The following is a 205,864-nucleotide window of genomic DNA, read 5'->3' on the forward strand; positions in this document are numbered from 1 at the left end:
AGCGCATGATGGACTCGCTTCTCCGTGGCTTCAAGTGGACAACGTGCTTATGCTACTTAGATGACGTCGTTTTCTCTCCCACGTTCACAAGTCACCTTGAACGGCTTTCTACGATACTGGCAGTCTTTCGCCGCGCCGGTCTTCAACTCAACGCAAAAAAATGCAGCTTCGGCCGCCGCCAGATCAAAATCCTGGGACATTTGGTTAACGAAAATGGTGTGCAGCCCGACCATGATAAAGTTCGTGCAGTCCGCGAGTTCCCTACACCACGTAATACAAGTGATGTGCGAAGTTTTCTCGGGCTCTGCTCCTACTTCCGTCGCTTCATTCGGAACTTCACCGACCTAGCACGTCCCCTTACCTCCCTTTTGCAGAAAAACGTGAATTTCTCGTGGAGCCGTGAACAAGCTCAAGCCTTCACAACGCTTATTTTCGCGCTCATATCCTGTACTGGCGCACTTCGACCCGTCTGCGCCTACAGAACTGCGCACCGACGCTAGCGGACATGGTATTGGCGCCATCCTTGCCCAGTACCAGCACGGCCACTCTCGTGTGATTGTCTATGCCAGCCGCCTTCTATCTCAGTCCGAGCGCAATTATTCCATTACGGAGCGCGAATGCCTTGCACTTGTTTGGGCGTTGACCAAATTCCGCCCTTATTTGTTTGGGCGGCCCTTCAGCGTAGTGACGGACCATCATGCATTGTGTTGGTTGTCATCACTTAAGGACCCTACTGGCCGCTTAGGTCGCTGGGCCTTGCGATTACAAGAATACACATTTACTGTTGTGTATAAGTCAGGCCGCCTACATGAAGACGCCGACTGCTTGTCCCGCCACCCCGTTGACCCTCCTGAACTTCCTGACAATACTGCTGACGACTGCGTTTTATCCATTTCGAACTTTCTCCACATCGGCTTCGAACAGAGTCGTGATCCTTCCCTGCGCCCCATTATTGATCACCGGCGCAACGACAGCACCAATCCGCCCATCAGTATGTTTGTGCTGCTTAATAACACATTATACCGACGCAATATGCGCCCAGATGGTGTAGACCTTTTGCTTGTTGTCCCGACACATCTACGCTCTGCTGTTCTTGCGCATCTTCATGATGCTCCTACAGCAGGGCACCTAGGAGTGTCCCGCACATACGACAATGTTCGACGGCGATTCTACTGGCCTGGCCTCTACCGCTCTGTTCGTCGCTACGTCGCCGCCTGTGAGCTGTGCCAGCGCAGGAAGACCCCGTTTCTTCACCTTAGTGGGCCCCTGCAACCACTCGCAGTTCCAACTGAGCCCTTCTCTCGAGTTGGTCTCGACCTGCTTGGGCCATTTCCCACATCCACTTCAGGGAACAGATGGATTGCCGTAGCGACCGATTACGCCACCCGGTATGCCATAACCAGAGCTATCCCCACCAGCTGTGCCTCCGACGTTGCAGACTTTCTTTTGCATGACGTCATCTTGCTTCATGGTGCTCCTCGTCAACTGCTCACCGATCGCGGTCGCTGCTTCCTTTCTAAAGTTGTTAATGACCTTCTGCGCTCATGCGCTACGCGCCACAACTTCACAACGGCCTACCATCCACAAACGAACGGTCTTACTGAACGCCTTAATCGTACCCTGACCGATATGATGTCAATGTATGTTTCTGACCATCACCGTGACTGGGACATCTCTTTACCTTTCATAACATTCGCTTATAACTCCTCACGCCATGATACCGCCGGATACTCTCCCTTTTATCTACTCTTCGGCCGCGACCCTCTACTTCCCTTCGACACCTTACTGCCTCTTGACGATTCCTCCTGCAGTTACGCTTCTGATGCCATCGCCCGCGCTGATGCCGCCCGTCATATTGCTCGAGACCGGCTTCGTGCGTCCCAGCGTTCTCGAAAGCACCGTTACGATCTCCAGCACCGTGACGCCTACTACCCTCCTGGCTCCCTCGTACTCCTCTGGCTCCCTGCTCAACGTGTAGGCATGTGCGAGAAACTTCTGCCCCACTACGTGGGCCCTTACCAGGTCATGCGGCAACTTACCGACGTGACGTACGAGATTATCCCTGTGAACCGCCACTCTCCTGCAAACCATCATCCAGAAGTCATGCATGTCGCCCGTCTCAAACCTTATATCTCGCGCTCACCTGTGTAGTCTACGCACCGGGACTGTGCTTCTTCCGCGGGGGGGTATTGTTATAGTACGCAGTGAAAGAGACGATGACGAAGTGCTGGGCTAGTGGAGAAAGACGACGCTGCAGCTACGTCTGGTTCTCCTGTGAGTGTGTCTCTGACGGTGAACTGTTGCGGCTACGACGTACCATCGCCTCCTGACATCTCGACGTGCCTCGTAACAATATAGACGAGTTCCATAGAATTAATGAAAGGATGGCATATGCCTCATAATTTAGCTTAATAACCGGCATAAATTGAAGCTTGTAGAGGTCTACGCATCTACATTAGTCATGATGACAAGCCAATCGAAAGCTTCTATGAAGATGTAAAATCAGCGATGGGGAAAGTAAACACACAGTACATTGTACTGGTGGGCGACTTCAATGCCAGGCTAGACAAAGCGCAAGCTGGGAACAAGGACGTGGGTAACTGTGGCATTTGGTCAAGAAAATATGGGATTTATTATTTGAGTTGAATGAATGCAGTAACTCACGAATTACAATCGCCTCCTTCAGCAAACGGAATAACTAGAAGGGGACATGGAAAAGCCCTAACGGGGAGGCCAAGAATAGAATTAATTTCATACTGTGTTCTAACCCTGAAATTTTGCAGGATGTCTATGTAATCGAAAAGGTGAGAGGCAGTGACCACAGCATGTGAGGTCTCGAATTAGTATAGATTTGAAGAGGGAATGAAGTAGGTTCATAAGAAGAATTGGCGAATGAGTGGTGAGAGAGAAGGTAGAAGAATTGATGGTCTCGCTAAAGAATAGATAATCATGATAGCTGAGGAAGCCAATCATAACCTAGAAGCAATGAACAATGATTTCAGAGACATCAGTGAGCTCGCGGTAGAAGTATGCGGTAGTACAGTTAGAGAGGATACCGGTAAGCTGTCTAAGGAGACTAACGATTTGATTAAGAAGCGCAAAAGTATGAAAGCCACCAACCCAGCAGACAGGATAGAACTGGTAAAGAAAACGCTGATCAGTAATCGCAAGGTGGCCGACATAAGGAAGTATAACACGGAAACTTCAGCATGCTCTAAAGAACGGTGGTAGCCTGAAAGCCGTGAACAGAAAACTAGGCAGCATAAAAAAAATTCAGATGTATGTCCCGAGGGACAACGAGGGAAATGCAATTAGTAATATGGACAAGATAATCAAGGTAGCCGAGGAGTTCTATACGCACCTCTAAGTAGCGAAGTAGTAATGTTTCCATTGGCTCTACTATACTCTGTTCGCTGAGATGTCTAAATCCGGGGAGACATGGCGGGCGTGGCGCTGACATTTCACAATACACGACTAAAAAGCCGGCATCCGGAAAGTCTATGGACCCCTGTTAAGCGGCATATCAGAGACAAGACCCTAACACTTGTGCCTAAAAAATTGTAGGACAGCACCTGCGCTGGGCACTCATTCATCTCCTTACAGCAAACGAAGAAGATAGCGCAAAGCCAGCAGCCGCCAGCAGACAGACAACGAAGGGAAGGCGAACCCACCCTTTGAACGCGACTGACCGAGTTCCGCACGACATACCAGTTCCGTGCACCCTGGTCAAAAAAAAAAACAAAATGAGTTCCCAAGAGACTTAGGGGAGGATACTTTACATGTGCGAGGTCCCATATTCGGCAGCAGAAAACAGTGTAGACAAGGCAGCGTTTCTCCAGTGTCGGTAGTTCAAAAGCACTGGCCTTTGCCACCTTGCTGCGCATCTCGCTTAAAACGGAACTCCATACCTAAGATGCTATTTCACGTGCCTCATAATCAATGCCAAGGATGCGGCTTGTTTTGCGGTGTGTAATTTGTAGGGTACCATTCAGGCGTTCTTCTGGCCTACCAATTGAAAGATATTTACTTTTGCCAAAATTAAAAGCAGCCCCAGACACCTGCCGTATCTGCCAAAAAGGAGAAGGCAGCACTGTAGGCTCACTTCATCACACAGATACAACATAATGTTATCCGCGTAAGCAGTTACTTGCAGCGTCTGACACCCTGGGAGAGGGAGGCCACGGATACTTTGGTCCGTAATGATAGCCCTCAAATACGGCTCTAAGCTGAGAGCAAACGAAAGAAGCGGGAGGGGAAAACCTTGTAGAACACCGCGAGTCACGGGGAAAGGGACACTTTTCCACCCATCCGTCGCCAGCGTACTTTGAATGTCATCACAGATGCTTTTATTAAATATATGAAATTTTGCGGAAGCTGAAAACCATTTTGAACGCCGAATATATAGCCATGTTCTAGCCAATCAAACGTTTTTTCTTGATCTAAAGAAACAAGGATACCACTTGCTAAGCGTCTCTGTGTGTAATCAATAATGTCATGAGTTGTATACGACAACCTATGTATTTTCCTGCCAAGAACAGAGCACACTTGATGGCAGCCAACGAAGGAGGCCACAACACCCCTCAAGCGTCGAACCACGATGGCTGCGAGAGCCTTGTAGTCCACGTTTAGAAGCGTGATCGGCCTCCACTCTTCTGGACGAGATGACCCAGGATCACGTTTTGGGATCGAAATTATTCTCGCTGTCCGAAAACTGGCATTAAAATCTAAATTTTCAAACAAAAACTGGCGAAAAACATTGGTCAGTACTGTACCGACAAACCTAAATAAAGTCCTACAGGGAGCCCAGCAGGCCCCGGCGCTGACCCGCGTTTCTTGACCTCATCTCATCATCATCATCATCATCAGTCTGATTATACCCACTGCAGGGCGAAGGCCTCTCCCATATTTCTCCACTTAACACGGTTCTGTGCTAGCTGCATCCACTTGACCCCTGCGAACTTCTTAATCTCATCCGCCCACCTAACTTTCTGCCGCCCCCTGCTAAGCTTTCCTTCTCTTGGAATCCAGTTTGTTACCCTCAGCGAACTGGATTCCCTTGGAATCCAGTTCGCTGAGGGTAATCATCTAAAGTGCGTAAAGCACATCATGCATCTGAGGGCTCACCAGCGGCAACCCAACTAACATTGGATGCCTCTCTACACCCCCAAAATCAATCGTATTATCCGAAGACGCCTTATCTTTGAAGTTCGCCAAGAAACGCATAGTCACAAGTCTGATGGGACGCAGGGATGAGCGCTCCGCTCAACGAACTATGGATGTAAGTTCTCCGCGCAAATCGAAGCACCTCGGGGTCGGCAGATGGACTACGCCTCCTTCGCCAAGCAGCCGCCGAAAGGGGCAATGCTCCAATAAGGCACTGATACCGGCTATGTAACTCGTCACAGCAGACAGGCATCAGAGGGGAATGCCAACCCACCCTGCATGCAATGCGGAGCTTCGAAGCAGTATCTGCCATCTCCTGAGACACGCGACGCCTTAGTGCGCGACCCTCTTACTGAACTGTGCATGCGCCAATTTGAGTTGAGTTTTGAGCGTATCCCACTCATTTTCAGCGCTATCACAAGCGAGACGCACAAAGCTCGTCACAAGCTCAGGCGAACGCGAATAATGAAGTACGCGCACATCAAAACGCCACGGACGAAATGATCCGGCTCTAAGAATGGAAAGAGTGAGCGATACTGACCGGTGGTCAAAAATGTGAATCGGCGTCTGAGGCAAGACCAGAACATCCATAGCCGTCACGCATGTAGAAAGGGACTGGGACACATTCGCACGGTCTAGCGATGAACCACGGCAGAAACGCTGCCCATGTATGAGTTCGTGCGCATCAAGAAGCGCCAAGTTCTGAACCAGGCGTTGCAGTTCACGTACGTTCCAAGTCGGATGCCCTCGACCAGGGCCTTGAACATCTACATGCGAGTCTATGACACAATTGAAATCGCCCACTGTCAATACGTGGCGGCCATCCAGAAAGTAAACACCCAACCCTTTAAAGAAGTTATTTGTGAGGCTTGTATCCGCCAGCACATAAATGCACATGAGACGTAACCTCAATGCCGAAAATTAACAATCGAACGCTAGCACACGCGCCCATCATATGTGAAATGATGGTCGCGCAAAAGGGATCTGTTAGCACCATAATTCCTACGCTAGTCGAGCGTGAAGTAGCGTACAAAAAGAATCACTCCAAATGAAACTTGTGCTTGAAAGCCAATACATCAGAAAGAGAATAAAATTTGTTTCCTGAAGACAAGATATCGCACTGTTTTTTATAGCCAAATCTACTATTTTTTGCTCCGAAACCCTTAATGCCATATCGGGCATTGAGTTCAGGAATCGAAAAAGGTAGATGCGCGACCTGAGATGGCACCACGAAGGTTCTTTGCACTCAAATTAAGCGGGGCTTCCCGGTCCTCCAGAAGAAGGACGGGACTTCTTGATAGGATGTTCCTCCTGACGACCTTCTCGTGCCATGTCCGATCTAAGAACGACGAAACACAACGCTTATTCCCGTCTCGATGGAGCTCCCTGTCCACGTCCCATTCGCTGAGTCTAGAAAGCGTCGGGGAGGGCCCGACACCAAGGCTGAAAGAGTCGCTGGAATCGTTCATATCACATTCCTCGTTCACACCCACGGATGCCTCCTTTAAGTCTTTTCGTAATTCCGGTAGCTTCTTCACGTGTGCCGTTTGCTTCTCCAAGGCCCCACGAATCTTTGAGACGCCAGCAGTGACGGGCGTCGCTATAAGCTTCATGATACGACTGGCTTGAGTTCCGAGGCCACCGCGAGTTTTTAAAGACGAAAGCCTTTAATTTCTCACACCGTCATGAACAGTGTCCCGCTTTTGCGGCGGCTGTCGCGTGGCGTTCCTTAGCGCGCGTTCAAGTGTCGGATTGCAGATGGCAGGAATGCTAGACAAGATGAGACTTCTGGAGGAAAAGCGCTGTATCTGTCACACTTTCTGCGACAGGTGTGCTGCGTTTGGATGGTATGAGCTACACCGTGTAAGCTCGTGTCCGAGCGCTCTGCAAGGTTTCACAGTGACGCCGATTTCGCCGCGTTTCCGGGTTATCTGAGAGGGAGTAGCTGTTCCAGCATGCGCGCTAGAGCCCCTCGGTACGCCACTGTACAACCTTGCACAGCGCTAGGACACGCGCTCGCGCGGTGTAGCTCATACAGAACGCGATAGTACGCCACCGCTCCTGTCACGTGGTGTTCCTTGGCGCGCGTTCAGGTGCGGATTTGCAGATGTCAGGAACGCTAGACAAGATGAGACATCAGGCTTTCACCTTTCACTACTTTAGACGCTAAAGTCCCTCGTAATATTTGGTGGTGCCAAAGCCTTAGACGCCGACTGCAGCTTCTTTCCCCGAACTCCATGATTGCTAATACCCAGAAATGTGACGCAACAAACACAAACACAAGGGAAGAGACACAACACGCGCGTGTGTTGTGTCTCTTCGCTTGTATTTGTGTTTGTTGCGCCACATTTCTGGGTATTATGCAGCACCAACTAGCCCTTCAAGCCGTTATTTTGAGATTTTCCATGATTGGCCTGGACGCCGCGAACTTTAAGCCGAAACCGCATGAAGCGTTTTTCGCGAGCGAAAAACGCGACAGGCGGCGAACGGCCGCGTTGCCGCCCAGGCGCGAACACCTGCACGAGAAAAATAAAGCGGCGCTACCGCGCCGCGTTTTCTGGGTTATGTTGTTTTTATAGTTTCGGTCGCGTACGTCCCACAAGACGCGACACTTTTCCGCTTCGGTGATTAGGGCCTCGTTAAAGGTGTCTTGTCCATTTTGGCCGAACACTGCGCGCAAACAAACACGAACAAACAGGTTCCGCCGAGATGCGCGGAGAGCAGAGTCGTCTGTTGGCAACCAAAAAAACAAAATGACACGTGACTGCACGTTGATTGGTGGACGCCGGCCGTGACGTCATTGGACGCGCCGCGTGAGGCGTTCTTTTTCTACCTCGCGTAGAACCACGCGGCGGCGCGATTTCGTGGTAGGCACGCGTCAGCGCGTCCCATCAGCCGCGCGGCAATCGCGCCCTAAATCGCGCGTGCGGTTCCAGCTTTAGACATGCACTGCGATTCCGGCAACGATGTGGAAGGAGCAACTTCGATAGCCGAAGGCGCACCTGTTGCGGGTTGTGGGCTTTTCCCAGCCACGGGGTTCATGCAATCTGGCTTATTCTCACCCGGGCGGAGTCGCAGTGCCAGTGCACCACGACCGTGGCACCCCGGCGGGTCAAAGCCAGACGCGAAAATTATCATGGGGTGGCCCCATTTTTCATATAACTTTTTCTTGCCGACCTGGCGTCTTTCCTGTTCAAGGGGGAACCACAGCTTCTTCCTAATTTTCTTCTCCGCCTCGAGGAGACAGCGTGTTTTCGTGCTAAGACTGCTGTAGACAGGACTTTGCCAGTAGGCTGAGGACCTGGACGAGCGTTTCGTTTGAAACGTAGGACGGCAGAAACAGGTAGGCTACGGTGTACACTTGTAGCCATACTAGAACAATTGGTATCCGATGACGAAGCAGCCGGCGTCGACTATTAGTCATGGAAGCCATGCTCTTCACTGTCACTTGAAAGGACTGGGCACCCATATGTTGTACACTGTAGACTTCAGGTAAACCCACTATTGAGACCGCCGCGTCAACGATGGTCTCGGGACTGGTCCCCGCATAACTTATTATTATTATTATTATTATTATTATTATTATTATTATTATTATTATTATTATTATTATTATTATTATTAGTAGTAGTAGTAGTAGTAGTAGTAGTAGTAGTAGTAGTAGTAGTAGTAGTAGTAGTAGTAGTAGTAGTAGTAGTAGTAGTATTGTTATTGGTGTTCGATAAATAATAAATAATATTAAGTTGTACTCGGGAACCTGCACTGCCTAGGTGGTGCTGCAATTGTCCTCCAGTGTGGCTCAAAAATGCTGCTGTTAGCCGCTTGTTTCGCAATAGACGACCGAGAATATTCAGCAGCATTAAAGGTACGCTTGTGACAGATAACATCCTTGTCCAGGCGCTCTCGATTTAGCCCATATATCTGACGCACGCCATGCAAAGCTTTGACAGAGCGTGCAATGTCATCCCTGTAAGCTCATGCAAGTGGCGTGAAAACGCCCTACGAAGCCGCCTCAGTAGTATTTGCTCTTCTCGCTAGGCTATGTCTTACAGCAAACTTCATTGCAGGGCAGGGTGCCTTCGATGGACTCCATGGCGTTGCGGGTGCCGTGGCGATTAAGTCACGGGCCGCCCCTAACGTGAAACACGCTGCGACGCCCGATCAATACCACTTGTCACTTCGGGAAGACACTGGAATCGAATGCCTCACACTGCCAAGGACACACTTCCATCCTTTATAATACGAGGAGCCTCCTTTCACCTTGCGACTCTGTCCATCCCTTTTGTATTCTTGACTGCCGCGTCACCTCCCCCCCCTCCTACAAACACTCGGAAGAACTGTTAAAGAAATCAGCGAAGTTCTCTGTATTCAGTGTCTTAACGTTAACCTGGAAAAACACTTAAAAGAGCACCAAGCAATTTTCCAAATTCAAGATATATCCTGGTACTTAAAAAACCCTTCATATATGCAATTATTGAATATGTTTTGTGATAATCTGTGTGCGTATTTTTCTAAGCATCAATCATTATACACTCTTAAAAACAAAATAGTAGAATGATTTCACCTCAACGGGAGTAACTGAAAGAAAAAAAAATAAATTTTTAACTGAATAAAGCTGCACTCGGTAAGGAACTCCACTTATGCTGCTGCAAAGTGCCAACTCGTGGGCATCAAACGGTCTGCGGCCGCCGTGGTGGTGACAAAAATTTATTTATTTCTTTGTATAAGGAGATTTTTGAACCGAAGCCTTATAGGCCCAGGCCCTCACAAATCTAGGTGGAGCTTCTATTCCAGAATCCCAATGCCGTCTAACGTCGCTCGCGCCCTGGCGGCCAAGGTGCGCTGTGGCTGTAGTCATGGCAGCTGAGCAGCGTATTGGATAGGTAGGTCGGGTAGGTAGGACCGCCGCTTGCGGCGGGGGATAGCTTGGTTGGTTTGTTGGTTGGTTCATAGGAAGGGAAAGGCGCAGTATCTGTCACACTTGCTCTGTGGACACCTGAACCACGCCGTAAGGGAAAGGATGAAGGTGGGAGTGAAAGTGGATAGAGAGAAAGGGGGCCGTAGTGGAGGGCTACGGAGTAATTTCGACCGCCTGGGGATCTTTAACGTGCGCTGACATCGCACAGCACACGGGCGCCACTTCGTTTCGCCTCCATCGAAACGCAGCCGCCGAGGCCGGGATTCGATCCCGGGAACTCCGGCACAGTAGTCGGGCGTATTACCACTGCACCACCCCGGCGGGGCACGGGGGATCGCCTGTTACCGATTTTTTATCTGTTGTAGGCCGTCATTGCACCCGCCACCGCTTCGGTGGTGGATGATGGCTGTTGCTGCGGCGCGCGTCTTTCCCTCCCACTTTCTTCTCTATGTTCGTACCCGACCTCGGCGGCTGCGTTTCGATGGAGGCGAAGTCATAAGGCGTCCGTGTGCTGTGCGATGTCTGCGCACGTTAAAGATCCCGTTAAAGATCCCGCAGGTGAAAAGAACTCGGACAATGTGAGGAGAAAAATTCATGAGTGTTAAATGTGACTGATGCTCATGCTCAGAAGAACGTTTTAGCAAAGCCCTTAGACTATTCACGCGTAACGCTTAGGCGCCTAATCTATAGGTGGCCTACTGCCCAAACTGTCGCTGTTCAAACTCGCTCTCAACACCAGGCCAGTGCGACTGTATCCCAACTGTATGGGAAGAGATGGGAAAAAAATCAGATCAGAGACGGGGCAATAGGAAACGTTGCCATAAGAGGCAGTGCAGTTGGTATATGAAGGATCGCAGTGGAAATTGTAAAGGCATAGACATGCACCTATCGTGATTGTATTCGACTGTATCTGCCGCCGACGGCGTAAGCCGCCCACTCAGAAAGTATAGGAGAGGGTCCGGGTATAGTACGGCCGAGGCTTAATGCATCGTAGGATTTTGTGATGATGGTGCGAAGAGACAGTTTCGACCTCCCCTCCAAGGACAGCCTCCCCGAGCGGCCAGGGTTACCGATCCCACGGAAGACTGTGTAAGGCTTAGTGCAGCAAATGCGACCTCATGTTTCGTGCGTAAGTGAAGTGAACAACAATAACACTTTTCGAGTGAATAACAAGCGCCACTTTTGGGGGTTAGTGTAGATATTATAATGAAAGACAGGTGGGAGTGAAAAGATGATCTCAAGCGAGAGACTATCCGGGGGAGATGAAGTGATTGAACTAGCCGCTCGATGACAAGTAATCAAATACGCGCAATTCTGGTCGGTGTGTTGTGTGATGTCAATAGATCGCGTGACGTGGTAGGAGCTACAATCGTGGCAACTGAAGCATGAGATCCTGACTCAAGACCGCTACTCATAGGCAACTCAAAGCGTTCACACGGCTTGGAAAAGCGGGACATTGCTCATTCGAAAGTATGCTACTGAGTACGTGTCAGAAAAAGAATGGGAGCCGCTTAGCGATGTAGAAGAATAGTCTATTGCATCCGCAGGATCCATTATCGCAGCACTATACGCGTGGTCTAAAGCTGAAATATCTGAACATATAGAGCGTCTCTGTACGAGTCAATAAGAAATCAAACTAAACGCAATCGCACCTGTGCTCGCGTATTTCCATTGAGTCACCGTCACCAAAAGTGAGCGCCACAGATATTTATTTCTATTTCACTGCGTTTTATTTTGTCTCTTGTGTTTTGTTGTTTAATGGCTACGACACACATCACATGACCGTAACCTACTAAGGTAACAGGACCGCCTTGTACACGTTACAGAACATAAGTAACCGGTAACAATCACAATTACTCCATTTCAGATACAGCTGGTTACAGCGATCATTTACAGCCACAGAAAAGCAACGGATAATTGCAAAACTGTAACAGATTACAACTGCGTTATTTTTCTTCGAACTTTAGTGCCATAACATAAACTCGCGCAATAAGCAATAAAATAGATAGGCCTGTTTGAACTTTTTTTACACTCAATCAGTTTTCAACGGGTGTTGTCTTTCAAAATGGGCATCATATATTTTTCAAATTTTCCTCGTGAAGACATCAGCTTGGTTCTCTACGTGAAAGCGATGTCAGCGCTAGATGGTAAAGCGGCGGTATACTGTATGCGAAAACCTTGCGCACCCGTTGGTAGTTTTAAAATGCTTGGGTGCCTGTTTTCACGTCCTCTGTGAATCGTTGTTCTTCGTTGTTGGCACTGCAGGTAAGGTCGCTAAAAAGCTGAAAAATCGTGTAGGTGTTCTTTCAACGAGAGAGGAGGCTTCTCGTGTGGGAACACAGCAAGCGTAATAGAATTCGTCGGACAAAAAACTGGTGGAGCGCTTGACGTATTCCTTCACTAGAGACACATTTGGCATTAAATCGAATAACTGCTACAGACACCAGTAAAACTACACCAAGAACGAAAAGCGCAATAAGTCAGGCAGCCAAGCGCAGTCATGCTGCCGAATAATTCGATCCGATCGCATCGTCACAAACGCTTCGCCCCAGTAGCCTTTCCGGCACAGAAGTATTTGATAATTGGTAATCAATTAAGGAAGCACAATATTTAAACTAACTGAAACGTTACTGTTTACAAAAACAACCAACCGATTGCAAAATAACTCAGAAGTGTAATTACAAGTAATCAGTTACATACAGCTCTGTAATATGCTTGTCATCCTTCAATCAAATGTCATATGCTTTGCAGCCCATTTTCCGAGTTAGGATATTCCCATCATCAACCGGACTGTATACCCACTATAGGGCGATGGTCTTTCCCGTATTCCCCAATTAACTCGGTCCTGTGCCAGGTGGATCCACTTTATCCCCACAAGCATCTTAAACTCATCCTTCTACCTAACTTTCTGCCGCCACCATGCTTTTCCTTGGAATCCGATTTTAATTCTTAGCAGCCATCGGTTATCATCTCTTCGCACTATCACGGCCGCTCAATGGGAGCGGCCGTGGCATTATATACCCTACCAGTGCCAATGTATTCTTGATTTCAACTAGAAAGTCATTCCCTCACGTTTGTTCCCTACACGCTTCCTATCTCTCAACTTTACACCTCCCATTTTCCGTTCCATAGCCCTCTGCGTTCTCCCCAACTTAAGCAGAACCCTTTTCGCTAGCCTCCACATTTCAGCCCCAGAGGTGAGTGCCGGTAAGATACAGTTCTTATATACATTCCTTATGAAAGATACTGGTAGGCTGTCATTAATGATCAGAATGTACGTGACCACTCTATTTCAGTCTGATTCTTCTAGTGGTTTCTCTTACTTGGTCATTTCCGTGCTTATCAACATCCCTGCAGGTTTTCCGGTGTTGAAGAAACAACAAAATTCAAGCCTAAAACTCTAAAGGCTGCGCGAAGCGGTAGGTGGAGCAAGTTTGCAAAACCCCATTGTGAATAACCAGATACAAAACATGCAGCATATACAAAGAAGCATACAGCCGCGTTGCCGTAGAACGGGGCAATGCGCATTCGTATGAGAGTTTATTGTTAAAAAACAGTGCATTGAAAATGGAAAAGAAACGAGCCAGGACAGACTGAAACTGAACTAAACTAGAAAGGATATAACTGAGCAAATTGCATTGTGCACTTTGCACAATGCAAACGTATTGCAACATGTATTGCGGAAAGTGAATAACAAATGAAGCTACTGAGAGCGCTGCAGCTCCTTCCTTCGCAACGAGGCCTTCAGCGGGCACATCCGGGATCTTGTAGCATTTCGAACTCTCTTTAGTGGTTTAGCGCAGAAAGGATGCGAGGTGCCATCGTCCGTGTTTAATGTGTTAGCCATTGTCTGGATGATTAGTTACTTCTGGTTTCGGCAAGCTGATGCAATAAATTATTTTCTGCTGTCAATATCTTCACTTAGACGCAGCATCTTTTGTAGAGAAAGCTACACTGGGCTAGGTTTTCAAGCCGTCGGCGTGGCACCGTGACCACGTGACCGTTGCCTAGCAACTGTCACGTGGTATAGACCGAGAGCTGGGCAAGTAGTTGGAAGAGGAAAGAAGAAGAAAAAGAAGTAAAAGAAGAAGAAAAGAATACAGATAACTCGGTAGTTGGTAGAGGCGAACGGCAACAGCGAGTTGCTAGGACGGAAGGTTCGTTCGAACGTTATGACGGCGGTACATTAAATCCAGGTTTCCACAGAAAACGTCCCCGCAACACTCACAGATTTTTCTCTATCATAAGGTTTAAGCCGTACTTAAACCCCCACAATTTTTTCCCTTGTCGTCTAAAGCGCGACGATTGCGTTCTTTGTCACTTTCTTTTGGCACCTCGTTCCCCTGAGACGTATCTAGATTTTTTTCTTTCGTCTACGTACACTGACGAACAACCGTCTCAGACAATTGCGTAAACAACGCCGGGAAGCTTGTCACGACTCACGAGCAAGCTGGTCCTTCCTTTCCACATCGCAGTCTGCATCTTGCTCGTTAAGACATGCGTTACTAACGCCGCGCTTGCAGAAACTACGTGCAAGCACCTCGCTAATTCCCCCTCTATTCGGGACAAGGACTCGTTCTGCTTTTGTTTTGTCATTAACCACGCTTTCCTCAGACGCAGGCTGCTTTGGTGGCCTTATTTTTTTAATGTTCTTGGTGAAGGTCAGGGATAGCCGTTTCTGTGCAACACTTGTTCTATTATTTCCATTTCGGTCACTGGACTGACGACATCGCAGCAGACTTCACTGAGATGATTGATCAAGCATGCAACGACTGACCGTTTGCGATCGACCGGCTGTTTCTAATTAAAATGTAGGTACTTTCCAGAGTGCGTACATTTGCAGTACACGTGAAAGTAAGGCCATTTGGAGCACGGGTTTTCATTGTGCAGATAAACGAAGCACAGCCGTCAGTCACCTTCTCCTCAGTACATTTGAATGAGGATTCCGTGGCGTTGAGGTTGTCCAGCAAAGGGACCATGCGCGCTTTCAGCCTAGAACACAGAAGCACTCGTCCACATACCAAAATAAAAGTTTCGATCGCCGCTAGAAAGCGGTCTGAGTTTTGGGCTCGATGACTTGCAGCGCTGTGATCGCCGTTGTGACCAAGATGGCTGCTTCGATTGCTATTCCAAAACTCTGTTGACAGAATTTGCACCTCCACGTTAAAATTGTGTTGGCGAGAAACAAACACAAACGTTAGCGCAGTTCTGTGGTGTCGAAAAAGGTTCGATTGTACCCGAGTCAACCCCTTCGAGACTTTTCTTGCATGCTTCAAATGCGATATTAACAAGTACACTTCCATGCAACGAGTAGACACCAAAGAACGTCATGTCGATGTCTCGTGATATGGTCATTTTCTTTACTTTTCAATGAACTCGAACAATAAATGGTTCACAGCAAGGGAAAGGTACAGTATCTGTCACGCTTGTTTCCGTTAGCGCCTCAACCACACCTTAAGGGAAAGGGGGAAGGTGGGAGTGAAAGTGAAAGAGAGATAGAGAAGTCGTATTGGAGGGCAACGGAGTAATTTCGACCACCTGAGGATCTCTTAACATGCACTGACGTCGCACTGCATACGGAAACCTCTTCGTTTCGCCTCCATCGAAACGCAGCCGCATGCAGTCGGGAACAAACCCGGGAACTCTGGCGCAGTATTCGGGCATTTTAACCACTGCATCACCGCGGCGAGACTAGTGAATTAGAATGAGTTCTTGATTTTGGGCCAGTTTTTCCAACCAGCGGAGCCAGGACATCGTGAAGGTACTGTGACAGCGAGTGCAAAGGAGACCTCAAACCTAGTATAGGGAGCAGCATAGTTTTTGGTTGATCAGCATTCAAAAGGCTGCATTTGTCGGCGCTTAAGCCATTCGTAGACAGGGCAGGCAACACTAGTTCTGCATAAAGAAAGAAAGAGAATTTCTATAAAAAAGGCGTTAGGCAAGGAGACACAATCTCCCCGGTACTATTCACAGCTTGCTTAGAGGAAGTATTCAGAGACATGGAATGAGAGGTTAGGGATACGGGTAGATGGAGAATACCGGTATAATCTGCGATTAGCTGATGACATTGCCTTCCAAAGTAACTCAGAAGATGAACTGAAGAGAATGATATATGACCTACACAGGAAAAGCTTAAAGGTACTCTGGAAAATTAATATGCAGAAGACTAAGGTAATATTCAACCGCCTCGGGAAGGCACAGCAGTTCACGTTAGGTAGTGAAACACTGGAAGTAGTATATATAGGCGAATATGTTTACTTAGGAAAGGTAGTAACCGCAGATTCGGGCCATTAAAGAGAAATAACCAGGAGAATAAGATTGGGATGGAGGGCATTTGGCAAGCACTCGCAGATTATGACTAGCAGCTTACCGGTATCACTGAAGTGGGAAGTATACAACAGTTTCATCTTACCTGTACTCACCTATGGGGCTGAAACACGGAGGCTAACGAAAAGGGTTCTACTTAAGTTGAGGATAACGCAGAGGGCTATGGAACGAAAAATGATAGGGGTAACGTTAAGAGATAGGAAGCGTGCAGAGTGGATGAGAGCAATGACTCAAGTTACCGACATTCTAGTCGAAATTGAGAAGAAATAAGCATGGGCAGGACATGTTTGTGAAGAGAGGACACCCGATGGTCGCTTAAGGTAATAAACTGGATTCCAAGGAAAGGAAAGAGTATACAGCAGGAGGCGACAAAAAGTTAGGTTGGCGGATGAGGTTAAGAAGTTCGCAGGGGCCAAGTGGATGCAGCTAGCCCAGGACCGGGTTAATTGGAGGAATATGCCTTCGCCCTGCAGTGTGTATTGTCAGGCTGATGATGATGATGATGATGATGATGATGATGATGATGATGAAACAGGAACTGCTGGATAATTGTTTAATGGACAGTAGAAGGCCCCCGAAAATTTTCGTAAGGACTTTTCAAAGAAACTTCTGCACCCTATAAGTAAGGTATTCGGGACCCAGTGGTAAGGAATCTCGTTTTTCAGCATGGCCTCTACTTTTCCCTGATAAGAAAACTGGTCAGGGATTACCGTGATAAGACTCTTTTCCGCAGATAGGGTGGTTATATCTTTGTTGAAATGCAGGCTCAGGATATCCTCAGGTAAGTTTTGAGGAAGATGATTGTTTGGTTAAAGGAAGATAGTTGAGGAAGATAGTTGTTTGCCTTCTACGTACCAGATAACATTCCTCTCGCCTTCATTTAAACTTCATCATGAAAGTCTTGATGGAGAAGTCGCACTGCTTCTTAAATGGCACACGCAACCTTTCGTGGATGTGGTACATTTCCTTTGCTGAAATTCGATCCTTGTGCGTTGGTCTCAGAAGCTTGCAGGTTGTGTGACGTCATTGTATTTGTTTCGAAAATCGGAGTGCTTTGGCGGATTTCTCCCCTTTTCAGCAAGTAATGCCTTCATCTTGTGAAATTGAGACTCCGGATGCTTTTCCTCTGTTCGGGAGATTTCTCCTGGGTTCAAAATTAAGTGAACGCCGGCAAAACTGTCTTCGGCAATAAAAATGAAATGTCGCTTTGCGGAACGCAGCTTTGTTTTTTATCGCTTCTTCATCAGCCTCATAATTCAATCCGTACTTGAACGAGATGACTCCCTGCATTTTCAATGACTTGAACACCGAAACCTGCTGTGATTGGCTCTTTCAGACTCAGAAATTTTGGAATTACTTGAGGAAACCTGCCATTCAGGCTAATCACGCCGAATCACTAAATACTAGAGGAATGCGATTATGCGAAATTTCAAATGCAAAACAAATATGCTTGTTATTCGATTCGATTTGTACTTTCGAACAATCAAAATTACTTAATACATTGAACCTTGTCGAATTCACCGCAATTCACCGCATTGTGCGCGTCACGGCAATGCTTTACGGTTTAAAATATGCAGTGAAGCATCCTCAATAACGCGGCCAGGCATATTTGCGAAGAGGGACCTTCCCTTTTGAGAAAAAGGCCTTCTCGACAGTGTCCACAAATCGAAGCACTTGGCGAAACAGGAAATAAATCGTCGTTACCACCTCGGATTTATCTCAAATGCAGACGGCCATCGGAAGGTGATTAGTAAGATAAGATTACTGTGGATGCAAACTCTTCTCGGCAGTTTTATTGCACAAGCAATACTACGCCAGATTTCAGCCCGTCGCGTAAACCCGGCCGGTAGCCACATTTGAAATTTAAAGCGATCGCAGATGGGGCCCCTCTTCAAGCCGTCGGGTAAACCCGGTCGGTAGCCACGCCGCGCCGCAGAAGGAGGAGGAGGAGGAGGAGGAGGAGGAGGAGGAGGAGGAGGAGGAGGAGGAGGAGGAGGAGGAGGAGGAGGAGGAGGAGGAAAAGAAAAAGAAGAAAAAGTAGGAAAAGAACAAGAAAAAGAAGAAAAAGGAGAAGAAGAAGAGAAGCTACGTCGGCTTTACTTACGCAACCTACCAGGCTTAACTAAAGCTAAACCCCGGCAATTTTTTTTTCAGCTCCATTCAATTATTCGAGCTTTCACCTAATTCGGAACACTTCTGGTAACTTGAAGGGTGAATCGGCAAGTGTGTACTGTATTCAACAAGAATAAACAGCTCCACCCGGTTTCGTTGAGTTCTTCATGTACAAAACAAAAAACTGTATACGGAGTTCCGTATAAACTTTCAGTAGGTTATGCACGTTTGTACAATTCCGGTTTAAAATACCATGCGAGTTCTGGAATAAACAATATGAACAATGTTTTCTATATTTCAATTTTTCTTTTCTTTTCAGTGATCATATATGCAATATTCGATTCGTCATTCGAAGAGTTTTTCTTTTTTTTTTCATCGTTCGTATTCGATTCGTATTCAAAAATTTCAGTATTGGCACACCCCTACTACATACTCTTCTAAAAGCTACAAAAAGTCTGATACGTCCAGAGGTTGCCTTTGCTGTGAACATCGAAATCTCATCGCTCACAAAATGTCATTCGTTTCTTGACCGTGATCATTGAGCAGTGTGCTTCGTCGACCGTGATTTCTAGCCGTACGGTATGCCATCAAACAGTCGACTACATTGTTGAAATCAGCGCTTTAATTATTGGGCCGCCATTACAGTCTACATTGTACACAATTAAAGGGACAGAACACTGACCAAATTGTGTAATGATATTGTGGGGGAAATGCCTCGTATGGTAAAGATCGAGGGTTACAATATTCATGAAACGAACGTTTTTAATTTTAATTCGGCTCTGAACGTTGCATGAAAGCGACTGATGTCATCTCTTGCGGTGAAACGCTGTAATTAAAACTCTAGTAACCCACATGACTACGTCTTGGGAAAAGGTCACTGGTTTTTGCAAGTGCCCAGTGTTCTCTATTCTTTGAAGAGTTATCGTGTTGTTTTATTATATTCGGACACTCAAAGCTGCACCTGTCAGGAAAAACCAGCCTCCTTTCATTCATTCATTCATTCATTCATTCATTCATTCATTCATTCATTCATAAACCTTTATTCATGAGGATGACCTGAGGCCTAGAAATGGGGCGGGTTAGGTGAGGTTGAGGGCGCCAGACTCCGATATGAAGTCTAGCACGGCACTAAGCTATCGCTTGGCGTTGGTACTGGGGGCTGTCCAGTCTTTCTAAGTCTGAATGTGATGAGCAGTTGCGTAGCGGGCGCGGAGGCCAGCCGTGCCAGGACAAGTCCAGATCAAGTGATGCAGGTCAACGAAGTCAGCAGGGCAGCTGGGGCAGCTGATCTTGATTTGGCGCCATTGACTCAGGAAGTCCGGGGTGTACTCTGCACCGGCTCGCGACTTGTAAGAACTTGGGCAGGACGAGAGTGGCATTGTCTGTGATGTGATTTTAGCGCTTGTCGATAGATGGCGCCACAGTATATTGACTTTTTTCTTTTTTTGATGGAGCGGTGGCCATATAGCCCACTAAAACTTCTGTCGAAGATGCATACCTTCCTGTGCCTAACGCCCTTGGGTAATGAAACTAAACTAAACGCTACTGTGTGCTAAAATGTCAAACTACTGTCTGGCGCGTGATATTATGTCACTTTTCTCTACATCACTTTTGCCGACGTGCAATCGCCATCGCGGTCGCTACTCGCGGTTTGCAGCATCCAACTACATAAAAATGGGCGCATGCACTGATCGAAAAATTCTCGGCAAAACTTTTCTTCAGCGTTTCGGGCAAAACTGCTAGGAAATTCGACCACTCGAGAGAGAAAGCTTTACCATTGCAACCAAAAAAAAAAAAAACGAATGCATGCTTAGAGGGCAGTGTTCTGTCCTTAAAGAAAGAACATTTACATATTACGAAATCTTCTTCCATGGAACAATAAGATTATAGCACCGTAGTTCCGGGTAAAGTACCAAGAAAATAAAAGAAGCCTCGCCAAATAAAAGTTAAAAAAATATTAAGGGAGCGTGACCATTAGACAAAAACAATTTTGTTCTTTGCTGCTGCATGAGCCAAGATGACATCTTGGGGCCGGAATAAACGATCGTTTTCGCTTAGTTTTTTAGTTTATTGCTCTGGATTCGCACCAAGGGCACAAGCTTTCATGTGTCCAGGAGGTACTTCTTAGAAAGTCTGTGACGTCACGAAGAGTGCACAATAGGTCTATTCTCGTTACATGTGTAGCAGAAGGGAGAGGAAGGACAGCGGAGCCTACGATGTGGGCAGTGGATAAAACGACGGGACTGCAGCCTTTGTGTGGCTGCGAAAGCACGCCTATTGTATGGGATTCGCGCTGTGCAAGCTTTGTTGACACCCCGCATGGCACTGAACAATTGCGCCTTGATTACGACCATAGCTTTCGCAGTTGGGAAACTGCAGCCGACTGCATCTTAGACTCGTAGCAAAAAAGAAACGATGTATGCTGTTTGTTTCGCCGACATAGCCATACCCCACAGCGGAAGAAAAAGCTTCGTACGAGGTAAGTGGCTGGCACATTCCAAACTATCTCAAATAGTCATTAACGCCGACGTTTATTATTCTTACGGCGCTGCAATTCGTTTCTGGTTGTTTAAGCCCTGTCGTTCACATGCACTCTTAAGTGAATCCTTCCTTGTTCCCACCATTTGTGGTTAGCCTAATGAGTTTTAGTTCAGTTAGTTCTTTCTGTGCGTTTGATAGTGTTTGCGTCAGTTCCTTTTCTCCTGTTCCGCTATTACTATAGAAAGAAAAACTGATCGACACAAACAATAGCAAGCACACAGAAAAAACAATGCACAAGGCACCGCCTAAGGTCGAAATTAAGGGCATCCCGAAGAGCGAGGATGAGTGGCTGGTAGAATTATTTCAGAAAATAGCCGAAAAAAATTGGAATCGGCGTTGAAACCACTAACTTAGACATAGTACATCGCGTACCAACAAAGCAGAATAAGAAAACGAACGTCATTGTGGAGTTTGTGTCACGCGTAGTGCTGGACAAATTCTTACAATCTGCAAACGACGAAGGACTTGGTGAGACCACGGCCGCGTACCTGAATACAAATACCCCTGTATACCTGAATACAATACCCCTATATACAAAGCGCTGCTTGTCTTGGCAATCACCCGAGAAAAGCGAACAACTAGAAGCTCGTCTGGGTCTAAAATTCAAATATTCTGGTAAGAAAAAGCAAACAATTCCCTTTTCCTTCATATATCATCTGCAACCACCTGTGTAACATGGTGCAGCTTCTTTATTTTATTCCTAATGCATGTATCCATGAAAAAAAAATAGATAAAATTGTGAACAATCTGGACATTACATGTCGAAAAAACATTATTTCTATATTGTAACATTTGAAGTTTGCATAATAGCTGTAACTCACTTACAGCTCTTCTTTCCCAGCAAACTAGGAGACATAATAGCTATGTCATAAGCGTAGCTTAATAATTTTTGAACCTACCTGGTTAATAATTTCTGTCCTTGCCAAGAGTGACTGGTTCTAGAGGTGATGGTGTAGCTTTGTGTCTGTCATAGATTAAAAAAAGTAGTTCACTTAACAAAGGCAAGAATAGGTAGATATGAAATGCCCTTCGCAGATTTAGGCAATAACATCATTACTGGTGGGATGTACCCGAATCTACAGCCCAGCAATTCCTTATTAAACTGGAAGAATCACCGTATAACCTCACTAACCCGGCAAAAGAAAGTGGTCATTTGTGGTGACTTCATCATGTATACAGCTAATACTTCTAGTAGCAATGACCTAAATGTTTTGTTTCTGTTTTCGACATTATATAACGAGTCCAACGAGTTACGTCAGCGTCAGCCGTTACAATAGATCGCATGTTCTCAAACATGGATATCAGCTCCTTGAAAACAGAAGTGATAAAAAGTGGCCTTAATTATCGATGCATTAACAGTTATACCTCATGTGAATGAACACGTTCACAGATCACCTAGATCGGACTATGAAGCAACAAAAATCACTTTTCATGCAACAGACAGTTAATGCATAAGCATAACCAAAGGAGCGATATGTTGCTCCGTGACTCGCTGGGTTGGGTCATGTTTGCGGTCCCAGCCTGGCGACCACTGCGAAGCTCGGTGGTGCGAAGATCGGACTCAGCACCTCCACCAAAGGTGTTATGTGGATCGGGGCTAGGGCCAGGGCACATAAGGCACAAGCGAACAAAAACTGCACATCACAGCACAGCACAAAACGAGCGACACGCGCCAGAACTTCGCCCTCTTTGCTCGTGTTCTTCATTGTAATTTGATGTGGTCCTGTTAGTTGCAACATACCTTCGAAGAATCAGTGTTCGAGCCTGTCAGCTAATAGCTTCCACCTGTAATTGCCATGACCACGACTTTTTGCTCACAACGCCGACGCCTGATTTTTCCCATAATGTGCCATTTAACGCTATCATGCACATCCTCGAGAAGCATCATCGCTTGTCACAGTTACTCTGCACTCAAAGCATGCTGCCTCTCTCTCACATTCTGGAGGGACATTTTAGTTCAGGTTTGCAATTCACAGAACGGGATTGCGTTAAAAGAAGCGGTACAATGTCATCATCTGGGATACAGGTAAAAACGATCATTTGTTATTTATGAGAAAGAAGTTTTGTGGGATTGCTTTATTTATTTATCCGTTACAACGTACAGTTGATCCCCTTAGGACCTGCGTGAAATTAACATTTATCTCTGTCCTCGTTTCCTGGAAGAGATTGCAGGTGCCGCTGCTTCGTAAATGGCGGCGACTTCTTGGGGCCTGTGGTTCTCTTGTCTCATGCTGATCTGTATGCCAGAAGCTCCTGATGCCTTCAGAAGGATCGACTGTGGCGAAGACGAAGCAAGGGCGATAAAGTACATTTCTTACGTCAACAGCATACTTACATCCACTGTGTATAAAGCAGTAGTTGCCGAGTGGAACTACGTCACCAACCTCACCGAGTACAACAAGAACAAAACCGTGAGCCCTTTTTTATGTTATCATGTTTTGTCAGTCGGTATACAATGACAATTTGGAGAGGCTGCGGAAACGGCTCCTTTTTCATTCTGGAAACGAGTGTAGGCTATTCTAAAGGAATCATACGATCCCTCAACGTTTTGAAGGCACTTTAACGGGAATAAAATAATGTTGGTTTCAAAGGCACAAATATGTGTAACGAAATTACTTAAGGTCCGCCTTTAGTTTTGAGAATAGTTCGAGTAAGCTTTGTACAAGAACTGTCTCACGTTCATGGCCAGATACGCCAGATAAAAAAAATCATGGAATGAAAATAAGTTTCTTATTTAACAAAATAAGAAAACAAGCAGAGGTTGATGCAACTGATCGCTGTAAAAACAAGCAGATTAGCGATGTTGCTAGAAATCAACATACATTTCTGAACATATCGAATTTTTAGCCTCATTTCTCCAGTATGTGCACATTGCGTATTGTAAGAAAGCGGGATAATAGAGCAGTACTGTATATGCAGTGTTATTACATTTTTGTATATGTATTTTGAGGGCCTCACAGCACATTTACGAGCCTACAAAAAAGCGTCCAGATCTAAAGAAGTGTCTCTTGATTTTGACAATGGCCCTTTTTGCTAACAATCTTTCTGCAATAAAGGAGGGGGTTTAATGTTTCTGGGGCGTTTAAGGTGTAACGATAGCTAACAAGAACAAGTTTTAGTATTACAGAAAGGCATTCTAAAATCTGTAATTGATGTCCAATTAGATCAATATTGAGGCGTTTCCTTTCCAAAATATCAAAAACTGAAATTTACCGACATATATATGAGTATACACGTACCTCTAACATTATGCAAGTGTCAGGTGCACAGCAACAGCAATTATCTTTCTGATGTCAAATTAGTAACCTATATACGCCCCCTTATTGCCACGCAGACAGCCACGCATTAACTGCGGTTTCCAAGGATTGTCGTTGGCTTCCCTTTGAGAAAGAATTAAACGCCAATTCCGATTTCATGTGTTTAAAGCTAATATAGCTGCCTTATAAGCAAAATAATTGCTTCATATTTAGTTAAACAGAGAAACACCTTTTATTTATTTACATGAATTACCCCAGGCACATTGTAAAAAGTGCGTATTGATAGTTAAAGGGACAAAACACTGACCAAAATATGTCACGAGATTATGGTGGAGATGAAAAGATCTTGCCTCCTATAGCACAGATCGAGCACTACAATATCAAAGAAAGGAGGCTTTGTTATTTTAATTTGCCATTGAAAATCGCATAAAAACAACCAAGGCGCTACCTAGCGGAGAAACCCTAGTAATTTCAGTGTAGCCCACCATGTGAATACATGTCAGCAAAATATCGCTGATTTTCGTAACTGCTCACTGTTCTTTTTTTTCTTCTAGGAGGGCTGGCCATAATTTATTGTATTTTGCGCTCTCTCCAGTGCGTCCTTAACTGAAAACCACCCCTGCTTTCGCACCGCGAGAAGTATGTTTTCAGGTTTTGCCTCTAGATGGCGCCACACGGTGTTTGCAATTTCGTGAATGAAGCGATGACAGTGCCCACTAAAACTTTCGTCGACGAGGGCGTGCGTTATTGCGCCGTAACAGCATTGAGTGCGAAACTGAAAAGGACGTTAATCTACGCAAAAAATACCTGATTACTGTCTGGCGAGCGAAAGTCATATTTGTTTTCGGTACGTCTTTTTTGTCGACCACCAGTCGTCATCGCGGTCGCTGCTCATTGTTTCCAGCATCGGACTGCATATAAACGGGCGCGCGCATTGATCGAAAAATTCCCGGTAAAAATTTTCTGTAGCGTTTCTAACAAAACCGTTATGGAATTGAACATTTTAGACATCAATCTTTCCACTGCGGTGAAAAGAAATGGAGATCTAAATTCCAGTGTTCTGTCCCTTTAATCTTCTTCAGATATGGCGCAGATGCATATACGTTCCAAGGTATATGCTTCATAAATGCTTGCAAGTGTCTTTTTTTTTTAATTTAACATATCTTTTAACTAAAGACCTGATATTCCTGAGGATATTCTCGTGGTCACTATTGCAATTTTCAGTTCAATGTCGGGGTAATACAGAAACTGTGCGCAAAACGCTTACGTTTTCATCAACTTTCTAGTGATACCTGCATTGTAATTCCAGAAAAGCGTAGGTTCAGGTGCATTCGGGCCGCATCCAGCGGCATTTGCTCTCATTTCTTATTCGGACATTTACAACCAAGAAAAAAATGAAAGTAAGAAAAAGACTGGTTCCTTCACTGATGCCTATAATCTCGTACCCCCTTCTTTTACAGGTTGCACAATCTCTCATCGTTAAGAGGCTGGAAAAAGAGATCTGGAGGAATATCATGCAGTTTAAGTGGACTGATTTCAAAGACCAAAAAGTTAAAAGAATATTCCGCAAGTTATCCAGGATTGGCACAGCCATCCTGAGTCCTGAGAAGCAAGACAAGGTGACTAGTTGATAACAGACACTCACAAAACTGTCAGAAAGCACTCTCCTTGCAAGCATGCATATTCAAATCTTTTGTTCAATTTTTGCGACCCTACCCCAGTTGTAGGTTATTACAAGAAGAAAAAGGGGAGGGAGCTAGGTGAGGCAGAGTGCCAAGGGTTGGATAGACACTGGGCAAAATTATAAACTTCAGGTGTGAACTAACTTTCAGCGGCGTTTCCTCACATGCCAAGTTGTAAGGCCTTCTTCGTCTGCCATGTTTGAAACATATTATGCTGCTTATGAATTCATTACGGAGCCTCAACGACTGCGTTTGATATTTTGTTTCAGTTAGTCAAGTTAGTCACCGAAATGCAAGAAAATCATGCATCTGCGAAAGTGTGTCCTTTCAGAAGCAAGGCCACAAATACCGAGAAGTGCAACTTGTCCCTAGACCCAGGTAGCGATGAGCGTTCTTTCTAATGTTAAACAGCATCAACGGCAATATGAAGTGCATTATTTAACTTATGGCAATTTTTTTCCGCCAACTGTAATTCTGCGTACTTCAACGACCAGAGATAAAGAACATCTTGAAAACATCGAAGAATTACAAGGAGCTACTGCACGTGTGGAACGAGTTTCGCAAGGTTGCCGGGAAGCCAATGAGGGGAAAGTTCCTTCAATACGTCAAGCTGCAGAATGAGGCTGCTAGGCTAAATGGTGAGACTCCTGGTCGCTCATCTTTTTTTCTTTTTTTTTTTTCATGGGAGGCAAATGCGCTTATGCTGAGTACACAGCAAATAAGCGAAAGAAAACTCTTTTGTCACGGCTACGACAGGGCAAAGCCGCCTGTCTTTCTGGTATAGGAAGGCTAAAATGTTTTAGATGTAACTTAACCCGATATTTTGTGAAATAAATGAGTAGCTTAGTTTTTGCAAGCTCCTGAAATATTTTGATTTTCGTTTTTGTTATCTTTTTTTAGAAATATTGCTTACAACTTTTATTATTTGTATTAGGAAATTTTTTGGGGCAGTGATCACGGTAAATGTGCTTGATGATGACAGTTAATAATTCATACTCAACTTTTACTGCATCTGAAGCAAATACAGCATTCCAGGTTTTATTTATGATATTGCCGCATGCCTCTCTGAAAAGAGGACAAAGAAGAACAGAGGACAAAGAGGACGAAACTGAGGTAGCGCGTGAAACGGTTCCGATCAGTGATCGCTGGCTTGTACTCGTTACATTTTCTGGTGGAGCAGCCGGGTACGATTTCCCTTTTTGCTGAGTGCAACCCCTCAAGGGCAACCGAGAGCCACCACGGATTTGACACCGGTCCATCGCAGTTGCAGCCGCCGCCTTCGAGGTCAGTCGCCAGAGTTCGGGCCTCTTTCCTGCACGCCTGTGGTCAACATGCATAGATCCAACACGAACATTGCTGCTAACGGAGAGTCTTCACCCCATTTCGTCGTCCTCCAGTCTCGAACGCCACCGTCCTTCCATGGCGAGCTTTATGAGGACGCTGAAGACTGGCTGGACCAATTCGAACGGGTCGCCAATTACAACGGCTGGGATGAGCAAAGGAAGCTCTATAATGTCTACTTTGCTCTTGAAGATTTAGCGCGGACGTGGTTCGTGAACCACGAAACAACACTATCAACATGGGACCTCTTTCGTCGCCAGCCGTTGGCGACCTACACCGCCAACGACCGAAGAGAGCGTGCGGAGTCGGCGCTGAAATCTCGTATCCAAGCCCCAAACGAGAGCATTGGAATGTTCTACGAGGACATGATCCGCCTTTTTAGGCGTTCTGATCCAAATATGTCAGAGGAGACGAAAGTGCGCCACCTAATGCGCGGGGTGAAGCAAGAACTGTTTGCTGGGCTTGTGCGCAATCCACCTGGCACGGCATCAGAGTTTCTAGCGGAGGCCACCACGATAGAACAAACACTTCGACACAGGGCTCAGCACTATAACCGTAACGTGTCCGCCATGTCACCGGTCGTCTACGGTTCCGGCATCAACGGTTCTGATGATGCCTTAAGGGAGCTGATTCGATCTGTGGTCAGGGAAGAGCTGAGACATATTCAGCTACAGGGTCTAACATCGTCGTCGAGGCTTCCATCACTCGCGGAGGTCGTTCGCGAAGAAGTGAGGCAAGCCGTCGTCCCGGAACCGTCTGTGCCTGGTGTGCAGCCACCGCCACCGAGTGTGCCAACGTACGCGGCCGTGCTTCAGCAGCATAACCTCTGTGATCTTCCAAGAGGGAACCCCACTGTGCCGCATCCAAACCAGCACCACAGTGGGTACGGCTCTCCCAGAGCCAGAGTGAACCCCCCTACTCTTGATCCAAGCCCACGCCATCCTCCTCTTCTAGCCGAAGCACGATTCCGAAGGACTGACGTCTGGCGTACCCCTGACAATCAGCCCCTTTGTTACCACTGTGGTGAGGCCGGTCACATTTTAAGGTTCTGTCCGTACCGCCGCGCCGGACTTCGTGGCTTCCATCCGCGTGCAGGATGTCCTCGGAGTGGTGAACGACCACTCGAAATCGAGGAGTACCTGTCGACGCATACGAATCCTCCGGACGTCCCACAATACGGGTCCCGCGTCATTACCTCTTCCCGTTATCGTTCTCCAAGTCCACGGCCCTCTACACACCGCACTAGCCGCTCGACGAGCCCCCGCTCCCCGAGGCTTCGGGAAAACTAGGAACAGCGACCTGCGGAGGTGAGGCCGCTGACGAGCGAAGTGCTGAACATCCTCCATCGAGCTTAGTACAAGATAACGGCTATCAGACGTCGACATGTAACGATGATCCCGAGTGCGCAGTTTCGGACATACCGGTTGCTATCGACGATTGTCTCATTACAGCTTTAGTTGATACGGGGGCGGACTATTCAGTTATGAGCAGTGGGTTAGCATGCAGGAAATTGAAGAAAGTTTTAACCGAGTGGACTGGGCCTCAGATCCGCACTGCAGGGGGACACCTTATTACCCCGGCTGGAAGATGCGTTGCGAGAGTTGCAATTGACGGATTTGTTTATGTTTGCGACTTCGTTGTACTTACCCACTGTTCGCTAGACGTCATACTCGGCTTGGACTTCTTACAGGCTAATGGTGCGATAATTAATTTGCAAGAATCACGAGTTACATTTTCGCCGAGCCAAGCCATTGCGAGATCTAGCGTCGACGGTTCATCAACGTCCGCTTTACGTATTACAGCTGGTGACGTTACGGTCCCGCCACGGTGCAGCATTATGGTCTTGGTAGAAAGCGACTCACCATGCGACCGAGACGTACTGGCAGAGACGAACGTGGGTTTGCTTCTTGAGAAAGGGATCTGCGCTGCAAGAGGACTTGTTCGCTTACGGGACGGTTGTGCGAAGCTCTGGATTACGAATTTCGAGACCGAGTTTCAGCACATTGCGAAAGGAACGGCCATCGCGTATGTTGCCGACTTTATTGAGCCAAGGAACATCTGTACTCTGTCGCCGCCTTCGCCAGCCCGATGTAATGCACCCGACGTTCTATCAACTGTGGACATTAATGCCAATCTGTCGGTGGTTGAGCGGCGGCGACTCCTAGACCTCCTTCATGAATTTGCTGGATGCTTTGCAACGTCTTCGAAAGTTGGGCGTACCCCAGTAGCCAAACACCGCATTATGGTTGACGCGGAGACCAAGCCGATTTCCCAACACCCATGCCGAGTGTCGTCAACGGAACGAGAGGCTATTCGAAGACAGGTGCAGGAAATGCTTACCGATGACGTGGTACAGCCGTCTACCAGCCCCTGGGCTTCGCCTGTAGTGTTAGTGAAGAAAAAAGACAACACCTTGCGTTTTTGCGTCGATTATCGTAAGTTAAATCAGGTAACGAAACGGGACGTATACCCGCTCCCACGTATCGACGATGCATTGGACCGGTTACGCAATGCCAAATATTTCTCGTCGCTTGACCTCAAGAATGGCTACTGGCAGATAGAAGTGGACGAAAGGGACAGAGAGAAAACAGCGTTCGTCACCCCCGACGGCCTTTATGAATTTAAAGTGCTTCCTTTCGGTCTCTGTTCTGCACCAGCAACCTTCCAGCGAATGATGGACACCGTTCTCTCTGGACTGAAGTGGCAAACGTGCTTAGTGTATCTCGACGATGTCGTCATTTTCGCGGCTAGTTTTGAGGAGCACCTTGACCGACTGCGAATGGTACTACAGGCACTGCGTTCAGCCCAACTGACGATAAAACCACAGAAATGCCATTTCGGATTCCAGGAGCTTCGCTTTCTTGGCCATGTTATTAGTTCTGAGGGCGTGAAACCAGATCCCGACAAGACTGCTGCTGTGAAAAATTTTCCGCGCCCAACCGACAAAAAGTCCGTTAGAAGGTTTTTGGGGCTTTGTGCCTATTACAGGCGTTTCGTAGAGAATTTTTCAGTGATTGCCGAGCCTCTTACGCGTCTTACCCGAGACAATGTTCCTTTTGCGTGGCAAGAAGATCAAGATGATGCTTTCAACGAGTTGCGCCGGCGACTGCAGGCCGCCCCGATACTTGCTCATTTTGACGAAAACGCCGCTACGGATATCCATACCGATGCCAGTAATTTTGGACTCGGTGCCGTTCTGATTCAGTGGCAAAATGGCACTGAGAAAGTTATCGCTTACGCAAGTCGCTCTCTTTCAAAAGCAGAGACGAACTACTCAACCACGGAAAAGGAATGTCTCGCGGTAGTTTGGGCCATAACTAAGTTCCGACCCTATATTTACGGCCGACCTTTTAGGGCTGTGAGCGACCACCATTCTTTATGCTGGCTAGCCAACCTCAAAGACCCCTCTGGACGGCTTGCAAGGTGGAGCCTCCGTCTCCAAGAATACGACATTACGGTTGTATACAAGAGCGGCCGTAAGCACAGCGACGCCGATTGCTTGTCTCGTGCACCAGTTGATGCTGCCCCTCCCGACCGAGAAGACGATGACTTCCCGTTTCTTGCTGTCGTCACGACCCCCGACATGGCCCAGCGTCAACGGGCTGACCCCGGTTTACGCCCACTTATTGAGCATCTCGAAGGCCTTGATGTAGCTGTCCCACGTGCTTTCGCACGGGGTTTAACCTCCTACAGCATTCGAAATCGCGTCCTATATAAGAGAAACTTTCAGCACAACAAGGAAACCTTTCTTCTCGTTGTGCCGTCCGACCTCAGGCCAGAAATCTTGCACGCATGCCACGATGAGCCTTCGGCTGGTCATTTAGGAATCACGCGAACATTAGCACGCATTCGACAAAAGTACTATTGGCCTAAGTTGCTACCTTCAGTCCAGCACTACGTGAGAACATGCCGAGATTGCCAGCGGCGAAAGACACCTCCGCTGAAGCCTGCAGGGCTCCTTCAGCCGATACCTCCGCCAACAGCCCCTTTCCAGCAAGTGGGCATGGATCTTCTGGGCCCTTTCCCAACGTCCGCATCAGGGCACAGATGGATAGTAGTGGCGACGGACTACTTAACGCGATACGCCGAGACACAGGCACTTTCCCGTGCAACTGCTGCAGAAGTAGCCCAGTTTTTTCTTAAGACCATCGTACTGCGCCACGGTGCCCCATCGGTTATTATCACTGACCGCGGTACAGCCTTTACGGCTGAACTAATGCAGGCTCTCTTCAGTCTTAGCCGCACAAGTCATCGTAGGACTACTGCTTACCATCCGCAAACAAACGGACTGACTGAACGCCTCAATAGAACGCTTGCAGACATGATTTCCATGTACGTCGACGTTGAGCATCGCACGTGGGATGAAGTCCTTCCGTATGCAACTTTTGCATACAATACGGCTGAACAGGAGACGACGCGTCTTGCGCCATTCCAGCTAGTCTACGGTCGTCCCGTCACCACAATGTTGGACGCTATGCTACCCATAAGTCATGGCGACGATGTCATCAACGCCTATGCAGACGTCGACATATTTCTACAGCGGGCCGAAGAAGTGCGTCAGCTCGCACGATGCCGTATTCAACAACAACAACATCGCGATGCCAGTCGGTACAACCTCCGACACCGAGACGTTCACTACCAACCTGGCGATCTTGTATGGGTGTGGACACCAGTGCGCCGTCGAGGACTCTCCGAGAAACTACTTCGCCGTTACTTTGGGCCATACGAGGTCATTCGGCGTCTTAGTAACGTGACTTACGAAGTTGTTGCCCGGAGCCAACGACCTTCAACACGGCGGCGCTCAAGTGCTGAAACTGTTCATGTAGTGCGGATGAAACCGTATTATGAGAGGCAGTGATCTTTTGCGCGTGTGCAGCTTTGTGTTCCCTGCTTCTCCTGTGTGCATAATCTGAAGACACTCCCAGCGTCGAGTCGCCGCTTTCGAAGAGGGGGGGTAATGCCGCATGCCTCTCTGAAAAGAGGACAAAGAAGAACAGAGGACAAAGAGGACGAAACTGAGGTAGCGCGTGAAACGGTTCCGATCAGTGATCGCTGTCTTGTACTCGTTACAATATTTTAAATTCAACAGTCAAGTTAGCAAGCCAGACATGGTGGGATCTGATGAACGGCAAAAGGGCTTTTTCCCTGTCTCCTCGATCTCGTGCTGCAAGCTGACAACACTGTCGCCGGATCGGCCGATGCAGGTCGCCTTTGAAGACAAGCTTTTTTTTTTTTTTTCATGAACACGAAGTCGCTCTCTTTCAGGTTACAGTAAACGAATCAAATTATTTCAGATCGTACGTAGTTGAGAACATCAGTTTTATGTATGGTTACACAGCGTCTACCATTATCGTCTAGGTTTCGGGCAAGCAGTCGAAGGTGCCTTGCTGCGTCGGCTGTTATCGTATTTTATCACCTTCAAAATGGCTGGCGTTCTTCCTATGTCACTCATTCGCAAATATCGTACCTGCCACTGCACCTCTCTACGCCTGGCTGTACTGTACTGCTGACATCTGGCTGTCTAGGCTTGGATGACGATAAGACAGTGTAGGAGAATCGCAATACAGGCTATAGTTGGCACAATCTTAAAAGTAGGCAGTCGACCACAGCAAGGACGGGAAAACGGAAGGCGAACACGGAAGGCGAACACGCTACGACTGGGCTATGAACAGCTCATTACTATAACAATGTGTCTTGACGCCGTAAGAATCATAGGAGGATTCTCGCAAACTCCCTCCCTCAACGCTTGATCGCGTTTCACGTATAGCAGTTGCAATAAAACGGGACGCCTTTTGTTGAAGGTTGTGTTGGTGATCATCGTCAATTTTAAGTTACGTGCAACGTAATTACGCTCGAAATTAGGAGATCGTGCAACTGCATCCGTAGCTCAGTTGGTAAAACATCGCATTCGAAATTTGAAGGTCGTGGGTTCAGAGCTTGCTGTGCGGTTGCGTTCCTTATCCTTTGTAATCAATTGTATTTGGAAGTTACTGACATTCTAGTGGAAATCAAGAAGACGAAATGGGCATGGTCAGGACATGTAGTGCGAAGAGAGGATAACCGATGGTCGCTTAGGGTAACGAACTGGATTCCAAGGGAAGGAAAGCGTAGCAGGGGGCGGCAGAAAGTTAGGTGGGCGGATGAGGTTAACTTCACAGGGGTCAAGTGGATGCAGCTAGCAGAGAACCGGGTTGAGTGGAGAAATATGGGAGAGGCCTTCGCCCTGCAGTGGGTATTGTCAGGATGTAGATGATTATGATGATGATGATGATGATGATGATGATGATGCATTCGGTAACAAAAATGGTTTAAAATAATTTTTTATTCCTCGACACCAGAAAGAGTAAAAAACGGAAAGATTTGCCATTTAGTCGAAAATAGATACAGTCGTCAGAGCCGAGCCAAAATCTATAGCTTCTGCCTGATGGTTGCCGTTGCAATCATGTCAAACATATAGCAAAACCATGTCAAACAGTACTTTTCTACGTCCTAATCGGTTTAACCGGAGTTAAACACCGGGCTTATTTTTCTCCCCAGGTTTCAGCTACTTGTGGCTTTCTTCGTAGGCTGAATATAAATATATACGCGCGCGTGCGCATATGTTTGTCAGAATTTGAGGTCATAGTTGTCGTTTTGGCAAGGGCAACTCCAGAGGTTTTTTGACATTTGAATATTCTGGTAAACATTTTACTGTACGTTGGCCTCTCCGCCCAGACGCATCCTACCAAATTTGGGCGCCATGCGATAATTCATTCGCGGACAACACTATTGTAAAATGTGCAGTTTTCATGGCTTCCACAACAGTACACTCACGTTTCTGGCCACTCCCTGCGCGATCATGAAATTTTGAGGCTTGTATTTGGTTATCTCAAACATTTTATGTGTTCTGTCATAATTTCCATACTTTATTTCCACGATCCAACGCGCGTACGAGAGTTTTTCTAAGACTGAGTGTGACGTCACCATTTCGTCAGCTGAGACGTCATTTCAGCAGTGAAATCAGTTTCGGTTTCAATTTGCTGTTTTTTCCTTTTTTAAACATACTTCTAGTTGGAATTTCGAAAAAAAACACGTTTTTTTTGTGTGTGTGTGTTGGAGTCACGACATGCCGAGCAATGTAATTCAATCAAAAACACAATGATAAAAAAAAACGGAGTTGCCCTTTAAGACGCCTAAAACAAGCACTGTACTATTCTCTAGTTTACTCCAAAATAAGCTATGGTGTTTTGGTTTGGGGAACGACAACAAGCTCTAACTACAATAAACTTAATGTATTACAAAAACAAATATTACGTATATTGGAAGATTACGCAGGTAATAAACAGTCTTTGAGAACAGAACCATTGTTTGTCAAATATAATATGTTGAAGGCTGACCAGGTGTACTTCTTCAAACTATTGCAATGGATCCATAAACACAAGCTACATATTTCCCCAGCACATACTTCAAGCTCATACAACATTCGGAACCCAGAACGAAAAATGCCGCCAGTTAGAACCAATTACGGAAGGCAAGCACTGGATTTTCAAATAACTAATGCATTGAACAGCAACGATATGCAGGTAAACTTTAATATGGGTCTCAAAAGTTTTAAGAAGTACTGCAGGAATTTTCTTGTGAACAGTAATATTCAGTTTTCATTGGCGTAAATTATTGCAAAATGTGTTCATGCGTTCTATGATCTCTCGCCATGTCCTTGTCATCTCTTACAATTTTAGTGTACTTCTGTGAAACTGTACTGTAGCGTATTGGTTACACGATGCATGTCATGGTTATGTGTGATGATTTGCTGATTGCTGATTGGAAACCGGTTTGTTGTCCAATGGCCTATTGCTACAGACATCATGTTCGCGATACATCATTAAATTATTGTTATTTTGTACTTATCGTTGTTTTGCAGATCAAAGTGTTTGTGACTGCATGTCAATCTCGCAGTGACGAGTCCCGTTTAGTACCCACATAGACTGCTTGACCGAACTTTGTTTTACTATTTTTGTTTGTGTACATTGTGTAAGGGGGTCGAGGCCCTTGTCAGATGCGTTGTCGCCTTTAGCCTCGGCCCCCTCTTAGACTGTGTCTAAGGAATCAAGAAAGAAAGAAAGAAAGAAAGAAAGAAAGAAAGAAAGAAAGAAAGAAAGAAAGAAAGAAAGAAAGAAAGAAAGAAAGAAAGAAAGAAAGAAAGAAAGAAAGAAAGAAAGAAAGAAAGAAAGAAAGAAAGAAAGAAAGAAAGAAAGAAAGAAAGAAAGAAAGCTTGCGCGAACGGTATAGCCACAGTTTTCACAACCTTTAACTTAGTGGTCAGACTGACCGTTAACTAGTTTCTTTTTTCACCTTGCCGATAACTGAACAGGCTTCAAAGACGCGAGTGGCATGTGGCTGGATGTATACGAAGATGACTGCTTCGAGGAGAAAATAAGAGGACTATGGCAGCAACTGAAACCACTGTACCAGCAACTGCATGCGTACGTCCGTTCCAAACTGCGCAGAGTCTACTTTAGAAAGAAAGAAAGAAAGAAAGAAAGAAAGAAAGAAAGAAAGAAAGAAAGAAAGAAAGAAAGAAAGAAAGAAAGAAAGAAAGAAAGAAAGAAAGAAAGAAAGAAAGAAAGAAAGAAAGAAAGAAAGAAAGAAAGAAAGAAAGAAAGAAAGAAAGAAAGAAAGAAAGAAAGAAAGAAAGAAAGAAAGAAAGAAAGAAAGAAAGAAAGCTTGCGCGAACGGTATAGCCACAGTTTTCACAACCTTTAACTTAGTGGTCAGACTGACCGTTAACTAGTTTCTTTTTTCACCTTGCCGATAACTGAACAGGCTTCAAAGACGCGAGTGGCATGTGGCTGGATGTATACGAAGATGACTGCTTCGAGGAGAAAATAAGAGGACTATGGCAGCAACTGAAACCACTGTACCAGCAACTGCATGCGTACGTCCGTTCCAAACTGCGCAGAGTCTACGGCCACGATAAAATAAAAAGGGATGGACCAATTCCTGCCCACGTACTTGGTATGTAGTACACAGCTCTGCTTTAGAGTCTGAGAAAAATGTTTAACCAGTACTGACAGCTGAAGCCCCATACTAAATTACAGTACTGCAAGCCGGAGGTATATAGGATCTCCATTTTTTTTTTAATGCACCGGGCACAGAAAAAACTTCAGCTTGAACTTATTCTTCGTGCGAGTTTTAAGCCATACGCTCATCAAATAGAACATGGCGAGGCGACGCTAACCAATGGATTGAACAAGAGGCACTGAATTTGTCCGCTTTAAAAGACATATTTGGACAAAATTAAGATTTTCCGGCCTAAAAACGGTGTTCGCTTATATTCATTTCGAAATATATTTTACAGCATTGCTTCGCTCCCGCCCTTGATTATGTGAACTGGATTTTAAACTAGTAAGATGCATAACTGTGTCTAAAGTGTAAACTATGAACTTTACAGCTAACGCTAGAGACATCATTTAGGTAAGGCAGTCTAACAAAGGCCCAAAAGCATTTCCTTGCGTTACACGTTTTAAAATCGACTCCTCGCTAAAATTCTCGCTAATAATGACCCCCATATTTTGTCAGTGCAATATTGCTACATTTTTAGTGCAAGATCGTGGTTTTCACGTAAAACAAAATGTTGAAAACGTGTAGAAGTCTCACCTAGGAATCCCTCACAAGTCTGGAATTCTAGTGCACCTTTTAGTTTTCTGTCATCTGTAAGGCATTTTAACATACATTTATGCCCAAGTGGATGAGAACTGTCTAAGATTTCAATGCGTAGCCAGAATTGGCTTTAAATATTTTTGCTTAACAACCTGTGGCCGAGTTTTTGAAAACAATTCTGAAGCAGCTGTGGAAATTATGAAACACATGTACAGTCATATTGATACACATTGTTTAATATTTCGATTCGTTGTAGAATTGTTCTACTAAGTCATTTCCTGGACTTACAACGAGTTATTAAACTGCCATTAAAGACCAGTAGGTGGATTTTTTTCAATAAATGCCAGGTAACTACGAGCCTACCTAGGAAGGGTCTGAAAGATATATACATATTGTTATGGTGCAACTATGGTCAAATAACTGAGTTCAAAAACTTTTTCCGACAATTTCTGCAAAATTTCTGCAAAATTTCTGGATATCACCTTCTAGAATATGGGCAATCATATACAGAAAGCACCTACATCTATGTGTTTCTTCACCGAATTTAAACTGAGCACTGACGAATGCAACGAGCATAGGTCAATGACCACAGAGAACGCTTGCTGATATCGCGGCCGTCGAGTGATATTAAGTTCATTTAATGTAATGTCAATCTCCCCAGTTGCTGCCTTCGGCATTTTCATCATCACGTGACGCACTTTTTTTATGAAAGGCTTCACGCCTGTGCATTCGGTTCATTGCCAGGAAGACTAGTCAACTAGCCAGCAATAGTAATAGTTATTCGTAGTGGCCAAGCTAATAAGTAATAATAGTACTATAGTAGTCAAGCTGGTCAGTAATGAATTCCCCGCAACTATTTCTTATGTTCCTGGGTTACATACAGGTCATATTCACTCTCAGTCGTGGTCTGCGATTATCGACATCACTCAACCCTACCCTCACAAAAAGCCAATCAACGTCACGAATGCGATGAGGCGAAAGGTGAGCAATACTTATTCAGTCGCACTATACCGCATCAAACTTAATGTCATTTTCAGCGCATCTCGCTAATACAGAGGGTCTCATTATAACCTGTAGAAATATGCAAGATTACAGTATTTCTGTGGCGTTCTTGGGAAATCTGACGCCATCGCTACACTTGTGGCTTTCTTCACACTGCACTGAAAAAACGTTGTCCTGATATTCTAACAGTTGTAAGACAACCTAACGCACGAACACATTTTTGTCTCTGGTTAAACTGGATTCACGCTAGAGACTAGGCTGATCGTGGCCCGCTCATACACACAAAAGCTGCAGCTTCTACTTCACACAGTGACAATCAGTGAAGAATAATGCAAAAAAAAATAGTTAGTTATGGTTTAACTCTGGTTAACCCTGAACTGCGATAGCAACGGCGGAAGCTTCTTTCACCTGCTACATTATTCCCCTATCACGCCCTATCAGCTTAAGGTGCTGCAATATTGGGGACACTTAAGCTCATCCTCTTAAGGGTATGACGCGAGAGCGTAAGCTACCAGCCCACATATAAATAAGAAGAGGTCAATGCTGCTGAAGCAAATATGGAGCGAAAGCATTAGTTGCGGGTGACCGAGCGTTCTTCTTCTTCTTCTTCTCCTTCTTCTTCTTCTTCTTCTTCTTCTTCTTCTTCTTCTTCTTCTTCTTCTTCTTCTTCTTCTTCTTCTTCTTCTTCTTCTTCTTCTTCTTCTTCTTCTTCTTCGTCTTTCGTCTTTCGTCTTCGTCTGCTTCGGTTTCGTCTTCTTCGAGGCTTTCAAGGTCAAACTTGGTCCTTCCCGGGACTACGCGACGGGCCGAAACCTGGCGTAGTTTTGCTAACGCAATAAAAATGCATCACCATGGGTAAAAATAACTGTTTTTGATTTGATTTGAATTGCCTTTATTTCCATAAACATACAATTTATGGGGGATTTAAGGAAAAAGTTGCACACGGCAACTTTTCTTTTCTTTTTCACTTCACTTCACTTCTTTCACTTCTTTTCTTTTTTTTTAACAAAGCGTCAATATTCAAGAATAAAAAAAACAGTACTCGCATTCGAGAATGTCCGTAAAATCTGGGAACAAGTTACTTTAATATAAAACGCAATTAAGTGTTCATAATTTCATCCGGGTGTTGAGATAGAGTTTACAACAGTGAAGAACAGAAAAACGTTCCGACTGCACTCCAGGGACTGCACTGGAGACATGAGAAAGCCTCAGCGTTGCTGCTACACGTGGTAATCGAACTGCACTTGTACAGCTTTTGCTTGCAAGGCCAGAGCTCGTGCCACACGGCAGAAATTTCCCCTTTTAGCGTACATTCGTTGCAGTGCTCCTGCATGTGTTGGATTGGTGCTACGGCGTCGCTAGTCGTCTTGCCCCAAACGTTGCCGTGGAGACGCCAGGAACGCTAGACAAGAACACATCTCGCAGAATCTCGTGGACAGATCTCGCGCACGCGATATTTTCACCATGAGCCAAGAAAGAATTTCGCCTTAATAATGTGGTCAAATTATTCCGTGAACGTTATTTTAAACAGAGACATACTCCTCTATAAGTTCATAATAGAAGCGAGGCTGGCGACTTTTAAAAAGGAAGCTTTTGAAGGAGATCTGTTTGTTTAGGTGCCTATGTGTCCCAAAAGTCAAACCATGAAGGCACAGGTAGAAGCACGTAAAGATATTCTTTTCCGGTCAAGTGGAGATGTAAATACGCTGACGGTAATGTACATTTAAACTCGAGTATGTGGTGTATGCTGCATTTTCTGCTGACCGGTTTCATTATTTCAGTGCAGAATTTTGGAGGTAAAACAACGCTCACCGCAATTTCAAGCAGTGTTGTCTCTTGCGTGTTAGACCTCAGAACCGCATCATCTACATTTTTTGTGACATGATACTTTAACTATCGGCGTTAATAGAGTCGCAATTGTATCGGATTGAAAATGCAGTTATATCTATTACATTCATTTTAAAGCAGACAGACCGTAAACCTCTGAGGTCTTCGTTGCAAATCCTTGAGTAACTAAACTGCCAAAAGGTATTGAAAAAAACACAGATGTTCTCCATTCAAGAATACAATTCTATGGACAAGCAATGTAACCGAAACAAAGTTGTGAACATAAATGCATGCGTCTCTTCTTTTCTTTGTTTTGGTATTCGCTATTTCGCTTCCTTTTAAAACTGCTATGAATTGCATTCGATCGTGTGCTCTCTGCAGAAAATGACGGTACTAGAAGTTTTCAAGCAAGCTGAAAGATTTTTCACATCAATGGGCCTTCCTCCAATGCCGCAAACATTCTGGAAGCGGTCGATACTGGAAAAACCCAGGGACAGGAAAATCGTATGCCACCCCTCCGCATGGGATTTCTACATCAACAATGACGTGAGGTACGAAACGAGGCTCACTAGGAAGTGGTAAAATCGACTTGCTTATAAAAAATATTCGCCTTTGCCCATGTAGCCAACTCTTTGTTTAAAAACAAGTTACAACCTGAACGATGCAACTTTTTTCAGCAGTATTCGAACTCATTTTTTTTTTGACAGCAACGATCAGCAGACTTTTTATTTTTATTTCTTACTGTCTCCCTCTTTTTCGTTCGCGTGTATCCTCGGCGAAATCTTTAACTATTCTTTCATTTCAATTTATCTGGTATTCTCATCGCCCATTATCAAGTTTTACGTGCTCTCTTTCCGTCAGTTTCATTCATTTACCGGCCCCAGCGCTGGGAGACTGTTGTGTGACCTTGTATGCAGCCCCCTTTTAATGCAGAAATACATTTAAGGACTATATTTATACCTTTTTTCATCCATCTGTCCACGCCGCAAAGAAAATAGATCTCAACTATGCCCCACAAACCTGTTAACGGGTTAAAAATACTTGAATTAACGCCAAAATTATCTCATGTAACCGAAGGAAAGTGACTGAGCTCAATAACAATTGGGTTACATTGGATGGCGTAGAAATCCGACCTAGAGCGACCGAATCCGCCTTTTTCACAAAATGTGGCGCCCTCTGGGAGTGGTTGAAAAGTCGTCTGCTACTGGTTGAAAACGTCCTTGGCTCCAACGAAATGACGGTGTGTGTTCTGGACTGCTACCGCCATCTGTCGCATGCGCCTGTCAAGAATATTAACTACACATGGCCTCCGAGATCAGTTACGGCTGCGTCGATCACGGAGGCCAGGAACTCCGCATTTGCAGCTTGAGCTTGTGGTTTGTTTTCAACCAGGGGAGAGGCGCGCATGCGCAGAGCGGCCTTGTGAAAAAGGCGGATTGCAAGACGAGCTTGCTACTCCTAGCGACGAAGTACCGCTTGTTCAACTAACTAAAAGTGTACCTAGCGAATGCGCGACGCGAATGTGAGAGACTCTATGACAAAACACATTGATATTTTAAGCAAGTATTCATAAAAATACAGGCGCGAAATAAATTTTATCTTCATATTAATGCACAATATCTTCCTGAGATAGAAACAAAAATGACTGCGGCTTAGATCGGCTAAGCCTTGTTATGCAAGAGAGAGCTTTGTTTTGCCTGGTTATGCTGTGTTACTAAGCCAGGATAGTGTCATACATATGCTGAACCTAATTACAGTGCGGCAGCAGGATTAAGAATGGTCAGATACGGTTTGCTGTAGGGGAAAGGGTATACGCAGGGGAATGGAACGCTGTCTGGCATTATGTCAGGCATTGCTGTATATTTATGGAGATACGTACCAATACGGGTAAAATTTGTCGAGTGTGTCGAGAAACATCAGCAGCAGCACAAGAAGAAGAAGAAGAAGAGAGTGCCGCCGCTGCACATGAGGTCAAATTGTAGCTCCGATGAATTTTTGGCTGGACGTAGCCAGTAAAGCTTTCCCTTTAAATCATGCTTGCGTCAGGATGCCGACAACGGGCGAGGATCCTTGAGGTACACGCTACGCCATCGCTGTTGCTACTAAGGTAACATGCAAAAGGCGCTGGAAATGAAGGTACAAAAGTTTCTTTACTGACAGCTTTTTTGCGATGTTCCTTGCGCATGCATGAGAACCAGAACATTGAACCACAAGTGTGCACTCCTTCAGGTTAATATCGGTGTAGCGTGCATTATACAAAATAGTTTTTCTATCATTCAAGTGTTCTCAAGAGCGAGGGGTGAATTACTACTCGCACATCCTTTGACGGCTCCAAACCGGGTGTTTTCTAAATCCCGCCATACTACAACGCGTGGACCCGACATTCACGGGTAGGTGCAAATTCTGCGGGCAGTATGCTGACCTATACCACATGGTGTGGGCCTGCCAGCAAAATACAAAAAGGTTATAAAACAGCCAACTAGGGAGGGCTGGGAGGCGGCCCTGTCCAGCTCGGACCTGGAGGCCCAGCGTGCCCTGGTCCAGAGAGCTCGGGCAGCGGCGGCGGTGGCCAATGGCGTCCCGGAATAGGGTCTGCCACTCAGCTCCACAACCATACGTACCTCCCTTTCCCAAATCATTTCATCCTAAATAAATGTTTTCTCCCCCTCCTCCTCGACATTAGTCAGAATCCGAGTTGAAAAAGCTAGCTTCGATGAAAACTTCGATTACCGACATTTTAGTGGAAATTAAGAAGAAATGGGCATGGGCAGGACATGTAGGGCGAAGAGAGGATAACCGATGGTCGCTTAGGGTAACAAACTGGATTCCAAGGGAAGGAAAGCGTAGCAGGGGGCGGCAGAAAGTTAGGTGGACGGATGAGGTTAAGAAGTTCGCAGGGGTCAAGTAGATGCAGCTAGCACAGAACCGGGTTAAGTGGAGAAATATGGGAGAGGCCTTCGCCCTGCAGTGGATATAGTCAGGCTGATGATGATGATGACGATGATGATGAAAACTATTCTCAAAGCTGTTCGTGTAGAAACACATGACGAGTGAAGTATGCTGAATTGTACTTGTATAATTTCTAAGCGTAAATATATACATATGCCTCCAACGTCCCCAGGATCAAGCAATGCACGCAAGTGAATATGGACGACTTTCGTACCGTTCACCACGAAATGGGCCACGTAGAATACTTCCTCAAATACGCTAAGCAGCCATTCACGTTCCGCGAAGGTGCTAACCCTGGTAAGCCATATACGCTCCATTTTAAGTAGCATTTTCAGTCTTCTGTGTAATGTTATAAACCATTACTTTATACTTGCATTTATGCACTTCACTTCTTTTGACGTGTCTGTCTTTAAAGTAGTTATTCTTGTCATGTGACGTTCTGATAATTTAACATATCAACATACTGGATCGCGTTAAATGTACGCACTATTTACCGTGACATGCCGTGACATATTTTGAGAAAATTTCCAGTACGGTTGTGTGTGATAACTCTCTCTCTCTAACTAACCTTAGTGACCTTTACTAGAATCTTAGCATATCCAAACTACGCATAGCGATATTAGTCGTAAACGGGGCTACCTCCCCAGGTGTAAACCGAAGGACTACGCGCTTTCCTCCGCAGGGTCAAAAGGAGAAAAGACACCAACGGCCACACTTGCATAGCCTGGAATCCTGACCCCACAATCTCAAGTAGACGTCTCCCTCAACTCCCTGCACCACACTACCCCTTCTCCCTCCACACCGTGTACTTAAGCTACTAAGCAACCGTCTCTTGTCAGTCCCTAAAAAGGGGGCCAAGTCGGTTTCGAAACTCCGGGATTTTTTTAATTAAAACTTTTGTTTATAGACTCCTCTTAGTGTATCATAGAAGAGGATATCGTACTTCGATGAAATTTGAGCTGTTTGAAACGCAGGGACTGAAAGCGACTTCTTCTTTAGCCATTATGTGCATCACTATCTACGCGCACTTAATACCGATAACCAATAAAATAAACCGAGCAATGTGAAAACTCTTTTCATTTTCACTGCTGTAAGTTAATTATGCGAAAGAGAAATGAAGTAATAATATGTTAGCTGCTCTGAACTGAGTACAAAGCAGTTGCTGGTACGCATAGCAGTATTTCAAGCAGAAATGTATCTAAACATACTCATGGGAAACGGTCATGGGATACTCATGGGACATCACATCGTGGAGACAATGGCGTTGCCAAAAATATGAGACTGGAGTTGCGCTCGAAATGAACTCTTTATGGGGCTGACTTGCGGCCGCAAAGGAATTAAGCAATCGGCGGTGGCGAAAGCAGCAAGCGTGCTCAGCAGTCGTCGATCTACAATGTCCGGTGCACTGGTCAGGGCTCAATTTAAAGTCGCCATATAGGAATATCTAGATAAAGACGCAAAATGTGACTAGCACAATCGAGAATATTGTAGACACAGACGCGCGTGGTAGGGACCATTCGCGATCCTTCTCAATGCATCTTGTGTACTAAAAAACAAAAACAATTAGTTGTGGTTTAACTCCGGTTAAACCTAGTTGAATTGCGATAGCAACGGCGGAAGCTTCTTTAGCCTGCTACATTATTCCCCTATCAGTGTAAGGTGCTACATTATTGGGGACACTTAAGCTCCTCCTTTAAAAGCATGGAAGAAGGAAAGAACTTAGGAGAAGCCCTGACGTCATTTTTTTTTTAAGCCGGCGCGGCCGCGCCGCGACCGGACGCTGCAACGTCTCTCCTCCTCCTTTACCCTCCGCATTCTCATCTCCGCAACGCTCACGTACCTAGGGCCCTTAGCAACGCTGTTGCTAGTGGCCCGAGTTTTCATACAACATCGTCGCCGTTGCTATTGGCCCGACTTGGCTAACCCTAAATTTTGACGTCACTTCCGCCACACTTTCTCCAATGCATTGGGAATGGCAAGGGCCTCTCCTAAGTTGTTCCCTTCCTCCATGTTTAAAAGTATGACGTGAGAGCGTAAGTTGCCTGTCTTGTTCTTCTCCTCCTCCTTCTTCGTCTTCTTCTTTTTCATTTTCTTCATTTTCTTCTTCTTCTTTTCCTTTTTTTCTTTTTTCTTCTTCCTTTTCTTCTCTTCTTCTGCTCCTCCTCCTTCTCGGCTGTTCAAGGTCGAGCGTGGCCTCCGTCGGGACCACGTGACGGCTCAAAACCTGGCGCAGTATTGCAATCGCTATAGAAATGATAACACCCCGTCTCACGACAACGACCATGAACAAACACAGTGCAATATCGTTCCGTGAGCGAAGTGATAAGGTCGCATGCTACCGGTTGTTGAAAACAAACAACAAAAGTTTTAAATGGCTCGCGGTAGTGTTATCTAGCTGCTCTGAATACGAATCAACTTGAGTAACGTGGAGTTCTGGGTCAATTGGTATATCATTTACAGTGAGGCTTAGCGCTCGTCCTGTGTGCCTCTCTTGTCCTCTTCTGTCTCGTGCTAAGCCTCCCTGCAAATCAATAGTACAAAGCGATTGATAATATGAATGACAACTTTTCAAGCTGAAAGTACTGTAGCAAAACATCTTCGTCGGAAACTAGAAATTTCTAAGAAAATGCACTCAGTCATACTACAGCCAAGCAACACGTTTTCTCATCGATCACGATTTTTGCCTCCCCCCCCCCTCCCCCTCAGGATTCCATGAAGCGATCGGCGACACCATTGCTCTATCTGTTTCTACCCCAAAACATCTCCGAGCAGTAGGTCTGCTGAAAGATCCATCGGATGATTACGGTAACTAAAATATCTTACCTTTATTATTTGGTTTGGATTTTTTGTTTGTTGGGTTGAACGTTCTGAAGCGATTCAGGCTATGAGAGATGCCGTAGTGGAGGGCTCAGAAAATTTCGGCAACCTGGGGTTTTTTAACGTGCACCGACATCGCGCAGCACACGGGCGCCATGCTTTTCGCCTCGATCGAAAAGTGGCCACCGTGGCCGGGACCCGATCCCGCATCCTTGGACACAGTAGCCGAACGCCTTAACCACTGCACCGCCACTGCGGGCCCAGACTTTAATATTTGTTCTTACTTTACTGTTATCGAAAATTATTATGATGCCATAATAGCCATAGGGCGCAACCTATTTTGGAGCAACGTGTTTATATTTTTCGGCGTAACTTCTGGGGTACCCAGATGGATGAGTTATGTTTGGACTTCTTTGTTCTGGCTGATCATCAAAGCCTCCTAGGACTCCAAATTCTGGCCCTGAACACCGCTGAATCCCAAGATATTAGAGCCTGCTGAAAGGGGAGGAAACTTTTCTTTGTCGGGTGTAGATAAAGTTATCATCGCCATCTGGGGTACACAGTCAAATTGCAAACGCAGATATGATGCGGTCACTCTGTAAATGCGCTGTAGATCATCCGAGAGAATTTTCAGATTTGTCGGCTATCTTTTTTTTTTTTTTATTTTCAGAGCGGGATATTAACTACCTCTTCAGTGTTGCCCTAGATAAAGTGGCCTCCATCCCTTCAACTTACGTGTACGATCTGTGGAGATGGAATGTATTTAAAGGAACCTACCAGCCACAAAACTACAATAGAGCTTGGTGGATCTTGCTGTGAGTGTAAACATGGTGGATTTGTGCACGCGCTCTTGGAGTGTGTGAAAACCTCTAATTAAAAATAGGGCTTTACTACGTACTCAATTTTATTTTGCTCTTTGAAGCCCAGAGGAGTTATCGACGCAGATAAAGATCAGCTTAACACTGTGAGCAGATACAGCACGTTTTGCTGGCGCAGAAACGTTGCGTGAATTGTTGCTGTGTGATGTCAGCAGAATATTAGCAAACGGGTACTCATAACTCATGTTAATTCTGCAAGTCACAAAGCTACAGTAAATGCAGAGTTTACAAACAGGGAGCAATCTACTCATACTTGTAGCAGCCCATGCCTTCCTCTTAAAAATCCCCCCCCCCCCCCCAGCACTTACTCGACTTAACTAAACATTTGTTAAGCCTTGCCGAATTCAGTGGACTAGAATCTGGAACTTTCTTACTTATATTTTTCCCCAAAGTTGATACGAATGACAAGCAGTTATTACGGACGTCTATTTCAGGCTTAAATACCAAGGCATCTGCCCTGGTGTACGCCGCTCTAGGGACGACTTTGACCCGCCAGCAAAATATCATATATCCGCCGATGTACCATACATACGGTGAGTATTCTTATTGTTTCTCGTAATGAAATTTTTTTGATATGTGTGAATAGTATTTTTATTGAGTGCCCGGCAGGGTTTTCAACTTGGGGACGTAGAACGTAGAGATTTTGTCTCGTCGCCGCCTCGAGAACCTGCTAGGCGGCCCGGAGTTGATTGTTGAGGCTGGTACTGTATGCATTTATTACAGATACTTTGTAAGCACGGTACTGCAGTTCCAGTTCTACAAGGCACTCTGTGATGAAGCCGGGCACGTTGGTCCGCTGTACAAGTGTGATTTCTACAGATCAAAAAGAGCGGGAAAACTTTTCGGGTACGTATTGAAATGCCCTTAATGATTAAAGGAAGGATACATTTTCACAGTCAAGTACAGCAATTGCAACGCATTCTTAGGACTTCATATTCTAAGTGGATGAAAAGTTTATTCAAATTATGCAGATTGAATGAAGTAGCGCTTTCGATATAATTCATAACGACATGATCGACCAAAGCATCAGTTCAATTAAAGTTAAGTTTCGAATCAGGCGTTTTCTAATCAACACAGGCCTCTTCGTAAAGGGCGCGCATAATATGATATACCATTAATGTCTGTGAAGTATAGCTGAAAACTTGTTATAGGTAAGAGTGACAACACACGGATAAGCTTGAGCGTTGTTAGAAATAGCAATGTCGGGAGTGCGGCATTGGTTCACTATGGGATGACCTGCACGTTTATCGCATAACGGCTTTTTAAAATCGCCCTGCGATGTACTGCTCACTGAGTTAGCGTTTTATTTGTTGACTTCCTTCTTCGGGTAATAAACAGTTATTGCCCACGGTGCAAGATAAAAGAGGTTACCGACATCCTGACTTGGTCTCGTAACATTTTCCTTGGGGTATGTTTCACGACGGTACTTCCCCATTTAGCTGCGCGTGATGCAAACCCGGAATATTCTGGTTCGCCATTGAGAAATCAAAAGCCGTTAAGTCAGATTTTCGCCGAAGGGCGACGATGGTGTCATTTGCCGTCGAAGACTCTAGCGATTTGGGCGTTGCATCATAGGTGACTGAGCGTGAAAAACGTCTTTGTCGAATTTTCCACGAGACAAACGTGGAAAATTTCTTTCTTTTTCTTTTTTTTTTACCGAAAACGAGCCAATGGCTAAATGTGGGCAATGTTTAGTAAGAAACAGCGGCGATAAAGGTATCTAGAGCAGAAAAACTTACCAGAAATTTAACTTACATTTGATTTTTCTTCTCAGAGACGTGATGGCGCTAGGATCTTCAAAACCATGGCCTCAAGCCTTAGCTATTCTGACCAGAAGAAAGACAAGAAATATGGATGCGGGGCCACTCCTGGAGTATTTCAGACCTCTGTACAAGTGGCTCAAGAAGCGCAACAAAGGTCGCTACATTGGCTGGAGGAGCAACGACCCCACCGTTTGTCCATAAAGATGTAAATAAAAGCACGGAGAGGATGTCAGACTCTCATAAACACAAACACTTGCTTTCTAGCCACATACCACTCTAAGCAATAAATTGTCTCCGTATCTAATTCAGGGTTTAAAGGCCCTCATTACCTTAGGGCTACATCAAAATATTTTTTCTAAAGACCGGTTAAACTGTTGCCTTAAAACCTTCAGTTTCTTTTTTATAGCTTCGGTAATGAAACAACCTTTCTCATGAATTTATTTTTTTTTCAAATTCAATAAAAAAGAACGGCTGGGCTTAGATGAGACGCGCCGCTACTGAACCGTGTAGCACCCGGGTTCAAACCCGGCCGTTGCAGCATATAATGCAATGTATCTCCCTAGGGCAAAATCAGTGGTGGGACGCGAAAGGTGTGCAAGAAACGATCGAGTTATGGCCCGTTATAGTAAGGGGGCGGTAGACTCGCGTATAGAGGAAGTGTATGGCTCAGGACAGCACACACTGGACTCACCACTAATATATATGCTCCACGGTCTCCGTAATGTCACAAGTGGGACATTCGGGGGAATTTGTCTGTCTAATTAAATGCAATTATTTGCGCGTAAAAGCCACGTTTAAACGCAGTCTTTGGATCCAGCATGGACGACTGCGCGGAATGCAGGTGTCCACAAAAAATGTGACCGATACTGCGTCTTTCCCTTTATTGAACCAATTATTATTATTATTATTATTATTATTATTATTATTATTATTATTATTATTATTATTATTATTATTATTATTATTATTATTATTATTATATTCCTGTCCCAGTCAAAAAAACAAACATTGGAACCAAGTGGAATCTCAATGGGCACCAACTGGACTGTCTAATGGGTTCCAACTGGAATTCCCATTCCATCTGGAACCCATTAGAAAGTCTATTTGGAAGTCACATTCCAAATGGATAGTTCAGTTGGTTCCATTTGGAATTCTAGAATTGCAATATTGGTTCCAGCTGGATAGGCCAATTGGATCTGCTACTAGTGCAAACTCTATAGAGTGCCATTTGTACATAACTATAGCACTAATAAGTTCATTTTCCAAATGAAAACTCAGTTCGACGAATCTTTGCCAACTGTAGTCAAACCAATGGGTCTTCCCAATTGAGTCCAATTGGTCTGTCCAACTGCACTGAGTGCATCCATGGGAACATTCGCATATTTCACAAAGAAGGCAGACACAATATTCTGTTCATAATAACAACTATCAGCAGTTTAATCTGTTCAACAAAATTCATCATCTGCACCATTGCTGCAAACAAAATTAAATAAAATAACTGCACTCAAATGGCAAGAGTCACTGACCCCAGCATGCGAGTATGATGAATGGTGTATATAAGCAGGAGCAGAAGTGTGCTTGCTGGGTGTGTGTAGTGATCTTGTGTCACATATATGTTACTGTGGAACTGTGTATTAATCTTGTGAGATGTATGCTTGCCTGTACTCCTTCATTTCCACCAAGCATATAATCATCAGTCTCCATATGCCTAGTAAACATGCAAGTAGTCAGTCAGTCTTCCTTTTGTCCCAATTGGTATGTCCAATTGGACCCATTGTATGCAATGGGTGTTGCCCATTGGATCCAATTGTGTGCAGTAGGTCTCACCCATTGACTGCAATGGGTTGTGCCCGAAAACACAATTGGTTCCAGTTGGAAACCAAATGGTTCTAATGGTATTTTTTTACTGGGGTATGATAGGCGATCTGGAAGCACAAAACTTGTCGAGGCTGTTTTGGCAAAAACGGTCGCGCACAACTTGCTGGCAATTTCTTCTTTGAGCGAACAATTTTGCATGTTGAGGTTCTCCAAAGTGTAGCTTGCAGGTAGCGCATCCCCATGTGTGTCGCTCCTCAGGTATATCAAAACTGGAGTTGAGAAGCAACTGTGTTTTAAGTGCGCGTGAAGCCTGATCAGAACTGTGCCTGTGCTTCCCCCACTGTATCATAAACAGACGTTTTTTTTTTTTTCAAGTGTCAAGAGCTTAAATATTGAACGCTTTCTAATGCATAAATAGATCTTTCAAACAGAAGCTAACTCTCGATCCATCTGGAAAGCCAAAATGCTTGCAGCTCCTACCTTCTTCGCATAGATCGAATAAGAGGAGCTGAATAACTTTGCTGCTCCTGAAGACCTCTGTCATGATGTCCAGGCAGAACACTGAACTGTCCTGGAGAGTCTGGAGACAGCTCGTTGCCGACGAACTTGACTGTTTTGTGCATTTCCCCTAAGCATTGCGGCTACCTTTGGTGCCAGGGCGTCACTGATATGCGTCCAGACCACATATGCGCAGGCATTTCGACTGGGCGAATGCTTGGAGAAAGCCGCTCTTGGGCTGAAGCCCACAGCGAGGATTAAGCACGAAGCTCTGCAGGTTAGGCACCGGTCCAACGGCGACAGATGGCAGAGAGCCGCTTATGAAATTGAACTCGGTCGTATACTTGCACCTCGCAGATGCAGTGGTGCTGTCTGAGAAGATATGGCGAAGAAAGCGCGGCACCGTCGTTTTCATTGCCGCCACACAGTACCCCACCATGTGGCAATCTTATTCGTTGTATGAGCATAGGTAACAGTGCTTACCCGGTTCAACCTCTGTAATCCCAAGCCCCGCTATTCGCTAAGCCTTGTCCCAAGAGGCTAAATGATCAATCTGACAGCATTCATTAAACAAGTCCGTGACACAGGCATGTTCAGCACGAAGGCAGTGTAGCCAGCATCCATTGGTATAATGGCCACTCGTACCACCTATTCCAGCTTCCACATTTCAACATTTCCCCCAAAATTATGTCGCTGCAATATTTGTTTCCTCCAGTACAGCTACGTATTCCACGATTAGACAAAACATTGGTACTTTTAACGCCTAGCTAGGAATGCGGGAGATTGTTCCGTGCACGCGAGCTGTTTTCTGCACAGGTTTACGGACCTTCAGAAGCATTGCTGCCGATTAAACTGATAGCATGCGATCTGATCAGCCACCGGGGGCCCCAAAAGCAGATATTCAGAACAGCAGCCGTGCAAACGAAGCCTATAGTTAGCATGTGAGCTTTCGAACACAAGAGCTCGCGACTCTGCTAACAACATGTTAGGTCTTAGTCTTCCTCTAAGCCAACGTCTATTTTAGTGACGTCAGACGGCCAGACTATAACGGGCACACGCAATTGATTGCATGGAGAAGAAGAAATGTAAAATGACCATAAATAAGGGGAAAAGAAAAGTGATGGAACAGAAGAAAAATACTGCAGTAGGATGCTGAAGGTAAAAGACTTGCGCAAAAAGTAGATGAAGAAAGAGACGTGACAACAAGATAGAGCGCACTATCTTTTGCGCTCTATCTTGTTGTCACGTCTCTTTCTTCATCTACTTTTTGCGCAAGTCTTTTACCTTTTGCTAATATGAACCAACTCGCCCAGAAGAAAGTACTTATAGGATGCTGAGTTTGGCTAGTTTGTGCAATTCATTTTGGATGGAAAAAAACAGCACAAAGGGACGAAGGACAAACGAACAGGAAGCACAGACAAGTGCTATGAGGTAGTCTCTGTGCTTCCTGCCCCTTTGTCCTTCGTCTCTTTGCGCAGTTTTTTTCCATCCAAAATGAACAGAAGAAAAATATGGCGGATGTTATGTTTAACCCTGCTTAAAAGTGGTTCTAATGAGCGAAAGCATTGCCTGGATATTTCAGCAGCCTTTATAGCAGGGTCGCATTCCCTATTCTAGCAAGAGCTGCTTGACAATACGCAGCATCCGCTGAGTGATTGGAGGAAGCTTAGCACTTCCGACACTCGCTTCTCTATGAGGGAGGTGTCGGCGTTCCGGCACGCTCTCTTTCCACAGCTAATATGAATGCATCTTCGCATACCTCGAGCTTTGATACATGGGACGTATCACGTGGTCAACCTTCGCTGTACATCAATGTGGCATCACTGCTAAAGCTACAGGTTATGCTGAAGGTCCCGGTCAAAGGTCAAGTTTACATGACAATCATATATGGCATATGCTGTTACTCTTGGGGGGGTGTTGGTTGACCTTGGTCCGGTTTCAAATTCAGAGTTGGAGCCAAACAAAGCTCTGGGTTGTACATGTAGTACTAGTAGAGCTCTAAAAAAGAAAAACATTGTTGGTCACTTCAGTGGCTCCACCCATTGGCTGCTATGCTTGTATCATGGGCTGTAGCAATGCAAGCAGTGGCACAATCCACGAGGGTAGAGCTCTCAAAAAGAAAAACATTGCTGGTCGCTCCAGTGACTCCACCCACGAGCCGCTAAGCTTGTATCATGGGCTGCAGCAACGCAAGCAGTGGCAAAATCCACAAAGGTTCGCCTTCCCTTAATGTACAGTTTAGGTGTTCATCACGAAATGTGACAGATACCTCACCTTGATTTCTTTTCCTGTAAACCAATTATTATTATCAGTCCCTTTGAGAAGCTAAAAGTGTAGCGGCACAGGGAAAGAAAAGTCGGGACAGCAGTCATTCAGTGATCATCCGAACAGGTGCTCGTGTCACGGTTTTAAGGAAGATACGATTTCAGCGCCCATTGCCGGCTTGGTGCTGTGAACATAGTGCGGAACCTGAGGAGAACATGGCTGTGAGCTGAAAGGAGAACAATAAAGGCGGATCTAAAGGAACTTTCATGGGTCACACCCTGATGCCTACATGCTGCACACCTGCTAAAGAAGCACAAGCGTCCATGCAGTCTCTTCCTCCAGTATGCGCTGGTTTCGTGTGATAGTGAAAGGGTGACTTATCGATGGACACCTCAAATACCCATTCAGAGGCATGGTTAAAATGCTCAGCTACTGAACTGGAGTACCCTGGTTCAAACCCAACTGTGGCAGTTGTGTTTGGATGGAGGTGAAAAGCAAAGGCGGGCTTCTCACCTGATGTCAGGAGGCCTTTTTGAACAATCTCTTCACCAAAGTGACTTACACACACTGGTGTCAATATATTTCCATTAAATGCATTTTGTTTTCCTGCATTCGTGAGAGGGTGCCACAAATTTTGATGTGATGGTTAATATGCGGTGAAAGGTGGTGGTGTAGGTGTCCTAAATAGTCGTTACCTTACTTTTCAGCAAGTAAAATGGTTGTGAAGAATGCATATGGATAAAATGCAGCACTACATGTGTAGCAGTACTGTTAGGCATCAGTCACTTGTGTAATGGAAGCAGGAAGGCAACAGCAAAGATTTTAATTAAACATCTATCAGGAGTTACCAAACTAATGCGATGCAAAGAGGAGATACTCACGCTAGGAGTTATGAACACTTCTAAAGGGAAAATGAATGAATTTGTAGAGCTTATCACATAAATGATGTTAACATAACACTAGCAGAATGGCATTATTACAGTAGAGAAGCCAAATGTGACAGCATAATCACTTGGGAATCTGGTCTTTTCTACACCAGAATGACTAGCGCATAATGCCGGGATATTTATATGAAAGACTTGGAGTTATGAGAATAGATGACGAAAGCATAGATATTAGTGGAAGCAACCATTAGAAGTTAATGGTAAGTTTTGGGTATAGCAAGAAAGCTAAAGCTGGACTGCAAAAAATATAACATACAGCATGGAATCCAATGTATGAACAAATGACATTTGATGAGCATACCGAAAGTGACAGATTGTCTGGTTTTAGTTTTACAGGGTCTAATGTCCCAAAACAACTCAGGCTATGAGGAACGACGCAGTAAAGAGTCGCAGAAATTTCGACCACAAGAGGTTCTCTAACATGCATTGGCATCTGTGAAATTAACCAGAGCAGGGAAAGCATGATGCAAGAAAACATTTTGTATTCTTCTTGCACCTTGTATGGCAGCCCATTTTCCAGTATAAGTTCTCGAAGTATTTGGTGGCTCGTTGTTTTGTTTTGTTACCTTTTCCACAACCATTATCTGGAATTTAATTTGCCATTTTCAATACCTGTACACAAAACCAATTTATACACTAAATCACTTTTTTTTTATTAAATAATCATGTTTCTGGCTTCTCGAGCAGCTTGTGGATGATGAGGGATATCTGCATGAAAAGTAGGAGAGTCATTAGTTCTTTACTGAAACCCTCCGCCATTTCAAGTTCACAAGTACACAGTGGTAATGCAATGGATACTTCCTTTCAGCATAGCAAAGCCGCACAAAAGATACATACGAAAACCTAAACCTAATGCCACTAACTGTACACAGTAATCACAGTGTGTGCAATGATTTTTGTTAAAAATTAGCTTGCAGCTACATATATGACTGAAGTTATCACTACACAGCAAAGTCACTATTTTGTACACTAGGAAAGGTTCTAAGCTGCGTGTTTATTGCATGTGCGATGCTGCTCGAGCGCTGTCATAGAGCAGAAGCAAAAGGTGATAAAGAAATTTTGCTTTACTAGGCCCCTGACATCAAGAAAAAACACGGTACTAGATATAATACTGTCATGAAGAAATATGTAATACTGTTACGGACCCCGTCCTGTGTGAAGGGTTAATTCACCTCATAACAATATGCTTTCGCTGGCACTGCATGCAATATTGGCTTAAACATATTCGAATGTAGGCTGCTAATGAACAAGGCCTTGGAATTGCCAGCTTTCTACACAGACGCTCAAAAGCTCATCAAGCACATCTAGTGCAAAGTGATGGTACAGTTCTGAAATAAAAATTGCACATTCTTAGTGATGGCCTTTTCACATACCTCTTATGTTTACTTACTGTTTGTTTTGTTGCAATATGTCAGGAACCAAGAAGTACCTCCTTTCGACTGGGAAGTCAAAATGTCCTTATTGTTTCAGCCACTCTCATCACATTCCTGTGTGACTGAAACAACAGGGACATCTTGACTTCCCAGTCAAGAGGAGGCACAACTTCTTGGTTCCTGATATAATGCAACAAAACAGGACACTGATATGGAACAGAATTTAATTAAGGGAATCTAACCTGTCACACATACGAGTTGGTACGAGTCAGCTGCATTGCATGAGTGTACCTGGGTTAATTGTGTCTCTTATATATAGTGAAAAAATTACTTTAGGGACCTAGAAAAGTTGTCCTTAGTAACAGAGTGTCTCTTGTAACCATGTCTCTTGTATGCAATGTTGTTAACATGGCAAACATAAGAAAGCCAACCAAACCCTTTTCAAGTGTCTCTTATAACCGAGTGTTTCTTGTAACCATGTCTCTTGTAACGAGATTTTACTATTGTAATTTCCAGTTTACAGCCCACAGTCTATAAATACGAATTTATTGCTTCTATGCAGTATGTATCAATATTGTGTCAAATACGGCAAAAAATCAGCAAGAAATCAGAAACCCTATAGATGATGTCAAAACCAAGCAGAACATCACCTGCCACCTGCCAATTCAGGTAGAAAGTTAGTTCCTCGGCTGATCAGAGGTTGATGGCGCTACAAGGTCAAGTGACCTGGCTGAGCACTGATTGGCCAGTGAGGTATGTGGCATCATGTGACCTCTCTCAACCAATCGGGGAATTTCATGAGGTACACCAGTGCTGACTCTGTCTCAACATTTGAACCCTAATGCTATTGCATTCAAGAAAATTATTTTGTGAGCAATTGCAATACTTATAATACATCAAAAATCTGACAGACAGCCAGCCAAGCACTCCTGTGGTGAGGAGAATAAAAACAAAAAGAAAATGAGCGTGCAGTGAAACCTAGTATATTTCCCAAGTTAATCTTTTTTTTTTATTATTTAAACGGATGGAAGCGTTAATTTTTTCCCAGTGTGTTTTCACTTGGAAATTATCCCTATAACGTTATTAAATGTGCTTCGCCTTTTAAAAAATGCCAGCGTGCAATAAATGTTTAGAATTTTTTTTAATTTGCAGCCTCAGTTTTCAGTTTTGGTTTCAGGTTGCCGAACGGTCGCAGCAACGTCATAAATGCAGATGAGTTCATGTGGAGCAAGCAAAAGGTGTAATATAATCACTGTTTTGTCTTTTCAACTCACGTCAACTCTTACGCTAGACTCCTCCGGAAGTTGGAATGACAGCAACTTGAGAAAGAGCAATTAAAGCTGCAATTTTGTAGCCTTCATATAATTCATACACACTTGTGACATTGCAACCATTATTTGGCTACTGAGAATAAAACTATGTGCGAGAAGAAATCCGGTTATAAATTTTATTGAGCGAAGATGAATTTAATGCCGTGAAATGCCTCGGCCCAAAAAAAAAAAATCTGAGTGAATTCTCAGATTTTTTTCTCATGCTTTTTGTCCGCTTTGATGATAAGAATTTTCGGATGCTACGAATTTTTATGTGCCCCTGTGAATTTCATATCATATCACTGAGATTTCCCTGTAATCCAAAAGTAGAAATACAGCAAAGAAAATTTATTGTCTCTGCCCCTGTAAAGAGACTCTGAGGAGACCTCGACCCCTTCCTATCAGTAAAAACTTAATCCACTGGCTCTTTCCAGGCCTGTTGACATTTCTGGCAGCTAGACGCATGTTTAGGACTAGAGAAATACAATTTGAAAACTTTCCCACTTTGCAATTTTACTAGTAACGCCTATGCCGAGAAAGTCTAGTTGACACTGTTTGCAAATTGAATGGTGGTGTAAGCGTACCATCTGGGATCTGTCCCAAAAAAGCGGTATCCATGTACATAGTTTATTTGCGAAACTAACAGTTGATGGGCACACTTATTTCATTTCTTGGGAGTTTTCTAGCTTATAAAAGTTCCATTTCTGGTGACTGTGACAACTCTGCGATAAGAGCGTGGTGCAGTGCCGACAGAGATAGCCTAACCTCAATGTCCCTTGTAATTATCATGCTCGTAACAAAGTAAAGGAAACATATGCACAGGACAACCTCATTTATTTCGGCTTCAAGGGACTGGAAGGAAAGCCTAAATCAATTGCAGCTTGAACTACCTAACTGCTCATAAGATTGTAAAAAAACAAAAAAACTCAGCAATATGCATGCTAAATGAAGTGTCCCACACAATAAGGCTGTTATATGTGAAAGAACTGGACCAATTGGTACATGTCAGTGTTTCTGCATCTTGAGTCTCTAAAGCTCGGTCAGTAGTTATTGAAGCTGAGGCATTATTTCAATATGCAAATAATCTACACCAGAAGGAAATCAATGTTAGTGCTCATAAAGGTGTGTCTCAATCTGATCTAAAGAACAAGAGAAGAAAGTTGGGCAAGTTGTTTAAAGATTCTGGACAACAGTGCACTAATCGCGGAGAAAAGGAAGAACGAGACAGGACAAGCATTCACTTCAACTGAGCTTATTACACAAAAGGCAGAGTTTATACATCACGGACCATTAAAAACAAACAAACCTCAACATACTAAGCAAATAGCGAACAAAGCAGCTCACATCTTCAACAAACTATTAATCAACTCTGTTCAGTGGAACATTGTGCACCCGGACACTTCTTTATCACTATAAACATAGACAGGCACTTTTTAGAACTCTAATTCATTTTGAAAAGAAGTTTTTGAGAAACCAACTGACATAAGCATCTTTAGGGATATGTTTTTGATTTTCTTTCATTGTTTCTCCTGACAACTGGGCTATGCTTAGAAAGAATGACTTTATTTGAAGAAAACCAGCTATGGGAAGGTATGTTCGCAAAGGAGACGATCACGAGAGAAGGGGAGACAGGACGGGACGAGCGCGAACTTCAACTGATGTTTATTCGAAAGGATGGCAGGCTCACATAGTTTTCCAGTACAGGCTCAAAACGGTATCAATGCATATATCGCAAAAAAGCGACAATAATCACACGCAAAGGGGGAGGTGGGGAGGCAGGAACAAGTCATGGTAAGGTGCCTTCGAGAAAAACGCTTATTTTTACAAAAACGTAGTTGAAGTTTGCGCTCGTCCCGTCCTGTGTCTTCTCTCGTGATCGTCTTTTTTGTGCACATACCTTCCCATCGTCATGAACCAACTCGCCCAACAAAATATCCTGCTGAAAACCAGCTGCAGCTGCATGAACAACGTGCGAGGCAAGGTCACCGGATGATTTTGCATACCTGTCAACCTGGTGAGAAAAAAACTACAAGATTTTTTATTCGCGCCAGCGGGAATAGGGACAATGTTGGGGGGTAAGAATCGACCAAACTTTCAGCCACTGTCCAATGAGTCCTTTTGCATAGGCCTCGCAGCAGAAGGCAATGCTAGCTTCAAAAGCCCACCGGAGTAGTTTTGCCCAAAGCATGGTCTGGATTGGTGGACCTTCACCAACACCAGATGTTGAAAGTTTGTGTATGCTGATGAGCGGAATTCAGTTCTAGTTGCAGTTTCAAATCTCCTTCCCTGCCGTCAAACACATAGATGTCACATCTCCACGTTGTGTGAGACGCAAAACTGCTTTTTCTCAATGTCATGAAGAACAGTAATTCAGAAGTGTGAAGTCCCAAAAACGTCAGCAAACATCTCTAGCTGGGCTTTGATAGTGCCATGACCATAACCATGCGAGAAATCTTCCTACACAAGCAAGCAATTGCAGCAGAAAACATTGAATGCAATGAGCCACGGCAATATTGGCTTTGATCGGTTGCTTAGTCGATGATGCCGATAGTGCTAGTGCGGCCGTTGATGGTGATGCTAGAGATTAGGATAGAGCTGCAGATTCCAAAACACCGTTTCATTTTGCAACAACTATTTATACGTGGTCAGAGGCACTAATAGGGAGATTTAGGGCAGTGTTCGTACAACCGGAAAGCTCAGTCAAAAACTGAGTCTCCTGGGAGAAACATGAGGCATACTACGAAATTTTGTACCAGGTTTCCTCTACAGCTGTGAGAAAATACCATTTAACTTAGGTGCTGACTTTCTTCAGCCCATGGGCCAATTTATGAAAATATGGCACAATTCAGCCAATATTCTTGACTCACTCTTAAGCTGCCCTTGGCTCTTAACAGCGTTAATTCCATTCCCTTGTCACATGCTTTGGTTACAAGGTGAACCAGGTAACTGCTCATTTTAAACCTTGTCATTTGCTATGACAAGCTGACGTCAATCAGGTTCACAAACAATTCAAATGAATGACCTGGGTGGATGGTATCTGGCAATTGTCCACGTAATTAATACTACACCTGACTTTTGCATAAAGTGTTTGACCACTTCACCCTACTACAGCAGATGTCAAACAGGAAATGAGAATTTCCAAAAAGGCATCAACAGACACGCTGCATGTCACCATGTCTAGAATTCCAAGAAATATATCTTCAACTGCTCTCCACCAAGACACAGAAGTACTCAGTTTCTTTTTTTTTTAATGTATCACAGGGCAACAGTGGCAAATACCTTGGCACCCTATCCTATCTTCAGACACATTTCGACTTGCCAATGTACATGTAACCTTTCTCACCTCCAACTCCGACTAGGCAAACTTATTAAAGATCATAATCCCAGTGGCTATCATATTCTCAGTGTTGACGTGACAAACTTTTTATTATTCCATACCTCACGAGGATCTGATGGAGTGTGTCATAACCTGCATCACCAAGACAATGATGACGGTGCCTTCATAAGAAAATGTGGCATTTCTGTTGGTATATTTTTTGTAAATCCTATTTTTGTATTTGAAATGTACTTTAGTAGGGTGGAATGGCCAGCACTCCAAAAGTCAGCCGTATACATAGGTGCTGCGTAGCACCAGTGCTTGGTACATAGTATCGTCCTAAACTATGTTGACAGGTCTGTCAATCAACTGTTTAAAAAAATTTGTTGTACATGGAAGGTTACATAATATTCCTTCAGGCGTCTGATTTCAACCATGACCTTAAAGACATCGCGAAAGCAAGACAAGCACTTAGGGGTTAAAAATTTACCACTCAAGTTACGAGTGATGGCAGAATATGATTTCTGAGCCTCAGCTGACATGTTCTTCCTGACTGTTTGTGTTGGCAGTATATTACATCTGTGAAAGCTTTACAAAGTTATAATTCAGGCAACTTAATTAACTCAAGCTAGCCAAGGATGGTGTTGTGATGTCATATAGTATTAGGTCTTAGGTCAGTGACTGATCAATGACAGCTTCTCAAGGTAAATGTCAAGACTGAAGTAGAATGGTTACCAGGATCACGTATCACGAGGGCATGTTCAAAAGTTATGAAACTGATGAAGGCAGCTAAGGGCCAAGAGCAGATTCACAGTGAGCTAATGAAGCTGGCTATTGTGCCAAGTGTCAACAAGTTGCCCCATGAGCAGAGAAAGGTCAAAGGAAAGTATGCCGTCAGCATTGTTTTTTCAACACCTAATAAGTTAAGCTACATTTTCTCGGAGCTGCGGAGGAAGAGGTATGGTACAAGATCACGTGGCATGAATAGCAACTGACCAGTCATGCAATATTCGAAGTTGGTTCCGTGCATTGTTGGAATGATGCGCAAAGGTTGCCGCTTTCCTGTGGAGCTGTGTACTATATGGACAGACCGAACAATGCACTAGTGAAAGGCTCTAAGAACAGTTAATTTAATATTTGCAATAATAACTCTCCAAAGTCAATAATTGATCTTGGCTTGCTCCATTATTCATGGAGTGAAGCCTGTTTTTTTTTTTTTCAAGTACAGTCATTCTTTCTAGGATTAAAGACCTGCTCGCAAGGTGAAATATTTCACATGCGTATCCCTAATAAGATTCTTGCATCAGTCACTCATCGCGTACGGTTTTTCACAACGAATTCGATTTCCTAAAAAGTGTCTGTCTCGCTATCTTCCGCTGGCAAGAAATGATTAATAATTTGTTGAACATGTGCACTACCTCTTTTGCAAGGCACCTTTTATGCGGCGTCCTTTTTCCTGTATGAATGCTAGGGTAAGTAAATGCTTGTCCTGTCTTATTCTTCCCTTCTGTAAAGGCTTACATCCCCTTGTAAGTGGACGCTACAGCAGGCCATAGAAAAGCTGCCAACTATAAAAGGAAATCAAGCTAGGGCGGACTTGTCCTGCTGCCTGAGAGCCATGAAGCCAGTCACCTCTTGAAATGAACAGCTTTGCTCAAACAAGACAAACACCAAACGGGATCCTATCATAAGGCACAATGCCCATGGCAAAGATATGGAGCTGTAGATATGGAGACGTGCAGCTCTCTTGTACCCTTTCAAAAATGGTAATTCAGGAAAGCGTTTTAGGATTATGACACTCCCCTTAGTATTGTGGCCTCTGCCAAAACCTGCTGAAAAAGCCTCGACGAAACAAGTGCTGACCTATTTTCATATTGACATGGCCGCACCATACGTTTGTGCTCTTGAGGGGGTGATATTTCAGGACATTGACTTTGCAGTGCTTTGCATATCATATCAAACAGCAGGCATGCTTGAAATATTCACCACACACTTCTGCATGCCGGATTACAGTTCAGTGAAAGTATATAAGGGTTTTATAAATGGAAGTCTGAAATGGTGTGCCACAGAGGATGGGAGTCCCCGGCCACCGGTTCTTACCTTCCTTGCTTTAACCTGGACTGGATCGGCTGACTTGGCCTGCAGGTCTTTCAGCTGTGCCAACAGTGGCGGTCCCTGGCTGGAAAGGTCAATGTGGCCCTTTCGTAGCAGCGCCTCTATCAGCACCAAAGCCCTCTGTCAAAGGAAAGAGAGGAGAAGAGAGAGCGAGCGCCTTTTCAACTCTCCACCAACACAGCTTCCCCAAGGCAGCATGCGAAGAAAAAACGTTGGAGCTAAAATAAAGCACAGAGAAAGAAACGGTGCTAACATCAACGCACCACATGTATCGCCTTATTGTAAGCCTGCAACACTGAGAGCTGCACGTCGTATGAGGACATACAACAGGACACAAACAAGTTGAATCGAGCCGAATGGTGAATTTCAAACTCCAAGTGTGTAGGTAAATTACATGATGTGGCGCCTGAATCTGCAGTCACAAGTTTTATGAGCAATTAAACACACCGGTTACCAAGCAGCGCCTCTCCAAGAACACTGGTGCAAAGGTTACAGGGGCATTTTTTCTTTGCTAAAGCAATGCATATTACATAATCACCTTGCATAAAGCAGTTTCCAAAAGAGCAGGAACACAAGTGCTTTATAAGGACGAAAAAAGCACAGCATTTCTTCATATGTTTAATGGACGGAAACAGTTCCAGATGAGGAGACTGCTGGAGCTAGTTCAGTGTAACATCTTGTTTCCACTTTATTACTCCAATAACTGCATTGCTACTCTTCACTCAGTTATGGGACAAACATCTGCACTTTTGTGCCATGTATTTCTACTAGGAAGAATAATTATGGGTTTAGTAACAGCAGCCAATGCAGATTATTACTAAAAAATAATTATGACAAAAATATTGAGCTTACTGCACAGCCTGAATGCTCACATAGACATTGCAAAAATCAACTGTGGCATGTATGTATTAACAAAGCAGAAGAAACATTTACATTAGGTCTAGGGTCGCTTACTCCCCTGTGCTGTAACAGTGCACAAACTGTACCTAAAACATGTTCATGCATACAAGATGTTAACAGGCTTTGTCCCAGTGCACCCAATCCAAATTCACTAAATCTATCAACTGAGAAAGCTTGGGAGTAACTGCGATTTTACTCATGTATACTCTTGCTAAAGATACTATTGGGTGACGCAAGTAAATACTTAAATCCATTAGTATTAGTTAGTGCTTAGTGATGGCTGTCACTAGTATGAGTACGTACAGACTTATATACGGTATAAGTAGACTGTGTATACATACACAACATTATGCTTTCTGCGACTCTGGATCAAGTGTCCACCATACTATTTAGCTGTTATGCCATGTGATGCATACAGTAAAGCTAAGCATTTATAATTGTTCTTCTCATTCCTCACATAACAGTTACCCTCTGTTTTTCTTTTACCATTTATGCAGCACCGTATGTGCTCACCTGTCATCAAACACGTTACAGTACAACTTTGCTGCCCATTTAAGTTACCTCCTGCGTCTTCTGGTCAAAATGCAGCCAGAAAACACTATTCTCACCACTTTATTCGCAGTGTGTACATATTCCAGTACTAAAAATATGTTTAGTGATCGCCCTAATGCATCCAAAGATACGAACAAGCAGAATCTTGGAGCATGTGACGTGGAGAGCCAATACGCAGCAACAGTCTCCCTGTTACAGCAGCTTTCCTGCCATGCTCAGGTGCAATAAGGCGAAGCATAACAAACAAAAACAATTTGGAGAGGTTTAATAATATGCGAAATCACTAGATTGGCTTGCAGTTCGCCCAGGTTGATGGCAGATGTATTTGATGCTGTCCCTGTCTTCTCTCCATCATGTGGCCGAGGCACACTCATGAGGTGGTCGATGATGTATATTACATAGGTTGTAAAGAGTGACACATAAACATGATGTAGTGCTTTCTCATTGAAGAAGTAAAAAACTACATTAACAAACGAAATGACAGTTCCAAAGAGGACACGACACAGGAACGTGAAACATATGCAATTTATGAAGGGCAAAAGACAATGGTGCGATTCATCTCAAAATTGCAGTGGTGTGCTAAACATACGAGCAAGCTGGTTCTGGGGAATGTGCATGAATTCAGTGAAAGGCGGGACAAAGCATGCAAAGCAACAAAAAATGGTTCTGGTTACTACTGCCATAGACGTACCAGACGGATGGCAAAGGTTTGTCACCACTAAGGAGAACACAAATGCGAAGTGCATTCTATAGGCATTAGAAGACACCATTGAGACCTCGTCGCAAGAAAATGTAGTCGACACTTTTTAATTGAAATCTACAATAAATGCCCTTCAATGTCTGATCCAGCCATTATATTACTCAAAATTAGGCAGTTTGGATCATGACTGGGTCACACATATGTGGATCATATCGGTAGACATTTCACATGCAGTTTAGCCCCCCCTGAAGGTGTGTCATCTTAACTAGACATGCTTCAGGCCTCTACCATCACAATAATACCCTTGTACTGCACTTAGTTTCAACATAATATATTGCTTGGCCTTTTTTTTTTAATCTACCGACAATGTCGCTTCCTTGCATGCTCAAGATAGAGGCTAGTGTAGAATAAATGCTCCTAAGAATTAACACTGCACTATACACCACAACATGACATTATTAACTATAGGCACCTATGACACACGGTGATGGATGAATGCTTGCATCAGTGAAGGTGGGGTACTTCAAGAATAATAGAGTAATAACATGGTACAACAAGTACACTTACAATTGTAATGATTTTAGCATAAAAAAAAAAAGCATTTGCTAACATGTGCTCACAGCAAATAATTAAGTAGCATATCTATTTAGACATTACTGTGAGGCTAGGTGTGCTACTGCTGAATCATGAGCCAGAAATACACATATACATACAAACAGAACATAGTACATACTTCAACAAATAAGAAATGTAGAGAAAAATATAAATGGGCCATGCCTAGAACTGCTTCTATGTTCGTTCAATTGCGGACGATCGATGATTTAGAACAAACAGGCGAACAAAATCAGGAGTTACAGTCTATCTTTAATCTCAGCTTTATTTTTTTTTTTAAGAGTTCTCAATTTATCCGCTGCTGGAATATCAGTGGGACACTCACCATCTGAGTGCTCTCCTGTGGTGCCAAGATCTTGGCTGCCAGCAGCTGCACGACACCATCCGCGTTGAGCATGGCACACTTCTCACGGGCTTCTTCCAGCTCCCTTCGCGAAGGGGGGAACTCCAGGCTTGGGTCAACAAAGGCCTCCACAGCCTGTGCCTCCCTCTCGAACAACCTGATATAGCGGAAAAAATGTTGATTGCTAGGTGTCGTTTAAAGCCCCATGTGACACAGATTATCTTCAACAAAACTTAAAACTCATTCAACGATAGTGCAATAAATGGAGCATGACTTTAAACAAGTTCGCTACCATGTTTCCTTTACATGCAGACACACCCCTATTGAGTCCGAGTATCTTTTAAATGACCACCTTTTTGCCTAAAATGATGAATTATAAATAGTTCAGGGTTTACTTTTTGGCTGACCTTACATGGTTTGCTTCGGTTTATGGGTCTTAACGTCCCAAAGCAACTCAGGCTATGAGAGAAGAGTAAACAGATTGAATATATATCAACAAAGGCGTCGAGAATGTCAAACTTCTTAAAAAGGAATTTCAGGGATGCTCCTCAAAAGGTTAAAGGGCTGTTATATTCTACTATTATCAGATCAATTGCGGAGTATGCCTGAGCAGTGTTCAAAACTGAGCAGTGCGGTTTGTTACTAACAACTATCGTTTTATTTGCAGTTGCTGCATCAAGCAGGACCTGGATTGGGACTCTCTTGAGAAGTACCGGATACAAATTAAATTAGAATTTCTCTACTGCATTCATTTCAAAAAACTTTCTTAAACGCCAGCTAAAACATATTTGCTGCCACTATATTTTATTTTGAAAAGGCACGATTATGAATGGATTAAAGTGCGATTATGAATCGGTATGCAGCAGTAGCGTAGAGGTAAAGCCTCTGCCTCACATGCAAGAGGACCGTGGTTTGAATCCCGGTGCCGCGCAATTCTCCACCAGATTTAAAAAAGAAAAATTACCACGTGTTGATGGAATTGCATAAAAAATAGGTTTGGGGTGCGACCTGAAGCGGTGAACACCTCTGACAACGTACTCCCTCATCAGAACAGGAGTTGGCCACCCTGGTGCAGTAACTGGCCATAATCTCCCATGATTAGTCCTACAAAACCCCAGCCCTCAGATACCAGCGGCTGCGGAGCAAGCGACCACGGCAGTGGTCAGACCTGTGATGTAGCGGGGGGTGCTAAGAATTTCTGGCTTCGCTGGACAGGTCGCCAATGGAGACTGACCCGGGGAATGTTTAATGCTAGAACCCTGGCTAGTGAAGCTAGTTTAGCATTGCTGCTAGGGGAACTAGAAGGTATGAAATGGGATATCATAGGGCTTAGTGAGGTGAGGAGGTTGAATGAGGCAGATACTGTACTGAAGGACGGGCATGTACTGTGTTATCGAGGTTTACCGGTTATCGAGGTTTACCGGTGTGTTATCGATGTTTCCTTGTCAATAAGGATATAGCTGGTAATATAGAGGAATTATATAGCATTAATTAAAGGGTGGCAGGCATTGTAATTAAGCCTAATGGTCTCTAAAAGTAACCAATTGGATTCTAAAGGAAGGTAAGCGCAGCAGGGGGAGGCAGGAAATTAGGTGGGTAGATGAGATTAAGAAATTCGCAGTGGTCAAGTGGATGCAGGTAGCACAGGACCGTGTTAATTGGAGGAATATGGGAGAGGCCTTGGCCCTGCTGTGGGCATAGTCAGGCTGCTGATGATGATCATGAATGGAAAACGCATGAGATGCGATGTCGTACCGATGCTTTAAGGAGTTCTTTTTTTCCGCATGCCATCATTAAATGGAGTAAGCTGCCTCATCGTGTGGTTGAATGCCAATCTGAGGCTAATTTCGATGCTCCTGTTTTCTCTCTCTTATCTTCCTTCCTAGCTCTTTTGTTTTTTACGTGTATCTTTTAGAACGGGTTAGCCTATGTTGCTCGTTAAAATGTGCATGTATTTATCCACCCCTGCAATTATGCCATCACAGCACTGCAGGAAATGCAAATAAATAAACAAACAAAATTGAAGAAGCATTGCTACCACTAAAAAAAACAGAAAAAAAAGAAAGCTCACACACTTGCAGACTTCTAAACATGTAACATTCCCACACTGAATGATTTCCTGTTTAGGTTGCAAGAGAGGAACGAAGGTTAATATTAAACACACACCAGAGTAGACTCTCACTGAGCACAAGTTTAAGCATAAAAATTGCAGCAGTGCATTTAAGGCTTCTTACGCGCGGTAAATGCAAAAGCACTGTGAGCTCCGTCATGGCACCTAGAGGTTTGGCCCCACACAACGCTAGCAAACCTTGATTGCACTCAGCCAGATGGCGTATGTGTGTCGCGCATTTATCTAGACTCAATTAAGGAGTGGTGCAGATGAAACTTCATGAAGACAACAATGTTCAATGCAGAGCGTGAGAGTGCGTTGCAACGAAAACTTGATGAAGGCGGTCATGTTTACTGCACACCGCGAGAGTGTGTTGCAGTTTTACATGAGGCATGGCCTATACCAGAGTGCTCTCGTGCCTAGGCCAAGGAAGGTGATCTGCTCGGATGGTGCTTCAATTCCTGGTCGTGACACGGTTCTTTTTCTTAAGTGTCAGTTCATGCGGACAGGCTGTGAAGACAGGTTGTGATGATGACAGGGTCTTGTCCAAGCCATCCATGAGCCAAGAAAAACTTTCGCATAAAAATGGAGTAAAAACAGTGGTGATGAGTGCAAATGATACACATTTGTGTTTAAAGTAATGCAATTGTTTTACCGTATTATCTGGTTTATGAACGCACCTTCGTATAAGACGCACCCCTCATTATTTAGAGGCTTTAAACAAAAAAATTGGTATATAAGACGCACCTCAATTTATTCAGGTTAGGGTAATAGGACATGACTCTATATGCTTGCTCGACCATCACGTGCTATGTGCCTGAAAGAAAATTTCTTATGTGAGCGTAGAAATGATAAAAAAAGAGGCAAACTTATGCGTGAAAAAACTCTCGCTCAGTGACAGCAGGAACTTTATTATTACAAAAAGCCTTGAAAGTCTTCATCTTGGTACGCAGTTGCCGATTTATCGCGACAGTGCTCAGGCGTCCTCTTTGCGCTCATCATCATTGTGCTGATCGTCACTGCACGCGAGTGCTATGACGCATGTGGCAAAACACATGCAGGAAGGAGAAAACACACATGCAATAGCAACCAAACAATGTTGTAAATCATAACTGGCTCGATCTGGCTTGTCTTGGCAGCGTGGAAAGGGCAAGAAGCATGGACGTCGCCACCTTTTGAAATTCTGCCAGTGAGATGGCTGTACAATTCTAGAGCACTATAACGACTGTTACCGTTTCACGATAAAGTTCGCCTGTGCACATTGAGCAAAACGGAAAAAAAAAGAACATAAGACACACCATTTTATAAGACACGCTACCGTAAATTAAAAAAAAAAAAAAAAAAAAGTGTCTTATACACCAGAAAATATGTTACGCCAAATAGAACTTCCCCAGTCGTCACTTCATGTGGCTGAACATTTTTGTCACTGAATTTTTACATTTTGTCAAGAATGTGGGAAAAATGATGGGCTTGCTACCAAACTGCTTTTTCAAAGAACTTGGTGATCGGAGAAAAGCGGCCAAATCTAAGAGTTTGATTAGAAACGGGCAGAATTCTACTGCAATTGAAAAAAAACAAGGAATAATAATAATAATAATAACAATACATCATGTCGCCAACGGAGGAAAAGCCTGAAATCTAGACATGTCAAGTGTAATTCCACCCAACCTAAAGGTGCGTTTTCTTAACTACTCGTTTCTTTGCATACAATTATGTGCATGACTAAGAAAAACTAACACCTGCTGTTAGCTATGGCAAAAATAAGAATTGGTGCATTTTTAAACTTGGATGATTATTTAGGCAGGAACAAATATTGTTTTAAATAGAAAACAAGAAACAGCACCTGAACGGCTATGAATGAAATATGAATGACTGGAACTGCTCACTGAATGGCGGGCTCCCCAGAGACATCACTGATCCTGGCAGAATCGCCAAGGCTCGCTGCGTCGCTGACGGTTCTCGACGCGTTGCCATCATCAGCATCGTCGTCATCATCATCGTCCCAGCCACCTCCAGCACGACCCTTTTTGCGAGCTGCAACAGCAAATCACAAATCAGCCAAAATAGTCATTTCAAATCAATTCGATCCTTTCATCAATTAAGTAAGCATCCCCCACCAGCATCCCAACTGGGTAGCCACAACTCACAGTTGTATGACCCTAGCAATGCCCTCATCTCAAGAAATGATGCATAATAGTTTCAAGAATAATTTTGATCTTAACAAAATCAATACAGGAGATGAATATCTTTAGTGCAATTAAGAGCGTTCCCAGATAAGTAATCACTCTCGTGATGACTGGCTGCATTGTGCAATGGTGCTCTTATATCAGAGGTGTCCTTGGGCCATGAAAACCTGTCATCATCTCATCATTATCATTTCATCATGGTCATCATCTCTGGCAAGAATCTATTTTATCGCAAAAAAACGCAATGAAATGGTGCCTCCATGAGAAACTGTAATGCAAACACCTCTCCAGAAAAAAAAAGTAGGCATTAATCTGTAATATGCTGCATCTCACGCAAGGCATAGTACACATACTGTCACAGGAAATGCTGCATATCTGCTTCATTGCAAAGTTAAATTTCATAAAAGCAACGATTCGGTCTCTTTTAGGGAACCAATTACAGAATGCTGCATAAATGACGCATCACTCTGGATAATCAGCTGTCAGTTACCATGTTCTGTTGCTGAACCTTATATATAAAAGCTACTTATCACTCAGTAAAAAGAGCATTCTAGAAAATGCCAACCTTAGTTCTCTTGTATACAGCCTAGCTCGAAGACAACAAAGAACTTTGTATCAAACAAAAGTATAAACCTATAGTCAACTATGACTCAAGACCGCAGGAACAAAGCCCCTCAAAGGAGGCCTTCCAGCCAGGTGTCTTGGGAAGGTGAGGGAGGGGAGGAGGGGTCCTACCAGTGTTTAAAATCTCGAATATGAACTGAATAAGGTATTCAGTTCGTATTCAAAATTTTGAAATTTCTCACACGCCTAGTTTTTTTCTTTAGCATTCAATTTTCATTGTTTAAGTTGAGTACCTTTCTTTCAAATAGAGTGCAGCTTATTCTGTGCTTTCTTTTTGCATCGAAGGTTTTATTTGTGGCTGAAGTTTGCGCTTGCTTTAGAGATGCATTTAATGAGTGATCGGACTGTATCATTCCTCCATTTTCAGCTGTGTGCTATGGAGGTCCCCCTCTTCTACATAGAAGGTAACACAAATTATTCACTGACATCTAAAATGATTATACAAGCAGGCCTCACCACAAAAAAACAGTGCCGCTAATTAGGTCTCGAAGTTTCGTCTCGGAACAAGAGCGCACCACAGAGCTTTTATCGAAGGGTCAGCACGTTTTCAAAAATATTCCTAGTGGTTGACCTCAAGTCTTCCCCTGTATTCAGCGGCAGGCTACAAAGCCTTGACGGTGGACCACAGACTGTGCAGGCACAATACAGCGCATTCAACCACCAAAGGTAGGGCATCGCTAACAACAACATGATGCAGTGGGAGTGACGTTGTGCTCGAGGCGACAGCTGACGTTGCGACGTGATACTAAGTGTGCAATTCAATGCTGCATTAACTGAAGACCAACCAGTAGTTGGTGACACAGTCTCGGTGAGTGTGCCATCTCGAGCCATATCAGTCAGTCAGCCGTTCAGTCGTCTCTGGCCGTTCGTGATCCTATAAACCATACAATGCCAAGATTTCTGGTCTCCCACTATCTTTCGAACATCACATATCATATTACCTTAAAGGCCCCCAGGATTGAGGCCTTTAAGGAAAATGAAACCTTTTTCCCTTCAAATCGAAGTTGACACAAAGAAAAGTAGGACTAAGATCTCGTCAGTGCCAATGAAGACCATCTCAGCAGCATCTGTAGCCACAGAATCAAACCTTCAATGTAGTAAAAAAAAAAACAATAGCATGTGTTATAGGCCCCCGTGCATGATTTTGCTTGAAATACAGCATCTGCTGCTACCAAAACGAGTGGTACCTTTCGGTGGCTTGGTTTTCACTGGCTGGGTTGGAAGGGTGGCAGTCCTGTCCTGTGAGACAGTAGGCAGCGAACGCACCGTGACTGGCTGGAACGTGGGCAGGCCCTCAGTCAGCAGGTCACTGCCACCCTTGTCAGCGGGCCTGCCCGCAATCTTCTCCACGACCCTCGCAATCCCGTCGGTCACTTGCTCAGTCAGCGTTTCTGCAGAGGCAGAGAATGACTCCAACTTGCCAAACTTGTGCATTGCTATGTTTTTACCAATATAACACTGTAGAGATATACTCGGTCCTATGACTGGCACACACGGGTCTTCGCTTACTTCGCGAAAATACTTTTGTGTCTATTGTAAAGAGTTCACGGGGGTAGCAATAAAGAGCAATCATTTCTTTGTAAGTTATGTCAAATAAACGAATAGAAAGAGGGAGTGAAAGAATAGCAGGATGTAACCTTTGCAAAATACACGGCCTGTTATGCGTTTGCTTTAGTTTGGTTAATGGGGTTTAACGTCCCAAAGCGACTCGCGCTATAAGAGACGCTGTAGTGGAGGGCTACGGATTAATTTCGACCACCTGGGGTTCTTTAAGGTGCACTGACATCGCATAGCACATGGACGCTTTGCTTTTCACCTCCATCGAAAACGGGTTTCGATCCCACATTCTTGAGCACAGTAGTCGAACACCCGAACCACTGCACTAGTACCACGGCGGAGCCTTTTATTTGTAACCAGTGGGTAGAAACTACTCCAGCAGCAGTTGTGCCCGTCGTTACTCACTGGGTCAACTTCAAGCTGAGCATAAAAATGTCATTAATTTCAAAAAAACGTAATTAAACAATGAGCTTGTTACGACACACATATGAAAGACTATGAAACCAAGGAAAGCACTGAGGAACATTTCTATTTCTTTTAAATTTATGTTACAGACCAATGGTAATCATTTTAAACAAAATTGTTTAGAAAGTAAATAAAAAAAACTCTCAAAGGATGATTACCACTGTGCAAAGCGAGATTCAGTGAAAGCTGCGGCGGCATTTTCATTCTACAATACACATGCATATTCACACAGCTCTCCAGTTTTCCGTTATACACTTCCCCACCACTACTACTGCAGTCATAATAATGCTGAAACATGGTAGTAGGCACTTAACAGCAGGCACTGCAGAATGTGATAGTTAAACTTTTACTATTGCCCTCAGACTACACGTTCCTTCACTCTCACCATACCTTATTCACTGCACAGTAACCCTCATCGCACCCTTCCCATGGTGGCAACCCTCCGGATGGTTCCTTTGGTATGTTCAGATTATGCCAACTAAAATTACTGCTACTATTACTAACTAACGCTGATATATTGGACACTTGAGAGCTATTGTTGCAAAACAACCACATGATGCCATTGTGATCCAAACCCACAACCTTTGAAGTTTATGCACGATGCTGTACCAACTTTTTTAGCTATGGCAACAACTGTCCAATTTTCTACTCTCATGGATATTTATGTTGCATGCACCTAACCTAACCTTAAGAGTGTTCACCAGTGTGACATTCATGGTGGGCATAGTACACCCTGCATTACCGCTAATGTTAGATGGAACGGGAATAAATAATAAGGTGCAAGCTTCCATTGACCTACCAACTACAAACTAAAAAATATGGGCATAAAAACATTCCCGTTTCCTTCTCTTGATTTCAGTGACCATTGGCTTTCTTAATAAGGCGATAAGTCATTCCAATATTTAACCAATAAGTAAGGGGTTTAAACAGGTGTGGTCTTTGTAAAAAATATTCAGGCAAAGGGGGGTTTGTTTCTAAGACACATAGCTGGGCTTGTTGAAAAATCTTGTCTTCACCCTTCTCGAACTTAAGTATTCTGGGAGTGCTTCCAGAAGCTCTTGCAGAATGTAAAAGCAAACCCTTCGGGTTGTATATTTTTTACGGTATCTTACTAGCAAGATCCTACAAATACACTCGGCCGTCTTCAAACTACACAATGCCAGCCAATCTCGGGCACCTCGGCCAAGCTCAATTTAAAGCTGGCTCAGCAACTTTGAGATAAGGCCCCAAGCAACTATGATAATCTGGAACAATGCAGGAGCATGTGCGCATGGATGATAACGTTTGAGATAATTCAGGGTACACCTCACATTACAAAAAAATGTGGTAAAGCCCCAAGACATAGATGAATAATTGTGCAGAAACAGAGGCAAATTTGAAAAGGATGCCAAGGTGCATGGGTAACTTGAATTGTGGCAAAAATCTGGTAGTCGGAATAATGGACTGAATTGCAACAAAAAGGGTCTTGGAAGCACTGCAGATGAAGCAAAGTGGGAACTTCAAAAAATAAAGAGTAAAAGAAGACTTTTTCATCCAATTCAAAATGTCAGAGAGGTGGTTTTATACTTACGAAACCATACTGCAAAAGAAAATACAGAAAAAGAACTTAAGACACAAAATATGACAGCACTTATTCATCAATGCGCGACAAGCGAAGGCACAGGTTCATTCTAATCCTAAAAGAAATTGGGGCCTAAGAAGTTATTCGTGTAAAGCTTTAAAATACACGGGCAACTTCAGGACTCGTCATCCTCACAGAAAAGATATAAAACCCTGCCAAATGGTTAACGATATAGCTGGACCTGCCCATACTGTAGTGATAATGAAAATAATAAAATGTTTCTTCTGACTTTTTGATTGAAGTTTCAGCAATTAAAGCAGTGTCATTGAATGCCTTCCACTGAGGAAGATGCAAGCCCAAAACTATGTACGTCGACACAGATCCAATTCATAACAATCATAACAACCTCAAAACACATACTATACAGGTTTCCATCCTTAATGCATCTCACTATGAAGGCTACAAAAATACGGACTTTCTTTGCTAACGCATCAGCAGTTATAGTAAATGTTATGTAACATCGATGCACAAACACTGCATTTCTTTTCTCTTTTAGTAAATATGCAGATTATCAGCAGAGGATTACCATCAAACAGATTATTCAAATTCAAAGGGACTGTAACTTTGCTCGATTTATGCGCATTCTTGGTAAAGGAGTGCCTATTTTCGTACACACGCTTGACGTCTATGAGAATAAAATTCAGTTGGCAAATTCGGTGGCAGAAAAATAATTCTTTCTGTAGCAACAGACGGTTGCGTTGTCTGGTGCTTCTGTACGTACTTGGCCCCAGGGGTGCGCTTCCAAATCCCTGGTATTTCCCAGTCGTAGCTGCCGACGCCCCGAGTCCAGAATACGACCGGCTTTCTGCAGAACGTGCAATGGTCCAAGATGATGCATGCTGAAAGCACACTGTCTAGACGAGAAAGCTTGAAAGAACATCTTGTTCAGCCACAAGATATGAATGAACTAAAGCACTACACAAAGATTAAACAATAATTGACAAAAGCTACAGTTAATAATTACATGAGACTATGAAAGCCTTCATCCTATTGTCAGACAGATTTGTGAATATTATCCTAAGTGATGCACACAAAACAAAAATCTGCAGCATCTCAAAAACTAGCAACATGGGGTCGATTTTGTATTTACATCATGAATGTAATGCAGTTACAAAATTCAAGCATCATGCCTCAATTCCGAGGAAGTAAGTCATTCATAACTTCAGCCGTGAACAAAATAATTTTAAATTCAATTTGTAGATACTTACTTACACACTCTCGTCAGAAAATTATTATTGCAACAAAACTTCCGCACTGGCATCTAAATTCAATTGAGAATTAACTACAATTCCTTAATGGAGAGCAAACAACTCAATGCTTTTTAATTTTATATATTCCTTAATTTAGTGAAACAACTTGAACTTCCTAAAGTTTCAGTAAACAGCCATTCTTGCATTGCAGTTGAATGACTCACTAAGCCATTCAGCTGCTTGAAGTAATTATAACTAAGCTTGAAGAACTACCCAACATTCTGCTACCCCAGGCACCATTTTGCCTTTCCTTGGAATCCATCAGTTAACAGCTTCACATGGCTATCCCTGCTGTACCCATATACACAATATTCTGCTGCCTCTTAATAGAGAGCAGTATATTCGTAAACGAACAGGTAAATAAATAAATCCATTTCTTGCTTTTCATTTCTAGAATACCATTACCGCTAAAATGCGGTAATGGTATTACTGTTGATGAAACATCTGATGATGAACCCCCATACCAACCTTGCAGAGATGAAGAGCATTCAGCAGTCATGGCTTGATGACTGAGAGCAGCAGCAGCAGCACAATCGTGAATAGAATGGAGCAAGTCCTTCCAGATAAAAAACGAAAAAGAATGCATCAAGAATAAGGCTCGTGACTATTCACGACCATAAAGTGTAGCGCCACATTCCCGCTGCTCCTATCGTCAACGTCTTTAGATGCCAATGAGCGTTCATGGCGTATCAATCAAAACAAACACTGAACCATGAGGTTACAAGCTACCGAAAGGCATAAACACTAATCCACCATACTCAACAAAAATAAAAAAGGAGTTAGTAAAAAGGAGTTAGTCATAAACTAGAAAAACTGCCCCAAGTATGCATGGACACATTTACTTTCACGCAAAATTGCACAACTGACCTTTGCAAGCAGTCGAAGAGATTGATTCTCAGAGCCGGCACCGGAGATGTCTGCTCCAGGAGGAACAGGATGAAAAAAGTGGTGAAAAGAAAAAAAAGAAAACTCTACAACGTTTTACCATCTTCCCTCCTGGGATGATGTACATATGTAGAGACACAACTCGCTGCATCGTAGCCCCTGAAAGAATCCCCACTTTTAAGCACACCGGAATAAAGTACCAACTGCCCTCGCATTTCCAATAATGTCTGCTGCCCCGTCTGCATGTGAAATGGAACCAATGTGAGAACGCCGTTTTTTACTGGTTTCGTCAAATGCTTCGCTTTGCGCACACTGTCGGGGAAGGCCTCGTCACCAAACCGAAGTTCCCGCATCTTCACAAAACAGCCCCTTCCCATTTTGAGTGTGCTTCACTGCAGAGTCAACGCAACCAAGCATTGCGGTGAAGCCCACAGTGCAGTGAAACTGAAGTGAATCCGAAAATTTCCGGTATATTCAGTAATATTCGAATGTTTGAATATTTCGAATATCGGTATTTAGAAAATGATCACGAATTAAATAACTAGCATATTCCTTTCATATTAAAAATTTCGAATATTTGCCCACCTCTATTAGAGATTCATATCCCTTCTTTGCATCCACCCAATAAGTGCAGACCTGTGGATACAAAGGAAATTAAGCTATGAAGCCTTCACAGAAACATCCCAGCTAAAAAAAAAATTAGGCTTGGTCAGGGGTTCGAACCTAGAATGACAGCTCATCCGAGGAAGTCATTCTAACGACTGCTAATTTGGGAGGCCAGTGTAACCAGCCGTACTTGCAGTCTACCTGTTAGCGAATTTACACCGGCCCTAGTTAATTCATTTTATTCCCGGAATTCATTTTATGCCATCAGAAAGTATCGGTTGTCTTGTGATTGTGTTACATTCCCTGTAAATGCTAATTTCTTCTTCATTTCAAGTAGGACAAGTCTCACAGCTCGCAGACGCCTTGAGTTTCACCTCCACAAATATGTTGATGTCACATCGTACAAAAAGGACAACTACGATAAAAACCGTGGACAACAGGAAAGGAAAGGATGTGGATGGTTATCTCATTTTTGTCAACAAAGGGCATCGCGTTTTTGACGCCAAGAAGGTATTTAGAGATTCAGGGCTTGGCATGAACTTCACGGTTGAATCGCCCAAGGAAAACAAGCTGCAGTTTTTAGATATTCGCCTAAGTTTTGAAGAGGACCATATAGAGGTTTTTTAGTCCTAGATCCACGAAAGCGCCCTTAAATTTTCTTCCAGATACTCAGAGACAGTTAAGAACGGCACTGTTCTGTCCAACAATGGTGTGCTGCTCTAATAAAATCTTGCGCTGAGAAAAACTGACTAAGGTTAAATCTGGTAGGATTGCCTCTCAGCAGTCCCAAGGGGCAAGGAAGAAAGAAATACACTGTTATACCTTACCAGCATAAGGTTGAACATAATTTGAATAATGGTATGAAATGGTACCGGGTAAATGCAGTGTTTTCCATACCGTTAAAAGCGGGTCGTTTGTGTTCTTACGTCGGTCAGACCAAAGGGTACATAAATATCCGGTTAAAGGAATGTTTTAACAATCTGTCCTCCGATAAATACTCCAGCATTGCCAAAAGTTGCAGGGCTTGTGAAAAGAAGCCAAAGAAGTGCTTCCGCTTCTAGACAAGACAGGGATTTTGTACAGCCATGAGGGCCATCATACACAAGAGGCGTATTCGAAGCGTATGTTATCAAGAAAAAAACAAAACAAATGTGTGTGTTAACGATCCTCCTGTTATGCTTGATCATTGTGAGGTGCGGTTTCTGGATGCGAGGCTGTGACGGATGTGAATTGACAATCTCGAGCACATGGTTTCTCTCACTGCATATATATGTCATCTTTCATATAGTAAAATTCAGTTATGAGTCTGCAAGTGTCCTGTAAAACGAGAGAGGAATAATGTACAGCTGCCAATAATGACTGTGACAATGATAATAGTTATATGACAAACTCACTCGCCACAGACCGGACAGGTGCATCCTTCCTGGACAGGATGGTTCGTACGCTAGCGTGACCATTGGTGAGGACATGCTGCAAAACCCTCAGGCACTGTAGGAGGTCAGGAACAGGAATGAAGAACAATCAGTAATACATAGCCAGTTAGTAAATTACTATACCACCCCCAGAAAATGAAAAACAGTTTCCTTTTCTGTGTTAAAAAAAAAAAAACTAGCAAGCCGCACGAATACAAATTAGGTGACAAATAACACCATCAGCAAGTTGTAAATGATTCAAGATGTGCACTAACAAACTAAATCTATTCCAAAAGTGCCGCTACCAAATCAACAAACTAATAATAAACAAAACAGCAAATATGCTGCTTAATTTTGTCCACCTTGTTGCATAGTACACCTTCAGAGATGGAACTGAAGTACCTTTGACAGTTCATATAATAAAAGTTCGCAAAAGTAGAGAAAAATTCCCTGTATCCATCTGCACTACTTTAGACCCTTTCCACTATGCATAAAGTTAGGAGTAACAGGAGAGAGAGCAGTTAACACACAGAGTGTGAACTGAAAACTGTTTACTCAGCAACAATGGTTATTAATTTTTATACTGAAAAAGGCACGTGTCATGTGGATATGAAGTTATGAGGAAGAATCGAAAAAAACAAAAAAGGTATAATTACTACCGAAGGAAATCAAGGCGAGATAAATGCCACCCAAGTGTACAGCGCATTACATTCACAATGTACAACCAACTAGGCATAGACACCTTCAGCTTAGAAGTGCATCTATTTCAGCATCCACACTGCAGCCTTGTGAGTCGTGACACATCCGGTATGTAAACACCACTACATCAAAAGAAGAAAAAAAAGAAAGAAATCTGCTTCAGCCTAAACCAACTGCCACTATTGTGCAAGGAAATGCCACTATTCAGTGTGAAAAGTTTGTCCGAAATGGAAGTGGAAAGATTCTGCATGAAATTTAGCCAAATTAGACCCCCCCCCCCTTAAAAGGGTGTATAAAAAGCCCTCTTGCAGGCGAAAATTCTGACTGGTATATCTGGTTTAAGGAACGAATCTCCAGCTCATACCAGTTTCTTCCCAGTTAAATAACAATGGGCCCCCAACTAGGATCAAGTGAGAATTTGTTCCTTAAACCAGTTAGACCAGTTAATATTTTCACCCGATTAATAGAAAAAAACACAATAGATGTAGGTTATGTAAATAACTAAGAATTAAATTAAGCCTTCTCAACAGATTTCCCAAAACGAAACGTTCAACAAAGCCCACTACCACCTTTCAAACAGTACGGAACCTCAAAAATGGAACCATGCTATAATGAACAGTTTGACAAGCGGTGAAACTATAATTGCTGCAGCATATGTAAAACCTAAAAGCATAAGCTTTTTGATGTATCTCATCCCTCAATTTTAATCCTGATGTACACAAAGCAAGGCCAGCTATATAGATAGTTGACAATAGTCCCAAATAATTATTTACTATATGCACGTGCTTCTAACTGACTGGCTGTCTGCCCTGCATTGCAGTGTCTACAATTGCTGCCGGATGCTTCATGGAGCTCACTCCAAAGATTAAAAAAAACACCAGGTGGCAAAAAAAAAGATAACAAGAAGCCCTAGCACCGTTTTTCCCAAAAAGGGTATCAGCAACCCCGCAAGAGATAATGAAAAGTTCTTGCAGTCAGATCTCTTTGCGTTTAGAGCCAAGTGTATTATCATCTCCACACCCTCACCTTTATGCAATGAATGGAAAAGAAACACTTTTTCGAAGCAGCCTACAATACTTAGAAAACACAAATGACACACTGGTCCTCTCAGCACTGTAGTTACAATAATTTCATATTACAATCCTTCAGCTCACCACAACCTTACTTGAATTAATGCTTCAACCGTAAAGTTTATCTTCGTTACCTTGCTGTAACTAGTCACAATAAATAGCACACCCTGTCCGGCACATTATGACCCAGGTTAGCATCACGCCATTAAATCCGAAATACCTCTAGTACTACTACTAGCTTCTGGTGTGATGGATAAATGAAACTTCATCTGGAAAGTAGCTATACCTGATATCACGAAAATAAAAACTTATCAAAGAGCAGGCGACCATTATCTGACTTTGTGGAAAAATATTTTTGGGATAGCTCAGCCCATGGACAAGAAAAAATCTTGATCACACCATATTAACACTAGAGCATTACTTCAGAATAGTGATGAATACCACTGCTGTATGAAACATTTCCTTTTTTTTTTTTTTTCAGTATTCTCATCTTGCATTCCATTTAATGCCTGCTTTGTCCTACTTTGCATGTTCCTTTCTTTACCTCCTTTACCCCTATTTTTTAACAGCGACATCTGCATTGAGGAAATAATAAATATACACTGCCCCAATCTGTCATGCTTCAAGCTTGCCAACTGTTGACCCAATCCCTCGGGGTCTTTCAACATTTTTTTTTACCACGTAGAACTAACTCACTCAGCAGAAGGCTTTATTGTTTCAGCACTCAGCGCTCAGTACAAGCAGCAAATAGCCACAAGGAGTTCAAGACTGAAAATGATAAAGAAAACTGTGAGCTGTTTAAGTATACTGAGACAACAAGAATGCGGACTGGAGCTACCAGACCGACCTTCACTTTTGTTGGTGATGGCCCTTCGAGCAATGCGCCGAGGAGGTAGTCCACAACTTGTTCAGCGTGCTGACCATCATTTTCCAAGGTCATGGCTGCATTTTTTTCCCCGTCAAGGTCGAAGAAAATGACGGCACGACCTCGAACCTGTTGCCGAATTTACTATACAGCCAGTGTCTACAACAGTCAACAAATGCCTCGCAAATGCCAGAAGCTTTTTTTCTGTCCATGACAGAAACGTACATAGCAAATGATATTCCCTACCACACGTGCTTTACTGTACAGTTCACAAGTGAATTGGCAGAGGATGAAAGCAGCAAGCTCAAGCTTAGAATACTGTCTAGAGTGCGCCAGAGAGAATGGAAAATATGCTATGCCGCACACCAACAGTGGACAAAAAAAAGATGAAAAGACAGCAGATAAAGAAAATGTTGATGCATACAAGGCTAGCATAACCAAAAGCATGCATTAAAGGAATCCTTCTGGTGTGCAATCCATGGCCAAGAAGCAGGTCTAACCCTAGCTCGCATCAAAATCCTCAAATCTGTAAGTGGAGATTTTTTCATCTCAACAAGTGAACACAGAATAAGTAACTTGTTAAGAGCTTAGCAGCATAACAGATTACGTAGAAATCACAAGATGAGGTAGATCGAACTTTGAACGACCGACATTTTTTATGCCGCTTTGTACATAACTGTAAGAGACTGATAGTATTCTACATATTGCCACGCTACGTTAGGTAGCAATATATATAATAAAAAAGGCTACTAAATAAATATTTTTAATATGGTTACCGATTGCCACCTAAAAGATTCGTAAGGATGAGTTTGAGCAAGTTATTACAATGTAGCGAACACAAAAGCGCTGAAGACGGGGACAAGAAAGAACACGGACAAGAGCTAAACACACGTTCCGAACACGAACCACTTGTCTGTGTTATTTCTTGTCCCCATCAGCGCTTTTGTCTTTGCCAGATGAGAGGGTTAAGCCAATCAGTGCACGTTAAAGAACCCCAGGTGGTCGAAATTTCCGGAGTCCTCCACTACGGCGTCTCTCATAGCCTGAGTTGCTTTGGGACGTTAAACCCCACAAACCAACCAACCAACCAACCATGCTAAAGAGCCAATCCAATCCATTCTGCCTTACTCAAATGTGTAGGACAAAGGATACAGCTGATCTCCTTGTACAGGTACCCGGGCACGGGAGCATCAACATTGGACGTGGCTTCGGCCAGTGCTGGCACCTGGTGGCGATAGCGGGAGCAAGAATTAGCATGGCAACTCACAGCTGCAGCTCTGTAAACACAACACTCAGTCACATCTTACAGCCTCTAGTGAGGTGCATGTTCTCAAGCAGCACAAACAATTAGTGTTCAATATCTGTCAAATAGGAGCAATTCTCAGAACTACAGTGCAAATGCTAAAAAAATATATGGGGCCCACACGACTAACTGGAATCAAATCTGCAATTAATATACTGTTGAATAACTTGAGCACCCTTCTATACTTCTTTTGCACCATCGATATCAGTAGCATGAGCTCTAGGCTGAGTTTAGCTAGCCCCACCTGTAAAGTGGTCTGATGAACTGTACGAGACTCAAGACAAGCACAATCCCGGGGCAAGAAGATGCATATATGAGTCTCTTGCCATTTTAGCATGATTAACCAATTTTAATCGTAACATTCTGAGGTGGCTGCAAGAAAACGATTGAAGAATAAAGACAGTCTCACAAGAGTAGTGACCGGAAGTCTCTCCTTTATTATCGGTGGCAACAAGGTGTTCCTCAGGAAGGCAAGTCAGAAAAAAAAAAAAAGCTATCCAAAAATAGTTCTACAACTCTTTCCTCTACATCTCGTCTTCCGGAGCGCACAGCGTGTAAACAGCTTTCAACAAAAAAGTGTTTCTGTGGACGGAGGTTACGTAAAAAGGAAACAAACACAAGAAGCGCAGCACGGCTCTCCCGTCAACCGGTGCCGTCGTCCGCATATGTATTTTATCGCTGCCGTGTTAACAATAAGTTAAGTGCACACAGGTATGTTAAGGGACACAATGACGATGATGTGCTAACATGATCTCACTCTGATGAAAAAGGCACCAACAAACAGTTGCCCTGCAATCAAGGTGTCTTGTTTAGAAGTTACGCGAAGTGCACGCGAAGTTACGGGGCTGGCAATATGGATGGGAGAAGAATGCGACAATGGGAAATCAAGTTCTGCCCCAAAAACCTAAATTTCTAATGTCCTCATGTACATGCCCAACCAAAAAAAAAAAAAGAAAGAATCACTAAAAGGTGATAACAGAGGTATACAAGTGTGTCCGCAGCCAAAATATTCAAGCGACATTTTTAGACCCGCGCCAACCATACCTTGATTTTCATTACCTTCGAGGCGACTGCTATAAAACTCTCTATTTCTCTTCGTACCTCAAATGTCACTAATTAATGTTTCGAAGAAAACAGTACCACAATTGAAGCAGGGCAACCAGGCATGGAAAATCAGGCAACCTAGTCAATGATGATCTGGCATGCTGCAAGCAATAACGAAGGTCGCCTCCGACATCTAATGCACAACCACTCTGACAGCTGCTGTTGCATCCTATGCCTCCGAGCTCTGAACAACATACCAGCAAGCACGTGTCAAGTTAGGACGCACAATACGATAAACATAAGCATATTTTCTGCCATAACTAGGAAGTGTTAAGCAGTGACACAGCTACCTCATTTTAAACATACCGAGCCAGCCACACAGATTCTGAACAGGCCCAGGTCAACAGACCGCAATGTAGGCGTGCATTATTAAAAGGTTGCCCAGGGCAATTGTTTTTTCCAATAAGCATGGTGAAGCATAACAACCTGCTCTTTTCTCAACCATACAGGGCACAGGATAGCAAGCCCGCTACACCTTGCAGCGGAAAACAGAATATTTATGAAGGAGGGTAACAGAACAATTAGCAGTGCGCAGAACCGATGATTCCGTGATGCAATACATTAGCATTCAACTTTTGAATGTGTAGGACATCGGTCAGACCCCCTTTTACTTGATTACTATCTTTTTTTTTCCTGCACCCCCATTACACCAAAAAAAGCCACTTCAGCTTCCCCTGACAATGTGCTCCCTCCTATGTCGCGCTTTGGGACGCTTGCAAGTGAAAGTCGCTACCCATTTGTGTCAATATGGCCCAATTATTCCCCCCTTCTATTTTCCTTGTCTCAATGTTTCGCGTTCAAATGAGCCCTAGAAATACCTTCCCACTGATTGGAGTACCTCTCTGATAAGTGAAACTAAGGGGTGCAAACATCATCCTCCCAAAAACGTCCTGTCTGCATACAAGAGGGGAGCAAAGAAAATCCGACGCTCAACAATTTGCCGCAGAGATGTCACAGCAATCCAATTCGCTTCTTTGCGTCCTCCTTGAATGGTGACAGCAGCAGCATTGCATAAAATAACATTAAACAGAAACTCCAGCTGTTTTTGTAACACTGCTATCTCACTTTTCCATCACATGCCTTGCAGTTCTCTTTAACTATTTTGAAACAGCTACGAAAACAAACCAAAACTGAAACTTGGTTTGTGGCCAGGAACAATGCTCAAGTCAACATAGCAATGACGTCAAGATATCGCCCAAAAAATCACTCATATGCGCATTGAATGGCAGAAATTGACGTCATGTGTGCCCATTACATGGCGCTTCGTAAGATAGTACAAGATGGCTGAGACGTTTCTGATGGTTCACCCCAATGCCTAAACCCGTAAAGCTCGAAAAATGGGTTAGGGCCCTTTTAAAGTACCCAGTACCATCATCCTGCTAGCCATGGAGGCTTTGAATAAACAGTTGATAAGGTCACAAAGAAAAGGCACTAGTGTATATTGGCCATGTCAAAAATATCCTTGTGTAGATACGACTGCTGAATTATTACTGTGACCACAGGCTGCAAGAAAGGTGTACAGCACTAAACATTACAAGCCAAAGGATGGCATGTCACTGACTTGAGGGAACTGCTACTACCTCCTGATCTCAAACAAACTGGCAGTTCGTATTTGTGTCAATTTCCAGACATAGTGGCGTCACTTTAGCACAGCTCATTAATACACTATGAACCGTCGGAAAGCCGCAAGCAAAGGCGTGCTTTTTAAAGAACTACGCTAAAGGGGACAGAGTCCCAGAACAGAATGTCACCCTGAAGTAAACAGGTTATTGTTTCCTGGGCAACTGCACAATCGTTTTCCCAATTTCGTGCAAATGCGGCATTATGTGTTGACAACGGCTAACAACCTGTAGCACAGACTCCCTTTAAATGTGTCAACAGAAGGCGGTGTAGGGTTCGCAATCCAGGAAGGCCAGAAAGCTGGGGACGGGCATGATGCTGGGGCGTCACAACCATGACGGTATCTACAGACCAACACAACCAAAGAAGCTCTTCGCTTTCGATCACCTGACAACTTCTTGAACACTGCAGTAATACACAGCAGCAAATGTCAGCATGAAGGTATCCGCCTTTGATCTGTCATTGACAAGGACACTTGAAAGACATAGCAGCATCGCGGCTCTCTGCACGAGGTTTCTGCCCCAAAGGTCAACAGGAATGCTTTACATTCGTCAATAGAACTGGAGATTGCTTAGGATAAAACTATGTCAGCCTTCGACCTGGGGACATGAACCGGACTTGCACGACCTCCCACTGAAAAGGGCGTCAGATCTGTGGCTAGTGTGCCAGTGCTCTAAAACTACAAGGACCGTATATGATTAATGCCTGTAAGACGGCACAGATCTCTATGAAGGTGCCTAGCCACACAGTGCAAAGCAAGGTCACAGTAGATAGCAGGATGCCCAGTTCTACAGGCGCTGCAACGACCATCATTTCCATCAAGGTCAAAGCATCACCCTTTAACCCGCACTAGAGGGCATCCGAGAATAAACCGTATGCAGCACCAGAGGTCATATGAGCCGTGAGTTCCTCAGGTACCTTATCAGCACCTGGTACACAAACTTGTACTGAGCGAGAGTCTGAACGCTGAGCATACGCTGCATTCGAACCGAGCTCAACACGTGCGGCACATCCACCGGAACGTTGTGGTCCAGGCAGAACAGCAGGATGTCGCACAAGATGACCACACCCGACCGCCCTACACCAGCAGTGCAGTGGACCACCATGGGAGTGTTGCGTGTCCGCAGGAGACGCTGGTCTCCGGAGGCCAACCTGCGCACAGAGTCCACTTCTTCCATAAACCCGAGAAAACCCTGGATGTCCCCCGGCGTGCCGTGGTCGGGCCAGTCCGTATAACGCAGGTGCCAGACGTTCCGGTGGCTGCACGCAACACCTTGGGACCGGCTCAGAACCAGTGATGTCGTCACGGCCACAGCAGATGACACGGCACCTTTCCGAGTAACTCGATACTCCCCGAACGATAGTGCTGCCTCGTCGCCGTCAGCTGTCGGCCAATACTGGAAGCATTTCTCACGGCCATGGTCATCTTCAGTTTCGGTCAGCATCACAACTACTCCAACATGGTTCTCCCAAATCATCTGCCAGAAGCTCTTGGCAGTCTCACGAGTAGGACCCTGCGCAGCGATGTAGAAGCGTTGGCTGTCACAAACACTGGCCGACACATGTGACGCGTTGATGTAGCCTGTCCTGTTGTCAGATGTAGGAGTCAGCCTCACACGGTTCTCCTCGTAGGGAAGGACGTCGCTGAAACGATTGCGCGACGCATTTTCAGAGAGCAAAGCCGTAGTGAAGTCAGCATTAGGCTTGCGTTTAGTGATGCGCTCGAATTCTAGAAACACTTGGCCGTCCTCCAGGCGGTTCTCTAGGATCTGCTCGGGGCGTAGTTCTTTAGACGAACTCGGCGATGGGGTCTCGTACCCTACGCTTCCTTTGTCACCGGTGACGAGTTGATCAGGCTGCGCCACAGTTAGCGTCAGGCCATTCATGGCCGCTACCATCATCGGTCCTAAGGGATGTGCCGGAGCTGCTTCTTCCTTTGAGGGCTCTCGCTTCTCCTCAGCCACCTGCTTCCTAGGAGGAGCCACAGGGGTGGCATCCACCAGTTTGGCTGCTGCTGGTGCCACCTGCTCCCTTGTTGTCGGTGAGCTCACATACACTTGAATCCTCTGCGGCTGAGCTACCCCCGACACCTGTGCATTCCACGACTCACCAACAGGAACATACGTGGGAAGTACCGGCCTCGGCGGCTCCACAATCGACCTCAGTGACTGCGACATGACACTTCCATTCACCGCTGCCTGGTAATTAGGCAAGCTAGGCTCGGATCCCTGTATGGTGCTCTGGCTGAGATGGCGGCGCGACACCAGGTCTGGACTGGCGCTGGCTCGAAGCTGGTGATGGTTGCGTGTCAAGTCTGGTGTGCTAGCACTTGGACGCTGTGCATAGGGATATGGAGGAGGTGGCTTGTACTGATAGTTCAGGTGCATATTGGCAAAGAGCTGTGCTGGGTTGACCTCGTATGATAATCCCTGAGATGTCAACTCAGGTGTGCTGTACGTGTGCAGAGGAGGAGCAAGGAGCGGCGGTGCTCTGCCATGTATGACACCATCAATGCGGCTGTTGTTGTTGGCAAGGTCACCGAAAGACATGGAGTCACCGAGTTCGGTCAAATCAGCAAAGTTGCCGTAGTGCATGTAAGACAAAGGTGGAAGCAGTGGGTTACAAGAGCGCGGCAAGCTTATGTCAAGCTCATTTGTCGCTGCTGACGTTGCCATAGCAGGCTGCTGCTGGTACGCTTGACTACTCTGTCCAGTTTCAAGCGGAAGGTCATTGAGGCTACAGCTTGTGACGCCATACTTTGTAAGAACTGCGGTCTCGTAGTCGGGCGCCTGTCGATACGACGGGAGCAGCGCACGTCGCAGATCGGTCGCACTTTCCGAGCTTCGTGGAAGGCTTACATAAGACTGGTGCACACTGTTCACCTGTCGGTTGAGTTCACTCTGCACAGGAATGTGTTCTCTGGATGCGGCAAGGCTGTCATTGACTGTCTGAGAGCTACCTGTGAGGCGGTGGTCATAGCCATTGTGGTTAGGGTCGACCAGATCACTACTGCTTCCTGGAAACGTGTAGTTTTCACTGTTCCGCGTCTCTGTATGGTAAACACCCAGCTCGTCGAGCGACTCTCTGCTCTCCCCAACGTCAGCTGCCCGTCCCTTCCCACTGCCCTCTGTATCCGAAGTATTCGACCAATGGAAGCTCTCACCGGCACCAACCACACTGCCACTCGCTGCACGTGTGTAAGTGTCTCCACCACCGGCCCCCCCTGGCATTGCCACTGCATCACGCATGCTCATGTAAAATCCATGCTGCTGCACACACATCTTCCAAATGTACTTTGCGGTGCTGACATCGTCTAGATGGAACTGTGCAGAGTGTATCGGTTCGTGACCCACTATCTTGAAGCAGCGTTTGTGGTGCATGAGGTCCACGATCTCTCTCCAGCTGTACACAGTCACTTGCTGTTGCTGCTCTTCAACAGGCGTCTGTGCAGCAGGCTGCGAAGATTCGGACACCATGGGTCGACGTACACGTCTAGCAATTACTCCAATAACCGAGATGCCGAGGACTATGTCGGCGCCCGCGGCATCGCGCACTTGAAACCGTTCCTCGCCGTAGCCTTCAAGTGTTTGCACAGTCTGAATGTAGCAGAGCTCGGCGGTCGCATGGTCCAGGCCTTGTAGACTTCGGTGGGCCCGCACGATCTCGTCCAGAAGGGCTGCCTCCTCCTCTTCATTCTCACAAGCTAGCAACACCGACTTTGGCAGCAAGGCAAAGTTACGCAGGTACTCGGCTGTGTGATGTTCAGGCCGGTGGTTCCCGAACTCGGCCTGAAGGCTGTAGCTGGCCAGCTTGATAGCCTCGTGGCGGCCGCACGGCAGCTTGCCCTCGATGACGTCACTCTTGAGTTGTGAGAAGTAGTAGTAGCGCGTCACGTCGCTGTGAAGCAGTCGGCGCGCCTGCCCGTCCGGCACGTAGAACATGACGCCCAGCTGCAGGGAGCAGCCGTCGCGCGCGGACGCGCACGCGCCGTGTTTGTCAAGCTGCTTCTTGAGCGGTCGCTCCAGGTCCACCCATCGCTGCTGGCCGTCCTGGGTCTGGTAGCGCAGACCGAAGTACTCGGGCTGAGTGATCTGAAGCCGCTGGCAAACGTTCTGCAGGCACTCGCGACCCACAGTGCGCGACGAGACGATGCACTCAACCGTCGCGTTCTCCAGAAGCCGGACGGCGATGACGCACAGGCTCTTGGAGACGACGTTGTAGTGCTTGCTCTTCTTGAGCTTGATCCGGAACGGCATCCTGCCTCTGACCCACTCGTCGGTGTAGTCGTCGGTCCTGGTGCGGCGCTGACGATCGTAGCGTAGCGCATCTTTCGCCGCTTACGGCATGCCGCGCGCGGCGGTGGCTGGCTGCTTCACTACCAGCGCCGTGAAAACGCGCGGATGACGAGTCACTGGCGGAGGGGCAACGCCTCTACGCCTCCGATTACCGCAGCGCTAGGGAATGCCGCCGCAGAACTACGACGCAGCAGCAGCAGCAGCAGCGCCGATAGGCCTAGCGCTGTCATGGGGCGTAGGAGGATGGGCGCCCCAGCGACGACGACGACGCTGCTTGTTTGTGATCGGCCCGCCGCCGTAAACTCGTTCTTTGTTCAGCGCTTTTTTTCTCCCCTACCGACTCCGCTGCTAGGGTGGTCGGCCGCGGTCGCTCGCGCGCGGACGGAAGGGAAGCGGCACTCGGGACGTCGCACCGAGGCAGCGACGCAAAACAACAAGGAGGATCAGGCGGTGTTTGTTCAGCTAAGCGGAAGGCTTCGTCAGGAAATGTGTACCTTTTTGAGAAAACTCAGGTCCTCTTTCAGAGCCGCTTTCATTTTGCTTGCTTTCGGTGCGTCCCACTACAGGTACACAGGACGGCCCACCTAGATTCGGCTTGTTTGTCCAGTGCGCTCGGCAGAGGACACCACCAAACAGAACTTAACAAACAACAAAGCATTTAATTGAAGCATTTCAGGATTATTTAAACTTGGCACAAAACTATTTATGAAGTCCAAACCTAAAATTTTTATTCAGCTTCTCATTATTTGTAAAATTTTGTTTTGAAAATAGGACAAGCGCATGGCAAGAATGAATTTGGCGTTTGACATTGAATTTGAGTAAGTATTTTAACAGATGTCTATAACATTAAACAACAGTGCAGTGAAAACGTCAGACAAACACACAAACAAAAAAACAATTTTCAGTGCCTGGTTAACTGACGTTGTATCCGAAAGATGGCGCCACTATCTAAACCTAAAGAAGACCTTTTTATTATTTTTATTTGAGCGTTGTGCGTACGTTCTCTCTTTCCACAGCTGACCTCAACCTGTTGCGCCGCGTAGCAGCGTAGCATGTGCGCGCGCGCAGGCAGCTGGCTTTTCGAGCAGCCACTCTCTCCTTCTCTCTCAGTTAGGGAGTAAAGAGGAAGAGAGAAACGAAAGAGTCTGTAAACATAACAAAAGGCGCAAAACTCGCGTGGAGCAAGCACTCGCGCTAAAGAAAGCCAACCGGCTTCGCAGAGCTGTGTGCCCCGGCAGTCGAGTGCGTGCTGGCGGAGGCGTGCGCGGTTGTTGTGGTGGTGGTTTGTGCGTGCGGTGCTGCCGCCGCGCCGTTGCTTGCACGAGCAGCGATGGACGGCGGCGTGAGGCCGTCGATGACGACGTCGGCTCAGCGATGACACCGCCATGAAGTTGCTCAGCGTGCGCAAGGTGACCCAGGGCACGGCACTGGCCGTGTTCCTGGCCGCCTTCTATGGTGCCGTGCTCCTGTTAGGCTGGCCCCCTCTGGGCATCGACTGGCAGCAGCAGACGACGGCGCTCGTTGCAGACGACGCCGCCGCGGTCTCTCAAGATGGCGGCGCGCACAAGAAGGCAGCGGCGACTGTGAGCGTGGGATCAGCGGTGCCAGCGGCGGCGGCTTCGAATGTGAACAAGCTCGTGTTTCTCAGAGCCCCGCCTGGGTTCCATCAGCGTGCTAGTCGCAGGGTGTTAAGGGGAAATGAAGTGGAGGATTACGCCGATCAGCCGTCGGGCGAGGACTTCGGCCCAGACAGTGTTCCAGCCGCTGAGCTCAACAGGTCAGCCACGGCGAGTGGTGGTGGGGTCCACTTGCCCGACGACGGTCAGCGGCGAACTCACACTACGCGGCTGGAGGACGTGTTTTTCAGTGTAAAGACGACGAGGACGTTTCACAGGACTAGGTTGGACGTCATACTAAAGACGTGGTTCGTCTTGGCGAGGGAACAGGTGAGACGTGCGGTTTGACTCTTCGCAGATATGTGTGTTCCTGTTTGGGCAGGTGGCGTGTGTAGTTTCCTGCGATTAGACCATGTGTGCATACTAGTTGGCGCTGCGAAATTGTTTGGTTTCGTCCGCAGTCATATCCCCCCCTTTAAATCCCTTGCCTGGATGACATCCGGAACTTTCCACGTGATTTGCTATAGCTGACATGGCTGCTGTGATCTCTGCTTTCAAATGCTTCCTGACGCAGCAGTTTTGACGTTTTTGCTCAAACTCCGTGTCTAGTTCTGTTTGTCGCGTCGGTGCAGTAACGCATTTTGCTGATGTCCACAATTTAACCAACTTTCTCTCGTCTCGTCTTTTGAAGTTATATCAGCCCCCCACTGTAATAACGCCTGGCCCAAAGCAGTGAAATCAAGGCAGCAGTTGCCAGTTTTGCAAGTAACAACGTGATTTTTTTTTTCTTTGCAGAAGCAAAATAAGGCGCAAAGAACATACAAAACCGACTAGACGCTCTTTGTTTTGTTTGGTAAAGACAAACGCTCACAATTGCGATAACGTGATCAGTATCCTTATAAAATATAGTAATCTTTCATTTACTGCTTCCTGCCAGGGCATCCGAAGTAGTCCATATGCGGGAAAGCAAATTCATTTGCCTTCGAACCACGCGTTGGGAACATGACTGTGGGATGCTTGCGCTCTGCTCATGTCCTTTAATTTACCGTGAACACCTACGTACTAACTTTCCTTGTATGTTCTTCACGCACTGATGTTTACAGCGCATTGGCTAACAGCGAATTCCTGACGTTGGAGATTACTCTTTGCGGTACAGGTGCCTACCAGCTTCCTAAGAATGTGTCGTCAGAGACAGGGAACGTCTGCTTAAATCAGAAAGTTGTCTCAGAGTTCAGAAGGGTCTGTGAAATGAGAAGTGTAAATACAAAGGAAGTGTTGGCTGGACAAAAACATATCTGCAGCTGCAGTAATAAAGACCCATATAGTGTTCAAACAACCTTACAACAGAAGGCCTCCGGACAGCCACCAGCAGGAGGCAATGGTCTAATTTTGGTCTGAGGACGTTCGGCGACTTTACTCCGATGTCGCGGCGTTACCAAATCACTTGGAATACGTCCGGAGTGTGTATAGAGTGTTAACCGTATAGTAGGGCGGCTTTGGACGGCACCTGCTGAAAATGGAGCTCTTCGAATATTTACGTGGTTCCCACTCACTCACCCGCGTAAGCAATGTGGTGAGGTGCCCAAGCATAGACGATCACGCCTTGGCATTCCGTGCACAGACAGCCACGGTAAATGTATCCAGCTTTTAATATTTACTGATGGCCGATTGCGTTCAAACATTTGAGGCATTTTTTTTTTTTTTTTCGCGCAGGTGCACTTGTAGAAATTGATGCAATAAAAACTTTAGACGCATTATTCTCGAATGGGACGTTATAAAATGTCATATACTTCGAATTGGCAGTTAGCTCTTTCAAGGTCTCGCGTAGCGTATGTCAGTTTCGCTTTTCCGGAGATCGTTACGGAAAACGAGCAAGCCGATTACCGTGGCATCTTCGTTTATGCGTTTTCGCGCCGTAGCATTTTTTTTTTTTTTTTTTTGCAGCATGTCGACAGTGTACACTTCGTTTGCTCTTTTACTTTTGCTATATGTCCTTACTCTTGTTAGACAGTCGGGTAACTGAGCAGTGACACTATTTAGACGCCACTTTGTTGTCATTGGTGCAACGGCAAAATTCGCGAGCGTTTATATTGTTGCAATAACGAATCTTGCGCTAGAGCGCCAGACTTTCAGGAGTAGCGTAGTATGCAGAGTCCCAGAGCCGAAGTGGTCTCCATGAACGCTTTGGCATAATTAGCTTATAGCTAACGTTCCTCTCTAGACGAAGAATGCGAGAACAGTTTTGTTAGACATGACCTCAGCCGGTCCCGTTATATAGAGCGTGATAAGGAAGAAATACAGAATCGCTACACATGCTGGATGCTTGGATGGATGGAATATAGGAGCGTCCCCTTTGAAAAGGGGTGGTAGCAGTAGCTATCATGCTCATTTTTCTCCATATATTTAATTGTTGATTTAGATTGGTTAACTAAACCATCATTCTATTTATTAAATTGTTGTTTCTACATTACTAACATGATGTCACTTCTCTGCTTTTAAGCCACCAGTCTTCCAGTCGTTTTTTGCTAGTTTCCACCGCCGGTTTATTCACCCGGCCACGGGTATCTCTTAACCCCAGAGCTTCAGGAACAGTGACTGCGCCTGCATCAACATCCGGATGGATGCCATTACATTCGAGTATAATATGGTCAATTGTTTCACTGGCGTTACCACATACAGCACATGCGTCATCTTCATTGTTAAATTTCTTTTTGTAGCTGCGTGTTCTAAGACACCCTGATCTAGCTTCAAAAAGTAGAGCACTGCCTCTTGAGTTATCAAAGAAAGCTTCTTTCCTGATCTGCATTTTCCACTTTCGGTATAATTCCACACTCTGTTTCTTTTCCATCGAATTTATCCAATTTTACCTTCTGTGTATTTCACCTGTTGCTTAATGCTCTTTATTTCTCCGTCCTTGTGACTAGCATACTAGTTAGTTTCCTAGTCCTTTTCCTCCATTGTGAGTCAACGCTGGAAATCAAGCTGAAAGCGCACGCTGTGGATAAATTTGGCGTATGCCGACAATGTGTTTCGAGAACTGCGAACCATTCGCCTTACTGGTCTTTTACTATGCAGGAGAAAAAATAGTCGCGCAGGACCACGGCCCGGACTCGAATGGCCGCGAAATGCGCGCCGCCGCTCAAGTCCAGCCGTGTTCCTGCGCGACATTGCCCCCTGCGTCACTTATAAGCGCCCGCAAATGTATATTGTACGCAAACATTAATAAAACCGCCAGGAAACTGCAAAGAATGGCACGTGCTGGGAAACACGACGCAACTCTGAGCCAGAAAATCGTCTAAATTCGTGGCGACATCATGTCACCACCATTGAAAACCGTACACCATTGGTCTGAAGGCCTTGACAACCGCGGGCCGTCAGGCGCTGTTGCGCCACGTCAGACTGATCCGATATCTCCAATCTTTCGACCCCAAGGTTATCGCCCCGAGCGCACGTCTACAGCCTCAGGGAATATGCTGTCTGCCCGCTTGCATGGCACTGCCAAGTGTATTCATCGTACCGCTTAGCCTTCCTCCGCAAAGAAAGCCCCCACAGCCTGCAAAGTTTCCGTTACCCCTTTGATGCTGACTGCATATTGAGAACTCGCGATGAGTGCCAAGTTCTGTCAACTCCAGCTCTAACTGGCACCCTGTAAAACTGTTTCGTTCTGGAGACGTAAGTTGGCCTTATATTTGCCTGTCAAGGTTGATTAACTGCTTTTACTTGTTACGAAAGTGATAATCTGACGGGGTTTTGTAGCGAAGGCTACCCTGCGCTAGGTTTTCAAGCCGTCGGCGTGGCACCGTATGCCGTGTTGCCTAGCAACTGAGAGCTGAGCCAAGAGTTGGAGGAAGAAAGAAGGAGGAAAAAAAGAAGTAAAACAAGGGAAAGAAAAAGAAGACGGATAACTCGGCAATTCGTAGAGGCAAACGACAACAGCGAGTTGCTAGGACAGAAGGTTCGTTCGAACGTTGTGACGGCGGCACATTAAATCCAGGTGTCCGCAGAAAAATTCGCTGCGACATTCATAGCTTTCGCTCTATCACTCCCATAATTTTTCGTATAATCTTCCATCCACCTATAACCGTGCACGTTGTAGCACCGTTAAGCCAGTTCAGCGATATGGCATTTAGAAAATTTGACATTCTTATGAGCAGTGAGTTTGCAATGAGGGGACGCATGAACTGAAAATGTAAAACGTGCTAAGGTCGACACACATAGGAAAGCTTTGCGCCGTGTTTCGTCTTTTGCGCGGTTTTCATTTTAAGTTATAAGCAATATATGCTGCGCGTACACTGAACCAGATTGGTAATACATCGAAGGAGGCGCCTGGGTGATGCGGTAAACGGCTCAATTCCCCATGATTGATGATGATGATGATGATAGTGTTAGCTAGTCCCTTTGTAACGGGTGGACACCAGATTGGTGTCCCAGCTAATTAACATTTACCGAGCACGAAAAGCGCCTCGCCGCGGTGGTCACTGTGGTTAGTGCTTTCGACTGCTGTGTTCAAGGATGCAGACAATTGTGCGCTTTTCGATGGAGGCGAAAACCTATTCACTCGTATGCTGTGCGGTGTCACGGAACCCCAGGTGGTCGAAATTTCTGGAGTCCTCCAATAAGGCCTCTCTTATAGCCTGAGTCGCTTTGGGACGTTAACGAGCTCGAAAATCTGACATGCGAGAGAGCCACGTATAGTTATACATATTCCAATCTCAAGCCGCGGCACTTTCTCTTTTACTTTTTCTACCCTTCGCTTCCGCAAGTGCGTCCCAGCTTCGCAGTGCATCAAGCGTGTGTTGAAAGGTCCCGTTCATCCGTCGAGAAAATCTCCGCCGACTCGTAAGGTGGTGCCCAGTCTACTAAAAACGTCAAGCGCACGGGGTGTAAGCAAAGAACTATCTTTCAGGAAGGAGATCGCGCAGCAGACTGCGTGAAATTATAGTCGCCGCAAGCGAACGAGGATATGATTATCTCGCGTGCATCACCGCCTCTTCCTACACATCCGGAAGAGACGTTCTGCTTCCGCCATGTTCGAGAGACAGTAGCAGCGGCGCCTATTAAGGCCAAAACCCGGAAAAGGATTTCTTTTTTTAAAGCTCTGGTCTCGGCGATTATTCGGAAGACCGAGTGCGGAGACATGTCTGGGTGTGTGCGTATAAGCCTCAGTCGGCTCCGTGCAAGACCGAGCAGCCGGATTGGACACGCACAGACACACGCCTGGCTTGTCGCGTGCGCTGTTCACGTTACGTAATGGCATCGCGTCGTCGTGTCGAGGATAGGCGGCATATTTTGCAAGGCGCCCCACACCACGGAAACGTTGTGCTTGCTTTTGCATTTTAGGGTGTTTTTTTTTCTTTTTTTTTTTTTTTTCAGTTGCCTTGCGGCGTATTGTGGCCTAGTCGAGACTAGTAGTTGGGCGGAAGTTGTAGGGAAAAAAAAAAAAACGATTACGAAAGTAGCGCATTTATTTCGCTTCCTACAAAGGGGGAAAGCGAGAAGGGGAGGGGGGAGTTCATATGTGACGCAACTTGTCGCTCTCATTTATTTCGTGGAATTAAGGAAACAATGTGCAAAATGGTATTGAATAAAAGGGTTTAAAAAAAACGGCTTTCTTCCGTGCTGAAATATTTGGCAAGGAGCGGTCTTCAACCGTAACGCCCTGAAGTCAGCTAGTTCCCCCACTCCTTCCTTTTCTAATTCGGTCTGAAATACATTTGTGCTCGAGTTTGTGGTAGCTCTCGTGTGTGTCCGTCGGGCCATCCTTCGTACGGACGGACGGACAAAGCTATTTAAAGCAGTTAAAGGACGCAACGGGCGCTTTGTTGTGTAAAAAGCACAGTTGGAAGATAGGCGTCGCGATGAGATTCCCACCGCCTAGAGTCCGAGCCCTGGACGAGCTACCGGTGCGTGTGCGCTTTCTGCGAAAGTTGGCGATCATTACGTAATGGCACGTGGAGTGCCAGTGTTAAGCCTTCTTTCCACATAGTTTTCGGCGAATCCGTTAGCAGCACGTTTGCTGTTCGAGTAGTAATCACGCCTTGCACCACAGGGTGTTGCCTGCACCCATGGGAGAACGAGGAAGTTGCCGAGCTCTCGGGGGGGGGGGGGGGGGGGGGGGGAATGGAACCGGCTGAGATCGTTTCGCGAAAGGGGCATATTTTGGGGGGACATGTTTTTCCCTAAAGGCTGATAAGCCATCTTTTCCTTCGCTGAAACTGAGGTCGGCGGAATGGTCATAGCCTTGCCTTGTCTCTCCAGTGACGGCCGGGTAATATGAATAAAATAACCCTTCTGCACGGGACTGAATGCTTGCTTCGTTAGTCACTCTACGAGCCAGTGATGCAAAGTAGTATTTTTTTTTTCCTCCTTACTTGCACTTCTCGTTCCGATTTATTGATCGTGTAAATAAAGAGTTTACCTACCCCGACGTTGTCATCCAGCAAGTTTGAGCCTGCCAAACGTTGTCGGGCATCCTCGCTTTTCAATCGCATACCATCAGTGAGACGACAACTTCAACTGCAACCATGCAGTCTCGGGGATGAAACAGCTGCTAGGCTATAAAACATTCCATACCCCCCCCCCCCCCTCCCCTCACACGCACTGGAAGCTGTCCCCCCTCGCACACGTCGCCTGACAAGAGCAGATGAGAACCAATACCCGAAACTGAATCCAAAGCTGTAGCCAGAGCAATAGAATGCCAAGGAAAAGCCTTCGACTCGCCGAGGGTACGCTCCTTCGACCATTCGAGGAGAGGTCGTTGTTTGACCCCAAGGGGAGGTCGTCCCCCATAAGAAAGCCAGCCGCTTCTTCGCCGAGGTGGCCGCATTGTTCCTTTCCGCGCATATCCCCCTCCTTCCTCGGCGGTGCGCCATCTGCGCCCAGTGCCTCGACCTTGCTGCTTTCGTCTGGCACTGCCACGGTGGCACCGGTACGGCCGCAAAGAAAGAACCGTTTTCCTTTCGCCTTCCGAGGGGCCCCTGGACAAAAAGAGAAAAGCCTGCGCGTGCGTGTGGAGGGTCCCTCCTTGTTCGACCCGCGCCCTGTGCACTGCGCACGTAGCGCAACACGTGCGGCTACATTGTGATGCACGTGCTGCTTTCTGCGAGGGGAGTTCCGTGTCGGGCCGATGGCCGACGGGTGAAAAGATGGTTGCCCATTGTGCGAGTAATTTTGTTTGTGTGTGTGTTCACTAGGAAGGGGACCGCGGAATGGTCGGTCCCGTTCGCTTTCTTTCTGATCACAGTATGGTCCTGTTACCTGTTTCCCGAAGTAACTGGAGTTAGTGATTTCAGCGTTACCTGTCAAGCTAGAGCCTTTAATAACAGCTGTTTGCTTATTGCATTACTGCACGTAGGAATTGAACCTATTGGATTTTAAGGCCGCTTCTCCGATTATGAGCATGCAGTGTTCATTTTCATCAGATGCTTGGCCACACAATGTATAGCGGACGAACGCCGTCCGCAGAGCTCGTCGAAATGGCACGCTTTCTTAAACAAAGTGCGTACAGGAGCAAAGAAAGAGAAATGCAATAACACAACTGCAGGCTTAGTTCCAGATGCGGGTTATCCGGTTGATCAGTCCTTGCGGGGGATTGCAAGGTGGAGAGGTCCATGGGAGTGCACTCTGATCGCGCGACTAACGCCATTGTCGGTGAACTCACAGATATCGCAAAAGAGGGTAGCATCCACACCTGTGTGTCCGCATTGGGGCCTTTCGTATAATTTACGGAATATCTGCGGTGGCTGATGTACAGCGCAAACAGAAAAGCTCCACGCGCTGCTTTCTTCAAGGACCCGGGATTAAGGTTAATTCTCGTGAGCTCAAGTTTTCGACAAAAGCGTAGCCTCACGGCGAGGCTCGTAGTGCTGCGTTGGACGAGGTTAGCCTTGTAATCGAAAGGGACTTATTTTTTATTTTGTATCGTTCGCTTTGGATATCATTTATTCGCTCCAATTTCCGGTTTCCCGGGAGAAAAAAAAACAACAACGCTTTGCACTGTTTGTTAGCTATAGAACTTCAAATTGGACAAGTTGGTTGTTGTCGTGGTTTTGCAGATAATAACCGTATTGTACCGTTTTCGAAACACACATCGACAGAGAGAGCAGTGTTGTTGAAAAATGAAATACGCTTGAAAAGCTTCTACACAAAACCAGAAACAACGCGAAGTTGCGCATCAGTCTTCTCTGTTGTCTTAAGTTCTTTGTCGAAGTTTTCCTTGTTCGATGAGGCAGAATAATCATCCTAAACGAGCTGGAAACGCCTCTTTTCGACCACCACCTGGGGGATGTTTTAAATGTGCTTATTCAGTTGGGGGAAGTATGACGTGGAGGAAAAAACTGAGGCGGGCGATATACGCCCTCCGTTTCGCTTCTTTTGCAAGTTCATCGCTCGGGAATTCTATATCCGTCCAATCGCTTGGTTTCGTCACAACCACCGCGCTTATTATTATTTTTTATTTATTTATATTTTCTTTAGTCAGCCCGCAGGCTGATTTTAAGGGAACCTTTTTTATTCGTGAATTGATCGCCGCTTCCGTGTCTCTATTGAGGCCTAATTTAAAGCTACGGGCAAGGGCAAGACCACCCAAGGGCGGCGAGTTATGGATGAGCCCGGTGGCTTTTGTGTTTCTCGCTCGCTTAACAAAGGGTGGCGAAAATGGGGTGGTACGTAGTCGTTCGGGGTCGGTCGGTGATGGGAAACCATTCCGCGGCGTTTTCCCCAGACACCATTGTGACACCGCCGTGCTCTGGAAGCTGTCGCTGCTTTCCGATTGAATAGAAGTGTTTTCCTGCTTGTGCGTGTCTCTGCGGGGAAGAGAGAGGGCCGGGTGAAAGGCAAGGGGAGTTGTGTGCCCTCCTCCCCTCACGGGCGGAGGAGGGGGCGCGGCGGCAAGTGGCTGTTATTCTGTGTGTGTGTCAACGCGGAGTTAATGGCGCGCAGTGAACGGCGCTCTACTGGGTCCTCTGGGGACCAGCGTGGGAAAATGCCGAGCCATGGCGTATTAGTGACGCGGCGTGGCTCGCCGCCAGTGTGTATAATGCACGCAATGCGCCTGTAAGCCGTGGAGGCGCGGGTATCGTGTGGCGTCCCGTTGCGGGGTACCCGAATCCGCGCTCCGGCGATTGAATCATATAAATTACCGCGTTTACTCGTGTAACGGACACAGTCGCAGACTGACCATCGAAGTCCCTTCATTAGCCTTTACAGTAAAAAATAGGTTGGTTTGTGGAGTTTAACGTCCCAAAGCGACTTAGGCTATGAGAGACGCCGTAGTGGAGGACTCCGGAAATTTCGACCACCTGGGGTTCTTTAACGTGCACTGCTTTTCGCCTCCATCGAAAAGCGGCCGCCGAGGCCGGGATTCGATCCCGCGTCCTTGGTAACAGTAGTCGAGCGCCGTAACCACTGCGCCACCCCGGCGGGGCACAGTAAAAAAATAATAAATAAATAAATAAATAAATAAATAAATAAATAAATAAATAAATAAATAAATAAATGGGTAAGCAAGATGCCATTCCCCGCAATGTAAAAGCTGGCACATTTTTTTAAATGCAATTATACTCCATTGCTACCAGCTGTAGTTATTTTTATTCTTGGCCCCGCCGCGGTGGTTATGGGCGTTCGATTGCTGTGCGGAATCGGATCCTGGCCACGGAGGCCGCTTTTCGATGGAGGCGAAAAGCAAGCCGCCCGTGTGCTGTGCGATGTCAGTGCACATCAAAGAACGACAGGTGGTCTAAATTTCCGGAGCCCTCCACTACGGGGTCCCTCGTAGCCTGGGGCGTCAAACCGCCTAAATCCAACCAACCATATTTTATTTATTCGGCAAAAAAACAATCCATCCATTGAAGAGAGAGTCAGGAAGAAGTTAACTAGGCTAAGGCACTCGGTTTTTGACCCCACGCTGGGAGAAAGGGGGAGTTAAAAAGGGTAAATGCGGTACCATCGGGGAGACGGCAGTTTATGACGAGGAAGGCGACACGGAATACGGGCGGGACCTCGCGGTGGATGTAAAGAATGCGGATCGTTTACTTGCATTTACGCGGGCGCACACATGTCAACAAACGGTTAAGAGAGAGGACGTCGAGATCCTACGAGCACACATCCAGTCCAAAGCGATCTGTGCACCCTTTTTAGAAGAGCATGAAGCTGGTTGAAAAGCAAAGAAAAAGCATCCACAGCGAGGGAAGCAGTGGGAGGGGGCAATGGGAGTTGTTTGAGCTGGACCACATTTTGGAGTACCCGGCCCGTGTTGTTTGTGTTCTTGCATTATATAATATGGCGGGAGGCAGGCTCTCGAGGCATGATGCTGAGTGGGCGAAGAAACGGTATACCCTCACGCCATAACCCGAACCTCTTGACATCTGTCGCGACTCTTGAAGTGACGAACGAACCCCGCTGCAACACGCTTAAGAGAATCCATGCAAATAAAGGAAAGGACACGAAAACAATAGTAGTAATATAACGAAACGAATGAAGGGGAACTTCGTCCTCGCTCAACTCAGAAGCGGAGAGGTCGAGGGCGCGGAGCGCTGCTCAAAGTGTGACGCTAAGCAGACGCCGCAGCTTGCAAGACGCGTCGTGTTTTGGATGTCCCGTGGGCTCTCCCAGGCGTGCTTGCAGAGCAGGCGCGATGAGTCAATATAGGGATGTGAGGCAGTTTAGCCTAAAACGGGCCCGCGCCTAGATAGGGACTCGCTGCTCATGAACAAAGAAATGTACAAGCACATAAAAGGATAAAGGGTCTATCTTGGTAACAAAATCGCCGCATATTCGAAGAGCGGCCTTCTCTTGCCCTTCGCCGTGTGGCGCAGAGGTCTGGCGCTGAGGAGAGGACGTGCTGTCTGTTGACTTTATCTCATCGCCTAGATAGCCCGGTGGACGGAGCCTTTATCGTGTGGATACACGAGCGCGCTTCGGCACTTTTGAGGCGTGACAATGCGGCAGGCTGGCTTCTTGGCCCCTACGCGATCTCGCCTCGTGCCATTTTATAAGTAGCACTTTGTGCCAGCGGCTTCTGGAGGGACTTGCTTGTTTCTGAGCGCGTGTCCGCCTGTATAGGGTAACAAGGCGCGCCTCGTTTGGTCTTGTCATGAGATAACTGTTCGTCGACTGAGATGTCGAATGTTTTTCGCTCTGTATTGATGCAGTTGCATGGTGCAGTCCCCATTTCAGTTAGCGTAACAGTATTTCTCCGCGGATCCAGTATTCTAGGCCACCAGATCTGGTGGCCCGCACCCTCCCCTTCTTGCTGGAATTGAATCACGCCTACAACACTTCCACGATCATTATAGGAATATGATCCGAGTGATTGCCTCACAATGCATTTGCGCCTCGTACTGTGGGCTCCGCTTTAACACTGCTCTTTTGAGTACCCGCGTATACTCTTGAGCCTCAAAACTCCTATGCGCGAAAAGGTATAAAATATGTCAGCTTTTAGTGCCGTATTGTAGTTCCTTCTCAGATACATGGAGCCGAGCTTCTTTGCCTTCCTAGTACATGCGCTCTCTAAAAATCATATTGTTGCTTTTCGCCCCGCTTGTCGATTAAGTTCGAGATGGGCATCTAATTAGTTTTAAATTATATTTAATAACTAGATAACGGCAGCGGGTAAGCCGTGCGTGACTAGTTTCGTGTGTCTGAGGATAATCTTCCAAGCCATGCAGGCAACCGCAAAGGACGTTCAATTAACCTCGTTCACCAACCACATATCAAGGGCGCGTACTTCAAGCTAAAAAAAAAAAGAGAGAGAGAGAGAGAGAGAGAGAGAGAGAGAGAGAGAGAGAGAGAGAGAGAGAGAGAGAGAGAGTAATAGGTCTACGAAGAAAAATTGAGACTACGCCACTCATCATTCTCTTGGCGCCGCCTGTCGTTAGGCGACCCGCTGCGCGCACCTCGGCTCCGCGTGCAGTTGCCATCGACAATTACCTGCGTCCGTCCCTCTTTTTGGTGCTGGAAATTGCGCCGCCGCCTCCCCTTGACCTCGTGTAAGTCGCTGGGGCAGAACGGCTCCCGTGACCTGTCCCACGGCCGACACCAAAAAATGATCATGACAGTGATGACCCACGTGTCTCTACGCTCCAGTGGGCCTCGTGCGTATGTCCCCCCTCCCCGCTCGGAGCAGCACGTGACAGGTGCAGCTATCTTCCTCTTTTTAACCCCTACCACCTGGCCTCTCGGCCGGTTGTGCAACTTAGCGAGCTTATTTCAAACTTAATTTCTTCTCAGCTGATTCCCGCTTACCCTGTAATGGAAGAGGGTGTGCCAGGTTTGGATCGTTCGTAGCCCAGGGGAAAGGAAGGCAGCTTAAAGGTCAGCTGTCCAGGATAATGTGGGGTGACCCTGGAGTCGCACAGATTATCCCGAACAACTTCGATTTACAAGGTCCTTTCTTTCATTTGCTCTTTCCATAGCGCCAGCGGATCACGAATCTTGCCAGCGTCGCGGAAGAGAGTAAAATAAGTGGTTTGGCCCGTGGTGCGTGAAGATTTCATTCGATCCGCTTCGCTTACCGCTCGCAAAATGCAAAACGAAGGTATAAATAATAGGAGTAGGTATTACTTACTGCCTGTTCGTAAGGTAATGATGTCCTCGAACTGTGTCATGGCTGCGGAAATTAGACGACAAGTGTGTTGAGGGCAGCGTATACTGTTCTGGATGACCGATGTTTCCTCGCGCAAGTTTCGGAGGAACTGCGCCCATGTGTGCACTTCGAGTCTTCGACAGAGAGCACCCGAAACGGCGAGAAAGGACGGGGAGTTTCGTGCTGTTCCTGTCACCGAGGCTGACCCGACCTTCGTTCGCGGTCAACTGCTTGTCCGGAGCAACAAAGGCAGAGGATTTAGCAGCTCAGGAGAGCTACGTACCCTCGGGCTGCCTACGCCGAGCGTGACCGGCGCTGATCGGCTTAGCCTGTGGCGCCTCCAGGACACCCGGCTGACCAGAGGTGGCGGGTAGAGAGAGAGGCGGGAGGTGGAGGGGGGGAGGGCGTCAACCGCCCTGCTGAGTAGCCCCGACGGCGCGTAATTCCGGCAGTTATTTTTCATCTCAAACCGCCCTCTTCCTCCCGGCGTGCCTCTGCTGCTTTTCTTAACTCCAGTTTGACCAGCGCCTCTGGCTGGGCAAACCTGCGTCGGGGCGCGCGCGTCCCAAGAAAGAGCCGGGCTGACTTGTTTGCCACGAGCCGCTGGCGGCTACTTCTGCTTCTGCCGGCCCTGCTCGAGGCGAGGGGGACGGCACCTTGTACGCACGCAAGCAAGAAGAGCGGGAGACAGTTTCCCTCCCCTTCTGCTCCCGTAGCATGTCTGGCCGCTCTGTTCGCTGTGGTACGTGGTGGCGGTGGCGGCAGGCCGATGGTCTCTGGCTTTCAATTTTGCTCTTTCTTTGCCTTTGCATATTTGTTTGCTTATTATGCCGTTCATCCCGTGGTTTCTGTACATCTTGGACAGGTTGCACTTAGTTGTTTTTTCTGCTCGACGTTCTGCTAGGCCTGCCTGCCTTCGGCTGCGCCTCGGGCTTAAGGCACTTCTGACTTGGGTTCTTTTTTCGTCGTTTTTATGTTTTCTTTCCATCGTCTTGCTTTACTTCTTTCGAGCTAGTGGTGTGATGTGGTGGGCCGGCTTTTCCCGCCTGCTTGCTTGCCGCTTCTTGGAAAGCCAGGAGTCCCATAACTTTTCTGCTGTTCGATTTGCGTGCGCCCGCTTTCGCTGGTTTGCTATTTTCAAAAGGAACGGTTTTCAAAAGGAACACGGAAGGTTTTGGTGCCAGTATATGGAAAAATGTCTCGCTCTGTATAACTGCCAACGACCATAGTACGACGAGGGGAAAGCGCAGCATGAAGAGTTTGTACAAACACTAGCTTCGTATCGTTTGTTTGAATGCAGCGATGGCGAAAACTGTCCGCCGTGTATATCCGAAGTCTGCGGTTTGACACTGTCAGCGGGTTGTGTGCGTATGTGTTTGGATGTAGCGAAAGGCTGGGACAAAGCGAAAAAGCTCGGATACACTGGGATGCTTTGTATATAGCTAAAGATTCGGGTATAACGAAAGCCCCGCATATAGGGAACGAATCCGATGATGTGTGTTTAAGCTAAGGCAGTGCCCAAGAATGAGTCAGCAAAACTAACTCTGAAAAAATTAAGGTGGCCTACCTTGACATGGCAAAATTCAAGATTACTAAGACTGGCTAAGCAAAGTTAAAGATGACCAAGCATGACACAGAAAAGGTGACTAAGAAATGCTCGGCGCATTACATGAAAAGTTCTCCATCTCTTTTTCCTAAGTCGTGCGTCCACAGTGTGGCCTAAGTGCGTCACTTCCCTTTCGACTGGAGCAGCTTTCCCTTGATTTCGACCAGAGCGCTTATGCAGCGAACACCTGATCGGTATTCGTAGAGGCATGCGCCCCCCTGAAGAGTGACGCGTGATACGCAGTAAAGCGAAGGAGTGGTCACGTGGAGACTACATTCTAGGCTTCCCGTTTTAACCTTGGCTAGCGCATGCTCTTGAATATTGATAAGATGTGCACTACATACACTGCCCTTCACTGAGTCGAGCGGGAACTGATTGAGTTGGTAACTGCTGCTACACTAATTGCAATGCAAGCGAGCAGTGTCGACCAAATACCGTGAATATAACGTTTATGCACCCGGCCTGAAGAGGCGGCGATATGTCTCCTTACTCTTGACCTTGTGGAAGGAAGGGGGGTCTCGCTTGCATTTTAACCGCGAGTAGACTCCCTGGCTTACGCTGTGGTACATTTCGTTAAGTGCAGTCGCCCCAGTCCTTAACGCTCCTCCGTCTAAAAACTAAAAAGGCTGGACAGCTGAGGCTGATAAGTGCCGCGCGTAGTTGGAGCCCCACGCGATGCTTGCGCCACGAGCGTTGTGTGTTTGCATCGTGGCGCGGCGATGCGGGCAGTCCGCCCGGTGCTCTCCGCGCGAAATCTTAAGTAGTCTCCAGATTGCGGGGTGATAATGACTGTCCGGCGGAGAACGAGGCAGTCCAACGAGCACGTCGAGTGCTGCTGGAGACGTCCCCGATTTTTTTTTTTTCCTTTTTTTTTTCGGCAGTGCATATATAGTTTTGTGCAGCGATGTACAAAACCATGCACTTAATGGGTGCTCATGGAAAAGTCCCGGACTTGATTACGGCAACCGAGATTTGCCTGCATTGCTAACCTTCGTATCTAAACTGTGGAATGAGGTTCACTGGTCTTAGATCGTACTTTCTTGCGAATAGATCGTCCAGCTCGCAGAGGTGCAGCAAGACCGTCACGTTTACTGAAATCCGTGCCAAAACAACGGATTGAGACAGAAATTTTCTTCATTTTCGGTCTCATCAGGCGTAGCTGGCGTTCTCTATCGATAAGGCCGATAACGACGATTCTCCAACAGTTTCCTATACCCAGCCCTGTGGTCGTTTGCAAAAAACTGCATGGCGCATATACTTCTTTTCTGACGAGAACTTCTCGCATGAGTTTAGTTGGTTTATTTCATGCACCTGCGTGGCAGTATCCGAAGAACCTCCTAGGTACGTCAAGGATACGGGGCACCCGCTGTTTTTGTCTAGGCGTTCTGCGCTTGTCCGCATTGTCTTGGCCAGTCCAACAGCGCTGGACGGTCTTCGGTAGCACTGCACAGTTTTAAATGAGGCGAGGCCCCGGCAGTTTTTCAAGGGAGCGCTCGACGACCGTTGTCGCGATGAAAGAGCGCTCCCGCTGTTTATCTCGCTTTCTAGAGTCTGCCTTGCCGTCTTGATGGAGATAAGGCTGCAGGTGTCCACTTAAGTCTTATCCCCTGGTTGCCAGTCTGGGGACTTTTCTTTGTTCTGGCTGTTAAAGCTGTTAGTGTGTATTTTTAAGCTCCTAAATACCAGGTTGCGCTCTCAGTTTCCTTTCCTATTATATATTTTTTTATCTCGTTGCATCTATGAAGCCGTTGGCCTGTTGGCTTAGTCCTAAAATAGCGGTTGATAAATGAAGCCGATATGAAGTCGTTGTTTTAGCTACTTGCATAACCCATCAAAATAAGGGAAATTCGAGAAGACGAGTTTACTCAGCGGTCATTTTATCGATGAAGGACCAAAATAAAACAGTGCTGAAAAGGCTGCAGCCATTTCAGTCAGTGGGAAGGATTAAAAAAAAAAAAAAAAAGTGAACTGGTCTTGCGGGAACTGCAGATCGCGGGGGTTGCTCCCCTTAAGTTTTTCTCGAAGCTCGTCCGATATAATCAAAAGATCTTACTCAGAATCTAAGTTTTTGGCTGTTTTTAGAGGGGAAAAAATCATTAGTGACCAAGCATGCATCTGCAGCTTTCCTGGTCATTTGCCAGCTAGCGCCATCTGTCGGCCGCCTTTAGTGAACATCGCGTAACTCAGTGGGAATATTTCGATTCGCATAATTGCATATTACTGGGGTTAACATAGCGTCGGCTGTTAGGGACGCCTCATTGGAGGGCTGCAATTTAGCGTACACCACCTGCGAGGTTCTCGGACAAGCATACAGACATCGCACGCAGCATGCGCGTTTTGCGTTGAGATAACTTTCTGAGAAAGAAATCAGGAACGCTCACACTGAGATAGTTCCGATCGGCGATGGTCATAAGAATGCGATGGGGTATGTGAAGCGCAAAAAATTTTCGCGATGACATTATTTTGGGTGCCATGCGGTGCGTAGCGCCAGCCACGCGAACTAACTTTATTTGTCCAGTACTACTGGTCGTTCACTTTTTGTATTTTGTAAATAATGTACAAAGCACCCCCTGTCCTTTCTTGCTATCGCTCCACTCTGTACTTCACCTCGCTATCATCTCCCAACCTATTTCTTTCCCGCCGGCCACAGCTCGGGTGTTTCAGATATTAGATAGTTGTCGGGGCCGGCAACACTCTTTTCCTTCCGTTTTCATTATTATTTCAATAAACCACTGCCACCACCACCAGTACACGCCTGGTACATCTTTCTGTTCCTTTAGCACAAACCTCGGCTGTTTCAATTTCTAACCAGCGGATATTGTAAAATGCGCTTATAACTACATCATTGGAATACTGGAACAAGTTCAGACACGCATTGGCGCCTAATCGTTTGAAATTGGCTACAAAGGCAGCAGGAAGACTGTAAATGTGCTAACTGACCATTATGGGCTATGAACGTAGCGTAAATGCTACAGGCTCCCCGCGCATTTTGCCGCTGTCTTTTTTTTTTTTTTTTTTTTTTTTTTTTTTCAGCACGACACAGTGCGGGAATTTTTGCGAGTTACCGGTTCTTTGCTCTGTGCATTGCCGCCATCATCATTGTCTGTGATCTTCGCTTTGTAGACATACCTCTCGAATCCCTTATACTACGCAGCACGATTCACGTGCGATCGGCTGTGCAGCTTTCTTCTAAGCCCCGTTCAGTTTCCGTGGGAAATGCTTGTCCGATGACTCCTTCCCGCAGCTTCATGTACGCACAGCCGGACGCGTAATATCTCTCTCCCCTTTGACTACCGCATTACGCCGCCTTTTGTGTGGCGTGGACGCGCAGCGAAAGTCTGCTCACATATATCGACGATGTTTTGTTCGCCTATACGGCACCACTCCGTATATACGGGCGGACGCAATCGAATCCTCGTGCCTTTGTCTCCGCCGCAAGCATTTGCGGGCACAAAACCTCCATCGGTCTCGCCTCTCTAGCAAGGAAGCCGACCCTATAAGCGAAACAACCTAGCCGCCGGCAGCGGCCATTAGGGAGCGCTTGAATCGGCGGCGAACAGCATTATCGAAATGACCGACAGCGTTCTCCTTCGCGGAACATTGAGCGTGTGCGCGTATATTCGAAACGGTGCTATGCCTGGTGCTTCACAATGGGCCCCGACGTCTGATAGAGAACAAAGTCCGCGACTTCCAACGCACTTGGTGCGGTGGTACTCCGCTGTCCGGCTGTTCGCGAAGACAGTGGGCGGAGTCGGGCTAGACCATTACGGTGGCTCTTCGTACGAGAACCGAGCGTTCGAATCGTGCGTTCTCGGTGCCTGCGAGGGAGCTTATTGAGACAGCTGCTGCGGGCCGTGGTAAAGTGACTTTAGGCCGTGGCCCCCATAAGCGCACTCTCCGTCTGCGTGTTCACGCATAAGCGTGTTACGTAGCCGACTTTTGTGTATGTGTGCGTGTGTGCGCGCGTTGCGGCAGACAGTAGCAGCAGCCGCGGCGCCGCGAAGGTGGGCCTTCTCGGAAGGTGATCGGCTCTTACGTTGGCAGTCTCTTTTTTCCTTTCGTCATGATTGTTTATTTTTGCCTGTGTCACTTCGCTTAGTCCAGAGGAAGAAAAGGAAAGAGGTGAGCTTGGTGGTGGTGGTGGTTCGTGCTTCAAATTGCCGCAGCTTACGCGCTCTGGTCCCCGAACAAAAGACGCATTACCTCGGAGGCGGGCCGGACTTCGTGGGATTCTCTGGGGCGCCTATCCCTCCGTGGCTCTGTGGTCCGTCGGCGCCGGTGGCTACTACGACGGAGGCCGTAGATGCTGTCCTTTTCTTTATTTTTATTGGTTTATTTCTTCCTCTATCTCGTCTTGTTTATATATATATATATATATATATATATATATATATATATATATATATATATATATATATATATATATATATATATTGCTCTTCCTTTACTCTTTTTTTTTTATTATTATTATGAGCGTGTTTTTCTTTCCGTGGCAGATTCTTCTTTGGCAAGGAGCAACCTCGGTCGGTTCGTGTCACGTGGCTCGCAAAGCTCACGGCGCAGTCGATTCCGTGCACGCATGTGTGTATGCCTACTGCCGGCATATGGAGCTGGACGAGCAGACTATTAGCAGAGCACTGCACCAAAACGACGTATCGCGCTCTGTAGGCGTTTAAGCGCCGCCGCGCTCAGATCCGGGTGCGTGTGTATATGTATGCGGTATATAGCCGAATGGAACTTCGTGATTCGTGTTGCTGAGTGCGAAAACAGGAGACATCATCGCGCTTGTTTCGACCGGGTTCAGGGTTATATATACGAGCGCGCCAAAGGAGAGAGATGGTATCGACAGATTGTGTCAGTCTCCGGTTAGGATAGGAGCCCGGCCGCTTTCTGGTGCATTCGCCCGATATCCCCCGCCCCCCCCCCTTTTTTTTTTTTTTTCTAAACCATTTTCGCTTCTTGATATGTATTTTTCCTTTGTAGCGCGCCCTGGTCTAATCATCGCGCTGCAACTGTATAAGCGTAAACTGTTTACACAACCGAACGAAGACTGCGCTGCTCTCTGTGCAGCTACTTTCGGCTCTGAACGTGTAAACTATCTCATTTAAGTAGTACATACACCTGACAGTTTTTGAACTGTTTACACCAGGGATAAACTGGGTCTCGGAAAAGGAAATGCTTTACCGTCAAGTAAGTGTTGCTAGGTGTCAACTTTCACTGCTGTGATGCTTAGAAATGAACATTGGTTTCGGGGTGTACGGTTCGCAGGCAACAGAGACACATTTTATCCACGTGTTGCTGTCACCCTCTTGCGCCATTAAAAATCAGTGCATAGGATATTAAGAGTACATCATTCGAGTCGGTTATTGAGAAAAGTAAGCTGCTTTCTCCGTGTAACAAGGACAACGTCTTTGATGAAGCTGCGTGGCATACTGTTCTGTTTATTTACTCGCTTGGTTTGTTTACGATGTTACTAGATGCCTCCGCAGCATGCAATGATACTGTGTGCGAGGGTTATTTGTGCCTGAGCGGCACACGCTTCAATCTTACCACATTGTAAAGTGATCCACTTAAACATGTCGGCAACTATTCTAGATTAGTTTGGCTGATAGCTGTCGGTTGCACATCATTTCCTGTTTGCACTTACGTTTTTTCTTTTTTCTCTCTCCATTCAACCGGTTGTTGTGGCGCAAGCTAACATGACACGGATCCTCGTAATTGGGTCTGTTCCACCCGCCCACCGACGCCGCGTCGTGCCACAGGCGACGGCTGTTGCGCGTCCGGCTTTTAGTCCAGGCCACGGAGTGACAAAACACCGCAGCCACCGGCAGCAGCACGCGGTCATTGTTTCCAGCACGCACACGACTGACCGGCCGCCGGACAACTAGGGTCCGCGGTTTCGGGACGCCGGTGCCACTAACGACAGGGGGAAAAGAGAAGCACGCGTATGAACCGCTGCTCGCCCAGTGGCTGCTGGACGTGGGAAAAAGCGCCGCCCGAAAAGCCGCTACCAGCGCACCCGCCCGCTAAGCGGCGCTTTGTTGCGTCCTGCTTCCTATACGGCGACGACGGGAAGTCTACTCTACGTGCGCCACAATTGCTACCGCTTGCGTCGGCGCTCCTCTGGGCATTAGCGGGGAGCGTGGCGGCTAGAGCGTTTTCAGGCTGCCGTAGTCACTGCCGATATCGAGGTCGTTGCGGCTTGATCACTTCTTGCCCGGCGACAACGCCTTTAATGCTGGCTTAGACACGGGTGTGTGTGATAGGCACTCGAGACCAAAATGGGTTGCGCTTTGTCCTACGCCTGTTACTGGCCTATATATGCAACCACTCCGTGATTCCTAGCATATAGCCATGGCGATGCGATATCATCTCACGCATGATCTCGTGCAAATTCGTTCCGTATACCTCTTCTTACGCGTCCCAAGACCTCTGGGACTTACGCGTCCGTAAGTTAGACGTATAGGTTTGGTTTGGTTTGTGGGATTTAACGTCCCAAAGCGACTAAGGCTTTGAGAGACGCCGTAGTGGAGGACTCCGGAAATTTCGACCACCTGGGGTTCTTTAACGTGCACTGACATCGCACAGCACACGGACACCACTCCGTTTCGCCTCCATCGAAACGCAGCCGCCGAGGTCGGGTTCGAGCCCGGGTACTCCGGCACAGTAGTCGGGCATCTTACCACTGCGCCACCCCGGCGGGGCAATTCAAGGAAATAAACTCCACTGGAAAGACAAACCATTTCTTCACGCGGTCCTCCGGTAATTCCATTAACGCGCCGTTTATACCCACTGATTGGCCGTAAATGCTTCGAACAGCGCACCGCGTGACGGATCCGTTTAAATGCCGAATTCACTTCTAGATGATGGTGTGCGACGTTAACTGCGGTCGCACGTGACCGCTCGCTATCCCACGTCGACGTACGTGAGAACCGCGCTCTTTGGTGTACCTTTACAAAAAAAAAAAAAAAAAGCGCTGCCGATATCTCGAGCGCGAAAAATCCGCGCACCCAACGACCGGAACAAAAGGTTCTCGCGGGGTGGGAATTCTTCGAACCCCCGCTTCTTTCTTTCTTTCTCTCCTCTCGAGGCGAAATTCACGTAGTAGTTTTCTGAAGGCCTCATTAAGCAAAAAGCACAGGCGACAAGGGTGGGAGCGAGATGAAAGATGGATGCGCGCGTTAACGTGCTCGTGCTTTCGTTTTCGAAAGGTCGCTGCACTTGAGTCGCAGCGCTTGAGTCGCAGCGCTTGAGTCGCAGCGCTTGAGTCGCAGCACTTGAGTCGCAGCACTTGAGTCGCAGCACTTGAGTCGCAGCACTTGAAAAGGCTTTGAAAATCGGGTCTCTTTGTTCAGAGGCGCAGAGCTACGCGCTATACATGGGTCTCGCCTTTTGTTTTGTATAGTGATCCGCGGAAGCGTTGATGCAGATCATTCGAGCCCCTTGAAGTGAAACAGGCCCGTTCGGAACAATCCTGAATAGTACTACTTGAATCAACTGGAATCCGACTGACCCAAAGTACGTTTTTACAATTGGAGTTCATCATCATCATCAGCCTGACTATGCCCACTGCAGGGCGAAGGCCGCTCCCATATTTTTCCACTTATCCCGGTTCTGTGCTAGCTGCATCCACTTGACCCCTGCGAACTTCTTAACCTCATCCGCCCACCTAACTTTCTGCCGCCCCCTGCTACGCTTTCCTTCCCTTGGATACCAGTTTGTTTCCCTAAGCGACCATCGGTTATCCTCTCTTCGCACTACTTGTCCTGAGTTCGGCCTTTTTCAACTATATGTATGTCTGAACTGCTGACTTTGTTGCTTCCAGTCCTTTTTACCGGCAATGACGTCCGTGCATACGTCGCAATGCCCTCAGAGCAATTTTTGGAGCACTGGCTCATCCAAGAACGCACTCGGTGGAGCGAACTGCCTTTCGCTCGAGGCGACGACGAGTACGTACACGGAAACCCGGCCGAGAGCCTCTTTTCTCCGATCGCTGTCGCCGAGCTAAAACTTGCCTGTTCGCTCGCATCGGCTGTTTGTCGCCCTCTGCGAACGGGCGCCTAAATATAGAACAGGGCTATGGGGCCTTTCTCCTTCGTTTTTACACCGTGCTGCTTCTTCCGTCACTGCGCCCCTGCTGCTGCTGGTGGTAGCAACAGTGATAGAAATGGCGCTAGTAATGCTTGGTTGCTAACGCCATGAAGGGTTCCTGAAAAAAAAGAAAAGAAAGACTAAAGGGGTGAGGATGTATGTAACGGCAGGCTCCGGCTAGGGCTCGAGCTCGAGTCATTAGAGCGGGACCAGGAATAGAATATGTGAAATCGAAAAGAAGCGCTGAAAAGAAAATAAGAGGTGAGGGGTGGGGCGGTAGGAACGCGAAGAACGCGGTATGATGGTGGTGGCTTGTATGGAACGGTCACGTGTCTACCCCTCTCCTCTCCTGGTCACGTGCTTCCCACCAGGCGGGTGGTTGCTCGCAGCTCTAGGTTGAATAGCAATAAACTGTCTCTTCCTCTTTCCACCCCCCCCCCTCCCTTTCTCTCTCTCTTTGCTACTGTATATATGCTTTTCTTTTTCTTTTCCCTCCCTTCAGAGGCGTCATCGCGCGAGTCTCGTGGGAACGGGAGCGCACGCTGCTGGGCTACTACTGACAGCTCCCGTGCGGCGTATGCGTTTCTCCCAGGGCCTCTGGTTTCTGCATGTGTGCCTGTGGCAGAGAGTAAGGGTGGGGAACGGCGGGAATAGTGGTAGCATATGCTATGGTGCACATGATATCTCGGTTCTCTTTTGTGCATCGAATCGCGCCGCATAGCGGCTTCAGCGGAATGTATACGAGGAAGAAGAGAAATGTTCGCGTGCATTTGGGGAGGCGGGCGACCCATGCAGCATTTGAGTTGCAGGCGCTTCTGGTGGCTCGGAGTAGAGGGAGGCGGGCGGGGGGGGTTGATCCGCGAAGGGAGCCATGGCGTAATGGCGAAAATTAAAAGTGGGGCCGGAGTTTCATAGCCGCCGTGGCCGAATTGTTCGAAATTTGCACAGTTTGTGTTGGCGGTCACTATACGCCGACTCATGAGCTGGCTGTTCACTGGAGACGGAGCGGTCGCTCGGGAACTGGGTTGAGTGACTCTCATACGCTCTTTTCTGCTGGCTCTAATCGTGTGTTTGTATAACGGGTCCCCGTGCGACCACCACGAGGTATGCGTGCGATGTGGTCCACTTTCTCAAGCGTAGCCGATCGAGTGACTGTGTTTTCGCTGGAAGGCACGCGTTTCGTATCAGTTTCGTTCGGTTGCGCTTTTCCTTTTTTTTTTTTTTTTTTTTTTTTCCCGGCTTCGAAAACGTTAAGCGAAGAGAAGACGGCTGCGTTGTTTTTTTTCCCGGGTGCACGTCATATTCAGACCATCGCAAGGCTAACCAAATATGAGCTGTGAATTATACCGATAAACCAGTAAAAATGGGAGGCAGGGCATGTTTGTGGCAGTGGCACCCTTCTACCGCGCTTAAGCCTTGCCCAGTTAGCCAAGGTCCCGCTCCTGCTTTGTTACTGTGCAAGGCCTCCATGCCTCGCAAAAAAACAAAACAAAACAAAAAAAAACACTAAGACAAAGTGCAGAAAAATGTAATAGTCTGTCACTTATTCATACCGAGTGTCGCGACCGTCTTTGTAGTTTAGCAGCTGCACTTTCTTTCTCTGTGTCCCCTGTTACAAAGGTGACAGCATGTCGCCCGGCATGCAGGTGTGTTTGCAATGACACATTGCCGTCGCATTTCGAAATTAAGAATGTCGCAACTTCATCTAGCACCTTGGTCGTATCGTGGACAATCCATTACGAGACGACATTTAATTGTCCCTGCTTTCCGTTCGCAACAGGGGGTCTTCCAGCGACAGAGGACCTAAAACGTTTCGGTATTTGTTTCGCGGCAGGACAGCAAGCAAGGTGCCCGTTCTCCACGTAACCATCCCGACTCATCTGCGACAAAGATTCATTTTGCGCTGTATTTATATTATATAATATAATCTCCGTTCCTGGCCTCCACAGTAAAGAAATTTGTGGCTTTGCCACGTTCGTATCCCCTTTCCCTCAATGGATACGACGACATATATCATTGTACTAGCAAATACATGTAAAGAGCTTCACGCGCTTCTCTCAAACTATTAGTGTCCAGTTTAGTTGCAGGGCTGTAAAAAATAGACCCCGTAGGAAAGCACGCTGTCGAGTGTCACATGATTGTTGTGTGTTATATGGAGCGCTGCGGTATCGCGGTGTCGCCTGTTCCATACAGCATGAGATGAAACCTAATTTGCGGACGGAAGTCGAAGCACGTACTCCCTAATTACGATACTTATAGCAGCGGCAATTGCTCGTGAAAAAAAAAAAAAAAAAAAAAAGGTATCACCATCGGCCGTGGTCGCACTAAAGGGAGCAGTATCGAAGGTCTCTAGGTTAGGTTGGAACACCAGAGGCTATTAAAAAGAAACTCTCCAAGCCTCTCAACCTGTATTGTACAAGCTTCTGGCCTGTGTTGGCATTATACTGTGTACAAAAAAAAAAGGAAAAAAAATAACAAGAGAGAAGTTAATAATAACATTGTCAGGCGCGGATTATACCTGCAAGCAATCAGTGCACTTGTGCTGACCGCGATACACACACATGCGTTCGATGCTATGAGACCACAGTCGAGGGATTAAAAATGCCGCTGTGTGGCGACGCACGCAAGAGGCCACCATCAAAGGAGCCGAATAACGTGACAGCCGGGGGCGACACTGGCTCCCCTCGCCCCTGCAGGGTGACCGGGGAGACCTCTTTCTACCTCGGTCAGCGCGTGTGACGCAAGCGCGGTCAGCGGCGGTGGCGACCTCTTCCGGCTCCCTCATCTGGGTCGCCCACTGTGTCCGCTAGGCTGGACCACGCCCGATGGTATCGGACACGGCGGGCAGCTTTTAGGCCTCCGCCGCGGCCCGGATACCTGTCCTCGCCTGCGGCGGGCGCACTGCGACCGTGTGTTCGTAGCGTGGTTCGTAGTAGGCCCGTGTAACGCGCGATCGGTTCCTCGTGCAGATGTAGGTGAACGTGCGAGGGCGCTGCGCACGCATGCACGACGTACAGTGTTTGACCTTGTGGCCCGAGTGGTAACATCGGTTTGAGGGAACAGACGCCGAGGCAGCGGAGATTCGTAGTGCATATCGCATGGGACTGTTACATTTGTTGCAAGATGGATAAGAGGGCGCAGTCGGAACGTGGACACGGAGAAGAATACAACAAGACAAGCGTTCCGTCTGCGCCCTCTTATCCATCATGAACAGCTTTCAACTAGCCCAACATTCTGCTAAATTTGTTGCAAGTTCTTTTTTTTTTTTTTATGATACAATAAAATAATCTCATACTCGGACCTGAGACTGACGCCGCCTACGACAGTGGACGGCTTCAGGGCGGTAAACGGTTCAGTTCGAAGCGTGTCGGCGACAATAACTTCACAGCGGTCAAGGCAACTCAACCCGGTTTGGTCTATGCGATGCGGTTTCTGCGTCGTTAGCAAATGCGAACGGTCGGGTGTTTGCCCCGCCGCGGTGGCGCAGTGCTTACGGCGCTCGACTACTGTTCCCAAGGACGCGGGATCGAATCTCGGCCTCGGCGGCAGCTTTTCGATGGAGGCGAAAAGCAAGGCGCCCGTGTGCTGTGCGATGTCAGTGCACGTTAAAGAACCCCAGGTGGTCGGAATTTCCGCAGTCCTCCACTACGGCGTCTCTTATAGCCTGAGTTGCTTTGGGACGTTAAACCCCACAAACCAAACCAAATCATTAGAACCAGGAGGAAGGGGTACTCCTGAAACGGAGGGCTCTATAACGAGCGCCTGTCTCTTTTGGCATCGTGCACCGGCTCTTCTCCTTCCTGCGGCGAGCAGCGGCCTTCGCGTAACGGCGCGCGGTCATTCACGGAAGCCTGCATGCACGGCCGCAACCATGTTTGAGGGCGCCGTTGCCACAGGGCCGCGCTTCGAGCCGTTCCCGAGTATATTTAGCCGCGCAAGTCACGCGTGTTGGCCGACCTTAGGGAAGAACGTGGCTCATTGTGTGGGCTGGCACTATTCGACCGCCGGAATGCCCGTCTCCGCTTTGTGCACGTGCTATTATACATCATTTCATGGGCGGCGCTGCCAACAACCTCCGGTATAGCGCGTGTTTATGAATGACTAAAACAGAGCTGACTGGCAGCAGCACGTTCTGTAAAGATTAAACAAGAGTACCACGAGAAGGGACAGAGAGTAGTTTTGACGGCCGGCTGCTTCGTGCTGCACGGTATGACATGCTTTGTTCTTAGATGCACCTCGGCATGCAGCTTGCCCAAAGCGCACCCTGGTCCGCGCGAGGTGGAGTCCGATACTCAGCCGCGCGTCAGGCTGTATGAAAGATTGTATGTGCTCACTGGAAAAGGTTTGGTATACCCGGTGTCGGTGGGGTTCGAACCCAGCTCCTCCAGCTCCGGCATGCAAGGGGATGTTGGAAATACCGTAGGCCACGGAATATCCTGTCATGAAAAGGCACCGACGCTGGTCCTACATTTTATGGGGAGGAGTATTGGTGTAGAGTGTGATCTCCCTGCCGTATACATGACACTTGCAAACACGTTTTAGCTATGTGCACGTGGAGAGAGGACTGTTCTCGAAACTGATACATCAGTTTCAGTCGGCGCAGCTTCGCATAAGGCCGTGACGTGTACGTGTTGTGCTTTCTGCGCATGACACGTGACGCCAGCATCAAAATGAACGATGAGTTTGTTGGGGAAGAACGGCTTATATATGTTTTTTTTTTTTTTTTTTTTTTTTTTAACCCATGTACCAACTGCCTTGCGTGTGTTCGTCCAGAAAAAAATAAGAAAGACAATTGATAAGAACCTAGAAGTGCGCTTGGCGCTCCTGCATATGGAGTATATAATCATTGCTCGAATTATCATTGCGCCTTAATTCGCTTCATAAATTGCCGCTCCCTATTCGTGATCTTCGCCATCAAAAAACAGCAGCATTCAGGTTAAAGTCCACCCCAAGACGAAGACCACCCGTGGCGATCTCCCGCACTTCCCCTCGCTTTCTCCGGCCACTGCCTCATCACTCCACCGCAGCGTCCTTCCTCATCACTCCATGCATATGTAACCGCGCAGTTCCGTGCTGCCTGCGATTCTGGTGGTTTCCGCTCCGCGGTATACCCGCCCCACCGCTCGGAGTGACCACCGCCGCTGTTCGCACTACATATGTCGTGCAAGAGCTCGTTTCCTCGTCGCCACGCAATTCCGTCTACAGAATTAACAGAGCATCATCATCTCCCGCCCAGCCTATGATCCACTCCGCTTTCCATCGGTCCATCGATATGCATACGCATGCGATCTAATTTCTCTCGCAGCCTGTGTACGGTGCAACGCTCTGAAGGTCATCGTGTGGGCTCTGTATGCGTGCGGAATTTAATTAGAGCATTATATAGTCGGCCTCGCTGCTGATCACATTATGGGTTTCGACGGCCAAACGAAAGGGCGCTTGCTTTCTTTTTAGCACGCCTTCCCGCGAGTTGGTGCTCTGACAGCCGCACCTAATGGCTGCGTCTCGGTCCTAATGGAAAATTGCCGCGGTGCGCGGCCAAGAACTGGATAGGCATCACTACATTGAAGTTGTGCCCGTGCACGCGCGTCCCGTAAACTTTTAGTGCCTGCTGCACGTAAGCGGCGTAACCCGAATACTGTCACTGTTGTATTGGAAAGGTTTTCTTGAATCTTGCACTCATTTTGGAGGTGGTCAGTGATCGTTGACGAATTCTCCCTCTCTCACGTATAGACATGCAAGATATCCTGCTTCCAGGTAAAAACATTTGATGACTCCCAAACAAACAAACAAACAAAAAAAGCTTAGTGTCCTGTCCACACCGTGGTCCTATGGCATATGTCTCACCCCGCGTACTCCTTTTCCGCCGCGACCGGTCTAATCTCGGCAACCGGTGCGACAAGTGGCCATTTTTTTGTTTTTTCTGCACTTCCAATAAATTCTGGTCCCGATTCCTTGCTGGGGGCATTTTTTAGAGTTAAAAGAAGTACACCGTCGATCTCCTGTCCTGACTTTCGCAGTGCCAGCAGAGAACACGATTTGTAAACCGAGACGGAAGTCATCTGTTATCTTCCACCTCGAACAACGTCGACTATAACGGCACTCCTAGGCCTCTCTCTACACGGACCCGTGGCAATTCATTACGCCTTCCTGTGAAGCGGCAGAGCCGACCGTAATGCACCGCCTGGGGGGGCTCAACAGGTTCCCTCTTACATCGAGCCGTCGGGCAAGCAGCGTGAAAGCGGCTTGGCACGAACCTTGGAGGTTTCACTACGCTCTGCTCCCGGAAACGCGGAAGCCATTGGAGCGTTATAGGTCGCGCAGGCGCACGCGCGGCGCTGGAACCGAGCGCCTTCGTCTTCGCAAACGACAAAAAAAAAAAAAAAGAAAGAGAGAGAGAGAGAGAGAGATAAAAAAAGTTGTAGGTGGCAGGGATGGAAAAAATTGGAGATTAATTCTGTTTTTTAGAAATTTCTGGAAAATGATGGAAAAACAACGGATGTGTTGTACGCGTGCGTGTGCAAATATGAATAATATGAAAACATAATAATGAGATAGGTGAAATAAGCGTTTCACTGTGTTCCTGCCCGTGCCATTTAAGCGACTGCGATTTCACCTTTAAAATTTTTAAAGATATTTGGAAAGAAAGAGAGAAAGTGATTTAATGAAAGGAAACGTGAGAGGTCGGTCGGCGGTAAAGGCCCTGGCTTGCTACTCCACATTAGAGAAAGAGGAAAAAGAAAGTAAAAGAGAAAGGGTGAGTAGAAGATGATGATGTTATTGTACAATGAAATTATTTTAATTTGTAAAGATATTTTGAAAGCACAGGTATATATACCAAATACTAGCTCGACTTAGTACTCTATACATGCTTAGTTGCCCGTACTCGAAGGCCTTCTGGAGAGTTTGCGGCGTCAAACCGGAAAATTATGTCCACCTAGGTCCCCGTTTTGGAAACCTCTTCGTGTCGTGTGGATCCTCTAATGGGCGTTTGAATAACTGCTTTTAGCATTCACCTGGCGGCATCCAAACGGCTGCACACAAGACGTCCATTGCGCTGAAGTGGAGGGGAAGAAATATAGTTTTAGTAAAGGGCAACAATATTATGCGTACCAAATGCAGCTCACCTTGGTGGAGTCCCTTCTGAAGGTTTAGCTACTCTACACGCTCGAAGGAATGCATTCTGAGCATTCGAGTCCTAGCCCGGGTGCGCTTAGGTCGTTTATTTTTAGTGTCATTGAAGGAAAACGTCAAAAAGTTACTGGCGTATTGTTAACGCGGATATCTGATCATCGTTTTCAGGTTTGGTGTCGGGATATATTCAGCGAAACCTTACCAACCTGACTACCAGCGAAACCTGAATAAACCGATTAGAAGGATGCAAAGATATACAGTTGTCAGAACTTCGAGATCTACTGAATATCGCCTGCAGTTGGTTCTTTATAACCGAGGTCTTCGCTTGTCGGCGCCTCTTTCGGAGCTTACTACGAGGGTGGGAAATATGCGACGTTCTCAAAAGCGGGAGGAGATGCCTGTAAATCGGTTCGTCTTAAAAGGTCTAATGGAGTTTACAACTTCAAAACCAGCGGCGGCCTTTGAGTTCGTTATAGCGAAGACTTCGGTTATCTGCGTCCTGCCCAAGTCGAACGAAAAAAAGCACTGCGCCCTGTTGTGACCATGCGAATCCAATTTCTTGCCGCCTTTGAATCAAGGCTACCCGCGCTCGAAGCTAGCGAAAATCGGTGCTGGAGCGAGCCGACAAAAGAGACGCGAAGAACGAGCCCGCCTTGTATTGCCACCGTGAGTGCCTGGCGCGTGAGTCAACGAAAATCCTTGAGGGAGGTTCCTCTTTGTCAGCTCCCGGTCGTGTCAAAAGAGGCCCGCGACGCGTGTTTGAATGCATTTCGACCCATGCTGCGGGAGCCGTTTCGTTTTCTGCAGATCACGTCTCCAAGGCTGTTTCCTCCTCTCTGCCCTTCACATGTGAATAGAGCAGTATGGGCTGTCTAGAAGAAGAAAAAAAACTAAACTGGTCGTTGTCGGGGTCTGAGAATAGTGAAACTATCTCAAGTTTATTGCTTAAGAAAGTTGGTGAGGTAGCGCTAGTGGATGTCAAATGCACTAGAAAGGCAGGCATGAAATACTTCGGTGCAAAAGAAAAGGATTAGGGGGAAAAAAAAAAAAACTGAGTGGGCCCCCCCCCCCCCCCCCCCCCCCCCCCCTTGGCTGTTCCATTTTCCTTTATGGTCGTTTTCTTGTATACCAGGCAGACCTGAAAAGAAGTGGACACCGTTGTTCAGTTGGCGCCGAGTGCTCGCCGGTGTCCTGGCGGTCTCTTTGTTAGCCCCATCTTTGCCTCCCTTTCTCCGTCTTTGGCGAATGTAGGAGCTCTTGCGCTACGGCTGCACGGGCTGTATGATATTTTTTTAACAGCGTCCCCCGCTCTTTCTTGCTCCTGGGGCGCTGCTCTGCGCCGCGGGGGCAGGATCAGACCGGTTGGTTCTCCGTACCTGCACCGTTCGGCCCCGTGTTTGAGCGGGCACCGTATTCCAAAGCTCCTCTCTGTGTGCTGATCTAGCCGTTCAGTTCCCTTCATTCCTGTATTCCAGCCCTCGCAATTTCCTCGGCTTCTTGGCCGGTTTCTCTTCTGTATGTATTTAGGTCGCATGACTGGCGCACGAGGATTGGTAAAGTAAGGGACAATGAGCAGCATAGAACTTAGCGCTCTGCGAGTCGAATCAACGCAACACAAAACAGTGACGTTTGCTGAGCTTCCGTCTCGGCCACTACCGCGTTATGCCCCCATGTATGCCTCTAGCCGGTTGTTGCTTCCAGCGCTGATGGCAAAGTAACAGGACGTGTTCGCTTCACTTGCATATGCACCCGTCGGTAATGAAGCACCAAGAGGTCAAACGCGTATACCGTGCAAATTCTTTATCAGGCAAAAGAAACATAACAAATACTTGGGAGAATTCACCGCAGTGTAAAGAATTCAGGCGACGCTGAATCTTGCTGTGCGCGAGCGGGGAATGATATTACTATCAACGTAATATCTTAATATATGTATTAATATATATATCGTAATTAACGTAATATCTATCAACGTAACAGCTTTGGGCCATGCTGCACAAAAGCGCACTCCTATGCGTCATTTGTGGGCACAACGCTTGAGCAGCTGAGGCTTGGTATACAAGAAATACACATTCAAAAATTCACACTCGAGTGATCGGCGCAAACTTTTTTTTTTTTTTTTTTTTTTTTTTTTTTTTTTTTTTTTTTTTTTTTTTTTTGCTTGGGCTTGGATAAACCCGTAATAAACACATGCCGGGCACCTCTAGGTCATCGCGGTGTTATACTGGCGCCGCGTATTCGCTGTGTGCCACTGTGGAACACAGTTGTGGAACACAGTTGTGGAACTGTGGAACACAACGGTGGAATTCACAGTCTCTCTGAATATTGCGCAAGGAAAAAAATTTCCCCGCTGCAGGTAAGAGGCTGCACTGCACTCGACTTCCTTCGCAGTGCAGGAGTGGCAGCTCCCCTACTGAGCTTCTATTTTGATGGACACTTTCGGGGCCGCCGTATATACAATGTTTATATGCAGCACGCTACTTTAAGCGTGTTTCTGCGTTACGAAGCCCCTGGAGATAAACCCTTGTGTGGCTGGAGGGCGACGGTGTACACAGTAGGAGGACACTGTAATATTATACGTCGTTCTTCTGTTCCGGTCATCTTGCTATGGAGAGAAATTTTTACTGCCTTCCTAAGAACGGACTATCGTATATCACTCCCAACCTGGCTGTCGCTGTTTTTAACTTCTTTTAGTCCATACTTTCGGGGTGTGTACTTTCTTTTTTCATTATACCTCACCTAGGACGTCACGGCACTGCCGTGCATCGCTGAACTGCCACCGTTTTAAAATAAAATACTTTGTGCGACGTCTTTTCGAGGCGTTGCTCGACTGTGTCATATACAGTATACCTACAGTGGCACAGCTCCGCCACGAGGATTCCTGAACTTGAATATAGGGCCTTGGTGTACAGTAAATCTTTTCGGCCACTTGCGTCGTAAAAGTTTGCCGAGTGAAGCTGCATGCGGCGATCTTTTTGCTGGCTGGATAATATATATATATATATATATATATATAAATATATATATATATATATATATATATATATATATATATATATATATATATATATATATATATATATATATATATATATATATATATTATTTTCGTGATTTTTTTTTACTTAAGTAAATTAATACATTTATACGCTTTGGCATATGCAGTTTCACCAGCGAAGCCTTTATTCTTCTTGGCGGTATGCCCCGACTTCTAGATATGCCTCGCTTTTGGGGGGAGCTAGCTGTAGGCTCTGTATTAATAAATCACTCACGTGGACCAAGTGCGCTAGAAGTCGTTGAGACGGAGTCGCAGTCTCTCTTTCAGTGTTGTATAGTGGGCTGTATAAATTTTCGCTTTGAAGAGTTTAATCGCTTTCACCGTAGCGTCGATTTAAATAGAGTTCCGCCTTCGTCCGAACACTGGCAGAAAGGCTAAGCGTTTGTTTTTTTGTTTGTTTTTCACGCGCACAATGGTCGCTTGCTTCCTCTGAAACAGGTCGTTCGCTGCAGTGTTTCATGACACCTTCTTGTAACAACACAACCCTCGCAGATAACAATAGACAATGCCGTCTTCGCACCCGCATAAAATAAAACGAGTCTGTTTTCTGTGCACGTTTGCGATACCTGTTGGGTAGTTTTTATATATTTTTTTTCATTAGTTAGAGAAAGGAGTTTAACTACTTCTGCCGGTATTGTTCTCCGTTTGTGGCTCCCCTCTTTTTTGCTGCGTAGCCTGCACAGCTACTAGAGTTATTCCTTTAACCATCATGAGGATCACTATGGGCATCCTTTTTAGCGCAGGGCTGATTTGAATCTGTAGTTGGGGGGGACTTGGTGCATGCGCCGAAGCATTACATAGTGTGTGTGTTAACCGCAGTGCCGGGCTTCCTCCGGATGACCTCTAATCATTGCTGCCTAGCAATGGCCTCGGCCGCGTTCTTCCGGCAAATATCACGCTGTATGCTGGCCAACCTTTCGGGGGGTGGTATATCATATCTATGCAGCGACGTGTGTATGAAGGAGGAAAAAAAAAAAAGGGAAACGTTCACGCGCGCATAATTGCTGAAGCCAGTGAACGCTGAGCAGTATAAACCAGACAGGGAGCTTGCTCCGACCTGTTTACCCACACTTGGAGGAATTGCATAGGTGGAAACTGTGTGAGCATTAACTTAAGCGAATGGGGAAAAATACGGTGGGCAAAAGGAAAGAAACTGCGTTTTCTCTCGATTGGAGCGTAAATTAAGCGATGTAGGTTTGTGGCTCGGCGAATATTATTGCGGCTCTTCCTGAGGTAACAGCGCTACGCGTCCCATTTTCGTGATAGGAATCCTGAAATGGGACGCTGTTGTGAGTTGAATAAAGTATACTTGCGTCCAACAGACCACAGTCTATTATGTCTGCGCTTTCGGCGTGACTGTCGTTTCTACGGAATCTCGAGGGGGATATATCATGGCACAAAAGACGACAGTTGCGTATTCCTACGTATGACCGCTATTTCATCACCGCCCAAGGATGCATCGCCCCACAGCGGCCACGAATTAACCATTCTCTGAGACATGGTATAATGCAATGCTTGCGAGTCGCGACAGCCAGCCTCTGAGCGGTTTCTTGTCCGCCATTTTTATTTTCTCTTTGTTTCGATTTCTTTTTATTGCGGGATGCTGCGCAAGCTCAGCAGGGGGTCGTTTTTGTTGCGAAAGCAACACTACGCTAGTCGTCGAGCCATTTCGCATGGCACATCGTGGGCCAAGCTGCGCATGCGCGAGGAGCCGCGTGACGTCAGAGGCAGCAGCTGGTGTGTCGAAGCTGCCGCGCTTCACCGCGCGCTCCTTCAGTGCCGAAGTGACTTCATAACCACAGCCAGCACCAGCTGCGCATCACTCTCTGTTGGTTGTGCGAAGAAGAGATGTATTGCTAGGAAAGCGCGGCCAGAATCGACTATGGAGGAGATCCCGACCGCTTCTCAGCGCGTATCCTGAGTTATCCTAAGCGTAGCCACGCAGCTGTTGCTTTCACAACTCAACTAGGTTTAACCGAAGCTAAACCACTGCCAATTTTATTTGCGTCCTGTGCAAGCACTGGTGTGTCTAGCTGTGCGTGCTCGGAACAAACTGCTAATCAAAGAGGACGAGAGTTATCTTCGTGATTGTTCGATGATCTCCATGGTAGCGAGCTTGGCGATCAGTGCGTTTCTACGTTACATCCCGCCAGGCATGCACAGTGTAGTAGTAGTAGTAAGTGGTTATTAATTAGAAATCAGGAAACGGGAAGGAAAAGATGTCTGCCAGCCCCGGTTTCTGCAATCTAATATCTGAAGCTCCGGAACTGGGGCGGCGGAAATAAAGGGATAGTGAGGAAGCGGTAGAGGAAATCAAAGAGTTGAGCTACAGGAAGAGGCATGCACAGCCAGCGCTGTTTATAGGATGCTGTGGAGTTCAAGCTTGTTTTTGCTGGCTGACGCTTGCTCACGATCGACTAAGTGTGCACGCACTAATTACGAGTGCCTTCCAAAGGCAAAGCAAACAAAGAAATCTTCGGTTTCGGTGCCTGTCCTGCGTGGCTGCAGTTTTTGTTAACGCAATGTTTGTGCCGAGGGGTGCAATTATTACTCTCCCTTGAACACTGGCACGGAACTGAACGTATACGTTCCGTCTCAGGCGAGTACATTGCGGTGGAAAATTAATCGGGGAAAGTCGAGAAAGTTGAATGGATGTGATCTTTACTCTACACACGACTGGGCCGGAGGAAAACTCACGATTCACAAACACGGTAGCGGAACTGCTTCGACCACTTCGCCGAGTTGTTTAGTACCCGAGGAGAGGCGTGATCGGGCCGGGAGACTGCTTTTTGGCTCGGGAAATTGCGCAACGCCCTCGCGATTTTCAACCTGTTGTTGCTCACGCCTGATTGGATACCGCTGCGCTCGGATAGGCTTCGATTGCTTCTCCGAGAGAAATAGCCTAGTCGATTCGGGAGAGTAACCGCGTTCGCTGGGAAAGAGCCGACAGCCGGCCAGCGTTGTTTCGGTTTTGTCTTCTACGCGGCAGTCTTCTTCTCACCTTCCTGGATTTGCGCGCCTCGAACTGCTCACCGCAGCCTCTTCTCGTCCCATCGTCGATCACCGCACTGGAGCGGCTTTCACGGCCAGTTTACTGCTGCTGCTGGAGCTGAGCCGCCGGGGAATCCGGTTGTTCGCGCTTGGCCGATGGCGCGTGGCCGCTTCAAAAAAAGAGAGGAGGAGGAGGAATCATCACTGGCGGCCCCCTTCGTTATAATAAAGTTCGAAGGTCTCGGCAGGCTGCGTGCGTGGCGCGTGGCGGACGATGGTCGCGCCGATAGTTCGCTCGGTTAAGCGATGCGTTGCGGTGGCGATCGGCTGCCGGCCACGGTATGCCCATTGTTGTGGCGAGCATGTGCGCCGGAAGGTGCTCGTGCTGTACGCCTCGTTGCGTTCGATGGAAGGCGGCGACAGGTGGTTCCGCGCTGCGTTGCCAACATAGCGCGCCCGCGCTCACGCCTGCCGCAACGGACAACTAACGGATTAGTGCGCAGTTCGCTTAGCTTACGCGTGGTTGTGTTTACAGTTTTCCCGGCTAGCTGTGGGTGGTTAGTGGGCATTTTCAAAACTGACTAACTACGGTACAGTGGTAAAAGCTTTCCAAGCACAGCACTGCGCGCACAGCATACAAACTAAGGGGTCACCCGGACGAATCCATCGCTACCGTTTCCACTGCTGTAGGGCAGAGTACTACGCTATGCACTCGGCGGACTTTCTTTTTCTCTTTTTTTCTTTTTCTTTTCCTTTTCTTTTTGAAATAAAGTTTTCTCTCTCTCTCTCTCTCTCTCTCTCTCTCTCTCTCTCTCTCTCTGGAAAGCGGGAACGGATGTTTTCTCGCTATATATACATACATACCTTCTCCTACTTGCCTTAACCACTTTGGCTGCCCCAGTTGCAATTTCTCCTTTCCTGTGCCCGGTAGATGTGTGTGGAATCGGGGAAGGGAGGCGTTCTGTGCGTGACCTCCTCTAGCACCCAGAATTGTTCCATGCCACAGGCTCTCTTTCGTATCGGGTGACGCTAAGTGCTTGCAATTGTCCTTCGAATCTGTTGTACCTATAGTTCCTTTCCATAAACGCGCTGTCGTTTTCATCTGGCGCTCCTAAGCGTCCTCTTTTCGTTCAAATGTGTATAGGGGAATCGCGTGACGTGAAACAAGATTTGGAATAATTATTGATGAGTAATTAGGCAATTACTTTTTTTTATCTGCGGGCTGTTTGCGTCCTCCTCAAGGACTATAGACATGTAATTTTTGGGTTCGTGTTTTATTATTTGGAATGATGCCTAGGACATTACTGGACACGGATCACCATGTCACATCCGCGTACGACTGCTGAATAATTTATGATCAAATTTCTTTTCTCACCTGTTTCGGTTTCGGTTTCAAGAGCCGAGTGATGGCTGTGACGTCACAGTCAAGTCTAGGTCACGCGAGAGATGCAAACACAGGGATATAATCATTGCTATGTCATTTGAATACTACAATGATAAAGCCAGCCTGCCTCAAGAACAGGAACCGTTACAAGTGAAGAATGAACGATTATATCACGTTTTTTTTTTTTTTTTTATGCTGCGCATCCAGACATGATTGTGACGTCATAGCCATCTCTCGGATATCGAAATCTAAACTGGTGAGAAAAGAAATTTCAGCTATAAATTATAATACTGCGTGCGGATCGATATACAGGAATGACTTACCCTTCATTAACAAGAAGAAATATGCTACCAAAATTTAGTGTCTTTATTCCTTTAAAACCATACTTCGCCGGTAGTGTCTGATAAAAGATAAAGTGAATCGCAAAGCGTTGAAATGTAGTGTACCATGGCGCTTGCATCCATATGCTAACTGCCGTTGTGTCTACGGCGCCAAGGCAGCGTGGCTGAAGGGCTGCTGTGCTTTCGTGGCAGGTCGTTTATTGAGGCTGCCAGCCAGGCTCAGTCGCCCACCGCCAGGGATCTCCCGTCACCAGTCAGCGGCGGGCGTCTTTCCCAGCGGTGTCGCGTTTCCGCTGTGCTCAGAGGGCTAGCGCTGCCTGCCGCTTCTGGGAACAGTCCTCCCGCAACTCTCTCCGCACGTGTTGGCAGCACGAGCCACATGAGCCACCGCGCGAGCTAGGCGACGCTTCTGGCCAGCCGTCACGAAACAAGATAGCAGTGGTGCTGTAGCTCGCGCTGGCGATCTCGCGCGCTCTTAGTTTTGGCGGGAAAGCCGCGTCGCGCGCCAGATCACGCGAAAAGAATGCGGCGCGCGTTTGGCGCCAGTTCGTTCCCATGCGGGGGCTGCATAGGTTAGCAGCTGCCGGACATTCTTCTTGTCGAACTGTTCGTTCTGTCTGTAATCTGGGTACTCTTTATGGGTTGCCATTTTTGTTTGGTTTGCTTTCAAAGTGGTTTTTGTTTGTTTTTGACGCGAACATACTTTTGAGGACGGTTTGTGCAGTTATTTTTTTTTTTTTTTTTCAGTTATGCACTTCCATTATTCGGTAACCGTGCATATTGTGTGTCATTTCATGCGTTGCTGCGTGGTAGCTGGACTTCGTTAAAGTTCATCTGTCTTCTTTTCTCCTCTCTCGATTGTTGTTATTTACAACTGATCAAGGCTAACTAGTGTCGAGGCTCCTTCGTCCAAAGCGCTTCAGGAATAATTTTTAATTGCCTTTTTTTTTTTCGTCACCGCATATTCTTGTGGAGCGGTCAGCATTGGTGATGGCCTTGGGACAAGTAATTTATCCACCTACCCGTACCAAGATGAGAGATCTAGCATTGAAGAGGATGCATCGAAGGAAGAAATGAAAGAAAGTCGTCGCTTGAATGCGTACTGCATCCCATAGACTAAAGTAAGGCAGCCAAACGACCCCCTCCTCCCTCCCAGACATACACAAATACTCTTACGGTGCTCCACCGTGCAGTATAACTAAGCCAATTCTCTGAAATGATCCGTGGCCTTGTGTTTGTTTATTCTACCGAGAACACTGTCGAGATGGCTGCTTGTCGTTCTCAGTGCCAGTGGATGTACAAGCATTCCATGACGCGCGCACTCGCCACGCTGTCATTTGCAGCATGCATCCGCTGTATGGAGATTTCAAACACATATTCCACATCCCTTGCCATGTGGAATGATTTGACCGTTTCTGGGCATCACTGGAATGTGTTATTTCACCGGTTTTCGCAAGAGACTGGAGTCGTGTCACTTTAAGCGCCTACTTCGTACGCGCTAAGGTTTTGGGGTTCGATGTCCGGAGTCGCTCGGTATACGCACGGCTTTCCCACCTAGCACAAGCTTTGCCGTGGCCTCGTGCTCGGCAATTTGGAGGCTCAAGTGCTTCGAAAAGATTGGTTTCTGATTCGCCTCTCGGGAACAACAACAACAAAAAAAAAAAAAAACGTTATCCATGACGCTTTTATACAGAAGCCAAGGTCATATATAATGTGCCCGCCAGGGTGGTTTGTTTGCTTGAAGTGAACTATATGTTAATATGACATGGTAAACCTATCGGTGCCGTCAGCGAGTCAGGCGGGCGCGCGAATTGTGAAAGTTTGCGTGGATGACGGGGCTGTATCTGGCACAGGTCAAAAATGAATTGATTTGGAGGAATATGGGAGAGCAGTTTGTTCGGACAAATTTCACAATATATATCCTTTTTCTGCACACGGCAGGCTTAAATTCACCACAACACATTAAAGTTGCTTGTAAAGTTAGCTTTTCTGCTTTAAATTGTGGATATTAGCAGAATCGGTACGTCTATACCTATAACATCTGCCGGACTTGACCTACACTCGACGTTGTTCGTCTGATGTTGATATGTTACCTATTGTTCTACTTCTGTTGGTTTACCTAATACCTACCGATGCTGAACGTGGGCTATAATATGAAGGATGCCACCGCGGCAGGGTCTACTTGCCACATGCTCTAAATCTGCCTAGCATATAGCTAGCTGTAAGGCATTTTTTGCATTTCGAGTAGAAGTTTAGTGTGGCTGCTGTTGTCGTGCATGGGTCCATAACTCCATAGTGTATAGTTTCTCATAAAGGCCACGTGTGAGCACAAAGACAAGAATGCCGCGCTTCTTGTGGGGACGAGAATCGGTACTCTGGGGGGCGCTTCTTGTGGGGACGAGAACACCCGCGGATATGGCATTATATCGTGGAGTTGGAAAGAAAATGCAGCCAACAGGAAACGCACTCAGAGAAGCGTGCGCGTATACTTTCTCTTGCTCATAAATTTCGAAACTTGGTCTCTGTACTCTGGGGGCATCGATAAGAAACGCCGCCGTAAACCTGTCGGTGGACTCTCGTAATCGTCCCAAAATGGCGTAATGGGGGGAGCCGGAGTGGCAGTAGCGAAAGCGCGGCAACCTTGTCCCATCTCCACACTGTCCGTGCTGTCGGCATGACGCATACCTGTTGGCTAGCCAGCAGCACCGCGAATATTTTTGTTGTTATAGCGCGCGGCCGGTCGTTACACGCTCTATCGACGCCGCTTTAGAAACTATGGCGCCTCCTTCGGGAGTGCCATAGCGACCTCTTATCAGGCCGTCACCTCACCACCCGGTCCATTATGGATGCCGTCGGCCGAAAAATTCACGAAAAATAGTGAGAATAAGATTTCCTGTCAGAACTGGTCAGGACATGCGCACGGACTGCTGGAACCTCGCGTTCTCAATTGGCATTCGGCCGCCTTTTTGGCTTCCAGACGCGGCCAGCGTTAGAAACGCAGGAGCGTCATGCTATGGCATACAGACGGTGTGGAACGGCATTGCGAATGGGTCCCTTGGCATAGCGTTCCATCACCCTGCAAGAATATATATTAAATGATTGATTTCTTGCCTCTGCAACACTACTTCCCACCTCGAGTTAGATTGCGAACGACACGTGTGCTGCGCTGGATACTCTCTTGCATTAATTCGTCTTTTACTACATATAAGCATGATACATATGTTTTTGTTGTAGTGTTTATGACAGCAAAAGATGCCTCTTTCTGTTTCATTGTTATGACTGGGTACATTTGAATCTTTGCTGCAGTTTCCTAGACCTGCAGGAGACGGTTAAGCGTTCCTTTCGGCTTTGCCTTTTGGGTAATGGCAGGCGTATACATATGCGTAAGTTTACAGAAGCTATAAATTCATGGATATGTTATAGGGTATTCACGTTGGGACTTCGCTATAGAATTATGTTTGCCCGTGATACATCTTAGTTGCGAGGGCCCGACAAAATTTGTCGTTCAAGACTGAAACCTAGGAGCAACTTAAACGCTATATTTAGCCACTGTTTGACATCCAGTAAACAGGAGCTCCAGGCCTCACTTGTTTATTTTTTATATTTATTTACGGACATCCAAGGTACGTCGAAATAACTTCGAGGGGCAACGCGTGATAAATTCCAAGCCCGCATCAGGGGCCTCATTAAAGAAAGGCCGGTTCCAGGCGGCGCGCGGTCGCCGTTAAGGGCAGGCCTGAGAAAGAATCCAATGAAATATGGCATCCTCAACAGGTATACTAACAATACAGCTACAAAGGTAAGGTCATTGCGTAGGCTAGAGATGCGTTGGGCGAGAGGATGATGGTCTGGGCCTGGGTATGGTCGCCTCTGGAAAACGCGATAAGCCGTGCAGTCTCTTGAGTTATACACACCGCATTCCCTGCTCGACCGATGGAATGTGCGGCGTCTAACGGCCGATCGCCCCCCGCAAGTAAAACTGGTTCCATCGTTTATATACGTGGACCACTGGACACCGCACCTCCTATCACCTGTGCCCCTCTCCAGATCGCGTTCCTCTTTGCCAGCGCGGCGTACCGCTCCTGGCCTTATCGTTTTAATTTCTTCCCTCCGCGCTCCCCTTGTCGGCAGCTATCTGACGCCATTAGTGCTCGTTAGCCGGAAATCGTATTACGCTCTGCCTCCTTCGTACGAGGGAAGGAAAGAAGTGCGGAGGAGGCGTTTGGCCATCGTTCTTTTGTGGGGATTGATGCTGGTTTCACCTAACTCGCCCCGATGCATGCTCTCCGGTATAAAGCGGGTGCACGGGAACCGGACCGAGGCATTGCCACTGGAAGTGCTGCCCGTATTCTTGGCGCTTACGGAGTCGTTAGGCTGATAAGGGAAGAAGAACGCACCTCGCTCCTAGTCTTCAGCCGCGGCCTCTCTGTCCGGCGCGCTAGGCTTGGCGGCCAAGTTACGCCTTCTTATAGGAGCAAGACAGATCGATGCGTAATAAAGGAGCTCGCGCGTAACGCTGTTCTTAACCCGTAGTCTCTGGTTTTCGTTACCACTGGAAGCTTTTTTTTTATTTTATTATTATTTTTTTTTTTTTTTTTTAGATCTTGTCGTCGGCGTTCGCCCTAGGGCAGATACTTTCAAGACCGAGTGGGCTCTCCTGTCTGATGATCTGCGCGGTTTCTGCTTGACTTTCTAGCTAACTGCTCGGGCTTTTTCACCAGAAACTTCGCTTTGTCTAATTGCTGTTTTCTAGCACTCGTCTCCGACGACGTACTCTATCGTCGCTTCTTGTTATCGGCCGCGGAGAAGAACTTCCCATTGGATGTTGCAGTAGGTACAAGGCTGACGACAGAAGCTGGGTGGTTATAATCGATAACCAAGCAGGACGCGCGGTTAATTTGCATCAACATTTTTGTTTTTGTTTTTTTTTTTTCTTCAGGGCATTCGTAGAGTTGTAGTGGTGGAGCAATTTAACTTGAATTCTATGAATCTATTTCTTTTCCGCTTATGATCTGGACTTTTTTTTTTTTTTTTTTTTTTACCCGTGTTGTACGCTGTCCGGATTCACGTGCATTTTTAGTATGTGGCCACGAGAGAAGCTATTCAGAACGTGTGCAGCTTTGGTATGAATCTCGTTTATTTAAGGCGGCTGTTTCAGCTGTGGCATACAGGTAGCTTGTGATTTTATTCGAAATTAAATGCGGAAATGCATCTACAGCGAGCAGTTTTCTTTCTTGTAGAGTGCTGCGAGTTAACTTTGCCCCGAGAAGCGTGAGAAATTCGATGAATCACTTCTCTCTCCATCTCCTTATATACCAAGAAATACGAATAGTTCAGCTGTGACATTTCTCCGAATCCAGCATTATCCAGTCGATCTTGGTGGTGCGCCGGAATCTGGGAGGATTTTTCGGCTTTTCTCGGCCCGAACGGAACGCCGCCTTATACACACCGATCTTATCTCAGTGGTTCGATTTTCTATTGCCTCATCCCGTAGCGGCGCGACGGATTACGTGCGATCCCATGGACGTCCGCCATGGGATATAGCGCGCGCTCCTTTCTTTGCAGGACAGCAACCAATCGCACGAAGTCGCGTTATTGATGTCTCCTACGTGTCTCGTCCGTCCCTTTGGGAGAGGGGAAAGGGTGTATCCGCGAAGTCTCACCACCGATGTATTCACCGAGAGGGACCGCGGTGGCAGGCGCCAGTTCCGCTGAAACCTGTTCAATCCTGCCACTATGCTTCGGCGGCAACTTCTTGAAAGAGTAGAATCGGTAGGAGTAGGATGTGAGCGCCGACACCGACACTAAAAAAAAAAAAAAAAAAAAAAAAGAAAGAAAAAAAAAGAAAAGTGTACTTTTCCATTAGAAGACGAACAAGAGCTGAACCTGAATTTTCGGGTCATCGGTCATTCCTGTCTCGCTTCTGGTGTTATTCGCGACAAGTCTTCGTACGAAGCACGTCATGGGAAGAAAAATTTAAAACCTATAGCATCCGTCTCTGTGGTCTTGTGAGCGAGTTTAACCGGTGTCTTATCGGGAGCGCGCATTCGATGGTGTCCACATCTTTTTTTTTTTTTTTTTTTTTTTTTTTTTTCTGGTTTCGAAGCTTAGTGAACGCTCCTGTTGCTGCGTTGAATACTGATGGACTTTCCGGTGGAAACACAGTTTGCCTTTCTTTTTGCACTGTCTTTCTGATAAAGGGCGCCTTTAGAGGCCCGATATCGTTGCACATAGTGTAAATAAAAGCTGCCCCTCCATTAGAGAAGTCTACATCTATAGATATCTCTAATGAAGCTCTGCTATATCACCGTGTTCGGTCGCCTGCCTTTACGCGGCTTTTGCGGACATTCGACTGTGTTGCGATGCATTTGACAGCAGTGATGACGGCATTAATTGTATGGGTCTTTATATTTTCGTTCCGAAGTATCCCGCTTAAGTGGCTTGGACTGGCTAAGATCAAGTAGTATATGTGGGGCACGGCACGCCGGGTTTAGGTGATATGTTCCTTCCAGTTCAATGAAACCTCCCGAGAAAATAAGAGTAGGACCTACATACACTTCCTTCGGCGTTTGCGAAAAGGAAAGAAAAGTTCTTCCTGACATGCACGAAAAAAAAAAAAACATTTAACTAACTGACTAACTAGTATACTGCATTGAGCGAGGGAAGAAGTGACTAGCTTACAGGTCGATTTTAACGCCCGCTCCACATATTTTCATCCGCCACTGATTCGTCTTTTTGCTGATCACACACTGACTACAACACTGTGGAAGTCGCTTAACGTGCACTGAAATCGCAAAGCAAGGTGCCCGTGTGCTGTGCGATTTCAGTGCACGTTAAAGAGCCCCAGGTGGTCGAAATTTCTGGAGTCCTCCACTACGGCGTCTCTCATAGCCTGAGTCGCTTTGGGACGTTAAAACCCCACAAACCAAACCAGACCATATTATAGCCGCAATGGTTTCTTTCAATGGCTGTGCTACATGTATTTTCAAATTTTCACATTGTTGGCAACTAAATCAACTTCTTTAGGTGACAGAGTAATTATTATTAAACAAACAGAATTGCTGCTGAAAAAGCGGCCTCGGTGTTGTTTTCTAATCGTCGCCTGTGGCCGATTTCGCCAGGCTTTTCAGCCTCCCCGGAATGCGTAATCGTGTTGCTTGTATGCGGGAAGCCAGTAAAAAACAAACTAACCTAGCAAGAAAAGCAGGGAAAGAGCTATATCTAAAGCGTCTCTGTGGTAATAATGATTAACAGGCGTCATGAGTTATCGTTTCGTACCTAACGTGTTCGTCCGTTTTCTTTTCCTCTCTGTTTCAGACGTACTTTTTCACGGATGCGTCGGACCCGTTGTACCAGCTCAAAACAAGTGAGTCATTTTCGCTTCTGAATACTGTGCTTGTCTCTGTCGTATCTTGCTTCTCCTGTCCATGCTTGATCCTGCATAGAAATACTGCGGGGGGGGGGGGGGGGGGGGGTAAGAAAGCTCCCACAGCTGAGCCTTTTCTCCCACTTAATGGCCGCTCAGTCTACATTCGGTCATAAGTTATTGCAGGGTTAATTCGATTCTTGAAGCGTATCCGGCATACCTTATTCCTTGCAGTGCGTGGAAAGAGGACTGAAGCGAACAAATGATCGTTGAATGAGAAGATGGTGGGCACAAATTATATCCTTTTTTTTCTTCTTTTTTTTTTTTTTTTTTACGAGTCTCTGGGTTCGGAATAGTTGTATCGGGACTGGTACGATGCGCACGAAGTTTATCTGCTTTATACCTGTAATATACCGAGCTGATCATTTTGCACCTTCGTCATGCGCCACCCGCTGCTGTCATTTTATAAATAAGCCATTTGGCAGCCGGAATTTCGAAACTACTGGAATAGGGACAGCATCGTAGTACTGAGACGGCTCTGTATTGGTATGTTGTCCCTTGCATGTACTGTAAAGGAACTAGGCATTGGTGTTGTGCGTATCAGTCAAATATGGTTTATTGTATATACATCGATCGTGAGCGAAACTTACTCCTACATCGTATACACATCGCGTATCCTATTCTTTCCATGTTCAAAAAACAAAAACAAAAAGATGTTCAAAGATGTTAAAAAGATGTTCGAACAGATGTTCAAAATAAGGAAAAGTTAGCTGGGTGCCAATAGAACCGATATAAGGTAAGTTCATACAAATTCCGAAGAAAACAATCTATTTTTGTAATGCAGCGGCTTCCGCGTCTAGTACGTGTAGTGCTCAGAACCCGCGGGCCGGTATTACAGAAAGTGAACGCAAACTGAACGCTTTTACGTCACGTGATACGCACTTCCAGTGTGTAGTTACTAGTTTTATCGAAAGGAAGAAGGGTTGCCGTGCCGTAAAAGCGTTCAGTTCCGAGGCTTTGAGCTGAAGTGCTTCCAACCAATCACAGAGCATTCCGAAACTGAACGTAAACAACGCAATTCTGTAATACCGCCCCCGGTCGGTCAAGTCCAAGACCGCTGACAGACCCACCCATGCCAACGAGGCGACGGATTCTTTTCCTTATTGGCCCAGTGGCGCGGCCTGTGCGTGTCTTCCACCTGTGCGCATCGTTCTTTTGGTCTGGTGCGGCATGCAGTAAAGCAAATGCATGGCGATTGCGTGGGAGAGCCAGTTTTAGTGGCGGGGCTTTTCTAATCAGTTCTTCTTGGCCGGTCTTATAGCTCGTTGGCTAATCGGGCGTGGGAAAGCGCGCTGTTCTGTTCCCACGATACGCGCGCGCGCACGTGAATGCGCGTTTCCTAACTCTTTTTTCCCGTCCTTTACTCTTTTTTTTTCCTCTCCCAGATGGTCACCTCATCAACACCAACTGCTCTGCGTCGCACAACAGGTATGTGTTCTGGCTCCTAGCCACGGGTTTCTCTTGTTACGTGCAGCGTCGTATTGCTTTTTTCTCCCTTTGCGAGCTGGACGTCTCGATATACGTGAATGCAGCTGCGCTGTTTTTGGCTCCTTTTTTAGAACGCATTGTGCTTGGCTACACATCCTTGAAGCGCTGTCACTCCTTGTGCCGATGGTGTGGAAATCGGACACATGTGCTTCGAAGACTACTGAAATGCAAGGAGCTATCGGTTCCCACGAATTAAGGGGATGTGACGTCCGTGTACGGAATAAAACTTTGTGCGCCGTTCTCACGCACGCTGACGCGCGAAGCTAAGGTTGGAATGACAGCCTCCTAAAAGGGTGTACGGTGATGCGCAAGCTGATGCAGTTCCCACCAGCAAAAATCCTCGATAACAGCGCTCACTTTTCCTCCTTACCCTACCCTGCTCTATCGTTTTCCTAGGGGTAATTTCATCGCCGTTGACGATACTACTCCCACGCTTTCCTTCTGAGAAATCGGTGGGGGTCGCGCGGGTGGCGCAGGAATCTGTTGCCGCACGCCGGAACGAAGAAGGCACCGGTTGGAAATAAATAACATGGTGCGAACGGTGTCTTCATCTCCACGGCAGTCGGCTATTGCTCTGCGCGAAGTACACGTCCCCGTCGTCTCGTTCTGAGAAACCTAACCTTCACTTTCTTTCTTTCTTTCTTTCTTTCTTTCTTTCTTTCTTTCTTTCTTTCTTTCTTTCTTTCTTTCTTTCTTTCTTTCTTTCTTTCTTTCTTTCCAATTTTACTTCCCTATCTATTGCCAGTCACTACTTGTGTTTCCGTCTGTTTCCAGCCACCGTTGGCTCGTCTTGCACGCCTGTCACTGTTCTAATATTTTGTGTCACTGGTTGACGAGCTTTCTTTCACACTTCGATGATTTTCAGCTCTGCCGCACACGGGCCGCCGAGGTTTCGCAACTGGGCAGGGACTGTCTTCGAAGTTCCTCCCTCCTCTTAACGAAGGAGTGGGCGGATTGTACGTTCTTTTTTTGTTTCCTCCGCGATATTGTCAATGCAAGGAGAGCAAAGGCGGGAGGAGGAGGAGGAGGAGTAAGAAGGCGCCGAGTTAACGAAGTATTTGGTTTGAGACTATGGACCGGGGACGACACAACCGGATGTCTCTTCTGAACGGCCGTGATGGCAGCGCGAGATTGGATTCCCGCTGAGCCTGCGGGCTCCACAGAAGAGAAAAAGAACCGCGAGAATTGAACAGAAAGAGGGCCGAGCGAAAGGCAGCAGTGGAAGAGGATCTCGTTTTTCACGAAGCTGTCCTCCGGCCTCTTTCAGCCCGTCGCGGTCTGGTCTTTTCGGCCGGGAAAGTCATTCATCCTCTCTCCCTCTCTTTCTGCGGTGTGCGTTTCTCTTCGTTCCGTGGGGCCTAACTGCCTTTGTCCTCTCGAAATGGACTTTGCTGTTCTGGTCTGGGACCAGGTAAAGTAATACGGGACAGAAGAGAGCGCACTGGGGTGCTCATTGCTGACGGGACGAGGAATCAACTGGTGCACAGAGTGTGGGCGGGGCATTTCTATATGTTTAACGAGTCGACAGCTCCATTTGCTGCGATACCATAGTAGTACTTCTTTAAATTTTTAAAGGTTTTGACCTCACCGCGTTGTGTCAGGGTGTGATTGTTTTTTGAGTTATTCCAGCCGCAGTCGTGCTTTTCTTTTTTCTTTTTTTTTTATCCTTCCTCAGGCGCAACTATTATTCTGGATGGGAACACGTAGAAGTAATTAAACTGCTTCGCGAAAATCATAGGAATTACATTACTTTCCCTTGTCACTTTCTAATTTAGTTAATTTTTTCTATGATCTCCCAGTTTAAGTCTAATGCGTCACATCGGGCTCAACGAAATTAGTTAATTACTTTCCTCGTTGCTTGTGCCGGCACATCTTTAATAGATGTCGTCGTCAGCGAAACGGGAAAGTTTTCAACATCCACTCTGAAGGTCACTTATCCATTACTAATCAACGATCTGGAGAGCTTGTGGGATGTGTATTTCTTCTTCTGCGTAGAAACAAAACAGAAAAGATAATTAAGCATAATTAACTTGCTTTGGGGAAGTAATTGCAATTGAATGCCGACACACTTAGTACGCGTAGTAACTGGCCAATGAATTTACCTACATTTGCGTGGTTTTCGGATGAAAATTCGTTGTGTAAGTTTTTTCTTTTCCATCACGTATGTTTGGGGGCATCACACGAGCGCACTTTTTTTTGTTTGCTTTAGACTTTCAACGTGCTTTCTCTGAGAAATGTTATTGGTTTCAACAGTCGCTTCATTCCCACCTGTTCTTTTTCATTGCATTCGCAGGAAGGCGCTGTGTTGCAAGATGTCTGTCGAGCTGGACTTCTTCCTCGACAGCAACAAGAAGTGAGTACCACTACCGCGTGCACGTCGCTTTCCATTCAGAACGCGTGCAGCTTGACGAAGTGAGAAACCAGAGTCCGAGGGTCAACCGCACTGGCCCACTCTCGGCTCTGAACTGCTCGCGAAGCATCAATAATCTTAAGCTTGCTAAGTGATCCCAGGTTCATTAGATTGTTGTTATTCTTTATTGCTTTTTTTAAACGTGGGTATTAACCATCATACTGACTGCTATTAGGATGCAATAGCGAGTTTTTTAAATGAAGCATATAAACTCTCAGCCCAGCACTCGTCACCACGCAGGATATACGGTTGCCCCCCCCCCCCCCCTCTTCCCCCCAGGTAGCAACAAGCACTATCACGTAAATTTCGCTAGGAGCTAACCCGAAATTGAGACAATAAAGTTTATCCGTGATTCCGTATACCTATGGACCTGCATGGCTTCTTCTAGCGATATTTTACAGACCTGCTGATTCCGGTTAAACACTTACAACTATTAAGACTTAGCTTACACGAGAGACGACGGGAAAAACAGGCTATCTATAAGGCCGAGCTTCTCTCACAGCAGTGCTTGTCTCTCTTCGACTGTCGTTGCGTTCCCTCAATATAGGTATATGCTTCACCCGATAATATATGTAGTCTCCAAAGGATAAATTTAGACTACTGTAGTTTTAACCGTTCAAGAGCGTGTCTGTGAGCGTCCTACAACAACTTCCTATATGCACATGCTCTTTAAACCGCGTTCATTTTCTTCGCTGTTGTTGCAGTTCTACTCTGTATTTCCTTAATTAGAGCAGAGTACTTGCCGCGATCACCTGCCCATGGTGTAATTCAAGTTCAAGATAACTTGAACTATTCCGTATACGCTTGCTATAGTGTTTTCGAACTGATTCATTCATTGTTTTGTTTCGCGCAGTCAAGTCGGCGCAGTGTGCGAGTGGTGCGCTCGCGTCCTGTGTAGCCCCATGTTCGTACTGCGCATCGCCCACTTTATGCTATTTCCGAAGTTTCTTTGTTTCAAATCTTCCACTATTCGTAGTCGGGATAGTGTGGCTGGTTTTCGAATATAGATGAATGCGATAAATGGCAGCATGCACCATCTTGCTTGTGACGTCGAAACAGTGTTTTCTTTTCTCTCTCTCTCTCTCTCTCTCTCTCTCTCTCTCTCTCTCTCTCTCTCTCTCTCTCTCTCTTAGTTTTCGTGTCCCATCTATCGAACAAACTAATCTATACCTCGTTGTCACACAGGGGCCACGCCTGAAACCGCGGGAGTAAGCCGACGCGAGCGTGTCGTTTTCGCGAGGCGAACGCTGCTCAATTAAAATAACCTCGCACTCGCACTGTCGGCGCCTCTCTTTGGGTCGACCAATACCAAATGACAAGCGATCTGGGCGAAAGACCACAACAGTGCGTGGCTGGTATGTGAATGCCGTCAGTACAGCTGCAGCACCGGCCCCAGGCCCTGAAGAACGCATCCTGTCGTTTATCACGCCCTCTCAGCGAGCCTTCTTTTCCAGGGGGAAGAAAGCGAAGTGCGGAGATGCTCGCAGATGCTATATTATGCCCCGGGTACGGAGCGTGGCGCTCCCACCGAGTCGTGTCCGGTTAATTGGCAACGTGCTGACTCGTCCCACTCTACTGAGCAGCCTGCCTGTCTCTTTAGGAGCTGCAGCCACCGTAGATAAGGGTTTGTGTATAGGCCGATAGTTGATGCATGGCAAGCTATGCACGTAGCTCTGTCTTTGAGACGACCCGAAAAAATATGACGCTTCAATCGTTCGCTGCGTCTTCCCCCGCTTCCCTTAACGGATAATACTTTAGCTGTGGACCACGTTCGTTTGCCAGCGTGGCTGCACTGTTGCCCCGGGGCGAAAATTAACTGCCCCTCTATCTTGGTACCAGCGGGGAGCTGTTGTTGTGGGTCGGCACTGAGTGGACGTGAGTCTACGTTGTGCTCCAAGGCTGTTGCCGCCGGACTTCGGTATGCAGCTGGTCTGCTTGTGCGAGGTGCGTTGAGGCGAAAACAGGGTCTTGTATTGTTATTCAGGTCGCGTTGTATGTAGCCTGTGGCGATGATTTCGAACGCTTTCTTTAGGTGCTGTGTCAGTGAAACTGCTACAGAGTTCGGAACGTCGAGCCGAAACGTTTTGCACGCTAGTGAATAAATTTCAGAAGCCCTCGAAACATGGTAAAAGTTTGCAGTAAGCACGTATATAAGGACAGACAGTTGCCGTATGAAGAACCCAGTCCTTCAGAATTCAGTGGTTTTACCTGGCTTCCTGTCTCAAAATTATTAGCATTTTTGACGCCTGCGGGGACGAATTTTACTGCAGATTCAAAGAAGGAAAGCATGCAAGCCCCCCTTTTCCTTGTTTTTTTTTTTTTCCTTTTTTCAAGGCATAAATATATTTCAATTAGAGGCCCCCATCAAACCTGCACAATGGCAGCCGAGTTCAAATCGTTGTCAGCTGTAGGAGGTGTTAGCCTTCTGATGAAAAAGCCTAATTAGTCTGTTGAAAATATGACATCAACGGAATTGCCTACGTGCTCTTCTCATAGCGCTTACCTGCATATTATTATTTTTTTTTCCTTCTTTAAAGCGTGTGGTATAGCATAAGGGCTGGTATATATCCTCTTGTTGAGAAAGAAACGCCTATGGCTTCTCGCCGGATGGCTGGCACCGACGCGCACGATGTTAATTTCGGAGCGAACTGAACAACTTTCTGTTTTAAACATCTGCCCTGGTGGGCATCTTGCAAAGCTACAGCTATGAATATACTTGAATGTTCTCTTGGTATACGACGGGCCATTTTATCTGGAATTCGGGTTAATCTAGCAGCGAACTAAGAGACGTTAGACACACAAATAAAATGCAACATACTACACAGGATCCTGTGATCGCGCATGTCGCTCGCGGTCGCGTTTTTCTTCTGCGTTCTCGTCGGTTTGAGTTCCGGCTCTGGTCCACTCCAGAACGATCGAAGGCGAGCGGCGCGTTGAGTGGTGGTAGAAACATTTCATTGCCATTGAACAAACTGTGGGGGCGAAGCCCCCTGCATGGCACTTGGGTGCTCCCTTACTATGTGGGAGACACCCTTATAAAGTAAAAGAAAGTCTTTGAAGAGCAATCCTTCTCATAGCACTGGAAGTGATCTTCCGTTGTCCTTGACTTGAAGTGCTCTTCATGAGAGACTCCCAGTAGGACTCTGCTAAGTTCGGTGATGGGGATGAGGAAAGGTGGGGCATGTAAGAAGGATGTGCATGAAGTGTCCTGGTTTGGCGCAGAGTCTGCATGATGAGGAAAACTGGTCTGAATATCGAGCATGTATAGTATTGTAGGGTATGGAGCAGTCCGAGTCTGCACTGCAAACTTCGCCAGTGTACGGACTGCGCTGTGGTGAGAGAGGGGGCTGGGGGTGTATATTCCCTTCGTTCGTCCCGGTAGTACAAGAGAATATCACGGAAAGAGACAAGGCGCTCCCCGGCCTGTAGAGAGGGCTCCGTTTTACTAGCCCGGAATGTAAGACCTCGGGCTAGGGAATTAACCTCTTCGTTGCCAGGGGGGCCGGCATGTGCTGGCGTCCAAATGAGGCTTATGGTATGCCGGGGCTGCCAGAAGCGTAATATGCGAGCAGCGGTGCGAGATATATAGCCGTTGGCATAATTTAGAATCGCAGATTTGGAGTCAGAAATTAGTGGCTGTGCACAACTGTGGTGCTGTACATTGTCGTACATGATATTATTTCTTAGCAAGTACAGGCACACATCGTTAGCGGTTAGAAAAGTAAACACTTGTCGACTTGCAATCTGCATAGACGGGGGTGATGTCTTCGTGTAGGATGGCTAGTTATACCGTGTACGTATTGTGCGCAGGTGGATGTGCCACTTCGACGACGACAACTACGTGAACGTTCCTCGGCTGGTACGGCTACTGCAGGAGTACGACCCTCGGGAGGACTGGTACCTGGGCAAGCCGTCCATCCGGCAGCCCCTCGAGATACTCGCAAGGGACAGCAGCAGGCCGCAGGTACTGTGTTTCCTTCGCTCGAGCCGTTTATTAAGGCGGAAGCCTTACTTTGCTATGTTAAAGAAAACCTGTCCGCAAAACGTGGAACCAGAAAGTGATGTGCGATGTCAGCGCACATTAAAGATCCCCAGGTTTTCGAAATTACTCCGTAGCCCTCCACTACGGCTCCTCTTTCTCTATTTACCCTTTCACACCCACCTTCCTCTCTTCCCTTGCGGCGCGGTTCAGCTGTCCACAGAAACAAGTGTGACAGATACTGCGCCTTTCTCCTTCTGTGAACCAATTATTTATTATTAAAAGTGGGAGAAAAAAAAATGGAAAAAAAAATGTAACATGTGATATAATGTCACATTAAGATGAGACTGGTATAGTCATGAATATGTATGTAATGAATAATGCTTGCTGGGGGGGCTAGTTGCTGCATGTTCCTTTGAAAAGACGTATGCAATGAAAAGTGGTATATAAATGTCATGTAATGACTAATCATGTCATGTGAGTCATTGTAGTTTAGCCACGAGTCAATCACTTATCATGAGCGACTCAGAACGGAGGTCTAATGTGTATGTCTGTGGACTCCTATTACTTCTGTAAGTCAGTAGTCATGACACTCCAAGGACTATACTGAACAGCAGCCAACATTGCTTTTGCATTTCTGCTATTCGGATTCTGCAGTTGCTCGAAGTGTTTCAACGAGAGACTGTTGACTATGGCCATGTAACGCTGGCGCCGGTCATATTCATACCCACAGGAGGGCATGATGGGGAGTGCAAAAAGTCACATTAGTACCGATTTTGTTGCAGTGAGTCTTGAGAGAAAATGTCTTGCGTGTATATGTTTTTCTTCATGTTCTGCGCTCGCGTCTCCATTCATGCAGAGGAAGATCTCATTCTGGTTCGCCACGGGGGGTGCCGGGTTCTGCATCAGCCGTTCGCTGGCACTCAAGATGCTGCCCCTGGCTGGGTGAGTGTGTCTATACCTTTCCTTACCGTACGCATTCTGCGGGACGCAGTGCGGCCTGCAAAACCTGTGTTTCATAAAGTGTAGCTCCAACTTGTTTTGTTGCGGCGTGTTTCGGAAAAAGTGGATGTACTATTCACTAAATTAAGCACAACGGGTGTTATGCACAATTCGTGTACAATTCCTGTGGTCATATCGAAAGGCCATGCCCTGTTTGCTTTTTCTCGGTGCGCAAATGTCGATCGCCTGAGCGCTCTCTGCATCCGGTATAGCGCCTGATATTTGCCACATGGTGGAGCATTGTGCATTCTTTGGCGTGCACAAATCCTTTTTTGGGAACATTTTGATAGTTTTACCCGTTGCTGGTCTCACTTTACGCGCACAGTGGAATAGTAACACGGGTTCAGCTAGTTATAGTTGGTTTGAAGCAGTATAAGTGCCGTCGAAAGAAGGAATGTGCGAAGCGCGGCCAATCAAGTGGAATGTCTTATCATTTCGTGGTTTTAACTTCTTAATGACGCTTTTGATTAAAATTAAGAAACCTTTATCTGTCCTCATACATTCACATTCTCATCTTGTATACTCATGCGGTCGAAAAGTTTAATTTGTCACGCGAGCGGTGACTCGCGAAAAAAAAAATGCATTCTAGACGCACAGAGCCCAGTCGCCCAACATACAGGCGGCATGCGACCATGATGTAGTCGATGTGTATTAGTTATTATTTGATAATGGCAAATGTACAGGTATGATGTGCGCAAAATTAATAACTTCGCAGCCACACGCATTCCTCACCTTCGCAGCCGTCAGTCGTCGGCCGTCACAATCGTTAATCTCCATAAGATGCGTCGCTTCATTTTGGACTATCGATCTTCGAATCTCTGCGCCTGTATTTGACCGACGACATGACAATGGGTGATCCAATATAGCGAACGTGAAAGCGTCGAAAGAGCAATGTCTATGCGAGGTTATCGTCGTCCGTCATGCGATATGGCAAGCAGGCTGTTCTAGATAGAGGCGTGTCATTTTCGGGTCGCCTCACGTCCAGGTGGATCGAGGGTGTTGTCGGTCGCAGAAACCTGGAATTCAACCATAAGTGACAGTTGTAATTTCTTAAACTCGCCGTCGCTACTCATTTCGTGCATTAATACCGTGTTAACTAATTTTGATATCTCTACCATTATAGCCCATTTTCTCACTTTTACACAGTCCATTTCGTTCTTGAACCACCATCGTCTATTTACATGTTTGTATCACCCCCATTGTGCTTACCATGGCTGGACATATAGCTCGGAGCACCGGTCCAGGGCAAAACCATTAGGCAGCCCTGCTGGAACCAGTAAGGCCAGCAGAAAACCATTAAGAATTCTTAATGGTTCCAGTAGAAGACCAGTAGGCTTCCTAATGGTTCCAGTAGGAACCAGTAAAAACCAGCAGGTTTCTTTATGGTCCCAGTACAAACCAGCAGATTCCCAGTAACAAATTTTCACCTGGGATAATACATAAATGCTGCGTGCGAACGCCTTGAACGTATTGAGCTGCAACGCGGGTGAAATGGGCGGTACGAAATTTCCTTTTCCGACGTCTTCCAGTTTCAAAGCGGTATGGACAAGATTAGTCGAATGTAAGACTTCCTCTAAGCTTTCACTGTTTGTATTTCATTCACAGAACGAACTGCCCCGAAATAAAGTGTTTTTCTCTCTCTCTCTCCCCGAAAAACGGGAGTCGTTCTAACCTGAAGTGTGCGCAAAGCGCGGCGGGCAGTGTCCTCACCGGGCCCAGCTGCTCACACAACCGCGCACATCCATCCACTTCGCATGCATTCCGTCGTCGGGATGGCAGCCATTCTCTCCATGGAAAAAAAAAAAAAAAGAAAAGAGAAAGCGTACACAAACGTGGATAACAAGAAAAAGCAGCAAGGATAATAAACATTGCCACGTCGGGTATGGGGGGAGGGTCATGTGAAATGAGGAAGGGAGCAGGTGGTCTGCGAGCGTCTGCCACTTGTTCTCTTTGTGCTTCGCCCGCACGGGAGCAGCGGACCTGTCTCTGCATGTATATATACCGTCGGCATGCTCCGTTTCTTGTACGGCCCACTGTCCCGCGGCGCTGCGGTGACCCGGTGAAGTTGTACAGGCAGGAGAATGCCGAGCGCTCGTGAGTCGTGGATGCCGCTGAATTTTACTTTCTCGTCCCACCAAACACGCGCGCGTACTGACGTAGCAGTGCCGTTGTGATAGATTAAGGGGCACTCGACAGCGCTTTGTTGCCAACTGCTGCCTAAAGATTGCAGGAAAAAAAAAAAAAGCTGTATTATAGCTTGTGGTTAAACCTGGAGTTACGCGAGAGCTATCTGCATGGCTACACTTAGGTTTGGCTTGAAAAAAAAAGGGAAAGAAAAGAAAGGTTGGCTTTTGCACATAGTAGTTTACCCTTTGCTTTCAGCTTTATTTATGCCATTAGGGGAGTCACTTCACATATGAGCACCCCTTGCCTCTCGTCGCTGACCATTCTCTTCTTCCTCTTCTTCTTTTCCTTCTACTTTTCTGGTTATCCTTTTTCTTTTCTTTTTCCTCTTCCTTTTCTTCTCTTTCTTCTTCTTGGACAGACACGCTTTTCGGACAGACACGGCGAAATGGCGAGACTGCGGCCAATGTATAGCTCTCGCAACAAAAAATACTTATGAACACTGGTGCACATCAGTCCACACCTTCACCCTTACTCCATAAGCCGCTTGTTTCACTTTATTACTTATAAAAACTGCGTTGCCAACGAAGAGGTATGTATAGTTACGCGAAGTCGTTTATTGTGTTAAGCGTTTAGTTGCGGTGGCGGCAGCCAGCAGCACTTTCATATCAAGCAGCATTGTGAAAGGCCATTTTCTAGTTTTTAAAAATTTTCCATTGATTGTAGCCAAGTCATGCGGATGCGTGGGGTAGCTTTGTACGCGGACCTTATTTTCACGCTACTAATGTTTAGTTATACCAGTAACCAATCACTTATTCTGGCCATCATCGCCAACCGCCCCCCCCCCCGCCCCCCAGCGCAGTGTGACCAACGTGTCATAAAGGAACACTCCGAGGCCCTTTACGAAGTGCATTTTTCTATTTTCCTCTTTCTGTTTCGTTGCATCTCACCGCACGCTCCGAGCCACTGCCCCACGCAACCAAGCGATCGGGCCAGCGTATACAAGGGGCACGAGTCTGCCGATGCGAAATCACGCAAGCAGCTACTGCTGTTGAAGAGCGCACCTCGCGTCCCTGAGGGCAACACACAGGCGCAACAAACGAATTCGGGTCAGCGCCCTTGGAGCAGCTGCCGCTCTTCGGGCACGCATGCGCACCACCGTAATGGTGGGTGGTGGACAAGGCCCCCTCAAAAGAAACCTCTGTGCCATAGCTCAAAAGGGGCCGACTGTCTGGCTTTGAGGGGGTGGGGGTTGGGAGGAAAACATTGCGGCACAGACCAAGGGAAGGCATGCATCCACCGGCATCCTAGGCAGAGACTGGTCGGGGAAGCGGGCAATGGGGGGTTAGAGGAAGGCGACAAACAACGGTGCCCCAATGCCGCTGCCAGTGGCGGAGGGGGGCTTCCACCATTAGCACCACCTGCCGTCCCTTTCGGGGCCGCTGTTCTTTCTGTGGGGCAGCCTGCCCCACATAAAGGTAGAAGGTGCATTGCGGGTCCCGAACTGCCACGCTTTATGTTTTCTTTTTTCTTTCGTTTTGCTATTGGGCCGTCCGCAAATGTTCATTCGCGGGCACCCGTCTCTAATCTCGTATGTAGCGGTGTGTTAGAGGGGAAATCCCCGCAACCACCGTTTGCCCCCTATACCTTGGATAGCCGAAAACGCCGCTGCTGTGGCTTTGCCCGCGCGATGTTTTCATAATCGGTTTTCGATCGCCCTGCCACGTAGATTACGTCAGGAGGAGCGTCTATCTTTGCCCCTTATTTATTGATTCATTGCGCATTTTGAACCACTCTAGAAAAGCCATCTGCTATCCGAAGGTCACCGCGCTTCTGTTCGAGTTCCAACGTCAGGTGTTGCAATCCTCGGTGACTTCGGAACCAGCGGTGCTATTTTCATACGCCTCCGGTACTTTTGATGATGCCTGCAAGCTTATTAGCTTTCGATAAGCTGGCAAAAAGCTAAGCTTTGTTTTCCGACGAGAAGCTTTCGGCCGCCATGCATGGACGCAGTTTATACCGTTTAAAAACTTTCCGGTCGCCGGCGTAAAAATTCTCGCCTCCAGAAGCGTGGTTGGTTTGCGGGGTTTAACGTCCCAAAGCGACTCAGGCTATGAGAGACGCCGTAGTAGAGGACTCCGAAAATTTCGACCACCTGGGGTTCTTTAACGTGCACTCGCACAGCACACGAGCGCCTTGCTTTTCGCCCGCTTCGAAAGGCGGCCGCCTAGGCCGGGATTCAATCCCGCATCCTTGGGAACAGTAGTCGAGCGCCGTAACCACTGCGCCACCCCGGCGGGGATTCAGAAGCGTGCCTTGCAAACTTATGGTTCCTGATACGAGTCGGTTATTTTATCTCCACCACAGATAATATCCTGGCACACATGCTAAAATTCCTTTCCAGTCGCCTGCATTCACCAAAGCGACATCGGGCAGCGTTTTTGCGCGCTGTTACGTTCACGCCCACTGGGGGGACGTGGATGGAGGAATTTTTGGTCGGTAAATGTATATTCAGCGTTATGCGAAAGGAAAATACGGCGAACGTCGCCCGCTTTGCTCCTTTGCTTCTTTCCGGGCGCTGTTTCTCGGAACAGCGTTTTCGCGTGCGACGTTAGAGCAGGCAGCCGTAATTTCTTCCATGCAAACGGAAGGGAGGATACTGTACATTTTTTTTTTTTTAGTTGCTCTGCATTATGTAGTGCCCAGCACGCTCAACGGTTACCTCGACGCCATTTTTTTCTACTATTTTCTGGTAGTATAAAGATACGAAGGCGTGGCCAAAATAAAGAGCTATTTTGCTCTACCTCAAGTTGAAGGTCACGCAAGCACTTAAGTGTGTCCTCCCAGTCCAAAATGAAAGGGAAAGAGCGACTTTTGCATCTCAAACCACCTTAAAGCAGTGAAAGTGAAAAAAAAAAATGAAAGCAAACGTAAATGGTAGAAGACATCAGCATGAGGAGGAGGTTAGTTAGCGCATATCTTGCGTGCACTTTCGTGCGTGCGTGCATGTCAGCATGCGGTGCGCCAGACCTCCAGTGCACGCAGCGTGAGCCCGTTTCACTTTGGCCGTGGCGTTCCGGCTCGGTGCTCACGCGATGCACCGTCCCGAGTCCGCCGGCGCGCTGCTTAAAAAATAAACATAATGAAAACAGATCAAAGCACGCGCAAGGCAAACACACGTGCGTAGCCGAAAAGGCAAGTGGGCAGGCAGGCGAGCACGAAATGTTGCCGTGCGCCAACCATGAGAGCTCTTCATGGAAGACGAAGGAAGAACCCAGGTGCGCTGTGGTACGCTCTGTAATAGAGGGTGCTGCAGTCGGCTCTTCGCGTGCATATCCTCTGCCTTGGCACGGCTGGCCTTTGCCGAATGCACGTGCTCGCTTGCTTCGGTCGGGAGTTTGGACGTCCGTGCCGCTTGCTGCCGTTGGCTGTAGAGCAGTCGTAAAAGACGAGCGTGACGGGTCGGGATGGGAGTGGTGGGGTTGGAGGAGAAGAGAGCGAGTGTTCGGAATGCGTGCACTACTACCATGCACCGCTGCCCGAGGAATTCCTCGGTCCTGCGCCGGAGCTGGGTTCGCTTCAGCCCTGCGACGGTCTCTCGTCTTCTTTATGTCGTCTGCATCCCACAAGATGGGACATGCCCGGTTGGGAGCCACGGCTTACGTGGTCTTCCAAGCAGAGCTGGGCGGTGCTTTGCCGTACGTGCGTGTTTCTCTCTCGGCCTTATGCAGAGCAGCAAGCGGGTTTAGCAATTCTAGGACGGCGGAATCGCAGGAAGCAACCTACTATGTGCAGTGTCCTTAGCTACTGTTTTTTTTTTTATTCTCTTGTAAAGAAGAGAACTGCATGACGCTAAAAATATGTAATGTATGCGTTGGTAGACCGGCTGACGTCTTTTTTGTGGTCGTTTAAAAAAAATGAAGAAATGTAGAAACGGCCATGCGTCGTCTTGTTTGCGAGCGCACGATCGCGCTTGTTTCGGGCGTTCTGTAGGCGAAGCAGTTTTTATATGCGACGACGTCATCACCTGAGAATCGAACAGTATAATCGGTCGCTTCTCGAGTTGAGCTTGTCGACCGGTACACGCACGTCGGCTCCGCAGTGGCAGCGTTTACGGCGTAGCTCGTCACTGCGCGGTTGCGTCGTCAGACGTGACAATGACGACCAAACGTGGTTTCCTGTTTTGCGAAAACCGGGAGACGACTGCAAGCTCGCCGGGGAGACAGTGCGGCATCACCCAGAAGCGAGCACTGCGTGCGGTTGTGGCTTCATTCAACGCGACAACATCGAAGCGTCAGCATATTAGATATATTTAGCATACCGTGATCCGCGATCCGCCACCGTGACCCTCTACCGCTCGTGGGCGGGGCGCGCATGCTGATTAGTTCCGATGCGGCAGGTCTGTGCGCCGACATCAAGTATGTGGCGCCATCTATCGGCATCAAATGAATCTGGGCATGCGCAGTGGAATGCGCGGTGGCGGATCGCGGTGTGCTAAATCTCTCTCGAGATTTAGCACACCGTGATCCGCGATCCGCTACCGTGGACCGCCACCGCGCGTTCCATTGCGCATGCCCAGATCACTTTGATGCCGATAGATGGCGCCACATACTTGATGTCGGCACATTGACCTGGCGCATCGGAACCAATCAGCTTGAACGCCCCGCCCACGAGCGGTAGAGTTTCACGGTGGCGGATCGCGCATCACGGTATGCTAAATCTCTCTATTCTCCACTTTGTAGCGGGTTCTTCGCGAACCGTTATTTTTTTCCCTCAGAGCGTCTCTGTATCTGAAATAAGAATTGGCTCCTGAACTACTGGTGCGGCCGCTTTGTCCTCGACGTCGCGGCTACAGAGACGTCAAGCATCGATCCATTTTACCTGGAGCGAAGCTCTAAGGACAGACCGTGTCTCAGCAAACACTTGTACCGGCACTCCACATTTTTCGCGTCTGCTGCCTCACACCGCCCTGTCTCCCTGTTTTCGAAAATCGCTTGTTCAAAAGTACAACGCCAGTAGCCGGTAGGGGATGAACGAACAAAGGACGGGGACCGCCCCATTCTCGACCCACCTGTAGTGTGTTTGTGTGTGTATACTAGCGACCCGCAGGATCCAATCTCTGGAAACCGACACCTCCGGACAAGTGTTCCGCGCCATGGCGGGGCTGATTTCCCACGGCGGCTTCGAGAAGAGAGAAAATTACTCCCATCGCGCGACGCCAACAACAACCTGCCCGAGAGAGGCCTTCATTTTGACGCTGTCAGGAGAAAGAGACGAGCCGCTCCAGGTCTGACAAGAGGTCTTCATCATTGCCGCCTTGTCGAGGGGTCAAGAGAGAGAGTTGGGGCAGAGAAAAGAAGACACTCTGGATCACTGCTACTCGTGGTGCACTTCTGGGCTCCTTTGTGGCGATCTCGGCAGTGAGGTTTAGCCGACAACAAAGCATGCTTCCTATACTCGCTTGCAGGCAGCGTCTTGTCTATCTCGGGAGCATATCCGTGACTGCTTCTGTCTGGCCGTGCCATCGTGAGTTCCCGGGCCGTGGTTGAATTGAGCTAGAGAGCTGAATGAGACAGGAGCAATTTTTCCCCCATCCGAATGGCGGCCTAATAATATATGCCTCGTGCGTTATCTGTCAGTTTCACATTCCCTAAAGAACCCGGGGTTGCGAAATCGGTGTCTGTTGTCGACGATCTTGTGCTTCACAAAAGCTGCGACCTTCCGTGACTGCAGCTGCCTTGCCGCTGAGTTGCATACATTGCAAATGGGATGGGAGAGGAGGGGTGGCTCTTGTAGGGGCGTTAGATCCCAAATTTTGCTGGATTATAGACCCGAGGGGGTGCTGTCTCACTTCCAGTTTTTGCAGAGATACTTTTAGAGAGCAACGTTATGTCAGAGTTGGTGAGATATCTCGCCGCGCATTTTTTTACATAAATGCATCGAACAGCTCTTGCTTCCAGAAAAAACAACTGCGACGTAGCAACGATGCAACTACTCTCTCTTTAGTAGTAGTGCAAAAACTTGGAGCGCTCTGGAGATATAACGGCGTGTTCTTAAATTTCAGGGCCGCAAAGTTGCTCTCGCGCTTAACAGCGGGCTCGCATGAAGCCTGTTGAACACCTTGCGTTTTCTCCGCCGTATACCCCGCACATCCGGATATCCAGACCACAATGAGCGTTTTACTGGTGCTATTAGCTTCTGACTTTGTGACGTGGCGTATGCATTTCCAGTACGTCAGCTGAAGAGCTCACGGGGCGGGAACTGAAACGTCCCACTATATTAGAATCAATGCGATGTGTGTGTGCGCAGTGGGGCGAACGACGTTCGGCAGTAACGCTCACAGTAGCGCTCAGTAAATCGCGATGGACGGTCGCGCCAGCTAATGCTGCCACAGAGTAATAAACTATCAGCACTGAGAGCAAAAGAACGAGTCCTCGTTCAATGTGGCGTCTTCAGAATAGCTCCTGTTGGTATCAGCGTACTAAAAACGCCCTCTATCGCGTTAAGAAACGAAGGGAACGGAGATTGATGGTCCGATAGCGGAAGGCACCTCTGGTCACGGAACTATGTCCGGGAAGGACAGAAAGGCGAAGGGAGAAAGGAGGATGAAAAGAAACGTTCTAGAATAAGTATAGTTACAAAACGTGCGACTAGATAGCGCCAAAACCGCACGGAAGCTAGGCACTTGAGTGGTACCTGAACGACTGCCACAATGCTAAAATAAAAAGGGCCGAAAGGCGACGCAAAGCTCGTCAGAACGGTAGCCGCTGCAGCGGCGTTCAGCACAAAGATGGCCGCCGGAGAGGTGGCGGCGTCTCGCGGCGGGAGTCCCTCTTGTCAAAGGAGTGACGAGCGGTGCACTAGCCGTCTAGATGGGACCGGCGATTGCGTCCAAATGAAACGAAGCGGCTGCACGGAGGTTCATCCGACAGGCTCGTCTGTGCTCTCGCCGACGACGATAACCACTCGAGAGAGAGAGAGAACGAGCGACCATTTTGCTTCTATAGCTTCGTTGGATATCCTATCTCTAGCTGTGACGGCTGCGGGCATGCGGGACGGGCATGGGTGTTTGGTGGCAGTTTCTAGTACTGGCGGTGGACGACATTGTGCGGCGGCGAGATCATTTGACTTTCAGATGCGGCGGTGCGTCTCCCCCCCCCCCCCCCCCCCCCCCCTTCCCTGCCGTCTCGTGCCTCTGTTGTTGTTTTGTCTCGGCTGCTTCAAGGGCGGGGAAACTGTAGGCGAGAGAAGAGAACGGCTGGAAAGGAGGATCAGGAGGGGGGAGAAGATGGGGTTTCGTGCATCATGCGCACGAGTTACGACAGCAGTAAAAGTGCTGCTCCTACCGCTGCGTGCCGGGGATCCTGCCGAGCTGTAACGCTGTAAAGGTGCGTTCGTTCTTGTATGTGTGCTCGAGGAAGAGAAGGAGTAGGCCGTGCCTCGCCGCCAGTGAAAACGGCCTCGGTATGTGCGCGCGCTCTCTGTGGTTCCTTCAGTTTGGACGCACCGCGGGCGGTTGTAAAAAGACACGGCCTCACGTCCGTCACAACAGGCGCAGGTCGTCAGCGGCGGCATGGAGGCAGCTGAAGTTCGTGATCGGAAACAAAGTACGCAACATGCATACAAGAGGGTGACTGCCGCTAAGCGTGTTTTTTCGGCGGTGGCGTCATCACGACGTGGGAAAAAGCGAGCTCCTCTGCTCCGATACATGCCACAGCGATATGTCGAACCGCTGAAGGTTCGTCGAGGTACTCGCTTTTGGACCCCCCCCCCCCCTCTCCCCCCTCCCTATCGCCTGTTGTTCGAGTCGCTCCTTCGTCTTTTTATGCTTCCCGCCGGTCCTAAACGTCAAAGCATGCCGCGAGTCAACGACACCCACCAGATATGTGACGCAGTCGCGTCGGTGAACTTCTAAAACAATGGTTCTTGAGTGACCGTGGGAGCAGCTGCGGTCCGTCCGTGTGGCTGTCGGCCTTCCCTTTCAACTTTTCCGGTCTCTCATTTTTTTTCTCTATTTTTTTTTTTTTTTTTTTTTTTTTTTGTACGACAGTGTCGTATCGGGCTGTCTCTGCTCCGGTCGGTGTTCGTTAGCGAACAATGCGCCGCTTGGCAGGAATGTTCGAGTTTGTTGTTTCTCCCAAGATTTCACTCGTAAAGCTCTTCAAGCTATGCCAATGTCTTCTGCGTTGGGCACAGCTGAAGTTTGCATGGTTTAGTCATACCAAGAAGTTGAATATGCGGCCGTGTAAACTGTAATGCTTCCATAAGTATTGGAATTCGGTAACATCATCATCATCAGCCTGACTATACCCATTACAGGGCGAAGGCCTCTCCCATATTTCTCCACTTAACCCTGTTCTGTGTTAGCTGCATCCGCTTGACCCCTGCGAACTTCTTAACCTCATCCGCCCACCTAACTTTCTGCCGCCCCCTGCTACGATTTCCTTCCCTTAGAATCCAGTTTGTTACCCTAAGCGGCCATCGGTTATCCTCTCTTCGCACTACATGTCCTGCCCATGTCCATTTCTTCTTCTTAATTTCCGCTATAATGTCGGTAACCTGAGTTATTTCTCTGACCCAATCTGCACGCTTCCTATCTCTTAATGTTACCCCTACCATGTCTCGTTCCATAGCCCTCTGAGTTGTCCTCAACTTAAGTAGAACTCTCTTGGTTAGCCTCCACGTTTCAGCCCCATAGGTGAGTAACAAGGTGAGTAACATTCGGTAACAACCGACACGTAAACAGCGCAGGGGCGAGACGAAGCATGTAAACACGAGAATGAATAGTTGATTGCGTCGTTTATTGCTGCGCAATTTGGGTCTCGACGCCGGTCACGAACCTGCTCGGATTTCTGTCCACTGAAAGTGCGGGCCTGCTAGGTCATCCATGTTTTTCATCCTCGCTTCGGCGCAAGAAGCTAAAACCGTTTTAGCTCGTTGCCTTGCAGGGACTCGAAAGAGTCAGGCATGGACCAACAGGCCTAAACTTCATTATTTGATTGATTGGTTGGTTTGTGGGGTTTAACGTCCTGAAGCGACTCAGCTGGGCTATGAGAGACGTCGTAGTGAAGGGCTGCGGAATTTTCAAGCACCTGGGGTTCTTTACACGGACGCCTTGCTTTTTCGCCTCCATCGAAAAGCGGCCGCCAAGGTCGGTATTCGGTTCCGTACATGCTTAAGCGCAGGGGTCGAGCGCCTTAACCACAGCACCACCACGATGTGGCGCATCATCATTTCGAAAATACTGTGCTGTTCATGGAGGTTTGACAATTCGCACGCTTTCCTGTGGCTTTCCCGCTGCTCCGCGAGCTTGCAATCCTTCATTCTCAGGTTAGCGTGTCGCTGGCTCTCTGTTATGCGAACATGATGTTTTCTTTGTAAAGCATGGAGACGGGGGGAGGGGGGGGTTCTTGTTGCTTACAATGAGCGGTGCACAAAAGTCGAAGCGTAAGGGACGTACAAGGCTGTCATGTTTTTATTTACCCGTGGATCTCATGTTACAGAGGAAAGCTACAAGCGATATGTCTGCTGGGCAGGGTGGAATCATGGCGCAATTGAAGAACCGGTACCCTGAAAGACGCATTTTACTAGTACGCGCAAAAACGAAAAAAAAAAAAGAAAAAATGAAGATGCATCGGTGACCCTCGAAAAACGACAGTAATAAATGGAAATCGCACTGTCTGTTGCGCACTCTTTCGTGGATTGCGAAAACTGAAAGCTGGTCGTGTATCGTGCGTTCAGTAGAGCGCTAACCGCATGAGGCGACAATTCGTTGCGACACGCCGCGCGACCGGGGCTGAGGGCCGCCAAAGCATTGCCGCTCGTCGCTCAGTTGTTGTTGTTGTTTCTGGGTTGTTAGAAAATTTCGCATGTCGCCCGGAATCAGCTCGCGAGGCAGCCAATCGCAGAAGGCTCTGGGGTGCTTAACTTCCGTTCTGGCTTTTATGTTTGTTTGTTTTTTTTGCGCGTGAAGTTTGTTTTTCTAGTGCGGTTTGGGCGAATAACAGGCAGACGCTCACTTCGTCTGATCCGTGTATATACGAGCGCATCGAGATGTTTGAGTGAAAGCTTGGTAAAATAAAAAAAAGGAAAAAAAAACAAAAGTCTAGTGTGGCTAGTCAATTTTCGAAAGAAGCAGGAGAAAGCCACTGCTTTCAGTGCAAGCCGACATCGCAGTGTAGTAGCGCGCACAGCTGCGTTGCGACCCTTTAAAGTGCGATGCGTTACAAGAAATTTCATCAATGCTTCATCGTACTTCATGTTGTTTAGTGTTAGAAACGGGATCTAGCGTTATTGCGCTCCCCTTGACCGAACGACGAGGCGGCGGTAACAGAGCAATTCTGAAAACGCGGCTCTCTGTCACTGAGCCCCTCCGTGCAGTGTGCACCAAGCGGCAACGACAGGCGCGCGCGACGGATCGCCAGAGGTTGTCGCTTCATGCGGTTACCGCTTAAATCCTGACTGTTGAAGAGGAACGAAGATTGCCGATGCCTTTGCGGCAAGATTTTCTTTTTTTTTTTGTTTTCTATATTTAACACTGCTTTCTTAGTAATGCTATCCCTTAATTATGTCTCACGTTTACCCCGCACCCACCTTCCGAGTTGTTCTGCTACTGGCGCCGTCGGTCTTAAGCTGACATTAAAAATAAAACAATAAATCAAACGCAGGCTAATGAAACCTAGCTGCCTTGCACAGTGGCCACGCATCGGGCGTTTTCTATATTTTACTTCATACCCGTTCAAGGCGTAACGATAATGAATGGCTCATTATGAAGCTTCAACTTGGAGAATAAATTTTATTCTGTCGCCGGCCGTACCAGGTCCGCTGCGGTGAACGGCACGTAGAATGGGGAGGCAAAAAGAAGGCAGGTTCGAACGGTTCTGTAGCGTGATGTACGTACACGCTGCCGCCCCCTTCTGGCCGGCATGGGCGTTGGCTCGGTTTTCTCTTACACATTCCCTGCTGCTTCGCTACTTATTTTTATTTTCCCCCTCTATTCGTCCTCGAAGGACGCCGTCTCCTAGCTGGCCGACCACGTTCGACGTATATAATGACCGGGGCGGCCGGAGAAAAAACAGCAATAATACAGAGACAGAAATGTGGGCGCAGCACAGGCTCACCTGGTCTCGTTGTTGTTTGGCATTTATATGTGCTCGCAGTCTGCTGGGTGTTGTCTAATTGACCTCTTCTCGGTATATCTATGCTGCGTATTTCTATTTTCGTTCAATTCCTTGATTAGTTCCTCCCATATATTAGACGCCGCGGGTATCATTCTCTTGCTTTCTTGAAGCGCAGATTGATTGCCCCAGTTCTGTTCGCCTTATCAGCGCTTCTTATCATCTTGTAAGGGACAAGTACTAGTCGTCCTCGGCCAGCAGCAGTGTAGCATGGGCGCCACCGAACGCACCCGCCTTAACGGGGAGTTATCTTCGAGCAGCCCCCTGCTTTTATCTCTTTTTTTGTTTTGTTTTTTAATTCGATAGCACGAAGGAAGCAATCGGGGAGGGGCCCCCAGATTTGTTCCGGTCTGCCAGCTGCTCCCTTCGCCGGACGATTATAAAACAAAATGCGCAGCTTCAGTTGAACGAATAGAGGCCGCATAACGGCGGCAGTGGCCGGCACACCCCTGTATATCGGATACTTACATTGGCTGCTGCTTTCTGCAGCGGTCAAATGGACCGAGACGGCGTCTGCGGCCGTGATCGGTCGCGCGTCTGGGGAAGGACTCAGCGCGGCGCGTGCTGCTGCTGCTGCTGCTACCGCTACACGGACCTCCGCGCCAGCTGTCGGCGAAGAAAAAAAAAAAAAAAAAAAGAAAGCCGGTGATTATATTCAGGGCAGCCAGTATCTGGCTGTGTATAATCCCAGCACTGCTGCGATTCCAGTCTTTATCTTTTCTGCACGAAGGAGTTTAAGGGGAGGAGAGGGATGGGTGCCGCTTTCTTGAGCAGGTGAGCTGCTGTCTTTGAGCGCTCTGAGTACTTGTCTGGACACGCTTGTCTCGTTGTACATAAGCTACTTCGCAGGTGTGGCGTATAGCGCGAAGATAGCGGCGACAAGAGTTTCGCTCGCGCTGCCTCGCCAAAGATCTACGCGTGAATCTGGATCGCGAGCACTGTCGTGGGCATGATGGAGGACAGGGAGAGGGGAGGAGACATGGGGCCCCCCGTTATTGTGAAAAAAAAAAAGCGAGCGTATTAAAAACAAGGCTTCGCGCGCGACCCACATACCCGATGTAATCGCGCACAAAATCGTCCACGTTTTTTTGTTCGCATTGGGATATGAGGGGAGAGAAAAAAAAAAAAAAAAACGAGAGAGAGAAAAAGCGCGGTTGTCTCTATACGCGTGGTGTAATTTGCGAGTCGCCTTGTTTTTCGATATCGCCTGGGCTTTTTTCGCTGTCTCGCGCACACTTCTCGTCCTCGATGCTGTCCTCCGTTTCGCTCTAATGGTTTGTACGATCTTTTTCGCGCCTTTCGAACGGAGTAAAGGCTGTGGCCATTTCGAAGTGGAGCGAAATGGAACTTGGCAGCCGCTCTGAACGTTGTTTATTATTTAGCTACATTGGTGGACTGCCTGGCTGCTAGACTTGGCCCAGAATATATTTTTGTTTTTTTCGGGGGGAAGTGGACGTTGGTTTACGTATTTTTGTTGCTATTCAGATAAGTGCGCATTCGCTGTCTACGGGTGTCATAATTTTCGCGATTTTTCCGCTTATAGCACTTGCATTATCCTTGCAATTTACGCGTTTCTTGCTCAGCGTGGAGAGTGTACACCTACGTCACAGTGGCGTCCGTTTTGTAACGCATGAAGGCAAGACATGCCTGTGGCCAAAGGCAGCAGGCATTGCAGATGCTGCGCTCTGCGCCACAAAATGGCGCCCGTAACTTTACTTGAATATACCTCCCGTACTAACCCATACGTCGTCACACGATCCAGGGGAGGTCACCGCACTGTGTTTCCGGCATGAGAAGGGTTTATATCTGGAGCTGGCAGATAAAACCCGGTTTCACCCTGGTTCTCGCTCCTTCAGTAGATATTACTTGCAGATCCGGCTGAATTCGGTTTGTGGACTAAAATGGGCTGTCAGAAAAAAGTTGTCATTTCAGAGAGCGGAGGCCCACTGTAGAAATTATCATTATTTCTGAGCACAAGCGAATTTTCGTTTATTTTAAAGCCATTTTTGTAGCGATTCTTATCCACTGCTTGTGCCTTAATCTTTAGTTAAGCCAATCTTTAAATAATCTACGTACCACGAGATAGAGGCCAAAAAGCAGGCACCAAGTAAGGACATTGTATAGCGGCATAACTGTATATAACGTCACACTAATTCTCTAGGTCGTTGGAAGCTTGAACGTTTGCTGTGCCGTTGAATGTTTTCGAAATGTACAAATGCAGGCTGGCCTAGCATAGACGCGGAAGTGATGACATCTTAAATGATTGGTGTTAATTTAAAAAAAAAGAGTTATCAGGTTTTAAGACCAGTTTTTCGGTGCAAGCTGCCATTTCCATACAGTGTTGATGAATGATAGGAAGCAAGAACTATAGCATATCTTGCCTCGCAGAGATTGAGAATTATTTCGGTTGAAAAAAAAAAAAAAAAAAAGAACTACCCGGAAAAGCTTGATGTTCTAGCTTTCGTGCTAAATACAACCCGAGTTCTACGCGAATTTGACCACAAAGATCCCCGAATTCCGCCAAATGAAAGAACCCTGACCACTAATGAGGTAAAAGCGTTAGCGTATGACGGTGACCAAGCCCACACGCCTATAACTTCGGGAGACAAGCTGTGCAAACTCTGGTGGGCTCCTTTCGGCTCACATGATGGACTAAAAACCACTCGCTGATCCGCTCAAACGAGGGCTTGGAATTGACGCAATTGAGAAGTGCGCAAGGCCACCCTCGTTGACGCCATCGGACGGCGTCTTCGTTTTTGGATCACCGCTGACCGGAAGCGGAAACGACGACGCGTTTAAGCCTATATGACACACGCGACTCACCCAACGCTTACCAAGCAGCATGGGGGGGAAAAAATTGACTGGCAGTTAAATAAACCCAGCTCGTGATTATTGGGACGGCCCTAAAAAGACAACACGGGGAAGTGCTCGATTGGTTTGTTGTTTCTCCGACATAGTGCGGATGTGCCGTAAACCCCCACGGACGATTGAACATCCGCCCGGGTGTGCTCGCAACGCCCGCGAATTAAGTTCCGCGGGCCAGGCTGGCTCTGAGTCACGTGTCTGGGGCCAATTTGATATCCTCCTCCGCTGTGCCTGGGAGGAAGGAAGCCTCGAGCGGTGGGGATTGGACCGTCGTTGGCGGCCGCCGCCGCATTGCTCCTCGCTGCCTGCTAATGCTGGCCGGACGGATGCTGCTGCTGTGTGGAGGAAATGAATTGCCTGTTAGCTCGTGTTTTTCTTCTGCTTGTCTCAAACACCCTGACTGCTCGTATAAGAGAATAAAGACCTATAGAGTTGGAGAGTAGTCGTTCTAGCACCACTGTAGCCGTGGAGACAGGTTCGTTAAAAGGGAGCAGTCAGTATTGTTTATTTTTATCTTTATTTATTATTTTTTTTTAAGTCCGTGCGCGTTAGAAGGATCTGTGTGTAGGGATGGGGCGACTGCATTCTCTCAGTTGGATGTTGCCACGCTGAAAGTGGGAAAGGGGGGGAGTCGGGATAGAAGCGGCATCAGAATTACACGGTGGTCAGGCTAGCTTTATTAACTGGCTCCGTCTTTACACACAACTGGGCAGTTTTTAAGCAGAGCGCATATTAAACAACAGAATGAATAAACAGAGAAGGGCAATCTTATCTTTTAAAATACTTTTGATAGCAGACGTAAAATACCTTTTTGAACACATTAATACAAATGGCGCTTTCAAATTTAAGTTTCTCCTGCACTCGAATACCTTAGGACACCATTAGAAGGTACGTTTTAGACGGTAGAAAAAACGAAAAAAAACTACAAGTCTGCCAACGAATAATTTGGAGACATATTGACTGTATTTTGCAGTTTTTCAGTACCTACGTGAAAAAAAAAAAAAAAAAGTCATTCGCAGAATTTGTCCTAAATTTGTGGGTGTATATGTCACATGAACGTGGGACCAGTGGCGTTCGAATGTGCGTGGGATCTAGCGCGTCAATGAATTTGCGACTCGTTTCAGCCAATGGTCGTTGGTCGAATCATCAACCAACAGATGCTTGGCTTATGTCTATAGCAGCAGAAAGCATGTGAAGCGAAATGTGCACTGGCAACAGGCGATTCTCAAGCATTACCGCCGGATCGATCCATATATTGCCTGCGAATTTTTATTTGATTTCTCGTAAATCACATGTGAGGGAGCACGGAAAGCTGCAAGGGCAACTTGATTCCTTATTTTGTGATTCTTTATTGCCTTTCGCCACACTTTGAACTTTATTAACTTTGTTATTATTGTTCTGTTTGCCATGCAACCCACCCTGTTTGGACATGTACAAGGTTCGCAGTATTGAATAAACAAATTAATGAATTAATTAATTAATAAAACGCCCACCTCTATACAATGGTGAACAGCTTATCGACTTGAATAAACAGATTGTTCCCCTTCATACTCGAGTTGATCGTACAGCAGCAACATTACTGCATGAAAAAATTGTCTAAGTTGAGAATACCTGAATAGTATATAATTAAAGCTTCGTGCTAGTTGAAAACTGGGCTTGTTTTTCGCTCATAACTGCGGTGTGAGCATTGGTTGAGTTCGATTTTATAGGGATCTGCTAGACCATCATTTATCTTTTTTAAATGTAGAATGAAGCACTGATATATGGATGAGTCATGCGGCGGTTGAAACGACTCAACTGGCAGCCATTTCGTTGTTTCTTTTTGCGCCCCTATGGGGTTGTTTAACCACACTGTACGCCTTTATTTCGTCTCACAAGTTGTTGGTTTTGATGGTTCGAGTAACACGCACCTGCTGCGCTAGCAGCGCAAGTTTTTGGGAACAGTGTTCATACAACTGGAGAGCATTTCTTTTCTTCTGTGTAACTTGATGGATAGCGAAGAGAGGGAGCGAAAATGGCGGAGGCCATTAAGCAACATGCGTAAATGTCCTTTATGACGTTTCGATTAGCGAAAAGCCTGTGTTGGTGAAGCGTGCACGTAAAAGAGAGTAAAACATTTTCGCCGCCCCATCACGACCGGTTTGATTAACCAGAACATCTTGTTCTTGTTCTTTGCAGAGCGGGGAAGTTCATCAGCATCGGCGAACACATCCGGTTGCCCGATGACGTCACCATGGGCTACATTATAGGTGAGCTTGCTCCTCCATTATGGCTTTCTTCAATGTGACCACATAAACAGTTATGCTTTGGAATCTTAGAAGCCGCGGTTTCACATGTTTTCATTTTTTTTTAAAGTCGGAAGTATACCTTCCCTCTTGAATGCCTTTACCAGGATCTGTCACCAAAAAGTGTGCGCTGAATTCATTATAGAGTAACAATAAAATGGTTGTCTATGCGGGATTCTAACTCTGGCCTTCGACGTGCGGGACAGGCACACTGCCGCTCCGCCACGACGTTTGAAGCTGACTAAAGAAGCGGTTAGTGAATGCACAGTTGTCTTAAGGGGAAGTTGAATCAGTCTTGGGGCAAAGCCCCATCCACAAACGTAAGCATCGCAGCAACAGGCCATCAAACAACCAAACGTAGGTGCAAATGCTTTCGCATTGTCGCACGTAAGGGCACTGAAGTGTTTACAGAATATTTAATGTTGTCTACATTCCGGCCATTTCAAGCCTTAATATCTTTAATATTTATAAGTTGTTTAATATCTCACAAAGCACTGCACAAAGTATCAAGTAATAACGGACAAACTTCGAGCGGGTAATTGATATCCCAGTTTCAGTATTTATGAACTGAAGATCGAGTTGGAGAAGCGCACATGATGGTTCGAGCGTATCGGAGTCGGAGCTCTACTTATGCATTAGCGGATATAGTAAACACGCATCAAACCAATCGCCGTTAATAGGCTGACCCAGTTTCTTGTGATTGCAACAAGAATGACAACAAAGCTTTTATATACATGCCGAAGCACCAGTTCCACAAAATAAACGTTTGGCATTTTAAGCAGTTATGTACCGTGATCCGCAATCCGCCACCGTGAACATCGACCGTGCGCGTGTGAGCACCGAGGCGTCCTACCGACTTCCAGCATGTGACGCCATCTATCGGCGTCAAGGCGATCTGGCATGCGCAGTGGTATGCATGGTGGCGGATCGCTGAGCTTTCTATTGTTTAAGAGTGCGGCGGTGCCACACACTTGACCGCGTGTGACCACACATTGACACGTTACGACCTCGTGTCGAGTATGAAAATACTATACCACTATATGCTACACACGCGCGATGATTCGCTACGGCTTCTTGGCAAGTATGAAATTGCGGCTGCTTTCGCGTGCTTTTAGTTTCCGTATTACACGCATGGCTTCCAGGTCGCGAGCTATACGCACTTGCCCTTTCATCGCGCTCCTCTCTCACTGCTCTGATTCTCAAAAAGAAACTGTACGCGCTTGACGCGCTCCACCGATCTTCAGTGAAGCCTTTCTATACCGCTTTAAAGCGTACGTGAGTGAGTGTAGTGAGTGAACGCGCGTGGTCGTCACGGAAAGTGTTGAGGCCACGCGCCGTGGGTCGGCTAAGCCTCACGGACGGTTGACTTCGGCGCGCCTTGCCTGGTAGTCTTTGCCGCTTGGCTGGAACGGGCGCGCACTGAGCCGTACCTCTCTTCCTGTGCAGAGCACCTGCTGAAGAAGAACCTGACCGTGGTGGAGAACTTCCACTCGCAACTCGAACCTATGAAGTTCCTCAAGAAGGAGGGTCTCAGCGACCAGGTCAGTGGCGCTGCGCATCCACTAGGTCTTCGTGACGCGCGCTATTTCTTTTTCCTTTCTTACAGTTTTGCTTCGGCATTGAATTGGGAAAATATTTTAGAGACACTCAATTGTTGTAAATTACATTCTTTCTTTCTTTCTTTTCTTTCTCTTCTTTCTTTCTTCTTTCTTTCTTTCTTTCTTTCTTTCTTTCTTCTTTCTTTCTTTCTTTCTTTCTTTCTTTCTTTCTTTCTTTCTTTTCTTTCTTTCTTTCTTTCTTTCTTTCTTTTTTCTTTCTTTCTTTCTTTCTTTCTTCTTTCTTTCTTTCTTTCTTTCTTTCTTTCTTTCTTTGTAACGTACAGTTTACGTTCTTTTCAACAAGGTCACATTCAATGTCCGTGACCGGTGCTCACCCCGAACTTTCAACTAAGGGATGCAGCTGATTTTTTTTTAGCAATCATGTATGCTTACTGTACCTCACCATTTCGTTGGCTTAAAGCACTGCCATGCTGCATTAGTTGCATTAAGAATACAATTGCTATCTCTTCTTGCTGTCGCCAAAGGGCAAGGAATAACTGTTCGGGACCTGGTGCGCCGATACCCATGTTTCTGTTCCATTCAAAACGAAATCTGCAGTAAAAACCGTCTTATATGCTTCCACACTTGCTTCACGATCCTCCCGATCGTTGTAATGCACATTCGTTCGTCTGCTGTCAGGAAGGTCATTATTGATATTTTTTTTTCGTGTTTTTGACGTGTCCTGCACGCACTTGCATTCGGTTTGTGGCTTCCAAACGCACGTCTTCAACCGCATAGTCTTCGCCGAGACCTCGGCGCCCAAGGCTGTGCAGCGGTTTCTCTTGTTTCTTTGTTTACAGTGGCAGGGAGGAGCTCCGTAATTGTGTATATACTCCGCTGCCTGGGCCTATACGCTGTGTATTTATGGGAACCGTTCGTGAAGTGACGACCCGATTGTGATCTGGAACATCTTGTTTTTCTCGACCGTGCGCCTCTTCGCTGTGTTTCACGCACCATTGTCCGCACGCTTCCTCTATGTTCGCATAGACGAAGAAAGAATCGCCGCTCAGCTCTTGTCAGCGGCGGCTGTTCGGGAGAGTGACGAATGAGGGTGGGCTGTCTCACTCTCGACGCTGCCTGCTGCACTTCCTTACTGTCGTCTTCGAAGAAGCCCAGCCATAGGATATAGACGTCGGCTGACTTCCAGGCGGGAAAAGTACTAGATCCGAGAGTCTGATGCTAACGTTCTGTTTTACGACACGATCGTTCGTGGACTCGTCGGGCGGTAACTTCGTGCTTCTCAGTTAACTTGTTGGATCTTAAATTTGAGGCAGCGGCCGATGGCAAGAGGTACAACAGTCGTTTGCATTACTTTGTAATGTTTTCAATTTCTCTGTGAAGCAGGAAACACCACGAACCGGTTTGTTGCAGCTATACTGGTATCGGGGAAGTATTAGTAGTAATAATGACTTTAACAACATGGACAGTCGAGACGGCAGGCTTTCTTTGCTGCCAACTGCGTCGTCAGACTTTGCACTCGTGACATCATGGACCACCGCGGCGCATGTTTTTACCAGAGTGCCAAAGCATCTTATTTTTCTGCTGATGAAATGCATGTAGAAAACGCCATGCATTTCACGGAGCGTAACAGTTCCAGTACAATTGAGACGGTCACTTTCCTGATAGATGAAGGTGCTCTGTAGGAGGCGCGACAGACGTTTGTGCTCAGCGTGACAAGATTTGCTTCCCGGACGTTGTGCACTGTCTTGCCGTATACGTTCATCTCGATCCCTTCTTCCACCCAGCTAGCGGTGCAATGTACTCCACTTCTTTTTTCCTAACGTCGAACCACTGCTCCGAGCGTCGTAAAAACGCTCGCGAGAAGCGGTTCCTCTTGGCTCGGCTCCGAGCGACAGCGTATGCAGTGACCTCCATGCACTCCCGGGCGTTGCGTCTCTTTTTGCGGTGGAAGTAAATAGCCGCAATGTCTCGTCTTTCTTCCTGCTCTCCAGGGTACCGCACCACGTCGTCGATCCCGAAACCGCGATGTCAACGTCCCCTCGCCTCCGGCGACCGTGCGTTTGCTATCGCCACCGTTTATCGCTGCATCTGCTTTCAGTGCACGTTTTCTGTCCATTTTATGGCCTTCCTATGGCCCGCCCCTATTTTGTCCGTGCTTTATTTTTTAATGTTTTTCTCTCTGCTGCCGAAAACGCTCGGAAGGTGTCGCCATATATTATACTAAATGCAGGAAGCCTACACCGCGACGCAACATGTAGGCTCCCTAACTAAATGCTATGATGCTATGCATGCTGGCGTCCACAGAGTGTCGACCCTGGCGCCATCTGGTGTTATCCCCTGGAAGCTGGCGGCTGTCTTGCAGTTTTCTGGCGACATTTTCACTGAAGAAAAAATAAAGATCCGGGGAAGGCGATTGGTAGCTTAGAGGCAAAAAGCTTTACAAATATGATGAACGAAGGAAGATGGGGCAGTGTTTGTATTTTGATAAGGCGGCTTCGATGTTTCAGCACGCCTCGTCTCATATCAGCCGCGGCAGGATCTTCTCCCTATACACAGTGGCGCCGGACGAAATTACACCTTCGGGGAGAAGTGACGATAGCTCAAGCAGCAGCAGCAGCAGCAGCCAACGAGCTTCGGCGTGGGAAATTTTCGCGGCCCGGTCTACACCAGCGCCCGCGGCCGGCTCGGCACCGGTCCTCTGTCCTTTCTGCCGCTTCCGCTCTTATTTCTTTTGCTTGCCGCGGACCTCCAAAGCAGCGGTGGCGGTCATTAGCGGCCGCGAAACCCGGCTAGGCCTACCTGCCTGCGGCGGCTGTTTTTATACTTCTTAACGGGCGCCCGAAGTATAGGCGCAGCAGCGCAGAAAGATAGGAACCTGTTGATAAAGAGGCTTCGCCGATGAACGGCCACCTGGAATGTCCTGTCGTCGGTCTTCCGCCTTTGGAGAACCGACCCTTTTCCCCACCTGTACTGGCCTCTCGGAGCAGATATGTTCGAGATTGTTTTTCTTTTCCTCTCTTTTTATCGGGTGAACGCCTCGCTTATCTCGAAGCCTTTGAAGCGTAGCTTTCTCGTGTTAATCGGCGCAGCGCCTTCCTGGATCCATTAGCCTCGAGAGTGTTCTTGCCGAATCGGTGCTATTAGAAATCGTTTGATAAACTGGTATCGTTTGATAAACTGGCGTTATGTATAGTCGAGGTAACCCTTGCTTCAGCTTTAACCTCAGGGTACCACAAAATGAGCCATCTTAACATTAGTTCGATCGTTACAGCTGGACGCTCGCATTAATTGCAACTGGAAAATGCTAATGCGCCTGTTCTGTAGAGGGATAAAGCATTGCTGTTTTTTTGTTTCCGAACGGTCCTATGTGGGCGTTAGATGTTAGGCTGGCCGCTGACTACAGTAGTCGTCAAAGTTTATGCGAGAGGGAAGTGACTGGTTGGTTTACCTAATGTTAAACCAACCGCAGAGTTAATGAATACGAATAAGGTGACCCGTGCTCGCTGTAGGACCTCTAACTCTGTTTCCCATGCCAGAATTGTCGACAGTGTGCGTGGTGTCTATTCATGGATTGCGCATAGGTTTGTCTTTGCGAAGCCCTTACGATTTGTAAGCAGGAACCCCCCACTATTTCTAGCTGTTCTGTAGTGGACTTCCCCATCTTCGCACCAAACACTTCTTCACTGCCAGGTTGGCGTAAGTTCCTCAGCCAGAAAAAGTATCATGTTCCCACATGGTCACCAGTGTAGTGTGGCCGTGCTTCGGTCTCCGTTAGTGCGAAGGTTGTCAAGAGATCACATCGCTGAGTTTTGGAGCGAACTCTCTACTATAGTCTCGCCTCGCTTTGCACGCTTGACCAAGTCCGGCCGAGGTCAAATCAAGCACACACCCCTAAGACTAACGATTTATGAAGTGTCATATAAGGCCATGCATGAGGTCGGGGAGTTCGAACCCATCGCTCGCGTCACAGTTGCCGTAGCAACTGATAGAAACTGCCAGCCGTTATCGAGCCAACGAGGCGGTGAGTGGTACGGAGGAGGAGGAAGAGGAGACAGCTTGCACAGCGGATACTCTCGCGCCAGGGCAGAAAAGTTGGCACCTAGAGTCGCCTTCGCTAATGGCGCCTTCTATTTCGCCGTGTAATTTGGCCCCGAAAACTAGAAGCAATAAAACTGGTTAGTTAGATCAATTTATACAATGTATTTCATTGTGCTTCTAATCATGCTTTATCATGGATATGGTGCGTGCCTGGCTACATAATCAGCATGCTCAGGCGACGCTAAAGTATTTATCTCACTGTTTCAAAAATAAAATCTGCAAATGTTGCAGAAAGTAGCCCGTTATATATTTTGAAAGAAAAAAAGTAGCAGGAAAGGCATCCTTCTCATTTATTTCCTGTGCCCGAAAAGGTGTAACAGTGGCATGTTCGTTCTATGTCATGCTTGTAAACCAGAAAGTCTCGCTTCCACTTTTTCGCAAACCCAGATGAACATCGACCAACCCTTTTTGTAGCGGCCCTTCTGCACCCTCCCTTAACTTGTTCCTAAACGTAATAGTAACGTCTTGAACCAGCCTCTCGGTATAATTACTTTCCAAGCCGAAACAAGTGCAGAGCACGGTTGACGTCGTTTCGAGCTGCGCTGTTTAATGAGGACCGGCAAAGGAGCTTTTGCACTAAAGACAACCACCTCAAATGCTTCTTTATTCTGTTGTTCCCTGCAAGGGTTAATCCCTCATCTCTTGCCCCGGGGTGCTGTCTGTAGCCACCCAACGTGTCGTTAGGCGACTGCTCCTCCGGGAGCCTCCGCTTCTTTATCTTGCCGGTGCGCACCTTGTTGGGGTCAACCCGCGACGCCCCGGCAGACGCGCCGGTCAGCGCACAGCCTTCGCTCTACCCTTGCCGGCGAATCCTCGCGCAGCCGTGAAAGGGAAAAGAGAAGAGCACGCCCGTCCCCGTCGAAGAGGAGGGCTCCACACTGCGTGCTTGCCACGGGGGTCACGGCATGCATAAACACGTCGACTAGCTCTTCAAACCTCTGCAGGCTATCCCGCTGGTCGCCACGCGTTATTGCCATAAAGGGGCAGAAGAAGTAACAGAAGAAGAGACCGCTTTTGCCTCCGGTTCTTGTCCGTTGTAAACGTCTAGGCGTACAGAAGCAGCGCTGTGCGTCCTTCTAGGAAAGAAAGAAAACGAACTCGGAGAGGAGGAGACGGCGGATGATGTGGTGGTGCTGGCTCCTGCGGCAGTTGATCCGGCCACTTGTCTGGGGCGGCTACCGTGGTGCGACATGTTGCTGCTGTTGGTTCTTTGGTCGGCTGTCTGGTTTGGAGTCCGGTCTCCCTTGGGGAACCGCCCGCGGGCAGGAACACTTCAGCGGGCTGCGTTTAGCGCTGTGTAACCATTAGTTGAGGAGCAGTTAGCGAGCGAGTGTGTGTGTTTTGCGCGCGCTTTTTTCTGATGCACCGCGGCCGATGCGTTTACACATGTAAGGGTTTCTTCAGCGTTGTCTTCACAAAATCATCTTTTGAGCTTATGTTATGTCTGAGGATGGCAACAGAAAAAGCGATGCGAGTTTCACTCATTTTATGCTGCGGTTTCTTTCTGGGACCTGACCATATGCAGGTCGCGTGGTGAGAGACCGCTCAGCAGATAGTTTTCTCTCAAAACTCTTGCTGTACATCTTAGTCTTGTATTCTCTGATGGAGAAAACCACTGCGGCACGTCTAGTCTTCAGTCTTGATGAAATCAGCTTAGTGAGGTGCCGAATTCATGTTCGAAATATATATATATATATATATATATATATATATATATATATATATATATATATATATATATATATATATATATATATGAATATTTATATAAATCCGCACCTGCAGTAACTGCAGTACTCTGTCTGATGAGTACGGAAGTAGCGCGACAGCCACCGACGACGGGGTGGCATTCCATTCAGAAAGCACCAGATGGAAAATGTCAGCCGTTCGCAAATCGTGATGACTTGGGCCGAATCTACACCGTTTCATCCGGGGCCATCTCCAGATAGATCTGTCAGGACACTGTCGGTGTCCGCGCACCGACGCTTGACATCATTTTCCCCTTTATCATATAACTTTTATCCATATGATTTGACAGCGGCAAGAAATTAGAGAAGTGGGAATTACCGGTGTGCAGTTCGATCGGTGTACTTATATTTTCCGTCATAATAAACAGAGCACATTCCGCACGGCACCGACCCCCCAGTACGCTAACGTACAGCCAGCCACCTTCCAGTGCCTGGAATGACGGATATGGACGGGTAATCGGGTGAGCGCGTTTGCGATGGACGGAAGCGTTTGGTGGCGCCCTGCGTAGCGCACACATCTGTGGCGACCGGCTCCGTCTTCCTCAGTTCACCACCATCATCGGATCGACTCACGAACTCGTCGATTTGGCCAAATTATGTTTGCAGCGCGCGTCGACAAAGACCGCCTATAGCCTCGCCGGCTGTCGGCGGCGTTCTTTTAGGAGCTGCTCTTGAAAGTGGTCTTTGCCAAGCGCCGCTCGGCGTCCTTATTGTGTGGCCATTGGTGCTTTGGAATAGTTTGGGCCCAAATCAGAGCAGCTTTCCGGGTCAGGTGTTTGATGAATCGTGCTTGATGGATGAGGGAGTAATCTCGCAGAGCCCTCGTCACGAATCGGCACTTCCACGTAGCAGCAGCGGTGTGCGTTTGATCGGCCTTGACTTGTTTTCACGTGCCCGTCGGCTACCTGAACCTGCTTTCATTTCTCACCTCCCGCGTCATTGTTGTCCACTACTTAACATAAAATGGAAATGAAGTTATTCAAAATTATATACCAGGTCGAAGTCAAATTTAACTCGGAGGGTGCACCACCAGAAGTTCTTAGAACCATCGTTAAAGGTCGTTTTATATCGCAGGCCTAGTTGTCGGCGCTCTGTTTGCTTTCACATGCGAAAAATGACAGCTTTCGGGCTTGAAGTGAGGGAATGAAGAGGGAGATAGAGGTTATTTGCCTCTTTCTGGGGCAATTTCTTATCTGCGGTACGAGACATATATCACATGCTTTCTGGAACGTGGTCATTGCTGAAATGAAATCTAAGCGTTTCAAAATTGCATTGCCTCTGCGAACTGACGTGTAGATACGGCTTCTGGTTCCTCCCATTTTTTGTCCACGCCGGTTTGAAAATCTCTGCAAGTTCTTCGGTGCTTTCTTCTTTTTTTTTTTTTTGTTGTGATCCTGAAGTATGCTAAGTATAATTAAAGCAGGGCACAGCAACAGCATAGCTCAAATGTCTCATGTTTAGAAAGCTCTGTATGCGAAGTTTTTTCCGAGGCAGTCACGTATCACGCTTGTATCGAGTACTGAGTTTTAGATCGACTCACCGTCGCCCGTACTTGACGCTTCGTCACTGGCATTTGTTTATAGTGCGCCGGTTGTGACGCATATAGCATGTGACGCATATACAGCTGTGTTATTATATATCTACAGGGTGCCCCAGCTAAGATGGACCAAAATTGAAAAAAAAAAGAAAAAGGAAAGACTAAGCCTTCTAATATCGAATGAACATGACTCATGTAAAGTACCCACTAGTATATTTTTTTTCGTTCCGCCTACTTGGCTAATTAACTAATTAACTTTTTATCTATCTACGTGCAAAGACGAGAATAGGGAAGTTACCGAGTAACGCGAATCTATATAGTAAGGTGTTTCGGAGGAGGTAGCCTTAGCTTAGGCGTTTTTATTTGGCAACGTTCGACCAAGTCACGGATGAGAGGGCTGTATAATTGCGGCGCATGCAGACGCATTGAGCCCGCTGTCACGTGGTATTTGTAAACTTTGTTCCGTTTCTACCGAATAAAAAGGGGCCACGCTAAGGCTGCCTTGCTGGATCAGTCTATTCTCATGGCTACCGACGACTTTCATATTCACACCTGAACGTTTAGAGAGATATTCGAAAAGTTTATTTGTGAGTGTCCACTAATTATCCAAGTTGGCGGAATGAAAAAAAAAAAAAAAGTACCGGTAGATACTCTACAAGATTCCTAACAACACTGGCTTGATTCCGCTGAAAAAGAATGCTTAGTTATTATTATTATTATTATTATTATTATTATTATTATTATTATTATTATTATTATTATTATTATTATTATTATTATTATTATTATTATTATTATTATTATTATTATTGCTGCTTCACCTTAGCTGGCACGTATGTATTATCTTGCTGAACTGGTGTTTAACGAATGTACGGGTATTTGACGGGATACACATATCCGCAATCTCATTGGTTCGCGTCATCAAAGTTATAGGTGTTGCGACAAAGCTGTGTTGAGTCTGGTACTACTGTCTTGCACATCCTTTTTTTTTTTTTTTACACAATGGAAGCGGTGCGTGACTTTTTGTGTTTCATGCTTGTGTTCGCAGGTAACATTCAGCTACTCCAAGTTCGGCAAGGAGCTGAACATTCTCGACATAGACGGCTTCCCGACCAGGGTAGACCCAACCAGGTGAATATTGTAAATATATGCCTCTCCAAATCGTGTTCTTAGTTCTACTCGCGAACTCGGGGCATACAGACTGCTGTTTAATTGCCGTAAACATAACGCCCATTGGGTAGTGTAAAGTAGGGGCATAACCCAGGGTCGACGTTTAATTGGCCAGCGTCACGACGCTTTAACCCGTCGTTTGCCGGCTGCTTAATAAAGTTATACATACATACATACATACATACATACATACATACATACATACATACATACATACATACATACATACATACATACATACATACATACATACATACATACATACATACATACATACATACATACATACATACATACATACATACATACATACATACATACATACATACATACATACATACATACATACAATTAGCTGAAACCCAGTTTTGTATTCGACGCTTGGAGCCTAAAACCCAGTTACCAGATACTTTATCTTCGAGGATATACTTCCGTTGTCTCCCTCACTGCGTGGGGAATTTTCTACGTAGACACACGCTGCTTTGATTTTGGCTTCACGCCAGCCTGATACACGGAGCTGTGATGGATACATGTGCACACAACCAATTGGAGCTGCCAAGTGACGCCTTGCGGCCTAGCCCTGCTGCACCGCGTTCTGCCGTGTTACGTGGACTCATGATATCGCACAAGCTGTCCACTAATTGCAGCTCGGTTTTGTCACGTGGTCTCATGACGCCACATTTCCCGTAGACTAATCAGCAAATTTTGTTACTGACAGTTACTTTTTTTCAATGGTGCTTTAAACGCAATACGAAGGAAATTGTGCAGGGTCTATAACCACTGGCGATGCATGTATATCCTCACCCTCGGTATTCCCTTAAAGGGAATATTTGTGCGCCATGTGTTGGTTGTTTTGCTCTCTTGAACTTTCCGCGCTTCAACTGCGCGAACGTCGAGCGGCGCTTTATCTTCCTTATCGGCTGCCGCACTTCTATACAGCGGAAGCACTGCAGTCAAAGCCGCATTCTTTGGCGGCATAACGTGCGCGTACCTATGCACCCTTTGTGGCCGGTCGTAACTCGCGTATCGAATTATCGCATCGGAGTGATCGGACAGCCGGACTTTCCCTCCCATACAACACCCTTCCGCCGCTGACGATGGCGCAAGAACGAAGCGATACAAAAATAAAGCACGCCGGTGAATCGACGGGTGCTCGGTCTGAAGGCGGCGCGCCAAAGCGGGCGCTCTGTTGCGCGTGTACGGCGGGATGACGTTTGAAAGCATTGTCTGTTACGCGCTGACGGCTCCCTGTCATTGGCCACGCCGCCCAGAAGCGGGCGCCAAAACTCTTCCCGCTGCCGGTAGGGGGCGCTGCAGTCGACGGCCGGAAGATGCCTCCCAGTTGGACGTGACAGCCAAGTCCGGGAGTGCACCTGTAGCAGCATTGGATGCTACCCGCTCCGATGTCGGCTCAGGCGTGCTCGCTACGATGGATTGTACACGGTGCGAATGACGCGTAAGAAAGGAGGAAAGGTTCACTTTCTGCGCAAATTAAATGCCCTACGATTAATTACCCCGCTGGAGAGCGATGTACCCGGGAGTTTTCGTGGAGATGATGGCGTATTCAGTTGCTCGTTTCGTTGGTTTGGGGGAGCGGAGACGTCAGGCAGTAAACGCGGGCGCGTACTGGTCCGCCGCGCATTGACTGAGCGTGCCATCGGGACCTTCACTATTTCAAACCTGTCCGTTTATTTCGTGCTTAGTAAGTTTCCGCCGAACATCCATAGGGGTACGGTCAACCAAAACTGCTGTGCAAGAGATTTTCTGGAAGTGAGCACACCGCGATTTGACGAGGTTATGTGGAAGAGCACTTTCCTTCGAGCTGGGCTTTGGTGCGAACAGTTAGTTGCCTACATAAATAAATTACTATGACAGGGCAGCGCGCCGTTGGATTACCGGATGAACGTTTTTGAAATGGCAGCATCAGCGCTATAAAATAGTGCTAGGTTGGTATAAGAAACAAATGCCAATATTTGGACAAGTTCGTGGTGGAATGTACTGCGCAAAGGAACGGCGCAGACAAACGAAAACACCGAGCTGAGGTTTATCGCGGGAAAGCCGTGCATTTCGTGCACCTCAAGAAAAAACAAATCAAAACAGGCTTCCCTCGGAAGCCGTGTTAATATGTTACTTACGTCGCATCTTTTCTTTAGGCGTATCTCAAAATTCGTGTTCTTGCACGATAATTAAGTCTCAGTTGCTAATTAGCGCATGTAGGCATAGTCCCTTTGCAGTCTATTTTTTGCGCAACTATCTCAAGTTGTACAAAAATCTTGCTTGTCTCAAAGATTGCTCTGGACCGGTGCTGTATCATCGTCATCAAGTTTATTGCACAGAAAAATATAAAGTTCATGTTGAATGAGGCATCTGGATCCTTAGCCAGGGGCTATTTTCGGATCCATTACAAAACTGCTATATATCTAGCCAGTCGATTATGGGTGCAAGATACATACTTCAAAAGTTGGGGGAGATGTACTGTTCTGACAGCATATGCTTTTTTATAGCAGATGCAACGTTCAAGATGGACTTAATACACGTTGGTCACGCGTATAATCTGTCCTCGCACTTTTGTGTCGCACTTGTTTTCGTAGTGCACTCTAGCTGCCAGCTCTGTCGTCTCGTTTTCCCGCCCAAACATTGTGGGGCGTTGCTTGACCCTCCTCCAGGCATCACTGCACGCGCGCTCAAAATCCATCTTCCCACGGCCGCAGAGAGCCGCGCAGGCATACCGTAGACGTGCCGACATTCCGACAATAGAAGCAGCTATAACTTCACGGAGCTCTTCGAAAAGAGCATTGTCTCGGACCGAATCCCCGCTTTCCGTGTATGCGCTGAGCAGACCGGTGCTGCGTGAAACAATGCGGACCCTGCTGAGTGACGGGGCTGCACGGCTTTCGGCCCTGTGAGTGCTCTTGAACGAGGCGGGTTTGTTCTCCGCGAGCCGGCCAATCGGTTTTCGAAGGGTCCAGTCCATAGGCGGTGTTCAATTGATGTTGGTTCTAATAGCATCATACGGGCTGCTACCTCGCATTCTTGCACGGTCTGCCTGGACCGGTGCAGGCGACGGCGGTGTCGAGAGCACTTGAGCTGACGCGGTTTACTTACAGCACTAACAAAAGTGCTACCGTGCTGAGATGGCTACTGTTCTGAGGACGAGGGGAAATAAAAAGGCGAAAAACTGGAGCGTGGCTGCGCAGGGTCTTCTGTGAGGGGAAAGAACGAAGTGGAAGAGCGAGTCTCTTGTCCCGTTGCCGAAGAACAGCTGTAAGGTACAGGAACCATCTTCACTAGCCCAGTGGCGCTGGCGTTCCGATCCGGTCCTTAGCTGCACTCTGTCTTGAGCAGAGTTAGGCAACCTCTTGAAGTTAACCTCATAACGTGGCCTACAAATCAAGCCAGCCGTTTCGTCACCTGCTGCAACAGAACTAGAATGGACGTTTGCCGCACAGCTACAGCCGTCAATGGTCAATAAAGAAAAGTTCTTGGAGCTACGTTATTATAGCATGGTCGTTAGCATGATAAGCGTTGAACAGGGGTGGACAACCTCTTATAAGCTTTAAACTTGACCTTATGAGGTCGCCCAACTCTGGTAGACTCGTGAGTAACAACGATATGCGTGCGCGCGAATGAGCGGCTGCAGTGAGTTCGCACCATATTTTAGTTCGCTCTCACACCTTGTCCGTTTCGAGTAGAAAGACGGCCTTGTGTACTGGCGTTGGTTGAGCGCGAATGAAATGCCTTCGCATTAGCGACATCGCTGTGTTCTGCGCCATCTCCGGTGTAAACGAGGTTTCTACCACATAAGCTCCGCCCCCTCACTTTTGTGTCAATAAATGTTCTTCATCGTCATAATCATCGGTTTGATTTATGACGTTTAACCACCCAAGCAGACTTAGGCTATAAGTGACGCCGCAGTAGAGGTTTCCTCCGGAAATTTCGACCAGCAGGGGTCGTTTAACGTACGACGGCATCTTATACCACACGGGCGCCTTGCTTTTCACCTCCATCGAAAAGCGGCCGCCGCTACCGGCATTCGATCCCGCATCGTTGAGCGCATCACACAGCAGTAGTCGAGTGCCCTGGCCACTGCACCATCGCGGCGGGCCATCTTCGTCAATCATCGAAATGCGGCCACGACCGCGGCCGACATTTCGGCCCGCGACCTTCAAATCTGCATCTGAACGCCAAAGCAATTGTGCTTTTACGGTGGACCCAAGATAACGAATGACATCATTGTAATGTCCAACTTCCAGAAACTGTCTACCTATATATAGTGTTTCACAAGCTCATAGCAATCAAGTCTTACATCCTATTCTCTCAACGGGGAGGCTTCAGCCTTTTTCCGCTCACCGATCTCCTCACTGTGAAGGCATTCACGTTTCGTTCACAAAATTGTCAGCGCTTGGTTTTTACATCCTTACTTGCATAACGCCGCTGGCACCGCTCCTGTCTTTTTATTGTCAACGGCATGGGCCGCCTCACTGCGTCGAAGCGTGTATTTTACAAGTGCCCCACCGCATGACCTCTAGTTGAGTGAGCTCCGTGTTTTGAGAACCTACAGTAACCGCAGTCCTGCACATTTGGTCGGCGACCTTGGCGCCACCTGCCGCCTCAATTCCAGAGCAGCGGCGGCTGCCTCGCTCACTCCTCCCAGCAGGGATGGAAGGCTAGCTTTATTACATGCCGCGCCGTCGTCGCCGTCTCCAGACACGTCGCAGACGCGCCGGCAACATCTGGCAGCCGAGGCCGGCGTGCCGAAGATGCCCCCAGCTTGCGGGCAGCCGTCGGCTGTGAAGAGGCGGTGGCACGCGCATTCGTCCCTCTGGGCTCCTGGTTGCCCCCTGGTCACAACAAATACGCGCCGAGAAGGCGGGAGCACGCCAGGAGTGTGCAGTGCAGCAGGGGTCACGAATGAGAGCGCCTCGTCTTCTTCGTCGGCACTGGCTGCGCCGCAAGGAAAAGCGATAAAAGAAAGGGGAGGGGAGTACTGCCCCCGCTCTTGGAGATGTCTTCGAGGTCGGAGCGGGTGCGGGGCGGGCGGGGAAATTCGAGGCCCGCGCCCCGCTCGTGGGACGCTTTCTTTGACGAATTGCTAAATTGAGAAGCAAACAGAAAAGAACACGAATGGAGAGGGGGCGGAGGGCTGTAGGAGAGGGCAAACCGCGTGCCCACTTTCGCTATCCGGAGTCTCCCCTCCTGTCACTCTTGTTGGATGCCTGCTTGCTGCTTTTCTTGACACTTGTGCTGCCTCGAGTGGCCCGGCATCAGCGCGCTGCTTGACAAGACTGCGTGCGAAGCGATAAGGAATTCTCGCGACAGTTGATGTTAGTAGCGTTGTCGAACGTCACTAAATGCGGCTATAGTATGTGCAGTGGCTCAGCAAAATAATCTCTAGCATTGCTCTGAAGCGTCTGCAGTGTCGTGTTCTTATTTCCCAACGGATCAATCGACCCAAGCGATATTGCGGCCTAGGGGGAGCTGTGGCCTTTCTTTTCTTATTCGATTATCTGGGCCACTGAAGTCAGAGTAGGAACCTGACGACAGCGTCTGTTAATACGGTAGTAGCGAGATAATAATGACTGTTCCGACGACCCGATGTACGAAGAGTCCCCTAGTGGCAGTCCCTTGTAATATCCACCATGACATTCGAATGCCCATCATTACGTGAACATGTGTGTTGATATTTTTGTCCATATTCTTGTTGTGCAGTGCTGAATTTATCCATTGCTATAAAATGACGATTGGGCATTTCCGCGTTTCATTAGCGCGCAGTAATGGAGAACGTTTGCCCGAAAGTACGCAGTTAGTTCCAAAGAGCATGGTGTATAAAAAGAAATGAAATGCAGGAGGACGACGTGCTCAGGACCACCCACAGAAACAATAGGAGCTCCCGTTATTTTTACCATCGCTCCGTAGAAAGAAAATAAGCAATTGCGGCCCCTCGAATACCACTCGGCGTGTGTCCTTCTACGATTCAGTATGTGTCGTTTTCTCTCTCGCCATTACGAGCAGAACAATCTTTCAATTGAAAGAAAAATAGTAATAACACATATTGGAAATGACACACGGTTCATTTCTTTGCGTGTACAGCTAGCGACCGAAATCGCCGAGGGATGTCTCCTTCAAGTGCTCCCGCGCGTCGCATCGCAAATAACCACAATCTCGACGGAGGGAACACGCTGTCCGTGCATCGGCTTCTGTAGACATCGGGCAAGACTTAGCGCCTAAAGTGGCGCAAAAGCGACGATGAACCGGGCCTTACAGCCTGTCATTTGCCCGTTTCGGCCCTCCTAGCCGATCGCTGCGCCATCTATGATGATTATGCCACTACCGCTGAATGCGGCTATATCTTTGTCGGCGTCCGGCGAAAACGTGCCCAGCCGCGCCACTCGTAGCCCGCGGGCAGGACTTTGTCCAGGCGCCTCCCAGTCTAGCGTTGTGGGGGGGGGGCGCTGCGAGCGTTTCTTCCTGCGGTCGTCGCCGCAGTGTCGCCGGAGGCCCTGTTGCGCGGTATAATTACAAGAACCCCTCACCGGCGACTCGCGTTCTTTCGCGACCTGTCCAGCCGTTCCCTCCCCCCTCCTCCCTGCTCATTTCATCCTTAATCCCGCGATGGTCGTTCGCTCACTTTTCTTCCCATTTTATTGTCTCGCGTGAGCACGGTGTCCGGGCTTCGGCGTCTGAAAATTGGCCTTGCACAACAGATCATTGCTGCAGCGGGACAGGTTAATAACCAGTTTGAAGTGAGCGCAGCTTTGAAGCGACTTTGTTCTTCGCTTTTTCCCAGTTTACTGCTGCTCACGTTGGAGGGTATCTTGTGTGTGTGTGTGTGTGTGTGTGTGTGTGTGTGTGTGTGTGTGTGTGTGTGTGTGTGTGTGTGTGTGTGTGTGTGTGTGTGTGTGTGTGTGTGTGTGTGTGTGTGTGTGTGTGTGTGTGTGTGTGTGTGTGTGTGTGTGTGTGTTGTAATACGCGTATTTGGGTACTATGAGAGGGGGAAGGGGAGAAAAAGCGTTTTTTCTCTTCTTTTTTCTCTCAATCCGGCCCGTGTCTTCATACCCCCCACTTGCCCGTTCTGAATTCAATTTCAAACACGCTGTTGCTTAGTATTCGTGCAATCAGCTTCTTTTTTCAAGAAGATGCGTTTTATTCCACATACTGTACACCAGTGCATAACTGAAGCAAAAGCCTCTAATTTATACCTGTGTGGGCGTTCGTACAGCATTAAAGGGGGCCTTTCTGTGGCTCTGGGGCGTGCTGCCAGCTAAACACACAAACAGCACGTGGAACCAGTAACTCACTTCAACTTACCCCAGCGATTGACCCGTATCGTTGGGTAACCGCGTCGTGTTCTTACTTCTGCTGCCGTCTTGCCTCGTATACTTCGTCCAGCTAACTAACCCAACTATGAAACCCGACAAAGGTTCTGAATTCTGTAATTCAATACTCAGTAGTATCGTTAGCAACGTTTCACTGTCTCAATGAACACTTGGAGTGCATGGACTCCTTGGTAAACTGCAGGACTTTACTTTACTCACCCGCTTGCTCTTGTAATCTGTCTCAGACTTCTAATTCTTGTCCGTCACCTTACCTTTTTTTTTCTCTCTCTCCATTTCCCAGGTTCCTGTCGCTGCACTGCCAGCTGTTTCCGAACTTTAGTTTCTGCCCAAGGTAACGAAGGGCCTGACCTGTGTGCTGAGGCGACGCCCGGCGCAGCACGAAAGGTGCCAAGAGCTACGATGCCTGCCAGTCTCCCGAGGGACAGCAGCGGTGGACGTTACTCGTGCCGTGAACGTGTTTGTGCGACACCGTCTGTGCATGACCCGAAGAAGAACACAGTGTCTTTGAGAAGGGTTTTGTGCCTTCTTCAGCATCTGGTGAAAGACGTCGCTTGTTCGTCGCGAAGCGTAGTGTGGTGTGGAACACTCCGCCAATTCGACATCGACTTGAACGGTAATATGTGAAGGGGCGCGTCCCAGTGCTTCACGTACTACACGTCGGGGAAGCATCAATCGTGGTTCTGCTCACTGCGGCCCTCGATCCCACCTCCCGGAAGGACTCTGGAACTGCTAGTGTGTTCATTACAGTGTTCTGCATCGCATTTCATCTTTGTCAACATTGTAGCAGCGAGTTTGCAATCTACTTTGAGCAGCCTACTTTTGGTGGGGCACATCTTAGCAAGTGTCCCCCAGCCCCCGTTCTAGATAAGAAATATTTAATTGGCCATCGCTCTTAACGGTCGTGTAAAGAAAAACTGTAAGCTGATTTGTGAGTACAGCAAACCTTCAACTTCTTTAGCACGATATGTTATCTTCAGGAATGCTGTAAGTTCGGCACGTCTCATTTGTCCGCGGAACTGCCTGCCGTCAGCGGAGTCGGTACGATCAGATGTGGTTTCATAGCAAAAGCAAAATTGTATTCCGAGCTGTTAGGACGCACCCACCAGGGTCCAAGATAATTACTTTGTACAATTTGGGTGGCGTGTATTACGGTAGCGAATAAGTAATGAAAGCAGACCTCGGCGCGTCGCAGGCGGCGCACTATGCCAATGATTGTTGACGGACATTGTTTGGTGGCCGCTTGAGGGACATCGTTTGGGTATCTTGCGGCCTGTGGAAATGCATGCCCGCGTCATGTTTAGCAATCTCTCGGACAGTGCAGAGTATTCGTGCTGTGCAAGTTTGAGAAGTAGATGGTAAATTTGCCGCAAGCGTCCGATAAACGATGTTGTGTCCTCTTGCACGTGCCCTGATCGCTCTTCCAAGCCACCCACGTGACTTTGGGACAGTTGGTGGAAAAAACGCGGTCACTCGGCCTAATATTACTTTTCCCATCTTTCAGTATAAGTCTAGAGCATGCAAGTTGCAGCTAGTCGGATGTTCCATGTTTCCCCGGCAGTTTTTCGGAAGCTGGAATATGAAGGTCGAATAAGGAAGCGCAACGTGGGATACTCACCCGAACGGCTCTGCGTCTACCTTCACATTATTACCACTTTGTAGCTTTAACTTTCGTTGAATGCAACAGAAAAGAACCACACGCGTTCGTCTCTCCATCATTCGTACCTCGGAAACCTTTCCAGTCTCTGAGTCCATAGTCGGCAAAAACTTATCTTGCCAAACCGCTTGACTTGCGTACAGTACGGTCAGCTGTTAAAGGGAGCATGAGATCGCGTGGCCTAAATACTTTGCAAAGCGTTGCCGCCGACCACTGGCAAGAATGGACGGCACCAAGTTCATGTTCGGAAAAAGCAGTCGGCCTTGTACGATCGTTTGTCGCCGGCTCTCTCAGGAGTACTTTGTAAAGCGCGGCAGCAAGGCGACCTCGTGTTCCCTTTAACAGTAGACGTTACTGTACATCAGAATTAAGACACTGTCCGCTGCTTAGCGCCTTTTCAAATCTTCAGAATTATTATACCGTCCGGGTTCGCACTCATGTGGCGCAAGAGACGTGCTCGCACCGCTGTTTATGTGTCCCTTGTACCGAACTGCGCTATAGGAAGAAACAAAACAACGATACCCATCCCACTGTAGTGTTTCTGGCGTTCTTGCCCTGACGCTGCCACCGGACGAGGCGTGAACGCGACCACGCGCCTTCGAAGAAGTACAAAACTGCAAAAGTCTCTCTCTCTCTCTCTCTCTTCCTTACTCGAGCGCGTAACAGTGGTAGTCCAAAGTCCCGGCTGTCGCGCTGGCGGGGCCCGGAAAGCAACGACCTGTAATTGCGTCCACGTCGTCTTCCTGCTCTTGCGCGAGCCTCTTGGCAAGCGTCGTCTCCACTTAATTGAGGCGGCCGTTTTTCTTCGCGTTTTTCGTGTGCCTACGCTTAGGGAATGTGCCTGCTGCGAGGTCGGTAGCCGGTAGTCGAGCCAAGCCAAGCTGGACAATTGGTCTACCGCCTGCGCCCCTCTGCGGAGAGAGCTGCTGGCCAATCGGAGGCGGCCCTTGCGGGCGCGACGTGCCTGTCTGTCCTGTCCGCCTTGTTTATGATGAGGACCGAGAGTGCTACTGGGGTCGTTTGAGATACGTGACTGCGCCACAGATATGGCTGCGCAACGCATACTTGAGGCGATGTGCTTGGAAGGTCTTGTCAGATACTGCGGCAATTACGTATGCACTGAACTCCGCACCCGCGTTTGCTTTTCCTTTCGACGCCGCAGAAAAACACGTGCGGTCACTCAGTGTAATCCAGGACTCATTTCTGGCCTGTCGAAGACGCTTTTAGGCGGTTGCTGTGCGATGCGATAAGCCTTCCGTATTAGAGGACCTGTTTTTGTGAGTCCTCACGGTGAAGAGGGCGTCAGAAGCTCCTTGCGTTATCTTCTGTTGCATACCTAATGGACTCGTTTTGACTCCGATTAGAAAATATAAAAAAATGGCAGGTACGGGGAGAGTGAAGTGCCTTAAATAACTTGCGCTGTAAACATGCCAACCGGCTTTCCTACGAGCCAGCTGGCATGTTTAGAGCCTTCGAGTCTTTCCAGTGCTTGCGTGCTACTCGAAGCCTTCCACTGTGTACAATCTCGTAGTATGGTGCCAGCCTGGAGTCCCCTCTATATATTGCCACGAAAACTCGAGCAATGCGTGCCAAAACAAGAAGATCCCTACCATGAAGAGTATTTGGGGTCGTACTTAAAGCCCCTCAATAAACTTTAGACAAGGGGCTTTAGTTGTACTGCCTTCGTTTCCGCAGATAACGTTTATTTTTGGATTCAGTAAACATAGTTTTCCCTTGTTTACATGTTCTGTTCTGACGTGTCTTCACGTTAAACAGCTTTGTTCGTGTATTGCAGCGATTGCTGCTTCTCAACTTTTACATTGTATTTACCGGCTTTCACAGAGAAAATGTATTATGGAACAGTGTCTGATCAGCTAGCTCCGGCTTCTGATGTCACGTAGTCAAGTCATCACTCTCTTCTCTAAAGTATTCCTTACAGGGGACTGTCTCAAGCCGTGGCAAACATCTAATGACATTCTAGGTTCTACCTGAGTCCTAGTTGAGCAAGTATTGTGTAAATATGTATGTAAATACTCTAGTTCGCAATGTGAACAACTGAGTGCCCGCGTGTTGACGGGGCTGTGTTTGCAATAGTAAAGTTGTGACGCCGTATTCCTTTACCTGTACATATTCGGGCGACGAGCAAAAAATATTGAGGCGATTTCTTTCTCTTTTTTTTTTTTTCATTTTCTCAAGCCTCGCGGCAAACCTTTCGCAGCCTCCCTGCATTGTTTTGGATGGAGCTCGTGTAGACGGGGCGATTTCGAATTCCTGTCACGTGTGCAGGATATGTGTGGAAGTGTGCGAATAGGACAGCAATAATAAAAAAATCTTTCAACGAGACTGTGTCTGTGTCGTGTTTGTTTGTATATTATTGCGAAAGCAATACTACTATCACTTTTCAGCCCTTCGCGTAGCGAGGCGGTAGCTACCATTGACCTTTAGCGTGACCTTTGGCGCGCCGCCAAGCACAGCTGCGCAAAAACAGAGGCCCCAACTCGCGCCGTCAACTCGCGAGGCGGTAGCTACCAAACGCGGCCTAACTCCCGCTCCCTCCGTGCGGGAGCGCTACAGCCTGAGTGACGTCATCCCATCTGCCGCAAAAACAGGGCCCCCAACTCGCAAGGCGGTAGCTACCAACCGCGGCCTAACTCCCGCTCCTACCGCAGCTACCGCCGGGGGTGCAACGTTGGATACTATAGGAGGTGGCCTAGCAGCAGGTGGAACCAACGCAATCTCCAGGGATGCTTTCATTTCTGCTGGCGTAAAGAATGCCGTTGCAGCCGGTGCCGGAGCGGCAGTTGTACATTCTGCCTTAACCTCACCCACAACCAAGTACATCGTTGCAGCCACGGCACTCCTTGCCTCGCTACTAGTTATACATAGAATAACCAGGTAGCACCCCGCAATAAAAATAGTTCAACCATATGCCGTGGCCAGAGTGAATCACTGCATAACCATAAGCATAACCACAAGCACCACAACCAGCTACACCACCAGCTGAACCTAGGCGTAGCCATAGCTATTGCTTTCGCAATTACCAGGCTTTACCAAGCTCAGCCACTACCAATGTTTTACTGCCCGCGAGAAATTTACAAGCCTTAATTACAGCCGATTGTTTCACTGCATGATTCAAGATTGCATCGTCTGTGCTTCATGAAGATAATTAAGGCAGTTAGATGACAATGACTTTTCCTCCCCGAGGAAATCCCTAGGTCTGGCACTGAGCCTATGAAAAGGGAGGACGTTTGAGCGCCTCGAATGGCTTCATATACGGTCATTTTAGGCTGACAGATTTACTCCGCCAGGTGCACACTGGGAGACCGCTTGGTTGCGTTCGGGTGACCTTAAAGTTGAGCCAAGGCCAAAGTGGGACAGCTTGTCTAGAGACAAGTCCCAGTACGGTAAGCTCTGGCAAACTGGTGCATTGACGAAGACTAATGACCTTGGACCTTGAGTGGTGATTGTCAATAACGTCACAGATCCCGTGATAGGCGCGCGATGACGTCAGTTGAACACGTGGTATTAGCAAAATAGAGCCATCGTTCGTCAGATTTGGTTTAACCGTCTTTAAACGCTGCTTCCTTTTTTCTCTTTTTTCTTTTTTTTTAACCTACGCCAGTTACGCCAGGGATGAAAAGCTCCAGTACCACCAATATACTTTAGCTGTACAAGTATACCACTTGGATTTGGTACATCCTTCGACTTGCACTTTGCGTCACCGAGGGACAGTGAAAGCTTGGGAGTCTTTTTCACGCAGATTAACGCGGCTTCAGCAGATAAAAAGTACTCTCCTTTTTTTTTTCTTGCTCCTTTTCATGTTTTGAACGTAACTCATATCTCGCAGCATTAAACAAAAATTGTCCAAAAATGAATTCACGGGCTTTTCGTCCTAACCTAGGGTGCGTTCCAATACCCCCTCGTAGACGTCTACTTAGACGGCTACGCGAGCAGCCGCCATCTTGGGATGCGTTCCAATTCTCGCGAAGCAGTCTCGCGAAGACGGCTTCGCCGAAGTCAACATCGATGCAGACTACTTTGCTGTCTAAACATGGCGGACAGAGCGCGTTTCGCTCTGAGTACAGTGTTCTAGAGCTCTGAGCGAGTCGTGCGTGCGGTTGTTGCAGTAGCTGTACGGTGGTCGTGCTCTTTGCGAACGCCGGAGTATGCATATGAACGATCTTTCAAACGTGAGTTGTTACGTCAGTGTATGCGCTAGCTAGAGGCTAATTTAGCTGTCTTTATTGTCGTGAGATGTAGCACTGCAGATTCTTTTACCGCGCTAAGAGGAAAGCGTGCGTTGGATGCTGTTGGTCTTCTTTTTTTAACTTGACGACGAGTTTCTTCAGTCTGCTTTAGTCTTGGTGTTATCGACGAACTCGTCGCACCTCGCCGGGAGTCAGGACGGCTGCTGTACGGCGCATGTGTGTGTTTCTACCTTGCTGTAGTAGCCGTGGCAAACTTCCGCCGATTTTCAGTTAATCTCAGAAGAACGAACTCGCCTGACGATGCCTACTTGTTGCGCATTGATTTTTTTGTGCCTGTACATTATTAAAACAAGTTGTCTTTGGTTACCTCGTCTAGTGACTACAGACAACAGGTGTAACGGCACAGTTTTTCGTTTGCCGGTTATCACCTTTCGTCCGTAATCGCCTCAAGTTTACAGTATTTTGCATGTTTTCATTCTTACAGCTGTGTGAATGAGACATCTGAGAAGCATGTACACTTCAGCATCAGTAATAAAAAAGGAAAAACGGACTAACGTTCTCTTCCGTCAATTCGTGATAGGGTTCATTGCGTGAGAAGTCTGTCTGCTACAAGTTAACCTATTAATAGTTTATCTACGTTGTGGCAATTGCACATGTAATATTGTTGCTGCAAAAAGCCGGCGAACCGTTAAAAACGTGATTTTCACCTGTATTGTCATAAATCTTTAAACAAAACAGCGTTATAATAGTTGTTAAAACTGTTTAGTTCAGCCTTTATGCCGCGAGGTGACGCTAGGCGTAAACAGGTAGACGCGTTCCAATACGCGAACCTGTAGACGTCTACGTAGACGTCTACGAAGCAGTCTTGCTAGACGTCTAAGAATTGGAACGCACCCCTAGACGGAATGACTAGCGATACGAGGTGAACAGAAATAACGTCAAATGGAGCCGAGCTTACGACCGCAGTATGCTGTGTGCGGTGTATGCTTTAACTGCGGTGTTTGCTTTACAAACTGAATTCTACATTAGCATGGTGTCGTGCCTCCTACAATGCTGCGTCTCTCTCTTTTAGTGTTCTGCAGTTAAACACGGCGTGCGAAGCTCGTGAGTTCCGTTGTGACGTCACAACGTTGATTTAACGATTAAGAGGGAGGTGAGAAAAATAATGTATTTTGCTTTGCTTTCCGCAAATTTTCTCAAATTGTTACTGAATTAGTTTTCTGCTCCGAGAGGGAACCAAAATTAATGTTGACGTTTCTCCATACATTGTGCAGTTGAAACAGGGCATTCGGCTTATTCCGCAAGCATCGGGGGGAAGCTATAACACTACATTACGGGCACATCACAAGGTTAGCTTGAAGTATGATTATAATAACTAACAAGGAGTGGAAGACAACCCTACTGAAAAACTTGTATGAGGCAATAATCTCACATTTTCTCACACAATCTCACTCAATTCACATAAGAAATCACATACAAGTCGCATATATTTGCGTAAGGTCTCATAGTTTCTTATACATTATCATAATTATGTACGAAATTTTATGATAATGATCTGAGCCGTATGATAGTCTATGCGATTAGATGAGATTTTATGAGGTTATTGCCCCGTAGAACTTTTGGCTTTTCAGTAGGGAAGTGGAAGAAAACAAGTGAACTTCGCTTTTTTGGTCTCATGTAAAAGCAATACATGCCATACAGAGACAAACGGGAATAAAAGAGTGCATTACGCACCTTGACAAAGCTTCCATCACCAAAGAATTTTCGGCAGGTCAATGCAATTATCACTAAAAAAGGTGACGCACAATACGGTGATACCACTAAGGTAACAAAAAGAAGAGAGAGGCTGGACGCCGTACTTAATGTTTGTAAGCTCGTTTAGTTCACTCATGGTATTCTTTAACGTGCTTGCACAGCACAATAGTGATTCTGTATTTCGCCTCCTGTAGCCACGGCCGGCATCGCACCCGCGACCTTCTGATCACCATCCGAACTACGAAGTCAACGAGCAGCGGCGGCGTTCGAAATACCAAGATACGAATGCATTCCCGTTTCTGCGTTTTCCATTCGTCATTTTCTTTCGCGCCTATGAACACATATATTTAGCGTAAATGCTTCTCAGCATCTTCGTGCTCGGGCTGGCAAAATCCCACGAAGACTTCAAGCACACAAGGGTTATGCTGCACTTACAAGCAGAATTACCGCTGGCAGGCAGACTTCCTGCCTTGAATGGGTACGCACTGGATAACACAACTAGGGTACGTTCTCAGACGCATCGTGCATCAAAGGTAATCGCTGCGCAAATAACAACCCTGCACAAAGAATACATGCCGACCCTGCAATGACAGCGCGTAAACGTTCCAGGGACACCCCTCGTCATCGTTGACAGTAAGCAAACTATTGCTTACTATCAGACCGTTGCAAGCACGGACCTGCAGCCGTAGAATAGCGGTCGTAATCATACCTGCCAAGCTCAGTACTCCTTCATTGCAGTGGCGTAAACAACGTGCAAATGGTGGTGCCCTCTCAGCGTCCTCTGAGGACCGCGGCATCCTTAATGATAGGAGTGCCTAAACCTATTGTTTGTACAAGCGCAGCAGCCAGCTTTCGTGCTTATTGTTTGGCAAAACACAGCAGGGCCCCAGACTGTGGCGGAGAAAAGTAACCGGTGGTATGTCAGATAACAAAGAGGATACCAGAGATTATATATATATAAAAATTGCCAATATGTAATGGAGTCGGGTGGCGAGATGAGGTTGGAAAATTAGCTCTTATAGGCTAGCCGTGCTTGGTGACCGACGAGGCTGATGACTTGATTATACTGACCACTTGTAGGATAGTCAGGAACGCGTTTTGTGTGGTTACAGTAATGGTCCGTTCCTGTATTCGCCAGCGGTGCGGGAGGGATTCAACTTCGGGTCTCAATCTACTCTGTCCTATTCGCAACGATTACCCTTCGGCGACGAAAAGGCAGCGTTATTGACTCCAGTCAATTGACAATTTGACAGACAGGTTATAATGTGACGTTTACTAACAGGGACTTCGGTTGTACCTCTTGGTATCTGGGAACATTAATTCAGGAAAGCATAGCCATACATAATTATAGACCAGATCGTTCCATCCCAGAGAAGGGGAAATGATTGGGACCTAATTGTTGCAACGCTTTTTTACTAGACGACGATGAGTCCTCGATTAATCAAATTAAACTAGTTTTAAAACAAGATATGACTTGCTAACTAAGCAAATCGGCGCTGTAAGTTGTATCCCACTTTCCGGTCTTTTGTGGTGCTAGCGTCGGGTATTAGCTGCACGCGGTTGATGTTTACAGAATTTCACAGCTCGGCATACTTTAGACACAGCTTTCAGCACAGTTCTATCGTGCGTGACACTAGCCATCTGCAAAGGAATACGCAATAATATCAAAAGAGACGAGTCTCTACAGAGCCCCTAAAAGCGCTCCTGCCTTAGCACACATTGCAGGCACGGCAAATTCTCCAGCCGCGTGCGGCATGAACCTTATACAGCAAAATGGGACTATCCCTTGTTTAGTATGTAGTCAAATATTAAAAAAATTATTCTGTTTAGTGCTCAGCCGAGCAATACGCTCACCGCTTCTCACTTCCCATAGTTAGCAACTGTCTTTTTTTTTTTAAACTGTATCCTACTATAAAAATTCTAACAAGGCTCAGTTGGGCTTTTGACATCACATTAGTATACTTGGCTTAGTCGTTAGAAAATACACACTGACCAAGCACAAGGTCTTTGAATTTCTCGTGTTGACACTTTTGGGACAAAGGGGAATGGAGGAATACAAAGCATTCTTGGAAGAGATATGGCCACGGGAAATCACGTGACCCGCATCAGCTAGTTGGCGAGCCGCGGGGCGAGGTAAACGCATGGATACTGAAAAAAATTGCAGTGATCCTAACTGGACCTCCAGTGCCTCGGTTCGGGGGCGCGCATATCGAGGAGCTCCTCCTGTAAAGACCAACTGCAAAGCAATGTTTCGATTCGCAAAATAAGTGTTTTAGTGGCACGCCAAGAGAGCACTGAAAACAAAACACGGCATCTGTAGCTAAAGCGAGTGTATCATAAATCACTCACCAAAAACTGAGATTAGGAAGTCGAAACTGGAGGAAAGGCGGCCGTTATTGAAAATTACAGTTGTGCAGTTATGTCTCATTGACAGCGGAAATGCGAAAACATTGCGAGTTCTCCCACGCCGTCTGGCAGATTCGCTGGACACTACGCTTACGGACCTCGCCCGCACTCGCCCAGATGGCACATACGCCAGGTAAATATTTATCCGGGTTAAGTAAATCAGCGGTGCAGATGGAGCTCGATGAAGACAACGATGTTTACTGCACAGGGAGAGATTGCATAGGGTGCAAATTTTACACTGGACGTGATCGGCGCGGCGATGGTTTAGTGCTCTGGAGATGACCTGTTTGTTTTGGCGCGGCTTCGGAACTCAGTTGCTGCAATGTCTTTTTTCCAACTGGCAGTTGGTACGGAAGCACTATATCCACGCCACCCATCTGAGGCAATTAGGAAGGGTGCTCGCATTAAAAGACGGAAATTGCGTAACATATCGGAACACTACAGAGGCACCGGGCGCTGTAGTTTTGGCATATTGGCGGCTTGCTGCTGCTGACACAAACCTCTACAAGTGGAAACGAGTTATATTTGCATATTGTAAGAGAGGCGAACGCCGATCGCACGGATATGAAGAATTGTGAAGGAAAGTCAATCGCTAACTTAGACTAAATTTGATTTGCTCTTTTTCTGTTTTTTTTTTTTTGAAAGGCACACGATGCGTATTCTTGGCCACCGAAAATTATAAAAACTTCACTATTACAACAGACTTGGGACCTCCATGCCACCATTGAGCCTCCAGATTTCAAATGCATACGTCCGTATTCAGTTCGCTCACAGTGATACCTTAACAACGGGCCCGGCTTCAGGATGGTTTTCCAGCGCTCGTTTTACGTCATATACGCGCCAGGTGCACCGTCGACAGCTGTACAGCTTTTAAAAACTCTTGTAATAACAGAAGTACTTTTCCAAGAAGCGTCATACCTCGTTCCGTTTAGTTGCAGTGCTACATGTCCTCCACCCAGACATCTACACGAGTGATATGTGCAGTGTATGTCAAGTGGGTCCGGCGGACCAATTGCACATCATGTGGGACTGTGCCAGGTTCCCGACCGAAGCTGCATCCAGGACATACCCGCCGGAACTTCAAAGTGCTGTGCAGAATACAGACAAGGACATGCAACTATAGGCCGTCCAGCAGGCCCGGGGTGCGCTCGAAAAGCACAAGCCTCACAACCCACCACAAACGGGCCAAATGAGGTAGTGCAGAGTAGGGCTTAACCCCGGGTAGACGCTTGGCCAGCGTCACGACGCTTTAACCCGTCGTTTGCCGGCTCCCTAATAAAGTTATATATACATACATCAGGACTCACCGATCACACTGCCAGGTATTGTTGCCAAAGTAAAAATTCCGTTGCCTTGGCCTTTAGTATGATTCAACAGCGCTGACCGCTCCTGATCACAGTTTCCTTTCCTCGTTCGCGTCATTAATCCTCCAATTTCTGTCTCTGTTGTCCCACACATTATTAAAACCTGCCGTACATATAAAGACTCGCTTAATCAAGCCATATCAACGTGCCTGCGTGCATAAAGTCACGTCTGATGGGTCACCAACTCGGTATGCTCCGGACAGTTGACGAAGAATCCCACCCGGTGATTGCAAGACGTTTTCGTTTATTGAGGGGAGCTCAGTGGCCGCGGCTGGTCAGCTGGCAGAGTGGACCGATGTGACAATCACTGTGGGACAAGATACTTAGACACATGCAATGCACAGCGGCTTGCATCTGCCGGCATGCAGCAGGCATGTCCGAGCAGGTAGGCGAAAAGCCGGGTTCGGCGATGATGGCTTGTGCAGACGGAGCAGAGGTCACAAGCTGTAGGAAAAGAAGGAGCGTTTGCTGTGATGGCCGCGCCATTCCACGGCCAGACCACCAGGCGCTAGTGGCTGGATCGGTGGGCTAAACGGAGAGCGTTCGGAAAAGCCGCCATGTGGGTACAGTAGAATCGAAGGTCGCAGTACAAGGGGTGACAGTGCCGACGTAAACAGTTAAGACGACACTGCAATCACAGAAGAGCATGTTTTGCGGTCAAATCTCGCAGCTGGTGGAGTTGATGCCGCCAGCTGGAAAGCTTACTTGTGGAAAGGCTGAAGTGATGTCTGCATGGTCGCGAATAATTGATTTAGTTGGACCACCGTAGCAGCTAGTTCCTGCTGACCAGCGGTAAGTGCTTGAATGGCGTTCATGGTGGAGAGGTCGGCGGGCGCCACACGCGGGACCGGAGGCTGTAGAAGCTGGCGGGGGTTGACGGAGAGACATTACTTTGTACCGAAGGTCGGCAATCTGCAGGCATAGCTGCCGAATTTTGGCGTGGGCGTATTGAGGGGCCACGATGAGAGCTTGGGAGATTTTGGGGGTGGAGGGACCGCTGCCAAATCCGCCCATCTGAGCCGAGGACGCTGAGAGGGGGAGCCAGGTCGTGATGACGACCGTGGTTTCAGATGACTGTCCTACTGAAATGTTCAGCGGGAGCCACGCTCCCTCACGCTTTGGCGCAGAGCTGGAGATGCAACAAAATCCGTGGGTGGAGTAACAGCCGGCAGGGTAGAAGCAGTTATCTCTGGAGGCTGCTCATTGTGCGGCCTGAGTAGTTAGTGGTCAAGGGCGCGGTCCATGCCTAATCATTGTAGTCATTACCATGCACTCAAGCTAAGCATGTTTAACAATTACCAGTCATTATTGCGGTCATTACAAGTTGTAGCTTGACGTAATGGTCATTACAAGTAATTATTTATCATCATATTAGTCTTAGCCTTAGTCAATAACTCTATCGACGTCGATTTATAACTTTCATTCATTGCCTATCATCATCAATTGTTTTTATCCTTAATCTCCCCCTCACACGTCCGCTGTTTGGGAGTGACACATCAGCGTACAGATGCGACGCGCAGACTCACACGCACAGCTTCCGCGCACAGGTGTTCGCTCCGGGAGCGTAGAAAGTCTTTCGCCTTAAAAGACGTCGTACTACAGGAGCAATCACGGTTCTTTAGAAAAATTCGTGGCATTATACATTCTGTGCTACTAAAGATGAACATTCTGACACATTCTTTTCTTATGACAATAATAATGTTACATAGATGCAGGAAATAATTTGACTCCGTTGTGCAAAAACTAGCCCTCCACACCATACATTTTAGGGTATCGAGTATAGTTTAAACTATTCGGAACATTATAGGGAAACAAATTCTTCGTTATGTTAATCCGACATCGATAGGCATTCAATCTAATGTAAACAATTCTCTTCCACTTTTCCAATGCCCCATTTCCACAGATTTTTCGGCCTGCTGGATTGATAAGTGCATGGCATTGACCTCCTGTGATTTTACCTAGACCATGGAAGAAGGTTCCTCCATGACCTAGACCCTCAGAGCGATCCTTTTGTTCTGTGTTCCCCGTTACTGCTCGCAATGCACGTAGACCCACTGCTTTAAGCAACAAATGCGTTTATTACCTTATTATTCTCAGAACTGAATGTTCTTGATCGAATTGTGCTTTGGGCAGTATATCCAAAAACAGAACCATTTTTTTTAAATGCTTGCACTGATTTTCTTATTCTGTCAGCCATCTTTGAGTGCAGGGTGAAGACGAAAGACAGCTTGGACCGGTTCGTTTCCCCTTTTTACTTTGGTTTGAACACAATGCTATATCATTATTGTCATGTTCGTCATTGTCAACATTCCCACCATGCGCCAGCGGCCACGATCTTCCTGGTTTGCTTTCGTTTTCTCTTAAAAGAAGTTGTTAAAAAAGCTATAGTTTCTAGAAACTCGTTATTGAACACTACTCTCAATGCTCAAAACCTTTCTAAACGATCACACCGTTTTCGAGGCGCTAAATGTACAAAAGTTTGTTTTAGCGCTAACAGTTGAAATGGATTTAAATTTTTGCTGTTTTCGCAATGGCACCAACAGCAGACGCGTGATGTAACCACCGTCTAATATACTCAACTGCATATATGCCTGTTACTTTTTAATTCAGCTCAGGTACGATGAAGAAACCGCACAGTCGCCTATCATGACGGAAAACGCGTTCACTGGCCTCTGGCAAAACGAAGGGATGGCGACTAAATGCCGTCGCCCAGCTCGAAACCATCACGTGCTAGGAACTTTAGGCCGCACGGAAGCCGAATGCTATCAACCGATCGCGCTTTCTCCAAAGCAAAACAGCGTGAGCGATTTTCTTCCGCGCGGAAGCGATACTTGCGGCGAGTCTCCAGTGGGCCGCCAGCTTCGAAAGCGTGCGCATTACTGACCTTGCAGTTCTCGAAACACATACTAACGCCGAATGAAAGGAAGGTATGCATTTACTCGCTTTCCGCGTTACGCACCGCTGCGTTCGGAGGCTGACCCGAGAGGGTGGAATTTCGCTCGTTCCGTCGATAAACGATGCAGCACGTGCTCCGTAACGGCCAAAGCAACCGACCAATTTGCACATGTGCTGCCATCTAACTGGCATCGCCAAATGAACTAGTGCTGCTATACGCGCGGGAGTTTTGAATGTGTATTTGCCGTCAAAATGTTTTCATTAGCGGCATTGAGAAGACGATGGCTGCATTCATTCACCTACTTGAGGCAAACGTGCTGGAATCAGTCATGCATGAAAATCGACGAAGCGATGCGTAGCAGTGGTGCTTTGGTAAAAAAGTGTAGCTGATTTAGCTAGCTCGATCAAACGCGAAGCGCTTCTCTTTTCATTTCGAGTTTGGTTCGTGGTCAGGGTTTCAAGGTCAGACTTCAGGCAAATATCGGTGAAGGTGAATCTACACCTTAAAATAAAAACACGCATCCTAGGAAGACAACAGGACACGATTGTGCCCTGTGGTCTTCGAAGGACGCGGCCTCGCGCAAGCAACTGTGGTGATTTTGTACATATAAGGGCTTTCCCACAACCTCAAGGAGGTATAGTCGCAAGAGAGGGGGCGAATGCGGTTTTTTTCGGCCCCTGAAAAAGGTTGTTCCGATGTGTGTCAAGGTGAATAATGCTAAAAAAAGGAGCCCAGGTGCGACACGCGTCACCAGAAGCCGTATTCGGATTGTGAATTGTGGTTGTCGTGTATAGGTTTCCCGGCCGCTTCTTGCGGTAAAGTGTGCATAGGACAGACAGGTAGCTGCTATAATGAACAAGCGGTGGAGAACGCAAGGTACGTCAAAAACGCTTCGGAAGGGGTGGGGGCATCTGTTTCATCCGCGCAAGCATTGCGAAACCACCGGACGTGCCTCACACGTCTATTTTCTTGGCTAGAAAGAGCGCGCAGTTAACGCGGGAACTACTGGAAGCTGTGGCGATTAACGACTGCGGGAATTCCTACGTCAGCTAGCACCGTCTCTGTGGCGCTCACCGAAAAAGAGAAACAATACCTCGGACAGTTCTACATATCTGCAAGTTTTTAGCGCCCTAATTTCTGACTGAGTTGGTTCTTGCTTGCGCTTACAGCTTATACCTCTGTCACACGAGCAGATTTAATGTCATTCGAATCGAATGTCATTCGATGCATCGAATGTCATTCGGTTTCTTTCGGTGCTACACGGTAAAATATGTCATTCGCAAATGGTAGCAATTACGATCAGCTACAAAAAATGCTGCACTTAGGGAGCATCAGTGCGCATAAAAGGCGTTTGAAACCGCTGTGTAACATTTTAAAGCTGATTAAAACATTTCTGTACGATAATTCAAGCGAAAAACAATACTTTTGGCTGTGCTGTAGCACTTTAGCCATAAAAATCCAAGCCAAGTATCGAGTCACCCAGAAATCCGAAATATGTAAACAAATAATATGGCTACAGTGTACTAGAATTCTAGTACACTGTAATATGGCTGAACTATAGTGCCTAGAATATACTGACTAGTGTCTCGAGCGCGCCGGCTGGGATGGCTCGAATAGCAATGAAAGCCGCCGGCGGCCGTGCCGAGACGCTGCTATGCAAGAGGGTGCTGCTTCCGCACGGCAGTGCGACCGCTTGCCTGTAAGCGTCGCCGGATGCCAACAGGTTGCGGAGAATATATCTGATATCTACCCCGCCGGTTCTTCGCAGGCAATATCAACATTTTCTGTCAGCACTGCTGAGTGAAGACGTTGTAGGTCTTTTGTTTTTATATTTACAGAAGAGAAAACGCAAGATTGTGCGCGTGCCAGGTTCCGATTTGTGTTCTGTATTTTGTTCTTTGCTTTCGCATTTCTGCGAAAAAGCAGACGGCACACCTGCCGATAGCAGTTATCACAGGCCATACAGTTTAGTATGCGTATGTGTTTACATATCAATAATCTGGAAATAAAGAATGGTACTCGGGACAATTTCAGCTTTTATTTCATCCGAGAAAGAGCTTTTTTTCGGCTTCTCAACACAAGACAGTACAAATACACGATACAAAATACACATGCTCAATACAAGTTATGCAAACCTGCATTCGACTTTTGAGCTTTACCTTGAACTATTGCCGCAGTGCCGCAGCTTCAAATACTTCCGCCGCTGCCTTTGTCCTTCACGCTCTCTGTTCAAACCTTTCACAAGGAATCCTTCTGTTCAAACCTTTCACAAATCCGCTCTCTGTTCAAACCTTTCACAAGTCCTTCTCAGGTTGCGGAAGACGTTCTGGCGTTTATTTTTTTCGCTGCTGGTCCTTTCCTGCTTTTTCAACCTGCGCATTTTGTTTTGAGCAAGCACTCGCTGGTATTTGCATTGAGCACAAGAACTTCCTTCAGCTTCCGTTGTTAACAAGCACCTTGCCGCAAAGTACATCTTCCTGTACTGGACATATTTGCTTGACACTGGCTTTATTCCACTCCCGCAGCACAGTACCATCGCAGAAACTTTCTGAACCAGCAGTTCTGCCTCGCTGCACAATGTAAGCACCTCCTTGCTGTGCTCCCTTCCTCGTAAGTACACAGTGGCTAAAACAGTCCCCCCTTCAGACAAGGCCTTGTTAAACGTAACCATTCTTTCAATGAACAAAGTTCCGAAATTGTTTGCTTCGGCTTCGCACAAAGCATAGGACAAATTTACACCGGACGCACTCGGGACTTTCATCCATGCAATCGGGATGAATATATTACTAAATGGGTGGCCACTCTCGGCTGATGGCAGCTGTACAGCTTGGCTGTCACTTTGCGACGGTGACTCTTTTTCTGAATTGACTCTTTCGGCGGGGTTCATACCAGCAGCGGCATCGTCAGAACATTATCACCTGTTGCACTGCTATCGGTAACATCGAACGGCTCGGATTTGTTTCGCCGCCTTTTTGTAGTAGGCTCCTGCAAGCAAAGGTTCCTCACCTTTCTCTTCAGTGCTTTTTTGGGCACTAGATGCTTGGGATATTGCTCAAACAATGTTGGCACGGCATCAGGCGTTAGGCGGGGTTTGTCTCGGGCGATCTCGTTCACCACGCCGTTCACAGTCACCTTGAAAGAACGTTCAATGTATTGCTCTTCAAAATGCTTCTCGCACACCGCGGATGCTGATGTCAACCGCCTGTCCTCTCGTTTTATCAGTCTCTCCCACTCAGGTAGTCGCGCAGCGTCGGTGGGCGCAGTAAACAAAGAAACATGCTCCTTATTCGAACGATACCCACTTGTACACAACGGGACAAAACACGTTCTTTCCTTGCACTGTCTCTTTGGTTTGGACATGTTGTGTCGATAGCACTTCACTAAGTGGCACCAAACATCAACGCTGTGCCTCGGTGAAGAGCAGATACGGACACAAGGCAGGCAATAACGGGCGCACAGCAGCAACAGCTTTCAAACATGTGGCTTTACGATGCGAGAGAGCCGCGTCGTCTGCTGTGGCAGCACCCTCCGGCGAAGCAGCGCCCGCTGTCGTCCGCAATTGGCTTTCATCAGATACGCAACTATGCGCTCGTCACACTAGCCAGTACAGCGGAGCGCGGATACACAGTGGGGAGACGCACGGAGACACGTAGAGCATGCAATTGGCGTCCAAACTGTGAGGCGCTCAGTCAAAACTTTAAATAGTTCCGAGATAAACATACGGGGAGATGCGGTACAGAGCCCAAAATGATCGTCAGTCGCTGCCATTACTGGACCACTGCTGTGACCGAGAGTAATGCCGTTCCGCGAGAGTCTGCAGTGCTAATAATTTTACACCTAAATTAACAGGTTTTAAAACAAAACTTTAGAAATATAATTTTTAAATTTCAATGTGCGCAGAATATGTTGTTGCGTTACTTGTTTCTGCTGCGTATCTGGCGTCAAGAGTACACATTCGGTTCGCGATCGAATGCGAATGAGTTCCCCAAACTCATTCGATGAAGAATGTCATTCGAACCTAATGACATTAAATTTTCTCGTGTAGCATGGGAATAATGACAGTAGATGCTAATGTCATTCGATACGAATGACATTTCCAGTTGGATTATGATACCGTGTACTGAAATTATCCAACTGCAGACGACACGTACTTTTCCATCTGGAAAATGACAATTTCATCTGAACTGACATATATTTCCAGCTGCATTACGAAACTGAAAATTATGTACAGCTGAAATGTTATGGTTCCTAACTAGAAAGATTACACCGCCAGTCAAGCTCAGGCTGGAATATGTCCTTTTAGCTGGAAAACGGCAATCCAGCTGAAAATTGAAGTGGAAACGTATTTTTCCAGCTGGAATGGGTAAGCCCGAGGAAAGTCGATCTACCAGTGTCCATTTTCATCTGGGAAGAGAGATCAAGCAGTCCTGTCATAGTTCCAAATCCAGTTTCGCCCCATGCAGTTGTGGCCATATTTATTCTTTTATTTCAAGCATGAAGGAAGAAAAGAACACCCCCATGTAGCAACGCAGCTATCGGTGGCCGCGGCACACACGCATAGACATTCTATGGAGCTCACTGCGGCATCCAATGTTAGCGCATTAAAAAAAAAAAAAGTAAATTTTGCGTCCGTGTGCTTAGCGTTGCCAACGTAATATACAAACACTTTTTTTTTTTTTTTTTGCATTTGCAGACGTGAGGGCAAATTGATGTTGCCCTGAAAGTTACAGAACCTTAAAGGAGTTTTGGGTACCGTCGCCATCGGTCCTTTTGGGAGGCGAATTACCTTAACACGCGCATTTATTTATTATCTGTTTGTATTTTGCTCAGGTCCGCGAGGCCGATGTATACACCGCCACCCACTTTCAGTGGGATCATCATTACAGAGTCCCTTTCGGACAATCACATCACGGGTTGAAAGTGACTAGCGGGAGAAATATTCCTGTTACTAAATAATTTCTTTATTTCATTAACAAAAGTTTCCTTCTCCGGTTAGAAAAACATAACACTCTGGGTAAGAGATTTACAGCGTTTTGTTCGGAAGGGAATAGAGACAGGTGTACTAGACCAGTGACATATGCCGCGTTGTGATTTACTTCAACAGACGAACTCATTGTACATATCATTGTAGTACATCTGGAAGTTCTTAACCAACCTATTACTTTCCGATGAGTATATAGTACACAATTTTGTTCTGCCACCTTAACCTTTGCAAAAGAAAAAAAAAAACTGCAACTGCCGAAACCCGGGATCGAACCAGGGACCTTTAGATCTTCAGTCTAACGCTCTCCCAACTGAGCTATTTCGGCCGCTGTCATGTGAAGCCTTAAATGGCTTAGTAATAGAATAACTACATCCTCATGCTTGTTTTGTCATATCTGTATCGTTCATCAGTCTACCTAAAAAAAAAAAAACGAAAAAAAAAAAAAAAATTTTGAGGACACTTTGGCGACTAACGTGATGAAAGGCGAAAACCTGAGTGCTGCAATCTGCTACGTGACTGTTGCGCATGTAGCGATGAATGCTGCTACGAGTAAAGCGAGCGACTACTCTCACATTCTGCGAGTGCATTTATTCAGCGAATTCTGCTTGGCAGCGACGAGATCGCGCTCCTTGTATCTTCGCAGTTGTTCTACGTTTACAGATGTGTGGTTGATTATACCGAGGGCGCGGCATTAATTAGCAATCAATTATCATTTGGGCAACGGTCAATAATTATAATCATTAATTAACTAGGCATTAATTAGTAATAATTTATTCAATGATAATTAGAAATGAACAATAAATGATAACCAGTAATAATCATTTAATTAGTTATTAACTAGTAATTGATCATTGATTGGCATATGGCCATACAAAGCACGCATTCGCGCATACTGTGGTGGTGCTCTGTGATTGGTCGAGACAAGATGACGTCATCTCGTCTCGAGCAATCAGAGCCGCCGCAAAAGCATGACAATTTTGCTGACGACAACGATGTGGCAATAAAGGCTTTCGCCCTAAAAGGGCACGCAGACTTAGCGCGCGTTAGCACCTCGTGTGTACGAATGCTGTTTTTCTTTGTTGTAGTAGCGCGAGATGCTGGAAACACACAAGGAGTTCCAGACGATTGGTGGTACTCAAAATATGTTGTACTGAAAAAAAAAAAAAAAACGTGGACGATCGGTGCCATTATCGATAAATTGAAAAAAAAAAAAAAAGATATGGCAACGAAATGAACCAGTTCCGTGCATTACGATTCACGGGGAGGACCTGCTGCAGTGCCGCAAGGAAAAAGAAATGCATTGATCGTACACAAGGTGTGTAGAGCCATCTCCTGGTGTTCAACGCAGAAACAAAGTTGGCTGTTTTGTGGTTCGCCGTTAGACGGCGCCACAAAACGTTTCCAGAGCATGGTCGCGCGCAGTTCAAATCCAGCTAGGAAGCGGGGGTAGAGACATGCCAGCGCAAGTGAAGCTTGGTTTCTGACGGGCTAGGAGAGCTATAGTGACCGAAAAGTATTCGCTCGAGACAGTCTGCTGTCTCCAGTCAATGCAATGGACTGCGTCGTCTTCGCGTAGTCCTCGTTATCTTGGTCACACAAACCAGCCAGTCTTTGGTCATAGTTTAGCATCCGCCGTACGCGCTTCTCTTTTGCGCTACTGCGGTGGCCCCAGGGTATAAAGTCAGGTGGGTCTCGGACTGCAGATCCGGACCATGAAAAGGAAATAACAAGAAGAATAAGATTGGGATGGAGCGCATTTGGCAAGCACTCGCAGATTATGACTAGCAGCTTACCGGTATCGCTCAAGAGGAAAGTATACAACAGTTGCATCTTGCCTGTACTCACCTATGGGGCTGAAACGTGGAGGCTAACCAAGAGAGTTCTACTTAAGTTGAGGACAACCCAGAGGGCTATGGAACGAAAAATGGTAGGGGTAACATTAAGAGATAGAAAGCGTGCAGAGTGGGTCAGAGGAATAACTCAAGTTACCGACATTCTAGTAGAAATTAAGAAGAAGAAATGGACGTGGGCAGGACTTGTAGTGCGAAGAGAGGATAACCGATGGTCGCTGAGGGTAACAAACTGGATTCCAAGGGAAGGAAAGCGTAGCAGGGGGCGGCAGAAAGTTAGGTGGGCGGATGAGGTTAAGAAGTTCGCAGGGGTCAAGTGGATGCAGCTAGCACAGAACCGGGTTAGGTGGAGAAATATGGGAGAGGCCTTCGCCCTGCAGTGGGTATAGTCAGGCTGATGATGATGATGATGGGTCTCGGGGGGCCGGAAACCCCCAGTAATATTTAAGAGGGGTCCAATACCCCCCGAGCTTGAAAGTATGACTATGTGAATACAAAGCAGGCAACCAAATTAAAGAAGTCAATGTACGCTTGAATGCTTTCAGTATGACCGTACAGCCTAACATAACAATTTCAATGCATTGCGTATTCTCATTTCGCATTATATCGGCGAAATAAGCCATTCGGAATGCACTAGGATAAACACACGGTAGAAAGGGACTACAAATACTGTCTTATTAAGGCTTATCAATCTGTGAAACTAATACCGCGTACAAAAAATCAAGACAGCGAAACGAAATAAAGAAACTATAGTTGGTTGAAGTGCAAAAACGTATAATTACTATAGCACAGAAAAAAAAAGTTGGCAGTTATTTTATAAGCTTTACCAGTGAAAATATGGAGCGTTGCGATGGACACGTACTGCACGCATAAGCAAGTGACACACACACACACACACACACACACACACACACACACACACACACACACACACACACACACACACACACACACACACACACACACACACACACACACACACACACACACACACACACACACACACACACACACACACACACACACACACACACACACACACACACACACACACACACACACACACACACACACACACACACACACACACACACACACACACACACACACACACACACACACACACACACACACACACACACACACACACACACACACACACACACACACACACACACACACACACACACACACACACACACACACACACACACACACACACACACACACACACACACACACACACACACACACACACACACACACACACACACACACACACACACACACACACACACACACACACACACACACACACACACACACACACACACACACACACACACACACACACACACACACACACACACACACACACACACACACACACACACACACACACACACACACACACACACACACACACACACACACACACACACACACACACACACACACACACACACACACACACACACACACACACACACACACACACACACACACACACACACACACACACACACACACACACACACACACACACACACACACACACACACACACACACACACACACACACACACACACACACACACACACACACACACACACACACACACACACACACACACACACACACACACACACACACACACACACACACACACACACACACACACACACACACACACACACACACACACACACACACACACACACACACACACACACACACACACACACACACACACAATTTATAGGCGGTAGGCAGGCAAATAGATAGATAGATAGATAGATAGATAGATAGATAGATAGATAGATAGATAGATAGATAGATAGATAGATAGATAGATAGATAGATAGATAGATAGATAGATAGACGAAGCCATACCTATTGTAACAGGCAGGCACCGTTGGGTTCCCATTAGAAAAAAAATATAAAAAACAATAAAGAAACCATGAAAGAAAGAAGCAATTGGCTGTGACTTAGCTCGGCTATGCCAGGATATATGTAGCGAAAGCTAAGACATAGCATGGTTAGGTTTTAATTAGCCTGTTTGATTGCTAGTCCAGATAGTGTGGTTGCCTGACTAGGTCTGTTTGGCTCGTCGCCTTCGCCTGTTTTCATTCCAACGCATAAGCCTGGCTTGTTTAAGCTTTTCCGACTCGCTTTACATGGCTCCAAATACGGCGGCGCCGACGAACCAATTGCTTTTTATACAGCGCCGCTATACGCGCAAACGGCGAGGCGCACGGCTTCTCCTTTCGAGTGTCTCGGCTGCTCTCTTCGCCTTCTTACGCTCATACTCTTTTCTACAGCTCTGCGCTCTGATGTTATGCGCAGAACACTAGTTGCTCCTCTTCGGTTTCCGCGCATGCGCACTGGTGGCCTGTCTTACACACGGCGAAAAGCTTTGGTCGTATCAAGGAGGATATTGTATCACGCTAGATGGCGAGGAGGTGGTTGATAGGTAGCGGCAGTGAGCAGGTGCAACTACGGTGGAAATCCGCTTTTTTTACAGAATGTGGCGCCCTCTAGGAGTGGTTGAAAAGTCGTCTGCTACTGTTTGAAAACGTCCTTGGCGTCAGCGAAATGACTGTGTGTGTTCTGGACAGCTACCGCCATCTGTCGCATGCGCCGGTCAAGGATATTAACTACACATGGCTTCCGAGATCAGTTAGGGCTGCGTCGATCACGGAGGCCAGGAACGGCGCATGTGCAGCTTGGGTTAGTGGTTTGTTTTCAACCAGGGGAGAGGCGCGCATGCGCAGAGCGGCCTTGTGAAAAAGGCGGTTAGTGCCATGGTGAAATCGCTGCATCGTGGCCAATGTAGCTTTTGCTACAAAAAGGAGGGTGCAGGATGGGACAGACTATAGAGTTAATTGGACAGGCGATAAGTTCGCACTTCCATTATCTTGAACCCCTCGCCTAATATTTCCGGCGCAATAGTGGCGCCACATGGTGTTGCATATTGAATTCTGAGACGGCGTTTCTCATTAAACCTGTTTTCGTTTTTTTTTTCGGACTTGCTGGCTCGTTTTAATTTGCTTTGTGGCGTTGTGCATGTTTTACAACTGATTTTACTGAACTTCTTAAATGCAGCGTTGGTGTTGCAGATGGTTTTGTTGGAGAGGGAGGATTAACATTCACCTCCACCTCATCACGGCCGCTTGCACACAACAGAAAAAGGGTCGTCGCCATATAAGGCTAGTTTCGTGCAAAGAGGGTCTGCACGCATCCAGCTTAGCAGCCTAAGGCTTTTATGCGAGGCAAAACATGAGATGAGCTGTGGGAGCGCTCAACTCATGTTTCACCTCGCTTAAATAGACGCTTGACGGCCAAATGAACTCGTTGAGGTTTTGCAAGACACTAACAATGGCTTCGACGTTTCTGCTGCAGAGATGGATTCGTATGTCCTCTCGCTCCAAGAAGACAATATGCCAACAAAACGCTGCATTTGAAAGAAGGTTCGGTAAAATCGGTTCTACAACGTAGTACAACGCCACACAACAGCCCAAGACGAGGCAGCAAGCGCGGAAAAATATGAAAGTCGGTTTCGAAATACCACCTCGGTTTTCAATATGCGACACCATGTGACGCCATTCTTGCGCCCGAAATATTCCGCTACATGTAAATGCTGACAAATTTCATTACCACGATGCAAAACGAAATGAAATTTGCTACTTCCGAAATCGTGAAAACAACTTTAGTACTCAATGTGCATTAAAATATGCATAAATAACTAGAAACGATGTAAATGCAGAAATAGCCGCAGACGCCTGGGCTGCAAAAACTAGTTGCCGCGGCTGATAGTCTTAATCGCTGCGACATTTTTATGCGCATTGCGAAAATATGCCTCAGTAGGCTGCAGAGGTCAGCCTGCGCACTATAAGTTGCTGGCTACAAGTAGGTAAGGAAGAACAAAATACGGCATGAAACTCAATCGCGATCGAAAGAAACCGACGAAGAAGAAGAAGAGTGGCAGTTACCTTGTCCTCCAACATAGGTGAGTGCTCTGAGAAATGATCTTTTTCCCCCTCTTTCGAGGACTTACGCACCAGATTAAGCTTCAAACCTAATTTCTAGAGCTTCTGATAAGTTTTAACGTGGGCGTGCCCGTTGCTATGGCTTTCCTGCGCTGTCAGTATACGTGGAATGATCAGCATAGACGATTTCGGGCGCTACGCAATCCAGACTAGCGTTTGCGTATGCCAAGGGAACGAACAGAGCTTACGGAGGGGATAAATGCTCGCTGGTAAATACCACATTTACTGACGTGAGCCGCTACTTCGTGGAATCATGCGCCCTTGAAAGAGAAAGCCAGGTGGAGTCACTCAGTCTTCAGCTCATATTAGAGGTAATTCTCTCACAGCAGAGGTTTCTCTTGCAAGTTCTAGCTGCAAAATTATCGAAGTTTATCATCCGACATAGAACCGTCGCAAATGCCTTGCGGAAATACGATCAGTGTAAGGCCGAACTCCTCTAATTCAAGCAATAACTGTAGCGTTTTCTCAGCCATTACACGGTTTTTCCGATGACTCGTCTAATGCGGATTTCATTCTCGTAGAATTAACCAATGAATCTGATAACGTATGCTATAAAGCACTGTTTCACAGTATTTAGTTTGTTAAATCGGACTGAATGTTTTATTGCTAACCGCTGTTACTTTGTTACTGTTAGTGCTTATAGCTCTTTTAAGTCTTCTCAATCTTGCACACAACGAAGCACAGTCAATTTGGTCGGCTTCTGATGCTTTTTTTAGTCAAGCTTTATTACTAAGTAACAGTACAGACGTTTCTACAAATATTATTTTAGGAGGTTGTAAAGCAAATAAAAAATTGAGGGATGACGCGACAGCTTATATGTATTAACGACGTTCCGTCTTCTATCAAGTGTACAGTTTTCCTTTTCTCTGATTAAGCAATTGCTTATAAATGAGTAACAATTATTCAACTTTGCGATTTGAGTGTTACACATGAGTAATTATAAACACTCACAAACGTAGTATTAAGTGAGACTCAAAAAATGCCTTACTAAGACTGCACATAAATTTAGTAAAGTGGCCACTGAAAACAGTAAAGGGGTCCTGGGTTAAATAGCGCTGGT

General features: G+C 46.9%; 4 protein-coding genes and 1 non-coding gene across 5 annotated transcripts; 2 read left to right on the top strand and 3 right to left on the bottom strand.

The window, feature by feature from the left end:
- Window positions 1-20,791: 20,791 nt before the first annotated feature.
- Window positions 20,792-48,506, top strand: LOC146189378 (angiotensin-converting enzyme-like). The gene is made up of 14 exons (XM_084604215.1): window positions 20,792-20,999; window positions 23,225-23,472; window positions 25,779-25,937; window positions 26,270-26,378; window positions 26,495-26,638; window positions 36,144-36,335; window positions 37,864-37,961; window positions 40,191-40,360; window positions 42,931-43,055; window positions 45,465-45,563; window positions 46,246-46,390; window positions 46,888-46,986; window positions 47,177-47,299; window positions 48,228-48,506. The coding sequence occupies exons 2-14, from the start codon at window positions 23,251-23,253 to the stop codon at window positions 48,415-48,417; spliced, it is 1,875 nt and encodes a 624-aa protein (XP_084460341.1). The 5' UTR covers window positions 20,792-20,999; window positions 23,225-23,250; the 3' UTR covers window positions 48,418-48,506.
- Window positions 48,507-54,243: 5,737 nt separating this feature from the next.
- Window positions 54,244-89,254, bottom strand: LOC146189379 (AP-4 complex accessory subunit Tepsin-like). Its single transcript, XM_084604221.1, has 12 exons — window positions 89,129-89,254; window positions 81,465-81,537; window positions 80,295-80,389; window positions 77,661-77,754; window positions 75,643-75,692; window positions 75,244-75,331; window positions 74,247-74,330; window positions 71,070-71,273; window positions 68,959-69,106; window positions 64,945-65,119; window positions 61,841-61,975; window positions 54,244-54,449 (listed from the first exon to the last, which is right to left on the bottom strand). Exons 1-12 carry the CDS (start codon window positions 89,168-89,170, stop codon window positions 54,405-54,407), a joined length of 1,233 nt encoding a protein of 410 aa, XP_084460347.1. The 5' UTR covers window positions 89,171-89,254; the 3' UTR covers window positions 54,244-54,404.
- On the bottom strand, window positions 82,095-89,133 carry Pez (protein tyrosine phosphatase non-receptor pez). Its single transcript, XM_084604218.1, has one exon. The coding sequence runs from the start codon at window positions 88,593-88,595 to the stop codon at window positions 85,230-85,232; it is 3,366 nt and encodes a 1,121-aa protein (XP_084460344.1). The 5' UTR covers window positions 88,596-89,133; the 3' UTR covers window positions 82,095-85,229.
- Window positions 89,255-89,359: 105 nt separating the features above from the next.
- On the top strand, window positions 89,360-183,473 carry fng (Fringe glycosyltransferase). Its single transcript, XM_084604220.1, has 10 exons — window positions 89,360-90,580; window positions 134,750-134,798; window positions 136,244-136,286; window positions 138,640-138,699; window positions 142,567-142,720; window positions 143,595-143,680; window positions 162,082-162,152; window positions 163,635-163,729; window positions 172,179-172,261; window positions 179,918-183,473. The coding sequence occupies exons 1-10, from the start codon at window positions 90,020-90,022 to the stop codon at window positions 179,970-179,972; spliced, it is 1,257 nt and encodes a 418-aa protein (XP_084460346.1). The 5' UTR covers window positions 89,360-90,019; the 3' UTR covers window positions 179,973-183,473.
- Window positions 183,474-199,156: 15,683 nt separating this feature from the next.
- TRNAF-GAA (transfer RNA phenylalanine (anticodon GAA)) lies at window positions 199,157-199,229 on the bottom strand. The gene has a single exon. It is a non-coding gene; the product is annotated as a tRNA-Phe (tRNA).
- Between the last annotated feature and the right edge of the window lie 6,635 nt (window positions 199,230-205,864).

This window comes from Amblyomma maculatum, chromosome 5, assembly GCF_055883805.1.
Source record: "Amblyomma maculatum isolate TAMU_Amacu chromosome 5, ASM5588380v1, whole genome shotgun sequence".
Lineage (NCBI taxonomy): Eukaryota > Metazoa > Arthropoda > Arachnida > Ixodida > Ixodidae > Amblyomma > Amblyomma maculatum.

Bases quoted from the DNA above. Each gene is read 5' to 3' on its own strand.
- Pez (XM_084604218.1), bottom strand. From the start codon at position 88,595: ATGCCGTTCCGGATCAAGCTCAAGAAGAGCAAGCACTACAACGTCGTC.
- LOC146189379 (XM_084604221.1), bottom strand. From the start codon at position 89,170: ATGAAAGCGGCTCTGAAAGAGGACCTGAGTTTTCTCAAAAAG. The intron at 81,538-89,128 runs GTACACATTTCC...TATCGCCACCAG, and splicing joins ACCTGAGTTTTCTCAAAAAG to GTGCCAGCACTGGCCGAAGC. The intron at 61,976-64,944 runs GTGAGTGTCCCA...TTCCTTTGACAG, and splicing joins CACAGGAGAGCACTCAGATG to AGGGCTTTGGTGCTGATAGA.
- fng (XM_084604220.1), top strand. From the start codon at position 90,020: ATGAAGTTGCTCAGCGTGCGCAAGGTGACCCAGGGCACGGCACTGGCC. The intron at 143,681-162,081 runs GTGAGTGTGTCT...TGTTCTTTGCAG, and splicing joins AAGATGCTGCCCCTGGCTGG to AGCGGGGAAGTTCATCAGCA. The intron at 162,153-163,634 runs GTGAGCTTGCTC...CTTCCTGTGCAG, and splicing joins CACCATGGGCTACATTATAG to AGCACCTGCTGAAGAAGAAC.
- LOC146189378 (XM_084604215.1), top strand. From the start codon at position 23,251: ATGGCGGCGACTTCTTGGGGCCTGTGGTTCTCTTGTCTCATGCTGATC. The intron at 25,938-26,269 runs GTGACTAGTTGA...ATTTTGTTTCAG, and splicing joins GTCCTGAGAAGCAAGACAAG to TTAGTCAAGTTAGTCACCGA. The intron at 37,962-40,190 runs GTGAGCAATACT...TGCTCTCTGCAG, and splicing joins CGAATGCGATGAGGCGAAAG to AAAATGACGGTACTAGAAGT.